General features: G+C 38.5%; 30 protein-coding genes, 1 long non-coding RNA gene and 1 pseudogene across 33 annotated transcripts in view; 20 read left to right on the top strand and 12 right to left on the bottom strand.

Annotated features, from left to right (window-relative positions):
• Positions 1-34,379: 34,379 nt before the first annotated feature.
• LOC131534390 (uncharacterized) lies at positions 34,380-35,465 on the bottom strand. The gene is made up of 3 exons (XR_009269345.1): positions 35,382-35,465; positions 35,066-35,128; positions 34,380-34,443 (listed from the first exon to the last, which is right to left on the bottom strand). It is a non-coding gene; the product is annotated as an uncharacterized LOC131534390 (long non-coding RNA).
• Positions 35,466-50,317: 14,852 nt separating this feature from the next.
• Positions 50,318-51,408, top strand: LOC131534327 (histone H1-like). Its single transcript, XM_058767160.1, has one exon. The coding sequence runs from the start codon at positions 50,651-50,653 to the stop codon at positions 51,296-51,298; it is 648 nt and encodes a 215-aa protein (XP_058623143.1). The 5' UTR covers positions 50,318-50,650; the 3' UTR covers positions 51,299-51,408.
• Positions 51,409-51,738: 330 nt separating this feature from the next.
• On the top strand, positions 51,739-52,344 carry LOC131534355 (histone H2A-like). The gene has a single exon (XM_058767187.1). The coding sequence runs from the start codon at positions 51,767-51,769 to the stop codon at positions 52,151-52,153; it is 387 nt and encodes a 128-aa protein (XP_058623170.1). The 5' UTR covers positions 51,739-51,766; the 3' UTR covers positions 52,154-52,344.
• Positions 52,345-52,679: 335 nt separating this feature from the next.
• LOC131534342 (histone H3) lies at positions 52,680-53,406 on the top strand. The gene has a single exon (XM_058767175.1). It carries the CDS (start codon positions 52,712-52,714, stop codon positions 53,120-53,122), a length of 411 nt encoding a protein of 136 aa, XP_058623158.1. The 5' UTR covers positions 52,680-52,711; the 3' UTR covers positions 53,123-53,406.
• Positions 53,407-65,011: 11,605 nt separating this feature from the next.
• On the top strand, positions 65,012-65,398 carry LOC131534383 (histone H4). Its single transcript, XM_058767215.1, has one exon. The coding sequence runs from the start codon at positions 65,034-65,036 to the stop codon at positions 65,343-65,345; it is 312 nt and encodes a 103-aa protein (XP_058623198.1). The 5' UTR covers positions 65,012-65,033; the 3' UTR covers positions 65,346-65,398.
• Positions 65,399-66,372: 974 nt separating this feature from the next.
• LOC131534372 (histone H2B-like) lies at positions 66,373-68,441 on the top strand. The gene has a single exon (XM_058767204.1). The coding sequence runs from the start codon at positions 66,385-66,387 to the stop codon at positions 66,757-66,759; it is 375 nt and encodes a 124-aa protein (XP_058623187.1). The 5' UTR covers positions 66,373-66,384; the 3' UTR covers positions 66,760-68,441.
• Positions 68,442-94,736: 26,295 nt separating this feature from the next.
• Positions 94,737-95,688, top strand: LOC131534329 (histone H1-like). Its single transcript, XM_058767162.1, has one exon. It carries the CDS (start codon positions 95,026-95,028, stop codon positions 95,656-95,658), a length of 633 nt encoding a protein of 210 aa, XP_058623145.1. The 5' UTR covers positions 94,737-95,025; the 3' UTR covers positions 95,659-95,688.
• A 411-nt stretch (positions 95,689-96,099) lies between these two features.
• On the top strand, positions 96,100-96,574 carry LOC131534353 (histone H2A-like). Its single transcript, XM_058767185.1, has one exon. The coding sequence runs from the start codon at positions 96,133-96,135 to the stop codon at positions 96,517-96,519; it is 387 nt and encodes a 128-aa protein (XP_058623168.1). The 5' UTR covers positions 96,100-96,132; the 3' UTR covers positions 96,520-96,574.
• A 540-nt stretch (positions 96,575-97,114) lies between these two features.
• LOC131534341 (histone H3) lies at positions 97,115-97,732 on the top strand. Its single transcript, XM_058767174.1, has one exon. The coding sequence runs from the start codon at positions 97,134-97,136 to the stop codon at positions 97,542-97,544; it is 411 nt and encodes a 136-aa protein (XP_058623157.1). The 5' UTR covers positions 97,115-97,133; the 3' UTR covers positions 97,545-97,732.
• A 1,055-nt stretch (positions 97,733-98,787) lies between these two features.
• LOC131534369 (histone H2B-like) lies at positions 98,788-99,219 on the top strand. Its single transcript, XM_058767200.1, has one exon. The coding sequence runs from the start codon at positions 98,798-98,800 to the stop codon at positions 99,170-99,172; it is 375 nt and encodes a 124-aa protein (XP_058623183.1). The 5' UTR covers positions 98,788-98,797; the 3' UTR covers positions 99,173-99,219.
• A 5,330-nt stretch (positions 99,220-104,549) lies between these two features.
• LOC131534384 (histone H1-like) lies at positions 104,550-104,822 on the top strand. Its single transcript, XM_058767216.1, has one exon. It carries the CDS (start codon positions 104,577-104,579, stop codon positions 104,820-104,822), a length of 246 nt encoding a protein of 81 aa, XP_058623199.1. The 5' UTR covers positions 104,550-104,576.
• Positions 104,823-109,285: 4,463 nt separating this feature from the next.
• kif15 (kinesin family member 15) lies at positions 109,286-158,559 on the top strand. Of its 3 annotated transcripts, none has more exons than XM_058767090.1 (35): positions 109,321-109,427; positions 109,685-109,709; positions 110,667-110,850; positions 110,932-111,008; positions 111,085-111,122; positions 113,454-113,551; positions 115,329-115,508; positions 115,627-115,836; positions 117,980-118,105; positions 118,182-118,304; positions 118,401-118,533; positions 118,611-118,687; positions 119,988-120,185; positions 132,578-132,764; positions 133,052-133,193; positions 133,278-133,419; positions 133,501-133,683; positions 134,602-134,730; positions 134,806-134,911; positions 141,628-141,793; positions 143,814-143,964; positions 144,126-144,211; positions 144,996-145,074; positions 145,222-145,308; positions 145,927-146,031; positions 146,843-146,965; positions 147,049-147,195; positions 149,691-149,783; positions 149,941-150,105; positions 150,860-150,963; positions 151,041-151,104; positions 151,340-151,377; positions 155,141-155,273; positions 155,783-155,914; positions 158,259-158,559. In XM_058767090.1, the coding sequence occupies exons 1-35, from the start codon at positions 109,409-109,411 to the stop codon at positions 158,319-158,321; spliced, it is 4,113 nt and encodes a 1,370-aa protein (XP_058623073.1). In that variant the 5' UTR covers positions 109,321-109,408; the 3' UTR covers positions 158,322-158,559. The 3 variants fall into 3 exon arrangements, with proteins under 3 accessions (XP_058623071.1, XP_058623073.1, XP_058623074.1); XM_058767091.1 differs by having other exon boundaries at positions 109,348-109,427; positions 109,688-109,709; XM_058767088.1 differs by lacking the exon at positions 109,685-109,709 and having other exon boundaries at positions 109,286-109,427; positions 158,259-158,558.
• A 651-nt stretch (positions 158,560-159,210) lies between these two features.
• On the bottom strand, positions 159,211-159,894 carry LOC131534364 (histone H2B-like). Its single transcript, XM_058767196.1, has one exon. The coding sequence runs from the start codon at positions 159,662-159,664 to the stop codon at positions 159,290-159,292; it is 375 nt and encodes a 124-aa protein (XP_058623179.1). The 5' UTR covers positions 159,665-159,894; the 3' UTR covers positions 159,211-159,289.
• A 1,292-nt stretch (positions 159,895-161,186) lies between these two features.
• Positions 161,187-161,780, bottom strand: zgc:165555 (uncharacterized protein LOC100004395 homolog). Its single transcript, XM_058767213.1, has one exon. The coding sequence runs from the start codon at positions 161,695-161,697 to the stop codon at positions 161,386-161,388; it is 312 nt and encodes a 103-aa protein (XP_058623196.1). The 5' UTR covers positions 161,698-161,780; the 3' UTR covers positions 161,187-161,385.
• A 6,778-nt stretch (positions 161,781-168,558) lies between these two features.
• LOC131534335 (histone H3) lies at positions 168,559-169,718 on the bottom strand. Its single transcript, XM_058767168.1, has one exon. It carries the CDS (start codon positions 169,624-169,626, stop codon positions 169,216-169,218), a length of 411 nt encoding a protein of 136 aa, XP_058623151.1. The 5' UTR covers positions 169,627-169,718; the 3' UTR covers positions 168,559-169,215.
• Positions 169,719-170,350: 632 nt separating this feature from the next.
• LOC131534350 (histone H2A-like) lies at positions 170,351-170,812 on the bottom strand. Its single transcript, XM_058767182.1, has one exon. It carries the CDS (start codon positions 170,784-170,786, stop codon positions 170,400-170,402), a length of 387 nt encoding a protein of 128 aa, XP_058623165.1. The 5' UTR covers positions 170,787-170,812; the 3' UTR covers positions 170,351-170,399.
• Positions 170,813-186,297: 15,485 nt separating this feature from the next.
• On the top strand, positions 186,298-186,959 carry LOC131534382 (histone H4). The gene has a single exon (XM_058767214.1). It carries the CDS (start codon positions 186,344-186,346, stop codon positions 186,653-186,655), a length of 312 nt encoding a protein of 103 aa, XP_058623197.1. The 5' UTR covers positions 186,298-186,343; the 3' UTR covers positions 186,656-186,959.
• A 469-nt stretch (positions 186,960-187,428) lies between these two features.
• Positions 187,429-187,886, top strand: LOC131534361 (histone H2B-like). Its single transcript, XM_058767193.1, has one exon. It carries the CDS (start codon positions 187,466-187,468, stop codon positions 187,838-187,840), a length of 375 nt encoding a protein of 124 aa, XP_058623176.1. The 5' UTR covers positions 187,429-187,465; the 3' UTR covers positions 187,841-187,886.
• Positions 187,887-191,430: 3,544 nt separating this feature from the next.
• LOC131534347 (histone H2A-like) lies at positions 191,431-191,864 on the top strand (annotated as a pseudogene).
• A 5,646-nt stretch (positions 191,865-197,510) lies between these two features.
• Positions 197,511-199,948, top strand: LOC131534145 (piggyBac transposable element-derived protein 4-like). The gene is made up of 3 exons (XM_058766818.1): positions 197,511-197,653; positions 198,381-199,338; positions 199,517-199,948. The coding sequence occupies exons 1-3, from the start codon at positions 197,511-197,513 to the stop codon at positions 199,946-199,948; spliced, it is 1,533 nt and encodes a 510-aa protein (XP_058622801.1).
• A 14,587-nt stretch (positions 199,949-214,535) lies between these two features.
• On the bottom strand, positions 214,536-216,269 carry LOC131534144 (uncharacterized). Its single transcript, XM_058766816.1, has 3 exons — positions 215,974-216,269; positions 215,216-215,299; positions 214,536-215,031 (listed from the first exon to the last, which is right to left on the bottom strand). Exons 1-3 carry the CDS (start codon positions 216,120-216,122, stop codon positions 214,536-214,538), a joined length of 729 nt encoding a protein of 242 aa, XP_058622799.1. The 5' UTR covers positions 216,123-216,269.
• A 520-nt stretch (positions 216,270-216,789) lies between these two features.
• On the bottom strand, positions 216,790-217,159 carry LOC131534380 (histone H4). Its single transcript, XM_058767212.1, has one exon. The coding sequence runs from the start codon at positions 217,140-217,142 to the stop codon at positions 216,831-216,833; it is 312 nt and encodes a 103-aa protein (XP_058623195.1). The 5' UTR covers positions 217,143-217,159; the 3' UTR covers positions 216,790-216,830.
• A 600-nt stretch (positions 217,160-217,759) lies between these two features.
• LOC131534340 (histone H3) lies at positions 217,760-218,374 on the bottom strand. The gene has a single exon (XM_058767173.1). It carries the CDS (start codon positions 218,327-218,329, stop codon positions 217,919-217,921), a length of 411 nt encoding a protein of 136 aa, XP_058623156.1. The 5' UTR covers positions 218,330-218,374; the 3' UTR covers positions 217,760-217,918.
• A 473-nt stretch (positions 218,375-218,847) lies between these two features.
• On the bottom strand, positions 218,848-219,324 carry LOC131534358 (histone H2A-like). Its single transcript, XM_058767189.1, has one exon. The coding sequence runs from the start codon at positions 219,291-219,293 to the stop codon at positions 218,907-218,909; it is 387 nt and encodes a 128-aa protein (XP_058623172.1). The 5' UTR covers positions 219,294-219,324; the 3' UTR covers positions 218,848-218,906.
• Positions 219,325-219,754: 430 nt separating this feature from the next.
• On the bottom strand, positions 219,755-220,740 carry LOC131534328 (histone H1-like). Its single transcript, XM_058767161.1, has one exon. It carries the CDS (start codon positions 220,415-220,417, stop codon positions 219,770-219,772), a length of 648 nt encoding a protein of 215 aa, XP_058623144.1. The 5' UTR covers positions 220,418-220,740; the 3' UTR covers positions 219,755-219,769.
• A 20,308-nt stretch (positions 220,741-241,048) lies between these two features.
• LOC131534363 (histone H2B-like) lies at positions 241,049-241,534 on the bottom strand. Its single transcript, XM_058767195.1, has one exon. The coding sequence runs from the start codon at positions 241,467-241,469 to the stop codon at positions 241,095-241,097; it is 375 nt and encodes a 124-aa protein (XP_058623178.1). The 5' UTR covers positions 241,470-241,534; the 3' UTR covers positions 241,049-241,094.
• A 920-nt stretch (positions 241,535-242,454) lies between these two features.
• On the top strand, positions 242,455-243,136 carry LOC131534345 (histone H2A-like). The gene has a single exon (XM_058767178.1). The coding sequence runs from the start codon at positions 242,480-242,482 to the stop codon at positions 242,864-242,866; it is 387 nt and encodes a 128-aa protein (XP_058623161.1). The 5' UTR covers positions 242,455-242,479; the 3' UTR covers positions 242,867-243,136.
• Positions 243,137-267,902: 24,766 nt separating this feature from the next.
• On the top strand, positions 267,903-268,672 carry LOC131534375 (histone H4). The gene has a single exon (XM_058767207.1). It carries the CDS (start codon positions 268,314-268,316, stop codon positions 268,623-268,625), a length of 312 nt encoding a protein of 103 aa, XP_058623190.1. The 5' UTR covers positions 267,903-268,313; the 3' UTR covers positions 268,626-268,672.
• Positions 268,673-268,814: 142 nt separating this feature from the next.
• On the top strand, positions 268,815-269,880 carry LOC131534362 (histone H2B-like). The gene has a single exon (XM_058767194.1). The coding sequence runs from the start codon at positions 269,257-269,259 to the stop codon at positions 269,629-269,631; it is 375 nt and encodes a 124-aa protein (XP_058623177.1). The 5' UTR covers positions 268,815-269,256; the 3' UTR covers positions 269,632-269,880.
• A 3,692-nt stretch (positions 269,881-273,572) lies between these two features.
• On the top strand, positions 273,573-274,039 carry LOC131534352 (histone H2A-like). Its single transcript, XM_058767184.1, has one exon. The coding sequence runs from the start codon at positions 273,604-273,606 to the stop codon at positions 273,988-273,990; it is 387 nt and encodes a 128-aa protein (XP_058623167.1). The 5' UTR covers positions 273,573-273,603; the 3' UTR covers positions 273,991-274,039.
• Positions 274,040-274,737: 698 nt separating this feature from the next.
• LOC131534344 (histone H3) lies at positions 274,738-275,179 on the top strand. The gene has a single exon (XM_058767177.1). The coding sequence runs from the start codon at positions 274,746-274,748 to the stop codon at positions 275,154-275,156; it is 411 nt and encodes a 136-aa protein (XP_058623160.1). The 5' UTR covers positions 274,738-274,745; the 3' UTR covers positions 275,157-275,179.
• Positions 275,180-275,851: 672 nt separating this feature from the next.
• The window catches only part of bmb (brambleberry), an 18,355-nt gene continuing 5,848 nt past the window's right edge, over positions 275,852-288,358 (bottom strand). Inside the window, exons 3-13 of the mRNA XM_058767119.1 lie at positions 285,738-285,866; positions 285,397-285,582; positions 282,265-282,487; positions 281,981-282,097; positions 280,758-280,937; positions 280,469-280,675; positions 278,775-278,934; positions 278,606-278,649; positions 277,457-277,575; positions 277,242-277,342; positions 275,852-276,312 (exon numbers count right to left, since the gene is read on the bottom strand). Of these exons, the coding sequence (XP_058623102.1) occupies positions 276,183-276,312; positions 277,242-277,342; positions 277,457-277,575; positions 278,606-278,649; positions 278,775-278,934; positions 280,469-280,675; positions 280,758-280,937; positions 281,981-282,097; positions 282,265-282,487; positions 285,397-285,582; positions 285,738-285,866 (1,596 nt within the window). The 3' untranslated portion in view covers positions 275,852-276,182. The remainder of the gene's footprint in view (positions 276,313-277,241; positions 277,343-277,456; positions 277,576-278,605; positions 278,650-278,774; positions 278,935-280,468; positions 280,676-280,757; positions 280,938-281,980; positions 282,098-282,264; positions 282,488-285,396; positions 285,583-285,737; positions 285,867-288,358) is intronic.

Genomic DNA, 288,358 nt, shown 5'->3' with positions numbered 1-288,358 from the left:
GAACCCCAGAGAGAATCTATGGGGTATTGTCAAGAGGAAAATGAGAAACAAGAGACCAAAAAATGCAGATGAGCTGAAGGCCACTGTCAAAGAAACCTGGGCTTCCATACCACCTCAGCAGTGCCACAAACTGATCACCTCCATGCCACGCCGAATTGAGGCAGTAATTAAAGCAAAAGGAGCCCCTACCAGGTATTGAGTACATATACAGTAAATGAACATACTTTCCAGAAGGCCAACAATTCACAAAATTTTTTTTTTTTTTTTTACTGGTCTTATGAAGTATTCTAATTTGTGGAGAGTGAATTGGTGGGTTTTTGTTAAATCTGAGCCAAAATCATCACAATTAAAAGAACCAAAGACTTAAACTACTTCAGTCTGTGTGCACTGAATTTATTTATTACACGAGTTTCACAATTTGAGTTGAATTACTGAAATAAATGAACTTTTCCACGACATTCTAATTTATTGAGATGCACCTGTATATTGTGGAGTCTGAAGGAGTGGATGCCGAGCTGCCATATCCTTCATATTGATATTAATTATATTATTTCTTGTTTGACTATTAATCAAGTTATGGCAAGAGTGAAATGTGTAACCTTATGTGCGCTTATGAGATATTAAAGAATCCTGCTTTATGCTGTACTTCTACTCTCTAAAATGATGACTTCATAGTGTGTGTGTAACGAAGGCAAGGCAGCCTTGAAGTTCTGATAAGTGCTCTGTGTGTATGTGTGTGTGCTGGTAGCTCTCTCTCTGTGTGTTAGAAGACTGTCTCTGTCAGCTGCCACCTTCCTGACCAAAAATAGGTTTCCGGAAGACACCTATCTTGTATGATCCTTGAGCGCTGACGTCTGCCCAATCTGATGGAGATATGTTTGAAGCGTTTACGTCCATATGTGGAGATTGTCTAAGTTTATCTAGGTTTTAGAACCTATCAGAATTTTGATAACTTATGCATTGACGCAATTAGCAACCTCTGTTAGGGTATAATTGCTGGTGTTTTTGAATTGTACGCAGAGCGGCCTACGAACTCGATTGTGAGTCTTAAAGCTGACTTCTGCTGATGAAACTGCAAACTATCTTCAGTAAATTTTCTTCATTTTTGATCGAATCTCTTGACTTCTGGTCTTCATTCAACATACCTGGTCAGAGGGTCTTTACTGTAAATTCCCCTACAGTAATGGTGGAGGATGCGGGCAATCGTTTTTCGGTGACATCCCTGATCAATCAATGAAAGAAGTAGGAAATAAATATTTTATCTTTAAAAATTATTCTTGGTTAGGGACTGTCTGTGGCTGAGGGAGTGTGGGAGAAGGGAGAGCGATACTCACTCAGACGTGAGTGAGGGACACCAGACTTTTGTATGAATTTGTTTTGGGTAAACTGGTGTCATAGAATGAGGTACACCTGTAACGCTAAGTTACCTTGTGTATGTAGATGTGTATGCACACTGATAGGTCTTAGAAGTAGACTTGGAGTTGAGAGGTGTGCACCACAATTTGAAGTACTTTCCGTGAGGGGAAAAGGTACAGTCCGGGGGGTGGACAAAACGCATTCTCTATTTGTGTGGCACTGAGAGCCGTAAAGGCCAGATAGGGCATTTGTGTGAAGGTATATGAAATACCGAGAGAATGTAAGACGCTAGAAGGGGGGTTCTAGTTGTAAATCGCTCAACCAATTCTCTATTCCTTCCGTCTCAGACAGGGGCGCCCCGAGTTTAGCGATCAGGTCAGGTCAGTTGGTTAGGGAAAAGAGTAACCAAAATTAGTGTTAAAAATAATAATAGTTGAAAAATAAATACTCATATCCATATATATAAGTTACGGCAAGGATTGATTGAACTGGGATGCATCAGGAACAACCCCGAAAGAGCTAAAATTTTGTTTTCATGACCCTAATTGGATTGGACCGGTATATGGAAATTCTGGAATATACTCTGCAGTTTCATCACGCAGAAGTCAAGTGCTGTTGGTAAGATCGCCGCCTCAATCTCTTGCTGTTATAATCTGTTTTGGTTTTCAACTGTGCTAGAATTATGGCTGAAAAATTAGGTAACTTGCTCAGCCCTGATAGAAATAATGAAACGGAAGAGAGCAAATGCTGTAAACAGCTCGGCTCTGAAGCTCTGACTTTAAAAATATTCTCTGAATTCATTGAAAGAATGAGTCTGGGCTTTGATTCTGATTGGAAAGTTAAAACAAAAACTTGATTGGCTTTAAACAAAGAAAGAACCAGAAAGATACAAATTTCTAAATGCATGTGCCTGTCTTCAAATGGCTATTTGTTAAAAATAATCCCAGCAGTAACTGATTGATAATTTAATCAGATTCTTTGTGCATAGAAGGTTTAAATGACAAAGAATGATATCATAAATCTGTTTCAGTTGCTGTTGCAAGATCTAATAATATACTGAACAAAATTCTGGGTTGATTAAACGACTGTGTATAGGCACAAAAATTGGCAGTAGCATTTAGGAAAAAGTTAGATTATGTTTTGCTTTAGAAGACAAGATTGCGTTTGACTGCAATGAAACAGTTTTATCTCATGCTGGCCCTCACCATGACTCTGGTTTAAGCTGTAAAAGTAACAGAGACATGTTCAGAGTGAAACATTTGTAATTTCTATATTTACTGATGTTTGGGCAAAAGAGTAATTTTACTGTCGGATTGTAAACATTTAGCCACTCAGCATCATAGCCAAATGCCCATTTCCAGTGAAAAATGATGAGCTGATAATGTTGTAAACAAGTAACATAAACGGGGGTTTCAAAGTTAACTTTAAAGAAAACATGCTAGCATAACCCAAAGTAACATATCTGGGTCAGATAACCCCTGATAGATTTAAAACCATTGTTGAAATTCCAAAGCCATGGCCAGAATTAAGTGAATGAATAAATACATGTTGATGTACAATGTACTGACAAGGACTGCAAAATAACTAACTTTGAAGAAACCTTTGAGTTGCAAAAATAAAGTAAAAAGAAAGATGTTTATTTGAAAATGCAAGTAATTTCTGACAAGTTTTAAGCTGGGCTAGAGTAAAATGATAGTACAATGAAATTATGTTGAAAGTTAATGAAAATGCATTGCTACCAGTCCTGAATCCCTCAGAGTCCTGTCTCTCATTCAAAGTCAGCTAAATGCTGTTATCTGAGCCTGTGTCATAAGTGATAACAAGCTATTTATAGTAAAGCACAGTGTTTCAGTTGAAAATCTTAGACACTGAGATGTTAAAGGACATGTTATATAATGCATTAAGAGGGCAATTGGTAGTTAAATGTTTCAACTGCCCAATGCATTTAAGAAATAAAAGATTATAAAAAATACTTAATAACAATCTAGGGGCTATTGTTGAAGAGACACGGAGCCTCTAAAATCATATTAGACCCTGAGCTATAGATGTAATGATTTTGAATAATTAAACAGTTGTATTGCTGCTTGTTCTATGACCAGTAACTTATCTGTCTTATTTTTAGTCTCCACCATCATACAAGGCCCGATGGCTGCAGCTGTAGAAGTAACAGAAAATTACACTGAATGGACGGGTGTGAAAAATAAATCCACTGAGTAATCTCAGCATGATGGCTTGAAGATATCCAATTGATTTTAGTGCTTAAATATTAGTACGATTAACCTGTCTCATTGTTTTAATACTAGTAGGTGCTGTCAATGGCTCTCATGGTTCTTGAGTGCACCTTTCCTAAGCTGCGGAAAATACCGGATTCTGGAAGGAAACTGTCGAGGATGTTGCAACGGGAAAGAGCGGTTACCAGTGTGCATGAGGTGATTTCTCAATGACGGGTAAGATCCTCTTCTGGCCAATAGGGGACAACCTAAGGCAGGGGGTCACCGCCACTGGGCACCTGCCCAGAAGGGAGGTGTTATATGTGAGATGGTAGTGGAGTTGAGCGGATGCTTGATAGTCCTAGAGCATCGTTAAGAGGGGAACTGTAAGAAGTTACAGCAATCTGCCTCAAAAATGTGAGCTCCTCCAGACCTGATCACCAACAACCACATTCCTTCATGGCTTGTTGTGACAAGCGTCCACAACTTGATGCAACTATGCCAGGGATCCCACCCTGAGGAAAAGGAGCTTATTTATAAAGAGTTAATGGCAATGGGCTTTCAAGAACCATCTGAGACCATGTGATGACAGCCATTATTTTGAGATAAAATTTCTTATGAGGCTGAGATGATATTGAACTAATATGTCTATATCATAGTTTTTACTCATGCATGGCATAAGATGATTACAAGACATGGTGGTGGCTAAAAATGAAGACTGCTGGTGCTGATTCAAGAGATGGTTTGGATAACAAAGGTTAAGGGAATTAAGCATTTAAGATAAAAATAATTTTAAGAAATGCTCCTAGCATTATGTATTTTAAACAGTCTAAATTGAGATTTGAGATATAGAAACCTTGACATTTTTAACCTATTTGAAGGATTAAGGGTTATATGTTGTAATGAATTTGATATTATAGTCTAAGTTAAAGACTGGTGAAACTGTCAAATGATAATTTGCACAGTAAGAGAGAGAGACTGCTTGAGTGGAGGCAGGGATGGTGCGCTGCTTCTCTTATCGGCCTGCTGAGCAAGAGTAACCAAAACAAAGCAATGATTTTAAGACCAAAACAACCCAGCTGATTTTTCTCAAAATAAAAATCATTAATGAACAGGCAAACTTTGAGACTAGGTAGAAACTAGGTAAAACTGACAGAAAAATGTTACGTTTAAATCTTTCCGATTTAACACCAAAAGCAAACCTTGAATATATAAGCTGCTTCGATATTCATGTGTCGAGTATGTGCAAGTGTGAGGACGACTCCTCTATATTTTGGGGGATAATTCTGTTTGTGTTTTGTGTATATTGTGTCACTAACCTCTGGAATGAGTGTTTTATCATTACAGATGGGTTCAGTGAAATGGCATACTTTACAGAAGTCAATAATTCTGATAGAATCTGATGGAAAGAGGACACAGAACGGGACGAGCTTTAACTGGATTGGTTATCCAGCTCTGTCTGCTACTGGTAATAACGACTTCTTTTGGCCTTCATAATGCTGATTTGAATCACTCTCTGGATTAATATGTTTAAGAGTGTTTATGATTCAGATTTGTGAAATTTAAGATTGCCGTCCATAATGGGTTAAAAATCCATGCCTAAATTCAACTGAGGGTCTAAATTTAAACAAGTTAACACTTTGTTATTCGAATGGTAAAGGTAAATATTTTAGACTTGACGGCAGAAAAACAGTGACACATTGGCTAAGTCACTAACCAAATTATCCAGAGAGCACCCTCACATAAAGAAAGGCTGGTGGGAAGACAAAGGAGTGAACACAGTTCATGTACTATGGGTTAAAGGCAAAGCAGCTATAAGGCTGTCTGTGCACTGTAAAAAAAAATCTGTTAAATTTACGGAAAAATACCGGCAGCTGTGGTTGCCAGAATTTTACCGTGAAAAAGACGGTAGCAACATTTTAGGATTTACAGAACTGTTTAAATTTACAGTGAAAAACCGTATCTCATTAACTGATACAATGTTAATACACAAACCTTTCATTTAAGACATTTTATTTGCAGAAACCGACTACGCTTAAATTATCCAACTGCCATTTGTTTATAAACTAATATTTATAATGTTTATGTAATGTGAGCATAAGAGTATTGAGAACTACTTTGTTTAAATCCATGAAGAAAATCTTACTGATTTATGCAAAGTCACCAATTCAGCTCAAAACTCTTGCAAATAACAGCAACACACATACATGCGTGATTAAAACTAACAAAGAGATTATCTTTATATCAGTAGCTACACAGTTATTGCCTTTAAATAAAGCAACATGCAGCATAACATCAGTGTCTCTCTGTCCGTCCTTGACTTAAACACAGGCTCTACTCTCCAGCACAATGGTGACCCACAAAACACAAGTCAAGTCAAGTCAAGTCACCTTTATTTATATAGCGCTTTTACAATGCAGATTGTGTCAAAGCACTTAACAGTATCAAATTGGAGGATAGAGTGTCAGTAATGTATAATGATAAGATTAAACACTCAATTTTCAGTTAAAGGCATTTCATTATTGAATTCAGAGATGTCATTGTCTAGCTCAGTTTAGTTTAAATAGTAGCTGTGCAATCAAATCGGCGATAATCGCTAGAAATTAAGTGTCCCCAACTGAGCAAGCCAGAGGCGACAGCGGCAAGGAACCAAAACTCCCTCTGTGACAGAATGGAGAAAAAAACCTTGGGAGAAACCAGGCTCAGTCGGGGCCAGTTCTCCTCTGACCAGACGAAACCCGCAGTTCAAAAGTTTATATTTCTATTTTAATTTTGTTGCAATTTCTAACAATAGTAGTATTATGTAGTTAGGTATTTTATTATATTTTAGTTATTTTGTTATTTTTGGTTGATATATCTAGGATATATCTCTGGGGTCATCTGGTGTCCTGGTCTCCGCTGACGATCAGGGCTGTAGACATCATCTCTTGGTGCTGATCCACCATCTGATCGGATACGGACTGAGAAACAGACTAGGAAAGAAACAAACAAATATTAGCGTAGATGCCATTCAACTGACGATGTAACGAGTACATCGTGTGTTATGGGGAGTGTTCCCGGTTCGGTTGATCTAATTAATGCAGCCTAACAATCCTTTAACGGATTTGAATAATAGAAGCGACACGCGTTATGTGTAAGCCAGGCTAAAAAGATGGGTCTTTAATCTAGATTTAAACTGACAGAGTGTGTCTGCCTCCCGAACAGTGTTAGGTAGACTGTTCCAGAGTTTGGGTGCTAAATAGGAATAGGATCTGCCGCCCGCAGTCGATTTTGATATTCTAGGTATTATCAAACGGCCAGAGTTTTGAGAACGCAGCGGACGTGGAGGACTATAATGCGATAAGAGCTCGCTCAAGTACTGAGGAGCTAAACCATTCAGGGCTTTATAAGTAATTAACAAGATTTTAAAATCTATCCGATGCTTGATAGGGAGCCAGTGCAGTGTTGACAGAACCGGGCTAATATGGTCATATTTCCTGGTTCTAGTAAGGACTCTAGCTGCTGCATTTTGGACTAACTGTAGTTTGTTGATCAAGCGTGCAGAACAACCACCTAATAAAGCATTACAATAGTCTAGCCTTGAGGTCATAAACGCATGAATTAACATTTCTGCATTTGACGTTGAGAGCATTGGTCGCAATTTAGATATGCTTTTGAGATGAAAAATGCAGTTTTACAGATGCTAGAAACATGGCTTTCAAATGACAGATTGCTATCGAACAGCACACCTAGGTTCCTGACTGATGAAGAAGAATTGACAGAGCAGCCGTCAAGTGTTAGATAATATTCTAGGTTATTACATGTGGGGTTTTAGGTCCGATAATTAACACCTCTGTTTTTCAGAATTTAGCAGTAAAAATTATTTGTCATCCAGTTTTTATATCGACTATGCATTCCGTTAGTTTCTCAATTTGGTGTGTTTCACCGGCCGCGAAGAAATATAGAGCTGAGTATCATCAGCATAACAGTGAAAGCTAACACCATGTCTCCTAATAATATCTCCCAAGGGTAACATATAAAGCGTGAAAAGTAACGGCCCTAGTACTGAGCCTTGAGGTACTCCATACTGCACTTGTGATCGATATGATACCTCTTCATTCACTGCTACGAACTGATGGCGGTCAGATAAGTACGATTTGAACCATGCTAAGGCACTTCCACTAATGCCAACAAAGTTTTCTAGTCTATTCAAAAGAATGTTGTGGTCGATAGTGTCGAACGCAGCGCTAAGATCCAGTAGAACTAATAAAGAGATACAACCACGATCAGATGATAGAAGCAGGTCATTTGTAACTCTAATGAGAGCAGTCTCAGTACTATGATACGATCTAAATCCTGACTGGAATTCCTCACAGATATCATTTTTCTCTAAGAAGGAATATAATTGTGAGGATACTACCTTTCTAGTATCTTTGACAGAAAAGGGAGATTTGAGATCGGTCTGTAATTAACTAGATCTTTGGGGTCAAGTTGTGGTTTTTAATGAGAGGCTTAATAACAGCCAATTTGAAGGTTTTGGGGACATATCCTAATGACAATGATGAATTAATAATAGCCAAAAGAGGATCTAAGACTTCTGGAAGCAGCTCTTTTAGAAGTTTAGATGGAATCGGGTCTAACATACATGTTGTTGGTTTAGATGATTTAACAAGTTTATACAATTCTTCCTCTCCCACAGTAGAGAATGAATGAAATTGTTCCTCAGGGGATCTATAGTGCGCTATCTGATGCGATACTGTAGCTGACGGCTGCAAGGATACAATTTTATCTCTGATAGTATCGATCTTGGAAGTGAAGTAGTTCATAAAGTCATTACTGCTATGCTCTTGGGAAATGCCAACACCTGTTGATGCTTGATTTTTCGTTAATTTAGTTACTGTATTGAATAAATACCGAGGGTTATGTTTGTTTTCTTCTAGAAGAGACGAAAAGTAATCAGATCTAGCAGTTTTAATGCTTTTCTGTAGGATAGGGTACTTTCCCGCCAAGCTAAACGAAATACCTCTAATTTAGTTTTCCTCCAGCTGCGCTCCATTTTCCGGGCTGCTCTCTTTAGGGCGCGGGTGTGCTCATTATACCACGGTGTTGGACTCTTATCCTTAATCTTCCTTAAGCGTAAAGGAGCAACCGCATCTAAAGTGCTAGAAAAGAGAGAGTCCATAGTTCCTGTTACATCATCAAGTTGTTCTGAGCTATTGGATATGCTGAGGAACTGAGATAAGTCAGGAAGATTATTTATAAAGCAGTCTTTTGTGGTAGAAGTGATGGTTCTACCATATTTGTAACAAGAAGTTGGCTTTACAGCTTTAGCTATATGGAATATACAGGAGACTAGATAATGATCTGAGATATCATCGCTCTGCTGTAAAATTTCAACGCCACTGACATCAATTCCATGTGACAGTATTAAATCTAGAGTATGATTTCGACAATGAGTAGGGCCTGACACGTGTTGTTTAACACCAATAGAGTTTAGAATGTCTATAAATGCTGATCCCAACAAATCTCTTTCATTATCAACATGGATATTAAAATCACCAACGATTAGGACTTTATCTGCAGTCAGTACTAACTCCGATAGAAGATCAGAAAATTCTTTAATAAAGTCTGTATGGTGCCCTGGTGGCCTGTATACAGTAGCCAGTACAAACATCACAGGATTTATCATTAACACTTATTTCTTTGGATAACGTTATATGAAGCACCATTACTTGAACGAATTATACTTGAAACCTGACCTCTGAGAGATACTGAAAATATTTCTATAAATTGTAGCAACACCTCCCCTTTACCTTTTGGACGCGGTTCATGTTTGTAACAGTAATCTTGGGGTGTAGACTCGTTTAAAGTAATGTAATCATCTTGTTTTAGCCAGGTTTCTGTCAAACAAAGCACATCTAGTTTATGGTCAGTGAACATATCATTTACAAAAAGTGCTTTTGAAGAAAGGGATCTAATATTCAATAAGCCAAGCTTTATCATGTGTTTATCTGTATTATATCGTTTTTATTTGTTGAACATCAATTAAATTGTTACTATTACTTTGGTTTGGATGTTTTCTGTATTTTCTAGTTCGGGAACAGACACAGTCTCTATAGCGTGATATCTAGATGAAAAGATTCTATGTGCTGAGAGTTAACTGCCTTTGGTGACATGAGGCGGCTAGCAGACGATCGGTTTAGCCAGTCTGTCTGCTTCCTGACCTGGGCTCCAGTTAGTCAAGTACAAACTCTAAGACTATGTGCCATATTTCTAGAGAGAAGAGCGGCACCACCCCAGGAGGGATGAACACCATCTCTTTTCAACAGGTCAGGTCTGCCCCAAAAATTCTTCCAATTGTCTATAAAGCCTATGTTATTTTGCGGGCACCACTTAGACATCCAGCCATTAAGTGACGACAGTCTGCTATGAATCTCATCACCACGGTAAGCAGGAGCGGACCAGAGCATATTACAGTGTCTGACATCGTACTTGCAAGTTCACACACCTCTTTAACATTATTTTTGGTGATCTCCGACTGGCGGTCGAACATCATTAGCGCCGACGTGGATAACAATCTTACTGATTTTACGTTTAGCATTAGTCAGCACTTTTAAATTTGCCAAGATGTCAGGCGCTCTGGCTCCTGGTAAACAATGGACTATGGTGGCTGGTGTCTCTATTTTCACGTTCCGTACAATAGAATCGCCAATAACTAGAGCACTTTCATCAGGTTTCTCAGTGGGTGCTTCATTGAGTGGGGAGAACCTGTTTGATGTTCTGATCGGAACGGAAGAGTGGTGTTTTGACCCGCGACTATGCCGCCTCACTGTCACCCAGTTGCCCTGCTGCACGGGCTCAACCGAAACCGAACAATGTACAGGACTCCCTGAGCTAGTCGCATCCAAAGCAGTATCTACAGCCCTCACATTCTTACTGTCCTCAACTAAAGTTTGGATGCGTGTCTCTAGTTCTAAAACCTTCTCTGTCAGCCTAACTATTTCCCTGCATTTATCACATGTGAATCCCTCGCTGCTGACAGAGACAGATAAACTATACATGTGGCAGACAGTGCAAACAACAATAGCAGGAGAAGAAGCCATTACTCACCTTGATTGATGAATGATACCAACTTAACTTACCACTTACCACTGTTGTTTGATGAGCTCGTGAAAAACGGAGCGAGGAAAAATAAAATAATAATAGGCGAATAGAATGCAAATGGAACCGCAAGTGACAAGCTAACGGCTAACAAGCTGCACTCATGGTTTTTAAAGGCTTAACGATCAAATTAGTTAGATTAGTTTGAAAGATAACACCAGAAATATGGTGAGAATTAAGTTATATTTTATCACTTTAGACAAAAGGGATTGAAAGTAAGGTAGAGATTCAATAAAAGCGAAGGTACACGGAGCTACAAACACAAACCTCACAGCAGCACAACAGACTGAAGCAATCGAACTATACATGGAAGTTGACTATATCAGGAAGTTGACTGTTAGGTTTTACAGTATTTTGCTGTTTATTTTCTTGATTTTACGGTGAAATACCGGCAGCTGTGGTTGCCAGTAATCTACTGTTTTTTACAGTTTGTTCCGTAAATTAAATTTACGGTATATTTCTGTTAAAATGACGTTCCACAGAATGTTTTGTCATCTCACAAATTTAACCCCTTTAATCCCACAGCAAAATCCTCAGTTATAAAGAGCACTTCTATGTGTCCACACTACAGAGTGTTGAAGTAACACTGAAGCAGTGATGAATTAATGAGAGAATTAAGTGACTAATTAAATTAGGATTGAGTTTATTGATGAACACCTGCTGTTAACAAGTAGAATCATTGAAGGAACGAGAAACAAGAGCAGAGAAACAAAACTTACAGCTAAAGCCAAGATGAAATCAACTGAAATAAAACACATGAAATCTCTCAAGATTTCAGAAGAGGGTGATTAAACAACTCCACAAACAGCATCTTATTACTAACCACTTTTACTTTATTTCTGTCATGTGTACAAAAGCTCTTATTGAGATTTTAGTTGTTGTACTTTCATTTGAAGTCACCATATTGGCGATCAGTGGGTGCTTTAGTTGGGCTCTTGACTCGTGACTCTTTAACATTGGTTTTTGTTTGGTTGCTTTTAATTCGCTGTGTTTATTAAGCACAGTTTTTAAAGCAAAAGCGCCAAATTAATCTATCATCATCGGAGACTGATGTTTGTGATGTCAAAACCGTCATGATCTAGTTTAATTCACTGGTTATCCCATGTTAAGTCTCTTATTAAACATGTGATATGTTAATTGCACCATTAATTGCTACAGTAATCAAATGTTGTGAAACAGCTCTAACCAGAATATGCACAAATAAATGTATTGAACTACGGCAGAAATTAAACACACACAGACATCAACAATCAGCGTATGAATCTCAAAATTGGTGACAATCAAAAACGATATTAAAAAATTTAAAAAAACGGTTCAACTCTGAACATCACAAAACAGTCTACTGAAAAGTAACAACAAAAACAACACCAAAATAAAAGCAAATAAAGAAAATATTAAGAACATTCAGCTGCATAATTTATTCATGCTGCAGTGCATTCTGGGAGTTTTGTACTGGCACCCAGCATGCTTTGCAGCATGAATTGTTTTTTTTTATTATTAATAGTCACCATTGTTGAGGTTCATGTGCTGATTCCTGATGTCTGTGTGTTTCTGAATGATGCTGTAACTCTGAAGGTTTTGTGCATAAAAGGTTTTTAAATTCTTTCATAATGGTTTGTCAGCTTAACTTGTGGAGTAATATTATTACCATAGCCAATATGAAATTAATTACAAATCACCCACATTGTTTGACACTAACTGAGATCAGCGATCCAGGTCATTAGAAGATGATCACCACTTTTAAGTTTTAACCAAAACTACAAACACTCTTGGCTTTTCTTGTCATAACTAATGTGTTTACAAACGCAGTCATAACAGCCAAAGAAAACTAACCTCAAAGAGTCAAGGGTCAAGAGCATAACAAAAGCAACCACTGATCGCCAAAATGGTGAGATAAAACAAAACATTTGAAATAAAATATAAACCTCTGTTAATTCGTAGATATATGACAGAAATGAAGTCAAACTGGTTAGTAATAAGTGGAGCTGCTGTTTGTGGAGTTGTTTAATCATCCTCTGCTGTTTTATTTCAGTTGATTTCATTTAAGGCTGTGGCTGTATGTCAGTTGTAGTTTTGTTTCTTGTTCTTGTTCAGAGTGTCGACTCTGAGGCTACTTTCTCGAAAACAAAGGTTAGATCTATTACAGTTATTCACTGTATATAGTAAGGAAACTTACTCTTAATCATTTAACAGGTTATTACTGTGGTATTTTACAGTTTTTTACTGTTAAAATCACAATCATTTTTTACAGTGTGTGTGTCCTCAAGGTTTGAGTGACGCAATAGTTTGGGTTATATAGAATAGAGATAATTTAACAAAAACTTTTGGATCTGCTGGCTAACCCGTTGATGGAGGAAGACAATAACAAAAGGTTTTAATTAAAGGAAATATAGCAGCTGAAGTTAATGTTTAATATAACGAAATTGGAATAGGATCTACGGAGCTGTTTATGAACACCTGTCAAGTCAAATTAAATTAATATTATTGTGAACACTGACAGGACTTTTTGATAATTTATACTGTTTCAAAACAGATTCATAGAAACTGAGGATGTCTCTTTAATGAATATTTGACAATTTAGATCTGAGCAATAATATTGTTTAAATAGTGATAGGATTGTGAAATCAGTCGGCTATTGTTCAGTTTATAACATTTTTTTTTTATTTGAGAAGTATCACTGCCAAAAGACATATCATTGAAGGGTTTTAAGACTTTGATCAGATATCTGACCTGTAAGCATTTCTAACTGACAAGACAGTGAGAACTAAATTGACTTTACACGAGGTCTTGAGGATTTGCTTCTGAATGTGCCATTAATTTAGTCTGAGTACAGTAATATGATAATTGAGAAGATTTGCATTAAAAAAAATATATAATAATAATAATAATAATAATAAGGCACTGAGTATGATTAACAGTAATGTCATGATATAAAAATACATGCATGACAATAAGTGAACAAGTAAGTTGTATTTTTTGAAGTTATACACTTCAATACTTAAAATGTAATTTCGACCAAATGTTCTTAACATTGACAAGTTTAGGTTTATGTAATTTATGTTTAAATAGTACGTGGACTGTGATGACTGCAAATGGATCCGTGGGGAAAGTAAAACTTAATAAAACGGCTATTAAGTAATAAACTAGGAACCGTTCTAGGTTTTCGAGGAAATAATGATTATGATTACTTTTATTTCTATTTTTAAAGATGGCTGAATCTTGGTCTTACTTATTTTTGGTTTGTTTATTGTTAGTAAGACTTCCATTTGATTTTGAACCACAACATGGTTTCAAATGGGGAAATTAATGAGTGTTACCAAGAGTTACCATCCCTCTTCTTGCACTATATAATGGATTTGAAATAATAGTTTTTGTAAAACCAATGTATTTATCCTAGTATTTAGGTTATAAGCAATGTCTGGATAAGACATGTAAAAACAAACAAGGCACATTACTTTAATGATTTGTTAAATCTAGTTAATGAATATGCAATTTTAGTTTTAAGGCTGTTGGCTAAATGTTTTGTTTTAGAAAGTCAGTGTGAAGTAGCTGTAGTAGGAAGAGAGGTATTTACAAAAGGTGTGTTGATGAAAGCATATATGGATGGAGGACACTTTTCCAGTTAGAGGGACAGAATGAATGATTCACTGGAAAAGGCATACCTTTTTAAGTGAAGAAAGACTAGTGCAAGTGCAGAAATAGCGGGATTAAGTAAGTTGATGAATGTATACGGGAAGTATTTTGTACGAAAGAATGTGTTTATTACTAGAAATGTCAGACAGTACCAGAGATCTTAAGTATATGCACCTGCTTAAGTTGACCAACAGCCTGCGTTATTAGCACGACTTCATTTAGTAGACCAGACGTGGGATGGGACCCCACATTGGTCTAAAACGGGGGACTGAAGGAGTGGATGCCAAGCTGCCATATCCTTCATATTGATATTAATTATATTATTATATTATTTCTTGTTTGACTATTAATCAAGTTATGTCAAGAGTGAAATGTGTAACCTTATGTGCGCTTATGAGATATTAAAGAATCCTGCTTTATGCTGTACTTCTACTCTCTAAAATGATGACTTCATAGTGTGTGTGTAACGAAGGCAAGGCAGCCTTGAAGTTCTGATAAGTGCTCTGTGTGTATGTGTGTGTGCTGGTAGCTCTCTCTCTGTGTGTTAGAAGACTGTCTCTGTCAGATGCCACCTTCCTGACCAAAAATAGGTTTCCGGAAGACACCCATCTTGTATGATCCTTGATCGCTGACGTCTGCACTGTAAAACCCAACAGTTAGGGTAACTCAAATCAATTGAGTAAACCGATTGCCTTAAAAACCTGACAAGTTAAGTTAACTCAAACCGTTTGATGAAACTTCTTGTCTTAAAACATTTAAGTTTTTAAAACTAACAATTATGAGTGCACTGAACTTATTTCAGTTGAGTTCACTAAAATAAGATATGCATTGCAATTAAGTAATTAAGTGATTAATTAAGTGCTGATTGAGCATTAGTGATGAACACCTGCTGTTAACAAACAGAATCACTGACAGAAAGAGAAACACAAGAACAACAACTGACTTTAGACACATGCTTAGATGAAATCAACTGAAATAAAAATAAAATACATTAAATCTCAAGATCTGATTAAACAACCCCACAAACAGCATCACCAGCTCCACTTATTAATAACCAGACTGACTTCATTTCTGTCAGACATCTACAGAAGATCTTATTGAGAATTAACTAAGGTTTAGATGTTGATTTATTGTTTCAATTGAAGTAACCATGTTAGAGATCAGTGTCTGCTTTAGTTGGGCTCTTGACCCTTGACTTCTGTGTTAGTAGTTTTTTTTTTTCTCTTTTCTCTGGCTGTTGTAACCATGTGTTTTTCAAACATATTTGTTGCAACTCAAAAGCCCAGAGAAAGTGATCAGTAATTGGTTGTTATATATTTATAATGACAATCATCTATTACTGAGCTGATCTCATTGAGAATAAACACAACTCATTGTGTGATGTATTGATTATAGTAAAAGCAATTCTAAAAACCACTGGTTCTGTAACAGTCAGTTAATATAAAGGACTTTCTAAACAGTTTGTCCACAAAAAGTTTTAAGTTACAGAAGCAATTAGACTCACACAGACATCAACAATCAGCTTATGAACCTCAACAATGGTGACCATTAAAAAAATATAATAATAATTGTGCAATGCATGCTGGGTACTAGCATAGTACAAAACTCATCCATGGCTCCCAGCATGCATTGCTGCATGATTTTTTTTAAATTTATTTTTTAATGGTCACCGTTGTTGAGGTTCACAAGCTGGTTCTTGATGTCTGTGTGAGTCCAATTGCTACCATAGATTAAAACTTTTTGTGGACAAACTGTTTGGAAAGTCCTTTCTATTAACTGACTATCACAGAAACAGTGGCTCTCAGAATCGCTTTTACTATAATCAATATGTTCATTCAATCAGAAATTAGACACGATGAGTCTATGTTCAGTCTCTATGAGATCAGCTCACTAATAGATGATTGTCATTATAAATAAATAACAACCAACTACTGATCATTTCCTCTGGGCTTTTGAGTTATAGCAAACATGTTCGAAGAACACATGGTTACAACAGCCAGAGAAAAAGAGGAAAAAAAACTACTAACACAGAAGTCAAGGGTCAAGAGCCCAACTAAAGCAGACACTGATCTCTAACATGGTTAACTGAAACAATAAATCAACATCTAAACCTTAGTTAATTCTCAATAAGATCTTCTGTAGATGTCTGACAGAAATAAAGTCAGTCTGGTTATTAATAAGTGGAGCTGGTGATGCTGTTTGTGGGGTTGTTTAATCAGATCTTGAGATTTAATGTATTTTATTTCAGTTGATTTCATCTAAGCATGTGTCTAAAGTCAGTTGTTGTTCTTGTGTTTCTCTTTCTGTCAGTGATTCTGTTTGTTAACAGCAGGTGTTCATCACTAATGCTCAATCAGCACTTAATTAATCACTTAATTACTTAACTGCAATGTATATCTTATTTTAGTGAACTCAACTGAAATAAGTTCAGTGCACTCATAATTGTTAGATTTAAAAACTTAAAAGTTTTAAGACAATAAGTTTCATCAAATGGTTTGAGTTATCCTAACTTGGGTTTTTAAGGCAATCGGTTTACTCAAATGGTTTGAGTTACCGTGACTTGTTGGGCATATATCTTATTTAGTGAACTCAACTGAAATAAGTTCAGAGTACTCATAACTATTAGTTTAAAAAAAACTTAAATATTTTAAGACAATAAGTTTCCTCAAACGGTTTGAGTTAACCTAACTTGTCAGGTTTTTAAGGCAATCGGTTTACTCAAACGGTTTGAGTTACCCTAACTGTTGGGTTTTACAGTGCACAAGGACAACGCAACATATAAATAACGTTGGTTGTTTTACAAGAAATCATTCCTCGAATCTTAAACATTTTACCAGAAGAGGATTATTAAAGGTTTTATACGTAAAATTACATTGTTGACAGCTACTGCACTTAAAATTACCAAAAGGTATATGACTCAAGAAATGTGTTGGTTGTGGAACCGACAGATCTGCCCTAACCAGCATGTTACGCAAATTGGGCAGTCTCTTATAGTCCACCCTAGGTGGTTTATCAAAAATTGATCGCAACTTGGGATCGCTCTCAACAGGGGTCAGACAGGGTGGAATATTATCACCCATGCTCTTTAACATTTATATGGACGATCTTACTCAAAGACTTAAAACTGTAAGACTGGCTGCATGGTGGGTGAAAGACTTTTGAACCATCTACTGTATGCGGATGACCTAGTTGTAATGTCACCTTACTCTGCTGGGCTGCAACAGTTGCTTAGAGTCTGCTCCGACTATGGTGAGCAATATGATTTAAAGTTTAATACCAAAAAGAGTGTGGTTATATTGGTGAGGGCAAAGGAGGACCGTAAGGCTGTGTTCCCCTCTTTTTATCTGGCTGGACAGGAGTTATCTGTGGTGAATAAGGTCAAATATCTCGGTCACATCATTAGAAGTGACCTCTGTCACGATGATGACATTCAGAGACAGTATTGTAAACTGTATGCACAAGCTAATATGCTTGCTCGTAAATTTAGCATGTGTACTGATGATGTTAAAATAGCTCTGTTTAAAGCCTATTGCACTCCACTTGTGGTGCAGTTACAGTAAAGCTAAATTGAACAAGTTTCAGGTTGCATACAATTATACATTGCGACTCTTATTAAAAGTCCCTCGGTGGACAAGTGCCAGTCAGGTTTTTGTTCAGAATCATGTGCCCATGTTAAATGCGGTTATTAGAAATTTTGTGTATAAATTTATAAAGCGGCTTGAGGTCTCTAAAAATGAAATTATTGTGATCTTAAAGAAGAGCACTGGTAGGTATACCTCTGCACTTTGGAGGCACTGGAGAAAGTGCTTATATGGACATTAGATGTAAATTATTTTCTTGTTGTTTGTTGTTGTTGTTATTCATGTTGTATGCTGTTCTTTTTTATATGGACCTTTTTGAGTCTGAAATAAAGTTCCCTGTCGATACTCCACTCGTACTGTGTCTTGTCTAAAGACGCTACGTTAAAAGCCTTTTTTCCTTCTGACTGAAGCCTTATTTAATCACACAGTGAAACTGCACGGCCATTGGTTTGTGCAGTGTGTAAAAAATGAACCAATGGCTCGGCAGCGGAGCTGCACGAGCCTATGGCGACGGTGCCCGCCAGAATCCGCCAGAATGGGCGGAGCCGTCTGACTATATAAGCGGCCGTTTTGCCATTGGAACTCAGATGTCTTCTCCTTCAGCGATGATAATGACTTCGTCTCTTCACTGATCCAGGAAGCCTGCTCGCCGTAGAAACGCCTCGCAGCTGGAACCAGCGACCTCTGCTAGGCTGAATCCACCGCCTCTCAGCGCCATCAGCATCGCAGCAGTCCGGTCCCGCTCCCCTGCAGCCATCCGGCGAAGCTCACGCATTCTTTATAAAAGAGCAGCGGCGTTGTTGCAAATGCCGCGCCGTTATTGCGGCTCATGCAGCTCTCCCCTGCACGCCGATGACGGCCACAGCGAGTGCGTTTCCTGCTTAGGTAAGTCCCATGCAGATGCCGTGCTCACTGGCACTGGTTGTTCTCACTGCGAGAACATCAGTCTCGCCTCTCTGTGCTCGCGGGTTGCTTTCTTTTTAGAGAGTCACTCCGCCCCTCGCGCCCTCCCGTTTTCTTCCTCGCAGGGACCTGTGAAGAAAAAACAGCGGGGCAGAGGATCTCAGCGCACGGCTGAGAGCGAGCTCACGTCGGCCCAGATCCCTCGTGCCTCGCCCTTGCCACACAAAGAGGTTTCTCCCATCCTCTTTTCTCAACCTGACCAGCGTCCCTCTGCTAGCGCGAGTGATCTGGTCTCGTTTGGGGGGAGTGACAAAGATGACAGCATGTCATTGGCAGCTTCGGACGCAGAGGAGCTGTCGGGCTCTGTAGCTGACCCCGCCCTCCTGCCTTCGTCTGTTCCCAGCGCCACCAAACCCGGGCTGGACGCCGAACTTTTCCGCGTCCTCTCTAAAGCGGTGGAAGAGCTGGGTCTGGAGTGGTCTCCACCGGAAGAGCCATCTCGTAGCCGTCTGGATGAGTGGTTCCTGCCGGGGTGCCATCAGGCCCCTTGTCAGCGATCCTCGCCGTTCTTCCCTGAAGTTCACGACGAGCTCACGAAATCATGGCGCTCCCCCTACTCTGCTCGCCTCCGTACTTCCGCTTCTTCCGCCCTCACCACGGTCAACGGTGCTGAAGAAAAAGGGTACGAGAAAATGCCTCCTCTAGATGAGTCAGTGGCCGCGCATCTCTGCCATCCCTCTGCTATCGGCTGGAGGGCAAAGGCAAACCACCCGACGAAGCCGTGCAGGACCACCGCAGCGCTCGCTGAACGCTCCTACGCTTCGGCTGGACAAGCGGCCTCAGCGCTCCATTCTATGGCGGTCCTCCAGGTCTTTCAGGCCAAACTCCTCTCTTCCATGGACGAGTCTGAGCCTGATCCTGCGACTCTCAGGGAGCTGATAAGTGCTACAGACCTGGCACTGCGCGCCACCAAGACCACCGCCCAGGTGATCGGGAGGTCCATGGCCAGCCTAATGGTGCTCGAGCACCACCTGTGGCTCACGGAGATCAAGGACGCAGACAAGGTCCCATTCCTTGATGCCCCGATTTCCCTCAGTGGCCTCTTTGGTCCGGCGGTCGAAGGCTTTGCTGAACGTTTTACTGAGGCACAGATGTCGTCCCAGGCCATGCGACACTTCCTGCCCAAACGCTCCAGCTCTGTAGCTGCTTCGCATGCCCCTATAGCAGGTCAATCGCTGGGCAAGGACACTTCGGTTGTCCGCTTCTTGAGGGGTGCCAAGAAGCTGAATCCGCCTCGGCCCCTCACAGTCCCTACATGGGATTTGCCCACGGTATTGAGAGCCCTGAAGGGCCCTCCCTTTGAGCCACTACAGTCCACGACCCTGCGCTCACTGTTGCTAAAGACTGCTCTGCTCTTAGCACTAGCATCGGTCAAGCGAGTAGGAGACCTGCAGGCGCTCTCCACTAGCCCTGCCTGCCTGGAATTCGGACCTAATGACTCCAAAGTCGTCCTGAAACCGAGGCAGGGTTATGTACTCAAGGTGCTTTCCACTCCATTCAGAGCTCCATCCATTCAAGACACAGTACGAGTGGAGTATCGACAGGGAACGTACTCGGTTACTTTCGTAACCTCGGTTCCCTGAGATACGGAATGAGTACTGCGTACTGAACCTGTCTGCCAAGATCTCAGCTTGCTGTTGACAGTCCTCATCTCTGCTACAGATTCTGCGAGTCCGACTAAATTTGGAAATAGGGAGAGAATGTTTCAAAGGAACAGGGTGATATGATGATCCATGTAAGAGCGTATTACGATCGGTAGGTTTACAATACAGGCTAGCTACAAGTCCAATTTCCGTCAGAGTCTCATTAACATCTAAGAAATTGATTTGATCTAGCTGAGCATCCATTGTGAATGTCAAAGCATCACTATTTGCATTAACTAATTCATGAAACTCTGCAAGCTGAGATTCTGTGCCACTCCAAATGAAAAATGAAAAAGATGTCATCTATATAACGTTTCCACAAAACAACATATTTAATAAATGGATTAGATGTTTGATTGACAACAAACTGTTCTTCAAACAGCCCACAAAAAAAGTGATGCAAAACTTGGAGCCATTTTAGAGCCCATGCTAACTCCAGAAATCTACAAAAAGAAATCAGATCCAAACAAAAAAAAAAATACGCACAAGTAAGCACAAGTTTCATGAGATCAGTTAAACAAGCAGTATTAGGGACCTGATGAGCACGTTGATTTAAATAATATTCTGCTGCTTGTAAACCCCCTTCAAAAGGGACATTAGTATATAAAGCTTCAACAGCCATGCTCTAACAGTTGTTTCAAAGAGTCATAAACTGGTGTTTTGAATGAGGGTACAGGATTGTAATTCAATTTCTCATAAAAATTAGTAACATAAAGTTGTCTTTGTATCTCCCTCATAGGCATGTCTATCCAATAAAACAACGGACCCTCCTTTATCCGCATTTTGAATAACCACAGATTTATCTTTACGAAGGGCTTCCAATTCATGTCTTTGCCCATCTGTAAGATTATGCAAAAGTTTGAACTGTCTTTTGTGTTTAAAGGGATAGTTCACCTAAAAATGAAAATTTGATGTTTATCTGCTTACCCCCAGGGCATCCAAGATGTAGGTGACTATGTTTCTTCAGTAGAACACAAACTAATATTTTTAACTAAAACCGTTGCAGTCTGTTAGTCCTATAATGCCCATTAATGGGCACACAATCTTTGGGAGAAAAAAAACAAAACATGCACCGACAAATTCAAATTAAACCTTGCAGCTCGTGACGATACATTGATGTCCTAAGACACGGCGTCAGCAGAATTGAACAGTATTTATATCATTTTCTACCTCTGATAAACCTCAATGTCCGACTGTCACAACATCCGGTGAATGACGCGTCAACCTGCTCTGGCACATACATATATATATACACACATAGATGCCTCATTAGCGACGGTTTCTATGGGCCGCGATATGTAAGGATCTACACATATATCTATGTATATACACATATATCTATGTATATACACATCTATGTTCCAGAGCTTTTGACGCGTCACACGCCGGATGTTGTGGATGAGCTCAGGATGGTTGGACACTGAGTGTATCAGAGGTAAAAAATTATATAAATACTGTTCAGTTTCTCGCACAAACCGATTGTTTCGTGTCTTAGAACATCAATGTATCATCAGTGTATGCAAGGTTTAATTTGGATTTGTGTGTGCATGTTTTTTTTTTTTCTCCCAAAGATTGTGTGCCCATTGACTGGCATTATAGGACTAACAGACTGCAACGGTTTGAGTTAAAAATCTTCTTTTGTGTTCTACTGAAGAAACAAAGTCACCTACTTCTTGGATGCCCTGGGGGTAAGCAGATAAACATCAAATTTTCATTTTTGGGTGAACTAACCCTTTAAATAACAATTCAACCTGAAAAAGTTGACAATATGTGTCAAGAGAAGCATTCCTATTGATAGGAGGAATAAATGTAGACTTACCCCTAAACGGGGTTTTAACTGTTTCTGTCTCACCAATATCACCCCCCAAAGCACTATTCAATGGCATCTGAGTACCAGCATCTCCATTGTAACAATAAAAAAAAAATAATAATAATAAATAAAAAAAATTAAGTCTTAAATTTCTAAAAAAAAAAAAAAAAAAATCATCAGAAATAGATACTGGACAAGTTGATGACATTTACTTCCTCTCTGTGTGCCTGCGTGTCAAAGGGGCTCCTTTTGCCCCTCCTGCATTTCTTCAGAGGAGTCTCTGTCTGAAAGTTAGGCTGTGACCAGGAGCTAGAATCTGAATCTAGTTCAAGTGAAGAAGAAGACTGTTTAGAAGAGTTCGGTCTCCCTTTCCAGCGTGATTGTCTGCGAATCCGACCTTCAGGGCGTGGAGGCAAAAAGTTCAGAGTATGTCCTAATCTCCATTGGTACACCCTTTCATTAGCATAGTCTCAAACTTGGTCTTTTTGGAGACAATGATCTCTTGTTTAAGCTCATTATTACGTTTGATCACATTCCTGGAAGAGACGATTCAGTTCTGCTTCATCTGGATATTCAGAAGACATGAACTGTCAGATGGAAAAATAAATATTTACTTGAACTTTGGCTTCAAGTTTACTAAAACGTAACATTTTAATTTCCAATCTATTCATCAGCATTTACTTTGCGCGTATCTATTTTGACATGACATATTTTTGTCCTGTGCTAGTATCACTGTCAGTCGCAGCTTCAGAGTGAATCACGCATTTAGATGTCACTTCCAAACTCTGCAGCGTGTAATTGGCCGTCGGTCCTCTCAGCAGTATAAAAAACAATACTTTTATTCAATTGATTATATCTATATAGCCTAGAAAGTGCGAAAGACCGGTCCTAAACAGGTATTGAATAAATTCCATCTTTTTGCTGCTCTAACTGAAAAAGCTGATTGTCCAAAAACAGTTTTGTTTAATTTAGTCGGACAGTCACCTCTAACTGATGACCTATAGTCTCCCTTATATTGTCCTTACAGACAAGGCTGGCTCAAGCCTTTATGGGGCACTAATGGCTCGTTTCCACTGAGCGGTATGGTACAGTAAAGTTCAGTACAGTACGATTCGGTACGGGTAACCCTAATCAGGCTTGCGTTTCCACTGCCAATAGTACCCTTACTTGGTAGGCGTGGTGTATGCCGGAAAGTAGCGATCAACGATAAAGCGCGACAATAAACAACTCTGCCTCTTTTTGTTAAATGTCAGTTTTAATGAACAATAATAGCCATTATAAAAGTATAAGTACAAAGTATAAGAGGCTTATATAAGAGGAAATAAAGACAAAAGCAAACAATTCAGTCAAACGTATGCTACAGGTCAGCGCTACGGTAAAGTTCAAAATAAATATATAAAGTTAAACATAACTTTGTGCAGAGCCAAAACGATATGACCAGGAACAAATAATAGATTCATGAGACCACGAATGCCTGTTAAATATAGCCTACTCAAAACTAGGGATGGGTATCGTTTATATTTTATCGATACCGATACTGCTTATAGATACCGGTACTTATCGATACTCTTATCGATACTATTTGGTGCAAAAAGATGTGATGTGAAAAGCTGTTTAAAATTTCAAGTTATTTTATACTGCTGAACTTTAGCAACTGTATTAAAGTTCTTCAGTCAAGAGCAGGGAGTTATTTTTCTCTTTGTGTTTTATTTTATTAACATTAAAGAATAGTTCACCCATAAATGAAAATTGTGTCATCATTTACTCACTCTCAAGTTGTTTAAAACCTGAATGAGTTTCTTTCTTCTGTTGAACATAAAAGTTATTTTGAAGAATGTGAGAAACCAAAAAGTTGCTGGTCCCCAGTGACTTCCATATTTTTTTCCCTACTATCAAAGTCAGTGGGGACCAGCAACTGTTTGGTTACCCACATTCTTCAAAATATCTTCTTTTGTGTTCAGCACAAGAATAAAAATGAATACAGCTTTGGTCAAGTCAAGTCAAGTCACCTTTATTTATATAGCGCTTTTAACAATACAGATTGTGTCAAAGCACTTAACAGTATCAAATTGGAGGATAGAGTGTCAGTAATGTATAATGATAAGATTAAACACTCAATTTTCAGTGAAAGGCATTTCATTATTGAATTCAGAGATGTCATTGTCTAGCTCAGTTTAGTTTAAATATTATCTGTGCAATCAAATCGGCGATAATCGCTAGAAATTAAGTGTCCCCAACTGAGCAAGCCAGAGGCGACAGCGGCAAGGAACCAAAACTCCCTCCGAGACAGAATGGAGAAAAAAACTTGAGAGAAACCAGGCTCAGTCGGGGGGCCAGTTCTCCTCTGACCAGACGAAACAGCAGTTCAATTCCAAAGTCAGAAAAGTGGTATGGTAAGTGGTATTCGCTATTTTGGTACCATTCGCAACTTCTGACAATGGAAACGTAAATAATTTCGTGCGTGCACTGCACTGCATCGAACCGAACTGCACTGCTCAGTGGAAACGAACCATAAGCAGAATTTTATTTGGGGCCTCTTCCCACATAGCAATTTTCTCTGGCCCAGCTCCGCCCACACAATCAGCTTTTGCTTGGCCCACATACCGCAATGACTTACGGTCCTAGTGTGTACCAAGTCTGGATTCCAGACAAGGGCCACACATGGGCCAGAACTGGCCCAAGTCTCAGCCAAGTTAATTACCCATAACTGGCCCTGAATTGGGACAGTTATGGTCCATGTGTGGCCCTTGTCTGGAATCCAGACTTGGTCCACACTAGGACCGTAATTCATTGCGGTATATGGGCCAAGCAAAAGCTGATTGTGTGGGCCAGAGCTGGGCCAGAGAAAAATTGCTATGTGGGACCATACCTGTATGACCATAGCTGGCCCTATTCTGGCCCAGACAGCAACATAGTGTTGGCCCAGATCCTATTGTGTACCAGGTCTGGATTCCAGATAAGGGTTACACATGGGCCATAACTGGCCCAAGTCTCAGCCAAGTTAATTACCCATAACTGGCCCTGAATTGGGCCAGTTCTGGCCCATGTGTGGCCCTTGTCTGGAATCCAGACCTGGTACACACTAGTGTAGCAGGTTTATTTGTATACTTATGAATTCCACCAAACAAAATATTTCTTTTTGTATTACTGGGAGTTTCGTTTTGGGTTCATTCTGCCTGCGCGTCGGGTTAGTGCAGTGCGTGCGCAGGACGCCATCAGACCGGGACTTACGTCGCGCAAGGTTAACCTCAGTCAGAGCAATGCTGGATTTGACTGAGGTGAGTTCACGTCAGGTTTCTCCGATTATAAAACGGTTATACAAGTTGTTATTATCACTTATATGTTGACATATCACCGTGTAAGAGTGTTTATGATGATGAGTGAATCTTGCAGTAGTCTTAATGAACTACGAGCCGCGATATTGTGTTTTTATATGTTAAATGCAGTTCGGTAGCTGCTGCAGCACGTGGTGAGCTAGCTGTTCGGCAGACCATTAACATTGTATTGACATGATGCTATTTTTTTTAGATGCTAACCTGATGTCACGCAGCACTCATTGCCTTATTGTTTATGACCACAGGTATGTTTTTTTTTGTGTTTGTGCATATTTGTTCGAGATGAATCAATCAATATATGTGTAGTTTATATAATGGAATTAATGTATGACTAAGGGGAATTTATAATGTGTTTTTCTATTGGGAATATCTGTGATATTTTCTTTGTATTTAATTTGATCATAAATGTATGTAGTTTTTCTGTATGAAAAGAGGTTAAATGTGATTAATGTGAATACAGGCAGAGCAATGCTGGATTTGACTGAGATGCTAACCTGATGTCACGCAGCACTCATTGCCTTATTGTTTATGACCGCAGATAATAAACTGCATTGTGACAGCCCGTGCCTCTGTGTCTACTTGAGAGCAACCCAGAACACAACGCAGAAAGACAAGACGGGTTACATTGGTGCCATGACCTTTTGGATTCTTTGAGTATCGACGCCACTTCGATCGCCGTGGGCACTGCATTGTTTCACAATGGACTCAGTAAATACACCAGTGGGTACGGGGGTTTTTGATCGAGATGTGTATGATACTGTGGGGTTTGGGAGGGGGAGGTTATTCAAGGACGAGGTTCAGTCGCCTGATGTGGGAGGGTTGAGAACGCCCAGGGCGTGTTCCAGTCGTGTCCAGTTTCCCCGCAGTCTTTCTCCAAGTGAGCAGCGTACCACATCAGCCTCTAGTGATGATGTAAGAGCCCTTATTACAGAGTTAGCCAGCCAAATTGGCCAGTCTATTGCAGACCAGCTGCAACGTAATAGCGATGTAACAGCACACGACACATCTGTAAAAAAGGGGGGTTCACAGCCTGAACAGCAACCGACGGAGTTTAATTTGTCCGGTGTGAAGCTAGTAATGCAATCTGATGCTAAGGAGCTGCCTATTTATAGGGGTGATAGCAGTGATAAGTGTTCTGTCCGGGAGTGGGTGGAAATGGTAGGGACATATTTTCGTAAGAATAATGTTCCAGTACACCAGCAGCTACAGGAGATATTAGCTAAGCTAAGGGGAAAGGCTAGAGATGTAGTGCGGGTTACTCTACGACATAACTCTACTGACGCGACTCCCGACTTTGTCTATGACATACTGAAACAAGACTTTAGTGAGTTGACCTACTCATCCATGCCAATGGCTGACTTTTACAACACCAGGCCACTGCGAGACGAAGGGGTGATGGACTACTGGATCAGGTTGAATAACGCCATTGATATCGCTGACGAGTGCCTAAAGAGACAGAAACGAAGTGTTGAAGATCCGGGACGGGAGGTATGCATGATGTTCATCAAGTTTTGCCCAGACCCCATACTCTCTAACAGACTTAGCTTCAAGGCGGCTGAGGAGTGGACCACGAGCGAGGTCCAGGAACGCATTGACGCCTACCAGAGGGAACTCAGGATGCGCACGCTGACCAGTTCTCATGCTCCACAGAGACACATAGTCACTCACACCCAGTCAGCCATGTCACGAGAGCCAGAGCTGTCTCAACCAGCGCCAGCAGAGCCCCAGTTTCAGCTGCCTTTTTCCCAGGGCTTCGTTCTGCCTCAAGCCACTATGTTTGCTAACGCATCAGTCCAGACGCCAACATCACAGCTTTCACCTTTAGCAGAACAGTTTGTGCCCAATTCCCCAGCTGTTCATTTGTCTCAACCATCCCATGCACAGTCTGTTCCACAACATGAACAGTCACCAGCATGCTTTCAGGCTCTCCAGTCCAGTCACGCCACTCCAGCCACTGCCGCAGCTGTTGGTGTGAATAGCATGAATGCACTGATCAGTCTTCTAGATCACTTGGTGGTGCGTCAGAACGTCCAAGCCCCTGCACAAGAACCATCATATGCTCCGATGCCCTTTCAGAGGAGGAGTTGTAGAGTCTGTGACGATGTCAGACATTCCACGCTCGCACATTGCAGGAGAGAAAACCTGTGTCTCGCATGTTTTGCTCCTGGTCACTGGAAGAAGGACTGTGACAAGTATGGACGGAAGCGGGTGGGCCAGGCCGATGCCAGACGAGGGCCGCCGGTGGGAAACTAGAGAGCCCACACTTGGAGAGGGGCAGTGTGGGGGATCAACACGAAACCCTCATTGGAGACGAGGACTTGGAGCTACTTTACGTTAATGCCTGTTCGGCCGTACCAGAAGGTCTTCAGGTCGTGGTACAAGGGTCTGGAGAGGTTCCAGCTTTCAGTGAATTATTCTACGTCCAGGTTGTGGTTAATGACAAGGTGGAGCTGAAGGGTATGATTGATTCAGGATCCATGGCTTGTATGATGAGTGAGGGGGCTGAAGCATTACTCAAAGTGGCGGGAGTCCTTATTAAAGAGCCTGAATCAGCTGAAAGAATTGTGCTTGTGGGTTGTGGGGGAAAGCAGACACGTCCCAGAGGGGTTTATGACTTGACGCTGTCTGTGTATGGAGTGAAGTGCACTGTTCCTGTTTTGCTTGTGCCGGGCCAGCGTGATGAGCTTATCATCGGTTCAAACGTCCTCAAGCACCTCGCACGTACCATGAAGAGCGATGAAAACTACTGGAGACTCATATCAGCTGGAGGCAAGAAAGTACCGTCAGACTGTGACCACTTGATATGCTGTCCTGCACCACAAGATGGAAGAGCAAGGATGTCCCAGACAAGATCGGCCCTTTGAAGCTGCCTCATGCTGTCACACTGGAACCGCAGCACGAACACCTAGTGTGGGGTAGGCTGTCCAGCAAGGTGCCGATGTCTCCAGGCAGCACAGTCATCGTGGAGCCATGTGGTTCCAGGTCAGGTCCTCGGGATGTCCTTGTGGGTCGTGTCATCACTGCGATGTGGGCTGACAGGTGGGTGCCCTTGAAGATGACGAATCTTTCGCCGAATCCAATCACATTGAGACGTAATGCCATCATCGCTGATGTGTTCCCGTGTCTTGCTGTGGAGGACTTCAACGTTCAGCAAGGTCTGTGTGAGATGGAGGGCTTGAAGCCAGAGAGTGTTATAGTTTCAGCTGTCACAGATGCTGACCTCAAAGAACAACTGTCCAACCTGGGGTTGAGCGATTTGGACATTGACTCATGCCAAGCCAGCTTTTGGGCGAAGAAACGTCTTGTCGAACTGGTTCAAGAGTATGAAGACATCTTCTCCAGACACTCACTTGATTGTGGCGAGGTGAGAGAGTTTGTGCACAGCATTCGCCTGACAGACGACCGCCCATTTCGCATGCCATATAGGAGAGTCCCTCCTGCACATTACCAACAGCTACGACGCGTGCTTTCAGACATGGAGGAGAGGGGGATCATCCGCAAGTCCATCAGTGAGTATGCATCCCCTCTCGTCATGGTGTGGAAGAAAGATGGTGGGCTCAGAATCTGCACAGACTTCAGGTGGCTGAATGCACGGACTTTAAAAGATGCTCACCCACTGCCTCATCAGGCCGACTGTCTAGCAGCACTGGGAGGTAATGCTGTTTTCAGTACAATGGATCTGACCTCGGGCTTCTATAATGTTCCGATGTGTGAAGACCACAAGAAGTATACAGCCTTCACGACACCTGTTGGTTTGTATGAGTACAACAGGATGCCGCAAGGGCTTTGTAACAGCCCTGCATCATTCATGCGTATGATGCTGAGCATCTTCGGCAGCCTTAACTTCACCAGCCTGCTCTGCTACTTAGACGACCTACTTGTCTTTGCGCCCACTGAAGAGGAAGCGCTAAACAGGCTCCAAGTGGTCTTCGGTAAGCTCCGAGACAACAACCTCAAGCTGAGCCCCAAGAAATGCCACCTTCTGATGAGGTCAGTGAGGTTCCTTGGTCACGTCATTGACCAAAGTGGGGTTGCGGTGGATCCCAACAAAGTTGATGTCATCTGCAGGATGCCAAAGGAGGCTCTGATGGAGGAGGATGGTTGTACCCCGTCTGTAAAGAGGCTGAAGTCATTTCTGGGCATGGTGTTCTTCTACCAGTCTTTCATTCCTGGCTGCTCAGCCATTGCCAAGCCCCTGTTTGCTTTGACGGCAGGCCAGAAGAGGAGAGGCCAGACTGGTCGGAGTGGTGGAGGTGCGGGTATGTACAGGAAACTGACTGCAGCGGATTGGACTCCTGAATGCGAGAGGGCTTTCCGGAAGCTCAAGACAGATCTGCTCAACTGTGCTGTATTGGCCCATCCTGATTTCTCAAGACCATTCATCCTGTCCGTTGATGCATCCCTGGACGGGCTTGGGGCTGTGTTGTCACAATTGCCAGTAGGGGAGGACAAGGCTCGCCCCATTGCTTTTGCCAGTAAGACCCTCAGCAAGTCACAGCAAAGATATCCTGCTCATCGTCTTGAGTTTATGGCACTGAAGTGGAGCGTCTCTGAGAAGTTCAGTCACTGGCTGAAAGGGCATGACTTTACTGTGTGGACGGACAACAACCCGCTGACCCACATCATGACCAAGCCCAAACTCGATGCATACGAACAGAGGTGGGTAGCCAAACTGTCTTCATACAACTTCGACCTGAAATACATCCCAGGCCCAAAAAATGTTGTAGCGGACGCACTCAGTCGAGATCCCTTTACCACTTCAGTTAGCAGGCGTCTGATCCAAGAGCCATATGGTAGCCTAGTGCAGGAGGCTGAGGGTGCGGAGGCTGAGGAGGTGCAACAGACATTCAGACTGGGCGTCCAACACCTTCAAGCGGTTCAACAGCACGAGCCACCACATTACACTGCAGGCTCCTACAGTGCAGCTGAAGTCAAAGCTGCTCTAGCCTCTCACAGCTCCTGGAGGAGTGGTGTGGAGAACAGGGCTCTTTGTCTTGGCCAACATGTACAACAGCTGCAACCTGCAGGCCAGTGTACCCTGCCCTCACTCACTCTGCGCGAATTGGAAGATAAGCAGCTTCAGGATCCCACGATATCTTCGGTACTCCCGTTTGTGGTCCGCAGACGTCGCCCATCCAGACGAGAAAGGCACAATATGGGCCCCAGTTCGTTGGCATTACTGAAACACTGGGAGAGGCTAGTCATTCGGAATGGTGTCTTGTACCGAGAAACGAAGGACCCTGTGAGTAGGATGAGAAGATTCCAGTTGCTACTGCCAGCCAGTTTGAAGGGTGAGGCCTTGAAGGGAGTTCATGACTTGGCAGGACATCAAGGACAGGCGAGGACGCTCCATCTGGCGAGACAGCGCTTCTTCTGGCCCAGTATGGAGAGAGACACGAGAGAGCATGTGCGATGCTGTGAGAGGTGTGTACTTGCAAAATCTCCAGAGCCTTCAGCACGAGCCCCCTTGAAAAGTATTAAAACTTCCGCTGCCATGGAATTGGTCTGCATTGATTTTTGGTCAGCAGAGGATAAGAACAAGAACTCTGTTGATGTGCTGGTGGCGACTGACCACTTTACGAAAATGGCTTTTGCCTTTCCTTGCAGGAACCAGACTGCCAAGCAAGTGGCCAGAAAGTTATGGGATTGTGTCTTTTGTGTCTACGGGTTCCCTGAGCGCATCCACTCTGACCAGGGCGCTAATTTTGAGAGTGAGCTGGTGTCTGAGTTGCTGCAGCTGTCGGGGGTGGCAAAGTCTCATACAACGGCTTATCACCCAATGGGCGACGGGGGCACAGAGCGCTTTAACCGCACACTGGGCAACATGATACGGAGTCTTCCTCTGAGAGCCAAGCGAGAATGGCCACAGCAGATCCAGACGCTGACATTTGCATACAACGCGACTGCTCACGAAACAACCGGCTATGCGCCCTTCCACTTGATGTTTGGCCGCGTTCCAAGGCTCCCAGTTGATGTTGTCTTTCAGTCTGTTCTGCACGACCTCACTGTGACAGACTTCAGCAGCTACTCAAGGACCCTGCTATCTTACCTGTCTGAGGCAGCCAACATCGCCCAGCAGCATGCCACTAAAGAGCAGGAACAGCAGGCTCATCAGTACAATAAAAAGGTCAGAGGGGTTTCCTTACATGTTGGAGCCCGAGTGCTACTCGCGAACAAGGGAGAGAAAGGTAAAAAGAAGTTAGCCGACAAGTGGGAACCTGCAGTGTATACGGTAGTGGAGCGGAACCCCAAGACTCACATCTACAAGATCAGCGATGCCTCTGGCCAGAGCAAGGTAGTGCACAGGAACCTTTTGCTTGACGTGAGCTTCCTTCCTATCCAAGACACCCTGGAGAATTGGTCTCTGGTCAGCTCGTTGGAAGTTGAAGGCTCAAGTGTCTGTGGAGATGCGGATAACCTGAGCAATCTGGAGCAAGAGTCTTCCTTGGCACGGACGTCCACATGGGTTCTGTCAGACCCAGATCGAGCTGCTGAGGCTTCAGCAGCCGAAGAAGCTTCTATTACAGAACTTGAGCATGAGTCTCACGCTCATGAAGACATGGCCAGTCCACCTGGAGTGACTCTGTCTGACCCAGACCCTGTTCAGTCAAATGAACCTACTGACGTTGATACGAGTCCGACTGACTCTACCCCCACTCAAGCCTGCTCACCTGCTGACTCTACTGTGACTCAGACTGCTGTAGTTAATAACAGAGTTCAAGGCAGGGTTGTAACTAGAGCTGGGAGGGTGGTTAGGTCTGTCAATAGGCTTATTGAGAGTATGGTTCAGAGACCTGTTATATGGGGCCTCTCTTTGCCTCAGAAAGTTTGATTTAGAGTGCACATCGTTAAGTTTTTCTCTTTTCAACTGGTTTTTTTTGTTTGTTTTGTTTTGTTTCTTTTCCATCCTTGAATGTGAAACCATACTGTGGGGTTTTCCAAGCCAGGGGACCAGATGTTTAGGGGTGTAGGCTGCACCTTTATGTTCCTGAGAGGATGAGGGCCTGATCAACCTTCTTTTTTCTCTTGATCTGTTTTACGGATAGTTTTTACTGAACTTTGGGATTAGATCTCATTGTTATTTGGTCCAGGTACAAGTGTGTTTACATTAATGCATCTTTGGTGCTATTATAGAATTCAGGGGTGTTGTTATTTTGGTGGAATTCAGGGGGTGAATGTAGCAGGTTTATTTGTATACTTATGAATTCCACCAAACAAAATATTTCTTTTTGTATTACTGGGAGTTTCGTTTTGGGTTCATTCTGCCTGCGCGTCGGGTTAGTGCAGTGCGTGCGTGTGGCGTCATCAGACCGGGACTTACGTCACAAGAAGGTTAACCTCAGTCAGAGCAATGCTGGATTTGACTGAGGTGAGTTCACGCCAGGTTTCTCCGATTATAAAACGGTTATATAAGTTGTTATTATCACTTATATGTTGACATATCACCGTGTAAGAGTGTTTATGATGATGAGTGAATCTTGCAGTAGTCTTAATGAACTACGACCCGCGATATTGTGTTTTTATATGTTAAATGCAGTTCGGTAGCTGCTGCAGCACGTGGTGAGCTAGCTGTTCGGCAGACCATTAACATTGTATTGACATGATGCTATTTTTTTTAGATGCTAACCTGATGTCACGCAGCACTCATTGCCTTATTGTTTATGACCGCAGGTATGGTTTTTTTTGTGTTTGTGCATATTTGTTCGAGATGAATCAATCAATATATGTGTAGTTTATATAATGGAATTAATGTATGACTAAAGGGAATTTATAATGTGTTTTTCTATTGGGAATATCTGTGATATTTTCTTTGTATTTAATTTGATCATAAATGTATGTAGTTTTTCTGTATGAAAAGAGGTTAAATGTGATTAATGTGAATACAGGCAGAGCAATGCTGGATTTGACCGAGATGCTAACCTGATGTCACGCAGCACTCATTGCCTTATTGTTTATGACCGCAGATAATAAACTGCATTGTGACAGCCCGTGCCTCTGTGTCTACATGAGAGCAACCCAGAACACAACGCAGAAAGACAAGACGGGTTACACTAGGACCGTAAGTCATTGCGGTATGTGGGCCAAGCAAAAGCTGATTGTGTGGGCCAGAGCTGGGCCAGAGAAAAATTGCTATGTGGGCCGGAGCTGGGCCAGAGAAAAATTGCTATGTGGGATCTGAGGTCCTGTATGACCATACCCGTATGACCATAGCTGGCCCTGTTCTGGTCCTATTCGCTGGACCAGATGGGTTCCACATGTCAGCCTCAACAAAACCATAACCAAGCCACTTGATAAACACCCCTCCCAGATGAATAGTCACAACAACGACAATATTCTGAACAAATATTTAATCATGTTTAATCAGCAAACCAAGTTGAATGAATCTCACACCTAACTTACAGTATTGTCAGTTCACACTTTCACAAAAACTACAAAAACATGCTTATTTGTTTTGCTTGGTCAGTGTGTTCACCCTGTTGGTGTATGGCAGTGTGAATTGGCTTTTAGGTGCTTTGGAATACAAAACAAAAAACAGTAAAATAAATATATATTTGTTTAATGTTCACGCAATTAACACAAAATTCTTAAATAAGGTAGTTTCTCTATTTTTGCAGTATTCAAGTGTTCATGTCCCTGAATAATATCTGCATGAACCTAAGTCTGAAGAGTACACATATCTAGTAGACAGCAATCCTTGTGAGTGAGAAGTCTGGTGTGGAAGCTGGATCTGGAACCAACTTCTGTCCAGGTTATTCGTCTTCACGAACTGCCCTGAAATACAATTCAAACAAACAATGTAGTGTGAGGCTCTTACATTCACAATGCTCATTTTGGCTTTGGTGGTGAAGTGTGCAGAAAATTCTGCTGGACTGAAATTTAGTATTTGGTGAACAGTCTTCAAGAGTGCAAATAATATTTTAAGTTTTAAGTATCTTTCAGGCTCGCGTGAGGTTTCCACGAGCAACAAAGTCTGCTTGAACAAAATTTCACTACATTTAAAGTTTAGAAAATAATATACAGACCGTTACAGTTTGAAGTGAGGTGCGTTCACAGTACTGGTTCTGTCTTACCGTTATTAATTTTAATTTCAAATAACTTTTTTATTATCATCTGTGTCTTTTTTTAAATTATGATTGACCCTCTGTAGGTTGTTGTGTATGAAGTGTCCTCAGAGCAGAGTTAAACAAGATAGCCTTGTAGGACATACAGGAACCCAGACAGCAACATAGTGTCGGCCCAGATCCGCCCACATCTGGCCCACGTGAAATCCATGCGGCCAGATGTGGGCCGGATCTGGGCCGACACTGCTTGCTGTCTGGGAAATATTTTATATTTATTTGATATATTTTTTTAAATATTCAACAAACTTTTGAATATTTGAGGTTTTACTTACTAGTCAGATGGTTCATGGCGCTTTGGAGATGTTCTTCGACAGGAGATCTGTTCCGCTCCAGCTCTGCAGCACAGCCATCAGCATGGAAGAATAGGAACAATATGTCACATAGCCAACAAAATGTAGTATATAATGTCAGGATTATTAGAAATAAACAAACTACAGCAGAGGTGAAATGCAATAATAATAATATACAAAACATACAAAAAAGCTTAAGATACCAGAATTCATATTTTTAGGTTTTACAGATGCATGATGATATAGTTGAAATATATTGTGAAAAATTCATATAAAGTTATTTAATAAGATTTCTCACCTGTTTCCTGTATCTCTGTCAGCAGCTCCCATTACACATTTTCTTGTAACTTCCCCTGTTTTAGGTATTTTTTTCTGACGCTCCTGAAATCACAGTACAATTTATCAATATTTGTTTGCAATGAAAGTTCAAAACGTGTGTGAAATAGTTTCAGCCCATTAGTTCATGTAAGTGACGTCACCGATTGACCCACACAGTGCAGACTTTTAGGTTAAATTAATTAGCTTATAGTGACTTCCATTTATCTATTGACAAAGTATCAGCAAAATATTTACAAAACTATCAAAGCCGCTCATCTACACATAAAAGGTGCTTAAAAGCTCAAACGTTAATTAATAAGAGCTTAAATGTATAAGTTAGCTTACCTCTAATTGTTAGCCTCTATAGTTAACGGTTGTGATGCTAACGGTCTTTTTGAAGACACTATACCACTCATGTAAAGTAAAGATTCAACAGAAACGTGTCAGTAACATGTAAGAAAGTGTCAGGAACAGTTGTATGTATTATTTGTGTAACTTTAGGGACTAAACTTACCTGAAAGCAGTGAAAACAGCAGAGACAGCCTCTTGCTTCTTGTCAGCAGAGTGAGTTGAAGCCCTGTTACCATGGTAACCTCCTCCGCTTCAGTTTAAATGCGATTTGAATGCTCAACGCGCGCGCTCATTGGCCGTCCACACGAACGCGGTTATTTTCAAAACAGCAGCTTTTTCTATGCGGTTTGGCTGTTCGTCCTCACGCAAACGCTGCACCAGGTCACTGAAACCGAACATTTTGAAAACTCCTGCCAGGGAGAAGATTTTAAAAAACTCCGGTTGCAGTGTTATCATGTAACGTTAGACAGCAAAACCAGAGTTTTTGGCTTGTGACGTCGGAGCCTGCGCTGTTATCTCCGCCTACTTGAAACTTTGTCAGGCTTCTGATTGGCCAACATGGCCTAAAACACATCAAAGTTAAGCATTTACATAAATAGTACAAAAGTCAAATAAAATGTCCTGAAATTTCATCATGCATTGTTTAGTAGGCCTACATCAAACTGTAAATTGAATGAGAATATGAAAGCAGTGAATGCAAAACTTTGTTTGAAGTCAGTTGTATATAAATAAAACAACAGGATATACTATTCTATAATATAACATATAATATAATATCATATCATATGAGGCATGAATATAATTTCACATGTAAACACAATTAAACACAATATGAGCTTTATGTTATGCATTTTAAAAATATATTTTCAAAATGTATTTCAATATATTTAACAGTGTTTCACATATATGTGAATATATTACCTTTCTGTATGGGAAAACATTGGGATTTTAGTCAAAAATATTTGAAATTGATTTTAAATGGATTTTAAATGTGGGTCAAGATCGGCAATACTTATGTGGCCCACATATCTACATTTGACATCTGGCCCATGTCTTGTGTGCCGTCTTAAACCCGGTACCACCTCTGCCAAACCCGGGCCATGTTTGGCCCACATGCTGTATGCCAGTGCCAGATGAATGGCAGATGAATATATGAATATATATATAAAATAACAGAATATATTATTCTATAATATACTATATAATATCATATATTATATAATATCATGAGGCATGAATATAATTTTGCATACAAACACATAATAACACACAGTATGAGCTTTATGTTATGCATTTTAAAAATATATTTTCAAAATATATTTAACAGTTTCACATTTATGTGAATATATTACCTTTCTGTATGGGAAAACATTGGCATTTTACTCAAAAATATTTGAAATGGATTTTAAATGTGGGTCAAGATTGGCAATACTTATGTGGCCCACATATCTATATTTGACATCTGGGCCAAATACTACATCTGGCATCTGGCCCATTTCTTGTGTGCCGTCTTAAACCCAGTACCACCTCTGCCAAACTCGGGCCATGTTTGGCCCACATGCTGTATGCCAGTGCCGGATGAATGGCAGATGAATATATGAATATATATATATATATATATATATATATATATATATATATATATATATATATATATATATATATATAAAACAACAGAATCTATTATTCTATAATATACTATATAACATCATATATTATATAATATCATATGAGGCATGAATATAATTTTGCATACAAGTAAACACATAATAACACACAACATGAGCTTCATGTTATGCATTTTAAAAATATATTTTCAAAATATATTTAACAGTTTCACATTTATGTGAATATATTACCTTTCTGTATGGGAAAACATTGGCATTTTACTCAAAAATATTTGAAATGGATTTTAAATATGGGTCAAGATCGGCAATACTTATGTGGCCCACATATCTGTATTTGACATCTGGGCCAAATACTGCATCTGGCATCTGGCCCATTTCTTGTGTGCCGTCTTAAACCCTGTACCATCTCTGCCAAACCCGGGCCATGTTTGGCCCACATGCTGTATGCCAGTGCCGGATGAATGCCAGCTGTGCCAGATGCATGCCAAATCTGGGCCAAATTTGTTTGCTGACTGGGTTGGTGCTGCCAATGCGACTGATTATTGTCAATGCTTAATTATTTGCACAATATAAATCTAACACACATTATCAATTTTATTTGTTGTAGCTGTGTTTCTTACCAGTGTCTGCCTGGCATGTTTTTAACCTTCTGTGATTTTTAATTGTATTATTTTTAATTATAACAACAGCATATTGACGCCAAGGGTTTTTTTAATTGTTTTTTAAAGCAATGGAGGACCCTGCAAGTCGAAAAATAAGGCTAAAGGGGTACCCTGTGCGTCAAAAAGCGACGCCAAGTAGTCCTGACCAAGCTTCAGTATGTGACTAGAGTGAGAACTTGTTGGTAATTCACATGCTCTCTCGCTCTCTCTCTCTAATAACTTAGTAATTAACTGCATTAATCTGCTATCAACGGCTTAAGCCTCGTTACTAGGTCTAAAATGACGTTTTGGCATTAGCAACGGAGGCGATGGATGAGATGCGGAAGAAATTCCTTCTCACAATAGCATTTTAATTAAGTACAAAAACTGGATAAATACCTTGAAATATATCATCTGATCGATGTCTTGAGGCAGGTCTGTTTGATGAATAAATGTACCACTGTAGCACACGTGCAATACAGTTTTGCATGTTCATGACACAGTTAAAGGTACAGTAGGAGATCTCGGAAAATGCTAACTTTAGCCTGATAGCACTGAAAGCGAATGTCCCACCCTCCCTGCAATCACCGTCCAAAGCCACGCCCCCTGAACGCACATATGCTCAAAGAGCAGCCAGAGACAACATAAATTACTACAATAGGCTACATCAATGGTTTCCAATTACAGTCCCCTGCCTTCTCCGCTCTGCACATTTCATATGTATAAGTTATCACGTCCTATGGTTGTTCTATTCGACCGTAAGTCGTAAGTGCCCTGCGAAGTGGACATCACCAGATATTCCGCCATGATTCCAGTTCGAAGTGAGCGTTTATGGTCCAAACAAAGGGCATTAAAGTGTGCTAGACCTGAATTTAAATTGTATTTATTTACAGAGGTATATTATGTCACACTTCACACTTCTCTTTCGTCTGTGTGTGAGGAGCAGCGCAAATCCGTGAGTGAATGTTCTGAAGTGAAATAAACGGATTTCCCTGCTCAGGGAGTAGAGAGCAATGAACACTGTGAAGGGAGCATGTCAATGAGAACACAGTTCATGCACGGAGCTCTCTTCTAACGAGCTGGTTATCTGAACCGAGTGTGTTAACTAAGCGAGACATGCAGAATATGCAGAGCGGGGGGCGCGAGGACTGGAACTGGGAACAGCACTGGGCTACATAATGTGTCATTCACTGGTGAGAAAACTTTACAGCACAGTTAGTAAAAGTACTACAATACCAGGAAGGAAGATCGGGTTGTTGATGTTTGCCTGCCATTCTGTCTCTGTCTGCACAGTGTGCGTGAACGTGCTGATGACGTATCTGTCTGCGCGAACAGGGTGCGCAGAGGTATGCAAATACATACGTTGACAAGCAGGTAGGAAAGACAATTAAAATGCTTGGAAGGAGCGTTTTAATTGGACAAACATTTCTTGGTCCTACACCTTCCACAGAATATATTAATACAGATAAATACATTTAGACCACTTAACTTAATGATTGCTATCAGGATGTGAAGAGACTTTCAACCAGAATAACAAAAAATGTTTCTGAAGACAATCACCTATGGCACCTTTAATAGTGTGAAGTGATTCCGTTGTGCTTGTTTTTGTGTGTGAGATTGATTATACTTAGTAGTTTTTGATCGTGGATGATTAAAATGTCTCCACAATCTGCTTTTGAAGAAATATCGTAGTATCGTGCTACAGCGCACATTATCAGCTGCAGTTCAGAGTTCAGAAGAGTTACACTTACGGGACACAACTGCTATTTGCACCAGCTACTCCGTGATCATGCACAGACTGTGGCATGTTCCCTCTTTTCACACATGTGCACACACAACATAAATTTATATGGACTTTTATGAAGCTTTTATGTTATATATTCTAACTTTTAGCATTTCACCAATTTGCCATTTATGAGTTTACAAATAACCACAGGACACAGTAATACAGTTTAAGTAATTTATTGGTACAAGTACAATAGATATTCTTACCTGTCAGGAACATCATTTGTTCAAACCGATGCTGTTCAAATCTTAGTTTATTTATACATATCATTCACTTGAATATATAATATATAATAATAATTTAATTAACATAATACTATTATTGTTAGAAATTGCAACAATATAAACATAGAAATATAATACATTTATACATTAAAAATTTTAATTAAAACAATAATATACAAATATGAAAAATGAATAAATACATTTTCAAATAATAAATAGTATGATATATATATATATATATATATATATATATATATACCAATGAATTCAACTATAAATTAAAATTATAATAAACAAACAAATACATATTATAAAAATAGACCGAGAAACAATAAATGCATTAAACTATACATTACAATTATAGCAAATTAATAAATCATATAAATGAAAAACTTCAACTTCAACAATGGAGAACTGACCCCCGACTGAGCCTGGTTTCTCCCAAGGTTTTTTTCTCCATTCTGTCTCGGAGGGAGTTTTGGTTCCTTGCCGCTGTCGCCTCTGGCTTGCTCAGTTGGGGACACTTAATTTCTAGCGATTGCTGTTAATTTGATTTCAGAGATACTATTTAAACTAAACTGAGCTAAACAATGACATCTCTGAATTCAATAATGAAATGCCATTAACTGAAAATTTAGAAAATTGAGTGTTTAATCTTATCATTATACATTAATGACACTCTATCCTCCAATTTGATACTGTTAAGTGCTTTGACACAATCTGTATTGTTAAAAGTGCTATATAAATAAAGGTGACTTGACTTGACTTGACTTGAACAAACACTGGTATGGTTTCTGTGGACGTCACTGGGTGAATCCATGTTATATCTGTGAACAAATGTATATCTGGTTGTTTCTTGTATTATTGTTTTGCTTATAAGAAATCTGTGTTTATGTTGAGGTTATGACCTGTGTAGAAATGTTTGACTAAATGTAATGTTAGACTTACCGATAGCGTGGTATGTTCCGCAGGCAGGGCCAAGACATTGAGATGGTGGCCGTACAATCAGTAGACAGAGGAAGGGTGAGATGGCGGAAGCTTCAGTGAGAAGTCGGAAAAGGAATGGCGGTGAGGCACAACTGCTGAATGGATCAGAGAGGTTTGAGTGGGGGGATAGTGAAGGGAGTATGGATGTAGGAAACGAAGACGAAAGTGAAAAATCTTTAGGAAATTGCTGGAAAGAAGTAAGGAGTAATTGGGGAGAAAAACAGAAGAAGAGGAGCGATGTAGTAGAGTCTGATGAAAAGAGTAGAGAGAGTATAAAATGCATCGTTAGGTTTGGAGATCAGATTGGGGTAAGCAAAATTAATCCATTAAAACTGACCAAGATCATAAATAGAGATATAGGAAATATTGAGTTCACTAAAGTTCTCTCTGATGGAAATTTTCTAGTTGAATGTAATGAAGAAGAACAAGCAAGTAAAGCTCTCAAACTGAAGGAGACAATTTACAACTCAGCACAAACAGAGTTGGAGATAAAAGTAAAAGTATAGGGGCCGAAAAGGGATCATTTTTGGTGTTCCTCTCAATATAGGTATGGAAGAGTTTAAAGGTAACTTAAAGGGAGGGAAGATAGTAAATGTGCAAAGGATAAAATCAGGTGAAGATGGAAACAGAAGAGACACTGAAAGAGTAGTAATTGAATTTAAGGGAATGAAATTTCAAAAAGAGTAATGTTGGGAGTGATGAGCTACATTGTAAGAGAGTATATACCGGGACCAATGAGATGTTTTAATTGCCAAAGGTTTGGGCATGTTGCTACAAGATGTATGGAACAGTGCTAGTTGTGGAGGAAACCATGGATATGGCAAGTGTGAGGAAGGAGAACAACCAAAGTGTTGCAAATGTGGAGAGGCACATAGTGTAGCATTCAGAGAATGTGAAGTATTGAAAATTGAAATGGAGATTCGGAAAAGGAGGGTGGAGAAGAAGATAACATATGCGGAGGCAGCAAAACAAGTTAAAGGACCAACTAGAGATCAAAGAGGTCAGTCTGGTGTTTCAGTTAAAGGAGACAAATCATTCTCACTCCCAAGGCGTCAAAAACCGAGGCACGGTCAAGCGCCTTTAGCGTCACTGTAAAGACGCCAAAGGTGCTTCTCGGCGTCGCTATATCGACGAACTAGGACCTACAGTACATTGCTTTTAATGGGAAACTTTTAGCGTCAATACACAGAAGCGAAGGGCATGAGAGGGATATCGCTATGAAATCACGTTCAAGAAGTCTCATTCAGCACACATCGCGATATTTGGCGAAATGTGTACAACACGTTGGGTGAGTAGTCCTAAATGTTTGTTATAAAATCTATTCTGGATTAATCAGATTAGCGCCTTATATTTATTCGCTGTATTATTTCTGTCATCCTTGACTGATTGTGCGTTTCATTGCGTTTAACTAAATGAACACCTGCTAACTAGCTATCTGTCACGTGACGTGATATTTGTAGAAAATATCAAGTAGAGCTAAACCCCCTCCCTTTGCCAACACTGTCCTCGTTTGAATGTTTTGCATTTAAATGTAAACCTCCTTTTCCTATGACAATACTTCTCATTTACCGGCCCCCTAAACTAAACTCAGTGTTCATCTCAGAGATTCATGACCTTCTTACAACACTTTGCTCTACCACTGGTAATATTTTAATACTTGGAGATTTTAATATTCATATAGATACTCCCTCCTGCAACTTTGCTGTTGAGTTTTTGCAATTATTGGACTGCCTTGATCTCCAACAACATGTTGATGTCCCCACACATTCTAGGGGCCACACATTGGATTTGGTTATCTCAAACTTTGCCCCCATTAGTAACCTTCTGGTGTATGACCTAGGTGTGTCTGACCATAAGGTAATTTCAATGGAGTTGCCACTCCCTTGTTCCCTAACCAAAGAGAAACGTCAAATGTGTTCCAGGAATTTGAAGAAGATAAATCTAGACACTTTAGCTATAGATCTTCAGCATCTCTCCTCTGCTGATTTTTCTTCTGTTACTGAGTCAGTTGACTTTTACAATAGATCTTTGAGCGGTCTCTTAGATCTCCATGCTCCGGTCAAAACTAGAACTGTCACCTTCTCCTGTTCAGGAACTTTGCTGCCGTACCATGGCGCAGTGATATTATGTAGCGCCTGAAAGTAGTCCCCAGCTATATTATAACTAGGTACCTAGCTGGGGACTACTTTCAGGCACTGCGTAATATCACTGCACCTGCTGCGGCCATGGTACGGCAGCAAAGTTCCTTGATTATTACACCGGAATGAGAGTATAGTTCTTAATCATATCAGTCTAGAAAATCGCAACTTTTCATTTTCCGCCGGTCTTAGTACATGATATAACTACAGAAGAGTCAAGTTTTAAATAGGACAAATATCGAAACTCTTTGGTCATTTTTGAACGCGATGCTAGTGGTCTAATCGGATTCAATGATCTATGCTAAAAGTGCTATCGCCAGATCCAGAGATCAGCTGAATGGATTCAAAAACGGTAAAACTCAACTTATTAACTCTGGGGGAGTTGGAGAATGAGCCTATTTCCAAAAAAAGCGGAGTGTTCCTTTAAACCGCAAGCTCACCCTCTCTTAGAGGCTACAAAGGAGAGATGCGACAGTTTTATTACTTTTTTCAGAAAAAAGGTAGATACAATCCGCTCTCCTCTGTCTAGTTCCTCTGCTCTTCCTGCTTTGACTGCGGAATTTCAGCCTGAGACTCCCCAGCCTCTCTGCTGTTTTTTTGACATCTCACAGCGAGAGGTTGAGGACAGAATCAGAAAGATGAAACCATCAACTTGCGCCTTGGACCCTTTTCCTACAGCCTTGGTGAAATCTAACCTTTGTGCCATAAGTCCCCTGATTACCAATCATTCCCTTCAGACTGGTCATGTACCACTTGAACTGAAAACTGCTGTCATCAGACCACACCTCAAAATATCAACTTTAGATCCAGAAGTCTTCTGCACAACTTCAGACCCACTTAAAACAAAACAATTTGTTTGAAAAATTCCAGTCTGGTTTCCGCTCTGGCCACAGCACTGAAACAGCTCTGGTGAGGGTCACAAATGACCTGCTGATGGCAGCAGACGCTGGTTTTCCATCTCTTCTCATCCTCCTGGATTTGACTGCAGCATTCGACACCGTGGACCATAATATTCTTCTGTATCGTTTACGTCACACCATCAGTCTCTCTGACTCCGTCTATAACTGGTTTTCATCCTACCTTACTGGGAGAATGGAATATGTTGCTTTGGGAGAGGCTAAATCCGTAACATAATGTCACCTGTGGTGTCCCTCAAGGCTCAGTGCTTGGCCCTCTTTTGTTTATACTATATATGCTCCCTCTCGGTCATGTCATCAGCCGGCATTGGGATATCTTTTCACTGTTATGCTGATGACACTCAACTTTACCTTAAGATCAACTCATCCATTTCTGCTGCCCTGTCATCTTCCACCATGACTACCTGTTTGGAGGAGGTAGAAACCTGGATGAGCCAAAATTTCCTGAAGTTAAACAGCTCAAAGACTGAAGCCATTCTAGTAGGCACCCCACACCAGATCCGGACTTCTGTAATTTCCAGTATTACCTTTTCTGGCCAAAATATTCCACTCTCAACATCAGCTATTAATTTGGGTGTTAAAATGGACTCTCATATCACCTTTGAGACTCATGTTAATCAACTGTGCAAGACTTCCTTTTTCCATCTTAGAAATATTGCTAGACTTCGTCCAATGCTCACTCTAGCAGATGCGGAAAAGCTTGTCCATGCCTTTGTTTCCTCCAGGCTGGACTACTGTAATGCGCTCCTCATTAGGATCCCTGGCAAAAGCCTACAGAAATTGCAGTACATCCAGAATAGTGCTGCTAGGATCCTGATGAGGGTACACAAATACGATCATATCACACACATTTTAAAATCACTACATTGGCTTCCTGTTTCATTCAGGATTGTTTACAAGGTCTCTCTCCTTACCCATCAGTGCATCCATGGGAACGCCCCATCATATCTTAAGGAACTTAACTTACTCCACAAACTTCCAAACGTACACTCCGTTCTGCCTCAACATATCTATTAAAAATCCCTAGGACTAAGCTTCGCACTATGGAAGATCGGGCTTTCTGCACTGCTGCTCCAAGTCTGTGGAATGCTCTCCCTGATCATTTACGGACTCCACAACCTGTCGATGTTTTTAAACGTGGTCTAAAAACCTACCTTTTTAGCAAAGCCTTTGATTGAATTTTTGTATCTATTTTGTAATATTTGTTCTTGTTTTAATCTGTAGCACTTTGGGATTCTGTGTGAATATAAAGTGCGTTATAAATAAAATTGATTTATTATTTTACTGTGATATTTGAAGTTAAAACACAAAATGACACTTTACCATGCTATTACCACAGTGACTGTGGTTTTACTGTGATATTTGAAGTTAAAACACAAAACGACACTTTACCATGCTATTACTAAAGTAACTGTGGTTTTATTGTGATATTTGAAGTTAAAACACAAAACGACACTTTACCATGCTATTACCGCACTGCTTTCTTTTTTTCTTTTCTTTCTTTTTTATTTTTTCTTAGCTTGTCTTTCTCTGGCACAGTGCCAGCCAAAGCACAGTGCGTCAAAGGATTACAATCGATGGCGTTTTGGGGGTGGAGGCGTGACAAATTCAACATGGGGGTTTTGTGGCATAAATCAGGGGTGCGTTTTTCAAAACCATCGTTAGCTAAATATGGTTGTTATTTCCATTGAACTCTTGGTAACGACAGAACTTGCAACCATAGTTGCTTTTGGGAAACACACCCCTGATCAGATCAGACCACCCCAACCCCCCCAGTTAATTGGCATAGCCTAGGCCCTAGGGTATATTTTTGTTTTGGGGAAGTTCATGTTTGAACATCAACACATCAGCAAATAGACATTTTAATATATTATAATATAACATTTTACTTAGTTTTAGATTAAAGGTTTTGTCTTCTGCGTAAAAATAACGTTCCTGGTTATATATTTTTTGTAATAAAAATAAGTAACATTAAATTAAACTTGTAGTTTATTTTACAGCAGTATTTTGTAATCTCACTAAAGTACAGTATTTACCTGGCAACAAAAGCTGCCAATAAAATCCTGTAAATATATTTTACAGCAATTGTTTTGTAATTTCACTAAAGTACAGTATTTACCTGGCAACAAAAGTTGCCAATAAAATCCTGTAAATACCCCTAAATCCAAGATAATGTTTTAATAATTTAACAATTAAAATGCTGCAGTAAACTGTAAAATACTTATATTAAATATTTACAAATGAATAAAAACCAAGTCAAAGATGTTGCAAATAAATATTTATTAAAACTGGTAGAAAGACATTGCAAGGCTTTTACTGGTAAAAATAAAAATGTCAGTCTTTCAACAGTTAACATCTTATCATAAAAATAACACAGCATCACAAAATAAATACAAATACCTGTTAAATCACAAAAAAATAAGCCATATTCGGAGTAGAACATTAGCTTTCTATAAAAAAAATAAATAAAATAAGGTCAATCAACAGAATTTGTATAATTTTGGTTAAAAAAGGATTCTGTTGATTCTGAAACCACACATTCTGTTGTTTGAGCTTATGTTGTATTCAATTAAGAATATTCCTGCAAAAGACAATTTAATAAATACATACTGAAACTTTGTGACTTATCTCAGTTCCTCAGCATATCCAATAGCTCAGAACAACTTGATGATGTAACAGGAATTATGGACTCTCTTTTCTAGCACTTTAGATGCGGTTGCTCCTTTACACTTAAGGAAGATTAAGGATAAGAGTCCAACAACCATGGTGTAATGAGCACATTTGCACCCTAAAGAGAGCAGCCCGGAAAATGGAGCGCAGCTGGAGGAAAACTAAACTAGAGGCATTTCGTTTAGCTTGGCGGGAAAGTACCCTATCCTACAGAAAAGCATTAAAAACTGCTAGATCTGATTACATTTCGTCTCTTCTAGAATAAAACAAGCATAACCCTCGGTATTTATTCAATACAGTGACTAAATTAACGAAAAATAAAGCATCAACAGGTGTTGGCATTTCCCAAGAGCACAGCAGTAATGACTTTATGAACTACTTTACTTCCAAGATCGATACTATCAGAGATAAAATTGTATCCTTGCAGCCGTCAGCTACAGTATCGCATCAGATAGCGCACTATAGATCCACTGAGGAACAATTCCATTCATTCTCTACTGTGGGAGAGGAAGAATTGTATAAACTTGTTAAATCATCTAAACCAACAACATGTATGTTAGACCCTATTCCATCTAAACTACTAAAAGAGCTGCTTCCAGAAGTCATAGATCCTCTTTTGGCTGTTATTAATTCATCATTGTCATTAGGATATGTCCCCAAAACCTTAAAATTGGCTGTTATTAAGCCTCTCATTAAAAAACCACAACTTGACCCCAAAGATCTAGTTAATTACAGACCGATCTCAAATCTCCCTTTTCTGTCAAAGATACTAGAAAAGGTAGTATCCTCACAATTATATTCCTTCTTAGAGAAAAATGATATCTGTGAGGAATTCCAGTCAGGATTTAGATCGTATCATAGTACTGAGACTGCTCTCATTAGAGTTACAAATGATCTGCTTCTATCATCTGATTGTGGTTGTATCTCTTTATTAGTTCTACTGGATCTTAGCGCTGCGTTCGACACTATCGACCACGACATTCTTTTGAATAGACTACAAAACTTTGTTGGCATTAGTGGAAGTGCCTTAGCATGGTTTAAATCGTACTTATCTGACCACTATCAGTTCGTAGCAGTGAATGAAGAGGTATCATATCGATCACAAGTGCAGTATGGAGTACCTCGCGGCTCAGTACTAGGGCCGTTACTTTTCACGCTTTACATGTTACCCTTGGGAGATATTATCAGGAGACATGGTGTTAGCTTTCACTGTTATGCTGATGATACTCAGCTCTATATTTCTTCGCGGCCCGGTGAAACACACCAAATTGGGAAACTAACGGAATGCATAGTCGATATAAAAAACTGGATGACGAGTAATTTTTTACTGCTAAATTCTGAAAAAACAGAGGTGTTAATTATCGGACCTAAAACCCCCACGTGTAATAACCTAGAACTACTCTGTCAATTCTTCTTCATCAGTTAGGAACCTAGGTGTGCTGTTTGATAGCAATCTTTCATTTGAAAGCCATGTTTCTAGCATCTGTAAAACTGCGTTTTTTCATCTCAAAAACATATCTAAATTGCGACCTATACTCTCAAAGTCAAATGCAGAAATGTTAGTTCATGCGTTTATGACCTCAAGGTTAGACTATTGTAATGCTTTATTGGGTGGTTGTTCTGCACGCTTGATCAAAAAAACTACAGTTGGTCCAAAATGCAGCAGCTAGAGTTCTTACTAGAACCAGGAAACATGACCACATTAGCTCTGTTCTGTCAACACTGCACTGGCACCCTATTAAACATCGTATACATTTTAAGATCTTGCTAATTACCTATAAGGCCCTGAATGGTTTGGCACCTCAATACTTGAGTGAGCTCTTATCACACTATAGTGTTTCACGTCTGCTGCAATCTCAAAACTCTGGCCATTTGATAATACCTAGAATCAAAATCAACTGCGGACGGGATATTGTTTTCCTGTTTAGCGCCCAAACTCTGGAACAATCTACCTAACACTATTCGGGAAGCAGACACACTCTGTCAGTTTAAATCTAAAAAGACCCATCTCTTTAACCTGGCTTACACATAATACACTATCGCAATTCTATAATCTAAATCCGTTAAAGGATTGTTAGGCTGCATTAATTAGGTCAACCTGACCTAACACCTGCTTGAACACTTCCCAAAACACCCAATGTACTTGTTACATCGTTAGAAGAATGGCATCTATGCTAATATTAGTCTGTTTCTTTCTTATTCCGAGATCACCGTAGCCACCCGATCCAGTCCGTATCCAGATCAGATGGTGGATCAGCACCTAGAGATGACCTCTACAGCCCTGAACAACTAGATGAGCCTCAGAGACTGATCCCCAGTGAAGACCCTGTCTCCTAGACGGCCATCGGGACAAGACCACGGGAACCAGATGAGTCCTTTGAACAATCTGGCACTGCTTTAGCCTAGATTTAAACTGCTGATTGTGTCTGGCCAGAGGAGAATGACACTATTTCCACACACTATTTCCCCGTCTAAATACTGTAAAGCTGATATAAAGCCACCCAGCTTTATATCAAGCTGATGTAAAGCTGCTTTGACACAATTTGCATTTTTAAAAGCGCTATACAAATAATAGTGACTTGACTTAAATAAATATAAAAGGATATATTTTTTTTTAAGTAAAATTAAGTGAACACTAATAATTATGAATAAAGCCTCTAATCTTCAATCGTTCTCACCCTGCTCCAGTTGGCTGGATTTCAGATTTGAATGATGCGCGCGCAATCCCATAATGCCACACTACAGTAAGTTAGTGTAAAAACCAGGAGCTACAGTGACAACACCTGCTTCTTGTGAATGATTTACAGTTGACATGCAAATATACTGTTAACAATTGTAAAACCTTATTTGACTGATAATGCATTGTGAATTACAGCTACATCTTGTAAAATGTTTAAACAGTAACATTCTGTAAAATGTTGCTGTAGAAACTAACACAATTTTTTACAGTGTAATCGTATATGGGTAACAGAGAAATTACTATTAGCTTCAAGCTACACATGACAGTTAATAAGATTAATACAACACTTCTACTTCAATGTCACTATCAATCACAACTGAGTGTTTGTAATAACTTCTGACTGCAATCCAATGTGGATTTTGGTCAAATGAAGAGGTAGAAATATGTTGTTAGTAACATTCTAGAATAATTTTATGTGGAAGATACACAGTTACTACAACTGTGGGGTGTGAACAAAAAGTAACGTTACTAGTAGTGTTATTACTGTTGCCAGAAAGTAATAAGTAAAGTAACAATATTACTTTTGAAAGGAGTAACTAATGCGTAATATATTCCATTCTTTGAGTAACTAGCCCAACACTGTTCATTGTTGTGCACCTCTGATTATTATTATAGATCGTCTGCTGACCAGACATGAGTCACAGACTCGAAGCTTCCGGATGTTTGTGCTTCAAGCTGCCCAAAACAACAGCTGTATGAAACACTGCACACGCCCTTCACTGATGTTCATTACATTATATTGACTTTCAAACTGTTTCTGAAACACACAGATTACGATTTTAATCTTTTATCAACTTTCCCACTTAAACAAGGCATTAGATTTACACGCGGCTTTGTTCCGTGGCTGATGCTCACCTTGAGTTTGATCTGACCGGGGCAAAACAAACATTTCCTCGCCGCGTATTTTAGTCTCCAAAGAAAGTCAAGAGCCTCTGCTTGGTGTTCGCTTGGTTTTTACTGCGTCAAACTGTTTTACTACTCGAGTTTTGCCCTTCAATGTAGGAGAAGAAAGCACAAACGCGAGGATCTCGCAGAGGCGCGCAGACACCGAGCGGCGGGTTGAGTCTATAAGGTTCTCATGTGTTGTTTAAGAGCGCAGCGCTGCTCGAGCGACACTCATCTTTGAACTCAGTGTCTGATAGACTGTCTGTAAATCCGCTCGTATCAATGGCAGAAACCGCTCCAGCCCCGGCTCCTGCCGCTCCGCCGGCCAAAGCGCCCAAGAAGAAGTCCGCTGCTAAAGCCAAGAAAGCAGGTCCAGGCGTCGGTGAACTGATCGTCAAAGCCGTGTCCGCGTCCAAGGAGAGGAGCGGCGTGTCCCTCGCCGCGCTGAAGAAAGCTCTCGCCGCCGGCGGCTACGACGTAGAGAAGAAGAACTCCCGCGTCAAGCTCGCCATCAAGAGCCTGGTGACTAAAGGCACCCTGGTGCAGGTCAAAGGGACCGGCGCCTCCGGCTCCTTCAAGCTCAACAAGACCGAGACCAAGAAGAAGCCGGCCAAGAAAGCGGCTCCTAAAGCCAAGAAGCCCGCGGCCAAGAAACCCGCTGCTGCCAAGAAGCCAAAGAGCGCAGCGGCAAAGAAGCCCGCCGCTAAGAAATCGCCCAAGAAGGCCAATAAACCCGCCGCTGCAGCTACTAAGAAGGCGACGAAGAGCCCCAAGAAGGCAAAGAAGCCGGCAGCGCCCAAGAAAGCAGCCAAGAGCCCCAAAAAAGCCAAGACTGCCAAACCCAAGGCGGCCAAGCCTAAAGCTGCAAAGCCTAAAGCTGCAAAGCCTAAATCAGCAAAGCCTAAAAAGGCAGCTCCCAAGAAGAAGTAAACATTTACTGTTTTATTCCCCAACGGCTCTTTTCAGAGCCACCCACAAACTCTACAGAAAGAGCAAACATGCAGTTCAGTTCTTAAAGTAAATTATTGTAAGATTATGTGTTTACCTCCACATGTTGACTGAATTTAGAAAAGCCACAAAGTTATTCACTTTTATTAATACGAACAGCTTTAATGGATCACCAATCTAAACTTAATTAGGTAAAAAATAATATTGCCTTTTTTTTTTTATATAAACTTATTCAACCCCCCAATCACAATTTCTTTAATGTTTTCTGTAATGTGTTTCAATCCGAATGCAGGCTGTGGAGGTGTGGCTTTGGCGGTGGGTGTTGGAGGGAAGTTCAGTGATTGGTTTAAATTCTTAAAGGCTCTAAACCAATGGGCCACTGGCAGGTTCGTTTAAAACCAGTAGAGCGGGCTCGTGGACTTATCATTCTTGCTATACGAACATTGAACAATGAGTGGAAGAGGTAAAACCGGTGGTAAAGCCAGAGCGAAGGCTAAGACTCGCTCCTCCAGAGCAGGGCTGCAGTTCCCCGTCGGTCGTGTTCACAGGCTTCTCCGTAAAGGAAACTACGCCGAGCGCGTCGGTGCCGGTGCTCCGGTTTATCTGGCCGCTGTGCTCGAGTATCTGACGGCTGAGATCCTGGAGTTGGCTGGAAACGCCGCTCGGGACAACAAGAAGACCCGTATCATCCCCCGTCACCTGCAGCTGGCGGTGCGCAACGACGAGGAGCTGAACAAACTCCTGGGCCGAGTGACCATCGCTCAGGGCGGCGTGCTGCCCAACATCCAGGCCGTGCTGCTGCCCAAGAAGACCGAGAAACCTGCCAAAACCAAATAAGCAGATTTAAGTCTTTCTGAAACCCAAAGGCTCTTTTAAGAGCCACCCCATTTTATCTATCAGAGAGCGCTTTTCTGTTAAGTTTGTTTCATCTGTAACAACACCTCATACGTATTTTTTTTGTAAAGAATAGTTATCAACCAAGTACACATCAACTGTTGAGTTTGGGTAACTACAAATGCCACCAATATCTTAAGATTAAGCAAAAATGTAAATTAATATTTCACAATGAATAAATAAAACGTTACTATGAAACCTGTAAAGAGTGTCAGTGTAGTGTGTGTTTGATGCGTAAACAGACTAAATTCTTGAAAGGGACTTTGCCATAAAAAGTAATATACAAAGCATTTTGAGCGGGAAACACAAACAGGCTCGTTTTCAAATAGAAGCTGCGCAGTCATTGGCTAGCAGTCATGAGCAGACGTCACATATCAGCCAATCACAAGCCTCCGCACCTTTATGACACCATAAGCTCGTGTCCGTATGATGCTATAAAAGCAGGCGAGTATAAGACAGAGCAGTATTTTCTACGTACGCAGAAAGAAGTACATCGCAGCGATGGCAAGAACCAAGCAGACGGCTCGTAAATCCACCGGCGGCAAAGCCCCGAGGAAGCAGCTCGCGACCAAAGCCGCCCGTAAGAGCGCTCCGGCCACCGGCGGCGTCAAGAAGCCTCACCGCTACAGGCCCGGCACCGTGGCTCTGCGAGAGATCCGTCGCTATCAGAAGTCCACCGAGCTGCTGATCCGCAAGCTGCCCTTCCAGCGTCTGGTGCGAGAAATCGCTCAGGACTTCAAGACGGACCTGCGCTTCCAGAGCTCCGCTGTCATGGCCCTGCAGGAGGCCAGCGAGGCTTATTTGGTCGGTCTGTTTGAGGACACCAACCTGTGCGCCATCCACGCCAAGAGAGTCACCATCATGCCCAAAGACATCCAGCTGGCCCGCCGCATCCGTGGAGAGCGCGCTTAAACCCGCCGCTGCATCACCCGCATTAAACCCCAAAGGCTCTTTTAAGAGCCACCAAAAATCACAGCGAACGAGAGAATTTTCGCTATAACGTTCAGTAGGAAGTAACACCGCTTTAATCTAGTGTTGTCATCTAAATTTCAGGGGAAGTTGCTGAAGGAAGGTCGATTTTACCTGCATTTTAAATTATGCATTGTATTTTGTGTTTTCAGATTACGTATTACAACAAATAATGGATAAGACACAATGTCCTGAAAAATTACTAGTACCTTTTCCATTTTTCTAGATTATTATTATTCATTATTTGTTTTTTATTTTTTAAGTGTGCTAACTGTTAAACAATCGCAGGTTAAAGCTAAAGTGTATCATAAGTGAACAATTATTAAATTATTATTAAATTGAACAATTGAAAATGGCAGCTAACTTAATTCATATGATGGGTGTACTGCTAGGCATCTTTGGTTTACTCATTTTGCGTAATTTAGATGGAAATTGTTTGCCTTTTTATTGTTTAAATGACTTATCAAAAGTTGCCAAATAAATTTTAAAAATAGCTAAATTTGTTGCTAGGTGCTTTTGGAAGAAAAAGTTGCTAGGGTAGTGTGAAAAATTGCTAAATTTAGCAACAAAATTGCTAAGTTGGCAACACTGCTTTAATCATTTATGGGATTTTGTTTGGGTCTTCTTTTTATTAGTTTATTCAATTTTAGTTGCCCGATACTACAGAGAATACACAGAGGCAAAACGTAACTATGTTACACACTAGCTCTGTTTCGCAATAACACTTCTGAGTTAAAAAAAAATACAAATACAATACTTCTAATATACATGTGTACATGATTCAGCCAGGTGCAATGTCATAACTGTTAAGTTAATTCATAAATTGTCAAAACTACTAATACTTTTGTATGTATAACTCCATCATAAATGTATCTTGCTATGTTTACTATGTAAGTAGAGGTAGTTTCGTTAAAATGTGTTTATTTACGGGGGTATTGAGAACCGCTCGTTTAATGTTTGATGTGACCTCTGTAGCTCTCCGTTTACTTCGGCTCTAGACAACCATACTGATGATGATATGAAAGCCAAAGCGTACGCCAAATGCATACATATATCTACATAGTATTTACGATCTTATAAATCTTCTTTGTCAAATTAACCTTTTGAAACATGAATTTTCATAGGAGAAACATTGTTCTTCTTCTTTTAGTTTAATGGCGGATCGCAAACCAGCTTTTATGGGTGCACCTACTGTACAGGAGTGTGTAACATCAGGGTTTTGCATACCTTAATAAATAAATAAACCTTATATATTTCCTTATTTCTTTAGCCTTTTCCTTCTTTTCTTTTCCCTTTCTTCCCTTCCTCTCTATTACTTTCATTTTAAATTATAATCTACCTATATTTTCTTATCTAATCCTGTATTTCTTGGAAAAATAAATAGAGCCTTACAGCAATCCCTCATTTTCTCATCCCTTCCAAATTCCATCCACGTTTTAATCCATACATCTTGTCACGTAAAATTATCCTCTCTACACTATATTTATTACACCACAAAATGACATGCTGAACATTTTCTGGTACATTACAACCGTCACATTTATCAGAAACGCATTTTGTCATTAAATACAAAGTTGACTTTAATCCCGTGTGTCCAAGTCTTAACCTTGCAAGAACCACTTCCTCTTTTCTACACTTCCCTTTATGTTTTCACCGTGATTGATTTCTGTATGTTATAATAGTGTATCCCTTTGTTATCTGTGTCCCACTTGTTCTGCCACAAATCCCTCACCCTCACAACAAAACTTTACATCAATTCCAACTTTTTGTATTCTAAACATTATTGTAAATATTTCCATCTCTAGATGTTTCTTTGGAGTTTAAGTTTATTTTGCACAAGGGTTAATTGGTACAATAAAAACACAAACAAACAAACAAAAAAATAATACAATCCATATACTGTGCAGGAAGAGGCAGAAAACCCAAAGGGCTTATTTAGATCCTCTAGTCTGCTTAAACAATGAAAAACAAAAACTCATAAAACTAAAAGAAAAACTAGGTTACAAAAACAAATATATAAATACAAACCATCTACAATACATAAAATACAAGATACATTTTTACAAAACAGCATTTAAATGATCCTTTATTTATAAGATTTAGGGGTATTAAATTATGGAATTATTTATCTCATCTAGCAAAAAAAAAAAAAAAATTTTTTTTTGCTAGATGAGATAAATCATTCCATAATTAATACCCCTAAATCTTATCAAGTATTGACCTCTACAAATGAAAACTTTAGGAAAATGAAAATTTGAAGATTGACGAGTTGAATAACTATGAACCTGTGAATTTACTTTAAAATACATTCTAAATTGCTCTGGAATGTTACCCTCACTTGAATATATCTTATACATAAAAACACATATTTGAAAAGTATTAATATCATAAATGGTAAGAACCTGAAGTTTATGAAATAAAGAAACAGATGAAGTATATTTGTTTGATCGGGTCCTAACAAAATGCTTCTGTAGAACAAAATTGTTTCGAAGAGTTGTAGGAAAAGTACTCGCCCAAACAATATTACAATATGAAAGATACGGATACATTAAACTATAATAAAGCATAAGAAGACACTCTGTAGTAACAAGATGACTAACCCTCCTTATTATACCAGTAGATTTATGTATTTTTCTGCTCACGTAATCAGCCTGTTCTCTCCAACTTAGAGTTTCATCAACAAACACTCCCAAGAATTTAGTACTTGACACTTGAGGCACCTCAATAGACTCCATAATAATTTTTTATAAATCCTTTGGGTATATTTTTTTACCACTAAAAATAATAAAACTTGATTTCATTATATTTAAAGATAATTTGTTTAAATTAAACCAATTTGCATAAGCAAGTAAACCAACATTTGCATTCTTAATCAATGAATTGAAGAGAGAACTAAGGTTGCATCGTCAGCAAACATTACTGGAGTAAGAATATTTGAAACATTCGATAGATCATTTATATAAATAAGAAATAGTAATGGTCCAAGTATGGACCCCTGAGGAACCCCATATAATAGGCTTGCTTTGCTTGAATAGCAGCCCTTATAACAAACAAACTGTCTTCTATTAAAAATATAATTCATCAACCATTTATATGTAAAATCACGAAAACCATATTTATACAACTTATCTAATAAAATGTAATGATTAACTACATCAAAAGCTTTTGACAAATCTGAAAAAATACTACAAGCAAATTCTTGATTTTCCAGTGCAAGGGTAACCTTGTCAATCAGGTAACGCAAAGCCATATACGTAGAATGTTTTTTTCAAAATCCATATGGGTGCTTATAAAGAATAGAATTTGAGTCTAAGTGAGAAAGAATCCGTTTATATAATTTTTTTTCTAAAACTTTTGAAAAACAGGGCAAAACAGATATAGGCCTATAGTTGTTGAAACATTGCGGATCATCTGCTTTAACCCTTGTGCGTTCTTCGGGGTCTTTTTGACCCGCAAATGAAGTTTGCTAAATTTAAAAAGAATGTTCTCTTTTTCCAAATGGCATGAGACTTTGTACGGTCGTCAACACTTTCTAGATCTACAAATAAAAAATAAAATTGGAATGATTTCTTCATTTTATGTTAGTGTGAAAAAAAAAGTTACACTTATGGTCTTTGGCAACAAAATGTAATTTTTTAACAAAATATTAATAAACAGAGTAAAATTACATTTGTTTTTAAAAATATATATGTTTTACTCCACATTTGTGTGGTTTTGGAAGACTTATATTTTAAATTTATATAAATAAATTAAAGACATTTTATATAGGTTTTATACAAAAACAGCTTTTATGTAAAATTCACTTCATAAAGACCCACATTTCTATGTTTCATTCATGGGGATAACATGGATCATTTCACATGGTTTAGTGTAAAATTTCTGCCCATATTTTGGAAATTACAGTTTCAAAAGTAAAAAATTATCATTTTTACCACTAGATGGCTGCAGAGCTCCACTATTTACTATTTGCTATTTGACCAACTGAAAGATATCTTTTCACAAGTTTTTTCAGTTGGATTCATATCTACATATTGTGAAATCACAATTATAACAATAAAAATGATTTTTTGCATTTTAGAACTGAAAAAATCTAATTTTCAATAATGTTACATTATGATTCGAATCAAACCTCAACGAGATGTTACAAAGAGAAAGGTTGGAGTCTTTAGAGTTTATCATTTATTTCAATCATCTGTTTTTCATATAATTTTAAGTGTGTGTGTGTGTGTGTGTGTGTGTGTGCGTTCGTGTGCATTCTTGATGTGTCAGTGTCACCAATTTATTTTTGTGGTGGTTTTGCATTTTGGATTATTTTATTTGAAGAGACCCCGCATAGAAAATGGACAAAATTCATCCTCAAAATCAGAAACAACACAGAACACACATGGACAGAAATTAAGTGTCACACTTCCAATATTGCAAAATGATCATGCTGTGAACACACCTACAGTCACACACACAAACACAGAGGAATAAATTTGTGAGACTAAAAAAAACTGCTCTTTTATAATTTGTCAAATAAAATAATCCGAAATGCAGAGCCACCACAAAAAATAAATTGGTGATACTGACACATCGACAATGCACACACACAATCACCCCCCCCCCCGCCTCACACACACACACACACTTTGAAAATTATATGAAACACAGATGATTGAAATAAATGATGAACTCTAAAGACCCCAAAGAGAAAGGTTGTAACATCTTGTTCAGGTTTGATTCGAATCATAATGTAACATTATTGAAAATTTGATTTTTTTTTCAGTTCTAAAAATGCAAAACTTTGACAAAAATCATTTTTATTGTTATAATTGTGATTTCACAATATGTAGATATGAATCCAACTGAAAAAAAACTTGTGAAAAGATATCTTTCAGTTGGTCAAATAGCAAATAGTAAATAGTGGAGCTCTGCAGCCATCTAGTGGTAAAAATGATAATTTTTACTTTTGAAACTGCAATTTCCAAAATATGGACAAAAATTTTACACTAAACCATGTCAAATGATCCATGTTATCCCCATGAATGAAAGTTAGAAATGTGGGTCTTTTATTAAGTGAAATTTACATAAAAAGCTGTTTTTTGTATAAAAACCTATATAAAAAATATTTTTTAATTTATATAAATTTTAAAAAATATCATAAATCCTCCAAAAACCACACAAATGTGGAGTAAAAACATTAATAAACAGAGTAAAATTACATTGGTTTAAAAAAAAAAAAAAAAACTATTTTGCTACAAAATTACATTTTGTTGCCTGGGGTCTCCAGAGACCCCAAAGACCATAAGTGCACAACCCAAAATGAAGACTGCACAAGTGTTAAACAGAGGAACAATTTTAGCTATTTTTAAATCCTCTGGTACAATGCCTGTTTTCAAAGAAAGAGAAAAATGCGAACAAGTGGCTGCAGTATTGAACATTTCACCTGTTTAACAATACATAAAGAAATATTATCATGACCAGCTGAAGATAATTTTAGTTTGTCAATAATTTCACTTATTTCCTGAATTTCAGGTGGCTTAAAAAAAAACGAAGAGATAATAGGAAAGTTTCCTGATATATAATCCAGGGGTACACCATTACCAGTAGGGATATTATTAGCTAATTTATGACCAACATTAACAAAAAATTCATTAAATTTTTGAGCTATATCGAATGGATCATTAAAAGAATTTTCGCCATCCATAAAGTCTGAAGGTAATTCCGAGTTAGTCTTTTCTCTTTGCAGCAACTGATTCATTACTTTCCATATAGATTTAATATCATTTGAACATTTCTTAAATTTTTCACCAAAATATTGCTTTTTTTGCTGATCTAATAGAATGGTTATATTTATTTCTGTAAGATTTATAAATACCATAGGTGAGGGGAGTGGGATTTAAAAGATAGTTTCTATAAAGTTTGTTCTTTGTCTTCAACATTTTCCGTAAACTAACTGTAAACCAAGACTTATTAAAGTCCTGACTGAATTTCTTCACAGAACTACTGATTGGAAAACATTTATTAAAACTGGAACTAATAACAGTCATCAATTGTTGATATACTCTGCCAGCATCATATTCCTTATACAGATCATCCCAAGAGGAACTAGAAATCAAATCTTTAAATTTAGAAATATTTGACTTACTCATAATTCTCTTTTGCTGAATTTATTTTGATAGTTTAACCCTGTTAACCCTAATTTCAGAATAGTGAAATATAGGAAAATGATCAGACACGTCTGAACATAAAACACCAGATTTAATTCCTTCACCTAGAGAACATTTAAATTAGAAGTTGCTGAATTTTCTTTAACTCTTGTAGGTTTATGGATGAGAGGAAAATAATAACTAGAATACAGAATATTTAGGAAATCTGCAGTAGGGGTATCAAATTTCGTTTTTAAGAGATTTATGTTAAAATCACCCAAAATATAACAATATTTATGCTCATTTTTTAATTAAATCAAGTAATTTAGCAAAAGTATCATTAAAATCATGAATACTGGAATCAGGTGCTCGGTAAATAACACCAACAATAATATTTATTCCTCCATGACCAGTTGAAAGCTCAACAAATAAATGTTCCACATTAATTCTATCTGTTTTTAAGGCAAGTCCCTAATTTTAAATTTATAATCTTCATGAATAAATAAAGATACTCCACCTCCCAACCTGTTCTTTCTAACATAATGCACAGAGTTGTATTTAGATCATTTAAATATTTCTTTAGAGTTTTCATTTAACCATGTTTCGGATAAAGCAATAATAGAAAACTGATGTTTAAGTAAATATAAATAATGAATAAAATTATCATAATTCAAATGAAACGTAGAAAAAACATTAGAAGGCAAAGATCTTCATAAATCATTAAACTGATTTTCAGTAGTTTGAAGCATTCAGTGATGAAAAAATATATAAATCTGGGTCAACATCAACATTATAAGAATCAACAGCAGAAAGATCAAAAGGCATAAACGTCTCAACTTCAAAAACAAATTTGTTGGAATCAATAATGTATATAAAGAAATATACAATAAATGTGATTAATCAAAATACAATAAATAGCTGAATATAAATCTATTGAACCAAACTCTGAACACTTGCCTTCCTTTGTTTTAGTGGATTTTGGATTGGTGGATGAACAATAAGTTTGTCGTATTTCAGATAAGCAATGTCACCTCTTTCTCGGGCTGCCTTCATTGCTGGAAGTAGTTCTCTCCTTCTTCGCCGGATAGTTTCATGGAAGTCCTCATTAATAAAAATGCCAGAGCCCTTTAAGTTCTTTGCTTTATCCAAAACTGCAAGTTTATCCTTCAGCCGCAAAAATCTGACAACGATAGGTTGGGGCTTCTCTGATGATACCACTGACTTCCCAACTCTATGAGCCCAATCCAACTCTATTTTCCAAAGATCCAGCTGCAATTTTTCACTGAAGAGTTTTCTCACTTTTTCTTCAGATTCAGACACCTTTTCTCTTACAGACTCCTTAATGCCATCCACAACAATATTATGGCATCTTGACTGGCCTTCCAGATATTCTGTCTTGTCAGAAATTGAGATCAAATTTTTGCAGATTGTGTTCAGATCTGTCCTGGTTTCATTGCAATTTGAAGACCATGACTTGCATGAGATTTTAAGTTCATCAAGTTCTTTTTGAGTCATTTCTAGACCTTAAAATCATAAACTTGCTTTGACAAGTCATCAATCCTTCTGTTTGAAGAGTCAACTATGATTTGTACACAAATTTTGAAACTTCTTTCTTGTTGTTCCAGCAAGGTTCTGTCGAAGTCTTTTTGCTGTTCCAACAGTTCACGCACTTGCACCATGGTGACATATTCCTCGGTGCTGTAGTTTGTAGCCTTGGGTGGCATGGTTTGATCAACAAGGCCTATTAGGCCCAAATATATCCTAAAGCCAAAAACCTCCACAAAGTACCAATAAAGTCCACAATTTAGATTAGACTCTTCTTAACACAATTTTTAAAAGAAAAAATTACTTTAGGCAGGATTCTGCAGATTCCAGTTTGATTGAAAACCTTACACAAGTTTCAGAAAAAAACACAACAGCAGCCATATTGGATTTTTTTCTCAAGCTACTAAGAGCTGCAGCAGAGTCTGAACAAATTACAACTCTCTCAGGCCTTACCTCTTCTATCCATTGTAATCCTAGGATTATGGCAACAATTTCAGCTGTGACTACAGATACTCCATCAGTAATTATTTTGTTTATTTCAACATTAAACTATATCTACTCCTGCTCCTATGCTCACTCCCTGAGTTTTTTGATCCGTCATTAAAAATTGTCATGTAATTATAGTAATTCATTTTCACATAATTATGAACCAAATATCCAATATTATCCTCATTCCTTTCAGCCCATACTCTCTTCTGTTCTATAAGATGAATATTTACCTTAGGCACTGGGAATATCCATGGATGAACATTACCCCATACAGTGTTTGGGCCATATTCCTCAGCTACTGTTTGAATATTCCAACCAAATCCTTTACATTTTCTTTGTTGTGCATACTCCCAACAATCATTTTGCACCTTTATAACAGGCTGCTCCTCTCCAGATCCTTTTAACTTTACCCAATATACCAATGATAACTTTGACCGTCTTAGATATAATGGTAACTCGTTAACTTCCACCAGCAACGCATCGGTAGTCGCTGTTTTAACTGCACCAATACTTATTCTTAATGCTCCGAACTGAATTTTGTGAAGTTTTTCCAAAATATTGTTGGCTGCTGCTCCATACACCCATAATCTAGACACAACCTTATTAAGGCCCTATAAATATCTGTTAGTGATAATTTGTCTGCTCCCCATTTATACCCAATAACTTACCTCATTAAGTTTATTACCTTTTTGCATTTTGTTTCAATCTGATTAATATGATTCCTCCATATACATTTCTCATCAAACCATATCCTTAAGTATTTGAACTTTGTTACTCTTTCCATACTTTCACCATTTAATTTAAGCTGTTCTTTGTCTTTTTCTTTCTAGTAAAAAGCATGTAGCATGGCTTTTCTATCGACATTTTAACTCTCCATTCATATGACCATCTTTCAATATTCAACATAGCACTCTGTAACAGACATTGTTCTTCTTCTTCTTCTTTGGTGTTTATTGGCGGTTGGCAACCTAGCTTATTGGTGCATTACCGCCACCACCTGGAATGGAGTATGGATCATGATATTTGCTTATACTAAATATAAATGAACATAAAAACCAAGCAAAACAAATAAACAAACTGGAAAATGAACCATAATAAATAAACAAAAAAACAATCAAAACGCTATATTGTTTTATATAATTTACTTTCTTTCACAAATTTAATAATATCATCATATATCTTACTAGCTGTTTCCCTTAATAAGCCTGATAAAGTAAAGTCATGATGTTTTACTTTCTTCAATGATAGAATAAGATGACGTCTCTCATTGCTATATTTCCTACAATGGAGTAGTACATGCTCAACTGTTTCTTGTTGGCTACAGTGTATGCATTCCCCAGTTGGGTGTTTTCCGATATTATATAGTGTACTATTAAGTCCAGTATGACCTATTCTCATCCGAGTTATGATACTTCCTTCTCTTGATTCCTGCTCTCCTCCTCCCAGCACCAACTTGTTTTTGTATATTGTATAAATGTCTACCTGTTTCATTATCATCCCAATATACCTGCCATACTGATTGTGCATATGTTCTTATGAGTACTTTAGCTTCTGCTTTACTTAATGGGACCTGAAAATCTACTTGTTTTAATCTTAGAGTTTGTTTAGCCAGAATATCCACCTTCTCATTTCCTTCCACACCAACATGAGCAGGAACCCAAATGAAACGTGTAGAAATACCCATAACTTTCATATTGTACATCTTACAGAATATCTCATTGATAATATCCATCCTAACTAGTGACCTGCCTGATCGTATACTTTCAAGTGATGAGTAGCTATCTGATGCAATGACGGTGTTTTTAATTTTCTTCTCCTCTATCCACTGCAGGGCCAGTAATATTGCCAATAATTCTGTTGCATACACTGACAAATGATTGGTTACTCTTTTCTTAATAAAACAATCTCTCATTGGAATATATACTGCTGCACCTGCAAATCCTGTTTCAGGATCTTTGGATCCATCTGTAAATAAAAACACTGATTCTGGATAATGTTCCTTGAAATAATTCTGGACTATAAACCATGATGGAAGTTGTGCCAATTATCTTTCAATTCCTGCTGTATACTGAGGTCAACATTTGGCAAAGGGAATAACCAAGGAGGAATGGAAGATATTGAAACTGAATTACTGTACTGTAATTGGTGTAATCCTATATTTCTTGCCTTTGCATTACCTATCCATCCAAAACTAGTATAATTTGTTTCATTATGTTCCCAACATTCTGTTAATACACTTTTGACAGGATGCAACTCATTTTGTCCCTGGAGATTAACCCAGTACGCCATCATTAATTTCACTCTTCTGATTCTTAAAGGCATTTCTCCCATTTCTACCTGCATCGACGATACCGGAGATGTTTTAAAAGATCCACTGCAGATTCTCAGAGCCTGAGCTTGCAAAACATCTAATCTCTTGAGGTTTGATTCTGCTGCTGACATGTAAGCTATACTTCCATAATCAAAAACAGATCTCATGAGTGCCCAGTATATATTTTGCAGGGATGATCTACTTGCTCCCCATTCCCGTCCTGATAAACAACGAAGTATGTTGATGACCTTTTTACTTTTATCGTTAATTTTATCCAGATGAACTTTCCATGTCAGTTTCCCATCAAACCAAACCCCAAGAAACCTAACAGCTTTTACCTGCTCCAGAGGTTGCCCATAGAGTTTTAAAGAAAGGGGTATGATTTTATGCCGCCTTGAGAAGCAAATGACTTGTGTTTTTGTTACAGATAATTTGAATCCCCATTTATTTGTCCATTTTTCCACCTCTACTATTGCAGCTTGTATTTTTTATTCACATATGATATATTGCCTCTAATCCACAAAGCCCGTCATCTGCATACAAAGATTTTCCTACATTATGTTCAACCTGAGTGAAAATGTCATTAATCATAATGTTGAATAATAGCGGACTACACACACTACCTTGTGGAGTTCCATTCTCTGCTGCATATACTTTGGAATATTCTTTACCTACCCTTACTTGTATTTTCCTGTCAAATAAAAAGTCCAGAATCCAATTATATGTTCTACCGCCAATTCCTAATGATTTTAGTTTTATCAATAAACCTTCTTTCCAGAGCATATCATACGCCTTTTCCACATCAAAGAAGACAGCTATAACTACTTCTTTATTGGTCTGTGCTTTCCTGATGTCTGACTCCAGACATAATACAGAGTCCATTGTGTTACGACCCCTACGAAACCCACTCTGGTATGGAGATAAAAGAGCTTTACTTTCTAGGAAATACGTTATTCTCTCTGTGATCATTCGTTCCATGATTTTACATAAATGGGAGGTCAAGGCAATGGGTCTGTAACTAGAAGGATCTGATGGGTCTTTGCCTGGTTTAAGAACTGGAACTATTATTGCTTCTTTCCATACTAAAGGGAGTTGTCCAGTATCCCAAATTTGGTTAAACAGTATTAATACTATTTCTAGTGTTTTATCTGTCATTTGTGCTAACATCTTATAACACACTCCATCTTTAACAGACATTGTTAGATCAAGGTTAGGGGTTATAAACCATGTTCTTTCCTGCTCTAACTAGCGGGGGAAGGGTGCGCGCCATGTGACGCGGGGTGGGTTTCAGTTAGGTCCTGTGAGCAAATGTAAAAGGCTTCCCTGGAGAACGTAGCTTCACACGTTCACCTTCATTGTTTATAAGAAGAATTTAGACATGTCTGGAAGAGGTAAAGGCGGTAAAGGACTCGGGAAAGGAGGCGCTAAGCGGCACCGTAAAGTCCTGCGGGATAACATCCAGGGCATCACCAAACCCGCCATCCGTCGTCTCGCTCGCCGCGGCGGAGTCAAGCGTATCTCCGGTCTGATCTACGAGGAGACTCGCGGTGTGCTGAAGGTGTTCCTGGAGAACGTGATCCGCGATGCCGTTACCTACACCGAGCATGCCAAGAGAAAGACCGTCACCGCCATGGACGTCGTGTACGCGCTGAAACGACAGGGACGCACTCTGTACGGCTTCGGAGGATAAACACGTCCGTGTTACCATAGAAACCCAACGGCTCTTTTAAGAGCCACCCACACTGTCACATAAAGGGTCAATGATGTAACTTTGTTGTTTTATGCTTTTGATTAAAGCTAAATAAGACTTTGTGAATTGGAATTATTTTATTTTTTTTACAAAAGCGAAACTAGTGTATATTAGCATGTCTATTGTTACCAGAATATACATTTGTCTCAGTTTTACAGCCGAAAACTGATTCTCAAAATTGGAGCTCGAAGGCGTTTTTCAAAAGCGCATAGAATAAGACAAAAATAAAAACACTTGTTTAGTATTTTCTTTTTCAACGGCGGTTGGCATCCGTCTTATTGGTGCGTTACCACTCCCTTTTGTCCCGGAGTGTGGCGAAGTAGGTTCGATCTATTTCTACTATCAGAGATAGAGGAGGAATGGGGTGTATTAAACAACAAAAAAACATTTTAGTTATATTAAACTCTTCTTATTACAAATGACCCTTCCTTCCTTGCCATCACATCCTATAAAAATAGCACAGTTTCCCTCAATTTTTAAAAGTCGTTTCTTAATTCGTTTTCTTCGCGCTAAAGCGATTTACAAAATAACGGGAAAATATAATCAGACGGCAATGATATTTAAGTTTGAGCAGAAAAAAAACTGGCAGGACAGCAAAGAAAAAAAGTGTAATCGTCATTGCTCTTCTTTCTCCAAATTCTCTATTAAGGGGTTTAAAAATACATCATGATGTTTTAGACCCATTTGTTTTCTTGTATAAAACAAAAAGAGCGGGAATTAAAAAAGGAAACTTCTTCATATAAACGGATGTCGTTCAAACACGGAGCGGTGGGTGGGGCTATCAATTCTCCGCCTGTGATTGGCCCTCGTTCCGCTCGTGATACTTCGAGTTGTCCAATCACATACAACTTTATGGGTTTGGTCTATGAAAACACGCAATCAGAGGACTCCATACCTCCTTGAAAATTAGCATAGACGAGTCAATAAATATCTCTGTCTGACTCGTTCAAGTTGTTGATTCGTCAGCATCATCTTCATCATGCCTGAACCAGCGAAGTCTGCTCCTAAGAAGGGCTCCAAGAAGGCCGTCACTAAGACCGCCGCTAAAGGAGGAAAGAAGCGCAGAAAGACCAGGAAGGAGAGCTACGCTATCTACGTGTACAAAGTGCTGAAGCAGGTTCATCCTGACACCGGGATCTCTTCTAAGGCGATGGGGATCATGAACTCTTTCGTCAACGACATCTTCGAGCGCATCGCCGGTGAATCGTCTCGTCTCGCTCACTACAACAAGCGCTCCACCATCACATCGAGAGAGATCCAGACCGCCGTGCGTCTGCTGCTGCCCGGAGAGCTGGCAAAACACGCCGTGTCTGAGGGCACCAAGGCCGTCACCAAGTACACCAGCTCCAAGTAGAGCTCCGCTCCAGTCCCGAGACTCAAAGGCTCTTTTAAGAGCCACCCATCTTATCACTTAAAGAGTTTTTGTAGTTTTTAACCGTCTCAGTTGATGCAATATTTCTACTCAAATTCAATGTTCTTTTGAAATTTGCCCCTGACCAGAGATTTTTATCCCCCGCTTTTTTTTGTCAGTGAAAGATAGTGTTTGTTTGCTCTGAAGTACAGTCATGTTTGTTTTCTAAGGATTATGATTTCCAGCCTAACTGACAACTGTGAATTAGGTCAGCATGCAAGACTGATACAAAGTCTTAATCAGCACTATGATCTGTAAAGAAATGGTTCATGTGGCTTCAGTGTAAAATGTTTTCTAAGCATAATCCTTTACAGCATGGAGTTGCCATGTGACAATTTTTAATTGTCTTGTCATTCTGGGGAAAAAGAGGGCAAAAAAAAAAACATTCTGCCAAGGGTCACTGACCATGTTATGAACAAAATCTTTGCTCTTATTATTGTTGCTGCTGTTGTTTTTGTTTTACTGTTAGAAGTCACAAGATATTTATTTTACCAGGTTAAATGTTGATTAGCAGTGTTGGGAAGTAACTGGTTACATGTAACTAAATGATATAATTATAAAATGCAGTTGTAATCAGTTAAAGTTACTGAGAAAAAAATGTGTAACTAAATTAGTTACTTTTAAATTAGTTAGCATATGAAAATGTTAATGATTACAAAGAGGGTTAGATCTGATTTATCTTTTCAACCACATACCGATTTAATTACTTTGTGTCATAAATTGCAGTGACTGCTTTAATATAAGGGACACCAATGTTTCAGGAGTTTAGGACACATGTTTATTTGATAACTATTATTTCCTATTTGGGTTTATGTAGTCTGTTTTTTTTTTTTAAGATTTTGTTTTCCAAGTCATCGTTAGATGCCAGTGTTTCCGGTCATATCTATGCAAATATTTGATTTAGAAGAAAAAAGTGTCATTGCTATTCAAATATTTCTCATGTTTTAAATATGTATTTAACCTCAGAATGATCTCAAAGAGGTGCTAAAGTCTGATTTTGTGGTGACTATCCCTTAATTAAGATTATAATAATTTAAATTTAAACACAAACGATTTTGAAAGTGACAGTAATCAGTGTTGAGTTCTGCTGTAAGGTTAACTCTGCCTGCTTTAAATGTTTCAAAATGATTAACAGTTGAAAACATTAGAAATTTAGAAAAGTAATTGATAGTTACACTACTTATTACATTTTAGGGTAACTTGTAATCTGTAACCTATTACATTTCTAAAGTAACCTTCCCAACACTGATTATCACTCAAACCTCTTTACCTGAACCTCTGTCAGTTGCCATGTTTGTAGTTTTTTTTTTTTTTAATGCATTTATTTTGTGTTTGTAGTTTTGAACCAGATCCTTTGCCAAAGAGCAATGGATTGAGGACAATATTAACCATTTGAGTGTGCACGGATCCACACTTCAAAAATCGACCTGTAATAGACTTTTGGCATACTCTTCTCAACATACTATGCTTTGGGACACACTTATTCTAATCTCACATACTATTTAGGATGGATAGTATGAACATGCAGGGTGTGACAGTGATAATCTCAGGTAATGATTATATACTTTATTCAAAGTTACAAGTGTCTAATGTGAGTCTGAATATTATTTTGCATGAGATATTAATAAGCAACAATATATATTACCTCAGATTTTGAAAATAAATTAAAGCAAACATGTGGTACGTTAGAATTGTAAACTCAATGTGAACCAACACGTGTATTCCATAAAGAAATAGTACAGTATCACTCACTCACTCAAAATCATTGTCCATTCACATTTGAATCGTCTGTTTTCCGTGTCCACTTTTCTTTTCTTCACACTCACCAGTTTCATATCGCGCCAGGAGCCGGTAGCATAAAAGGTTTAGAATAGTCCTGCAAGTTAGTCATCTAAGTTTTTCTTTAAGACAGGCTATCATTTTCATTTATTTATTTATTTATTTTTTTAAATTTAAAGATCGGCTGCTACCTGACAAAACCAATGCATTCTGGTTAGAAAATTTGTCCGACTTTGATTGGCACTGTCGCCGCCTTTTGATCACATGTGCCATCAAAGTACCGCGAGAGCATTTACATTTACATTTACATTTACATTTAGTCATTTAGCAGACGCTTTTATCCAAAGCGACTTACAATTGGGGAATACATCGGCGATTAATCTTGAAGAGGCAATCAGACATACGAAGTGCTTGCAACACCAAGTCTCAGACATTGTTCAAATAAATACAAACTACCAAAGGAAGGAATAAGTAAAGATAATTTTTTTTTTTTTTTTTTAAGTTTAGGATGAAGTCAAGTGCTGTCGAAAGAGATGAGTTTTCAGTTGTTGCTTGAAGATTGACAGGGATCCAGCATTCCGGATAGAGGTGGGAAGATCGTTCCACCAGCCAGGAATGGTGAATGAGAATGATCTAGAGAGTGATTTTGCGCCTCTCTGTGATGGTATCACGAGGCGTCGCTCACTAGCAGATCTCAGATTTCTGGAGGGGATGTAGTTTGTTAATAGAGAGTGCAAGTAAACGGGTGCTGAGCCAGTGGTTGTTCTATATGCAAGCATCAGTGTCTTGAACTTGATGCGAGCCGTGATTGGTAGCCAGTGCAGGGAGATAAAGAGAGGTGTAACATGGGCTCTTTTGGGCTCGTTGAAGACCAGTCGTGCCGCTGCATTCTGAATCATTTGTAGAGGTTTGACTGTATTAGACGGAAGTCCAGCCAGAAGAGCATTGCAATAGTCCAGCCTAGAAATGACAAGGGCCTGGACAAGAAGTTGTGCAGCATGCTCTGTCAGAAAGGGCCTGATCTTTCTGATGTTATATAGTGCAAACCTGCAAGATCGAGCAGTTTTGTAATGTGGTCTTTGAAGGTCAGCTGATCATCAAAGATTACACCAAGATTTCTGACCGAAGTTGATGGGGTTATTGTTGATGAACCTAACTGGATCGTGAAGTCATGCTGTAGAGTCGGAGTGGCAGGTAGGACAAGAAGCTCAGTCTTTGCCAGGTTGAGCTGCAGGTGATGTTCTTTCATCCATGCCGAGATGTCCGCCAGGCAACCTGAGATCCTTGCAGTTACCGTTGGATCATCTGGTTGAAAAGAGAGGTAGAGCTGTGTGTCATCAGCGTAGCAATGGTATGAGAATCCATGTGCCTGTATGATGGGACCCAGTGATGTAGTGTATGTGGAGAAGAGGAGGGTCCAAGAACTGATCCCTGAGGAACCCCAGTGACCAGTGTATGTGCTTTGGATACCTCACCTCCCAGGCCACCCTGAAAGACCTACCAGTGAGATAGGATTCAAACCAGCGAAGTGGAATGCCAGAGATGCCCAGTGATGAGAGGGTGGACAGGAGTATCTGATGATTGACAGTGTCAAAAGCGGCAGATAGGTCCAGCAGAATGAGGACTGATGATTTGGAATGGGCTTTTGCAATTCGCAGGGCTTCAGTGACCGAGAGAAGCGCAGTCTCAGTTGAATGGCCCCTCCTGAAACCTGACTGTTTAGCATCCAGTTTGTCGTTCTGTGAAAGAAACAGTGAGACTTGGTTGAAGACAACTCGTTCAAGTGTTTTCGCTATGAGCGGAAGGAGAGAGACAGGTCTGTAGTTTTCTATAAGAGAAGTGTTTAATGTAGGTTTTTTGAGCAGTGGGGTTACCCGAGCCTGCTTGAACGCAATGGGGAAGTTACCTGTGAGTAGGGATGTGTTGATGATGTGTGTGAGTGCAGGTAAGAGTGTGGGTGAGATTGCTTGGAGAAGGTGTGAGGGATTGGGTCAAGAGGACATGTTGTAGGATGGTTGGAGGAGAAGCTTGGATACTTCAGCTTCAGTGAGTGGACAGAAAGAAAAGATGGGAGTTTTAGCAGTGGATGTGGTAGGGTGAGGGTCCTGTGTGCGTGGAGGTGAAAACTGACCACTGATTGATCTAGTTTTGTCTGTAAAGAAAGTGGCAAAGTCATCAGCTGTAATAGAGGTGGAGGGAGGAGGTGGAGGGGACAGAGGAGGAATTAAATGTTCTGAAGAGATTACGCATGTCTGGAGCGCTGTCGATCTTGTTGCGGAAATGTGAGGATTTGGCAGTGTGGACTTTAGCAGAGAAGGATGTGAGCATAGACTGGTACCTACTGAGGTCCGACAGATCGTTTGATTTGCGCCATTTTCTCTCTGCCGCTCTGAGTGTAGTCCGATGTTCACGAAGAACCTCGGATAACCAGGGGTTGGAAGGAGCAGCCCGTGCGGGCCTAGAGGAGAGAGGACAAATGTCGTCTAGACAAGAGGTTAAGGTAGAGCATAAAGTCTCAGTAGCTGCGTTTACATCCAGAGATGAGAAATGGGTGGGTGAAGGAAGAGAGGAGGATACCACAGAGGAAAGATGGGAAGGAGAAAGGAGCGCAGGTTTCGTCTAAAAGTAACTGGTAGGGGGTTGGTGGCACAGGAGAAGCAAAGTGTAATGTAAATGTAATGAAGAAATGGTCCAGTATGTAGCGGTTGTACCAGAATGTTATCTGCAGTACAATTGCGTGTGTAAATTAAGTCAAGTTGGTTGCCTGATTTGTGCGTGCTAGTAGTGGTAAGGCGTTTGAGATCAAACGGAGCTAGGAGTGCATGGAAGTCTGTAGCATAAGGCTTGTCTAGGTGAATGTTGAAATCACCAAAGACTAGGAGTGGAGTGCCATCCTCCACGAAGAGGACAGCAGCCCGTCCAGCTCCTCTAGGAAGGTGGCTAGAATTTGGCTAGGGGGACGGTAAATGACCACGATCTGGAGTTTTATCGGAGCTGATACAGTAATGGCATGAGATTCAAATGAGTTGTAATTGCATAGGGAAGAGCGGGTTGAGTATTTCCAATTGTTAGAAATGAGCAGACCAGTGCCTCCACCCCGCCAACTTGCCGGGGGTGTGAGAGAAAGAGAGATTAGTAGAGAGCAGCTGGGGTTGCTGAGTCTTCTGGACGAATCCAGGTCTCAGTCAAGCCCAAGATGCTGAGCGTGGATTTTAAAGAAAAAGCAGAAATGAAGTCAGCTTTGTTGACAGCTGACTGACAATTCCAGAGACCCACAGAGAAGGAAAGAGGTGTAGTGAAGGAGGTAGAGATAAGGCGCAGGTTAGCAGGATTACGTTGCCGTCTGCGTGGGACGTTAGAGCGTGGTTGAGAGAGAACCGAATAGTTTGGAAACACATGATAGAGGTGGCAGGAAAGAGGATGGAAACGGAGAGTGTGTAAGGAAGGGGAAAAGAAAAGATACTTAAGTGTGTCGCCGGTGTCGTTGCTTTCGGTTAAAGTCGCGCAGGAAAAGTCGATGGTCTTTACCCTCGTCTGTCTTTACCCTCGTCTGTCTTTACCCTCGTCTGTCTTTACCCTCGCCTGTCTTTACCGCCTGTCTTTACCCTCGTCTGTCTTTACCCTCGTCTGTCTTTACCCTCGTCTGTCTTTACCCTCGTCTGTCTTTACCCTCGTCTGTCTTTACCCTCGTCTGTCTTTACCCTCGTCTGTCTTTACCCTCGTCTGTCTTTACCCTCGCCTGTCTTTACCGCCTGTCTTTACCCTCGTCTGTCTTTACCCTCGCCTGTCTTCACACGAGGAGGCTGAACGCTTCGCTGATGCTTCCGCCAGCGCTCGGACCTCTGATAAATACAGCCTAACACACTACCGTGAAAACAGCTGTGGCCGGCTTCTGATTGGCCCAGCCAATAGCCTTGTGCAAATAACTCAAGACGAAACTAACACTTCGCTAGCAAGGAGCACTGAAAATGATCCAGGTTCTTTCTTAGCCGAGGTGCAAATTATTATAATTAACAGAAAGTGCAATCAAACAACGAAACCTCAACGAAAATGCAGAATAGAAATAGAAGGAAACGAAAGTATTCCTTCCCAACAGCAAGTAAATAATTTAAACAACAGATCTATGACTAAGTATCGCAACACTTACGAGCTGCTGTCCGTCTCTTCTGGTGAATATTCGCTTCTCCCGACTTGTAATAGCGAACAGGCAGTTTAAATACTTTTACAGTCGCTGTGGCGGCTTCTGATTGGCCCAGCCAATAGCCTTGTGCAAATAACTCAAGGCGAAACTAACACTTCGCTAGCAAGGAGCACTGAAAATGATCCAGGTTCTTTCTTAGCCGAGGTGCAAATTATTATAATTAACAGAAAGTGCAATCAAACAACGAAACCTCAACGAAAATGCAGAATAGAAATAGAAGGAAACGAAAGTATTCCTTCCCAACAGCAAGTAAATAATTTAAACAACAGATCTATGACTAAGTATCGCAACACTTACGAGCTGCTGTCCGTCTCTTCTGGTGAATATTCGGCTTCTCCCGACTTGTAATAGCGAACAGGCAGTTTAAATACTTTTACAGTCGCTGTGGTCGGCTTCTGATTGGCCCAGCCAATAGCCTTGTGCAAATAACTCAAGACGAAACTAACACTTCGCTAGCAAGGAGCACTGAAAATGATCCAGGTTCTTTCTTAGCCGAGGTGCAAATTATTATAATTAACAGAAAGTGCAATCAAACAACGAAACCTCAACGAAAATGCAGAATAGAAATAGAAGGAAACGAAAGTATTCCTTCCCAACAGCAAGTAAATAATTTAAACAACAGATCTATGACTAAGTATCGCAACACTTACGAGCTGCTGTCCGTCTCTTCTGGTGAATATTCGGCTTCTCCCGAGAGCAAAACGAGATCAGCTGCCGAGGTCAGGTGCCGCAGTTGCTCAAAATTGGCTGTGAAAGCCTTGATGATGACACATTTTATTTTCATTTGTCAGATTCTGTGATGACATGGACGACGTGTGTTGCGTTTTTTTCTTTGACAAGTTCCTGTATTTAACCAATATTGATACTGAATATCCGATATTGAAACAAAACACACAAAACATTAACAAAAAATAAGATCAGGCTATCTAGTAATATATGTATATGGTATACATATACATATATTACTAGAGATAATTCATGGAAAATTTGCCATGCTAAGTGGAAGATTTCTGCCAAGATTTCACCTGGTAGAAAAAACAAATACTATTACAGTTTTTACAATCATTTTTGCACTAATAACAGAACCTTCATGTCACTTCAAAACACTTAACACTTTTTTCAAATGCTTGGATGCAATACACATGAGCCAAATATCTTTTGTTCATTGAACTAAAATCACAGGTTCAAAATGACACAACTTAACATCAAAGTATTACTATTTCAAAATTCAACTCACACATTACATCTGAATTGAGTGTCTATTCATTTCATTACAATGATCTATCAATTGATACAACTACTCGAATCCTATGTAACTGTCTTGAAGCATAGTTTTTATGTAAAATGATGAACAATATTAAACGTTTAGATTATGAAAGTGAAGTGACTGAGGACTGAGTATGTTCAGGTATGATCGTTTTCAAGATGCCTGTTGTTGGAAGAAGAAAAAAAAAATCCCCAAAAGTCTATATCATTGTTATCAGTATTTGTTTTTCCTACAGTAAATGTCTTTTTAGAGGGTGATAGAGCTGGAAGCTGATGAAAACCATTCATATTTTTCGACGAGGTTGTTTTGTGGTTGAGAGCGGCCCAGAACGATGTTCGCTGGGGGCCTGACCACCCCCCACTGAATGTGATTTTGAGGGGCCCCACAGCAAAATCAGTGCAAAGGGCCTAGAATTCCTAGCAACGGCACTGAGAGCAATCATGGTTTCAGGCCCATCCACAGTTTATTACCTTGTATTTACCCCCATGCTCCCCTTTCCTTACTGTAACCCGACTGAGGAGTTTTTCTCCACATGGTGAGAAGGTTCATAATAGGCTCCTCAAAAAACAAGTCTCTCTTCTCCAGGCCATAGATGATGCCTGCAGTGACATCACAGGAGGAGACTAATGTCAGGCCTATATTTGCCATGCCAGAAGATTTTTTTCCCAAGATGTTTAACTAATGAAAACATCCATTATGATACAATACTTATCTAATATCTAATTTTTTTATTATTCAAATTTTTTTTTTTTTTTAATTTATTTATTTTTTATTTAAAAACCTGTTGTGTTGATTATTTCATCAATAATTTTCAAATTTTGTTTAATGATTCCAGTCTCTGTACTTTTCTCTTTTCTGTAGTCTATTACAGTGACGTATGGATGTGTAGAACCATAATGAAAGCTGCATCATGTGTTTTGAAAAACTATATTTGAACAACCTTGTGTGTGGGTGATCTAAAGTAATGTTCCTATGATATTTCTTAATAAATTAGTATTTTGAACCAATGCGTCTGCAAATGCAAGGCTTCTTTAAAGATATGAATGCAATATGCAAAGTTTTGAACGTTGGATAGCCTGTGTTACAAATAATGACAGCTCTGAGTGTTGTATCTAGAGTTTTGAAAAATTACACAAAGGTTCTGTTATTAGTGCAAAAATGATATCTCACCTGGGAGGATCTCAGAGAGGATCTCACCTGGTCCACCAACACCATGTCACTCTCCAAGAAGGCACAACAGCGCCTACACTTCCTCCGCCGGCTGAAAAGAGCAAGTCTCCTCCACCCATCCTCACCACTTTCTACAGGGGCACCATTGAGAGTGTGCTGACCACCTGCATCACTGTCTGGTACGGGAACTGTACTGCAGCAGACCGCAAGACCCTCCAGCGGACAGTGAACACCGCTGCAAGGATCATCGGTGCCCCCCTCCCCTCCATCCTGGATATTTTCCTCACACGATGCTCCAGCAAAGCCAATAGTATCGTGAAGGACTCCACACACCCTCCCACAGTCTCTTCCAGCTCCTACCATCAGGAAGACAGTACCGAGCATCAGAGCCCGCTCTGCCAGACTGCTCAACAGCTTTTTCCCCCAGGCTGTGAGAGCCCTGAACTCAAATCACCCCGCCCCTCTCTGAACCCCCATACAAACCCCCTACCTCCTGTAACATGTAACGTGCAATTCGAAGTGTGCTACACACAGGTGAGTGGGCCTGTACAAACCACCTGTAGTAGCACACTCTCCTCCTCTATGCACACTAGTCACTTTTCACACACACTGCTGTGTGTACACAAATCCCACAAAAAGAACTCAGTAATATATGTATGTTTACATGCTCATGCACTACAAATCATCCTGCACTGTTCCCCAGCCAGCTGCTTGAACTCAATGCTTCTCCTTGCACATGTACAGTACTTATCTGAAGCATTCGTATAGTTTGTATAGTTTGTATTTTTTAGTTTGTATAGGTACTTTTTTATAGATAGTATATTTATATTTATAGTCAAAATCTATCAGTAGGATAGTTGTGTATAGGTTTATATTGTCTTACTCCATTGTTGTATGCCTGTATTTATGTAGCACCGTGGTCCTGTGAGGCACGACATTTCGTTCCACTGTATGCCCCCGCATGTAGCGGAATGACAATAAAGCTCAACTTGACTTGACTTGACTTGATAGTAAAAAACTGTAAGTGAAGCTGTCTTCAGTGTATGATGAATGAATCTCTTATTTACATCGCATGCACATCTGCACTTTGTTTTTTCTGATGAGAGAATTTGCCAAAGTGCATAATTCAGTCAGTGAGCACACGCGCTGACCAAAACTTTAAGCAAAATCCCCTTAAATAATAAAAATATTAAAGAAAAAATATTGACCTAAAATCACAAAAGCACAAATATATATTTGTTCTGATAACTCTGTCTTCATTCATTTGTATCTTCATCTATAAGAGTATTTAATATTGATAAAATATGTTCCTACGGCTATGTTGTTTTGTATTGAAGTATGAAGTATTAATAATTTTCAACTCATTGGATCTACTTGAATCACACAGATGGCCTATTTTGAATTAAAAACGGCAATTTTCAGCGAAGGGTGGCTAATTCGTATCCTTGTTTACAACCTTCTCAGTTTCTCTCAAATGTAAATTAAACACCATTCAAAAATGTTTTTTTTTTTTTTTGAGCTTGATACTCAGAAATGAACTGATATTAATCACTTTGCCCTCTTAGGCAGGCAGTGGCGGTGCCAGGATGTTTTCACAGGGGACAGCAACCAGTCAGGGGTGGCACAGAAATCTTCATTATTTCAATATAAAAATGTATTTGACTATGAAGTACTGGACTGTTTTAGTGCCAAAACACAACTGAATACAATTAATTTGTACTTAATTGTAATTGGGATATTTGTGAATTAGATAAAGTAATACTGAGTGAATAGGACAATTTTTGTCTAACATTCTATTAGTTGTCAAAATGAATTCATTGCAACAGTTTTACCATACTTAAATTGAGCTCTGTACGGGGGTCCAGCTCCGACAGGAAACGAAGAATGAAATTAATTTTCTGCCTATTAGATTGTTAAATTAGATTAACGCCTACACCTACACCTACACCTACCCCAACCTTAAACCTACCCTTTACAAGAATGAAAAAACAGTAATTATTGTAACGTCTGTGTAGGATCAGTGATGGCTGATTACACTTTGTTTTAAGAAACCCTTTTAGCCTTTTGATATTTGCATATAAATTACCGACCTGGCTTCACCGTTTACATTTATATGGGTGCTAAATTGCAGATGTTTTTTCCCCACTATCAAAAAGATGATAAGCAGGTCGCCTCTATGGTGTCCCTATCAAACTTCAAACACATTCCAAAGAGGAGGGAATGACCCCCGTGCCAGGCACCAGACCAGTTGTCGGTCTTCACAATTTCCAGTACACATCACACACACACCTAAATACATTTCCTTTATTTAGGCCAAAATTAAGCAGTTATAAATGTATCTGCTATATGCATGTGTTGTATGTATATTCCCCTATTATATTAACTTAGTTAAAACCCTTTACTTGTATTAGTTAGACTTTAAATGCCTATATTCAGGTGTATGAGTGTATCTCTGCTTTAATATCGTCTGGAGGTTACTTTCTTGGTATCAAAATGATCTTCTCTTTATTTCTTACACAATGATGTACACTATGTGATCATGAAATGCATCAAACAATTCTTACTATGTTTTGAATTAAAAGCTGCACCAACGTTCCAGATCAGCAATAAAATGCAAATGGCCCATAAACGGAGACAAAGGAAGTATCTCCCGCTCAAAATGCATGCCTCTGATTGGCCACTCCACCCACAAAATGGGTGCAGCAATGAACTATTAAAAGTTCCAAACTCAGACTAATCGACACTCAAAAAACTCTTCTTCTTGAGGCGAACACACTCCAAAACTCTCCTCTTGAGATTAACCTTCTGGCAGTGTTACATTCAAGCAACTTTGTGGACTTGCTGTGGACTTCTTCAACTCACTCCTAAAGAAATCACCGAGAACCTCGCCTACCGCATCAAGACTCTTATTCAGCAACAAACCAATGCAAGTAACCATTTACAAATAATTAGATGTGCGTTTAAGTTTGAACACCTTTTAAGGTGAATTGTGACTCTCTGATGATTCTCATTTAGGTTGTGGTTAACTGATGTGAAATACTGCCATTCTTTGCTCTTCTCTCTGTTTTCCTTACTTTCCTTCATTCTGTATATATGATGTTTTGCTTAGTTTAGTTGTATGTTAGTTATAGTTTCATTTATTAAATCCCTTATATTCACAATTGATTGTCTTTGTGTTCCACTCACAATTCAAAGTCACTGAATGTTGCTCCTTGCTACAAGCTAAACTACTGCTAGCACTGTATAAGTAGGAAGGCTATTGTTCCTTGGCCAGGAAAATAATCTTCCGAGAATTGATAAATTATTATATTGTCTGCTTGGTGGACAGACAGATCAAATAATTGTAATATTGATTCTGCTACAGTTAATTCTAAGATCTAATCTAAATATTTATTATTAATTATAACCAGTTATAATTAATTATAGATAATTCCTTTCTTAAGCTAATTTGCTACATTATTGTTGTACAGTGTGACAAAAATTACACTGTATTGATGTGCACATGCCCAGTAGCGTCATACGTATCCCTTTCTTTACCCACATAATCGCCAGAATGTAAAATTAGTTATTTTATGCATTTAAATATGGTTTCATTTTTGTGCTTTTCAAATTAACGAAAACAATTACACATATTTTCTAGTACAACTACACTGTGCTAACATTTAGCCTACTTGTGCATTAAATTACAAATAAAAAAATACATATCATCTTGCGCCCTATTGTGATCTCGAAAAGCAGAATATTTCAGTACATGCATTTGAGAGACGTTCTTAAATATGATGCATATACATGCATGCACAGTTTTGCAGCTTTAATTAATTAAAGCCATTCCGCATCTTAATAAGTTTATAATAAATACATTTTTGAACTCATTAAAAATGCTTAAAAACCCGTTAAATAAGAATATTTCATTACATTATTTTTACAACTAAGCTTTTGATTATTTATAACATTTTATTAAAGAAGATTTTGACAGAATGATTTCGGCAAAATGGCGCCCCCTACATGCTGCACCCTACACTGTAAAAAAAAAAAAAGAAAAGTTGAGCAAAATTAAAATTTTAAGGCAATCAGCTTCAGCAGATTTTTGAGTTTGCTCAACTTATTTTTGTGGGAGATTCTCAAATTTTGTTGTATAAACTTAAAACGACAAGTTGAGAAAACTCAAAAATCTGCTGAAGCTGGTTGCCTTAAAATTTTAAGTTGGCTCAACTTTTTTATTTATTTATTTATTTTTTACAGTGTATGCATTTCATATATTGCATACCCCGTTTTTTGCTCCACTGTCTACTTTATATACTGTTGTGTTTAATCTACAACAATGCAATCATGTTGTAAAATACCATATTTTTGTAGTGTTGCTGTCCTGTGAGGAAAAAAAAAATACTTCACATTTGTATGAGAATACTTAACGAATGTACTTCCTTACAGTCCAAAACTGATTATTTTGAAAATGAATCTAACAACATTTATTGTCAGAATATTAACAAATTGTTGCTAACTAACTCAGAGGCTGCATCCGAAGGACTCGGACCGGCCAAACAGAGCACTGTTCAGCTATGACAGCTGCCACTGAACATTGAGCCGTACAATGCTTTATTTTATTTTACTTTTTTATTCACAGTTTTATTTTTATGCTTAACTGGCTAAAAAAATACGGGTTGCAAACTTGTCTACGTATGATGATCACCATGGTCAAGACGATAAACTATATAAAATCGCACCTTTTAAGATGTCAGCATTTGAACTGCTTTGTGTGTATTTTGTAGTTTTTCATATGTATCATTACATTAAGTAAGTTCAAGCCAATACCTGCATTTAAAGTTGTAATCCGGCAATTAAGGACACAGCAAACCAGTGTAACTTACCTGCCACGGTCTTGGCTAAGCTTGAGATATGGTGAAACATTTCCATTGTCTCCTCTATTATGACGTAAAATATAAAAAATTAAAATAAGCAATTCTGGCTCCACCTATCCTGTCAGGATGGCAGAGCTCCTCTTGCACCGTATATGCGACAGAGCGGTAATCAGGAACCCCAGGTGGAGCAATTAGGAAATCCTACGAAGGCGGAGCATCTCATGCACTTTGAAGGGTCCTTCATGCACTTCGGAGGCGTGACCTTTCAAGTCTGTCTATTTCAAAGTTCGCACACTTCAGTTTGGGACACAGCTCTTGTGAGTGTAAATCTAGTTTAAAGACCCATCTCTTTAGCCTGGTGTACACATAACACACTAACACATTTATAATATTCAAATCCGTAATATCTTGTAATGATCATCCTAACAGGCTGGGTTACAAAATTTAAAATGGGTCAGATTTTACTGTGTGAGAGGTTTGTAGGTGTTAAAAGAATGACAAAAAACAGAGATAAGTATAGTAAGAATGGTGTATTTACAAAGTTCACAGGACTTTAAAACAACACATTAAAACCAGGAAAACTCAGTCTGTTAAAAACATACAGTTCATTGTGCCAGTGTATATACAGTCCAAGATAAGTGATAATCCAATTTGTTGCAGAGTAGTGACTGGAAAGGTAAGTGCACAGATTGGAAACTCCACAATCAAGTTCTATCTAGTGACTGAGCGTTTGTTTGACATGCTGCTCTCTTTATACAGTTCCTGCTTCCTGTCATGTCATGTTTTGTCATGTTTCAAGAAAACATGTAAACCAGTTAAAACTCTGTTATACCTAAAACCGTTGCAATAAATAGAGTGGTAAAACATGTCTCTTGTGTGATCGGCCATCTTGGGCAGTTAAAAACACTGGTGAAAATCTTAGAGGTGGCGTGGTGGCCGACCAACAGGAAGGACGTTTTGGAGAACGTCAAAGGCTGTGAGGTATGTCAGAAATACAAACCCAGTAATACAAAACCTGTGTGATGCAAGTTCACAGATCACAGAGCCTGGACTCAATCTAGGGATCGATCTAATGGGTCCATTCCCCACCAGTAAGAAACAGAACACTTTTCTCCTTGTCATTGTTGATTGTTAAGTTAAAAAGAACAAGATTAATGAACAATATTTAATATTAAACAATATTTAAAAGTATTACAGATTTATCACGTGTCTTATATAACACACAGAAAAAGTACTATTTATAATCTGGCATAAAAAAACAAAAAGAAACAAACAAAAACAAACATCTAGTAAAAATTTCACCTCACAGTTGCTGAATGTCGCGCAACCAAGTTACTACAGCCCTTTCACGTCTAACGTTTCTACTTTGTTACAACATTGCAAGCGACGGCGACGTTGCCTTTGTAAAAATGGAATGTTGCATTGCCACAATGTAAATGTGATTGCTGGGGAGTAGTTTTGTTTTGTGTGAAAACATGGTGAAAAGCTGGGAGGTTTTAAGAAAAGGATCGTATTTGGTACTGCACAGACCCCCTGGATCAGGATGTTGCTCCAAACTGGATGAAAACTGAGGCCATATGGAAAAAGGTGTTATGGTCAGATTATTTATTATTTAATTATTTGGCCTCAACACCAAACGATAAGCCTGGTGGAAATCCAATACAGCTCACCATCCAAATAACAGCATTCCTATAGTGAAGCATGGAGGTGGTAATGTCCTGTTATGGTGGTGTTTCTCCGCAGTAGGGACTGGAGCACTTGTCAGGATAGAAGGACAAATGGATGGGCCAAAATATCGTCAAATTCTTGAGGAAAATATTTTAATATTTAACATAGTTTAATAATTTCCTTGAGTAAAATAATGTAATAATTTTCTACTAATACGTTAACATGGAGGAATCATACTTAAATTTAAGAAAACAATGAACAACAATTAATGGTGCATGCTCACCATTTCTTGACTGTAATATTGGAATCCCACAGGGTTCGATTCTTGGACCAATTTTGCTTATTAATGTAAGGGAAACAGGTCAATTTAGCTCAAAGGGAATCATTTATGATTTTATAGGGAATTTGAACAGAATCACTGTTTTACAGTGGATCACTGAGTCGGCCAGCGATTCACTGAACAAGCCTGTGGTGACGGGGGCGTGGTTCAGCGAGGTCTGCAGCGGGAGATAGCGTTGGGAGCTCTCAGTGTGGCTAAAATTTATATTAAATGCACCAGTTCAGTTAGAATCTGGAGGTTACTTGCTCTGCTTTTGTGTTAAGGGATTCCCTTCTGTTGTCCTTGTTGCAGAAAGGGGGTTTCCCAAGGTTGCTGATTGGTTGGAAGTTCAGTAGTCGTTGAAGTGATGTCTTGGGAAGCCAGTGGTTGGGCGTTGGCTGACGACTGGTTTCGGAGTCAGTTGCTGGTTGAAGTTTGAAGCGGGTGCAGTTGAAGCTGGACTTCGCAGCAAACTTAACTTAACGAAACTCTCAACGGAAAGAAATTAAAGTAAAAGAATAAAAGGATGTAACGAGGTGGTTTTTCTTCTCATTGTGGTGTTAACAGCTGGCATGTAAGCCAGAGCATGCTCAAAGAGCGCTAAAAAGCAGAGTCAAAATGCAGTGGCAAAAGCAAAAGAGAAGAGAAAGCTAGAATTGATGGTGTCCTGAGTTTTTAAACTCGGCTTTTGGACACATCCCAAATGTTCTCTTGTCCAATTAGATATTGTCTTTGTTCGGGGCTATGTTTCTCCTCCCCATCATAAACCAGCATGTTATAATATCTGGTCAGTCACATGTCCGAACTTTACACGCTCTTGCAAAGTATACTTTTGGATGTGATTTCTATAACCAGAATATGATACATTGGACAAAGAATTAATTGAAAGAAACACTTAAAGCATGAATTGTCACCTGACAATTCCTGAGCCTTCAAAATGGTCTCTCAGTTTGGTTCACTAGGCTACACAATCATGGAGAAGACTGCTGATCTGACAGTTTTCCAGAAGACAATCATTGACACCCTTCACAAGGAGGGTAAGCCACAAACATTAATTGCCAAAGAAGCTGGCTGTTCACAGAGTGATGTATCCAAGCATGTTAACAGAAAGTTGAGTGGAAGGAAAAATGTGGAAGAAAAAGATGCACAACCAACCGAGAGAACCACAGCCTTATGAGGATTGTCAAGCAAAATCGATTCAAGAATTTGGGTGAACTTCACAAGGAATGGACTGAGGCTGGGGTAAAGGCATCAAGAGAATGAACTTTTCCACGACATTCTAATTCATTGAGATGCACCTGTACATACCAAACATGGATATAAACCCTTAAGCTATTAAATAGTTATTAAAAAGACATACACAATAAGTGATTAGAACATGATAGTCACATGTGTGGGTTATATACATAATATGGAGTTATGCATAGAAATGTTTAGTTGCTCCCAAGTCTTGCCCCAAATTTGACAATCTCCTTACGGAGTTGGAATTATCAATAAGTGTTCTTTGTGTCAATGTTGTAAGCTGTTCTGTGAAAGAGGCTTGCTTCAGACTCATGGCGCGTTGTCTTGTTATCCGTGGCCTCTCTGTGGAATTTGGCTCTTTGGGTTGTTCAACACCAATCTGATCTAATCTCAATTTGTCTGATTCACTCTCTGATATCCTACATATATTAATCATCTGCCTACAGTTTGTCCAGAGGTCCAGGTTCAGATGTATGCAGATGTTTATACTTATGTTAAGACAAAAGAACAATCTACTATCAAACTTACTGCTGCATTGAACAAAGTCTCAGATTGGCTATGTCACTCTTGCCTTACTCTTAATGTGAGTAAAACTGTGGGAATGTATTTTTCAATTAAGAGAGTGGATTAGTGTTGACCAGATATTTTAGTCAAAGGAGAGGCATTAAATATTGTTGAGCATTTTAAATATTTGGGTATGATTATGGATTCTAACTTTAATTTTAAAACATTTAAAAAAGGTCTCTAGAAGTGCAAGCTTGATGATCTTCAGGTTTATTAGATGCCAATTACCTAAGGCTGCTGCTGAACTCTTTATGCGTGCAATGATTCTCCCTCATTTATCTTATTGTGCTGCAAGTTGGTCCCAAACAAGTATAATCATGTTAAAACCATTATACTATTCAAAAATAAGCTTTGAAATTTTTAGTTAAAAAGCCTAATTCATGATCTGAGGTCATCAGTTAGAGGTGACTGTTCGACTATATTTAAGAAAACTGTTTTTTGACAATTAGCTTTTTCAGTTAGAGCAGCAAAAAGATAAATTCAAAAACCTGTTTAGGAGCGGTCATTCACACTTTCGAGGCTATATAGGTATAAATTGTTGAATAAAAGTATACAGTATATGGCTATATGGTTAGTTTCTATTAATATCAAAGGCTGTGTGCTTAATATTTAGCTCTACTTGACACACTGTGCATTGGGGGTCTCTGCTCCATGTCTCTGTCGCGTTAAGTGTTCCTTACCCTGAAAAACACTGAAGGTCCCTTATCTAAATTGTGATGACTTCTGCATACCTATCATCTGATAGACTTCTTCTTTTTGTTTTTTCCCCAGTTCGACAAAAAATAATAAATAAACCAATACATTCTACACATCTGCAACACAAAGAGCAATTTGTACAAACAAATCAGAAAATAAATTTTTTTTCAAGCTTTAAAAACACAGAATATCCTATAAATAAATAAAAACAAAGAAACCAAATCAGAAAATGGGCACATGTAACCAATCTTGTTCATGACTATTTTTGTTTTGGCAAAATGGTGGCTAATTTCTATGAATTCAAATTAAAAATTGAAAGTGAAAATTAAACTTATATAAACTCATAACTTTCCAAAATGAGTTATTATTATTATTATTATCATCAGAGGCGGACAAAGTACAGAACTTGAACGAAAGTACAGATACTGCTGATCAAATATTACTCCATTACAAGTAAAAGTTGTGAAGATAGATTTTTACTTAAGTAAAAGTACAGAAGTACTTGCATTTAAAAGTTCTTAAAGGGTTAGTTCACCCAAAAATTAAAATTAGTCCATGTTTTACTCACCCTCAAGGCATCCTAGGTGTATATGACTTTCTTCTTTCAGATGAATCCAATCGGAGTAATATTCAAAATTGTCCTGGCTCTTCTAAGCTCTATCATTGCAGTCAGCGGGTGTTTGTGTTACACAGTCCAAAACACATCAAATAAAGTGCGCGAATCCATAAAAAAGACTTTATTTCACGTCTTCTGATTTGTTGACAAAAAGCACCTGCTTACCCCATTGTAAGGCTTGGAGGGACCAGGACCATTTTTAATATAACTCCGATTGGATTTGTGTAGCAAATTAGCTCAAAGGGGGAATATTAATAATTAATCATAACTTGTTATAATTAATTATAATATTTGGATAAATTAATAGAATTAGCTTGATAAAGCAGAATTTACAGTACAATCAATTGACCAGGTAGTCTAACGAACGCTCAGTATTGATTATTTATGAATTCAAAGAAATCTTAAATTCCAGGGTAAAGGAAATACCCTTTTTTAGGTATACAGTACTACTCAGAGCATGTAACAAGATCAAAATCGTTAAATTGACTTTGTTGCAAGCAGGAAATCAGAAACAGATACTCATATGTTCAATTGTTTGTCTGGGAAGCATACCCTGAAGAAGGCTATTTGTGCCGCTACGCGTGGGTTGCTTTTTTTTCCCCCATGTCTTTTATATTTTCTAATATGAAATAGCCAGTAAAATAAACGCTTTTTAAATAATTTTGAAGAAGAGTGCCTTGGATTTTTCTTTTTTAGATACTCATATGTATTGCGCACAAAGTTTCATTAACTAAATCACAAACAAATAACAAACACATACACACAAATCACACATACGTGGTACATGGGAAGGGTAAGTGAGACTGGATGAATGAAATCGGACAGAAACAGGGGGAATGAGGCCGAGTTGACCATCTGAAAGAACCATCAGTCTCTACTTCAAAGCACAGCATCACTGTAAAAACCGTAAATTCACAGTAAATTACTGTAAACTAGTTACATTGCTTCCACAGTAAGTTACTGTGTATTTACAGTAAATAATTGTGAAATAACAGCTGTATACTGTGACTTCACAGTACTTATTCCATAGTGTGATTTAGCAGTATGCTCCTGTAGCGGGGCTGACGAGACGTGAGAATCCATGTGCAAGTTTTTATTAGGCAGAGACGCGGTCATACAGGCAGGGTCGAAGCAATGGCAAACAGGTATGGCAGAGACAAGACAAAGAGTAATCCTAGGGCAAGCAAAGGTCGACGATCGGCAACAGTATCCAGTGGGCAAGGCAGAGAGATAATTCAGGGAACACGGGCTAGAATCCAATGGGGTGCAATCAGAGTCCAAACAGCAAGGCAAGGGTTAATCCAGGGAAACACGGGCTAGAACAAACACGGGAAAACACAAACCAAACAGGCAGGGGAAACCAACAGGGGCTCTGTAGAGTAGCTACGGCTATGGGAGCGGTAAACACATACAATACTCAGCAGAGAGGCAGAGAAAGTCCAAGGCTTATAAAGCGTGTGTGATCAGTATGTGCGTGGGATCAGGTGTGCGTGTGATTAGTGCAATGAGTGATTGGTGACAGCTGTGATCAGTGTTGGATGATGGGAAATGGAGTCCATGTGGTGTGTGGTGTGAAAGACCATGTGGTGAGCGAGTGACCTCTGGTGGTGAATAGACGGAAGTGCAGACCAGATTCGTGACAGCGCCTGCAGAATTACTGTATTTAGCTGTGAAGTCACAGTTAATGCCATCAGATTACTGCAATTTGGCAGTATTCTGCTGTAGAATTACAGTGCAAACTGTAATAGTAATGGTACTCTGTAGTAGAGGTCTGCAAGCCCGTCGGGTCCCGTTCGGGCCGGGCTCGGGCCATTTTTTTTTTTTACAGATCGGGCTCGGGTCGGGCTCGGGCTCATTTAGCTTCTCTCCTTTTATTGTGCCCATATACGCGCAGAGCACACATGGCTAATTAAATACTGATTATTTTATAAATATTATACATCGCCTAAGCAATACGCAACGCATACGCACACATTAGCATACAGGTGACCATGCAGAGCATCAGGAAGAAGTTGGAGCGTGGAATTACAAAAATTTCCCAATGCTTCGAGAAAAGCTGCATTTTTGATCAGCCATACATTTGATCATGATCCTGACACGCCATCTCCTCACTGGATGCGCCTTTAGAGAGAAATGCATCTTTAGGGATTTTATAATGAAAGAGTTTTTGTTTTCGATTCGAATTATTTCGTTTTAAAGTAGTAATTCAAAGCTTTCTATAGATACTATATTTATGAAGTCAGTGAGGCAAGTAGGCCATATGCTGTGTTTCGGTTTTTCAGAAACGCTCCGCTTGCTCAAAACCGTGCTTTTTTTTTTTTTATGAAAGCACGTTTTGTTGATATTGTGAGTGCACACAAATAAAAGTAGACCCTTTACGGTTCCAAACAACGTAGCCTTTTACTCTTACCTTTATGAGCAAAAATGACAGCGTATTTTGAAATGTTTCCAATGCAAGTGATCGTTCTGGCGCGTCCTGTAAAGCGCGCTTCAGCTTCCACTCTCCGCACAAACTACTGGATATGCATCAGTGCACATTTATCTAGCTCAAGCGTTTAAACTAACATTGTGGAGCTGTTTTATAATTATAGATTTAATTTTAGAGAAGTCGTGATGATTTGAGAAAGCTAAATTTATGATCAACTCGCTGTCTGCCGCTGGCCGCTTGGTCGTAACTTTAAAAAACAAAAACTTACATTTAACGAATAAAAAAAAAAAATGCTCCAAACGTTTTTCTAAATTAATTTAATAAAATAACGAAATGAATTACAATCACTTTGCCATTTCATACAAAACTGAACTATTTTAATAGCTGAAACAGTAGTAGATAAGCTGTTTTGGGAGAAGTTGGAAAAAAGACGGGCTCGGGTCGGACTCGGACCGAGAATTCTGATAAGCTGTCGGACACGGGCCGGGCTAGGGCCTGAGCGTCTTGGGCCAGGGCCGGGCTAGGGCCTAAATTTTAGGCCCGTGCAGGGCTCTACTCTGTAGCCGGTATTGTGTTTTTAATTTACTATAAAAATTGTTAATTCAAAACTTTTAATTTAAAATTTACTTTTCATTTATTATAAAATACTGTAATTTTTTACATTTTATCCATTAACCCATTCAATGACCTATAACACTGGAAATACATGTTTAATTCAAATAAACACAAAAACAATCGATTGTACACATTTATTTTGCAGTTCCAGCCTCCATTGAACCAGGACACACTATAGAACATATTCAGTGATCATCTTACTGCATGACTACATTTAACTTAACGCAAAGTTGAGTTTGTCCATTTTGGCGTTGGAACATTGCTTACACACTAGATTGACATCCATTCGAACTCAATGAGTTTCCCGATCAGTGTACAGACTTGCTGGTTGATATGTCCTCTCTGCCTCTCTGCCATCTCTGGGTTGATGCCCAAGAAGTACCTATAAACAAAAAGGCAGAGAGGAAAGCTGTTGGTTTCTTTCAGTTTGGATGAAAAAGGTGCCAGTTCCAAGTCACCACAATCAATGGGTCGCTGCTGTTGCAGTACAGACCAAAAAGTTACAGAACAAGGTGATATTAACCTTAACCATTTAAATAACAGCAGCTTAAAAAACATTTCTATCACAAACACACAGTCAAGAACAGTCCTGCAACAAAGTAGAGGTGTGTGATTTATCCAGGCAGAGCATTTGCACACAACTGTGTACATAACTTTATATGTACTGCTTGCAGAGGATGGAGCATCCTTTTAAAAACAGCTTCCTTCTCTGGTCCCCAGCACAGCTTGTTTGGTCTCCACACCACTTGTTTGAGGGGGAGAAGGGAGTCGTCACCACTTGGCTGCTGTGGTCCTGCACGGCTCGCAAAATCCCAACACATCCAAACATTCCTTGTTTAACCCACCAAATAAAAAACAAGCCCTCAAATACAATGTTATGTAGAAATTACCTTTGGTAAATTCCAGAGTGCAAGAAGCATCTTCAGCATACTTCAAATTGACCGTCCAATGTCAACATCCATGCAATTGTCTTCATTGTGCCACCTGGAACAGAAACAGATATACTGTTACCTACTGTTTAGGGGTGACCCCGAATAGTCAACGATTCGATGCTTTGATAGGAGGAGCCTGATTCGAATCCCAATCTCACAGTCGAATATTCGCAGAGGTGTTATGATCATGCCATTTTGGCTATATGTTTTATATTGGTTATATTAATAGTACTTCACTCATAAAGCATGCATAAAACAAAATAAAATGCAAGAGACACTATACAAGATAGTTAAAATCGTACACTGTAAAAAAAAATCTGTTAAATTTACGGAAAAATACCGCAGCTGTGGTTGCCAGAATTTTACCGTGAAAAGACGGTAGCAACATTTTAGGATTTACAGAACTGTTTAAATTTACAGTGAAAACCGTATCTCATTAACTGATACAATGTTAATACACAAACCTTTCAGTTAAGACATTTTATTTGCAGAAACCGACTACGCTTAAATTATCCAACTGCCATTTGTTTATAAACTAATATTTATAATGTTTATGTAATGTGAGCATAAGAGTATTGAGAACTACTTTGTTTAAATCCATGAAGAAAATCTTACTGATTTATGCAAAGTCACCAATTCAGCTCAAAACTCTTGCAAATAACAGCAACACACATACATGCGTGACTAAAACTAACAAAGAGATTCTCTTTATATCAGTAGCTACACAGTTATTGCCTTTAAACAAAGCAACATGCAGCATAACATCAGTGTCTCTCTGTCCGTCCTTGACTTAAACACAGGCTCTACTCTCCAGCACAATGGTGACCCACAAAACACAACAGGAAGTTGACTGTTAGGTTTTACAGTATTTTGCTGTTTATTTTCTTGATTTTACGGTGAAATACCGGCAGCTGTGGTTGCCAGTAATCTACTGTTTTTTACAGTTTGTTCCGTAAATTAAATTCATGGTATATTTCTGTTAAAATGACGTTCCACAGAATGTTTTGTCATCTCACAAATTTAACCCCTTTAATCCCACAGCAAAATCCTCAGTTATAAAGAGCACTTCTATGTGTCCACACTACAGAGTGTTGAAGTAACACTGAAGCAGTGATGAATTAATGAGAGAATTAAGTGACTAATTAAATTAGGATTGAGTTTATTGATGAACACCTGCTGTTAACAAGTAGAATCATTGAAGGAACGAGAAACAAGAGCAGAGAAACAAAACTTACAGCTAAAGCCAAGATGAAATCAACTGAAATAAAACACATGAAATCTCTCAATATTTCAGAAGAGGGTGATTAAACAACTCCACAAACAGCATCTTATTACTAACCACTTTTACTTTATTTCTGTCATGTGTACAAAAGCTCTTATTGAGATTTTAGTTGTTGTACTTTCATTTGAAGTCACCATATTGGCGATCAGTGGGTGCTTTAGTTGGGCTCTTGACTCGTGACTCTTTAACATTGGTTTTGTTTGGTTGCTTTTAATTCGCTGTGTTTATTAAGCAAAAGCGCCAAATTAATCTATCATCATCAGAGACTGATGTTTGTGATGTCAAAACCGTCATGATCTAGTTTAATTCACTGGTTATCCCATGTTAAGTCTCTTATTAAACATGTGATATGTTAATTGCACCATTAATTGCTACAGTAATCAAATGTTGTGAAACAGCTCTAACCAGAATATGCACAAATAAATGTATTGAACTACGGCAGAAATTAAACACACACAGACATCAGCAATCAGCGTATGAATCTCAAAATTGGTGACAATCAAAACGATATTAAAAATTTAAAAACGGTTCAACTCTGAACATCACAAATCAGTTTACTGAAAAGTAACAACAAAAACAACACCAAAATAAAAGCAAATAAAGAAAATATTAAGAACATTCAGCTGCATAATTTATTCATGCTGCAGTGCATTCTGGGAGTTTTGTACTGGCACCCAGCATGCTTTGCAGCATGAATTGTTTTTTTATTATTAATAGTCACCATTGTTGAGGTTCATGTGCTGATTCCTGATGTCTGTGTGTTTCTAAATGATGCTGTAACTCTGAAGGTTTTGTGCATAAAAGGTTTTAAATTCTTTCATAATGGTTTGTCAGCTTAACTTGTGGAGTAATATTATTACCATAGCCAATATGAAATTAATTACAAATCACCCACATTGTTTGACACTAACTGAGATCAGCGATCCAGGTCATTAGAAGATGATCACCACTTTTAAGTTTTAACCAAAACTACAAACACTCTTGGCTTTTCTTGTCATAACTAATGTGTTTACAAACGCAGTCATAACAGCCAAAGAAAAACTAACCTCAAAGAGTCAAGGGTCAAGAGCATAACAAAAGCAACCACTGATCGCCAAAATGGTGAGATAAAACAAAACATTTGAAATAAAATATAAACCTCTGTTAATTCGTAGATATATGACAGAAATGAAGTCAAACTGGTTAGTAATAAGTGGAGCTGCTGTTTGTGGAGTTGTTTAATCATCCTCTGCTGTTTTATTTCAGTTGATTTCATTTAAGGCTGTGGCTGTATGTCAGTTGTAGTTTTGTTTCTTGTTCTTTCCTTCAGTGATTGTGTTTGTTAACAGCAGGTGTTCATCAGTGTCTGAATTCACTCATATGTTCTCAATCACTCTGTCTAGTGGACTATATAGTGAAGTAATGTAGGACTAGTGAATGAGGGTGTAGAGAGTGGTTTCAGACACAGTCTATGAGTGTCGACTCTGAGGCTACTTTCTCGAAAACAAAGGTTAGATCTATTACAGTTATTCACTGTATATAGTAAGGAAACTTACTCTTAATCATTTAACAGGTTATTACTGTGGTATTTTACAGTTTTTTACTGTTAAAATCACAATCATTTTTTACAGTGTACACACAATGTCCTGGGATGCATGTTTATCCGTAGAAAGGTTTGTCAAGGAGTGACAAGGAGGGAAGTTCTGTTTTTATGGGCATTGCGTTGGTTTCAGAAGGGTCCGTTCTTACTGCACTTCACATCTCACATACTTTTGTGCAATAAAACAGTCTTATCAGATGGTTTCCCTGCTAACTGAGCCCTGTAGGGTGCTCTTTCGGGAGAAGGGTCCATAGACCCTCACAGCTGAGTGAGTGGAATTGCTGAATTATTCATTAAATGTAATGAATAAATGTGTGTCTGATTAGTCCAAATGCTACATTCGTCTGAAAGAAGAAAGTCATATACACATGGCTTGAGGGTGAGTAAATAACAGGGTAATTTTCATTTTTGGGTGAACTAACCCTTTAAGTATAAAGTAAATTACTTTTTTTATGTCAACACACTGTTTTATTATTGCTGTATAATGCCTTATGCCTCTCAAGCAACTTACTATACACCTTCTGAATACACTGACTGGCTTGTAGTATCTTTGGAGTGAAAAGCTTTTAGTGTTAAAAACTTATTGAAATGAAACAAGTGAGTTGACAAAACAAAACAAAACTGGTGAATCTACTTTTGAGAATTTGCATATTCAGATATATCTTGTGTATTATGAAATGCTTTATGAATTATTTATCATGAGTTGTCTTAATATTAACAATATATTAACAATGATTAACCAAATTACTTTTTATAATTATGTAATCCACCTTTGTGATTCTATGTCTTTGAATAAGGATATTTAACATACAGTGAGCTTAAAGACTATTGCTCTCTGACTGGTTTTACATTTACAAGCTGCCAGACTTGCAGAGCGGGCTAGTGGTAGATAGAGAGACTGTTTTGGTCCCTGAAAGTGGGGTGAGAAACCACAAGCTAATCTTATTGTAAGGTCACGATGTATGAGGTAGTCATTGAACTTTAGAACATGTTACATGTGTTTTCTGCCCCTCTGATGCATAGAAACAGCTTTGTTTTGCACATTGACCCTTTGTACATTTAGTACGCATATCTGATCTTACAGAGAGGAGAGTGCACCACACCCTTACTTACTTCTTCTTCTTCGTTTTGTTCTCTTCTGGCTTCACTCTAATTGTTCGGGTGCACCTAAAATGTAAGATCTTTTGTGAAGGTTTTTATTCTCTTTAGATTTTTGACATTAATTTCAGGTGGTCGTTACACATTGCAGGTTATTTTTATTAATTACAGATTGATTTTAATCTTTTCAGATGGTTCTAAATATGTTTGGGTTGAGTTATAATGGATCTTAACTAAATTTGAATTAACAGTTAATTTGTAAGACACTGTCATTGCATATGATTATTAAAGTTCAAGGTTTCATTTTCAAGTTAGGATTTACAGTTCTCCTTTTAGAAACTTTTAAATAAATTTGCATATTCCTTCCACCCAACCTTCTGACGTGGATTCGATTTTGCATCAAAAACAAAATAAAACAAAGACAAAACAAACTATTTTATTTAACACCCCAAAAATAATCCATATTTAAACTGAGTGGACAGTGAAATTGCTGTAAATACAGACTGAAAATAAAAAAATCAAACCTGCTTTAAAACCCATCAGCACAACTAAAGCTATAAAATTTTACAAGAGCAACACTGCTTTAACAACAACAACAACAAAAAGCAAAACAGCAAGTTTTATTTGACATAATTGCTCTGAGTGCAGTCTGTGCAGTGCTGCTGTTTTGTTAGGAGACACACAGCAGTTATTCTGAGGCTTTATAGGTTTATACAATTTATACATTCATATTAATATTAATTTATACAACTTTACAAAATCAATACAATATTGTGTTTAATATATACCACAGTATTAACTTATTATTGAATTGTTGTAAATAAATGTCACATTTGCTACTGGTGAGTGTTACAAAGAATGCTGGGAAATCACTTCAAGTAACCTAGAAGAGTGATTACTGATAGGCTGTCAAAAAAACAAAACAAAAAACACCACATTTTAGAGAAGAATAAAAATAAAAATATTAAAAATCACTTCCAAAGCTGCTACATAGACTTTCTAGGTTGATGACTTTAAATGTAGAGGAGTGAAAGTACGATATTTGTCTTTGAAATATAGTGAAGTTATAAAGTCTTAAAAGTTTCCAGAAAAAAAGCGTCTGCTAAATGACTAAATGTAAATGCAAGTAAAGTACATATACTCCAAAAGTGTGATCTATAAACGCAATCAGAGGTGCACAGCAATGAAATACATTTACTTGAGTATTGTACATTTAAAACTTTATAACTTCACTACATTTAAAAGACAAATATCGCACTTTCACTCCACTACATTGTTTAATTCATCAACAATGCTCAAGTAAATGTACTTCATTGTTGTGCACCCCTGATTATTATTATAGATCGTCTGCTGACCAGACATGAGTCACAGACTCGAAGCTTCCGGATGTTTGTGCTTCAAGCTGCCCAAAACAACAGCTGTATGAAACACTGCACACGCCCTTCACTGATGTTCATTACATTATATTGACTTTCAAACTGTTTCTGAAACACACAGATGACGATTTTAATCTTTTATCAACTTTCCCACTTAAACAAGGCATTAGATTTACACGCGGCTTTGTTCCGTGGCTGATGCTCACCTTGAGTTTGATCTGACCGGGGCAAAACAAACATTTCCTCGCCGCGTATTTTAGTCTCCAACGAAAGCCAAGAGCCTCTGCTTGGTGTTCGCTTGGTTTTTACTGCGTCAAACTGTTTTACTACTCGAGTTTTGCCCTTCAATGTAGGAGAAGAAAGCACAAACGCGAGGATCTCGCAGAGGCGCGCAGACACAGAGCGGCGGGTTGAGTCTATAAGGTTCTCATGTGTTGTTTAAGAGCGCAGCGCTGCTCGAGCGACACTCATCTTTGAACTCAGTGTCTGATAGACTGTCTGTAAATCCGCTCGTATCAATGGCAGAAACCGCTCCAGCCCCGGCTCCTGCCGCTCCGCCGGCCAAAGCGCCCAAGAAGAAGACTGCTGCTAAAGCCAAGAAAGCAGGTCCAGGCGTCGGTGAACTGATCGTCAAAGCCGTGTCCGCGTCCAAGGAGAGGAGCGGCGTGTCCCTCGCCGCGCTGAAGAAAGCTCTCGCCGCCGGCGGCTACGACGTGGAGAAGAAGAACTCCCGCGTCAAGCTCGCCATCAAGAGCCTGGTGACTAAAGGCACCCTGGTGCAGGTCAAAGGGACCGGCGCCTCCGGCTCCTTCAAGCTCAACAAGACCGAGACCAAGAAGAAGCCGGCCAAGAAAGCAGCTCCTAAAGCCAAGAAGCCCGCGGCCAAGAAACCCGCTGCTGCCAAGAAGCCAAAGAGCGCAGCGGCAAAGAAGCCCGCCGCTAAGAAATCGCCCAAGAAGGCCAAGAAACCCGCCGCTGCAGCCGCTAAGAAGGCGACGAAGAGCCCCAAGAAGGCAAAGAAGCCGGCAGCGCCCAAGAAAGCAGCCAAGAGCCCCAAAAAAGCCAAGACTGCCAAACCCAAGGCGGCCAAGCCTAAAGCTGCAAAGCCTAAAGCTGCAAAGCCTAAAAAGGCAGCTCCCAAGAAGAAGTAAACATTTACTGTTTTATTCCCCAACGGCTCTTTTCAGAGCCACCCACAAACTACAGAAAGAGCAAACGTGCAGTTCAGTTCTTAACTTAAATTATTGTAATATTATGTGTTTACCTCCACTGTGTTTTACATGTTGGCTGAATTTAGAAAAAAACAGTTATTCACGTTTATTAATACGAACAGCTTTAATGGATCACCAATCTAAATTTAATTAGGTAAAGAATAATATTGCCTTTTTTTTTTTATATAAACTTATTCAACCCCCCAATCACAATTTCTTCAATGTTTTCTGTAATGAGTTTCAATCCGAATGCAGGCTGTGGAGGTGTGGCTTTGGCGGTGGGTGTTGGAGGGAAGTTCAGTGATTGGTTTAAAATCTTACAAGGCTCTAAACCAATGGGCGACTGGCAGGTTCGTTTAAAACCAGTAGAGCGGGTTCGTGGACTTATCATTTTTGCTATACGAACATTGAACAATGAGTGGAAGAGGCAAAACCGGTGGTAAGACCAGAGCGAAGGCTAAGACTCGCTCCTCCAGAGCAGGGCTGCAGTTCCCCGTCGGTCGTGTTCACAGGCTTCTCCGTAAAGGAAACTATGCCGAGCGCGTCGGTGCCGGTGCTCCGGTTTATCTGGCCGCTGTGCTCGAGTATCTGACGGCTGAGATCCTGGAGTTGGCTGGAAACGCCGCTCGGGACAACAAGAAGACCCGTATCATCCCCCGTCACCTGCAGCTGGCGGTGCGCAACGACGAGGAGCTGAACAAACTCCTGGGCCGAGTGACCATCGCTCAGGGCGGCGTGCTGCCCAACATCCAGGCCGTGCTGCTGCCCAAGAAGACCGAGAAACCCGCCAAAACCAAATAAACCGATTTAAGATCGTTACTGAAACCCAAAGGCTCTTTTCAGAGCCACCCACTTTTATCTATCAGAGAGCGCTTTTCTGTTAAGTTTGTTTCATCAGTAACGACATGCCATACGTGTGTATGTGTGTGTGTGTGTGTGTATATATATATATATATATATATATATTTTTTTTAAATGGAGGTTCTCAACCAAATAACTATTGTGTGTGGGTAATTGCGAATATTAACAGCCGAACACTAATTTTACACAACCATTTAAACCAAAGAAAAAAATGAATGTTTCTTAATGAATAAAGCGTTACTATGAAACCTGTAAAGAGTGTCAGTGGAGTGTGTGTTTGATGCGTAAACAAAGACTATAATAAATTCTTGAAAGGGACTTTGCCATAAAAAGTAATAAAGCATTTTGAGCGGGAAACACAAACAGCCCCGTTTGAAAACAGAAGCTGCGCAGTCATTGGCTAGCAGTCGCGCGCTGACGTCACACATCAGCCAATCACAAGCCTCCGCACCTTTATGACACCATAAGCTCGTGTCCGTATGATGCTATAAAAGCAGGCGAGTATAAGACAGAGCATCATTTTCTACGTACGCAGAAAGAAGTACATCGCAGCGATGGCAAGAACCAAGCAGACGGCTCGTAAATCCACCGGCGGCAAAGCCCCGAGGAAGCAGCTCGCGACCAAAGCCGCCCGTAAGAGCGCTCCGGCCACCGGCGGCGTCAAGAAGCCTCACCGCTACAGGCCCGGCACCGTGGCTCTGCGAGAGATCCGTCGCTATCAGAAGTCCACCGAGCTGCTGATCCGCAAGCTGCCCTTCCAGCGTCTGGTGCGAGAAATCGCTCAGGACTTCAAGACGGACCTGCGCTTCCAGAGCTCCGCTGTCATGGCCCTGCAGGAGGCCAGCGAGGCTTATTTGGTCGGTCTGTTTGAGGACACCAACCTGTGCGCCATCCACGCCAAGAGAGTCACCATCATGCCCAAAGACATCCAGCTGGCCCGCCGCATCCGTGGAGAGCGCGCTTAAACCCGCCGCTGCATAACCCGCATTAAACCCCAAAGGCTCTTTTAAGAGCCACCAAAATTACACTGAACGAGAGAATTTCCGCTGTAACGTTTAGTAGGAAGTAACACTTTAATCACTTCAGGGACTTTGTTTGGATCATGTTTTTATTCGTTGATTCAACTTTATTTTTTTGTAACTCGCGCACACACACGCGTCTGGTTTGCTATCCTTGTGGGGAGTCTCCATAGGCGGCAATGCTGTTTCTACTGTACATACCGTATCTATTGCCCTACACCTGAACCTAACTCTTACAGGAAACGTTCAGCATTCTTAGATTTTCAAAATAACTTGATTGTGTGTGTGATTTTATTGGTTTGTTTGCCCGTGGGGACCTCAATTTAGGTCTCCACTGTGACACGTCCCATGAGTCTGTATTCAGGCTTAAGTCCCCACCCGAATAGAAAAACGGGTACACACAAACAAACACACACGCAGAGGCAAAAGTTTAAACACTGTTTCGCAATGACACAATTCTCTAAGTAAATAAAACAAAGTATACCATACTTCTAATATACATGTGTGTATATATTAGCTAAGTGCAATTTCATAAATTTTAATTCACAAATCGTCAAAACCATTATGCGAAACTCATAAATATGTCTTGCCATGTTTAAGTAAACAAATTAAGTAGAGGTAATTTCGTTATAATTGTTTATTTACGAGGAATGGAGAACTACTGATTTAATGCTTGATGTGACATTTAATTTGTTTGTTTAGCGTTTTCTTTGAATTTAAGTGGTTTACCAAATAAAGGGAAAATACAATCAGAGAAGAATGATATTTAAGTTCGAGCAGAAGTGAAACTGGCAGGACAGCAGAGAAAAATAAAGTATCTAATCGTCATTGCTCTTCTTTCTCCAAATTCTCTTAAGGATTATATTAAGGGGTTTAAAAATACATCATGATGTTTTAGACCCATTTGTTTTCTTGTATAAAACAAAAAGAGCGGGAATTGAAAAAGGAAATTTCTTCATATAAACGGATGTCGTTCAAACACGGAGCGGTGGGTGGAGCTAACAATTCACCGCCTGTGATTGGCCCTCGTTCCGCTCGTGATATTTCGAGTTGTCCAATCACATACGACTTTATGGGTTTGGTCTATGAAAATACGCAATCAGAAAACTGCATACCTCCTTGAAAATTAGCATAGACGAGTCAATAAATATCTCTGTCTGACTCGTTCAAGTTGTTGATTCGTAAGCATCATCTTCATCATGCCTGAACCAGCGAAGTCTGCGCCTAAGAAGGGCTCCAAGAAGGCCGTCACTAAGACCGCCGCTAAAGGAGGAAAGAAGCGCAGAAAGACCAGGAAGGAGAGCTACGCTATCTACGTGTACAAAGTGCTGAAGCAGGTTCATCCTGACACCGGGATCTCTTCTAAGGCGATGGGGATCATGAACTCTTTCGTCAACGACATCTTCGAGCGCATCGCCGGTGAATCGTCTCGTCTCGCTCACTACAACAAGCGCTCCACCATCACATCGAGAGAGATCCAGACCGCCGTGCGTCTGCTGCTGCCCGGAGAGCTGGCCAAACACGCCGTGTCTGAGGGCACCAAGGCCGTCACCAAGTACACCAGCTCCAAGTAGAGCTCCGCTCCAGTCCCCGAGACTCAAAGGCTCTTTTAAGAGCCACCCATCACATCGCTGAAAGAGTTTACAAAGTTTTTATACAGTAATGCTAGTCGCTTCTATAACTCTATCCAAATAATGCCGTTTCATGGATGTACTCTCACTCTAAAAGAAAATTAGCCCCACTTAACAAACCTTAATTTAAAATCCCAAATTTTTACTGGCTGTGCACTCTATGGAAAGATGTTTACTCTGTAGTGTAAAAAAAAAAAAAAAAAAAATTGTATTTCAACAACAGACCTAATGAAGCATGAAAAGCAGTAGCCAGAAAATTATTCACTTTTTCTGTAACCCGTTCAACCACAGAGGCGATATTTTGAAAAATAAAATAATGGATAAGGTATGCAATATCTTTGTTTCAAGTTAAGTATATATACAGGTGCTGGTCATATATTTAGAATATCAACAAAAAGTTGATTTATTTCACTAATTCCATTCAAAAAGTGAAACTTGTGTATTATATTCATTCACTACACGCAGACTGATATATTTGAAATGTTTATTTCTTTTAATGATATCTGTGAGGAATTCCAGTCAGGATTTAGATCGTATCATAGTACTGAGACTGCTCTCATTAGAGTTACAAATGACCTGCTTCTATCATCTGATCGTGGTTGTATCTCTTTATTAGTTCTACTGGATCTTAGCGCTGTGTTCGACACTATCGACCACAACATTCTTTTGAATAGACTACAAAACTTTGTTGGCATTCGTGGAAGCGCCTTAGCATGGTTCAAATCGTACTTATCTGACCGCCATCAGTTCGTAGCAGTGAATGAAGAGGTATCATATCGATCACAAGTGCAGTATGGAGAACCTCAAGGCTCAGTACTAGGGCCGTTACTTTTCACGCTTTACATGTTACCCTTGGGAGATATTATCAGGAGACATGGTGTTAGCTTTCACTGTTATGCTGATGATACTCAGCTCTATATTTCTTCGCGGCCCGGTGAAACACACCAAATTGAGAAACTAACGGAATGCATAGTCGATATAAAAAACTGGATGACGAGTAATTTTTTACTGCTAACTTCTGAAAAAACAGAGGTGTTAATTATCGGACCTAAAAACCCCACATGTAATAACTTACTTGACGGCTGCTTCTGTCAATTCTTCTTCATCAGTCAGGAACCTAGGTGTGCTGTTTGATAGCAATCTTTCATTTGAAAGCCATGTTTCTAGCATCTGTAAAACTGCATTTTTTCATCTCAAAAGCATATCTAAATTGAGACCTATGCTCTCAAAGTCAAATGCAGAAATGTTAGTTCATGCGTTTATGACCTCAAGGTTAGACTATTGTAATGCTTTATTGGGTGGTTGTTCTGCACGCTTGATCAACAAACTACAGTTGGTCCAAAATGCAGCAACTAGAGTCCTTACTAGAATCAGTAAATATGACCATATTAGCCCGGTTCTGTCAACACTGCACTGGCTCCCTATCAAACATCGGATAGATTTAAAAATCTTGTTAATTACTTATAAAGCCCTGAATGGTTTAGCTCCTCAGTACTTGAGCAAGCTCTTATCACATTATAGTCCTCCACGTCCGCTGCGTTCTCAAAACTCTGGCCGTTTGATAATACCTAGAATATCAAAATCGACTGCGGGCGGCAGATCCTATTCCTATTTAGCACCCAAACTCTGGAACAGTCTACCTAACACTGTTCGGGAGGCAGACACACTCTGTCAGTTTAAATCTAGATTAAAGACCCATCTCTTTAGCCTGGCTTACACATAACACATTAATACGCTTCTATTATTCAAATCCGTTAAAGGATTGTTAGGCTGCATTAATTAGATCAACCAGAACCGGGAACACTCCCCATAACACACGATGTACTCGTTATACATCGTAAGTAGAATGGCATCTACGCTAATATTTGTCTGTTTCTTTCCTATTTTGTTTCTCAGTCCGTATCCGATCAGATGGTGGATCAGCACCAAGAGATGATGTCTGCAGCCCTGACCGTCAGCGGAGACCAGGACACCCAGATGACCCCCAGAGACATATCCCCAGTGAAGACCTCGATTAAAATACAATAAAATTAAAAAAATATAACAAAATAATTAAAATATAATAAAATACCTAACTACATAATACTACTATTGTTAGAAATTGCAACAAAATTAAAATAGAAATATAAACTTTTGAACTGCGGGTTTCGTCTGGCCAGAGGAGAACTGGCCCCCCAACTGAGCCTGGTTTCTCCCAAGGTTTTTTTCTCCATTCTGTCTCGGAGGGAGTTTTGGTTCCTTGCCGCTGTCGCCTCTGGCTTGCTCAGTTGGGGACACTTAATTTCTAGTGATTATCGCCGATTTGATTGCACAGATACTATTTAAACTAAACTGAGCTAGACAATGACATCTCTGAATTCAATAATGAAATGCCTTTAACTGAAAATTGAGTGTTTAATCTTATCATTATACATTACTGACACTCTATCCTCTAATTTGATACTGTTAAGTGCTTTGACACAATCTGTATTGTTAAAAGCACTATATAAATAAAGGTGACTTGACTTTAATTTTGATGATTATAACTGACAACTAAGGAAAATCCCAAATTCAGTATCTTAGAAAATTAGAATATTGTGAAAAGGTTCAATATTGAAGACACCTGGTGCCACACTCTAATCAGCTAATTAACTCAAAACACCTGCAAAGGCCTTTAAATGGTCTCTCGGTCTAGTTCTGTAGGCTACACAATCATGGGGAAGACTGCTGACTTGACAGTTGTCCAAAAGACGACCATTGACATGTTGCACAAGGAGGGCAAGACACAAAAGGTCGTTGCAAAAGAGGCTGGCTGTTCACAGAGCTCTGTGTCCAAGCACATTAATAGAGAGGCGAAGGGAAGGAAAAGATGTGGTAGAAAAAAATTGTACAAGCAATAGGGATAACCGCACCCTGGAGAGGATTGTGAAACAAAACCCATTCAAAAATGTGGGGGAGATTCACAAAGAGTGGACTGCAGCTGGAGTCAGTGCTTCAAGAACCACTACGCACAGACGTATGCAAGACATGGGTTTCAGCTGTCGCATTCCTTGTGTCAAGCCACTCTTGAACAGCAGACAGCGTCAGAAGCATCTCGCCTGGGCTAAAGACAAAAAGGACTGGACTGCTGCTGAGTGGTCCAAAGTGATGTTCTCTGATGAAAGTAAATTTTTGCATTACCTTTTGAAATCAGGGTCCCAGAGTCTGGAGGAAGAGAGGAGAGGCACACAATCCACGTTGCTTGAAGTCCAGTGTGAAGTTTCCACAGTCAGTGATGGTTTGGGCTGCCATGTCATCTGCTGGTGTTGGTCCACTGTGTTTTCTGAGGTCCAAGGTCAACACAGCCGTCTACCAGGAAATTTTAGAGCACTTCATGCTTCCTGCTGCTGACCAACTTCATGGAGATGCAGATTTCATTTTCCAACAGGACTTGGCACCTGCACACAGTGCCAAAGCAACCAGTATCTGGTTTAAGGACCATGGTATCCCCCTGTTCTTAATTGGCCAGCAAACTCGCCTGACCTTAACCCCATAGAAAATCTATGGGGTGTTGTGAAGAGGAAGATGCGATATGCCAGACCCAACAATGCAGAAGAGCTGAAGGCCACTATCAGAGCAACCTGGGCTCTCATAACACCTGAGCAGTGCCACAGACTGATCGACTCCATGCCACGCCGCATTGCTGCAGTAATTCAGGCAAAAGGAGCCCCAACTAAGTATTGAGTGCTGTACATACTTTTCAGTTGGCCAAGATTTCTAAAAATCCTTTCTTTGTATTGGTCTTAAGTAATATTCTAATTTTGAGATACTGAATTTGGGATTTTCCTTAGTTGTCAGTTATAATCATCAAAATTAAAATAAATAAACATTTGACATATAACAGTCTGTGTATAATGAATGAATATAATATACAAGTTTCACTTTTTGAATGGAATTAGTGAAATAAATCAACTTTCTGATGATATTCTAATTATATGACCAGCACCTGTATATACCTCTCTCAAGTATTACTTAAATACATTTTTATTTATACAGCTGTCTATAAAGTTAATAATGCACAACTTTGTACATAAATCTGTTCTTCCAGATGTATACCACATTATTATTATTATTATTGTTGCTATTATTATTATATTTTCTCCTTAGTCTTATTTGATTGTTCTTTTTGTTCTCATGTCATATATGTATGTATATAAAAGCTCCTAAAAAACACAAATTCCTTGTGGGTTTGCACACACTTGGTGAATAAAATTCATTCTGATTCTGAAAAATAGATATGCCAGAGGTAAAAATGTAAAAGATTTAATTCACCAAATGATAGTGACATAGTGCTTCATAAGTCTTTTATAGCTTTGTTTCCAAGTAGTACCATATTGTTTAATTTGGCTTATAGCCTTAGCCAATTTCTTTACATGCATATGATATTTCCCAAGTAAAATAATCAATCGCGTAAGAAAATAAATTGTACTTTTAGAATCAATAGTATCTTACACAAAAACACATATGACATAATTAATTTCAGTTTTTATTGTTTGCTGTTCCAAACATCATTGAAATGAAGATAGAGATGTATGTCCAAAATATAATAAAAGAATAATCACAGATTATTTAACACCACCACAAAGGTCAGAGTTTTCTCTATCCAGTTCTTTAAAATAACTCTTTAACAAAGTTCTGTATTATTTTAAATGATACCTATTACTTTATTACTCAAAAAAAAAAAAAAAAAAAACGTATTTATTGACCACACTTCCTTTCATTCAATGTTTTCATATTTAGATGACCAAAAGACTGTTGAGCATGGCACATAATTCTTCTGAGTATGACAAGCAAACCATGGCCATTAGTCAGCCGACTAACAGCAATTATTCCAAGACTGATTAAATATTTTTGCAAATCAATTAATTTGTTTTTATACATGATATATGTTATTCCACAGAAAATACCTTAGTAATGTAAAATTGTGCTTATAGATTAACTGCCAAGTCAGCAGTGCCTGCTTATTGAAGCTTTTACTGGGATTTTATCAATAGAACAAATTACATTTTAGAAGAAAATTAATGCCACCCAAAAAAAAAAAAAAAGAAACATGAAATTGGGGAGGATATGCCACGCAGTATCTTTACTTGTGATGTGCACTACAAAGATATTTAGGTACATTTGTTTCGCTGTGTTTTTTTACAGTCTATGGTTTAAACGGAGAAAATGTTGCTCAGTAGCCCTGGGGGGGGGGGGGGGGGTGTAGAGTCTACACGGTTCTCATGTGGCAGTTAAGTTTCGCGGCGCTGCCGTGCCACTTTCTCTTGTACTGGAAGCGTTTTGTGCAGTTGATTGTATTCCGTTTATCGACGTGTAAACATCTGAAGCCATGGCCGAGACCGCTCCAGCTGCCGCCGCTCCGCCGGCTATGGCTCCCAAAAAGAAATCGGCGTCTAAGCCCAAGAAAACGGGCCCGAACGTCAGGGACCTCATCGTCAAGACTGTGTCCGCCTCCAAGGAGAGAAGCGGCGTGTCCCTCGCCGCCCTGAAGAAGGCTCTGTCTGCGGGCGGCTACGATGTGGAGAAGAACAACTCCCGCATCAGGATTTCCATCAAGAGTTTGGTGACCAAATAAACTGAAGCAGTCTGATTAATGAAAACTCCAAAGGCTCTTTTTAGAGCCACCCACTTTCTCTTTAAAAGACAAATTCACATGATGGTGAAATGAGTCGGTCTTAAAATGTCATGTAACTGAGTCTTATTTGGTGATATGATATTGTAATAAAATACCTAACTGCATAATACTATTATTGACAGAAATTGCAACAATATAAAAATAGAAATATAATACATTTAAACATTCAAAATTAATTAAAACAATATACAAATATGAAAAATGAATAAATGCATTTTAAAATAAATAGTATGATATATGCATACAACAAAAATATATTAAATTAAACCATAAATAAAAATTATAAGCAAACAAATATATATATATTATAAAAATAGACCGAGAAACAAATGCATTAAACTATACATTATAATTATAGCAAATGAATAAATCATATAAATGAAAAACTTCAAATAATGAATAAAACACAAATATAACACATACATTAAATTATAAATTAAAATGCTCCATCGGGACGTGACCACGGGAATCAGAAAAGCCCTTTACACAGTCTGACATGGCTGCGGTTGGAACTGAACTGCGGGTTTCGTCTGGTCAGAGGAGAACTGACCCCCGACTGAGCCTGGTTTCTCCCAAGGGTTTTTTCTCCATTCTGTCTCGGAGGGAGTTTTGGTTCCTTGCTGCTGTCGCCTCTGGCTTGCTCAGTTGGGGGTGTTTTAATAACATTTTTCAAACAGTTATAATTGTTAAAGCCCATCTGTGATGTTATTACCTCATTTTCAAGCTCCACACTAAAACATTGTAACACAATGAACCAATCTGATGCATTTATGATGTTAAGGGTCGCTCTTATTTTCGATTTAATAAACCGTTGGCAAAGGCAAAATATTTAAGGTATACCTCCATTTTAAATTGAATTATCATATTTTTTTGTTTTCTTAGAATTTGATTAAAGTAAAACTAAAGAACTTAAAAGAAGAATTAGATAACATCTATACATACAAGGCTACGGGTGCCTTTATTAGATCAAGGGTGTAATGGCTAGAATTCTGGGAGACAAAGTAAGTGTGTATATATATATATATATATATATATATATATATATATATATATATATATTTAACTTAGAAAATAAATAGTTAAAAGAGTTTCTAATTTTGTTTCCAGTTTTATATTCACAACTCTACGATGGACATTTAAGCCTCAATTTTCTGATAGCTTTTTTGAGAGGGTTCAGGCATCCACACCTGTTGTTAGTGATGATAATATGTCTTCTTGTGAAATGGATTTGTCAGTGGAAGAGTTGGATGTTATTATTCATAAACCCCCCTTAATAAAAGTCCAGGTCCAGATGGACTGCCCTTGGAGCTCTTGGCAAGACATAAAAGAGTTTGTTTTAGAAGTGTTCAAAGACTGTACAGAAAGGGGAATTGACTGAGTCCATGAAGCAGAAGCTAATTACTTTAATTCCAAAACCTAACAAAGATTCCCTGTATTTAGATAATTGGTGCCCGATGACTTAACTTAATTCAGATTATACATTGTTAGCTTCCCTGTAGCACGGTTAAAATGGTTTATTCCTAAACTGATTCAATTTAGTGTTGTTATATTTTGCTACCAGGTGGGTTGTAACAGTAAAGGAAAATATGGATTATGTGCATACATTTATTTTGTTTATCAGGTTTATCATTTGTAAAACAGAAGAGGTGTAAATGTATGGCTTGACATAAGCAATTAAACATTTGTTTTAATTGTACTTTTTAGCTTGATAATTTAAAACATGAATGTACTGCCAGCACTTTTGTACCTTCATCTATCTGGTCAAGAGCTCTATAGCAACTTTATAGGACTCTTAAGCTGTAGAGGCCACTACAACACTCGCATGCCCGACAACGACAACTCCCATGATCAGCCAACCAGTCAATAGTTTTCATTTCAAAACTGGTTTAAAAACCAATTATATTCAACAGCAGACCCTTCTCTCCACCAATTGTTTTGCTTGTGCATCTGGTAGTGATTTTTGTGACTGTGATGGACTTCACATTCACTAATTTCACATATTTTCTGTTTTCAAAGTGTAATTGACAAAAAATATAAAACGGATGTTTTTTGTTTTTAATAATATAAAATGATAAATTATGAAAGCATATATGTTATTTTCACAAATTCATGTCATGTGAGCATACATATAATGACAGCTGAGGGACATTCAGAGACGGCTAGTAATTGATTATATGTAATCTGGATTACGTAATCAGATTGCAAAAATTAAGTACATGTAATTACAGTAAATTGCATTTGAAAATACTCATAATCAAACTACAGTTACTTTTTATGGATTACATGATTACATATTAACACAACATTTTCAAAAAAAGTCCCTTTCAAGGAAAGTCTCTTCACTCGGCGACCCTTTGCAATGCCTCCGGGCAGCTCATACAAGACCAAGTCCTATGAATGGGGGAATCCTGAAATCTCAAAAACTGCTTGCTGAACTCACAATTAAATTACATACATCAAATCAGCAACAAAAATCAAAATTAATTGCCCCGTGAATGTTGTTTCTTAAAAAGCTAATTTTTCAGGCTAGACCAATGCACATGCACAGTCATAATGCGTCTAGCCTCAGGTTTCTATGGGAACCGGAGATTCTAACAGGCGCTGAAGTGACGCAATGACTTTTCCAATCAGCGATTGGCTCTTTCATTTAGAAGGTGGGACTATTCCTCCATATTGTGTGTTGCAGTTTCTCCCATTCATAAGTATAGGAGTGAACAGTCTTTGTATTGCTATAGACATTCCCTGCACCCCAATGTGCATACTATCCACCCTATCTGCCCTAAATAGTATTGAAAATTACTACTATCACATAGAATTTAGGATGGATAGTATGCACATTGGGACGCAGGCACTGTTTTAAAATAGTAATTAAAATAAAACACTTACAAAAAAAAAAAGATGAAATATTTTTATTTACCTCCTCCATGCCATGTGACCATTAATCAACATCAAAGAAACCGTGAACATGCAAATATGATACTTAATTATTGAAATATTTATTTTTAAATATCAGGCGTACTTAAAGTACTGTATATACTTAAACTATATTTGGCGAATAAGGTTTATATGGCAAAACGTTTAGGAATGCCCGCATTACATGTAAATAAGAAATAATGTGAATTTATGCATTTTAAAATAAATAGTATGATATATGCACACAACAAAAATATATTAAATTAAACCATAAATAAAAATTATAAGCAAACAAATATATATATATTATAAAAATAGACCGAGAAACAAATGCATTAAACTATACATTATAATTATAGCAAATGAATAAATCATATAAATGAAAACTTCAAATAATGAATAAAACACAAATATAACACATACATTAAATTATAAATTAAAATGCTCCATCGACGTGACCACGGAATCAGAAAAGCCCTTTACACAGTCTGACATGGCTGCGGTTGGAACTGAACTGCGGGTTTCGTCTGGTCAGAGGAGAACTGACCCCGACTGAGCCTGGTTTCTCCCAAGGGTTTTTCTCCATTCTGTCTCGGAGGGAGTTTTGGTTCCTTGCCGCTGTCGCCTCTGGCTTGCTCAGTTGGGGTGTTTTAATAACATTTTTCAAACAGTTATAATTGTTAAAGCCCATCTGTGATGTTATTACCTCATTTTCAAGCTCCACACTAAAACATTGTAACACAATGAACCAATCTGATGCATTTATGATGTTAAGGGTCGCTCTTATTTTCGATTTAATAAACCGTTGGCAAAGGCAAAATATTTAAGGTATACCTCCATTTTAAATTGAATTATCATATTTTTTTTGTTTTCTTAGAATTTGATTAAAGTAAAACTATACAACTTAAAAGAAGAATTAGATAACATCTATACATACAAGGCTACGGGTGCCTTTATTAGATCAAGGGTGTAATGGCTAGAATTCTGGGAGACAAAGTAAGTGTGTATATATATATATATATATATATATATATATATATATATATATATATATATATATATTTAAATTCATGTTTGCATTTTTTTTTTCCCAACATATTAGCAAGTTAAAATCTTACATCTCTGTTAATATTAAGTAGTTATCTAATTTGAATAGATGGCGGCGGAAACTACTGGGGAAAGTTTAGAAAAAGTGCAATTACTTCCACACTAGGGGTAATTGGGTAAAATAATAATAATAATAATAATAATACATTTAAAATATATACTGCCATCAAAATATTTATTCAGTTTTTTTTTTTTTCTTAAATATTGTCAGATATCAGGACTTGATGGGATAAATATAAATATTAGGAATGAGAAAAAGGTTAAAGGAGAATACTGGAGTGACAAGGTACAAGACGCTTGACCAATTTATCAAGGATAACAGGTAATAATGGGGAAACTATGACACTGTGAACAATGTAGGTGTAAACTCTCTCCAGAAGATGGCAGTAGTGCAGCTTCCGGGATGCAGGCTGCCGTTAAAACCCGAAGAAGACGAAGAAGAACGAGGCGCCAAATTTTGTACCTGTCCTTCATGAGCGGAGGGAGAGGAAATATAGTAATGAATCATGAATCTAAAAGGCAAAGGTGAGGATTTTGTTTTACTCATGATTTGAGTTAATGCACTGTTTACAATCTTCGCATGATGCTAAACTAAATATCCGAAATGTTATCTCATTTGTTACATCTGATAAACAAAAGATAGTTGTTGTTATTACTGGAGGGTAACGTTAACGTTAGCACACGTTAATGTTTACTAATGAGCTTTTGTTGTCGTTTATTTAAGCATGTTATTTACTATAGTTTTGCTTTTTAAATTGTATTGTTTATGTTTTTTTGTGCAGCAGCCGTTGAATCAAACGCCAACAGGTAACTTAACATTAAACAAATATAAACCGCTAAATGATACTACGGTCCAAAACAGGGAAGGATTGACAATAAACGAGATTACAGCTTATGTTTTGTACCATTAGCGTTATATACATCGAGTTTGTTCGTTTTTACATGATTCAACTTTTTTAAATGTTTATAACAGATCAGTTAATTAGCATATAACGTTAGGTGATAGTTTATCATGCTGCTCTGTTGACATTTATCCTGCAGAAACAAATTAATAGCACGCTGTTCATCATATCTTCGCTAGTTATTAAGCACATTAAATTTGCTAAACGAATGTGGAGGTCATTATATAAACAATTTATGCTCTACTTACACCCAAGAAGTTCATCATTAAGTTATTCCAACCCTATATGAGTTTATTTCTTCTGTTCAACTCAAAATAAGATATTTTGAAGAGTATTGACGGTAGCCATTGAGTTTTAAAGTATTGAGCCACAACAAAAAAAGCCTTGGAATCGGTGTCTACTGGCAACTACAGTAGTTGACATCTGAAGTAGATCAAAACCTTGGTAACACTTAATTTTAAGGTGTCCTTGTTACCCATGTTACATGTATTTACAATAATAATAATAAATTATGCACAATTACATGCAAGTAACCCTAAGCCAAACCTTAATCCTAACCATATAGTAAATACATGTAGTTAATTAATTTTACTCAGTACTTAAATGTATAGCTACACTGTAAGAACACCTTAAAATAAAGCCTCTTATCAAAGTTGTCCTAAAACCAAAATGTGTTCTTGTCTTAGGACAACTTTGAACTTTTTTTGATCCACTTCAAATATTGACTACTGTATTTGGTTGCCAGCATGTTGTGTTCAACAGAAGAAAGAAACTCATACAGGTTAGGAAGTACATAAGGGTGAGTAAATGATGACAGAATGTGCATGTTTTTGTGAACTGTCTCTCTAAAATCCTCCTGCAGTGATGGAGATGCCATCAAGGTGTTTGTGCGGGTTCGGCCGCTGACTCAAGGCACTGGGTTAATGACAGACGGCGATCACAGTCTGTGTTTGACAGTGAGCTCACCGCACACAGTCAGACTGCACTGCAAACCAGAGCCTCGCACCTTCACCTACGACCATGTGGCTGACATGGACACAAGCCAGGTGAGGCAGGGGTTAGATTCATCTTCTCTGAGTGAAGACGAGTCGAGTAACCATCTCATCACTGTTCTTTATGTCTCTCAGGAGGAGGTTTTCTCCAGCGTGGCTAAAAACATTGTGGAGTCGTGCATGAATGGATACAACGGGACCATTTTTGCCTAGTGAGTTCCTGTGTGGCTTGTATTGAAATGTTTTGGAGCCGTGGCATATTCATGATGTGGTGTGGTTGTTTTTCAGTGGACAGACGGGCTCAGGAAAGACCTTCACCATGTTGGGTAAGTGATGAAGTCTCTGGTCAATAGACAAAATATTTACCTAGCAGGCCTGTGTATGCACACAATTTACAGTAGCTCTCAAAATGTAATTGGACACTTGTGATAAAATAAAAAAGCAGCAATCCAACGCTCTCCATTGACTTTGTATTGTGGGAAGCTGCCTCCTTGTCATTTCTGACTTAAACAACAAAACAGAACAATGTCTAAAAGCGGCATTGTGACGAGGTGTACAGCAAACAAGCTAAAAAAAAAAACAGAACTAGGTTTTTATAAGCTGTCGACCCCAAAAACGAGCTTTTAAGTACTCAAATAGTTGATGTCGGGGTATTTCACATTGGGCCATTTAGTTGGTTCATTTCTCAAACAAAAGGAAGGTAAGGAAAAGGGGAACTGACGTAGACCAATAACAATTAGTTTCTCAGTATATCTCCTCCTCTCAGGTTCACATAGCGTGGTGAAATAATCCTTTGACATGGTTAACAATAATGGTTCCTGTCGCCGATTACGTTTCCCTCCAGTGGGCGCAGTTCTCAGAGTAATATAACACGTTTTGTGTCCTTAAACGCTTATAAAAACATAGTTCTGGGTTCTTGTCACACAGCAGCTTTTAGACATTGTTCTGTTTTTTTTTTTTTTTTTTAAGTCAGAAATGACAAGGAGGCAGCTTCCCGTAATACAAAATCAATGGAGAGCGTTGGATCCTCCCCGGTGGGTGTGGTTTTCAGATTATGACGCGTATCGCTCTGTCTCTGATAATTTAGTTATTTTTTTTTTAATGGGAACAGATTTGGAGATATTTAGCGTTCCGTCACTTGCTCCGACCACTGTGTTCATATCTGGGAAGAGCCGTGTGAAAGTTAGTCTGAAATAGGGCTGCACAATTAATCAAATTTCTAATTGTGATAACAATTATGGATGCCACTATTACATAATCGTTCAAAACCGCGATTACAAAAATAAATAAACAATTAAAAATGCCCACTTGCATTATTCTGTGTGCTTAAGAGGTGTTTGCAGTGCGGGGTTTAACAAACTCAAACACACTGGATAAAAGACATTTTGTCTAACTGACAGTCGTTGTCACTCTATTGCGCATGAAAGATATGTTAAACGCCAAACGTGTCAAAAGCGGTACTCGTTTGAACTGCGCGCCACACTGACCTTTTATCAGCTCGCCTCAAAAGAAAACAGCGCATGCGTTTATTACAGTAACCAGTCGCGATCACCCACTAAACAACGCTGTGAAATCCAGTAAGCAGCAGAGTTCTCCAGTACAAATCACCTCTCATTAATTTAAACTAGTTTAAAGCCAAATATATCGGAGCTGTTATTCTCATCAACGCTGATGCAGAAACAGTGCAACAATGATCCAGTTAGAAGACGTTTCAATCCACAAATCACCCACATTTACCATCGTTTTACTGTAGTAATGGTAACAATGGTATGGTGGCAGAAAAGTAGTATATTCATATTGAGTATTATTATATTATTAATATATTAAAGGAGTAATGGAATATAATCAGTTTATGTGGATTTGTAATTGACTGAATGTCTTTAGGCTACTGTTTTTCAATGCAAACACAATGGAAACTATATAGTTAGGCTACTTTTTTACCATGGTAATGAGGTGCTGTACTTTTGGTTATGAACTACAAATGTATAAAAGATTAGGCTGTTACAGTTTTCACAATGGTACTGTTTTTGTTAATAAAAATAAATGTACATCTGCATCCCAACTCAAGCTCCCGCTACTCTGAACTCAAGCCCCTGTTCTAATGTGCATTTCTAAAATGGACAAAACTTGTAATATTATTATTACATGTTCAGTGCTACCAAATCAGGAGCTGGTGCCACTGCTCTCGAATGTTAGTCTGGAGCCCTGATAATATAAATTGTACGGTAAAATGTTACTGTAATTTGAAATTTCATCTGTTTAACTGTAAATTAAATGTATAGCTTTAGTAAACCATTTATTTTTTTTTTTTTTTTTATTTTAGTTTTAATATAACATTATTATACCATGCATAATTTTACCTTTTTTTGTTTAAAGAAGAAACCAAACCAATGTGTAGTTAACATTTGAGGCTAAGTGCTATATAAAAGCAATACAAGTTCAGGAAGAGTGTTTTCAGCCTTTTTTATATATATATTTTCTATAAAAATATGGCATGCAGCTTCAAACAATGGCATAAATATGTTCAAAATAATCGTTATTAATAATCGCAATTACAATTTCAAGGGAATAATCGACAATTATGATTTTTGTCATAATCGTGCAGCCCTAGTCTGAATACACACAAGTAAAGGTGATTGTATTTTGTGCTTGTGCAGGTCCCTCAGAGCTGGATAACTTTTCTGATGAGCTGCGTGGTGTGATTCCTCGAAGTTTTGAATACCTCTTCTTCCTCATCAACAGAGAGGTGGAACGGGTAAGACGGGTTTCATTAAATATAACATTTCAGATAAATGTAACATTTAATTAATTGCAGTATCATGCTCTTTTTTATTTTTTTGTGTGTGTGCTTATATGATTGGGAATCAGGAAGCACTTTTTTAAAAATTTTTTATTTATTTAGAAGCAGCTGGAAGCTGAATAAACTTGATATGTGGCTAATTTAATGATTCTGGGATGTCTGTGTTTTTCACTGAAGTGGCTGCTACACTGTAGTAAAATGGTGTTCTGTGTGAAGGAAATGCTGAATTAGTTCAGTTTAAAGAGAGACTTCACCCAAAATTTGAATTACTGTCATTTACTCACCCTCAAGTTGTTCCAAATCTGTGTGAGATCCTTATTTCTGTTGAACGCAAAAGAAGATATTTTGAAGAATGCTGTTAAACAAAACAGTTGACTGTAGCTATTGACTTCCATGGTATGAAAACAAATACTGTGGAAGTCGATTACTATAATCAGTTGTTCTTTTAAATATTTTTAGCGCTCATCTGAAGAAAGAAACTCACACAGGTTTGGAAACGACTTGAGAGTGAATACATGACGACGGGTTATTGTTATTATTATTATTATTTTTTTTTTTTTATTTAGAAGCAGCTGGAAGCTGAATAAACTTGATATGTGGCTAATTTAATGATTCTGGGATGTCTGTGTTTTTCACTGAAGTGGCTGCTACACTGTAGTAAAATCACCATTTCTGTGTGAAGGAAATGCTGAATTAGTTCAGTTTAAAGAGAGACTTCACCCAAAATTTGAATTACTGTCATTTACTCACCCTCAAGTTGTTCCAAATCTGTGTGAGATCCTTATTTCTGTTGAACGCAAAATAAGATATTTTGAAGAATGCTGTTAAACAAAACAGTTGACTGTAGCTATTGACTTCCATGGTATGAAAACAAATACTGTGGAAGTCGATTACTATAATCAGTTGTTCTTTTAAATATTTTTAGCGCTCATCTGAAGAAAGAAACTCACACAGGTTTGGAACGACTTGAGAGTGAATACATGACGACGGGTTATTGTTATTATTATTTTTATTTTTTTTGTGAACTGTCCTTTTGATTTTGTCATGACAAGTGTTTTGTATTGGTTCTCATACAAAAGCTGAGAAAAAGCTAAATTCAACATTCAATACATTGTTACGATCAGTGTTGGGGAAAGTTACTTTTAAAAGTAATGCATAGCAATATTGCGTTACTCCATAAAAAAAATAAAATACTAATTGCGTTACTTGTTTATTTTGTATGGAAAGTAATGCATTGTTACTTTTGATTTATATTTTTGTTTGTCAATTAGGCTGGGCTTGCTTAATAATTTTTTTATTATTATTTATTTATTTATTTTTACCCAAAAGTTATATTTTTGACAACTGTAAAGGCCCTTTCACACCAAAAGTGAAATGAGTAAGCCTCTGTGAAAACAAATTAACTTGCGTCACTTGTTTGAAAAAGTAACTCCGATATTTCATTGTAAATTTAAAAGTAATGCACTGCTTTACTAGTTACTTGAAAAAAGAAACCTGAATGTGTAACTCGCGTTACTTGTAATCAGTGTTGGGGTAACACATCACAATACATTGATACATGCATAAATCAAAAGACCTTTTTGCGGTATAGATCTCACTTCAGTTCAGTGTTGAAGTGCTTTAAAAAAATATTTAATCATTAAGTGCATATAACATTGCTTAAAAGTTTTTTATCCTCCTCAACGTTTATAGTGTTCACAATTTTTTTTTTTTTTTGTCTTTCTCTCTGAAGTCTGGTGGGATGAAGAGCTTCCTCTGCAAGTGTTCATTCATAGAGATCTACAATGAGCAGATTTATGACCTATTGGACAGTGTGTCCACCAGCCTGTTCCTGCGAGAGGACATCAAGAGGGGCGTCTTTGTAGAAGGAGCCGTGGAGAAATACGCAGCTTCTGCTGCAGAGGCCTATCAGGTCTTACACATGTTTTTAAACACTAACAATAATATTACCTCCTCATAGCTACTGAAATAGTTATTCATACAATGTTACTATTTGTTTGTGATTCATTTCTGCGTGTTTGTGTGTGCAGGTGTTGTCGATGGGATGGAGGAACAGACGAGTGGCTTCCACCTCAATGAACCGCGAGTCATCTCGTTCACATGCAGTGTTCACCATGACACTGGAGTCAAAGGAGACTGGACAGGAAGTGGTCAACATCAGAACCTCTCAGCTCAACCTGGTGGATCTCGCCGGCTCAGAGAGACAGAGGGACACGCATGCCGAGGGCTCACGGCTCAAGGTGCTTACGCTGAAAATATACCTGTCAAAATGTGCAGTTTTCAAACAAAGTAGGTTTAGGTTTAAAACTAAAAAAACACACACACACACACACACACAGTGGGGCAAAAAAGTATTTAGTCAGCCACCAATTGTGCAAGTTCTCCCACTTAAAAAGATGAGAGAGACCTGTAATTTTCATCATAGGTATACCTCAACGGTGTGTTTGGGATCATTGTCATGCTGAAAGACCCAGCCACGTTTCATCTTCAATGCCCTTGCTGATGGAAGGTTTTCACTCAAAATCTCACGATACATGGCCCCATTCATTCTTTCGTTTACACGGATCAGTCGTCCTGGTCCCTTTGCAGAAAAACAGCCCCAAAGCATGATGTTTCCACCCCCATGCTTCACAGTAGGTATCCTGTTCTTTGGATGCAACTCAGCATTCTTTCTCAACAAGTGGAGTTTTTACCAAAAAGTTCTATTTTGGTTTCATCTGACCATATGACATTCTCCCAATCCTCTTCTGGATCGTCCAAATGCTCTCTAGCAAACTTCAGACGGGCCGGACATGTACTGGCTTAAGCAGGGGGACACGTCTGGCACTGCAGGATTTGAGTCCCTGGCGGCGCAGTGTGTTACTGATGGTAGCCTTTGTTACTTTGGTCCCAGCTCTCTGCAGGTCATTCACTAGGTCCCCCCGTGTGGTTCTAGGATTTTTGCTCACAGTTCTTGTGATCATTTTGACCCCACGGGTGAGATCTTGCGTGGAGCCCCAGATCGAGGAGATTATCAGTGGTCTTGTATGTCTTCCATTTTCTAATAATTGCTCCCACAGTTGATTTCTTCACACCAAGCTGCTTACCTATTGCAGATTCAGTCTTCCCAGCCTGGTGCAGCTCTACAATTGTGTTTCTGGTGTCCTTTGACAGCTCTTTGGTCTTGGCCATGGTGGAGTTTGGAGTTGGACTGTTTGAGGTTGTGGACAGGTGTCTTTTATACTGATAACGAGTTCAAACAGATGCCATTAATACAGGTAACGAGTGGAGGACAGAGGAGCCTCTTAAAGAAGAAGTTACAGGTCTGTGAGAGCCAGAAATCTTGCTTGTTTGTAGGTGACCAAATACTTATTTTACCGAGGAATTTACCAATTAATTCTTTAAAAATCCTACAATGTGATTTTCTGGATTTTTTTTTTTTTTTTCTCATTTTGTCTCTCATAGTTGAGGTATACCTATGATGAAAATTACAGGCCTCTCTCATCTTTTTAGGTTGGAGAACTTGCACAATTGGTGGCTAACTAAATACTTTTTTGACCCACTATGTGTATATGTGTGTATATATATATATATATATATATATATATATATATATATATATATATATATATATATATATATATATATATATATATATATATATATATATATATATATATAATTATAATAATTATTATTACCAGTTTTATCATTATTACAGTGCATATTTTATTACAATATTATTCAACTTGATTCTATTTCAAACTTTATTATAGCTAATGTGGACCTGTAATTGTTTTTTCCACCCTAATGTAATTGACACAAAATTACCAACACTATATTAATTAAATGATTCATTAAATCATAACAGTCAATGTCAGTGAATGTCATTTGTATAGTGTTTCTGTTGCTTTACTAACAAGGCTGGCCATTATGCATCATACAATAACTGTTTGTAGTTATTCTTAGGCCTGGTTTCACAGACAGGGTTTAGAGTAAGCCAGGATTAGGCCATAGTTCAATTAGGACATTTAAGTAATTTTTATAAAAGTACTTTAGAAAACAAATCATTACTGGTGCACATCTTCAGGCAAAACAAAAGATTATTCAGTGCAAGTGTCTTTCAGTTGAAATGGCTCAGACTTGCATGTTAGTCTTGTCTTTAAAACCGGGGGATAGTTTGGTAAAATAATGATCTTAAAAGTGGGGCTATTTCAAGTAAAAGTTAATAAACAATGCTAATTTATACCATAATTCAACGTTTAGTTGGTTAGATGCAGTTCTTGTTTTAAAGGTGATGTGGCCAACAACTGAAAAGTTTAAGAATGCCTGCTTTAAAGACATGTCTGTTACGCTACTGTTATTACTTTATATTAAACCGTAACCTTTTGACTTGTGCTTTAGGAGGCGAGCAGCATAAACCGGTCACTGATGTGTCTTGGTCAGGTGATCATGGCCCTGATGGATGTGTCGAATGGGAAGAACCGTCACATTTGTTATAGAGACTCGAAACTGACCTTCCTTCTCAGGGTGAGGGCTCTTTACCAATGTGTCTGTAAAAATGCATATTTATTAAATCATGTCTAACTGCTGTTCATGTGGTCAGGACTCTCTGGGCGGAAACGCTAAGACGTACATCATCGCTAACGTTCATCCTGGTTCCAAGTGCTTCGGAGAGACGCTCTCCACTCTGCAGTTCGCTCAGAGAGCCAAACTCATCAAAAATAAGGTTGAACAACAGAATCATTCAGCCATACATTCATTATGTTCTCGATATTCTTGAAGAATTGATGCAATTAGGAGGTTAACCTGTGTCTGTCTGTAGGCTATGGTAAATGAGGACACTCAGGGTAATGTCAGACAACTGCAAGCAGAAGTGAGAAAACTAAAGGAGCAGCTCGCAAATGCTCTTTCACAAGCAGGCATCATAGAGGTCACACCATCAGACCAGCAAACAGGTACACACACATTACAGAGCTGACACAGACAATACATCATTCATTTCTTATTGTTTAAACTGGTGTTTGTGTTGCAGCACACTCTGAAGTCTCCTACAAGACTCAGTTCATTCAGGCCATGAGCTTCTGGAAGAAGGCACAGGAGGAGAAGAAGGTGCCTTTTATGTGCAGTTGCTTTTTGTTGAAGAATTAAATCAATAAAATCAAAACTTACCCTATAACATTATGAGGCTTCGATCCAAACACCTCTGGACCATCACACAAGTAAATTATACCTAAGAGATTGTCTTAATGGGGAGATGAGAGGGTCTATTACTTGCTATTGGAGAAAGCGTAACAGTAAACTTGGATCACGTGTGCCTTAATAACCACATTACATTAACTTACTTAAATCACATTACAGCCCAGACAGCACTGAATTTCAGTCAGAATTGTGCGACACTCAATCGCTGTTTACAGATCCCGTAGGAATGAATGAGAAGCTGTATCCCACCTGTCACAAGAAGTCAGGGACTTCTCTTATAAAACAGCTGGAGCTGTCAAACGATTAATCGCACACAAAATACAAGTTTTATTTACATAATGTGTGTGTCTGTGTATATTTATCATGTGTATATATAAAGACACACACATGCATGTATATGTTTTGAAAATATTAAAATATATATTTTTTTCAGTGTAAACTCTAAAAATAGTTAAATCCAAAAGTATTGTTTAGTGTACAACATGTTGAAGATTAGCAGATAGGCTGTCGATTAATTAAATAAGCTGTTTCCTCTAAAAAGCTGTTTATTCAGTGTAGTGAAGCCTTTCCATTGACATCCATTCAAAAAAAAACAAAAACAAACAAAAAAATCGGCCTCTCCTACCTTCCCTACATACTGACAGGCTTTAAGATCTCAATGATTTTTTTTGGGAGAGTATCATCATAGTGTGTGCCCACCATTTAGTCATTTAACCCCAAAATCTTAAGCCCTTTATGAAGCAAAAAAGTGATTTAAATACTATTATAATTAAGTTTTTATTATTTAATTATATTGCATATTTGCGTATTCTCCCTGTTCTGCTCAGTCTTAAAGGGATACTCCACCCCAAAATGAAAATTGTCATTAATCACTTGCCCCCATGTCGTTCCAAACCCGTAAAAGCTTCGTTTGTCCTCGGAACACAATTTAAGATATTATTCAGATTGAACCACTGATGGCAGAAGGACTACTCTGATGATGCTTTTCATACTTTTCTGGGCCTTGATAGTGTTAATTGTTTTGCAGTCAATGGGACCGTCACAAACCTCCCAGTTTTCATCCAAAATATCTTGAATTGTGTTCCAAGGACAAACGAAGCTTTTACGGGTTTGGAACGACATGGGGGCAAGTGATTAATGACAACATTTTCATTTTGGGGTGGAGTATCCCTTAAAGCACAGTTGACGCCTGCTGCTGTCTGTCTTCCAGGCTCTTCAGGGCAAAGTGTCTCAGCTGGAAGCTGCCTGGGCTCAGAAGGAGAAATTCATCCAGTCCAGCCGCATGATCCTGAAGTTCAGAGATGATCATATCGCTCAGCTGAAGAAAGAACTTCAGACAGGCCAGAGATCAGACCCTGATCAGCAGAACCAGCAGCTGCTGGAAGAGATACGTCTGCTTCGAGAGCAGGTAGACACACTTAAACTTATTCAGGTAGACAGTGGCTTATTTGAGACATGTTTGTGTGTACTGGCTGAAAGCGCTTTGTAAACTTTACATATCAAAGAATCAGTACCTCTAAACAAAACATGTCAACCAATTCATGTAAAAAAAAAAAAAAAAAAAATGCAATATGCATACTATAGCCCCTTCAGACCTGATTTTTTTCTGCTGAGCAAAAAAAAAAATTTCCCAGTTCATTTTTACTCCCTTCCAGCATAGAAATAAAGGGGAAAAAAACAATTTTGATAACTCATGTTTTTATTGGTATTTTTTCATGTCCATTACAATAGACGCCACGACTAAATGAACATAAAATGCCATGAAATCTTAGATTAAAAAGGCCATGTTTTTAACATAGGGGGTTGGTGGATTGAATGGGTTGGATGATTGTGGGCAATATAACCCCAAGAAATCAGTTTTGCATTCAGTTATCACGGAACTTCCAAACGCATTGCTAACTTTTAACATTGTAAGCTAATAAGAGATCACCCAATTACTAACAAATGGCCACAGCCATATCACCCTGCAGCCCAAGACCGGTTGCCCACGAAGCTAAGCAGGGCTGAGCCTGGTCAGTACCTGGATGGGAGACCTCCTGGGAAACTAGGTAGCTGTTGGTAGAGGTGTTAGTGAGGCCAGCAGGGGGTGCTCACCCTGCAGTCTGTGTGGGTCCTAACGCCCCAGTATAGTGATGGGGACACTATATTTTAAAAAAGCACTGTCTTTCGGATGAGACGTTAAACCGAGGTCCTGACTCTCTGTGGTCACTAAAAATCCCAGGACACTCATCGTAAAGAGTAGGGTGTATCCCCGGTGTCCTGGCCCAATTCCCTCCACTGGCCCCTGTCTATCATGGCCTCCTAATAATCCCTATCCACCGAATTGGCTCTCTCTCTCTCTCTCTCTCTCCTCTCCACCTGTAGCTGGTGTGTGGTGAGCGCACTGGCTGCCGTCACATCATCCAAGTGGATGCTGCACACTGGTGGTGGTTGAGAAGAGACCCCCCCACATGATTGTAAAGCGCTTTGGGTGTATAGCAATACACAAAGCGCTATATAAATGCTTCATTCATAACAAATGGAAAATAACAAAAATACATCTGCTGGATATTCCCATATATTCTCTCATTTGCGATGAGCAGCCTTGAAGCAGTTTCTGTGTGGCACAAAGCAAAGGTGGATGTTGCATTTGTCACAGAATACATGTGTTTTCCCTGTTCAGCGTGGCCTCTGTCTTCTCATCATAATTGGGCACGTGGTCAACCGTTTCATACTGCACTTCAGGTAGAGGCCTTGCGTCCTGAACTCGTGGTCTGTGGGCATGCGGTTGTGGTTCTGGAGACATACTGGGTCTTCCACGTTTTGCTGCCACTGGTTTATGGACACTCACCAGACACTGGGCCACATTCATCTTGAAATGGAGGAGATCCAGGGTGTCTTTTGTCTGGAGATTGGCCCTCTTGGCACCCAGCCTGTACTCTAACCAACTGTTGACCACAGCTAGATCAAAAGGATGTGTAATCATTCGCAGGGTCCACTTTCTTGACTATAAAATAAATCAATTGTGAAGTCATAGCTTAGCTATGAAATGCTTATAGGTATTTAGTTTCTTTGCATGAACTGAGTGCTGGCTAATATCTCTTGACTCCTGATGTCCATTGGGATGGACATTAAACTTTGAAAAAATCCTATAACTTAAAGGGGTCATATAATGCCATTTTTGTACAAGCTAATATGATTCTTTAGGGTCTAAATTGAAAGTTTGTAATATACTTTAATTAAAAATTCTCATTAGTATTGTAAGAAAACACTCATTTTACCTGCTCAAAAACAGCTCTGTTTTCAGCACACAGTTTTAGTGCGTGTGTTTTAAATGCTAATGAGCTTTGCTCGCCCGCCCTCTGTTCTGTGGGGCGTTTTGACACAACACACGTGAGTGTTGCCTTGACAACAGTTGAGGGTATATTTTGAAGAATGGCAGCGGGAGTCTCTGAGGATACTGTGCAACCTTATCAATTCGAACCGGAGTCGGACCCGGAACAGGATGACGGCCCCGAAGAAGTTCGACAATTAAGGCTTGAACGGGACGTTTCTGAATGGTTGGTTAACGTAATGTCACTTTTATCTATTTTGTGTGTACTGTCAGGTAGAGTAGTGAGATCTGAACGCTATGTGTTTACTGATACGTTAGTTCATTGACAGATTGATGTTACAGCTAATGGTCATGAAAAATAAATTCGGTAAATGTAGGCTTGTCAGTGATGCGTAACGTTATCTATGCAGTGTTAGGTACAACTCTCAGGGCGGAAACCATTAATTTTCATGCAGTTATAACTGTTTTTTATTTATTTAAATTTTTTACATTACTTCTTAACAGACACCGTTATAAACCATCTACAAAAGTAAGCTTAGTGTAGTGTTATCATGTTAACTTTAATACCTGCGTACACAGTTTGTAATAACACAATAACCATAACGTTTTGTTCATTATAAACGTGGGATCATTAATTATATTGAGAACGTCGTAAATAGAAAACATGTACCCTGAATGTAAACATTAGCCACATACATCGTGAAGCCTGCTAGCGATTTGCAAAGATTAATATAAAGGTTAATTAAACGTTACACTCACTTCTTCCGGAGGTTCAGCAGGAACACGAATAGTTGGTACCGATTCTTTTTTCAGGAGCAGCTTCTTAGCAAAACCAGCTTTATACTGACCTTCATTTATAAAGCAGTCTGGTGAAAAATGATTCGCGCAAACATGAAAACATTGACGTTGCTCGTGGGGAATATTCCCTTCAAAAGCGAAACTCAGCCACTGTGTCTTCAGCGGTTCGGACTTAGGAACATCAAAATGACTGCTGTGTTCATTATTGCACCCGAGAACAGAACACCACAATCGCTTAGACGCCATTCTGCTCATAGACAGCTCCAGCGTATATCAACAATGACGCGCGGACTATGATTGACAGCTCGCTCACGAGCAAGGGCGGGTCTGTGTTGAAACACTGCTGTCAATCAACCATCGTGGGAGGGGCGTCCGACCGTGTGGCGTCACACGGTCTAACGGCTTGATTTGAGACCGGGTAAAACAAATAAGGAGATTAAAAAAAAAACACTGGATGGATTTTTATCATTTTATGATGGTTGTGTACAGGCACTGCTAACACACATTTCAGTACAATCAACTTGTAAAAGTGCATGTACCATTATATGACCCCTTTAATGAAATGAAATATTTTCAAAATAACTTGAAATATTAACACTTGCGATTGTTAAAATTATGCTGAGAGAAAATGTATTAGGCTAGCATGAACATAAATTAATTTTTTTTATGAAAAATAGGCACTTACTCCTCCCTCTCTTGAGCTTCAGAGCCATGCTTGTCTTGTCTTATGTCTGAAGCTCTCTCGGATCAAGTCAAAAGTAATTTCTCCATTGTGATTGGATAATCAGGAACCAATCAGTAATGAGCATTATCCAAACAATGAAATCAGAGATTTTTTTTATTGGTTTAGACCCAGAAATATGTAATGTCCATTCCAATGGACGCCAGGTCTGAAGGGGATATACTGTTTGAGAGTGAAGTTGGGGAAAAGATTAAATAAGGGGTCTCTGCTGAAGTAGCAGCTCCCATTTTTCAAAAGTTACATTTTGTAGAGAATCTTTGGTAACACTTTATTTCAATAGTCCACTTTAGACATTCTACTAACAGTAAGTAACTTTGTAACTACATGTCAACTAGCAGTCATTAGAGTATTAGTAGACTGTGGGATCAGAGTTTCTTTTTTTTTTTCTTCTTTTTTTTGTATAGTTGTCAGTGTTGGGTGTAATTAGTTACTGTACTTTTTCAAGGGAAAAGTAATTAAATTAAAGTAAGGGATTACTCATTTTTTTCTGTAATGTAATTACAGTTACTACTTATGTAATTGAACTTAATACTGTATATAAACTGTGGAACATTTATATACAATACAGTAGTGGATTTAACAAACATTTAAAGTCTAACCTTAAAATGCATGCTTTTTATGTACCCTTCTCACTTTAAAGTGTTACCAATATTCTTATTAACTCAAAGTATTTAGTGTCCAATTCTCACTATTAACTCTTTGGTTATTAGCATGAATATTACTGTGATATTGGCTGTTTATTATTGCTTTAAAAAACACGCATTAAATGTGCTGTATGTAGGATTGACACCTAGCGGTTGAACTAGGTATTGCAGTCCAAATTCAAAATATTGGAGACAGTTTTTTCACCCGGCCCCTCCTCCTCAGACTTGACTCACACGCAGGTTATTAACGACACCAACAGAAACGAGCACACATGACGATGAATACAATTAAATACGCTGTGTTTTCCGCCAACTGGCAGCCCGCGGTGCTGAAATACAATTGGGTAAACTGGCAGTGGGCGGGTTTCACAAACCATAACAAACACAGACATTCCGGGCCTGAATGCACATTATCAAAGGAGAATAACTGACTGTAGAATTGTTTTTCAGGTAAACAAGTATGTTAACTTAGCATGTTTCTTAAATATCTGCAAACATATTGTGGTGTTTTTATGCTTTAGTAGAGTCAAAATCCTACATACAGCACCTTTAAAAGTGATTTCTGGTAGCCAATGTTGATATTTGAAATCACCAAAACAAACACGCCCCTACCCCAAAAGGGTCTCGCCCCTATTTTGATAGATCCGCCCCACACATACGTACGCCACCCAGGCAGCGATTAGTTCTGTGAAACAAAGCAAAACCAATGTTGCATCCTACTTCTTGCCTTATCGTTCTGCAGACGTTTTCCTCTTGTTTTCTATCCGCCATCTCTATCTTTCTGTCGCTCGGCTCGGCTGTTTACTGAATGCTCTCTCCTCCATATCATGAGTAGACACGCCCCTTTACTGCTGATTGGCTACAAATTTGTTTTGGTACTCGGGGCCCGACTCAGTTTTCTAAAGTGTTTTTGAAAAATGACATACCCCACCTTTAATGTCTTGTTCTGCAAGACCTTATTCTAAATCCTTAATCCTACCCAATTCTTAAACTTAACAACTACTTTACTAAGTATTAATAAGCAGTAATTAGGAGTATATTGAGGCAAAAGTCATAGTTAATAGTGAGAATTGGAATCCTAATCTAAAGTGTGACCAGAATAATTTATGTAGTTATCTATTATTTATTTGAAATGATTAAAAGAACCATTTCATGTCTAGCCTTATATCATTAACTTGTCGAGGGTGATATAGGATTTGGAAAGTAATTAAATACTTCTTGGAGAGAGTAACTTGTACAGTAATCTAATTACACTGTTGAAGATGTAATTAGTAACTAGTAATGAATTACTTTATTTTTTTTTTTTTTAGTCTATATCGCCCAGCCCTAATATATACATATATGTCTGGTGTAAAAATGAAAATTAATGTCAAAATTAAGAATAACAAGGGCTCTGACAATCTACAATAAGGGTAATATAAAGAGAGAGTTAAAAGTGTGGCAACTGTATGCTTCATGATTAAGCCTATTGATACTGTACTACAGCTAAACAGCTTGGGGAAATGTAAGTATTTGGCTTCAATAATTTACATGTTAGAAGTGTATGTGTAATAGCATAACCTCTCATAATTCTTCATTAATTCTTTTCTGATGACTAAATCATAACCTACAGAAGGTGACTATTCAATTCATCTAATGCACATCAATTGATTAACTTAAAAAAGCACAATGTATATAATAAGTGTAAATAATTTAATTGTCTTCATAGCTCCATTGTAGAAGTTAAGAAGACCGCGGCTATTTTACGGAAACTATAACACTAATAGCTTATTATAGGCACACTTGGTTCAATAGCCTATTAAAATGTCAAAATTTTTGTCATCCTAATCTTGGCCTATGTGATAGTAATTTCCATTAGTTGTAATTTACAGTGCAGTGCAAATGAAGCCATAAAAATTTAATTTATATTTTAATCAAATGAGAGTTAAACTCTATTTCTTGGCAAACAAAAGGGTTTACTATTAAAATTAAAACATTGAAGAAATAGCGTATTGTGTGATTTTATTCTTTTAAACAAAAGTTGTTGTTGTTAAACCAAACTTTTATTTTGATGGGTTGCTATGAGCACCTTTTAAGTTTCTGTAGCCTATGATATGGCGATAGTTTTGCTGAAATTAAACGGTCAAATACTCAGTTCTGGGGATGTTGTTCATGTATTTATGTCCTCATTTAGTGAGACTGCAGATGCTGAAATCACCACGAGTGTCACATTTCAGTGTGTGTAGTAAACAACCGCATGTCTGTGCCATTCACATATACAGAGACACGCAGAACATGCAGGATTCATATTTAAATAGTCTTTTTGCGGCTTAATATTTACAGATAATAGTCCATAGCACGAGTCAATTTAAGTGTACTGACCTACTTTTGATTAATTAATCCAAACTTTGACAAATTCCGTGACATTCCGCATTATACAGTAAATTCCATTTATATGACTGGATTCCGCGATTCCGTCCCATCGCGGAAACCATAAATAGATAATATTGAGATTATTTGCAACTTCAGTGTAGTGGATTGTGATTTATTGCGACTTCAGCAACATCTGCTGCTGCCTTTGAGAGACAACTGATGCGTGATCATTGAAGCAGTTCCAGTTAGCAAGCTTTCGGAGTGAGAGTGAAAAACTTTCAGTGCCTTTAGTCTTCCACATTGGTTGGTCGGACTCGTGACTCCCAGCAAATCAGATGCACGGTGGGCGGAGACTGCTCGAGGCCACAGAGTGGTGAGTTCTGACAGGCTGCATCAGAGCCAAATACCGCGTTTCAAAATTAAATGATTTTATTGGCAAATCGGTTTTGAAAATGACCAATACCGATAATCATAAAAATGCTTAATATCGGCCAGGCCGATTATCGGTCGACCCCTAATGTAGAGTAAGTGATTATGCTTTTATTTATAGTGTGAGCTGCTGCAGAAGCCAGCAAAATTATGCAGACAATATGCAAAATAAAGATAAGGATGTGACAGAAGACAGCAGTGTTTTGAAACTTTTATGATACGAGCCCTCATGTTTTGCTTGTATATAGAGTTATCACTGTAATACTTGTGATATCTGACACATCACACTTCCACTGATTACCTTAAAAAGCACAATGTATATAATAAGTGTAAATAATTTAATTGTCTTCATAGCTCCATTGTAGAAGTTAAGAAGACCGCGGCTATTTTACGGAAACTATAACACTAATAGCTTATTATAGGCACACTTGGTTCAATAGCCTATTAAAATGTCTAAATTTTTGGCCTATGTGATAGTAATTTCCATTAGTTGTAATTTACAGTGCAGTGCAAATGAAGCCATAAAAATTTAATTTATATTTTAATCAAATAAGAGTTAAACTCTATTTCTTGGCAAACAAAAGGGTTTACTATTAAAATTAAAACATTGAAGAAATAGCGTATTGTGTGATTTTATTCTTTTAAACAAAAGTTGTTGTTGTTAAACCAAACTTTTATTTTGATGGGTTGCTATGAGCACCTTTTAAGTTTCTGTAGCCTATGATATGGCGATAGTTTTGCTGAAATTAAACGGTCAAATACTCAGTTCTGGGGATGTTGTTCATGTATTTATGTCCTCATTTAGTGAGACTGCAGATGCTGAAATCACCACGAGTGTCACATTTCAGTGTGTGTAGTAAACAACCGCATGTCTGTGCCATTCACATATACAGAGACACGCAGAACATGCAGGATTCATATTTAAATAGTCTTTTTGCGGCTTAATATTTACAGATAATAGTCCATAGCACGAGTCAATTTAAGTGTACTGACCTACTTTTGATTAATTAATCCAAACTTTGACAAATTCCGTGACATTCCGCATTATACAGTAAATTCCATTTATATGACTGGATTCCGCGATTCCGTCCCATCGCGGAAACCATAAATAGATAATATTGAGATTATTTGCAACTTCAGTGTAGTGGATTGTGATTTATTGCGACTTCAGCAACATCTGCTGCTGCCTTTGAGAGACAACTGATGCGTGATCATTGAAGCAGTTCCAGTTAGCAAGCTGGAGTGAGAGTGAAAAACTTTCAGTGCCTTTAGTCTTCCACATTGGTTGGTCGGACTCGTGACTCCCAGCAAATCAGATGCACGGTGGGCGGAGACTGCTCGAGGCCACAGAGTGGTGAGTTCCGACAGGCTGCATCAGAGCCAAATACCGCGTTTCAAAATTAAATGATTTTATTGGCAAATCGGTTTTGAAAATGACCAATACCGATAATCATAAAATGCTTAATATCGGCCAGGCCGATTATCGGTCGACCCCTAATGTAGAGTAAGTGATTATGCTTTTATTTATAGTGTGAGCTGCTGCAGAAGCCAGCAAAATTATGCGCAGACAATATGCAAAATAAAGATAAGGATGTGACAGAAGACAGCAGTGTTTTGAAACTTTTATGATACGAGCCCTCATGTTTTGCTTGTATATAGAGTTATCACTGTAATACTTGTGATATCTGACACATCACACTTCCACTGATTACCATTCGCAACTGTCTTGATAACTTTGGGTATGTAAAATCTTTGACGTGTGTCCCATCAGTGCGGTATTATTACGAATGAGTGATGGAAAAATCGCATGAATTCTGATATGACTGTTCACACTTCGGTCGCATTGCAAAACATCTGATCTGTATCAGATTTAGTACCATATATGGAAGTGGGACATATCAGAATTGAAAAGATCAGACTCCCTGCGGTTTGTGCTGTTCACACCGTCATGACAAAAACATCTCCGAGTCACACATGAGCAAACAAATCGGGATTTGAGAGACATTTGCCTGCAGTGTGAACAAGCTTCTGAGACTCTCTACTAGAACTGGCCTATTTCTTATTTCTTATTCAAATTTTAAATGAGATTTAATCTGGAGACTGAAAGGGAGCATCTGTCTGTAGTGTTCACTGAAATGATTTTCTTCCTTTCAAGTCATTTTACAAGTCTTTGGCATTATATTGAGGGATTTCTCAGTTGCACAGATCAAACATTTTATTCCTCCTGATGATATTGTGTTTTCTTCAACACATTTTTAAATGCATCAGGCTGTTAGCTGTGTCTCTAGGAACTTTAAGTGTTTTCTTATAGCCGTAGACTTTCTAATGCTTTGTTAGAGCACTTCTTTTGACATTTGCTACTCCGCTTTAACACATGCATGGGTTAAATTTGTCTAATGTATGCGTAACCACTGACACTAATTACATTTTCTTTTAGAGTTTTCAAAGGCGTAACACTGTTTTAATGCGTTTTAATTGTGAGCCTTAACATGCAAACAAATGACTTAAAACATTTTGAATAAGGGTTGAATAATTATGACAGCTGCATTACAAAATAATTAAATAAACAAATAAAATCATAACTAAAAGCTACATTATCCCCTTTAAAATTACACTAAAATGTTATATGATTTTATTCTTTTAAACAAAAGTTGTTGTTGTTAAACCAAACTTTTATTTTGATGGGTTGCTATGAGCACCTTTTAAGTTTCTGTAGCCTATGATATGGCGATAGTTTTGCTGAAATTAAACGGTCAAATACTCAGTTCTGGGGATGTTGTTCATGTATTTATGTCCTCATTTAGTGAGACTGCAGATGCTGAAATCACCACGAGTGTCACATTTCAGTGTGTGTAGTAAACAACCGCATGTCTGTGCCATTCACATATACAGAGACACGCAGAACATGCAGGATTCATATTTAAATAGTCTTTTTTGCTTAATATTTACAGATAATAGTCCATAGCACGAGTCAATTTAAGTGTACTGACCTACTTTTGATTAATTAATCCAAACTTTGACAAATTCCGTGACATTCCGCATTATACAGTAAATTCCATTTATATGACTGGATTCCGCGATTCCGTCCCATCGCGGAAACCATAAATAGATAATATTGAGATTATTTGCAACTTCAGTGTAGTGGATTGTGATTTATTGCGACTTCAGCAACATCTGCTGCTGCCTTTGAGAGACAACTGATGCGTGATCATTGAAGCAGTTCCAGTTAGCAAGCTGGAGTGAGAGTGAAAAACTTTCAGTGCCTTTAGTCTTCCACATTGGTTGGTCGGACTCGTGACTCCCAGCAAATCAGATGCACGGTGGGCGGAGACTGCTCGAGGCCACAGAGTGGTGAGTTCCGACAGGCTGCATCAGAGCCAAATACCGCGTTTCAAAATTAAATGATTTTATTGGCAAATCGGTTTTGAAAATGACCAATACCGATAATCATAAAAATGCTTAATATCGGCCAGGCCGATTATCGGTCGACCCCTAATGTAGAGTAAGTGATTATGCTTTTATTTATAGTGTGAGCTGCTGCAGAAGCCAGCAAAATTATGCGCAGACAATATGCAAAATAAAGATAAGGATGTGACAGAAGACAGCAGTGTTTTGAAACTTTTATGATACGAGCCCTCATGTTTTGCTTGTATATAGAGTTATCACTGTAATACTTGTGATATCTGACACATCACACTTCCACTGATTACCATTCGCAACTGTCTTGATAACTTTGGGTATGTAAAATCTTTGACGTGTGTCCCATCAGTGCGGTATTATTACGAATGAGTGATGGAAAAATCGCATGAATTCTGATATGACTGTTCACACTTCGGTCGCATTGCAAAACATCTGATCTGTATCAGATTTAGTACCATATATGGAAGTGGGACATATCAGAATTGAAAAGATCAGACTCCCTGCGGTTTGTGCTGTTCACACCGTCATGACAAAAACATCTCCGAGTCACACATGAGCAAACAAATCGGGATTTGAGAGACATTTGCCTGCAGTGTGAACAAGCTTCTGAGACTCTCTACTAGAACTGGCCTATTTCTTATTTCTTATTCAAATTTTAAATGAGATTTAATCTGGAGACTGAAAGGGAGCATCTGTCTGTAGTGTTCACTGAAATGATTTTCTTCCTTTCAAGTCATTTTACAAGTCTTTGGCATTATATTGAGGATTTCTCAGTTGCACAGATCAAACATTTTATTCCTCCTGATGATATTGTGTTTTCTTCAACACATTTTTAAATGCATCAGGCTGTTAGCTGTGTCTCTAGGAACTTTAAGTGTTTTCTTATAGCCGTAGACTTTCTAATGCTTTGTTAGAGCACTTCTTTTGACATTTGCTACTCCGCTTTAACACATGCATGGGTTAAATTTGTCTAATGTATGCGTAACCACTGACACTAATTACATTTTCTTTTAGAGTTTTCAAAGGCGTAACACTGTTTTAATGCGTTTTAATTGTGAGCCTTAACATGCAAACAAATGACTTAAAACATTTTGAATAAGGGTTGAATAATTATGACAGCTGCATTACAAAATAATTAAATAAACAAATAAAATCATAACTAAAAGCTACATTATCCCCTTTAAAATTACACTAAAATGTTATATGATTTTTTGTTATTTTGTTTAATATTATGGATCTTCAGAAAAGCTAACATTTTATAAATTATTACAGTCTCTGGGGCTCGAATAAGTTTAAATGCAACTTTGTGTGTAATTTGGCACACAAAAAAGCAAACAAACAAACGAAAACATCCCTATTCAGGATACTGTATTTTAAAGATTTTGTACAATCCAAATAAGCTTTACAGATCTTTATTTATTAGAAAATGTTTAAACAATATTTTTCTTGCTTTTTTTTGATGAACCGTAAACTATTATTGCACATGCACCTGTGGAACAGTCCTTAAGACACTTATGTTTACAGGCAAAATAAAATGTGTCACAGTTCCAATAACTTGGGACTTTAAAGAGCTCTTTCTAACTCGCTCTGAAAAACACCAGAAGCATGCTCAGGGTCTCTGTTCAACTGCAGTGTCCGTAATGAACTGATTTTAATGGGAAAATGACTCTTGCATTATTGACAAACTATTTTCCTGTTGACACTGAAAAGCTGCTTTGACACTATCAGTATTGTTTAACGCTTTATAGTGCTGTCAAATGATTAATTGCATACAAAAGTTTTTGTTTGCATAATAAAAATACACAGAATACACGTGTGTGTGTATATAAATACACACACATTATATATTTTGAAAATAAATATTTACATGTCTGTATTTATATTGATATCATTTTATTATAAATAAATAAATAAATATATTTAATATATAAACAACACATTTTTCTGAAATATATACATGCGTGTGTTTATTTATATATACATAAATATACACAGTACACACACACATTATGTAAACAAACTTATTTTGGATGTGATTAATCGTTTGACAGCACTAGATTTATTTGTATAAATAAAAAAATAAAAACTTTTTTTTTTTTTAGGTGGAGCACCACCCACGAATGATGCGGTATGCGGCAGAGAACTGCGCCCTGCGGGAGGAGGTTCGAGCCCTGCGTGCTCTGGACTCTGTCCGCTCTGCTCTTGAGACCAAGGTTCAGTCGTTAACTGCGCTGGAGAAGACCTTCCTGCAGCTTCTGGAGGCTCAGAGAACAGAGGAGAGCACAGGAGGTGATGAATTTAACAGTTAAAAGTTCATTTGAATTGGACATTTATAACTATTTGTTTCTATTTGCAAACTAGGGAAGACCACTGTTGCATGCATTGATGCTATGAGCGTCATCTGCATGTGAATGTGTTGACTGCAAAAAAGCACAATAATTACAATTGCATATCTGAATCAATTAAATACCTCTACAAATAAAGTCAACGCAAAAATTGCAATGCTGTGTTTGTCTTCATCATTAAATATGAAGCACAAGCAGATCACCTAAGTTACTGTTACTCTTTATTAATAGCTCCGCCCATCTACTCCACCCCTGTCACCATGGAGACGCTGTCCTCAGTTTCTGTGGAGCGGATGAAGGTTCAGCTGCTGCAGAAACAGTCAGAGCTCACAGCCACAATTCAAGCCTTCGAGGAATTCAAGGAGGTCAACAAGTACGTTCATGTCACATCCACGTAACAAATGCTTGTCAAATTGAGTCTTTGGCGGCAGCGTTGTGAACATTATACTTCCTTTAGAAAACAGCTGGCTGAGCTGGAATCTGAGAAGCGCTACCTCGAGAAGTCCAACAAACATCTGGAGAAGATCCTAGAGGCCACTAAAGCCCACAGCAAACATGAAGTGTCTCAACTCAACAAGATTCATGCCGAGACCATAAAGGTAGAGAGCTCAGACTTTACGTTGATCTGTTTTAAATGATTCGAAAGGAAACCTCTTACTCTGGCTGCTGCTGCTCCTCAGATTTTGACTACGCCCACAAAAGCGTATAACCTGCGCAATCGACTGGTGCCGCTGTCTAGCCCAGACCATCTGAATGGGCAGGAGGAGAATTTCGACGTCGATGACATCCAGAACGAACAGCCGCCTCCTGAGATGAACGAGCTCGCCTGTGAAGCGCTCACTGAAGAACTCAAACAAATGCAGGTGCTCAGAAAGAACCGTATATTTTCTTATGTTTTAAGGGCTGATTTTTAAAGTTTCAAAACAGCATATCAAAGTAGTTTATGAATTTTTTATTTTTTAATGCAAATAATATAATAAATCCCTCATCTTACTGTCCAGAATTTATGCATGTTATTCTCTAGAAAATAATAATAATAATAATAATAATAATAATAATAGCAGCACTTTATTTTAATAATAACACTTTATTTTAAGGACCGATATTCAATATTAATTAGCTTGCATGTTAATAGCAAACTAGGAGTCTATTGAGTCAAAAGTCATAGATGGTTAGTTAGTGAGAACTGGTCACCAAACTGAAGTGTAACCAAAAAATGTTTTCATAATATTGCATAACATTTTGATCATTTGAATGTATTACTGAAATTAGTATTTTCTGATGCAATTCTTCTGATGTGTAATTTCTTGTTGCATTTTACTGTAGATGTTGTTGTGGGGAATCTGTTTGAACTTTCTTTTTGGTTTGGTGTAAGGAACAGGATCTTGACGTTTAACCATTTTAAAGTTTAAAAAAAAAAAAAAAAGTCAAATTAACTCTTTAAAATAAACCTAACTCACTTTGATATTTGGTTTTAATATTCAACTTTAATTAAATAACATTAAGTGACTAAATACTTTTGGGGCCACTGTATACAAACAACATCAACAAACTATTTAGTTAAAAAAAAAAAAAAAAAACTATATATTATGTAATATAAGAAATCCCTGTCTTACTGTCCAGAATTTGTGCCTGTTATTCTCATACAATTTTGATCATTTGAATTGATTCCTGAAATTAATATTTTCTGATGTAGTTCTTCTGAAATGTAATTTCCTGTAGATGTTGTGAGGAATGCGTTTTAACTTTTTTTTTTTTGTTTTTTTTTGTTTGGGTTTTAGGAGCAGGCTCTTCATGTTCAGGGCCAGTTGGACGAGGAGGAAGCCAAGAACAGGAAGCTGCTTCAGCAGATCAGCAAGCTGGAAGAACAGCTTACCATAGCCACGGAGAAGTCCAGTCGCACAGAGGAGGTGTGTTTGCGTTAGCGTTTGGTGTTTCTGGTGCTCTGCTCCATGCATTGGTTTGACATTGCTCTCTGACTGTAGACGTTTGGTGCCGAGCGACACTCGCTGCTGGAAGAACAGCAGCGTCTGCAGGAGAGACTCGGGACGCTGGAACAGCAGCTGGAAGATGAACACAGAGAGATGCACAGTGAGTCTTGAGCACTTCAGATTAGGGCTGGGCAATATGGCCAAAAAATTATCACGATAATTTTCATATCAGTCAATATTGATAATTATCGCGATGCATGTCAAATTTTTATTTCTTCCAAGTTTAAAGGCAGATTTGTGAAAGTGAAAGTTGTAGAAACCTGGGTCCGGATTCACAAAACATTTAATCTTACCACTGAAGGTCCTTGCACACGGAGTCCGAAATTTTTGTATGCCTTTTTTTTCCATATTCGTCATCCTAAAAATTTGTCATGCACAGAAACCTTGCACACTGAGTCCTGTAGGGGAATTTACAGTTAAGATCCAAGGACCAGGTGTGTTGAAATCAGACCAGGAGTCAGAGATGCAATCAATTGAAGAAATTTACTGAAGAAAATAGTTTGCAGTTTCATCAGCAGAAGTCAGCTTCAACACTCTTGGAGTTCGTAGGCCGCTCTCTGCGTACATCTTCCAGACACCAATAGTTATACTCTAACAGAGGTCACTAATTACGTCAATACATAGGTAAGCAAAATTCTGGTTGGTAGATAAACTTAGAAAATCTCCACACATGGACGTAAAACTCGAAGCATATCTTCTAGTGATTATTTAGGTGACAATTGATCATAGGTCAGACACAATAGGTCTCTCCAGAGACATATATCTGGTAGCCTGGACATCAGGGTGACTGCAAATGACGATTTCCTCGTAGAGCTATCTCTGCATCTAGCTGCAAAGATAGACATTCACACATACGCAGAGAACACTTATCTGTACTTCAAGGTTGAGATACAGAGAGGACGGAGAGGTCCCCCTCCTTATTAAGGAGCAACGGGATTATCACGAGCGACTCAAAGTTCACTTCAGGATATCAGTGGCTCAGTTTGATGCTTTGCTAGTGATACGAGAGCCACATATTAAAAAGAAGACCGGCAATTTCTGTGAACTCCGTGTACAAGGATCTATATACAGTGCTTTGTGCTGCGAGACGAAGTGGATGAACTTGCCATTCTGCATTTTGGCGTTCGCTTGTACGGTGGCTCTGAACTGTCAAAACGCCTCTCAAAATGCTTTCTACAGATGCGGCAAACGCAGGAAATCGAACCCGATCTGATTTTTTTAATGACGGACGAAAGTTTCTGACGCAATGTGTGTAAACGTGATTGACGCAACGTGAGGTCGTAGTTATTTTTCAACGTGCGAAAATTTCGGACTCTGTTTGCAATGGCCTTAAGAGTTCTCCTAAATAGCAATGAAAGGTTTTTTTTTTTTTATTTATTTATTTTTTTTTTAATTCAAATAAAGACTTTAAAATGCAGGCTAAGTGTCACTAATAAAACAAATATATGTTCAGCTAATTGTCAGCCTCGTACATGTGTGCTTCTGGTAAAAAAAACATAGCGGACATGCATATAAACAGCCTTTTAATTAACAGAGTAGAATAATCATGGCTGATAGTAAGACATGCAAACGTAAAAGAAAACTAAACTGGATGCAAGAACAGCTGTTACTTCTTACCCAACTGATTAATGAAAACATGGATATAATCAAAGGGAAATCTGGAGTTGGGATAACCTCCAAAACCAAAAAAAAAGATGAGTGGGAAAACATGTACAAATAAATGCAGCGTGTTTCTAAAATGTTTACTTTCTGAGGCAGATTCCCGGCAACAACCATTTTAGCCCTGCTGAAAAAAAAAAAAACAATAGTTTAAAATACAGAATTTGTAATGGTTTTACTGGTCATAACGGGAATTGTATTGGTTTTAATGGTAACTGTTGGTCTCTACTAGTAATTGGTCGCCTTCTTTTGGTGGCTTGTTAAAACCACTAAATCCTGATGGAATTTGTCCTGAAGCACACTACAGAAAACCATTTTTTTAATGGTTAAAAGTTGATGGTTTGTTATGGTATTTACATTTACATTACATTTACATTTAGTCATTTTGCAGACACTTTTATCCAAAGCGACTTACAATTTGGGGAACACATGAAGCGATTCATCTTGAAGAGGCAATTCTACAAAGGAAGTGCTTGTAACACCAAGTCTCAGGCATTGTTTAAATAAGTACAAGCTAGCAAGGGAAGGAATAAGTAAGGAGAAAGATTTTTTTTTTTTTTTTATGTGTAGGTTGAAGTCAAGTAGTGTCGAAAGAGATGAGTTTTCAGCTGTTGCTTGAAGATTGACAGGGATCCAGTACTCGAATATGGGTGGGAAGATCATTCCACCAGCCAGGAATGGTGAACGAGAATGTTCTGGAGAGTGATTTTGAGCCTCTTTGTGATGGTACCACGAGGCGTCGCTCACTAGCAGATCTCAGACTTCTGGAGGGATGTAGATTCTTAATAGTGAGTGCATGTAGGCGGGTGCTGAGCCTGTGGTTGTTCTATGAGCAAGCATCAGTGTCTTGAACTTGATGCGAGCTGCGATTGGCAGCCAATGCAATGAGATAAAGAGAGGTGTAACATGGGCTCTTTTGGGTTCCTTGAAGACCAGTCGTGCCACCGCATTCTGAATCATTTGTAGAGGTTTGACTGTGTTTGATGGAAGTCCAGCCAGAAGAGCATTGCAGTAGTCCAGCCTAGAAATGACAAGGGCCTGGACAAGAAGTTGTGCAGCATGCTCCGTCAGAAAGGGCCTGATCTTTCTGATGTTGTGTAGTGCAAACCTGCAAGATCGAGCAGTCTTTGCAATGTGGTCTTTGAAGGTCAGCTGGTCATCAAAGATTACACCAAGATTTCTGACCGAAGTTGATGGGGTAATTGTTGATGAACCTAACTGGATCGTGATGTCATGCTGTAGAGTTGGAGCGGCAGGAAAGACAAGAAGCTCAGTCTTTGCCAGGTTGAGCTGGAGGTGATGTTCTTTCATCCATGCCGAGATGTCTGACAGGCAACCTGAGATCCTTGCAGCTACCGTTGGATCATCTGGTTGAAAAGAGAGATAGAGCTGTGTGTCATCAGCATAGCAGTGGTAGGAGAATCCATGTGCCTGTATGATGGGACCCAGTGATGTAGTGTATGTGGAGAAGAGGAGGGTCCAAGAACCGATCCCTGAGGAACCCCAGTGACCAGTGTATGTGCTTTGGATACCTCCCTCCCAGGCCACCCTGAAAGACCTACCAGTGAGATAGGATTCAAACCAGCGGTGGAATTCCAGCGATGCCCAGTGATGAGAGAGTGGAGAGGAGTATCTGATGATTGACAGTGTCAAAGCGGCAGATAGATCCAGCAGAATGAGGACTGATGATTTGGAATGGGCTTTTGCAATTCGCAGGGCTTCAGTGACCGAGAGAAGTGCAGTCTCAGTTGAATGGCCACTCCTGAAACCTGACTGTTTAGCGTCCAGTTTGTTGTTCTGTGAAAGAAACAATGAGACCTGGTTGAAGACAACACGTTCAAGTGTTTTCGCTATGAATGGAAGGAGAGACAGGTCTATAGTTTTCTATAAGAGAAGTGTTTAATGTAGGTTTTTTGAGCAGTGGGGTTACCCGAGCCTGCTTGAACGCAGTGGGGAAGATGCCTGTGAGGAGGGATGTGTTGATGATGTGTGTGAGTGTCGGTAAGAGTGTGGGTGAGATTGCTTGCAGAAGGTGCGAGGGATTGGGTCAAGAGGACATGTTGTAGGATGGTTGGAGAGGAGAAGTTTGGATACTTCAGCCTCCGTCAGGGGACAGAAGGAGAAAATGGGAGGTTTAGCAGTGGATGTGGTTGGTTGGGGGTCCTGTGTGCGTGGAGGTGAGAACTGATCACTGATCGATCTAGTTTTGTCTGTAAAAAAAGTAGCAAAGTCATCAGCTGTAATAGAAGTGGTGGGAGGTGGTGGAGGGGGACAGAGGAGAGAATTAAATGTTCTGAAGAGATTACGCATGTCTGGAGCGCTGTTGATCTTGTTGTGGAAATGTGAGGATTTGGCAGTGTGGACATCAGCAGAGAAAGATGAGAGCAGAGACTGATACCTACTCAGGTCCGACGGGTTGTTTGATTTGTGCCATTTTCTCTCTGCCGCTCTGAGTTTAGTCCGATGTTCACGAAGAACATCAGATAACCAGGGGTTAGAAGGGGCAGTCCGTGCTGACCTAGAGGAGAGAGGACAAATGTCGTCTAGACAAGAAGTTAAGGTAGAGCATAAAGTTTCAGTAGCTGCGTTTACATCCAGAGATGAGAAATGGGTAGGTGAGGGAAGAGGAGGATACTACAGAGGAAAGATGGGAAGGAGAAAGGGAGCGCTGGTTTCGTCTAAAAGTAACCGGTAGGGGGTTGGTGGCACACGGGTAGCAAAATGTAGTGTAAATGTAATGAAGAAATGGTCCGAGATATGTAGCGGTTGTACCAGAATGTTATCTGCAGTACAATTGCGTGTGTAAATTAAATCAAGTTGGTTGCCTGATTTGTGCGTGCTAGTAGTGGTAAGGCGATTGAGATCAAATGAAGCTAGTAGAGTGGAAGTCTGTAGCATAAGGCTTGTCTAGGTGAATGTTGAAATCACCAAAGACTAAGAGTGGAATGCCATCCTCCACAAAGAGGACAACAACCCGTCCAGCTCCTCTAGGAAGGTGGCTAGAATTTGTCCAGGGGGACGGTAGATTACCACAATCTGGAGTTTTATCGGAGCTGATACAGTAATGGCATGACATTCAAATGAGTTGTAATTGCAAAGGGTAGAGCGGGTTGAGTATTTCCAATTGTGTGAAACGAGCAGGCCAGTACCCCACCCCGACCAACTTGACGCCAAGTATGAGAGAAAGAGAAATTAGTAGAGAGCAGCTGGGGTTGCTGAGTCTTCTGGACGAATCCAGGTCTCAGTCAAGCCCAAGATGCTGAGAGTGGATTTTAAAGAAAAGGCAGAAATGAAGTCAGCTTTGTTGACGGCTGACTGACAATTCCAGAGACCCACAGAGAAAGCCAGAGGTGTAGTGGAAGATGTAGAGATAGGGCGTAGGTTAGCAGTATTACGTTGCCGTCTGCGAGTGATGTTAGAGCGTGGCTGAGAGAGAACCGGAATGTTTTGGAGACACATGATAGAGGTGGAAGGAAAGAGGATAGGAAAGGAGAGTGTGAGGGAAGAGAAAAAGGATACTTAAGTGTGTAGCTCGGTGTCGTTGCTCGGTTCAAGTCGCACAGGAAAAAGTCGCAGGTCTTTACACTTCACACGAGGAGGCTGAACACGACGGCTGAACGCTTCCGCAGACGCTTCCGCGTCAGCGCACACAGATAAATCGACTAATCGTATTTATATTGGAAACCATTAGAATTTCTGTGATTTTAGTTTCTATTGTTCAACATTTTAGGAGTCCTACATTTAGGATTGACACGCCCATTATTTAAGATTTTGTCCTAAATCGGCAAGTTATAAGCTACTTTTAGCCTCAAGATGTTTTGTGAATACGGGCCCAGACTTTTAATTTTGGTTTTAAACTGCTCTTTATGGTCAGAACATGACAAACACTGCTTTTGAAATCTTTACACTTTTTCCAGTCATTTTTCCTTAACAAAATAAATACCTTAATAGAAACATTAATTTCTTAGTTTCTGCTCTGAGTTATATTGTTTCAAATCAAGAAATGTTGCAGTAGTAGTAGTAGTAGTAGTATGAGTTAGGATGCAGATGTAAATATACATTCATTATCAAAACCAGAAACATCTGTAAAAACTGCAGCAACCTCATTTTTATATGGTGAAATTTTAATTATTCAGTTCTTCCATAGTAGCATACATTTAGATCATGATATCCACAGTTAAAACCACACACATCTGACACAATACCATGGTGCATTTAGTGTTACTACAGTAAATCCATGGTAAACGATGGCAATTAGTCAGAGTGGGAATCACCAGAGACCCCACGGTACGATATTATCACGATACTTGTCACGATATAATTTTATTGCAATTTTAAATGTATTCGATATTCTGCTATATATTGCAATGTATTACTTTTTTCCAACTTCAAATTATGTCCCCAAAGGAAAACTTTGGCAACATCTGTTTTAACTAAAAATTAAACATTTCTCAGTTCAATTTTATTGCTGCAGTGCAAAATGGGATCGTCAAGCAGACAAACTGACCAGCACTTTCATGAAAACCTGTCATAAATGTTGTATGCACCTGGCAAACTCAACTATTTGTATTAGTCTAATCTAGTCCACCTTAATTAAATGTAAAGAGGTATGCACTGCTGTATTTTGAACAACTTGAACTTATACAAAAACGTTGTGCAGACCCCTCAGAAATTGGGGAATTTGAAAGTAAATTACTGTTACATTTAAAATAAATAAAACATAGTCTTACATCCGATTTAAATGCGGTCAGGGCTTTCCTGATTAATTTCTGCAATGCCGCCATCTTTATTTTACTAACTTACTGCATGCTGAAGGTGACCCAGCTGACCTCACCTGAAAAAAACTGAAAAAACCCACCATCTAGTGGCTTGTAAATAAATAGATTTTATTATTCTACCAAATAATATAATAAAAGATCGATATTTGGCGTCAGTGTATCGATACAGTATTTTATCGAAAATCTATTGAGCTCATGTTATCGTTTTATCGAGGAAAATTATGTCACGATTATGGTTATCGATTTATCGCCCAGGCTTAGTTCAGATGTTAAACGTTCATTTCAACTTTTAAATAATTATGCGTTGACGTGGAACGTGCAGTTCAGTGATGTTGATTCAGCAGCCGATCTGAGGGGTTCTGTCTGATCCTCTCTACAGTGCTGCGGGTGGAGGTGCGAGATCTGCGTGTCGTCTTGCAGTCCTCTGATAAGGAGCTGGAGGCCACGCGGACAGAACTGCAGCAGCAGAAAGCAGAGCATGAGAGAGAGACCACGGATCTGTCCAAGAGTCTGATCAGCACACAGCTGCAGCTGGACACTGTCAAGTACGAACACACACTGGTGCTCTCATAACAGCACATATAATCGAAATAGAAGAATTATGGAGTAAATTAACCACAAAGGTAAACAAATCGCTTGTGACACTGATACGTGGGTATGAGGATTGCGGACGCCTCAAACGTTTTTAAAACTACAAAACGACCCACATCAAAACTGAATTGAGTGATCTATTCACAATTGAGTGCGTGTTAAAATAGAGACTCGTTGTTCTTCTACAGTTGCTGTTTGAGCCAGGGTGAAAAGGGCATCGTTGTTCGTCAGCATTTTGAGCACATTAACAAAACATTTTAATTACACTTATAACAAATAATAATAAGAATCTGACTCAAATTATAGGTTATAATAACAAGGTTTTTATCCCTCTGGTATTGTTCATTTGGGAGTCACACTTGTGTTGTTTTCCGGTCAAAACAGACCTGAGGCCATAATTGTACTAATTTTATTTATGTGAAATTAATATACTATATTTCATTTCAATAATAGTTTTCTTTTAGTATTTTGAGTGTATTTCATGTTACTAATTAATACTGTATAGCGATTATATGTATAGCAACTGCCATAAGTCACTGAGTTTCATACTACTCCGATGAAGTAGTGATTTTTAAAATTTCCAAAATTTTTATTTATTTTATCGGTCTAAAATGACCGAACAACACCAGAGGGTTTATGGGTCCAAACACTGCATTATAATCAGTCATCGATGAAAATCAAAAAGTTTTGTTTAAAAAAACAAAAAAACAAACAAAAAAAAAAAACCGAAAACGTTGTTTACTAAGAAATATTGATTTTTCTCTTTTTTAAATTATTTTTTCACTGTCATTAATGTATGGGCCTAGGGCTGCCACTAACGACTATTTTTTTTTTTTTCAATTAATCTATGGACTGTTTTTTAAAGGAGCATTTACCAGAAATATTATTTACCAGAATTAGAGCTAATGTACATTACACATAACAACAAAGGCCTGCAGGGGGCGCCGACGGCCTGACAATTGTTTTTACACATTACTGCGCGATCTAATCCTTGTTTAATATTGACCAAGAACCATTTAATTTAAATGTCCACTTAATCTTTAATATTTGGTAATTTCTTTAGGACAGCAATGCTATAACTGCTGTAATTAAATGAATGTGGACCTCAAAACCTGTAAACTCGGAGTGAGGGTTTGAGCTTTTATTTTGAAATTGCGATGTGTTTTCCTAGATTTATAAATTATTTACCTTACGAAACTGATGAAATGGCGCACATTGCGTTCCCAGATGAACGTTATAATAAACCCAAACTCACAACAACATGCAGAGATGAGTTTGAGACGCTCCACACATGTAAATAAGTTTCTGTGGATCTACTGTGGACAGAGCCGCTGTGAGACGCACGACTTAACCTACACGCAAATAATTAAAGCACATATACTGTATTAGAACTGCATCGCATATAATTATTTTATTAAATCGTAGCATTTGTGAATTAACAATTGTGCTGCTTAATTATGATTTTTAAATGGGTTTAATATATCATGCAGCCTTGGAAAACAGTCTAATAATGCTTTTTATGGATTCTCGTCCGAGAAATGCGCCACTTCCGGTATTTTGCCGGTTGGTCGACGCGAGCAAAAGGAAGTCGAGGATTTTTAAAAATAGAATAGTCTAATAAAATCGACGAACCGCGACAGCCCTAAACGACAAGAGCAAAATTGAGCCGTTAATTTAAGGTATTTGATAAAGCCTACCGTTATCAGCATGTGTTGAGGTGTATTCATCTCTCATCTGCGCTGTTAATGCAGCGAGAGATGCCAAAAACTTGGTCAGTTTTTCTTGTTTTGTTTAGTTTTTTACATTCTGTAATAAATTGACTGTGGTTTGAGACTCCTTCACCAACATATCTCTCATGCAAAGTTTGCAAATCGCCTGTGTCTTATCCACGGGATCGCCTTGACAGACGACGATTCACATTACAATTTTGTAACCAATACATGTACGACTGGCTGTCTTTGAATGTCGTCTCAGGCTGGAGTGGGAGCAGGTGCTGGAGAAGCAGCGTGTACTTCAGGACACGTATGACACACTGCAGGCCGAGTTTCAGTTCGAGCTGGATCAGCACACACAGCTGATGGAGTTCAAGAGCCGAGAGTGCTCAGAAATGCAAACCAAGATCAATGTCAGTTCCTTCACACTCTTACGTAATGTGCCTGTTTATTATACCAGTGTTTCAAACATGCTTGGGTTGAATGGTTTTAAATTAGATGCCCCATTTCATTTTGTTGTGTGGTTGAAGATCTAAGATTATCAACGTGTTGACTGTATGGTGTGGTTTTGTAGGAGTTGCTGCATACTCTTCAGGAAGAGAAAGAGCAGAACAACAGTGTGAGATCCCAGCTGACCGCGCACAAAGAGAGTGTGTCCAAGTGAGTGAGAGAGACATGCAAACATCTATCAAACCCGCTTTATAATATCTAATACCAACATCAAATACAGAGAAGATGTGTGGAAAAGGGACTTGTTGGTTTAACTGTGAATAGTTTTATTGTTGTTGTATACAGTGGCGCCAAAAGTATTTAGACACTTGCGTCACACATAAGTGAAATGTTATTTAGTTTAAGTTTAATATTAAAACCTAATATCAAAGTGAGTTGGGTTTATTTTAAAGAGTTATTTATTTATTTGTTTTTGGACTTTAAATGGTTAAAAATAGATATGCTGTGAGATATAATGTGAAAGTGTCGTCAGTTGACTGACCTTTTAAAAACTGCTTGTAAATCTCTAATTTTATATGTAAGGAATAATGCACGGCTAGCTGTGCATTAAATGATTTTAATGCACGATGTGGAGGCTAATCAGAATTTAATATTCAGACATGCCATGGTATACTGCATCTAATCTTTTTGTCATCTTGTTTTCTTTAAATTAATGCAGGTTTTGTCTTTTTGGAACTAATTGATCGCAGGCCTCATGCTCCTGATCTGTCCTTACGCACCTCACTTTTTGAGTAAAAAAATAATAATAATCCAATATTTGGTAATATAGCATGAAAAAGGTATAATCAGTTTTTGTAGCTTGGTCATTTTTGAACGTTACACATAATAGTGGATCAAATACTTTCTGAAGCAGCTGTATCTGTATGCACTTGTCATTTGCATTAGTAAAAGCGTATGCACGCATAGGCGTTTTGATGTTGAGTGTGTATTTCAGGGAGCTTGTGCAGTCTGTAGAAGAGAATGCCTCACTGAAGAAACACATTACTGAGCTGACAAACAAAAATCAACAACAGGTGTGTCTGTACACCGTTTTAGTCTTGTGATTTTGTAATTTGCAATGTTCTGATACTGTTTTGCATGACTTTCTATTAGTTTTCTTGGTTCTGATGTATCTGCTGTGTGTGTGTGTGTGTGTGTGTGTGTGTGCGTGCGGCGTGCAGAGCGATGAGATCAGTGCTCTACAGCAGAGTGTCTGTTCATCCAACATGACAATCAACAGCCTCAAGCAGAAGATCGAACAGGACAAGGTGAGAACGCAATGATCGCGCAGCAGGAATCTTTCGCTCACTGTAAACAGCTGTTAGAGGTTGAGAAATAAAGATCATATCCTAACTAACCTAACTATGTTAAGATTTGTTAATTCATGAATTAATATTTGTTAATGTTAACAACATTAGTATCAGTAAATGTTGAAATTAACATCAATGTAATATATTATTTATTGCTACAATAGTTCACGCTAACCGTAGTTAAGTTTCCAAATAATAAATTTTAGTGAGGTTTATGCTTACAATACAGTATGCTGTAGTATTACTAATGCTTCAAATTTACATACAAATTTACACTGAAACCAGTTGGAAAAGTTTGCCATTCATTCAAATAATTCATTGTTTTAATGTCAACAAATTGCTTGAAATAAGACAACTACTGCAGACATTTTCAGAGTGTGTTATTGGTAAACCATATGCACAAGCAGCTTAATCATTAGGTTGAATTAATAAATTCCTAAATGCATTTCTTGAAAGTATGTATGTAATTTTATTTTATTTTATTTTTAAATCTATAATTTAAAGGCAAACAAGACTAAGACTGATTTAGGGTAGGATTGTGTTTCTCCTGCTGTTTCACTGTGCGTGTTTGTGTAGGATGTGGTGCTGGAGTTGATGCAGGAGACCAGAGATCTCCGAAGCGAGGTTGCTGAAAGAGATCAGACTGTGTGTTTGCTGCGAGGAGAGATCACTGACATCAGTGTGAGTATCTCTATATGTGACCCTGGAGCACTAAACCGGTCATAAGATATATTTGTAGCAATAGCAAAAATACATTGTATGGGTCAAAATTATTTATTTTTTTTTTTTATTCCAAAAAACATTAGGACATTAAGTAAAGATCATGTTCCATGAAGTTATTTTGTAAATTCCCTACTGTAAATATATCACAACTTAATTTTTGATTAGTAATATGCATTGCTAAGAACTTAATTTGGACAACTTTAAAGGCGATTTTCTCAATATTTAGTTTTTTTTTTTTTTTGCACCCTCAGATTCCACATTTTCAAATAGTTGTATCTCAGCCAAATATTGTCTGATCCTAACAAACCATACATCGATGGAAATCTTATTTATCCAGCTTTCAAATTTATACATCTCAATTTAATTTCTAAAGGGATTGCAAAACTTGCCAAATATTTCAGCTCAGCTTTTCCGTAATGTAGAGAGAGTTTGTGCACATTGTTGGCAGGTTAAATGAAACGTTTTCAGGATGAATAACCAGCAGGTAAATATCACACACATTTATGCTTAATTGAGAGAAGTAGAAATTGTGATCACGGTTAATAAAACTTATCATGCAGCCTTATCTGAACTGAACCAACACTGAACTGACTTGAGCTAAATAATGACTCTATTGTTTTTCTAGCTGTGCTTTAGATCAGCAGAATCCGAGCTGTCTTCATAGTTGAGTGTATTTTATAAAGTGCTAGAGAAATTAGGTGACTTGGCCGGTCTACTCACTTAGTGCTTTAGGAAGATTGTATTGATATTGTGAGTTTTGGACCCACAGGGGAAGTACAACACTGTTTGCACTGAGAAAGATCAGATGAAGGAGAGCATGACACACATGCAGAATGAACTGCAGGAGCTGCGAGAAGCTTCAGAGAGACGCCTTGCTTCTGACCGTGTAGAGGTATGTATGCTACTGGGTTTGTGTTTTGAGTTTTTGTTAAATGCCTAAACTAAAGTGTGTGTGTGTGTGTGTGTGTGTCACAGTTGGAGCTGCTTCAGGAAGATCTGTCCTATGCTACAGATGAGGTGGAAAGACTCAGTAAAGTGGTGGAGGAGCAGGCTGCTTTCCTGGAGAGTTCCCGGACCCTGAACACAGAGAAAGAGAACAACATAAACTCCCTGAAAGAACAGGTACTGTTCCTCCTGCCTCATGCTACAGCTTTTAAATCACACAAGAGATAATGTAGAGTAGGGATGCACAATATTAGATTTTTGCCGATATCCGATATGCCGATATAGTTGATGTGGATACCGATGTATATTTCCCTTTGTTTTGAAACAACATGCAGTCTCTCCTGTGCGTAAATTATAAACATTTTTTTATTTTTTATTTTGGTTTGTTTTGAGCAAAAACGTATTTGTTAGAAGTAATGAACTTCATTTAAAGGTCTTTTTTTAATGAGAGTACATTTAAAGCCTTGAAAATAAGTGTAAAACATCTCTTCTGTTTATTTTTATTTTTTTGTCCCCTTCAGACAGATGCAGTTGAAACCTTAACATTTTATTTGTGGGTTTAACATTAATAGACTATCTAAAGCAAAATAGCTGTACAAATTATATTTTTTCAAATAGATTATAAAAACTTAAATATTAAATATTACTGAATAAATCTCTATATATTAAATTATTTAATTTACGGGTGTCGTGTTTGTGATTTTTATTCATTTAAGCTATAGCTTCTGACCTTTAAAGGGGACCTATTATGCCCCTTTTTACAAGATGTAAAATAAGTCTCTGTCCACAGAGTGTGTATGTGAAGTTTTAGCTCAAAATACCCCACAGATAATTTTTTTATAGCTTAAGTTGCCACTTTTAGGGTATGAGACAAAAGTTTTTGTCTTTGTCCCTTTAAATACAAATTAGCTGATGCTCCCAGCCCCCTTTTCAGAAGTGGGCGGAGCTTCAGAGTCCAGCACACCGGCAACAACAGACAATCTCATGCACTGAAACTGTCAGAAACTCTCAAGCGATCGACTCGCATTGCTTTCATATGCATTTTTTAACGACCACATTCCTATTTACGATCATTCTGGTAGCACGTGAAGGCAGCATCAGTGAAAACAGGCAGAGACGATGGTAGCTTTAGCAAAAATAGCCTTACAGAGTGCCAAGAAGCTCTTTCAGAAAGGCAATTTGAAAACAAAATATGAAGCGCTTGCTTTGTCTGGAGCTGACGTTCACGCACGAAATGTTGGTATTGATCGCTCTTTCAGAATCAGACTGTTGAAATTATCCTGGTTTTTTAGGCAGTCTGATGTAAAATGATTGGCATGACTTAATTGATTTATTTATTTATTTTCCCGGTACATTTCCTTCAAAAATGAAACTTAACCACAGTGTCCTCAGCGGCTCAGATGGAGGGAGTCTATGGAGCTCCTATGTTCATTGGTGCATCCCAAAACACAAATGGCTTTTCCCTATGGTGACGCGTACCTAGGGATAAATTTGGAATCACTTGTTCTGAGAGACTGTTTATGATTTAAATGGGATTATTAAAAAACCGAGTGGGTGGATTTTTACCATTACAGGCTGGTTGTTTTCACACACTGCAGCCACACAACTGTGTTCAGACACCTTATAAAAGTGATTTTTGCATAAAAAAACTGACTTGTGTTTCTGAATAAATAAAGCAGTATCGATGTCATAAAATCACAAGTATTTTAATGATATTTGTGTATTTTACTTTCATTTTATTACAAGTATGCCAACAGCACCCCCTAAGTAAATAAAACACCTTGGGGTGGCTATGCTAGAAACTGTCGACTCTCTCACGCACCGGACCCGCCGTTCTGTACTTGCATTCTCAAATTAAATGCGGTGATCCAAAACAGTGAATCGAGTCATTCAGGCAAAACTTTGCTTAAAGAATGACCACACTGCTGCCATGATCTTATCACTATACCCTGCACACATGTGAGCTATCAATCTTATTGGCCAGGCACATTGGCATAGTTTTGTTTTTTTTCAAATCAGGCAATGGTATTTACATTTCAAGGCTTTATCGGCCAATTCCGATAACCCTCTACTAATATCGTGCATCCCTAATGTAGAGTCTGTCAGTCAGTCATTGTCAATAGTTCTCAGGATTGCTTGATTCTGATTGATCAGTCATGAAATTCTGCAGCCGACATTTTTATTATTTTTTATTATTTTTTATTTTTTTGTATAATGAGCTCTAAACTCGTGGTTCTACACAGGTTAGTTGTGAATCAAAAATGGGTCTCTGTGTTGTACTGATGTGTCATAGACTGCAGGCAAACGACAATGTGAAACGCAAAATATAATCATTTTATAGTTATAACAGTATTTGTCAAATTTTAAAAGGGAGGAGAAAATTATTCCCATATCTTTTGGACATCAAATGTCATGCACCTAATCAGACTACAGCATTTGGCTGCAAATTTGTCACTTAAGGCTGTAAAATCGGCTGAAAATATCAAATGTGTCTGATCTCCGACGAATAGATGGACTCTTAGTCTGAAGCTAAAAAAATCTATGAAATGTCAACTCAAATCTACAGACTTTCAGAACATTGCGTCGACTTCTCCAGACTGTAAATCTGGGCAAAAGTAATGTAGTGTATTATTAGTGTAACATATAGGATTTTTGTGTGTACATATTAACAGGTGGAACAGCTGAATGAGCAGATTAACCTTCTGAGAGTGAGAGACAACGTCAGTCAACCTCCGGAAGCTGCCACTCCCAAAGGAAAATTACAGGTGTGTGTGTCGTCTGAACAGTGTTTGTGGGACAAAGTTTTACCCAGATGTGAGCTGAACCTGATAAAATCTCTCAAAACCTCCTCTTTGGGATGTCCTCATTTGTAAAAAAATGATCTTTAAGTTAACTGTTTCATCTGGATGTGTGTGCTTTCAGACGCCGCAGACCCCCTGTGGCTTTGGCTCGAGTCTGTCTCAGGTGCTGGAGTGTCAGGAGAGAGAGCTGGAGAGCCGACGCTCCTCCATGATCACCATGGAAGTTCTGCTGAAAGAACTCAATGCAGAACGCACAGCTAAGAACCAAGAGATCGATAGATTAAAGGTCACGCTCATGCACACGGTTCCCACTGTACAGCAAATACAGTGGAGGCCAAAATTGTTAGAACACTTGCATATTTAAGGTTTCAGTTGTGTTTGTTGAATTGGCTATTACAATACCCATAAAACAAACTATTGTCGGATCTACCTGCGACGGAAGGAATCTGCTGGAACATTGAAAATGATGGACTGGCCCCTCAAGCATCGAGCAAATGTGGGGCGAGTTTGAAATGTACAATAGATTTGTCCAGTTTATTTTCCAAGAAAATTTTTGGCTTGAGTTGCAGAAGGCATGGGATAAACATTAGTGTTGAAGTTCTCTATGCCAGAGACACTATGCTGCTGTAATTGCTGCAAAAGGTGGACATGCCAAATATTAAAGTTAAAAGTGGATAAAACGGCATGACTCGCTTCATCTGATATTTGTTGTGCTCAGAGCGACCATCTGCATGTTTCATGAACATGAGATGAAATCTGATGAAATATGTTTTTATGAGATGAAATCATGTTTTGAAGGCAAAAAGGGTCAATATTTTCATATCTGTCAGGTGTTCTAACAATTTTGGCCACCACTGTATGTGTGTTAAATAATCGTCAATAAATGTAATAAATACATGCTTTAGTTCTAATTCTTATTTACTCATTGTATATATTGTCAATTTTCATTGCAGTGCATCCAAAATATTATACTTTGTTTTTTATTTTTTATAAAAGTTACTGTGATGTTCACGCGTACACGTTTGCCTGTGCATCTATAGGCCCAGCTGAATGAAAAAGAGATTGTGCGAATGGAGATTCAGACGCTGTTGGACAAGTTTTACACCGTCCAGAATCAACACAAACAGAGTGGCTGTGCGCAAGAGTAAGACTAATTCACTCGTACACTTGTTCATACATGTGTTCTGTCCATGGAATTAAACCATGTATTTGTCTTTATAGAGATGTGAGGGAGGCCATACACACTTCTGTTTTGAGAGAACTACAAGAAGAGAAGAACATAAAAGTAGGTCAACTTTTAAAAGAACTTTTTTTTTACAAACTAATTGTTAATTTGCTTTTCAGTTTTATTTGTTGTCTATACTCAATTTTGTGTCAAATTACCTTGATTCATGACTTCACTTTTTATTCATAATTTGAGGAAAGGCATATTAGTAATATTATGCCCTTTTGAACACAAACATTTATATATGAGGCCCTGTTGAGTTTAATCTTTTTTTTTTTTTTTTTTCTCTCCTCAGAACTCCCTGATGATGCAGTTGACTGACGCTCAGACAGAGTAAGTGAGCTGATTTTTGCTGAAATTATTTTGTTTAGATTATCGGAAGCTGAATGAAAACAGTTTTATTTGTGGTTGTAACCCAATGCCACTTTTGGGCCTATTTGGACTTGGCCACTCCATGCATTTTCTTTGATCAGATGTCTATCCGATTACAAAAAGATCAGGCATAAATGGCCTCTGAAAGGTGGTTTGCAATGCATTCTAGACGAGGTAAAAGCAACGGGTTCCTGAAGCCATATATGTAAACTTTACTCCTACCAAAGCAACACAAAATAAAAAGGTGCAAGAGCATGTTATAACTACCGGCTCCTGATAGCAGCTACCACAGCGCTTCTGCAACCAGAGCCCGGCCTATATATCGTTTTGCCGATATTATTGGCCGATATGAGCCTGTCGCAGGTATATCGGTATTGGCGAATATGCCACTAATATGAACTTTTTTTTTTTTTACAGAACATAGGCCTGTACACAGATGAAATGCTTATAAATTGTCTAATTACTTAGTTTGTCCAGCAGAGCGCGCTCCATTGTTTGCTTCTGGCGACCCAGGTCAGTGTAGAGATGCTCGGATGAGCTCAAACTTCACCCGAGTCCACTGATTCAAATAAATGATCCGCCCTCCACCCACCCGCACCTATATTTGTTTGTCACATTACAATGATTGTAATTCTTAGTTTTGCGTGATATGATGAATGGATGGTTCATTTTTAACAGAGATTCAGTGACGTTAGAGCTGATCGGCACATTACAGCTCCACGGCCACTCAGTCAACGCTGGTGTTTATACCAGAACTCATGCTTATCACATCAGTCACATTACATTTCCTCACTGGGTGTCTACACCGGACGCAAGCGGCATGACAAAATACAATAGAACACATTATAATCAGTGATGCTGTCTACACTGGATGCGGTGCGACACGACAAATCCCGACGGTAAACTGATGATGTGAGTTCTATTTATGATGTGCTGACACAAAGTGCAAATGATTTCCAACCGTCGCGTTGTCGCATCCAGTGTAGACACGGTGTGTCAGCATAGTTTGTCAGTACAGTCAGTAATGTAGCAGATTGAAAAGTTAGTATCTTTCTGCAGTCCAATAGACGGCAGTGCGGTGCTGGCTTGAGTCTGTTGAATGGTGATTTAACGCTACTTTAGCATTGAGTCTGTCCAACTAGGTGAGTAAATAAAGTAAATAAATAGAGTAAATAAACAACAATGTCCCCGTTTTTTACTCTCACAATGAGCTTATCGTACTCGATTGCTATATTAGTAGGGCCCTATGATTTCCACGATGCAGAAAACATGGACGAAATCGCGGAATCCAGTCATAAAAACGGAATTTACTGTATAACGTGGAATTTCATGGAATGTCTTTTTTTTTTTTTATGAATAAATAAAAAAAAACAGGTCAGTACACTGAATCAAATTGCGATATAGACTAGTGTCTGTGAATATTAAACTGCAAAATGACTATTTAAATGTGAATCCTCATGTTTTGCGTGTTCATTTGATTACCAAAAAAAACACAACACAGATTTCGTGAAAAAAATGATTTATTATTATTATTATTTATTAATTTTAGATGTTTACATTTGGAAAAGCTGTGCTTCGTGCATAAACCTGTCCCTGTTGGATTGGCAGTAGCTTGCTTGCCCTACACAGTTACCTTGTTTATTTTCTTAATTCAAGTTTATATATATTTTGTTCGTGTGTACCATTCGTGTGTCCAAACTTTTGACTGACACTGTATTTATAATATAGCCTACACATAAAGAATATCGGCCGATATATCGATATTGGTCTTTCTTACTCCCTAATATCGGTATCGGCCCCCAAAAAACCCATATCAGTGGGGCTCTAACTGCAACACACATGTGCACAGATATAACCTGTCGTAGATGAGCATCTCTCTTCAGCAAAACTCCCACAAATGAACCTCACGTCTCTTATTATAATTTTATAATAATAAAAATAATAATAATAATAAAAACAGATTCATATCTTAACCTATATTCCCAGTAGGCTTTTTGTTACAGTTTGATACAAAGGTGTTACGTTTTGATGTTGGAGAAAAAAATATATATAACTGAAGCAATGCAATTAATGCAACAAATGTTGCTTTATTGTAAAGTGTTATTCTAACAGTCAAAGTAATATTCAAAATCACGTTATTATTTCTCTCTCTCTCTCTCTCAGATTGTTTTCAGATTTCAGACTCAGATAGCCAAAGAAAAAGCACTAAATATAAATCTCTCTCGCTCTCTTGGCTGCTCCATATTAGCGGTCGGCAGCACGGCAGTAACATTCCCTTCATATTATTGATGCTAAAATTAAAGCTGCAGTCCGTAACTTTTTTTTTCGGTTAAAAATTATCCGAAATCAAAGTATAACACACAACCAGCCAGTGTTCAAAACTACCGCCTTACTTTAGCCCGACTCACAAAGGTTAGGTTATAATAATGTTTTCAAATTTGAGTGGTCTGTAAACATAAAGAAGTTGTCCCAGCTAGTAGGCTATCGCATGTGAGGATCCTGCAGGTGGATGATCGTTTATAGCCTTTTCTCACAGCAGCTAGAATAATTAAATGTATAATTTTGATGGCGGATTGTAATCCAGAAAGGAACATGTGTTTATGAAACACATGTGAATGAAATTAAATTATATTCCTGTTTTAAATGTGCTTCTGATTACAGATTACCCTGGGATTACACACTATTTGTATTTTAAAGAAAACCAGTTTGAAGGAAGCATAATTAGCTTTTTGGGTTAAAATAATTTCTTAATATGAAATTCAAATGGTATGACAATTAGAGATTAGACTGCAGAAATTGTGCAAAACTCACGGACTGCAGCTTTAATATAGCAAAACTCTTGCTTAATTCAATTAATATTCGATTGTATGAAATGCAAGTGCATATGTTAGGTGACCAAAACTTCACTGGTTCTAGCATGTCACACATGCACATTTGAGCTTACTGTATCACATCTGTATGTGCGTTGATCAGTTATAAATAAAAGTTAAAATTAAATCTGAATTTATGAATGATGCACTCACCTGTCGATCTCTTAATTCTCTGAAAAGATCAGGATGAGCAAGCGACAGATGTTTAAAAAGGTTTGATGTGTTGCCTCCTGTGGCAGTTCGTTCACCTTTGTCATCTGTTTTGTTGCAAAGTAATGATTAATATTGTAAAGCCATATTTCACTTCTACTGTTCTCTTTATTTATTAAGTTCGGGTGCGTTGATCGTTTAATCAGTTTGATCGATCGTGTTCTGTTCTTACGTTTACTGGTTGCACAGCAATTTTGGAAGCACTGCTGCCTACAGGTGCACTTCGCAACAGCAACGTATGAAATACCAAATTGAGCAAAATTATGATGTTGTACCGTTTGAAACATAATATTTACTGGTATTTTTCAAGTGACAAGTGTCCTCTCTTACTGTCAGCTGCAGTTCAGTCTGTTTTCTCCTGCTTGTTTCCTGGAAAACTGTTTTTACCTCAGTCCTTAACCCTGCAGGTCTGCACAGTTTGCACTGGAAGTGCTTGAAGTGGCACGTCACTTTCAGTTGCCTGTTTTGAAAAAAATGCGAAGCTTCTCCACAGCCGCTACCCCCCCCCCATCCCAAAACAGTTTTTATTCTATTATTCCAAGTTTTTTCCATTCCATATCGTGCATTAAATGTATGAATTGCCATGAAATTCATGTTACACACTAATTAAACATTAATCCTTTTAAACCGTGTGTGTGTTACAGGCTGCAACGTAATGAAGCCACCCTTGTCCAGTCTCAGACGTGTGTGCAGGAGCTGACCACTGAGCTTAGGAACCGCTGCCTGGAGCTCCGGGATCTGCGGCAGAAAGACCATCAGCAGGAGAAACTGCAGCAGGTCAGAGAGAAAGCAATGAGAAAAACTATGTTCGGTATTGGGCCGAAGGCCCGAAAAAGAAAATTGGCCAAACATGTCGGCCAAAAAAAACCCGGAATCATAATTGGCCTTCGGCTGCCCTGGTTTCTAAATATCAGCATCGGCCAGAGAAAAACCCATACATATATGACATTTTAAATTAATTGTTTTGCCACTTTTGCACTTAATGTATTTTGAATGCACTACTTTTTTTTTCTTAGTGTTGATTTGTAATGCATGTTTATTAAAAAACAAGTTTTGTAATAACCAATTGTTCCGGACATTTGATGATAAATTCAGATTTGGACATTTGAATGTAGATTTTGAGAACCCCTCGTTTTTTTTTATAGTTAAACTTATTTTAAATCCGGCCCTGAATATATGGTATTTTATGTTATAAGATGCTGTCAATTCTGAATAGTGAGGGAACACTGCCTTTAAGTGCATGCAAATGTAAACTCCTTCATTTTAACCCTAGTGGTGTCTTGCAGGAAATCGAGGTTCTGAGAAAGCAGGTGGACCATCTGACCGAGGAGAATGGAAAACTGTTGGGTCATCAGAACCCCAAGCAGAAGATCGAGTACCTGGTCAAACTGAAAAAGGAGATCACCAGACTACAGGAGGTCAGTATGAACATACAGTCTCTGGTTTGAGAAGGTTGTACATGTTTAAATAGGAAAAATCATAACACTAACTATGCACACAGTGATTGGCTGATAGACTGTCAGAGATTTATTCATAGATATATTGTAGAGTGTGATTTATTATGTTGCCATATTCAAATAAAGGTTTAAAAATAAAAAACGCATGTGTGGAGCGTCAGTTTACGCGTCAAATGAAGTATACTTTGCAAGGCTGTGCACTAACGTACGCGTAAAAAAAGAAAATATACTTTGGCCTTTAGTGTCACTAATTAAACAAGTACATGTTCTGCTAACTGTTTGCCTCATACACTAACTGTTTATGAGAAGCACACATGTAAATGCATATAAACAGCCTTTTGATTAAACAGAGTAGAATAATCATGACTGATAGTAAGACATGCAAATGTGTAAAAAAAAAAACAAAACACTGGACACAAGAACAGCTGTTACATCTTGCCCAGCTGGTTAATGAAAACAGAGATATCATCAAAGGAAAATTTGTAATTGGGATAACTTCCAAAAACAAAGGTGATACCTTTTTAAAAGGTCATTATCATCAAATGTTTCTAAAATGTTTACTTTCAGAGGCAGATTGCTGGCAACAGCCATTTTAGGATAGTTTGTGGTTTGATTTTAGTGACTTAGGAGTCCTCTCTACTACAACTAACCTTTCACAGATTTAGGAGCGCGTTTTAGTGCTAAAACGCTTTGTGAAATACTCTTACAGCAAAAATTTAGGAGTCCTAAATTTAGGATTGACACGTCCATTATTTTGAAGATTTTCTCCTAAATCTGTGAGTTATGAGCTTCTTTGAGCCTTAAGATGTTTTGTGAATATGGCCCCAGGACAAATTGGGACCTTGTGAAATCATCGTTTTAAATATGTAAAGCCCGATACACTGCATGTCCCAGATGCAAGCTTGTCATCGTGAAACAATCGTGGAGATTTCTGTGATCGTGGCTCCTAAGCTCTTATATCGTACAGTGAGAGAGGTTCAAAGACGGCCGTTTTATGGTCTTGCTGTATCGTAGGCTATCTTTGGTCGCATGATCATCGTGATCATGACCATCTGCTAAAGTGTGATTTATCATGCTCTATTTGTTTACCATTAGTGCATGCTGATGACGTTTTATTCTTCTATAGTAATGTGCGTCGCATGGCACGAGTCAATAGGTGTCATGATCAGAGTCTACACACACGTCGTTGCCATGTTTATTACATCCATGTCGCACAGAGTGACATGCAGTGATCTTATAGGATTGCTAAAATTGTGCAGTGTGTAGAAGGCCCTAGTCTTGAGTTTATCTGTAAGCTAGTTTACCCCAAAACATTTCACAAAAAAAATAAATAACTTAAAACCACATTAATTCTCATCATATGAACATAAAACAAGAGACATTTTAAAATACCTCGTTCTACAGAAAAAAAGCTTACAGGTTGGAAGCAACAATTGGTGACATTTGGGGTGAACCGTGTTTATTTAGTCACAGACTACAGAAAGTGCTTGTTTGCAGTTTTGGCTGATAAGGGTGTTAAGGCTGGGACACACCAAACAGACTACAGCCGACTGCAGCCATAAAGGTCGTTTCACATGAGCATGAGGACGAATCGCCAACGAATGTTGCGAAACTCGTATGGTTTTTACATCGTCCACTGCTCAATATACAGCATTAAATTAAGATAAATAGCTTTTGGTTCTTCATCAGAAACACAAATCAGAGTGAACACACTCGCGCTCGTGGAATGAAAAGGACGGTGCTCTTCAGATCACATACTAATTACACTGTTTACGTTTCGTATATCTTCGTCATTTAAAATGAGAAACCGAAACAAGATATAAATCAAAGCAGTGCTAGCTTACCATTTTGAATATCAGTTGTGTTGATAACTTTATTTTAAGCGGCTCGTGTTATGAAAGTATTCACACATTGAATGCTTGGGAAAGATCACGCAACATTAGAACAGCCTTCTGTGCCGCCTGCATTTTTTTATACTAGTTCTCATCACTTTCACTTTAATTCTCGAGCACTGGCTCGGTCGCTAAACTTAACCGGCGCGAGTGAGAGATCTGATTGGATGTTCAGAGCCGACCGTCTGCTTGGTGTGTCCCGGGCTGAACAAGGTATTGACTCGCATTATAAATGTTACATTTGTTTCCGTTAATTCAGCTGTAGACTTTAAGAGTTACTTCTACTTGAATCAGCTAAAAAAATAAAATAAAGCATCTCTCTTAACTCGTCCATGCTCCCAATATGGGGACGATTTGGCAAACTAATGACTTGCTGTTCTGGGATGTTATCAAACCTGTCTTTGTGTTTTCAGGAGAATGGCAAACTCAGGCAGTGTCTTCATATGGAAGAAAGTCCTAACAACACAGGCCTTTAACATGCTCCCCCTGAACACGCTTGACCTTAAAGCTAAATGATTAGATTCCATTTTAAATGTTTTAATGAAAGTTTTGGATTTGTCTGTTGATTTTGTGTCATTGTGTCTTCAATTTTGATTTTTTTTTTGTTGTTTATTCCCTTTTCTGTTCTAAATGGTAGCTCTTTGTATACAATTTATTAATTGTAATTATTTTTTTATGAAATTAAAGCAACTTAAAAAAAAAAAAAAAGTGTACATACTATTTTTGAGGAGAAAATTAATGTGTGTGGCTCTCTAATTAACAGAGCCATCCAGCCTCAATTATCATCTGCTTTTAATCTGTTTCTGGTCACTTTGATATTGAGGATGTGTAAAGTTGCCTTGTTGCTCACTGGAACCATTACAACTTACCCCTCCGCCACGGCTTTGAAAGGTCTGTAGTGTAATAAACGTTACATACAAGTTCAGAAAATAGTTAGCAATTACACACATTTACCGATAAAGACGGTTAGAAAGAGTATAGCTTTGTTCCATGCAAATAAATACATTCCTATGTAGTTTACATGCAAGTCTATGGCTCGAGAGAAATTTGTGAACTACACACTCTGACAAAAGCGGCCACTAATATAAAGTTAATCTTTGCGAACAGTACATCTTTCAGGAAATGAGTACAAAAGTACTCTCTTACGGAGAGTGTAAAGAAGCTAAAGTTAGTTAAGTGTTAAAAGTATGAGACTAGGCTTTAACAAGCAGATAAATTATTCGAGCTAATGCTTACTGTAACTACTCGGAGTCAAATATTTACAGATTTGTATATTGCTTTTTAGCTTGACTAACTGAAACTCAAATGCAAAACCTACAAATTGGTTTAGAAAAGTAATTATAATAAATTAACATTAAAAATATAACAGTTATAAAAGCTCTTTAGATGATATGATGGGTGGCTCTTAAAAGAGCCTTTGAGTCTCGGGGACTGGAGCGGAGCTCTACTTGGAGCTGGTGTACTTGGTGACGGCCTTGGTGCCCTCAGACACGGCGTGTTTGGCCAGCTCTCCGGGCAGCAGCAGACGCACGGCGGTCTGGATCTCTCTCGATGTGATGGTGGAGCGCTTGTTGTAGTGAGCGAGACGAGACGATTCACCGGCGATGCGCTCGAAGATGTCGTTGACGAAAGAGTTCATGATCCCCATCGCCTTAGAAGAGATCCCGGTGTCAGGATGAACCTGCTTCAGCACTTTGTACACGTAGATAGCGTAGCTCTCCTTCCTGGTCTTTCTGCGCTTCTTTCCTCCTTTACCGGCGGTCTTAGTGACGGCCTTCTTGGAGCCCTTCTTAGGAGCAGACTTCGCTGGTTCAGGCATGTTAGCTCTCACAGACTATAACACAACACAACAGTTTTTTTTTCTCGCGCTTACTGGCTATTTATTGAAAGCTCATGCTAATCTTGAAGGTCTGATCGTGTTCCTCTGATTGCTCGGTTCGTGCAACGACTGAAGGAAACTTATTTCATTGGTCAAAATAGGGCCGCTGGACACACACAGCAGCCAATCGTAGGCTTGGAAATTTAAATATTATCCCCCTCCCCCACGCGCTTCTTTGTCTGACTTTCCCGCTCATGCGGCCTCTGCCTGTGACACAATCATGGCAATAGGCCTGTATCACAGTCCGCGTGTCGTCACATCCGGCTCTGATTAGTAGCGTAAAGGAATTTCCGCCTGCTTTGTCAATGGACAGACGCCAGTTTTGTGAAGAAAATTAAAGTAATTTAGTTCAGTTGAACACTGACGAAATAAACAACAATGTTAAAACTGCATATTTATACCGATTCCATACCATGTAATCCTTCATTTTAATGTGTAACATGAGCCTATCTGAGGGACGTGACTGTCAGATGAATGAAGAGCACGCAGCTCAAGTTACTGCCAGAGGAATACTCAGATTTATATAATTTTAATTTAATTTTTAATATAATATTGTTTATTTTTGCATTATATTTATTGTGATTAACCTCCCGTTCTTGTTCACAGTATAATGATATTCAATCGTTGCATGCAATCACGGAGACTAACTCGAATGAGATGATCAAACTTATTTTTAATTATCGTCTATGGGCTGAAAATGTTTCTTTATTTGAACAACTTAAATTTGATGCGATTATAAAGGATTGCATCAAAGTCAGCGCGTGAAAAAAAAGTGAGCATTGTTTACAAGTTTGCTCTAAAAAGTTTGCTTTAATTTAATCCTTCTATACAGTCTTTAGTCAATGTTTTAAGCTTTGGCTAATTCTAATGCTTATTAATGTGATATTGTTTGTATAGTTTTCTCGCTGTTCTGTAATGAAATAAGGTGATCAGACTGTGAAGAATTGCCTGTACACATAGGCCTACAGTATGCCTCGCGCGCTCCTGTTTAAGTCACGAAATACGCATCGGGATATCGTGACAACATATGCCATCGTTTCATAATACTCAATTAATTGTTGTAAACTGAGATTGGTGTCTTTAGAAGACGTATATGTGCTGAATTCTACATAAATAATCCACAACAATCCCGTGCTATGGGCGCAGCCATTGATAGAGGCTGCAGCGGAAGTTCTTTTACGCTACTATTTGAATCTTCCGCTTTTCGAACGCGGAAGTGTGATAAAGGCCTGAAATTCCGTTATTTTACACAAAATGAAGATAATGTGGATAAATATCTTAAGATCTGACTTCAGTATCAAAATAAAGCCCTCCGGAAATCTGTGAAACAAAGAAATACGACCTTTATGTCTCGGATTGATTTTAACAGAAGAGATTCTCTGAAGGAAGTTAACCCCATAGACTGTATAAAAACAACCCGAGAAAACGTCCCTAGCAACCAAAAGTCCTGTAACCAGTTTTATCGTTTTTTTTTTTGGAAAGCGTAACGGTTTGTGAAAACTAATACACACAGCTCCATACATCCAGAGCTCTCATAAACCCAAAACAACTTGGTGGGTCGAGTTTCTACAACGGTTTTTACTTGTCAAAAACGTACTCTTTTTGAAAATGTGGGTGGCTCTTAAAAGAGCCGTTGAGTTTTTATGGTAACACGGACGTGTTTATCCTCCGAAGCCGTACAGAGTGCGTCCCTGTCGTTTCAGCGCGTACACGACGTCCATGGCGGTGACGGTCTTTCTCTTGGCGTGCTCGGTGTAGGTAACGGCATCGCGGATCACGTTCTCCAGGAACACCTTCAGCACACCGCGGGTCTCCTCGTAGATCAGACCGGAGATACGCTTGACTCCGCCGCGGCGAGCGAGACGACGGATGGCGGGTTTGGTGATACCCTGGATGTTATCCCGCAGCACTTTACGGTGCCGCTTAGCGCCTCCTTTCCCGAGTCCTTTACCGCCTTTGCCTCTTCCAGACATTACTGCAATCGATCGAGTGTTAGTCTTATGACTGAATTTCACAAACAGCAATAGGAGCTTTACAGTCACTTACAGGACCTAATTGAAACATATCAAGGCGGAGCTATGCAACGTCACACTGGACTGGAGCGCATCACGTGAGACCCAGAGACCAGAATACAGCAGAGTTTATTGGCGTAAACGAATGAGTCTGCGCATTCTTTTATATAGCCTACGTTTTTACCATCTACGCTGTTTGGCTGAAATATTAATACTACAGAAATATTAAGCGCTATCCACAGCGAATTTTGTTGGAATGTTTACTTATGAGGAATTAGTTAGATTACGTTACAAACAAACGCTTTGTGGTGGTATCACCGAGTACTTCGGGCTTAACAGAGCTGTGTAATATCTGCTGCTCGCGTATTAAGTCTGGGGAACGAATTCTTAATTCGTGGACACGATATAGTCCTTTTCATATGCTATAGCACGTTAAATGAAGTCAGATTTCATTGCGCTTTTCGCAATACACAAAGCAAACATGCTTTAACATTGAGCAGTTTTAGCGATCGGCGATAGGGGAAATACTAACGATAGGGGAACGTTCTTTTTAGGTTATTATTAAATAACCTAAAATTAACTTACAGAGAATGTTCCCTAACCTAAAACTAACCATTGGGGAACGTTCTCTGTTCTCTAACGGTTGTTTTGAAATAACCTAAAAATAATGTTCCCAGAACGTTGCAGGGTGGTTATTTTTAAAATAACCTACAAATAACTTGTACAGAATGTTCCCTATTGGTCAGGTTATTTTTTTTATAACCCTGTAACTATATCTTTCCAATGAAAACGTTGCAGATGTTTTTTTTTTTTTTTTTGTGTAATGACCTATACAAAGCCCTGAAATTTGTTTAATGCAACATTTAATCAAATACAGAAATGAGATGAATCAAAACATGTTTTAAATTAATATATTAATTCAGGGTTAGGCAGATATAACAGAAATCATAACTTGTTTTGGTTTGTTTCATCTTTATTTATTGCTCGCCTCTGATCTGCAGGCGCTGCACCAACACACGCTTTCTCTTGTCTTCTACAAAAAGCTGCACCTGGCGTCGGCGGGATTTAAAAATTAACGTAATTTCATTTTACTGGCTGACTGACTCGCTCGTTTAGCAATCTCTTTATTGATTGATTATTTAAAATTGATATAGTTATGAGAGTACATATGATTTTGGAGGGATTTAACATGCCTAACTGAAGAGAATATGATGTTAAGCGAGAATTTTCCTTTCGATTTGGTCACTTCTACATTGCCATGGGAATTGTCCCTTACTCCAAATACTGCTGAAGCCTTATTGAATCACGCCAGTGAAACTGGCCAATGGCGTTCAAGCGCGCAAAATATGAGGGTGACTCCCACTCTATATAAGGCAGTGCTTGTACGTCATCCATTCAGAATCTTTTCCTTCAGTCAACCTTCTACTAGAAGCAAGAAGCCTATCAACAAGACAACTCACCGTGATCTACACGCTGCAGCGGACACGCCTTCTCTTCCCCAGCTGTGTTCCAGTGAGCTTTGGAAGCAAAGATGACTCGCGATTGCCTCTCCTGTGCGGAGCCAATCGAATCTTCTGATGGCCATCGTGTGGCCATCGTCCAAGGCGATGAACTCGCCCAACTAACTGTGCTGCACACTTCCTCTGCAGCCTCTTTCGAGCCAAGGAGAAAAGTGCCGCGAGTTTCTGATGTGGATCTGTCAGGATCAGGGGACGAGTCCGCGCCGGCTCAGTACCCACGCGCTCCTCACCCCCTGCTGCAGGTCCCCTTGAAGAGGAGGATGGTGCCATTTCGGTGACAGTGTCTGCGAGAGAGGAGTGGTCCAACAGCTCACTGGATTACACTGCGCCCCACGGCAGCGATGCGGGGGACCTCCATCACAGTGGTGTTGAGCTCCTAAGCATCCTGTCCAAGGCAGTGGATGAGCTCGGTTTGGAGTGGGTGCCTCCTGCCGAGCTGGACAGAAGCCGTCTGGACGAGTGGTACCTCCAGTCGGATCGTGGCTGAAAAGACACCCCGCGGAGACCTGGCCCCTTTTTCCCCGAGGTGCACGACGAGATAAAGTCATGGAACACGCCACTCACCAGTCGGGTGCATAATCTGGGATCCTCCCTCCTGTCTTTTGTGGACGGCGCTGACCAAGTGGGTTATGTTAAACTCCGGCGGTGAGGCTAAGACAGCCATGGCCGAAGTGCTGTAAGGGCTTGAAGCTCGAAGAACTGACAGAGGTATCAGAATGGGTTATAAAATCAATAAAGAACAGCTACACGCTTTAGTTCTTCCGCAGGCCACCCTGTTTCAACGGTGTGTTAATGACCACTGTACGGGAGCAGAAAGCCTCAGTTCTGCTAGTGGAAATACACAACCACCAAATGCGACAGTGCCCCTTGCAGATTGCGAGAGCGGGTTATACAGTCGTTATTTTCTGGTACCAAAGAAAGATGGCGGGCTCTGCCCAATCTTGGACCCGAGACCACTGAATCATGTTCTTCAAAATTATCACGCCGAGGCAAATCCTCTCACACGTCAGAACGAGAGATTGGTTTATCTCTGTGGATTTAAAGGATGCTTATTTTCACATTCAGGTAGCCCCTCACCACAGGCGTTTCCTGAGGTTTGCATTCGAGGGGATAGTGTATCAATTTACGGTCCTACCCTTTGGCTTAAGTCTGGCTCCATGTACATTCACGATATGCATGGATGCGGCTCTCTCCCCTCTGAAGTAGAGCGGAATGCACATCCGTAATTTTCTCGACGATTGGCTAGTCTTCAATCAGAGAGCGCGTTGCTCAGCGACAAGCTCAGATTTCTCGCTCATCTCCAGAGCTTAGGGCTGACTGTGAATATGCAAAAGAGCATGCTGGTACCAACCCAGAACATCTCCTTTCTAGGAGTGAAGCTGAATTCAATTAATATGAGTGTGTGCCTGTCCGAGGATCGCTCACAGAAACTGATCGGCTCTCTCGCAGTCTTCAAGTTAGGGCACTCTCCTCTGCTGAAATGCTTTCAGAGGGCGCTCGGCCAGATTGCTGCCGCCTCGACAGTGTGCAAATCAGGGCTCCTGCATATGCGACCGCTTCAGCTCTAGCTAAAGAGCCATGTGCCACGGAGTGACACGCGACTGCTTGCATATCTATTCAGGACATTTGTATGGCGGCAGGCTGGTCGTCACCCAGGACTTTCGTGAGGTTTTATAACTTAGATGTGTCATCACTTGCCTCACATGTGCTGTCAGTGCAAGTGGCGCACCCGCCTACTCAGCCTCAGTTATGATCTGAGTGGCATGCCTAAGTGGTTTCGACCAGGTCGTATACACCCCTGTATTGACATACCACTCAATGCTGTCCCCTATCAGCTTATCACATTGTTATGATCTTTTAGGACATGATCACCATCATACTCTACTTATTTGAACAATATATAATTTCATTGAAATTAAACAAACTTGCACTAATCTATATGTGAATGCGCCGAAGCCACCGCCATTTCACATTCTCTGTTTCACCGGAGTTGTAAAAGTCAAGGCAACTAGATGATGCCGCGTCACACCAGGGGCAACGTTTACATGGTTTCGAGCTGTGTTTACCAAAAGTGTCAATATCATTGTCGCTGTCATTACGGTTCTGTATGTGAAACTTAACATACTGATCCATCACTGTGACACGGCGGGATTCTATATGTTCTCATAGCAATGTGACCATATCGAAGGGAACGCTTCCGGTTACTCACATAACCTCGGTTCCCTGAGATGAGGGAACATGACATTGCTCTTATTGCCATGTCACCTAGCTCAGGATCTTAAAATGCCAAGTTGCTTCAGTCAAGATTCTGAATGGATGGCATACAAGCGTTGCCTTATATACAGTGGGAATCCCCCTCATATTTTGTGCGCTTGAACGCCATTGGCTAGTTTCGCTGGCGTGATTCAAGAAGGATTCAGTAGTATTTAGAGGAAGTGATAATTCCCATGGCAATGTCTCGTTCCCTCATCTCCCTCATTACGGATCAAAAGAAGATTGTCCCACTGTACAAACTGTACACTTTAGCAGTAAGAAAACAATGTACTGATTTCCTACTTTAAGCTTTCCTGGCTAACCAAAAACAAACCATAAAAAAAATAACATTCTGGGAACCAAAAGTTGTTATTTGAATATACCAAATAGCACTGAGCATCAGCTTAAACTGGAGTTTATGTGTGAATTTTAAAAAGTCAATCCATCCCGTACACAGATTAGAACACGCACACACAATAAGGGTGTGGATACATTAATTATTGGATTTTTAATACCTGATATCACATGAACACTTACTATAAGATAGGAACCTTTAAAAACTGTAAGAGAATCAATATATAGGCTCAAATATTTTATTAAGATGTAAACAAGGAAACATTGAGTTTGCCATGAAAACATTTTATTAGCACTTTATACAAAGTAATGTTTGTGACGCATTAAGAAACGTTGGCTAGAACTCATCTCGTTAAACAGCAACAAAAAAATGGTTGTGCTTTAAAATGTAAAATCAGCCACTCATGTTCGTGTTTGTCCATTACTGAAATACAGTTAATTATCATAATTTGTTTATAAAATCCCTACTTTGTTCTAATCCACCTTTCCTCAAGTAAATATGAATGAAGCGCTATTCAGGCTGAAGTTTGTAAACAATAACTTCATCTGACTAAAATTACTATAGTTACTAAAGAGATATGATTCTAGAGTTAGCACTAATATTTCTGGAATATGGCCAAATCAATTACAAAATCTTACACAAAGGAATGTGCTTTCTCGGGTCTAAACCAATAAGAGTTGTCATGTTAGAAACCAATGGAATTGGGGGTGGGTGGAGTGACATGTGTCGCCCTGCCTCATCACCCAGACTGCACGTTGGGGTACTTGGTGACACTGGCTGTGTTCGAGATGGCACACTTGCTTACTGCTTATTGCCCAGTACACAGCACACACTGTTTCCTATTTTTAGTGAATAGTGAGAATTGTAAGAATAGCGTGTGAAACAGTATGCAATAATCAGTAGGGCTGCCCCATAATAGTCGACTAACTGTTAGTCGACCAGAAGAGGCTTGGTTGACCAAAATGTTATTAGTCGATTAGTCGCATAAATAAATAAAAATCCACAGGCAAAGTCACGCAGTTCATGACGGACAAATTGTTAACAGCTGGTCGATGTGGTGTCCACACAGTACATTGGACAGGACATCCAAACGCTCGCCTATCATTAATCGACCTCAGATATGGCTTATCATCTGAAATATGTAAGTATTAGCAATTTAAGTTAGTTAATCTAAAGTTAACCTAGAGAAATGTGCACTATTGAAGTGTCTGTGTGGAGTGTGGAAGCTGAACAGCCGTGCCCTCACTCCAGGACAGATGGAGGCGCTGGTGTGCTCACTTGCTCTTAAAATACTCCCTCAATTTTGGTCATACAGAAAAGACTAAAAGTTTTTGGACGTTCTCCAAAACTAATCTCTTAAACCGAAAACGCAGGCTGCGTCCGAAAGCTCTAAAATGCTTCCTTTGGAGGCAGCATTCCAAGACATGTCTTCCTGTCTCCGGAGATACCTTCTTCTGATTGAATTTTGAAGGCAGCATAGATGTACAGTATCCTTCACTGCCTTTGATTTCCCACAATCCTCTGCGATCCATTCCGTGACGGTTGAGCTAAAAAATAAAGATGGCATCTGAAAGTTGCATTAAGTGGTCAGTTTGTGTGTAAATATATTAACTTTTTGCACTTTTGATGGTATTTCTAGTGATAAATCAGTATTATAGTAAATAAATATTCATTTAGTCATCACCAAAACTCGTTCTATTTTATTGTAGATCATTAAACCGTTACGCTGCCTCAGACCCCTGTCCAAACTCTGTGCAAAAACGCTGCCTGCAAAGTCATTACCTGAAAAGGCAGCGAGGCAACAAGTTAGCTGGACATTAATACAGCACAGCTGTGGAGGCTGGTACCTTACAAATGAATGTGCTAACTTTTTAACGATGTGCTAACGTTCTTTTTACAAAGGCTTGTTAATAAGGCTTCATACTAGTAAACAATTATATTGCCCAATTGAACTAATTTCATAATATATGATGAACTTTACATATTGAACAGAACTGAATCAACACTGAGCTGTATTTAACTGAACAATGATATTATTTTCTTTTTTTGGCAATTGCATTAAGTGGATAAAGCACTAAATGCAAACAATCATAAATTCTGTTTACACTTAAATAGCAGTATTTTCTGTTTAAATAGTAGTTAGGTGGCACTTATTTAAAGTATGCAATAACATTGAGTGTATATTATTATTATTATTAAATGAATGCCACCTTACTGAGGTAAAGCCATCCACCTGCACCAACCAATAGCAATGTTAAATTGTGTAATATGTTATAGGGACTACTGAACAAACATTTAGAAGTTCATTTTAAAATGCAAAAAACTTAAAATAAAAAATCTCTGTAAACACTAGTCATTTTAAGACACTTATAAGTGTGTCCCATCAGGTAATAAAAAGTTGTACACACTTGTGGTCTGATTGATCATATTACAATAAATGCTTATATAATTGTTTCTATCCATCAAATTACTTCTTCTGGTTTTAATTTGTGATGTTTATTTGTGATACACTTCTGCTCTCAAAAGAATAATTGACTGAAGAAAATGTGCTGCTCTTTGGTTGTTTTGCAAACCAAAATTTGATTTTTAAATGTGCAAATTACAACACGGTTTCACAAGCACTGAAGCAGCATATGCAACAAAGCAACTTTTTTTTCTTTGGGCAAAGATACTATAAAAGTAATTATAATACGCACAGGTAGGGAAGCCAGTTCAGACAGCCATGTTTTGAAAAAGTCATGTGTTGAATGCACCATGTCACACTGGTGGACAGATGCATAGGCTGTAAATGTTGTAAATAATCAACATTATTGTTATTATTTTTTTTTCTCAGACATGAAAATACCCAAATGGTGTCATTGTTAACCCTTTAAAATAACCCTTTTGTTTTATTTATTGCAGGGAATGCACTATAAAACACCTTTTTTTTTTTTAAGAGAGCTTTATAATGAAAACATACTTTACAGTCACTATTATAAACAGTGGGATTCGATGAGTTAATTTTAACCTTTACTTTAATTTTAACCATGTCTAAATCAAGCTCAATTCCAGAAAGCATTAGAACAACAAAATTTTAAAAAGCCAAGGATTTCTTTCAGAGAAAGTGAACATGAGCCTCATTCAACGTATTGTGACTAATGACCAAAGCGGATTTAGTATATTTGTTAATAAATTGCTATAGCTAATAACTCCAATTGACTTACACGCTCTATGATTTTCATCAGACATACGTTTAGCATTATGCTATAATAAGCTTTAGCATTCTCATTTCTAACACCAACAACTCTTTTTAGACATTTAGGTGGCTCTTAAAAGAGCCTTTGGGGTTTAAAGACTTATGAAATCAGGCGTTTAAGCGCGCTCTCCGCGGATGCGGCGCGCCAGCTGGATGTCTTTGGGCATGATGGTGACTCTCTTGGCGTGGATGGCGCACAGGTTGGTGTCCTCAAACAGACCGACCAAATAAGCCTCGCTGGCCTCCTGCAGGGCCATGACAGCGGAGCTCTGGAAGCGCAGGTCCGTCTTGAAGTCCTGAGCGATTTCTCGCACCAGACGCTGGAAGGGCAGCTTGCGGATCAGCAGCTCGGTGGACTTCTGATAGCGACGGATCTCTCGCAGAGCCACGGTGCCGGGCCTGTAGCGGTGAGGCTTCTTGACGCCGCCGGTGGCCGGAGCGCTCTTACGGGCGGCTTTGGTCGCGAGCTGCTTCCTCGGGGCTTTGCCGCCGGTGGATTTACGAGCCGTCTGCTTGGTTCTTGCCATTTTCTCGCGTTTTCTGTCTCGTTCTTTGAAACACAATGATTATGTTCTTGTGCAGGAGCTTTTTAAGCTCTACTGTCGCATTGGGCGGTGCGTCACCAGCGGCATCTGATTGGCTATTGTTTTTACGTCGCGGTGTGACGTAGTCTCTCTGGCCAATGGCTATGAGTTTCCTGTTTTTAAACGAGTGACAGCGGCCTGATTTTCCCGCTCAAAGATGCTATATTCCGGAAAAAGAAGTTTCCTGTTCTACGCATAAAATAAGAGCGACATTTAACATCATACATGTATCAAGTTGGTTTATCGTGTTTCATTTTTTTTAGTGTAGAGTTTGAAAATAAGGTAATAATCGCAGAATAAAATAAAGCAGACAGGCTTTATCTACCGTTTGAAAAACTTTACTAAAGATCTCCTTTATTCGAAAACGCGGCAGATTAATTTTATGGTTGTTTTTTTTTTTTAATTGGGGACGTACACAGTATAAAGAAGCGAGAACAGAACAAGATCTGAGAAAATGCTGTAGTGATTTTACTAGCTTTATTTACGTAAACTAATGTGCACTCAGGGAAGTTTAATCAACTTTTAGTTTTCACCAAAATAGTATATACAGCTAAACATTTCAACGTTAACCAGCATAAATTAATTTACATAGTCTTAAATAAAACTGACATCACAAGTCTTATAGTGAAGATTGTTACTTCTCTATTCGTCTTTTAAAGAGAAAGTGGGTGGCTCTGAAAAGAGCCTTTGGGTTTCAGTAACGATCTTAAATCGGTTTATTTGGTTTTGGCGGGTTTCTCGGTCTTCTTGGGCAGCAGCACGGCCTGGATGTTGGGCAGCACGCCGCCCTGAGCGATGGTCACTCGGCCCAGGAGTTTGTTCAGCTCCTCGTCGTTGCGCACCGCCAGCTGCAGGTGACGGGGGATGATACGGGTCTTCTTGTTGTCCCGAGCGGCGTTTCCAGCCAACTCCAGGATCTCAGCCGTCAGATACTCGAGCACAGCGGCCAGATAAACCGGAGCACCGGCACCGACGCGCTCGGCGTAGTTTCCTTTACGGAGAAGCCTGTGAACACGACCGACGGGGAACTGCAGCCCTGCTCTGGAGGAGCGAGTCTTAGCCTTCGCTCTGGTCTTACCGCCGGTTTTGCCTCTTCCACTCATGTTGAAGACTACAAAGTGGATGTTTCTACAAGTCGATATCGAAATAATACTGTTGTAGCGTTACACTAAGCGTTTAATAGAGTGTGCTCCACTTCTATTGGTTGGAGTCTATCAAAGTCAGTAAACCAATCACTGCTCGTCCCTCCAAATCCCAAACCCCTCCTCCTTTTGCCACTTTCTTCACTCACGCACAGTGATAACTTTTTTTTTTTTTACATTACATGCAAAGCATCATTTATACATGTATTTAACAATAAATAAATAAAACAAAACGAAAACTTTAACCAAATAAATAAAAAATATGAAATTAACTGTTTTAACAGTTTTCATATTCTTGGAAGATGAATTTGTTTGGATAGAGCCTGTTGAACCTCTTTTTTAAAAACAATAAATAAATTATTTTGATGAGTGAATTTACTGCTGTGAATATGAAATTTTACAAGAAGTACTAATAGGTTTATAATAAAATATTCATTAATTTTATTTTTTTGTACATTAAAGAAGCCAAACAGTACATCCTTAAAAAGCAAAGAGAAATCCTGGAGCACATTGCGATTGATAACATTACATAATTCAATCCAAAATAACTGTGAATGAGGACAATCCCAGAAGATATGCATATCAGTTTCATTAGGTTCACCACAAAAAGAACAGATTGTATCTGTGTCTGATTTAAACCTTGTCAAAAACACTTTAGCTGCATACAATCTGTGTAGCAATTTGAATGAGATTTCTCTAACCTTGTTAGTTATTACATATATCAAATAACTGGGAAACAATCAAAATGTGTTTTTTTCCCCCTCTTTTTCTTTCAAACCAATTACTAAAAAACAAAAACAAAGATGTTCTCTTATATACAATGTCTTGATTGTTCCAGATTAAGTACTGTTGAGTGTTTTGTGAGAGATTGTGTTTAAAGATTAATGACCATGCAAGTAATGCCTGTTTATGAAATTTGGATAAAAAAGGGATTCTAGCAATATTATAATTACAGATCAATAGGAAAGGGAGACCACCTAATTTGGAAAAGAAGTTACTGGGGATAAAATTCCAGACTGACTTTGGATTACACAAAATGTTGAAAGTGTTGTTCAAAGAAGAGAAATCAAGGAAATTCAAACCAGTATAATCATATTTTAAATTGTATTGTAAATTGTTTTACAAATTTTGAGAGTGCCGTGCACGTAAGCCTGCAGATGCCCTCCTTAGCAAGCAGTACGCTGCCTCTCAAGGGCAAGTCTCTCTGCAAACATGCATTGAATCTTCTTTGGGTTTTTATTATAACCGGGTCAAAGTTCAAGGTACATCTACAGTATATCTTGATTTTTAGTTATCACAATACCTAAATAAGTAATTTCAGATTTAACTGGAATGTTATAAATAGTGGATGTACAATCTTTAATAGGCATTAATTCACATTTACTTATGTTTAGATTAAGACTTGAAGCTTCAGAGAAAGGTTTTATATAATTAATTGCCATAGGGATGTGGGAAGCATCTCTTAAAAATAAGGTGGTGTCATCTGCTAATTGACTATTAAATATTTATCTATCCGCTAAATGGATACCCCGAGTATAGCTTCACATACGAATGTTGAATGGAGCTGCACACAAAGAAGAAATAAATAGGGAGAAATGGGACACCCTTGTCTCACTCCTAAACCTTGGTGAAGTGCCCTTCTTTAATATAATCGAAGCACTTCCATTATTGTTAAGGGTTTTGATTATTCTCCAAAACATATCCCCATAACCAAATTTCTATAATGAATTAATAATAAATCGGTGGTCTAAAGAATCGAAAGCCTTCTCTCCTAGAAATCTAAGAAAAGAATGAAGCTGAATCAAGTCTGAATAATCTAATAAATCAAGAATCAACCTTATATTGTTAACAATGCATCTTTTGTTTAGATTGCGTATCATCTATTACAGAACCCAATACAGATTTTAGTCTTTTAGCAAATATAATAGGCTAGCTAAGATTTTATGATCACTGTTACGCAGAAAAACGGGATGCCAATTGTCAATTAAAAGTAGATCTTTTTTTTTTTCTTCAAAAACCTTACATAAAAAGGGAGACAATTCTTTAGAGAACTATTTATATAACTCTGTGGACTCTCCCGTCCGTTCCAGGAGATGTATTGTTTTTTTTTTTAGTTTGAGAATTGAGTTATTAACATCAGAAACAATAATTTCACTAGAGATTTGTCATCTCTTCGGATTGTATAAAAATAAACATTTTTTAACAGACTCCAGAAAAGTATGGGCTGCCTTCAGAATATATATGTATGTATGTATGTATGTATGTATATATATATATATATATATATATATATATATATATATATATATATACAGGGCTTGACATTAAGCATTCTCATGTGGTTGACCTTCGGACAAGTAAATTTGTCATTTACTTGTCCGAGTATAAAAGTTACTTGCCCGGAGAGAAAAAAAATTAAGTTAAATTGAGTTATAAATATAATTATTTATTGTAGTTATACAAAACACATTTAGTCTATTTAGATTTTCCTTTTTAAATGAAATAATGAACAAAATAATAAAGTGTGATAATACTATTATATTTTAAAATAAAAGTTAGAATTAAATACAAATACAATTATTTTATAGTAAACTTAAAAATAAAATGCTAATATTTATATTATATATATATATAATTTTCATTATTTTCAAACTTAAATTTAAAAATTTTTAATTAGTTAAATTTAATCAGTCAATTAGTATAATAATACATTTGGGCTGTTACCAAACAAATGAAATCAGTATCAACAAAATGCATCTTTGCAATGCAGAAGAAACAGAAGCTGCATCTGAAGTGGGATATATTTACCCACTGTTTAATGCAGCTCTGAGGGACATGGAATGCTTTAACCTGCAGTTACAAATGAATAAATAATGTGTTGATACATATAAGGTTGAATACTGATATTTGAAATTAAATAATAAAAAAAAAATAAATACTGTAAATGTTAAATTAAAACCACCAGTAGGTGGCATCAAGTCACTGTTAATAAGTGAGTCATTGCGACTGAATTGAATCATTTAAACGGTTGATTCATTCAGGCACGAAACACCGTCATGTTGCTCAGAGACGCAAAACAGCGCTGTGGCTGTGTTTGGAGTTTTTTTTTTTTGTTGGTGAATAGAGCAAAAACAGGCAATATGGTGTCTAAAACGTAAGTCTCTTAAATGTTAACTTCTTGTTTATTGAACTGTTATCACATTTGTAATCATGATGATTTTTGAAGCAAAAAAAAAAAAAACGGAGTTCGATCTTCGTGTGATATTAACTATATGAAATTATATAAATGTATACATTTTCCTCCCCCATATCTTGAATTTTCTGATCATTCTTCATGCATTGTAATTGTAATACTGAATCGTGCAGTGAAAGAATGCACGTGAGCTAGTCTAACCTAGACGACTTTATGTAATTATGCGTGCACTCTTTGTTTGATTCTTACAATATACTCCTTAAAACAACAATTACGAAATTATCGCAAACGATATATAATCGCACACCCCTATAACAAAGGCTGTATCACAAATAAAGGAAGTTTATTTTTTTTTTTTTTGGTATTGACTTTTTCAAGTTAATTTCTCTTTCACTTGCCCGTCCAAAACATTCACTTGTCCCAGACAAGCGGACAAGCGTTAATGTCGAGCTCACTGTATATATATATATATATATATATATATATATATATATATATATATATATATACACAGTGGGTACGGAAAGTATTCAGACCCCTTAAATTTTTCACTCTTTGTTATATTGCAGCCATTTGCTAAAATCATTTAAGTTCATTTTTTCCCTCATTAATGCACACACAGCACCCCATATTGACAGAAAAACACAGAATTGTTGACATTTTGCAGATTTATTAAAAAGAAAAACTGAAATATCACATGGTCCTAAGTATTCAGACCCTTTGCTGTAACACTCATATATTTAACTCGGGTGCTGTCCATTTCTTCTGATCATCCTTGAGATGGTTCTACACCTTCATTTGAGTCCAGCTGTGTTTGATTATACTGATTGGACTTGATTAGGAAAGCCACACACCTGTCTATATAAGACCTTACAGCTCACAGTGCATGTCAGAGCAAATGAGAATCATGAGGTCAAAGGAACTGCCTGAAGAGCTCAGAGACAGAATTGTGGCAAGGCACAGATCTGGCCAAGGTTACAAAAACATTTCTGCTGCACTTAAGGTTCCTAAGAGCACAGTGGCCTCCATAATCCTTAAATGGAAGACGTTTGGGACGACCAGAACCCTTCCTAGAGCTGGCCGTCCGGCCAAACTGAGCTATCGGGGGAGAAGAGCCTTGGTGAGAGAGGTAAAGAAGAACCCAAAGATCACTGTGGCTGAGCTCCAGAGATGCAGTCGGGAGAAAGTTGTAGAAAGTCAACCATCACTGCAGCCCTCCACCAGTCGGGGCTTTATGGCAGAGTGGCCCGACGGAAGCCTCTCCTCAGTGCAAGACACATGAAAGCCCGCATGGAGGACTCCAAGATGGTGAGAAATAAGATTCTCTGGTCTGATGAGACCAAGATAGAACTTTTTGGCCTTAATTCTAAGCGGTATGTGTGGAGAAAACCAGGCACTGCTCATCACCTGTCCAATACAGTCCCAACAGTGAAGCATGGTGGTGGCAGCATCATGCTGTGGGGGTGTTTTTCAGCTGCAGGGACAGGACGACTGGTTGCAATCGAGGGAAAGATGAATGCGGCCAAGTACAGGGATATCCTGGTCGAAAACCTTCTCCAGAGTGCTCAGGACCTCAGACTGGGCGAAGGTTTACCTTCCAACAAGACAATGACCCTAAGCACACAGCTAAAATAACGAAGGAGTGGCTTCACAACAACTCCGTGACTGTTCTTGAATGGCCCAGCCAGAGCCCTGACTTAAACCCAATTGAGCATCTCTGGAGAGACCTAAAAATGGCTGTCCACCAACGTTTACCATCCAACCTGACAGAACTGGAGAGGATCTGCAAGGAGGAATGGCAGAGGATCCCCAAATCCAGGTGTGAAAAACTTGTTGCATCTTTCCCAAAAAGACTCATGGCTGTATTAGATCAAAAGGGTGCTTCTACTAAATACTGAGCAAAGGGTCTGAATACTTAGGACCATGTGATATTACAGTTTTTCTTTTTTAATAAATCTGCAAAAATTCTGTGTTTTTATGTCAATATGGGGTGCTGTGTGTACATTAATGAGGAAACAAAATGAACTTAAATGATTTTAGCAAATGGCTGCAATATAACAAAGAGTGAAAAATTTAAGGGGGTCTGAATACTTTCCGTACCCACGATATATATATATATATATATATACATACAGTCAGAGGTGTACAAAGTACACAACTATTACTTGAGTGAAAAGTACAGATACTGCCGGTCAAATATTACTCCATTACAAGTAAAAGTTGTAAAGACAGAAGTACTTTTTACTGAAGTACCAAAAGTGTTTTTTTTTTTTTTTTTTTTGTCAATGCACTGTTTTATCATTTGTATGTAATATTTGCAATACCTCTGAAGCAACTTACAATATATCACGCTTATTAAATACACTGACTAGCTTGTAGTATCTTTGGAATAAATAGCTTTCAGAATTTTAAAAACCTATGGGGAAAAAAAATTAAACACACAAACAAAAAAAAATATTATTATTTAACACACCCACCCCAAAGTGGGAAGTCATGGCCTAATGGTTAGAGATTCGGACTCGTAATCTAAAGGTTGCGAGTTTGAGTCTCATGTCCGACAGGAATTGTAGGTGAGGGGAGTGAATGTACAGCGCTCTCTCCACCCTCAATACCACGACTGAGGTGCCCTTGAGCAAGGCACCGAACCCTAACTGCAGCATACATGGCTGCCCACTGCTCCGGGTGTGTGTTCACTGTGTGTGTGTGTGTTCATGGTGTGTGTGTGTTTGCTGCTGTGTGTGTGCACTTTGGATGGCAGAGCACAAATTCTGAGTATGGGTTACCATACTTGGCTGTATGTCACATCACTTTCACTTTCAACAAAATCAGCATGGTAGTGATCTCACACAGCTCTGGCAGCGTGCACACATCTATGTGCAGCCATTCATCCACATTTAAACTGAGCGGACAGTGAAAATGCTGTAAATACAGAGTGATAAGGAAGAAAAAAAAATCAAACCTGCTTTAAAACCCAGCAACACAACTGTATAAGTTTACAACAGCAACACTGATTTAATGCAGTAAAAAGCAAAAACAGCAAGACTTATTTGACACAAAAAAAACAAATGCTTTCTAATTGCTCTCGTGGTACTTTGATGTCACACACAGAACAGTTTGTGCAGTGCTGCTTCAAGTCCAACACCTATTGTGTTTTATTAGATGCACAACAGTTCTTCGGTGGCTTTATAGGTAATATTTTCACGTACACAATTTAGCAAAATCAGACAATATTGTGTCTAATATATACCACAATATTAACTTATTGAATTATTGTAAATAAATATCACAATTGCACTTGGTCAGTGTTCAAAAAATGCTGGGAAATCACTTCATACAAGAGTGATTACTGATAAACTGTTTAAAAAAAAAGAAAGTCACCTTTTAGAGAAGAAAAAAAAAAAAAAAAAAAAAAAAAAATCACCCACTGACTTTCAAAGCTACTACTTAATAACGACTTTATACTTCGAGCATCTTGATAGAAATGTAGTGGAGTGAAAAGTACGATATTTGTCTTTCAAATGTAGTGAGGTTAAAGTCATAAGTTTCCATAAAAAATAATACTTAAGTACAGATACTCAAAAAGTGTTCTTAGGAACAATACTCAAGTAAATGTACTTAGTTACTGTCCGCCTCTGTATACAGTATATATATATATATATATATATATATATATATATAGGCTCAATACTGCTTTTCTGGAGCTCAGCCATTCAGCTACACAGATTGTCAACACATTCAACACGTAAATCATTTCTTTCTTAAAATGTCTATAATTTAACTTTCAAATTGTACCTGGTTTCCTACCAATGTATTTTTGTCTCTTTTTAGTTTAACAGAATATGTAAGTGTGACCAGCCCTGTTCAGTTAAAGATACGCATGTCAGGATGGTAAAGGAAGAGGAATCAGTTGCGGGGATAACAGAAATTTGAGTTTCAAACACAAAACAGGAACTTAGGAACTAGTCACTGTCTGAGAGGGTAACCAGGAGAGATTCCAGCCAGGTCCGTGGGAGAGAAAGACAGCTCAGCAGGAGGCATCTAGGAAAGGGTTTTCTGAGTGATAGGCAGAGAGCAACAGTCCAAGAGCTACGAGACCGATCAGCTCTCCAATGAACAACAGGGCACAGGGAATGGTGAGGGTGGGTGAGTGGTTCCAGGAGGGAGAAGGCAGAAGCCTAGCTGACTTAATAGGGATCTCCTGGGGCAGGTGGGCGAGACTGAAGTAGCTTAGCAGTTGGAGGGATGAACTAGAAAGGCCAGGAAGCAGGCAGAGCTGGGCCGCAAGGGATAGGAAGGAGGCAGGCAGTAGGGAGTCCAGCAGCCAGAGCCAAAGAGGGAGCTGGGGAGCAAATGGGGAAAAACAAAAACAAAAGAAAAACTAAACTAACAGGCAGGAGCTCAAAAAACAAGGAACTAGATAGCTCAGACCTCTAATCAAAAGAAAAACCCTAAGTCAAAAGTATAAAATAAAAGCAAAGGAAACTAAGCAAGACTGGGCTTGACAACAATTAACAGAGACAAGAGCCAGGTTAACTCAACGGAGCATAGATTCGATCTGGCACAGGACAGAAAACAAGAGGGGGATATAAAGGGTGACTAACGATTAAAAACAGGTGTAAACCCTAACAAGATAATAAGGTAACAAGAGGGGCGGGGCAACAATAGACAATAGAGCACATGGCAAACACAAATACCATCTGACAGCCATGTGCTCCAGACATTTGGGTTCATGCATAAACATACCCAGTCACAGCTATCCCATGACGTTATATCACTTCTTCCTTTTAACATACTACTTTTGACCTTCATAAACAATTGTTTTAAACAAATGGAAGGAGACACATTATAACTGTGCATTTCAGATGCTGTCACATCCTACAACCTCGTCACCTGCAGAGAGAAACTGCCACTCAATCACACCAAAATATGCATAATGATGGACTTTCAGGCATCATGGAGGATTATGAAAATACAGTATTTCACTGGAACTTGGTCTTCATCACACTATTTTCTGTTTCTATTTTGTTTTACTTTAATAAATGACAATTTACGTTGAACATAAATAAATACTTAATTTATTCTGCTAATAAAAAGCACTGTCATTTTTGTTACAATTTCGCTTGTCATTAAAAATAAATAGATTAATAAAAGTACCTAATTGACATGCTATTGTTGTTGTTTTATTATGTAAAAACCCTAATAGAGGGTACAAGATAATATAAGACCAGGCAGATAGAGGGGTAAAAAAATATATATATATGAATAAATATACAAATAATATTAATAATACTATTAGATATATAGATATACTAATGAACTAATATTAATGAAAATAAACTATCATTAAAAAGACCATAAAGGTCCTATATAGCATTTTCTTTATGGAACCCTATAAAAAGGGTTCTATTTAGCACCAAAAAGGGTTCTGCTAATGTTACAAGCTGAACAACCCTTTTCTGGTACTGTTTAGAACCATTTTCTTATATAAATATATATTATTATTATATATATATTTTATTTTATTATTATTAGTTTTTACACAGATTACTGTAAAATTTAGCACAGAAATGTGCAATTGCTTGAGGATTATTAGTGAATGTCCACTCAATATTAAGAGTTGCAATAAGTGAAGTACTTAAAAATAAATAACTCTTTTATAATCTGGAAAAAAAAAAAAAAAAAAAAAAACATTCTTACATTCTCCCTCCTCCATCCATTTTTGTCTAGATCTAGCACCCTGTGCCTTAAAAGTGTATCTCATCTAATTTGCAGGTGCATCTCAATAAATTAGAATGTCGTGAAAAAGTTCTTTTTTTTTTCTTGTAAGTTATTTCAAAAAGTGAAACTTTTATATATTTTAGATTCATTACATGTAAAGTAAAACATTTCAAAAGTTTTTTTTTTATTTTTTAATTTTTTTTTTTTTTTAATTTTGATGATTAGAGCTTACAGCTCATGAAAGTCAAAAATCAGTATCTCAAAATATTAGAATATTTATTACATTTGAGTTTGAATAAATGACCATCCCTACAGTATAAATTCTGGGTATCTCTTGTTCTTTGAAACCACAATAATGGAGAAGACTGCTGACTTGGCAATGATCCAGAAGATGAACATTGACACCCTCCACAAAGAGGGTAAGTCACAGAAGGTCATTACTGAAAGGTGTGGCTGTTTACAGAGTGCTGTATCAAAGCATATTAAATGCAAAGTTGACTGGAAGGAAGAATTTGGGTAGGAAAAGGTGCACAAGCAACAGGGATAACCGCAAGCTTGAGAATACAGTCAAGCAAAGCTGATTCAAACACTTTTGAAAGCTTCACAAGGAGTGGACTGAAGCTGGAGTCAGTGCATCAAGAGTCACCACGCTTAGACGTCTTCAGGAAAAGGGCTACCAAGCCACTTCTGAACCAGAGACAACGTCAGAAGCGTCTTACCTGGGCTGTGGAGAAAAAGAACTGGACTGTTGCTCAGTGGTCCAAAGTCCTCTTTTCAGATGAAAGTAAATTTCATTTGGAAATCAAGGTCCCAGAGTCTGAAGGAAGAGTGGAGAGGCACAGAGTCCATGTTGCTTGAAGTCCAGTGTGAAGTTTCCACAGTCAGTGATGATTTGGGCTGCCATGTCATCTGCTGGTGTTGGTCCACTGTGTTTTCTGATGTCCAGTCAACGCAGCCATCTACCAGGAAATTTTAGAGCACTTCATGCTTCCTTCTGTTGACAAGCTTTATGGAGATGCTGATTTCATTTTCCAGCAGGACTTGGCACCTGCCCACACTGCCAAAGGTACCAAAAGCTGGTTAAATAACCATGGTGGTGCTGTGCTTGATTGGCCAGCAAACTCGCCTGACCTGAACCCCATAGAGAATCTATGAGGTATTGTCTAGAGGAAGATGAGAGACACCAGACCCAACAATGCAGATGAGCTGAAGGCCACTATCAGAGCAACCTGGGCTCTCATAACACCTGAGCAGTGCCACAAACTGATCACCTCCATGCCACACCGCATTGAGGCAGTGATTAAAGCAAAAGCAGCCCATACCAAGTATTGAGTACATATACAGTAAATGAACATACTTTCCATAAGGCCAACAATTCACTAAAAATGTTTTTTATTGGTCTTATGAAGTATTCTAATTCGTTGAGACTTGATGGGTTGTGAATTGATGGGTTTTTGTTAAATGTGAGCCAAAATCATCACAATTAAAAGAACCAAAGACTTAAACTACTTCAGTCTGTGTGCATTGAATTTATTTAATACACGAGTTTCACAATTTGAGTTGAATTACTGAAATAAATGAACTTTTCCACAACATTCTAATGTATTGAGATGCACCTGTATATAGCAGGTCACTAAAGTTTATCAGACTCAGAAAACCACTCTGGAGGTTTAGAAGAAAGTATTACAATTTTAGACTCTACCTTATTTTCTACTGCTCTCTTAAGTTTAGCTAAATTACTAATGAATTTTCTAAAATATTTTCTACTTCAACAGCTCCCAATGTCAACAATATGAATCTAACGCTAAAGCCCTTCTCCATTGCTGCTCAATCAGTAAAGTAATATTCTTCTTAACATCTTCAAAAAGGAGAAGAGAACTGTTCAATTTCTAATAAGGAGATGAGCTGAAATGAAGGGATGCAGAAAGACAAATCTTGAGATAGCACTGTGATCTGTAAGAGGTGTAACATGAATACTGACTGATTTAACTATTTGCTAGGCTTTGGGAAGTGAGCCAGTAATCTATTCGAGACTGCTTAGAACGGTCCTTGCTGTGCATGTGTAGAGTCTCTGGATATATTTATCTCTATATATTGACAACATAACATGAAATGATTCATAATTAGACTTATAGAAGCAGCTCTAGGTGTAAACCTATCCAAATCACTATTTAAAACCATATTGAAATCCCCACCTAAAATAAGAACAGCATCGGGGTGTTTATTTACGTACTGTGTATTTTCACTGATCATGTTACGACTTCCTATTTGGCTGTTGTTGGTGATATTATTAGTGTCTAGGGAATAAGTAAACACAAATAATAAATTAATAAAGAAAAATCAAAGATGTTTTTAGAAGGAATTATGTCCTTCAAAAAACACTCGATCGCTTTTCCTACACATACTAACTCCAACCAATTCAACACTAATCTAAAGAAAGCAAAAACAAATCTTCAGTATAAACGCTAATTAACTACACTCATTAACAAAACAAATACAAACATTGGTTCCCACTCCTACCCTAGTGTTTTTATACATGCAATATTCTATGTTGCTTTGTGTAGGTCACGTGACATAACCTTGTCTCAACACTAGAGTCAAGAGATAAATCCAGCCATCAACTCTTGAAGAGAGAATGGGAATCAAATCACAGCAAAACCAGGCAAATATAGAGTCAAATCAGAGTTGAACAAATACAACATGTAGAGAAAAGGGAGTGATCAGAAATAACTCAAGGTAAACTAACAAATCATAATTACGACAGAAACTCGAAAAGGATGGACAGTGTGACAAACAAGCGAGAGCTATCAGCAAAGGAAAAACGCGCTCTCACGTCTTGTGTCATTTCTGAGTCCTTATAGTAGACCGAGGTTTCTGATCGGCCCCGAGACGGGGATCGTCATCATGTTGACAGGGAAGATCGACCGGGCTGACGTCCAATCACAGGATCTAAAAGTGGTAACAGTCAAAACCAGGCAGACAGAAAAAGAAAAACCTCCCACAACATTACATGACGTAACAGATCACAGCCATCAAAGTGGTATTTTCTTTAGAAGAATTGTACCCATACACATTTAATAAAACTGTGACTTTTTACTTCACAATTCTGAATTTTTTTCTCGCAATTATCACTTTTTTCTCAAAATTGTGAGATATAAAGTCAGAATTGTGAAGTAAAAAGTCACAATAAACTTTTTTTATTTTTTATTCAGTGGCGGAAACGGCTTCCAGCCCACTCCACCACTTATAGCCTTACACCTCTTTTATTACCCCCATTTTTATTTTTATTTTTATTTATTTTATTTATATTTTATTATTATTATTATGCAAATTTGTTCTTTCTCTTTCTATAATGTCCCTTTTATTATTACTCTAAAGCAATTGTGATAAATGCATAAACGATTAGGAAAACTGATTTCATGTGTTGAGTGTATGATTAACTGAATAGTTATCAGTTTAGGGCCAGTTGAAAATATACCACGTTCATTTGATAGAATGACAAATTACAGAGTTTTGTGTGTTGTGTTTCGACAAATAGTACTTAAATGTTTGTGATTTGTGTAAAATATTTTTTTCAGATATGTTAAAGTACTGGTTGGTTGTATTAACTATTGTGAAAACATTTGAGAGTTTTGTGCACGTTGTTCTGAGAAAATTATTTGCATGGTTTGTATGAAATTAATGAAAACGTGCAATCTGTTTAGGACGATTACAAAGAATTCAGATCATTGGGTTTTTGTTGTTTTGAGAACACTGACCTGAGTTTGGAGAAATATATCAAATCGATTGAGAAAAAACTGTAAATATGTGCAGTGTTACATGGGCTCTATCCAAAATCGCCCCCCTATACATCCATTCACTATTTCCTACATTAGGCACTTATTCAGTTCTCTTGAAGGACAAGTGAGTGAATTCAGACACTGAGTGCACCAGAAGGACTGCCGCTTAGCATAGTTTGTGCTGCTGTTTAATATTAAATACTGGTATAAGATGAAAGGATTTATCTTGAATTCTGTCATGGAAATTATGTATAGACTCTGTAAATTGTTTAAATTGCATTTTTTAACCAATGTATTTGTACCTGTGTTGTATTATGCTGTATGCCACGGATGAACGCTTTCTTCTGGCGAAACACGGGGATTCATTTGGCGCACGACTCTCACAGTGCATTATGGGTATTCTCTAGCTGTTGAGTGTGCATCGGTTGTACACTCGTTTTTTGCGGTGCATTGTGGGATTGAATGAGTGCACTCAAGAACGTCCACTATAGTTTTGAACACCACAAAAAAATTTAAAATAGTGCCCTATTTGAGGGTATAGGGGACAATTTTGGATACATCCATGGACAGTGCAAATGGTCACATGACCAGAGCAGTTTACTTCCTGTTTGCAACAGTTTTGAAATACATTGATGGTTGTATTTTATTTATTTATTTATTTATTTTTGTCTTTTAGTATTCCTATTAGTGTTGTATAAGGGTTTTTATGCATAATAGTAACCCTATAATGTGATGAAACAGATTTTAAAGTAGCTACAATAAACAAACATTGTTATGACTGCAGAAATACATTAATTTAGCATACACATTGTCCCACCGGTCACAGTTGTCGACCATAAAACACAATTTTTCACACACTTTTCCAAAAATAAACAAACAAACAATTAAATAAATAAATACATACATACATAGTTTTTGGCTATTTCAAAGGGTTACTATTGCAACACCATTTGGAAATTTAAAAAACAAAAGAATCGGGATTAACAGGTTAAGGTATGTTTATGTACCGTTAGCGTTGCTTTATAAAATGTTAATCATTTACAACATTTACAGCCTATGCGTCTGTCCACCAGTGTGACATGCCAGTGGTGCAGTAGAAAACACATGACTTTTTCAAAACACTGCTGTTTGACCTGGCTTCCCTACCTGTGCGTATTATTACAATTACTTTTATAGTATCTTTGCCCAAAGAAAAAAAGTTGCTTTGTTGCATATGCTGCTTTGGTGCTTGTGAAACCGTGTTGTAATTTGCACATTTACAAATCAAATTTTGGTTTGAAAAACAACCAAAGAGCAACACATTTTCTTCAGTCGATTATTCTTTTGAGAGCAGAAGTGTATCACAAATAAACATCACAAATGAAAACCTGGAGAAGTGGCACAAGGACTGAATGGCCGATGTTTCTGAAGATTATTTGATGGATAGAAATGAATATAAAAGCATTTATTGTAATATATGATCAATTCAGTGCTTCCATGGACAAAAATTTTCATTTCTTAAAAACAATATGGATTATAAAAAAACAAACAAAAAAAAACAATATGTATGTGACAGTTGCTGTGTTCGAAATGCCATATCATTCTACTCTCACTATTTATGTAGTGTCCAGTATGTATACTGTGCATAGTATGCAAACTTTCTATATATGTGTGCCTTGTCCAAACAGTCTTGCATACTCACTTCTTGTCGCGTGCATGCACTCTCAAGTGGCCAAGACCGCAAGTGTGAGTATTTGGAAAGGGAAAGGAATACCCAGATGACCTACTATTCGCCATGATCTGCTAAATATAACTCAAGTACACTGAAATCAGTACAGAAGCTGTGCTTGGAATGGGACACTATACAACTCCTACTATATTGCAGTATGCAATGTGTATATACTGTGTAGAGTATGTGCATTTTCTGTATGCATGAAGTTCTCAGATTACCTGCTACATTTGCTGAAATCTGATAGGCATCTGAGGCACTGCATGGGATACTGATGTAACTATAAATGCAGCACTTTTATATGTACATATACACGTTACTGTAAACTACAAACTATTGCTGTGTATCTAAAAACAATATCCTACAAATAAATATTTCAATTATGGAAACATAATTTAATTCCATGGTAAAGCAGCTCTAAAAAGAAACGTGTCTTCCCTTTTCCCATTGAATATCAGATCGGAAATTAATTTATTTTCAACAAAAATAAAATAAACATTTGAAAAGTGGAAAAAAAAACAACAACAACAATTTAATGTTAATTTGAAGGAATTTTCTGCACTGTTCAGTTTATTTATTTATTATTTATTTTTTATTTTTTTTTACCTGAATTTAAAATTACGCATTGTATTTTGTGTTTTCAGATTAAAACTTAATAGATGATGTCCTAGCAGAAAATGACCAGTACCAGTGTCCATTTTTCTACATATTTTTGAACTGATCAACAGACTAATAATAAGGTGTTATCATGAAAAATTATATTGAACGATTGCAACCAGCAACTCAATTCACCTGATATGTGTTTACTGTAATTTAGAGAGAAATGTGTGCCTTTTTATCGTTTAAGTCACAGTTGCTAAAAGTTGCCAAATACATTTTAAAAATAGCTAAAATTTTTACTAAGTGCATTTTGAAGAAAAGGTTGCTAGAGTAGTGTGAAAAGTTGCTATATCTAGCAACAAAATTGCTAAATTGGCAACACTTTGTGCGCTCCAGTCCAGTGTGACGTTTGCATAGCTCCGCCTTCATATGTTTCAATTAGGTCCTGTAAGTGACTGTAAAGCTCCTGTTGCGATTTTGTAAGTTCAGTCATAAGACTAACACTCGATCGATTGCAGTAATGTCTGGAAGAGGTAAAGGCGGTAAAGGACTCGGAAAAGGAGGCGCTAAGCGGCACCGTAAAGTTCTGCGGGATAACATCCAGGGCATCACCAAACCCGCCATCCGTCGTCTCGCTCGCCGCGGCGGAGTCAAGCGTATCTCCGGTCTGATCTACGAGGAGACCCGCGGTGTGCTGAAGGTGTTTCTGGAGAACGTGATCCGCGATGCCGTTACCTACACCGAGCACGCCAAGAGAAAGACCGTCACCGCCATGGACGTCGTGTACGCGCTGAAACGACAGGGACGCACTCTGTACGGCTTCGGAGGATAAACACGTCCGTGTTACCATAGAAACCCAACGGCTCTTTTAAGAGCCACCCACACTGTCTCATAAAGAGTTGTAGTAGTACTGTTTTTGTTGGTAGAAACTAACAATAGAGTCTTGTGAATGGACTCCACTTAAAAAAATAAAACCAGTATATTGCTGGTGTGTTTATTGCACCCAAAATATAATTATATTACTTTACTGACTTTATTTATTTTTTGAGCCGGAAGTCGATTTTCTAAATTGAATCTCGTATGTTTTCCTTTTTTCTTTTTCTCAAAGGCCAACCGACTGACAACATTTTTTTACATGGCGTAAATGTTATTCATTTTTCATTTGCTTATTTAGTTTTTTTCTTTGAATTTAAGCTGTTTACAAAATAAACAAAACACAATCGGACGGCAATGATATTTAAATTAGAGCAGAAGCGAAAATGGCAGGACAGCAGAGGAAATTAAAGTGTCTAATCGTCATTGCTCTTCTTTCTCTAAAGTATCTTAATGCGTCTGTAAGAGGTTTAGAATTTTGTTTTCTTGTTCAAAATACCGGGAATTGAAACGAAGGAAATTTCTTCATATAAACGGATGTCGTTCAAACACGGAGCGGTGGGTGGAGCTATCAATTCACGGCCTGTGATTGGCCCTCGTTCCGCTCGTGATGCTTCGAGTTGTCCAATCACATACGACTTTATGGGTTTGGTCTATGAAAACACGCAATCAGAGGACTCCATACCTCCTTGAAAATTAGCATAGACGAGTCAATAAATATCTCTGTCTGACTCGTTCAAGTTGTTGATTCGTCAGCATCATCTTCATCATGCCTGAACCAGCGAAGTCTGCGCCTAAGAAGGGCTCCAAGAAGGCCGTCACTAAGACCGCCGGTAAAGGAGGAAAGAAGCGCAGAAAGACCAGGAAGGAGAGCTACGCTATCTACGTGTACAAAGTGCTGAAGCAGGTTCATCCTGACACCGGGATCTCTTCTAAGGCGATGGGGATCATGAACTCTTTCGTCAACGACATCTTCGAGCGCATCGCCGGTGAATCGTCTCGTCTCGCTCACTACAACAAGCGCTCCACCATCACATCGAGAGAGATCCAGACCGCCGTGCGTCTGCTGCTGCCCGGAGAGCTGGCCAAACACGCCGTGTCTGAGGGCACCAAGGCCGTCACCAAGTACACCAGCTCCAAGTAGAGCTCCGCTCCAGTCCCCGAGACTCAAAGGCTCTTTTAAGAGCCACCCATCTTATCACTTAAAGAGCTTTCGATGACTTCATATATGCCTAAATCACACCAGTCGTCTCTAATCTTCTCTGAATGATGCAGTGGTGTTGCACTTTTATAGTACTTTTATGTACTCTCTTTAAACCAAAAAAAAAAAATCCGCTGGTTGTTAACCTTTGTGAAACATCTTTCTCCCGCGCTCGTGCCTTTATTCGCTGTACTTTCTATGCAAAGATATTTGTAATTCAGTGTAAAAGACGAACTTTTAACAACAGACCCAATAAAGCATAAACACCTTAGTATATTAATCTTACTGTACCACTATAATAATTAAGAAGCAATGGCCAGAAGGTTATTAACTTATTCTGTAACACGTGTTCAACTTTATCTAACATGTTCTTAAGCAAGAATGTAGACAAGATTGCCATGTAGAAAGATCTAATGGATTAGGCATGCAGTATCTTGTTTAAAGGTTTTAAAGTTTTTCTCATTTGCTAAGAGACACTGAAACTGGGATCCGCTTGGATCTTCACATTCTGAGCACAGCAGAAGTCTTCTTTCAAATGCCTTAACACTTTTTCATTGGTTTCACACGTTTTCACACCCTTTGTCAAAACAGTCCCAACAGATCTCATTGAAAGACCCCAAACTCTATTGGATTCACTGTGTTGAATAAAAGGAAAATGTATTCACTGTTGATAGAAAGTACTTGCTTAATTATGAATCTCCAATGCACCTGCATGTGAAACTTGTTTGCACAATTCTTCGATCAGTAATCAATCTTCATCCCTCTACAAACGATTCCACCTCTGTCCTGCTATTTGCAAGTATGGATCAAGGAGGCCAAAGGCATGGAAGAAGAGTAAAAGACCATGGCAGGGGGCCAAGTTTCAAATGTATTTATTTAGTAGCAGGTCAGAGGGGCGCCAGTTTCACCATGTGTGCTGCCATCTCCATTGATGGTGTCCTTTGCCACATACAAACTAACAGTTCAATACAGAATGCCTCATTACATTTTTTTTTTTTTTTGATGCACTAAATGAAAGACTGGTTTCACCTAAAGAGAGAGGGCTGTTGTATTTGCCATGCAAGGAGGTATTTCCATTGGTGCATTGCAACACTGCAAGGGGAAACATCCAGTGTTTATTTCAGCTGTTTATATTGTTTTTTTTGTTGTTGTTTTTAAACTATATTCAACACGAGTTTGAACAGTGTAATTTCATATTGATAGCTGTTTTGTATTTTGTTGTACATTGTGTAATGATTGATTGAAAGAATAAATAAATTTTACCACAAGTTGTGGTGTTTGAAGGAAGTATTTGCTTATGTTGCATAATATTTTTATGTTTTGTGAGTGTTGGAGCATTTTGCAAACAAAATGATTAATTTTGGCCATTGAGCTTCAGTTTCACCCTGTGTTTTGTTTTGGAAAATGTGATATCTGAGTGGACAAATGTGTTTAAGCAATTGAGAAAAACTGTAAGCCAAGTGTAAAAAAACAAACACTTTAACTTTAATACATGTGCATGTTTTTATTTATATAGCTGTATATACAGTAAATGATGCACAACTCCGTACATAAATATGCTCTTCCAGTTGTATACCTTATTACTATTAATATCATCATCATCATTATTATTATTACTACTACTACTATTACAAATTAATTAATTTATTGTATTTGTCCTTAGTCTTACTTATTTCATTGTTCTTTCTGTTCTCACGTCATATATGTACCAAGAGCTAAAAACCACAATAAATTCATTAGATGAGACTAAAGCTCATCCTGATTTTGAATTTATGTATATATATGCCAGGGGTAAAAATGTTAAATCTAATCAGTTTAAATCAGTAATCTTCACTGATTACCCATGGCATCACGTATTCACTTTAAGTTACTGCTTCTAACCTTTAAGGCACTAAATGGTTTTGTACCACCATATCTGGCTGATCTACTCGACCCGTTCTGCCCTGCCTGGTCTCTCGGATCTTCTGAACTTGGCCTTTTATCCATCCCTCGTTTTCGGTTGTCTACTGTAGGTGGAAGGTCGTTTAGTGTTAATACTCTTAAATTATGGAACTCATTACCCATTAATCTCCGTACCATCCCATCTTTGTCTGCATTTAAGAGTCTTTTAAAACCATGTCTGTTTAATATGTACTTTGGATAATGGCTATGTTTATATTGTATTTGTGTCTATATTGCTTGTGTGGATGTACAAAACTACTTGTTATATGTAAAGTGACGTTGAGCTACGGAGAGGCGCTATATAAATAAATCCTCCTCCTCCTCATCCTACTACTACTATAACATTTAATTCACCAGTGGCATAGTGCTTCATAAGACTTTATATATATATATATATATATATATATATTGTGCAAAGTAGTACCATATTGTTTAATTTCTTCTAAAAATATTCACAATTTGGCTTAGTATTGGTCAATTTATTTACATGAATATGATATTTCCCAAGAAAAATAATCAGTTGTGTAAGAAAATAATTGTACTTTTAGAATCAAGAGTATCTTCTACAAAAACACGTATGACATAATCAGAGCTGGGTAGATTATTTACAAATTGTAATTCATTACTAACTACAATTTTTGTCATGTAATTTGGAATCAGTAAAGTAATCCCTTACATTACACATCTCATTTATTGCATTGATGTAAAAAGGTTAATCATGTACCATGTTGATATAAAAATGCAAAGATTAAGAAAACATATTTCATTCATTGTTATTAACAACACGAAGTGCATTAAACATCATATTATGTCAAGGTTTCCCAAACTGGGTTTGTGAAGGAACCGCAGGGGGTTTATGAGTGTAATGAAAAGCTAATTAATTAAATCATTAAAAAAAGTTATATTAAAATAAGTAATTATAAAATCAATCAAAAACAAATGAAGGCCCCAAGAAGGCCAAGGCAGCCAAACCCAAAATGGCGAAGCCAAGCAGCCAAGCCTAAAAAGGCAGCTCACAAAAAGAAATAAGCATAACTCTTTGTGTTTGTTTCTTTCGAAAAAACAAAACAGCTCTTTTGAGAGCCACCCACTTCCTATATTAAAGAGCGACTGTTTTTGTGATAATCCTTGAATATGGTTTGTAGGCACTTCAGAACGCAAACTCAAACAGGGTGTTTTTAGGTAAATGGTTGGCAATCTGCGATGCACTCACTACATATTAGGAGGAAAAATAATCATTGTGGCTTATGCTTACATATGTTGACATTCTAAATAAAAGCATATAAACAGTGAATACTAATGTGAAAATAATTAAAAGGTGAGAGTTTTCTTTTGAAAATAATTTTTTACATTTTCCATGCACTTTCCAAGGACAGATGAGAGGCTGAATGAAGACAGAATGAATAGGCTGGCAGAAAGGGGAGGGGTTTGGAGTTTTGGAGGGACGCGCTGTGATTGGTTTGCAGCTGTGGCAGATTCTGGCCAATAGACGACGAGCACGATCTCTTAAAAACAGGTTGTGTCACGCTGTAACGGCAGTAGCTGCTTTCTCTGTGTTGTTTTTCAGTGGTGGAAGTTATAATAACACAATAATGAGTGGAAGAGGTAAAACCGGTGGTAAGCCAGAGCGAAGGCTAAGACTCGCTCCTCCAGAGCAGGGCTGCAGTTCCCCGTCGGTCGTGTTCACAGGCTTCTCCGTAAAGGAAACTACGCCGAGCGCGTCGGTGCCGGTGCTCCGGTTTATCTGGCCGCTGTGCTCGAGTATCTGACGGCTGAGATCCTGGAGTTGGCTGGAAACGCCGCTCGGGACAACAAGAAGACCCGTATCATCCCCCGTCACCTGCAGCTGGCGGTGCGCAACGACGAGGAGCTGAACAAACTCCTGGGCCGAGTGACCATCGCTCAGGGCGGCGTGCTGCCCAACATCCAGGCCGTGCTGCTGCCCAAGAAGACCGAGAAACCCGCCAAAACCAAATAAGCAGATTTAAGATCGTTACTGAAACCCAAAGGCTCTTTTTAGAGCCACCCACTTTCTCTTTAAAAGACAAATTTACAGGCCAGTAATATCACTGTCTTTATCATAGTGTTTAATGTCATTGTGAATCTTATATGGTGTTATGCCTATATATTTACTTGCAACTATAAACGTTAAGTTATGTAGTTCATATCGTGTTCGTTGTTTTTCACGTTTGAAAACTAAAAAGAACCGATAGTTTTCTGATTGCAAGGCAGTTTTTCTAAAGCAATATTGAGATGTTTATTTGTAGCTTATTCACGAAATTTTCACTGAAGTATTTTCATCAGATTTGATTGTGCTCGCTTTTCTCACTCCACGAGTGATCTAATTCAAACTCGACAATAAAATAAAAATATAACTATGAAGTACGATGAACCAACTGACAATCTTATAGGCTACAATTGTATGGAAGAATTAAAAAAAAAAAAGTTAGATATCGCTTTTATTTTATGCGTAGAACATGAAACTTTTTTTTTTTTTTTTGCTGAATGTTGCATCTTGGGTTGCCACCTGACCTTCAGCGAGGCAAAATAATTGAAACCCATTCGACAAAAAAAATAAAAAATAAATAATCATGGAGGAACTCATAGCTCAACAATAAACAATGAGAAATCATGCTCAAGTATGCAAATGTTATTTTAAACTTTATTATAATTAATTATTATTAGTCTTTTTGACAGTTCTGCAGCTGTTACCTGGATGGGATGATATTTTTTTTATTTTATTTTTTTTTATTTATTTTTTTATCTAAATTAGTTTTTCAACTTTTTAAAATGCCAAACTATATATGGAAATAAGAATATATATATATGATATTAATATAAATGGATTAATTCATAGATTAGACAAATTATTAAATAGGGTCTAACATTAATTTTAATGTCAAAAAATGTCAACCAAGCTCCAATAATGTATGGAATATTGTATTAACAGACTATCCAAATTTTAATCAAACAATAGGCCTATACCTTTAGAAGCACATATTTGTATATCACTTTAAAGTTGTGGTTCACCCAAAAATGAAAATTAGGCCATATTTTGCCCAGGTTGTTCTATACCTGCATTAAGTTCTTTATTCTGTTAAACACAAAAGAAGATACTTTGAAGAATGTGGGTAACTAAACAGCAGCTGGTCCTCAGCAACTTCCAGAGAAAAATACTATCATTGGGGACCAGAAACTGTTTGGTTACCCACATTCTTCAAAGCATTTTCTTTTATGTTCAACAGAAGAAAGACATTATTACAGGTTTGGAACAACTTGTGGGTGTGCAAACAATGACAAAATGTTCATGTCTGTCAGACAGTTCACCGTCAGAAACTGAAATGCTTCAGAAATGTGGTCATTGAATGCATTTTGTCTGAAAGCAATGAAAACATATTCACAGTTTGTTTAGCATAGACTTCTGTATGGCTGATTTGAAACTGTTTTGAAAATGTGGCTTCAGTATTGAACAATGCTTGTTAGCTATTGGGAAAAACAAACAAAAAAAAACAGACTTTTGTTAACGCAAACTATGACGAAAAATGTTGGTTGACAAGCTCCCCCAAATCAGTTCAAATCCCCGAATCAGAGCTTCGCTGTTACAAGGATACATTTTCTGCCTGGTGTTTTGCTTATTTTGAGCTATCTGGCAACCTAAAACTAAAATGCTGAGAAGTTTAGGCCCGGTTTCACAGATGAGGTTTAGCCTAAGCCAGGACTAGGCCTTATTTAAATTAAGATATTTAAGCAGCTTTTATGAAAATGCCTTTGAAGAAAACATTACAGGTGTGCATCTTGAGACACAACAATGGTACTAACGTATTTTAAGATATGTCGAGATATTTTCAGTTGAGACAGCTCAAACATGCATTTTAGTCTGGGACTAGCTTAAGCATTGTCTGTGAAACCAGGGGTTAGTCTACTAAAACTTGACTAAAACTTAATAGGATATGGTTGACTAAATATGATAAAAAACAAGTACATTTAGCATGGGACTATAAGATTAAAATTGAAAATAGCTGACAAAATTAACAATGCTGCTGAGGATACAGTTTAATGAGTAAGTCATTTATTGTAACTTTGATTAGTTGTATTAGTCACATATAACTTATTAGTTAGGGCATGATCATAAGCTGTTTTAGACCTATTGCCAGACTGAAATAATTTAGTTTGCCTATATTGTGACTGAAATGCATTGTCCTCTTTTTCTTCATTATATCGAGCTGTCTTTTACAACGTTCTATATTGTAACATACGATAAAATTAATGTTTAGACTTTTCCAAAGTTGTAGTTTTGGTTAACTTTTGATTTGTGTTGACTGCCTTTTCAGCGGAATCTAAATGTGTTTGTAAATATCTGCTTAGGTGCAAATGTTTTGAAAGTGCTTTATGGATGTTGATGCCCCATCATCAGCCATAAAGCGCGTCTCTATAGGCCTATATATCCATTAATTGCCCATCAGTTCGATCGGATCGCAATAGACAAGGGAGACACATTCCCGTTCACACCTGGTGCTTTAATCCGTCTCTTCTAGTCAAGTCAAGTCACCTTTATTTATATAGCACTTTTACCAATACAGATTGTGTCAAAGCACTTAACAGTATCAAATTGGAGGATAGAGTGTCAATAATGTATAACGATAAGATTAAACACTCAATTTTCAGTGAAAGGCATTTAATTATTGAATTCAGAGATGTCATTGTCTAGCTCAGTTTAGTTTAAATAGTATCTGTGCAATCAAATCGGCGATAATCGCTAGAAATTAAGTGTCTTCTGTCCACTTTCGACCATTTATGTCCTGATTTCTTCTGAGGAAAGGGTCTAGCCTATGTGGGTTTATTGTGATCGTTCAATGTAATATTGTAAACTCACGCAATTCACCTGTGAGCTGTTTTTTTTTTTTATGGCTATTTTTTTACGACGGCGTTTTAGTGCCTCGTTAAAAAAACGAAAATAAATCTAAGATTACGAGATTAAAGTCGTAATATTTCGAGAATAAAGTCGAAACTACGAGAATAAAGTCGAAACACTACGAGAATAAAGTCGAAACACTACGAGAATAAAGTCGAAATGTTTCGAGATTAAAGTCGAAATGTTTTGAGAATAAAGATTATATAGTCATAATATTTTGGGATATGCTATTCTAGCCTTTTGCGCATGCAAATGACCCGGATTGGAAGCACCTGGAGATATTCCAAATCTCAGTTTTCAAAATATGTCGGTTTTATAATAGCGAAATACAAACAATATGTAGGCTATATTGCAATAATGTGTTTGTTAAGCGGCATGTGAGTCAAGCATCTTTCTGATTACAATAACGAACGACGAGACGATTTCATTAGAAATTAGGCTAATATTTTTTTTTTTTATACCTTATGATGTTCCTTCAATTTATATCTTGCTATAAACTTGAAATAAAGAGCAAAAACACATTTATAATTTGTATTTCGTTATAAAACTGGCAGAATTTGAAAGCTGAGCTGTGTGTAAAAGCAACAAAGCCCAAAATTGTTGGCTGGCGCACTACAAATAATGAATGGAAGACGTTAAATAGTATGTCCTCATTTACAGTATACCATGAATAAAACAGTTTGTGAATAGTCACTTAAAGTTTACAGCAGAAAATACAACAATATAACATATGTTAACAAATTTGAGTCCAATTCAACCTTTAGAACGTTTTATTGCTGTTTAATTAATCAGGCTACGTGTGAGGAATGAAAGTTTGGGACGTTTTTGCGGAGCAGGTGGAATTTTCACAATAATTTAATGAATTTATTCACATAAATACAGCGATCTGTCACGCCACATTAAAGATCTTGAAAATCACATTATTGCAAGACACATAATTTGTGTTTCGTTATAAAACTGATTTTGAAAGCTGAGACTTTGTTTTATATTAAAAGCACTAAAAGCACAGAGCTTAAGCTATTGCTTTTTTGTGGCTGGCACACTACAAATAATGAATGCAATGGAATACATGAAATATTATTTCCAAGCATACTGTCCCCGCGAGTATGACACATGGTATGATTTCTGCTAATAATCCCACATAGCTATATTTGTAGTGTATTAAAAAAGGGTTAAATAAGAGAGCTACAGCGCCCCCAAAGGAATATCGATTGAGTGTGTGAGCTGATGTTAAGATAAACAGTTGTTCCTGTTCAGTCTGTTAATAAATATCATATTCTTGATATTAAGCTGTTCCCGCGAGTCCTTAAAATTGACATCCCAGTAAGATGATGCGGTCGCTCGGACGCAACAATATTCAAATCTATTCCGGTGGCCCGGCAACTTCTCCCGGTGCTCTCAACGCGGGCCATTTGCATGCGCGATATAGGCTACATACTCTCAAAATATTATAACTTTAATTTCTACGATTTAAATGATCGAAACATTTCGACTTTATTCTCGAAACATTTCGACTTTATTCTCGTAATATATCGACTTTATTTTCGTAGTATTTCGACTTTATTCTCGAAACATTTCGACTTTATTCTAGTAATATTTCGACTTTATTCTCGTAGTTTCGACTTTATTCTCGAAATATTACGACTTTAATCTCGTAATCTTAGATTGTTTTATTTTTTAACGAGGCACTAAAACGCCGTCGTACAAAACTCCTTGGGAAAAGTTTGTATAAATTTTATTTCATTTATAAAGTCTTTACTGTGCTGTAAATCAATCTATATTATATGCAATGGAATATACAAGGACGAGATGTCGGTCAGCTGCATCAGCAGAGGTCATTTCGCGTGATGGAAACGCCTTTTGCCTGGCATAGCATTAACTGATTTTATTCGTTATAAAATACTAAATTTAGTTTAATTAGATTTTTAATTATGTTCTCTAATCTCAGTAGGCCTATTGTTTGTTTATGGGCAGGTTATGGAGGTATCTTTCAGCTAGGAGTGAAACGCGAGGCGGCGGTCTGAGGTTCGCAGTTCCCCCGCCAACAGCAGCCCTTCACCGGCTCAGGTTTCAGCGACACACCGGCACAAGAATTAGCATTATTTCGAAAAGTGATTACAGAGAACGGTGGAATACAAATAAAATGTTACTTTTTAAATGTTACATTTTAATTTCTAAAATGCATGTTAAACGAGTTAAAATGCATGCATTATTGTAAACTATTTATTTTAAAACTATTTTATTTATTCACCCAAATATATTCGATTTGCCTTATATTTTTGTCCATGGGTTTTCTTGCTTAATAATAAATGTTTATCTTTTGATTATTGCTGCTGCCTAGTAACCATGTGTATGGGTTAAATAATAAATAATAAATAAATATTTATTTAATAATTAATGAAATAAATACAAATAAATAAAAAATCATGGATTTGTATTAGGCTATGCCTCTTAATAGGAGTTAAGTGAGGCTTAAAGAAAACACTCCATGACGGCTTGCAAAGGGTAGAACAAACATACAAAATCTAGGAATAATTATGAAATTATGTTTACAAAAGGTCGAGTTTAAGGACAGGTCTCCTTAAAACCTTATTATTATTATTATTATTCTTTCTGTTGTAATGTAACGCTGATCTGCCTGCACCCTCCAGAAGAGCTCTCTATTCATATGGTAATGATCTGATGCAGCCATGGTTAACGCCCCTTTTCAGCACTATAAAACTGGCAGCAAATTTCAGCTTTATTGACTTTTTAATCACGATGGCACACGAGGAAGCTCTCCAGGTGACCACAGACAGCGAAGAAGAATGTACCTTTTCTTCAGAAGAAGAGGAAGACTTTGACGATGAACTCCTGCATTTCGAGGAGCGCTTTGATGCTGCGGAGGACACAGTTTCTAATGAGTAAGTCATTTATTCTAACTTCGATTAGTTAGAGTCGCATATATCCTTATTATTAGTTAGGGCATGATCCTAAAGCTGTTTCAGACCTATTGCCAGACTATATGACTGAAACGCATTGTCCTTTTTTCTTCATTATATCGAACTGTTTTATAAAACGTTGTAACCATGGGAACGTTCTGTAATGTAACATACGATAAAATGAATATTTAGACTAAAATGAATGTCTAGTAACTATTTGGTTAACTTTTTTTGTGTTGACTGCGTCAGCGGAGCCGTTTGTAAATATATGCTTGGGTGCAAATGTTTTGAAAGTGCTTTACATATGGATAATGATGCCCCATCAACAGACATAAAGCGCGTTTCTATAGGCCTATATATCCATTAATTGCTCATCACTTATGCATGCACAGTACTGGTATGTTAACTCGGACAATCAATGTTTACAAACTATTTGCACTTTTCTTTAGGAAAATGCCTTCACGTAGACCTCATACAAGGGCGGCACACAAGCGTCTTTCAGTTTTCAACTCGGTTGAGAAACTTAACGAGTAAGTGTGCATTTACCCGCCATTTTACGTCTTACAGTTTAATGTTGCTTGTATACTGTCAGATATATTTATATAAATGCTTGCATAATGTAAAGTATACACGTTTGTAAATTGCTTCTTTTAAAGATCCATGTTGTCACCATGCTCACTTTTTTTGTCTTTTTTTTTTTTTTCCTCAGATGTGATAATGACCGTGAGCAGATGCCTGCTGCAAAGAGAGCCAGGACTCTTTCATGGAAAGCAGAGACTGATGTTGACGGGGCTCCACAGACTCTGAGATTCCTGCCTGCTCGGGAACCTGGACCGCAGTTGTCTACTGCTGACGCGAACTCTCCCATGAGTCTTTTCAAACTGTTTTTCACAGACAGTGCCGTGGATAACCTGTGCCAGAACACAAATGCTCAGGCCGCCAGGGCAGCTGCAAAGGGCCGCAAGTACAAGTGGACCGATGTCAGTGTTGATGAGCTTTACCGCTACATCGGACTCGTTTTCTACATGGCCGCGGTGAAGATGAGCTCCATCGCTGACTACTGGCGGGAGGACAGCCTTTTCTCTCTGCCTTTTCCCGCCACAGTTATGTCAAGGGACAGATATCGCACCATTTCATGGAATGTACACATGAGTCACCCAGACGCAGACGAGGAAAACGACAGAAAGAGGGGCACAGCCCAACATGACCGTCTGTTCAGGATCAAACCCCTCATGAACACGATCCGTCTTGCGTGCAAAGCCTTCTATCATCCTAGAAGAAATTTAGCTGTGAATGAAAGATTGGTGGCATGCAGAGCAAAGAGAGAAGTGACACCGTGCATGAAAGCCAAGCTGACAAAGTTCAAGTTTTTCATCCTTTCAGACTCATCAAATGGATATACTGTGGACTTCTCTGTCTACACGGGCAAGAATAGCTTTCCCACAGACCGTGGGCTTTCGTATGATGCTGTGATGTCTCTCCTGGACCGTAAAGTTTTGGGCTCTGGGTACCATGTGTACATGGATGATTTCTACACAAGTCCAAAGCTCTTCACAGACTTGTTTGCTCTGAAGTTTGGTGCTTGCGGGACGTACAGAGACCAGAGGAAGGACTTCCCGAAGACTGCAGCTAATTCACTGAGCAGAAACTGCAGGAGGATCCATCAGGTGGATTCGGGACGGGCCTCTTGTGTGTGTGAAGTGGATGGACGCGCAAGTGGTGTCTGTTTGTTCCACCATCCATGCTGCCTATACAGGAGAGCGCGTGCAAAGGAAAATCAAAGCACAGCATACATGGAAGGCAAAGTCTTTTCCATGTCCTGCACCTGTGACTGCATACAACCAGCACATGGGGGGTGTTGACCTGTCCGATCAGCTGTTGCAATACTACGCCGCACAGCACAAAACCATGAAGTGGTACAGAAAAATCTTCCTACACTTCTTGGACATTGCCGCCAACAACGCTTTCATATTGCACAAAGAGCTGCTTGGCAGCATGACTCACGATCAGTTCATGGAAGAGCTTATTGCAGAGCTCTGTGGCTTGTCACAGAAAGCAGCACCAAAACAGTTTAGCACAGATCACGTGCCTGTTCCAGGAGCTCAGCTGACTTCAAACGTCAGAAGAATTGCTACGGTCGGCCGCCGGATCTGTGTGCATTGCAAAGCCGTGCATGGAAAGAAGCAACAAACACCTTGGAAATGCCAGGCTTGTGACGTTCACTTGTGTCTTCAGTTGAACAGAAACTGTTTCCAGGAATGGCACAAAAGTCTGTGACTGTTAAAATTGGGTCTACAAAAAATGTCATGACAGATGTAAAGCATTTGAAAAATAATTTTGGCAAAACTCAGGCAAATACATTTAAGTGTTCATGAACCGATTCTATGAAATGGAAGGCCAAAAATTTTCAGAAAAAGACAATTTAACATCCATTTAAAAAGACTTCTAAAATGTCCATGCATAAAAACATGATTGTCCTTTTGTCTATTTGAAAGCTCTTTTCTTTTTCCTTTTCCTCATACAAATGTACAAAATATTTTTTGTTTATTTTTTTTAAAAAGCAGTACATTAATACTCCAATAAAGTTTCATTGACACTGAATTATTAGTATTTTGTTTTCTGACATTATGGAATGTTACTTAATAACTTAAAGCTTAAAAGGCTGGACAAAATGATAAGAGGTTGGACAAATTACTTTGGTTTGAAGTGGGTTTTTATCGGATATATTGTGTATACATAAAAGTTTAAGGAGTTTAAATACACTAACAATTTACTTCCTCTACTACTACTGTATGTATGCTCTCACTGTCCTTTCTGTGAAGTCTTCTGATTATACACATTAACATTTATCCAAAGTCACTTACAAAAGACGGACAAAAACAATTTCAGCCTAAGATCAGGGGAATATTTTAGGTATATTTTGGTTTCAGATGGCCAAATTGTGGCCAAACTTGTAAAGTGTGCTCCTGGGTTAAATTACAATTTCAGGAGTGTTGCACTCATTATTACTATACTATATATTGCTCATGTGGAGCCTACAGTAGTTCTGCTTTAACTACACACAGTTTGTGCACTGAAACTCCAATGGCCTTAAAATAGCACCTGTTACTGCTGGAAGATGGCACAAACAGATTTAAGTGGAAACACTGTTCACATTACAGTTACCTACTACAAATTTAGGATATGTATATATAAATTAATTTATTCATTCATATGTTTCAGTTATGCATAATGGTCAAATAAATTGCATAAATGAAATTATAGTGAGTCAATGGCCCACTGAACCTCAATGCCCCCTTTGTCTCTTCCCTTTACAGTGTGGGGAAACACAGTTTAGGCCAGTATAACACAGAAGAACAGTAGCCTGGTGCATTTAATTTTAAAGTAGCTGAGTCTCTAGAAACAGAGTTGACAAGCTGAAAATCCAGAAATTTAGATTAAGATCTGTGTGCTCATATCATTCTCTGTGAGAGTTTGATCCAGAGTTTGATTAACTGAACCTGAAAGTGTTAACTGTACAGCCAGTCGCACAAAACATTAAGGGCATCACTTTGATTTACTTCTTGCGAGAGAGTTGAAGCAATGGCTGTAGATTAAAGGTGAGCCCCTTTTAAAGTATTTGGATACATTCAACCATAAGTGTCCTGCGAAGTACACTTCACAGGGTATTTCACGTGAGATTTCATTCCTAGTGCAAAATACATGTTCAGTGTGACAGGCCACAAACGGCATTGTGAAGAGGTGATTCTGGAATTGACTGCCGCTTCAATATGGTATATCCTTTTGAGTGGTTTATTAAGTTAAATTATTATTATTATTTGAAATAATAAATTATTTGAAGGACTTCCGCATGTGAAACTTGAATAGTATAGAATTACATGTGTTCACACTGGAGTGTCCTCTCTCCTTGGTTTGAGAAAAGCACCCAACACATTCAAATTTAGATTTACTCTTAAGATTTATGACAGCTTAGGTCACTTTTTTCTAGCGATTATCGCCGATTTGATTGCACAGATAATATTTAAACTAAACTGAGCTAGACAATGACATCTCTGAATTCAATAATGAAATGCCTTTAACTGAAAATTGAGTGTTTAATCTTATTATACATTACTGACACTCTATCCTCCAATTTGATACTGTTAAGTGCTTTGACACAATCTGTATTGTTAAAAGTGCTATATAAATAAAGGTGACTTGACTTGACAAAGGTAATTAGGGCCTTTTATCTACATGACCAATTTACAATTAAAGCATTTACTTTATTATTTATCTTTAAACATTAGACAATAGAAAAGAATATAATCTGAAACCTCTACCTGAAGGAAAAGGTATTTCATATCTGGATGTTTATGGAAAGTTTCTGATTAGAGCTTGGGTTTGAACAACCCAGCCTTGAAGAAGTTGTGTATTCTCCCTGTGTATCTGTGTCTGTGTGTGTGTCTCTGACTCCTGGTCTTTGTTCATCATATCTGCTCCTTGGGTTTAACTGTAAATTCCCCTACAATAGTGAATATGAAATCTGTCACTTCATATGGACTAGGCTCATTTGACTACCTTGCAGATGATAGCAGGTGGCTGCAGTCAGGGAAGGAGTAAAATAAAGACTTTTAGATTTAGAAAAATATCATAATATATCATGATATCAGATAAAAATTAATTAAATTAAATTAATAAATAAATACTGCAGTCAATGGAGAGCAACTGCACGATTGTGGTACAGCCCTGCTGTTTTCTGGCCTACGAAAGTTTCTTTCTTTCTTTACAAACAACTAAAGTATGCTGATAGTGTCAAATGTGGGAATACATTTACAATATTAGCCACTTTTATTTTGTTAATATGTCTCACTAGTCTTCCTCACTCAAAGTCTGTCAGGAAAAATTAAGAAAAAAAAAAAAAACAATAATAATTTTTAGTATAACAGTTAGAATCATAAATCAGATATTTACCTGAATATTAAAAGAAGATCAAATTATAAATCATCGCAGATCAAAACTATGCACCATCCATGACATAGCATGAATGCTGTTGTGTAAAGAAAACATTAACCACATTGCTTTCATCATCATTTAGAATGAACACTACTCTGACAACAGGCTATTTTATACATATAATACACTTCACACACACGTTTGTTTTTGTGAAAAGTGGGGACATCCCATAGGCATAATGGTTTTTATATTGTACAAACTGTGTGTGCTATTGCCCTACTCCAACCCTACACCTAACCCTACCCCTTACAGCAGGGGTGGGCAATTCATTTTCCCAGAAACTTGGGCGGTTGCAGAGGGCCGGACCACTGCTCTTAACTGCACTTGACTTAGTTCTACCCAATGTATTTTATATCTCTTTATAAAAAAAAAAACAGTATATGAAACAATACAATCATACAATGAAAATGGTGAGTCAAGTCAAGTCACCTTTATTTATATAGTGCTTTTAACAATACAGATTGTATCAAAGCACTTAACAGTAACAGATTGGAGAATAGAGTGTCAGTAATGTATAATGATAAGTTTAAACACTCAATTTTCAGTTAAAGGCATTTCAATATTGAATTCAGAGATGTCATTGTCTAGCTCAGTAATCGCTAGAAAATTAAGTGTCCCCAACTGAGCAAGCCAGAGGCGACAGCGGCAAGAAACCAAAACTCCCTCTGTGACAGAATGAAGAAAAAAAAACCTTGGGAGAAACCAGGCTAAGTCGGGGGTCAGTTCTCCTCTGACCAGACGAAACCCGCAGTTCAAAAGTTTATATTTCTATGTTTTTAATTTGTTGCAATTTCTAACAAGAATAGTATTATGTAGTTAGGTATTTTATTATATTTTTAGTTATTTTGTTATATTTTCAGTTTTATTGTATTTTAATCGAGGTCTTCACTGGGGATATGTCTCTGGGACTCTGGGTGTCCTGGTCTCCGCTGACGAGCAAGGGCTGTAGACATCATCTCTTGGTGCTGATCCACCATCTGATCGGATACGGACTGAGAAACAGAATAGGAAAGAAACAGACAAATATTAGCGTAGATACCATTCTACTTACGATGTAACGAGTACATCGTGTGTTTTGGGGAGTGTCCTCGGTTCCGGTTGATCTAATTAATGCACCCTAACAATCCTTTAACGGATTTGAATAATAGAAGTGTATTAGTGTGTTATGTGTAAGCCAGGCTAAAGAGATGGGTCTTTAATCTAGATTTAAACTGACAGAGTGTGTCTGCCTCCCGAACAGTGTTAGGTAGATTGTTTCAGAGTTTGGGTGCTAAATAGGAATAGGATCTGCCGCCCGCAGTCGATTTTGATATTCTAGGTATTATCAAACGGCCAGAGTTTTGAGAACGCAGTGGACGTGGAGGACTATAGTGTGATAAGAGCTCGCTCAAGTACTGAGGAGCTAAACCATTCAGGGCTTTATAAGTAATTAACAAGATTTTAAAATCTATCCGATGTTTGATAGGGAGCCAGTGCAGTGTTGACAGAACCGGGCTAATATGGTCATATTTCCTGGTTCTAGTAAGGACTCTAGCTGCTGCATTTTGGACCAACTGTAGTTTGTTGATCAAGCGTGCAGAACAACCACCCAATAAAGCATTACAATAGTCTAACCTTGAGGTCATAAACACATGAATTAACATTTCTGCATTTGACGTTGAGAGCATAGGTTGCAATTTAGATATGTTTTTGAGATGAAAAAACACAGTTTTACAGATGCTAGAAACATGGCTTTCAAATGAAAGATTGCTGTCAAACAGCACACCTAGGTTCCTGACTGATGAAGAAGAATTGACAGAGCAGCCATCAAGTGTTAGATAATGTTTTAGGTTATTACATGTGGGGTTTTTAGGTCCGATAATTAACACCTCTGTTTTTTCAGAATTTAGCAGTAAAAAATTACTCGTCATCCAGTTTTTTATATTGACTATGCATTCCGTTAGTTTCTCAATTTGGTATGTTTCACCGGGCAGCGAAGAAATATAGAGCTGAGAATCATCAGCATAACAGTGAAAGCTAACACCATGTCTCCTGATAATATCTCCCAAGGGTAACATGTAAAGCGTGAAAAGTAACGGCCCTAGTACTGAGCCTTGAGGTACTCCATACTGCACTTGTGATCGATATGATACCTCTTCATTCACTGCTACGAACTGATGGCGGTCAGATAAGTACGATTTGAACCATGCTAAGGCACTTCCACTAATGCCAACAAAGTTTTCTAGTCTATTCAAAAGAATGTTGTGGTCGATAGTGTCGAACGCAGCGCTAAGATCCAGTAGAACTAATAAAGAGATACAACCACGATCAGATGATAGAAGAAGCAGGTCATTTGTATTTCTAATGAGAGCAGTCTCAGTACTATGATACGATCTAAATCCTGACTGGAATTCCTCACAGATATCATTTTTCTCTAAGAAGGAAATTGTGAGGATACTACCTTTTTTCTAGTATCTTTGACAGAAAAGGGAGATTTGAGATCGGTCTGTAATTAACTATATCTTTGGGGTCAAGTTGTGTTTTTTTAATGAGAGGCTTAATAACAGCCAATTTGAAGGTTTTGGGGACATATCCTAATGACAATGATGAATTAATAATAGCCAAAAGATGATGTATGACTTCTGGAATCAGCTCTTTTAGTAGTTTAGATGGAATCGGGTCTAACATACATGTTGTTGGTTTAGATGATTTAACAAGTTTATACAATTCTTCCTCTCCCACAGTAGAGAATGAGTGGAATTGTTCCTCAGGGGATCTATAGTGCGCTATCTGATGCGATACTGTAGCTGACGGCTGCAAGGATACAATTTTATCTCTGATAGTATCGATCTTGGAAGTAAAGTAGTTCATAAAGTCATTACTGCTATGCTCTTGTGAAATTCCAACACCTGTTGATGCTTTATTTTTCGTTAATTTAGTTACTGTATTGAATAAATACCGAGGGTTATGTTTGTTTTCTTCTAGAAGAGACGAAATGTAATCAGATCTAGCAGTTTTTAATGCTTTTCTGTAGGATAGGGTACTTTCCCGCCAAGCTAAACAAAATACCTCTAGTTTAGTTTTCCTCCAGCTGCGCTCCATTTGCCGGGCTGCTCTCTTTTGGGGCGCGAGTGTGCTCATTATACCACGGTGTTGGACTCTTATCCTTAATCTTCCTTAAGTGTAAAGGAGCAACCGTATCTAAAGTGCTAGAAAAGAGAGAGTCCATAGTTCCTGTTACATCATCAAGTTGTTCTGAGCTATTGGATATGCTGAGGAACTGAGATAAGTCAGGAAGATTATTTATAAAGCAGTCTTTTGTGGTAGAGGTAATGGTTCTACCATATTTGTAACAAGGAGCTGGCTTTACAGCTTTAGCTATATGGAATATACAGGAGACTAGATAATGATCTGAGATATCATCACTCTGCTGCCAAATTTCAATGCCACTGACATCAATTCCATGTGACAGCATTAAATCTAGAGTATGATTTCGACAATGAGTAGGTCCTGACACGTATTGTTTAACACAAATAGAGTTTAGAATGTCTATAAATGCTGATCTGATCTGCATTATAGACAAAAACTTTCTCTGTCAGCTTAACTATTTCCCTGCATTCATCACATGTGAATCCCTCGCTGCTGTGAGTACACAGTTATATCACTATTTAATGAACATTCACAAAAACAGTTTTGAAAATGTGCAATTTTTTTTTTTTGCAGTGTTTCAAAAACTACCATCACAACTTTGTACAAAAAAATCAAGTAGGCTATTTCAAAGATTATGGACGTGACATTCGCAGTCGGAACCAGAAACATAAATTATCATAGAATGTATTCATTACAAATCAGGGTATCTTCCATTCATTCGTTTTTTAATTTAATTTAATCAAATCTGCCATTTATGTCTAAAATTTTAGAAAAAGTTGTGTCTGCTCAATTTTGCTGCTTCTTGCAAAAAAATTATCTCTATGAAGAATTTCAGTCAGGTTTCAGGCCTCACCATAGCACAGAAACTGCACTTGTTAAAATTACAAATGACTTGCTTCTTGCGTCAGACCAAGGCTGCACCTCATTGATAGTTTTACTTGATCTTAGTGCTGCGTTCGACACTATAGACCATGACATACTCATAGATCGATTACAAAACTATACGGGTATTCAAGGGCAGGCTTTAAGATGGTTTAGATACTACCTATCCGATCGCTACCACTTCATTTTTTTAAACGGGGAGTCATCTCAACTATCACCAGTAAAGTATGGAGTACCACAAGGATCTGTCCTAGGTCCTCTGCTATTTTCAATATACATGTTGCCCCTTGGTGATATTATTAGAAAATACGGGATTAGTTTTCATTGTTATGCTGATGATACTCAACTATATACCTCAACAAGACTAGATGAAACTTCTGAACTATCTAAGCTAATAGATTGTGTTAAAAATGTAAAAGATTGTATGACCAATAATTTCCTCCTATTAAATTAGGATAAGACCGATATATTACTTATTGGTCCAAAAAACAGTACTCAGAATTACTGTTTTATATTAAATTATATTAGATAGCAACTTGCCCTTTGAAAATCATATTTCCCATGTTACAAAAACAGCATTATTCCATCTTAGAAACATTGCCAAGCTTCGAAACATGCTACCTGTTTCAGATGCAGAAAAGCTAGTTCATGCATTCATGACCTCTTGACTGGACTATTGTAATGCACTGCTAGCTGGTTGTCCTGCATCTTCAATAAACAAGCTACAGATAGTCCAAAATGCAGCGGCTAGAGTCCTTACCAGGTCAAGAAAATATGATCATATTACCCCAATTTTAAAGTCTCTGCACTGGCTACCTATTAAGTTCCGGATCAATTACAAAATATTATTACTTGCCTATAAGGCACTAAATGGTTTATCTCCTGCGTACCTAACTAGTCTTCTACCACGCTACAATCCAACCCGCTCCCTAAGGTCGCAAAATTCTGGACTTTTGGTAGTACCTAGGATAGCAAAGTCCACTAAAGGAGGTAGAGCTTTTTCACATTTGGCACCCAATCTCTGGAATAGTCTTCCTGATAACGTTCGGGGTTCAGACACACTCTCTCTGTCTAAATCTAGATTAAAGACACATCTCTTTAGCCAAGCATTCACATAATGCATCTTATAATCTTGTTCTGCATTTATATCTGATCAAATGTACATTATAATTCTTTAGATTGGGTTGAACAAATCATTTTTGCTTGAATAGAACAGCAGCTATGCTAATTATGTCTCTATCTGTTTCTCTGATTTTGCCACGGGATTAACATCCTGTGGTAACTAGGAATTACTGAAGTGTCAGTCTGGATCCAACTCTTAAAAAGATCCAAGATGACCAAACACCTGAGAAGAGATGATGGCAACACCTCAGAGGACCACGGAGGATGCCAACCCTCAGACAACACATAATTACTAAGTTAAGTCTGTCATAACTTAAATATATTGGGTTTCTTCTGTGTGTATGTGTATATGTATGTATATATATATGTGCATGTGTGCGTATGTGTATGCATATATATAGTAGAAACTTAATTTCCTGTAAAGCTGCTTTGCAACGATTGTATAGTAAAAAGCGCTATACAAATAAAGTTGAATTGAATTAAATTGAATTAATATTAAAAACAGAAAATAAGAAACGGTTCCTTTTTTAGTTTTTTAATTTTTCAAAAAAGTGAAATAACAAGAATTATGCTTGATATTCCCTTTTTATGTTCAGGGCTAGAAAATGAATAAATGCCTTGAATTTTCGATCTCTGCATGTGGGCGGGAATAAAACGCCCCTTTCTGCTGATTGGTCGAGCAAACATTAAACCGTGCAGTCATTACTTTTCTTCTTCCACAGTTGCGCGCAGCAGAAAACAGTCCTGCTGCTACAGTTATATGCATTCTTAACGCGTTTATTGCAACTATATTTCATCACTTTCTCATCAAACAACCAGACTAGCAAATGGCATCATTTCGTCAACCTGCGCGAGAAATACAAGTTATTATTTTCTCATAGCTTAAATATTATTTTATTCACATCTGCACCCACAGCTACCACTAGCCTACATCTTTGGCACATCATCTGTTTTATTGAGCTGACATATCAAAGTCTGAGTGGCAAAGCCACACAACCATAGATAATTACATAGATCAGTGCGTACGACACACTAGACAGCACGGAGCCAAATCATTGTGCACTGTAGTGAAGTGCAGACCACTATCGATTTAGGTGTAAATAAGCAACAGTCATAGCTTTCGTTTTAAACAATATGCTGAGTTTATTTAATTAATATTCAGTATTAATTAATGTCTCACAAAATGGTGTTTTATTTTTTCTGCCAAATAAATATCTTAGACACAGAAGCGCTTTGCAACTGACTCCCAGCATAATGCACAGAATGGTGTTTCCTTCCTGAATGAATATGACTCTTTGAACGCATCGGCTGAGTGAGTGATTTATAATGGCCCAATAGTATAGAAAGCCACTTGATCCTTATTCAAGAATGAATCAGCGTTTTGAACGAATCGGTTGAATGGATGGCTCGTTCATAAATAGGATGACTTACCGCCACCTACTGGCGATAATCCTTTTATATTCCAAGTATCATTTCATTTCGTCAGTCGTTTTACATTTCTGTATTCAAAATGTTATGTTTAAACATTAATCACATTAAGTTATGCAATTGTGGTGTGTAAATGCATTTACTGCATTCTGGGCAACATTAACCCATAAATACACCTGTGCAAAGATGGCTTTGGTTGATACTGATTTATTTGGTAACAGCCTATAGTGTTATATTAATCTAAAATAACTGAATAAAAAAAAAAAAAAAAACATTTAAGATGACATACTGAGATTAGAAAAAGAATTATATATATATATATATATATATATATATATATATATATATATATATATATATAATTAAAAACTGACTGCCTCTCATAGCAATACATACTTAAAACTACTACTAATAATTGTCTAGTAATTACTAATAAAACTAATAATTATCATATTGCAAAAAATAAAATAAAAATAATAATTAAATAAATACTCTGGCTTTATTGTTCAAAAGGTTATTTCAAGGGTTCGATTCTTGTAACTGATATGTGCTATTTTATAGTGGCTATTTAACATTACTCCTAAAATGTAATAATTAAAAATAAAAATAGAATAATATACCATATACTACACTGATATGAAATAATATCATATCTTTATCTACATCATTTCAACTTCATCTCTTGTCCAAAACCCAGCTCAATAAAACAGGTGATGTGCCAAAAAGATGTAGGCTAGCGTTAGCTGTGTGTGCAGATGTGAATAAATTAATATTTAGGCTATGAGAAAATAATAACTTGTATTTCTCGCGCAGGTTGCCGAATTGATGCCTACACAGAAGTAAGCCCTGTCTATAGGCTCTGCCCCGATAAGGGCTATTCGTTAGCCATTTGTTAGTCTCATTGTTTGATGAGAAAGTTATGAAATATTGTTGCAATAAACCCGATAAGAATGCATGTAACTGTATGCGCGGAACTGTGGAAGAAGAGAAGTAATGACGTCACGGTTTAATGTTTGGTCCACCAATCAGCGGAAAGGGGCGTTTTATTCCCGCCCACATGCAGAGAGATCGAAAATTCAAGTCGTTTATTCATTTTCTAGAACTGAATGTAAAAAGGGAAAATCAAGCATAATTCTTGTTTTTTCGTTTGTTTGAAAAATTAAAAAACGAAAAAAGGAACCGTTTTCTTATTTTTCTGTTTTTAATATTAAATTAAAAAACGAATCAACGGAAGATACCCTGATTTAAAATGCTTTAAAAACTTTTAACAGAGAGGCCTAGTGGGTATTTAATCTTCGATATATTCTGCGCTCAAGCACAAGCATAACGTTTGCCACTAAGCACAGGCAAAAGTCGCCTAATGATTATGAATGTGTCGGGAAAAAAGGAGATATTTTAATTATTTATTAATAAACTAGTGTTTATGAGTTCTTGGCGACTGCAAAGATGAAATACACAATGACTCTCATCTTCATACTGGACTAGCTTTTAGAGAGAAATGCAACCTACGTACAGATTGCAATAATCAGATTGCATTTTTGAATTGGTTCTTTAAGCGTTTTTAAAACGTTCTATATAGATATTTCACATGTCTGTGAGGCAGCCTTAAGCTTCGGGGAGTTTCGGGGTATTTTTTTTGTAAGGCGCTCCAGATTCAGAGATGGCAGAAAGCGCGTCCTGTTTGATTTCATTATTTTTTTTCAAAAGCAATGTTTTGTTGTTATTATGAGTTTACTGAAATAAAATCAGTTTCAAACTGATATAAAACAATAAAAAATGAAACTCATTGCGCAGGCGCCTCCCTGCATGCAGGTGCATTCCATACTCTGCACAAACAGGTTTATTAAAATAAATATTCACTAGTCTACATCCGGGACAGATGCAGTTATAACCTATGAATTGAAGACTATTTGACGTTTTAAAATGATCTAATGGACCTGCTCCAATTCGTTGATCATTATTGTTGAACAATTGTTGATCAAAATTAAACGAATGTAGCTCTTATATATATATATATATATATATATATATATATAAAATGTTTTAATGACTAATTTATGGATTAAATAATTAAGATACAAAACAGGTTAAGTAAAATATGCTGAATATATACGATCTTACAAATATTTATAAAAATGCTATCTTAGACTGCAGTTTCACATTTTGCGTCTGCATAGCAAAGTAAATTAGATTATTGTCCACATACAATAGTACGAAATAAGACCAAACAAGATGCGTAATGAAGAAAAATATTTAGACAAAAATAAGAAATTATTTTTTATGTTAGCTAACATTTAAGGGCTAACGGTAAACTCACATTTCTTGAAAGCTGTCCTATGGACGCCAACACATTTGAGATACGGTCAAACGAGCGGAGCTATAGGCTATGCAAATTAAATAATAACAATAAAAACAACAATAATAATATTAATACTAATAATAGGGCTTAATAATAATAGCTGTTGCCTTGAAAATAAAAGCAGGGCGGTTGTATTGCGTGCACTTAATTACACCTATTTGAGATTCCTATTTGAGACCTCATGCGGGCCGGTCAAGGATAGCCAGAGGGCCGGATGTGGCCCGGGGGGCTTACAATGCCCAGGTCTGCCTTACAGGAAACTTTGTGGTATTTCAGATTTTCAATACACTCCATTCTGTGTGATTTATAAGTGTTTTGAAAAGTGGGGACATGGGGTAATGTCCTGAAAAGTCAACTCCTTGTAATATCTGTCATACCCTTATTATACAAATCTGTATAATGTATACAGTGTGTGTGTGTGTGTGTGTGTATGTTTATCTACAATAATTTATTTGCAAAAACATTTAAAAAAAAAAAAAAAAAAAAATGTGTTAGTCAGCTGTTTTTATTTTTTAAGTTACTTTTTAACCTAGTCAAAATAACCCAACTGCAGTTTGATTGAGAACAATTGGAATGCACAATGAAAAAATATTATTTCTGAGAATTGTGAAAAACGGAGTTATCTGTTTTTGCAAATGAACCCTACATATATATATATGTGTGTGTGTGTGTATCATGGACAAAAATATCGGCACCCTTGGTAAATATGATCAAAGAAGGCTGTGAAAATTAATCTGCATTGTTAATCCTTTTGATCTTTCATTTAATACAAATATTATACCTTAGACATTAGACCATTCCTTCATCCAGAATCACTCCAGACCCTTTAGATTCCTAACTGTTACCTGACCATTAGTGTATCTCTACGCACACGCATTTTCTAGACGCCGCTGATGTGGATCAATGCAAAACCAAGGCTGAGTATAACTGTCTGTGTTGAATGACCTATTACACCTGTTTTACCTACTGTCCCCAAAATGCATAAAGCTCACTGATACACCACAACACAAGCCTGTTGTTGCTGCCATTGGACCTCTTAAAATACACCTTCTACATACTAAAGATTCTATGGATTTTGTCACTACTACAAGAATACTATTTTATTTTCATTGTTCAACAATGTGGTCTTTATTTAATTTTATTAAAATAATTATTAAACTTTCGCAAACTGTGGCTGGAAGCAACGTTTTCTCTATACTTTCCTCTCTTGAATCCTTTTTCTGCTTGATTTAGAAACCCCTTTAGCTTCACGCTTATATGAGTTGTCTAAATTGTGTTGTAAATTAACAAATTCTGTTCATCTGTCTATCAGTAATATATCTATCTATCTATTTTTTATTTATTTATGTATGTGTATATGTACGATTGATTGATTTATAATTGAATGGTGGTGCAACACTGCCACATACTGCAACAATTTAATTTTGCTAGTCTTAGGGAACCTCCTAGGAGAGAACGCATGGACAACCTCATATATTTTGATTGACTCAATGTACAATTATTGTAGCAAAAATTGTGTTGCATTGAGTTTCTTCATTTTAGTTTGTTTACATAGTCCATGACAATACAAAAATCTAAATAATTTGGGAATCATTAAAATATTTTTGAAAGAAGGGTCTTCCAACCAAAGCTGAATTTATTTGATCAAAAATACAGTAAGATGTAAATACAGTAATGTAGTGAAGTACAATAAATGCCATAAATTTTCAGAAGCCATGACTCCAGTCTTCATTGTGATGATCCTTCAGAAATCAACTCAATAGCTATTATCAGTAGCTTCTATTTTTAACAATGTTGAAAATGGTTTCCACAAAAAAAAATATTAGGCAAGAAAAAAAAAAAAAAAAAACACTATGAAACATTTTAACACAACATTTTAATCACAGACTTTTGTGCCATTCCTGGAAACAGTTTCTGTTCAACTGAAGACACAAGTGAACGTCGCAAGCCTGGCATTTCCAAGGTGTTTGTTGCTTCTTTCCATGCACGGCTTTGCAATGCACACAGATCCGGCGGCCGACCGTAGCAATTCTTCTGACGTTTGAAGTCAGCTGAGCTCCTGGAACAGGCACGTGATCTGTGCTAAACTGTTTTGGTGCTGCTTTCTGTGACAAGCCACAGAGCTCTGCAATAAGCTCTTCCATGAACTGATCACGAGTCATGCTGCCAAGCAGCTCTTTGTGCAATATGAAAGCGTTGTTGGCGGCAATGTCCAAGAAGTGTAGGAAGATTTTTCTGTACCACTTCATGGTTTTGTGCTGTGCGGCGTAGTATTGCAACAGCTGATCGGACAGGTCAACACCCCCCATGTGCTGGTTGTATGCAGTCACAGGTGCAGGACATGGAAAAGACTTTGCCTTCCATGTATGCTGTGCTTTGAATTTCCTTTGCACGCGCTCTCCTGTATAGGCAGCATGGATGGTGGAACAAACAGACACCACTTGCGCGTCCATCCACTTCACACACACAAGAGGCCCGTCCCGAATCCACCTGATGGATCCCCTCCTGCAGTTTCTGCTCAGTGAATTAGCTGCAGTCTTCGGGAAGTCCTTCCTCTGGTCTCTGTACGTCCCGCAAGCACCAAACTTCAGAGCAAACAAGTCTGTGAAGAGCTTTGGACTTGTGTAGAAATCATCCATGTACACATGGTACCCAGAGCCCAAAACTTTACGGTCCAGGAGAGACATCACAGCATCATACGAAAGCCCACGGTCTGTGGGAAAGCTATTCTTGCCCGTGTAGACAGAGAAGTCCACAGTATATCCATTTGATGAGTCTGAAAGGATGAAAAACTTGAACTTTGTCAGCTTGGCTTTCATGCACGGTGTCACTTCTCTCTTTGCTCTGCATGCCACCAATCTTTCATTCACAGCTAAATTTCTTCTAGGATGATAGAAGGCTTTGCACGCAAGACGGATCGTGTTCATGAGGGGTTTGATCCTGAACAGACGGTCATGTTGGGCTGTGCCCCTCTTTCTGTCGTTTTCCTCGTCTGCGTCTGGGTGACTCATGTGTACATTCCATGAAATGGTGCGATATCTGTCCCTTGACATAACTGTGGCGGAAAAGGCAGAGAGAAAAGGCTGTCCTCCGCCAGTAGTCAGCGATGGAGCTCATCTTCACCGCGGCCATGTAGAAAACGAGTCCGATGTAGCGGTAAAGCTCATCAACACTGACATCGGTCCACTTGTACTTGCGGCCCTTTGCAGCTGCCCTGGCGGCCTGAGCATTTGTGTTGTGGCACAGGTTATCCACGGCGCTGTCTGTGAAAAACAGTTTGAAAAGACTCATGGGAGAGTTCGCGTCAGCAGTAGACAACTGCGGTCCAGGTTCCCGAGCAGGCAGGAATCTCAGAGTCTGTGGAGCCCCGTCAACATCAGTCTCTGCTTTCCATGAAAGAGTCCTGGCTCTCTTTGCAGCAGGCATCTGCTCACGGTCATTATCACATCTGAGGAAAGAGCATGCACATGTGAACATGCTGACAACAGGATCACAACAGCATTATCAATCCAGTGTATCAACCACTCATTAAAAGAAGTGATTTACAAATATGTATAGTTTGTATATTATCAAAAGTAAGTAAACAAAAGTAAAATAATAGATGTAAAAATAAATAAATACAGCACACTTACTGGTTAAGATTGTCTGCAGCACTGAAAACTGAACAAAGCTTGCGTGCTGCTCTTGTGTGATATGCACCAGAAGGTGCCACGTTCCTAAAACAAACAAACACAAAAATAAATAAATAAATCAAAACATTTGTTATCTTAGATTGTCAAAGGTATAGCATACCAGTGCATGCATAAGTGATGAGCAATTATAGGCCTATGGACTGATGGGACACCAACATACATATACCAACATGTTTGCAAATATCTGATTAGGTGTAAATGTTTTAAGTTTAACTTCGTTAATGATGCAGTATATGACATTAGGCAAGGCAAGTTTATTTATGTAGCACATTTTATACACAGTGGTAATTCAAAGTGCTTTACATAAAAGAAAGTGAAATAGTTATAAAAAGTCACAAAAATAAAAACAAGGAATTAAAATAATAATAATAAAAACAAGATATACAAATTGATTTAAAAATAATTTAAAACAGACAATAAAAAACAGACATTTATCAACGGCCATAAGTTAACCAAACTATAGGCCATTGATATAACTGTCAGTCAAACTTTTTTTTTTTTTTTTTTTGTCACATTACATAACATTTACTCAGTTACATGTTTTGTAAGACAGTTAAATGGTATGGAAACTTAAAAGAACATCACATTTTATTCATAACATTACAAACTTATTTCAGTTTGACAATAAACCTGAAATAGCTGTATGAGCATGCGCGGCTATTTATAAAAACTACTGTAAGAAAGAATAAACGACTTACTCGTTACAAATTGTATCCTTTGTTGTATCAAAACTCTCCTGAAAAGGAAAGCTTTCATCCTCCAAATCTTCGTCGTCTTCTGAAGAAAAGGCGGACTCTTCCTCGCTGTCTGTGATCGTCTGGAGAGCGTCCTCGCGCGTCTGTGCCATCGCGATGAACAGGTTTATCGTGGGGCGTTTAACGCGTTTCTGCGGCTCATATCAGATCATTACCATATTAATAAGGGCTTTTCGGATGTGTACAGTTAGACCAGTGTTAGAAATCAGAACAGAAACACTTGATCCCTCTCCTTGCACTTCCTCTTTCTACAAATAAAATGGCCAAACTCTCTTTGGCGCCCATTCTAATGTGAAATGGCTGAAGTATCTTTCTCTCTGATTGGGTGCATTTACACAACGATTGTCTTAGCGGGTATTTCATTGGGGGGAAAGGGCGGACTGTGCAGACACCCGCTCCATAGTCTCCACCCCTGAATTACCGATCCATACAAGCTCTTGGTTCATTGTGTTTACTTTCCCGCTTACATTCTGGATAAACCGGTCACTGTTTCCAAAACGTTTCACTATTTTGAGTCAATGAAACTCATATAGAATGGACATATGTGAAGCATTTTTTAATATACACGCCAAATAAATCCCTTGGGAAAAAAAAAAAAACATTAGTTTGAAATAAAATGGTTTTGCAAGGAACCATAACATTGTGTGTGTGTGTGTGTGTGTGTGTGATAAATATTTCACATAAGTGCTTTCAAAACCATAACATAAAAACTATAAGAATATATAATAATAAAAACTCCTTTTGAAGATATGTGTGGCTCTTAAAAGAGCCGTTGGGTTTCTATGGGAACACGGACGTGTTTATCCTCCGAAGCCGTACAGAGTGCGTCCCTGTCGTTTCAGCGCGTACACGACGTCCATGGCGGTGACGGTCTTTCTCTTGGCGTGCTCGGTGTAGGTAACGGCATCGCGGATCACGTTCTCCAGGAACACCTTCAGCACACCGCGGGTCTCCTCGTAGATCAGACCGGAGATACGCTTGACTCCGCCGCGGCGAGCGAGACGACGGATGGCGGGTTTGGTGATGCCCTGGATGTTATCCCGCAGAACTTTACGGTGCCGCTTAGCGCCTCCTTTCCCGAGTCCTTTACCGCCTTTACCTCTTCCAGACATGTCTAAGATTCTTCTTGTAAACAACAAAAGTGAATGTATACCGCTACATGCTTCAGGGAGGCTTTTTACATTTGCTTACAGGACCTAACTGAAACCCACCCCGAGTCACATGGCATTCACCCCCACCCCCGCTAGTTAGAGCAGGAAAGAATATGGTTTATAACCCCTAACCTTGATTTAACATTGTGTACTGTTTCGTATTAAAATGTTAATTCGGCAAAGATTTATAAGATCATATCTACATAATATTTGCATGTATACATTTGGCGTACGCTTTGAGCTTCATCATCATCATCATCATGCTTAGAGCCGCGCGCCATCATTTGAGCTGCAGGAACGCGCACCGAGATAAACGGAGATCAAACATCAGTCATTCTCAATCCCCCCGTAAATAAATTCCATTTATAATGAAATTACCTCTAACGTACTCACACATCAAACATAGCATGATATATCTATAATGTTGTTTTAACAACTTATAATTATTAGTTTAACATTTAGGAAACTGCACTTAATATTATACACATTAGAAGTAGTTTTTTTTTTTTAGTGAAGTGTGCCATTGCGTAAAACAGTTGATTTAATGTTAAAAGTAACATCTGTTACCTCTTGCCTTTGAGTGTATTCTAATGGGAAACTAAGTTGAATAAACGAAGACCCAAACAAATAATTAGTGTTACTTTCTATTGAACGTTAGATGAAATTCTCTCGTTTAATATGATTTAGGTGGCTCTTAAAAGAGCCTTTGGGGTTTAAAGACTTATGAAATCAGGCGTTTAAGCGCGCTCTCCGCGGATGCGGCGCGCCAGCTGGATGTCTTTGGGCATGATGGTGACTCTCTTGGCGTGGATGGCGCACAGGTTGGTGTCCTCAAACAGACCGACCAAATAAGCCTCGCTGGCCTCCTGCAGGGCCATGACAGCGGAGCTCTGGAAGCGCAGGTCCGTCTTGAAGTCCTGAGCGATTTCTCGCACCAGACGCTGGAAGGGCAGCTTGCGGATCAGCAGCTCGGTGGACTTCTGATAGCGACGGATCTCTCGCAGAGCCACGGTGCCGGGCCTGTAGCGGTGAGGCTTCTTGACGCCGCCGGTGGCCGGAGCGCTCTTACGGGCGGCTTTGGTAGCGAGCTGCTTCCTCGGGGCTTTGCCGCCGGTGGATTTACGAGCCGTCTGCTTGGTTCTTGCCATCGCTGCGATGTACTTTTTTTCTGCGTACTTAAAAAATGCTGCTCTGTCTTATACTCGCCTGCTTTTAAAGCATCATACGGCCACGAGCTTATGGTGTCATAAAGGTGCAGAGGCTTGTGATTGGCTGATGTGTGACGTCTGCGCATGACTGCTAGCCAATGACTGCGCAGCTTCTGTTTTCAAACGGGGCTGTTTGTTTCCCGCTCAAAATGCTTTGTCCTGTTTATTTTAGGCGGTCAAAGTCCCTTTCAAGGATTTTTAGTCTTGGTTTAAGCATAAAGCACACACTACACTAACAAACTCTCTACAGATTTCACAGTAACGTTTTATTTATTCATTGTGAAATATTAATTTACTTTTTGGCTTTATCTTAGGCTATTGAAGGTATTTGTAATTTTCCAAACTCAACAGTTTGTTTATTTGATTGATTACCTTTTCTTGTTAAAAAAAAAAAATATATATATATATATAGTGTGTTACTACTGATTAAACAAACTTGACAGGAAAACGCTCTCTGATAGATAAAATGGGGTGGCTCTTAAAAGAGCCTTTGGGTTTCAAAAAGACTTGAATCTGCTTATTTGGTTTTGGCGGCTTTCTCGGTCTTCTTGGGCAGCAGCACGGCCTGGATGTTGGGCAGCACGCCGCCCTGAGCGATGGTCACTCGGCCCAGGAGTTTGTTCAGCTCCTCGTCGTTGCGCACCGCCAGCTGCAGGTGACGGGGGATGATACGGGTCTTCTTGTTGTCCCGAGCGGCGTTTCCAGCCAACTCCAGGATCTCAGCCGTCAGATACTCGAGCACAGCGGCCAGATAAACCGGAGCACCGGCACCGACGCGCTCGGCGTAGTTTCCTTTGCGGAGAAGCCTGTGAACACGACCGACGGGGAACTGCAGCCCTGCTCTGGAGGACCGAGTCTTAGCCTTCGCTCTGGCTTTACCACCGGTTTTGCCTCTTCCACTCATTGTTCAATGTTCGTATAGCAAGAATGATAAGTCCACGAGCCCGCTCTACTGGTTTTAAACGAACCTGCCAGTCGCCCATTGGTTTAGAGCCTTGTAAGATTTTAAACCAATCACTGAACTTCCCTCCAACACCCACCGCCAAAGCCACACCTCCACAGCCTGCATTCGGATTGAAATACATTACAGAAAACATTGAAGAAATTGTGATTGGGGGGTTAAATAAGTTTATTATAAAAAAAAGGGCAATATTATTTTTTACCTAATTAAATTTAGATTGGTGATCCATTAAAGCTGTTCGTATTAATAAAAGTGAATAACTTTGTGGCTTTTCTAAATTCAGTCAACATGTAAAACACAGTGGAGGTAAACACATAATATTACAATAATTTAAGTTAAGAACTGAACTGCACGTTTGCTCTTTCTGTAGTTTGTGGGTGGCTCTGAAAAGAGCCGTTGGGGAATAAAACAGTACATGTTTACTTCTTCTTGGGAGCTGCCTTTTTAGGCTTTGCTGCTTTAGGCTTTGCAGCTTTAGGCTTAGCAGCTTTAGGCTTGGCCGCCTTGGGTTTGGCAGTCTTGGCTTTTTTGGGGCTCTTGGCTGCTTTCTTGGGCGCTGCCGGCTTCTTTGCCTTCTTGGGGCTCTTCGTCGCCTTCTTAGCGGCTGCAGCGGCGGGTTTCTTGGCCTTCTTGGGTGATTTCTTAGCGGCGGGCTTCTTTGCCGCTGCGCTCTTTGGCTTCTTGGCAGCAGCGGGTTTCTTGGCCGCGGGCTTCTTGGCTTTAGGAGCCGCTTTCTTGGCTGGCTTCTTCTTGGTCTCGGTCTTGCTGAGCTTGAAGGAGCCGGAGGCGCCGGTCCCTTTGACCTGCACCAGGGTACCTTTAGTCACCAGGCTCTTGATGGCGAGCTTGACGCGGGAGTTCTTCTTCTCCACGTCGTAGCCGCCGGCGGCGAGAGCTTTCTTCAGCGCGGCGAGGGACACGCCGCTCCTCTCCTTGGACGCGGACACGGCTTTGACGATCAGCTCACCGACGCCTGGACCTGCATTCTTGGCTTTAGCAGCGGACTTCTTCTTGGGCGCTTTGGCCGGCGGAGCGGCAGGAGCCGGGGCTGGAGCGGTTTCTGCCATTGATACGAGCGGATTTACAGACAGTCTATCAGACACTGAGTTCAAAGATGAGTGTCGCTCGAGCAGCGCTGCGCTCTTAAACAACACATGAGAACCTTATAGACTCAACCCGCCGCTCGGTGTCTGCGCGCGTCTGCGAGATCCTCGCGTTTGTGTTTTCTTCTTCTACATTGAAGGGCAAAACTCGAGTAGTAAAACAGTTTGACGCAGTAAAAACCAAGCGAACACCAAGCAGAGGCTCTTGACTTTCTTTGGAGACTAAAATACGCGGCGAGGAAATGTTTGTTTTGCCCCGGTCAGATCAAACTCAAGGTGAGCATCAGCCACGGAACAAAGCCGCGTGTAAATCTAATGCCTTGTTTAAGTGGGAAAGTTGATAAAGGATTAAAATCGTCATCTGTGTGTTTCAGAAACAGTTTGAAAGTGAATATAATGAAATGAGCATGAGTGAAGGGCGTGTGCAGTGTTTCATACAGCTGTTGTTTTGGGCAGCTTGAAGCACAAACATCTGGAGGCTTCGAGTCTGTTTGTGACTCATGTCAGAGGCCCGTTTCAGAAAGGAGGTTAAGTGAAAACTCTGAGTATCTTAACCCTGAAATGAAGGAAACTCTAGGTTTTCCGTTTCAGAATGGGAGGTTTGTCAAATCCCAGAAAGCACAGTAAGTCAAGCCCATTTCTGAAAGAGAGGTAATTACTTGGAGTCAGTTACCGTGGTAACCTACTCTGTGAACCTAACCTGGCCAGGAGCAGGTGCCTGTACCATGATGGCAGATGAACAAAATCAGAGTTATATGATTAGTTTTGAGTTGACAAAACCAAACCACCCCAGTCTGGCTTTATTGGTACCATGATGCTGATCATCAGCTTTCTTTGTCAACTCAGGCATATCACAAACACATCCCAAAAGCAAACATTTGCAAACACCTTTGCCATAATATTAATTCCTGTTAGGTTTTTGTGTGTTGTGTTTTGCAAAAATTGTTTTATGAAATTGAAAACTGAGTCAAAGGCCGAGAATTAGTGTAAGGTTTTGCAGATTTGCACCTGCCCCACATTTCACAACTCAATGTATGCTTTTGTATATTTGATGCATTTAAGCCCTATTTTATAATTGTTTACAACAGAAAATATTCAATATATTGTGAAAGATAAATGGATGTAATATTTAAATGTTGGGCTAAGGTTACCTATAACTGAAAATTCATTATTAAGGTCATTGTATACTGAATCCGAAATTTGCATCCATAACAAGCATTTTAATAGGAATGGATGACCAATACAAAATGTGTATATATATATATATGTGTGTGTGTGTGTGTGTGTGTGTGTGTGTGTGTGTGTGTGTGTGTGTGTGTATATCTAAATTATTCATATTAAAAAAATAATAATAACCTGTTTTGGCCATATTGTCAATGGGAGGGTAGTCGTGGCCCAATGGTTAGGGAGTCGGGCTTGTAACCTGAAGGTTGCTGGTTTGATTCTCGCGCCGGTGGGGATTGTGAATGAACAGCACTCTCTCCACCTTGAGCAAGGCACCGAACCCCTAATTGCTCCCCGGGCACCATACTTGACAATACGTCACGACTTAACTTAATGATCTAGCACCCCTGGCTCCAGCCCTATAATCAAACACAAGCTAATTAAGGTCTAAAGTTTACTCGAAAGTCAGGCAGGTGAGTTTTTATGAAGGTTGAAGCGAAACTCTGCTGGACTGTGGCTCTCCACGACCGATGTTGGCCACCCCTGGCCTACACCAACTTCACTGAGCAACACCCTGATTACTTGGGTGGTGTGACCAATGCATGACAGCTATTCATCATGGAGCTGGTCAAAGAGCTTGTCAATCCCCAGCTTCAAAACCAGATTACAGAGGAAACGGGAAGATGTGGGATAAAAAAATAATTAATAAAAAAACCCATTGCTCTTAAGTCCCTACAATGTCAAAAGCAATCCTACGCCCTTGATTTGTAGTGCACCAGGCCTGTTTGTGTAGTTGTAGTTGTCATTTGTAGGGATATTCTTCAAAATGGTGCTATGGTGATGCAGAAGATTGTTGAATAAAGTCGTTATTTTTATTTTCTTTGCATACAAAAAGTATTCTCGCTGCTTCATGAAGTTCAGACTGAACCACTGATGGCAGATGGATTATTTTGGTGATTTCTTTCATACTTTTCTGGGCCTCAACAGTGCTATTCACTTGGCAGTCAATGAGACAGTCAAAAGCTTCCCCGTTTTCATCCAAAATATCTTAAATTGTGTTCCGAAGACAAACAAAGCTTTTACTGGTTTGGAACAACATGGGGGTAAGTGATTAATGACAAAATATTCATTTTGGGGTGGATTAACCCTTTGATGTTGCAGAGATGGTAGTCCCGAGAAACTTGAAACATTGAACATTTTCAATGTCCTGACCATTAATAGTCAATGGCAAGATAGCATTTTTCTTCCGTTGGAAATCAAACACCATTTCTTTTGTTTTTAGGACATTCAACTTCAGATTATGAGTACAACTCCATTCAAACAGTGTAGAAACCTCCCTTCTATAGTCTGATTCATTATTATCTGTTATTAAAGGGGACCTATTATGTTTTTTTCACTTTTTGAATTTTAGTCAGTGTGTATCATTCATGTTTGGGCATAAAAAAAGATCTACAAAGTTACAAATCTCAAAGTCCACTCCAAAGGGAGATATTTCCTTTTTTAAAAATCCCTTTTCAAGAACTACAACGAACGTCTCGTTTGTACTACAAAGTTGTTTTCCTGTATTTGTGACATCACAAAGCGGTTCATTAGAATATCATTCAAATAAATCCCGCCTACTGAAATTCGAATGGTTGGCGGGAGAACGCTTGGTTGAGCGCTGCATGTTTCAAAATCGAAACCCTTTATATCACTGTATTTCTGAAGGAAACCGACTGTCTTCAGAAAATTGTGGATGTCATTTTCATTTCATCTTGCATGTAATCCCAGATAAAGCAGCGTTTGTGAGCAGAGCTCTGCTTTATGTACAGCGTTACCGGGGAAACCTCGATCTCTACTCCAACAGCGCCTCCCGCTGGCAGAGAATGAATTTGCATATATATATGCCACCACTGCGGACTGCAAGAAGGGGAGTAACTTGTAGCAGGGGGCGTAACTTGAAGTTGTCCAAATCACACAGAACCAGGCCAGATGTCAAAATGAGATGTTGTCGGGCTGCCTCCGAAACCGCATACTCTCTGAGTAGACACTTAATTAGGTACTTACTTAATGAGTGCTAAAAGAGTACATACCCCAGAATGAATTGCATCGCTAGCCAACCCCAACACTTACACACAATAATAATGATGACATTTTAGTAAAATAAGCAAAATGTAATTTTTGTCATGTGACATAGCTATACATGAATATACTAGTTGCAGTCGATGTGAATACATAAATTTTCAGTCAAGCAATTGATGCATGAATAAAATATTTATTTTATTTACTGACAACAATAAGATACATGAATAAAAGAATGAATAAAAGCAAGCATCACAATAAATACATACATATACAAGTCAACAACAGATAAAACAAAGCTTCATTCAAACTTACTGTTCTATCAATCATGTATTTACAGACAGTGAACCCATATCCTACTGCCATCTCAACACAGCCGTGCCAGTTCTGCTGCTGCGCTGTGCTTCACAATCTTGCTCTTCTCAATAGGGACATTGTTGAACCAGAGGATGAGGAAGACCATGATGACACCCCTGAAACACACAACTGTGAGGCAAGAGCAGGAGAAAACGTGTAAGGCATTCTGGCTGCCACTGTGTCTGCTCCAAACATTCATGTGCCTGTTCTCCATTAGCACGACTACCTGCAAAACATTTAAACAGAGTTAAACATTTTACAATTCATGTTGTCAGCTTTTCATTTCTTGCCAAATTTAATTTCATGTTTACAATTACATGTACATTTTTGTTGTAGCTTTATTACTTTTGTAGTGGGCTAAACCACTGAACTGGTGAGCAGAAGGTTACTGGTTCACAACCACCAGTGTGTCCTGAGCAAGGGGATTGTGGGTCCCTGTAATAAGAGCACTATAAATCACTTTGGATAAAAGCTTCATGACATTTTTTTAATGATGCTTTTAAAGGTTCTGAAAGTCAGGCTTCATTGTATGAACAGAAACCAGCTGAACAAACTTAACCAAAATCACATCCTCAGTGTCTTTTGGTCTTTCTCTAGATGTTCTCGCTGGCTCTGAGCTCACTGATGATGAAGAGACCACAGCAGCATCCGGTCCAGATGAGGCAGTAAGGGCAGGTGGAGTGATGGAGCGTCTCATCCATGGCACTGGACCATTTCCAGGATGCTGCTGTGGACTCTCCATCCTCAGTGCTCACAGCAGTCTGCAGACATGTCAGATCCTACAAAAATGCACAAACATAATACAAAAGCTGTCATTTTAACAGCACAATGTCATTTGATTTCTGTATTAGAAGTCTTACTTCGTATTTTTGTTTCAGGTTCCCCTGCAGATCTGCAGCAAAGGCACAAGAATCAAGAATAAGAAAAGTGCTGTAATAACTCTGTTTTAAGTTCCAATAATTAAAATAACCTCCAACTTAAGATTTAAAAAGATGTTTAATTAATTTCATTAGTATACTCACTGAGAGCCTTTGATGGCAGCATTCCTTCATCAGTCACTCTTCACTGGATAAACACACATGTGTCTCATCTGTCCCTGTAACATCCAGACAAGATTCAGTCACCTCTGTGATTTATCTGCTCAATGCTACATTTACATGTTGAGGTAGATGCTGATGCAACTCACTTTTTATCCAAAACAAAAGCTCCTCAGTTTATCAAAAATACTAATAGACAAATAAAATAGATAACTTATGTTTAGTTACTTTATGTAGATTTATTTGCATTACTTACATTCATCTAAAGCAGTGTTGACAACAGTGAATTCTACATAATAGCACAAATACATCACTCATTCAGATGTCTGTTTCATGTCTATTAGATGTGCTCATATGCAATATTTATCAAAGATTTTCCTAGCAATCTTCTTTAAGATCAGTATATGGTTTATGTAAATCCACTTTGGAGACACTTACTGGAACTCCCCTGTTAGCTATACATAATAAAACGTGTTTTTATAGCAAAACCACAAATATACTATGTTATTTGGGCCTGGTTTCACAGACAGGGTTTAAATGAAGTCAGGATTAGGCCATAGTTCAATTAGGACATTTAAGTAGCTTTTATAAACGTGCCTTGGATAAAAAACACTACTGATGTACATCTTGAGACAAAACAATTGGTCAGTCCAAGTTTCTTTCAGTTAAAACAACCCAGACATGCATTTTAGCCTTGTCTGTCAAACCGGGGGATGGTGTCTTTGCACCTTTTGCTTATATATTGCTTATGTTACACCTTAGTTTTAATATATTATTATTAACTACACACTCAAAAAAATGATTCGGTCTAAATTGACATTTTATGTAATTCAATTGCATTACAATTTTCCATCCATTTAGATTACATAGTTTTAACATAAACAAATCAATAAACTGAATGCGATTCATATGCATCAGTCATACATGAATGAAACAGGTAAGATTTATGTAATAATTCACAGTAAAGTCCCTACACTGCTCGTTGTTCATGCGTTCCACACTACAGAGTGTTCAAGTAATTGAAGCAGTGCTGGAGTTAAGAAGATAATTATGTGATGATTGATCATTAATGATGAACAGCTGCTGTTATCAAGAAGAATCACCGAAGGAAAGACAAACACAAGAACTACAACTGACTTCAGCCACAGCTGAAGATGAAATCAACTGAAAAAAAATACATTAAACCTCTCAAGATCTGATTAAACAGCATCAGATTGACCAGATTGACTTTATTTCTGTCAGACTTCTAGAGAAGCTCTTATTGAGAATTAACAGAGGTTTAGATGCTTTATTGTTTTGTTTGAAATCACCATCAAAGAGATCAGTGTCTCCTTTTGTTGGGCTCTGGGCTCTTGACCCCTTGACACTTTGGTGTTGCTATTACACTGGTTGCTTTAATTGTGTGTTTATATAAAACACAGTTTAGCCAGTGAAACTAAGAAAAAAGAAAAAAAATAGAGTTGGGGGCAGATGGTCTACCGATCTAGTTTCAAGTCCAATGTCTTACGAATATGTGTGGATTTGTTTCATAGCTTCAGATCTAGTAGCATTGTAAAAGCAGATAATTTAAATAATTTACAAATCACTTTGTGCACAAAAAGTTTTCATCTGTAACAACGCAAAGACCACAGACATCAAGAATCAGCGTATGAATCTCAACAATGGTGACAGTCAAGAAAATGCTTCATGTTGCAATGCATGCTTGGTACAAGACTCTCCCATGTAGCCCAGCATGCATTGCAGCATGAATAAACAATGCAGCTGAATTGTCTGATTATTTTCTTTTATTCTGTTACGACCCTTCCAGGCTGTTGATCATCTAGGGAGTGAGAAGGGGAACATTTTAACAGTTCCTTTTCCTGTCGTTAGTGACCACTGTGTAGCAATTGAGAATAAGACAACACACGAAACGTCAAGTGAAAACAATAATTTAATTAATATAAAGTAAGATGTACACTAATAATTCAAAATCAAATATTAACCCACAAATGAACAACCCCACACTAAATATACCAAAGGAAAAATTAACACCAGTCACTGTGTAGAGAAAACCTCCATTGCTTTTCCCACTAAACGACACTGCAATAACAGAGCCCAAAATTCTTTTGGCCAACGAAGAGACATAGCGATTCGCTCAAATGCACTTAAATATGAATCTACCTCATTTTCACGAAAAAGCGGTACTAGTGTAATGTGTTTACTCACATCGAATGACTCGGATGCTTCGGATGACACAGCCGTCGGGGCAACAGTGGGAGTAGACACTACAGAAAGAGCCCGAACAGAGGCAGCGGGACCAACCCGAGGGAGAACCGGTGGCACAGCTGATCCTCCCACAATTCGCATTGCGTCAAGCTCCAGCTGTCGCATTTTCACCTGCTTCTCAGCCTCGATCTCAAGTTTGCGAATTTGTAACCGCAACTCCATCTCCGCCTGCCGAGTCTGAATCTTTTCCTGCGATTCAAGTTGCAAACGGGTCAAACGGACCTTAAGTCTCGTTTCCCCCTTTGAACAAACAGACATAGGGGAGAATGGTTCAAAAGGAGGCAACCCTGCCCTAGCATCAGCCTCAACCTCCGCCGTAGGCGTTAGTTCCTCAACACGCTCATTCTCACTCCTATCATACGTAGTTCTATCTACCTCCACACTGTTCCCAACTGTAACTGCGTTTTCCGGCAAACCAAGCACATTCATCTCAACTAGATGATTACACACAACCGACTTAATTTCTCTCTTAAGAGACTGCTTATTTACAGGAATCTGAAAATGACTTGCTATAGCCACCAAGTCATCTTTCCTACAAGTTTCCAATTCTTCAACCGAGGGATTTTCAAGGAATCGCTCTAAACTAAACACAACCATGATGACGACGATGTGCAACAACGCAACTAATTCTCAAAAACACACAGTGAATCAAGAGACAGGATCACGAACTGATTCTTTGTATATGGGATCATTAACTCAAATTTCAAAATGACTCACTTTGAGATCACGGACGAGCCCCCATATGTTACGACCCTTCCAGGCTGTTGATCATCTAGGGAGTGAGAAGGGGAACATTTTAACAGTTCCTTTTCCTGTCGTTAGTGACCACTGTGTAGCAATTGAGAATAAGACAAAACACAAACGTCAAGTGAAAACAATAATTTAATTAATATAAAGTAAGATGTACACTAATAATTCAAAATCAAATATTAACCCACAAATGAACAACCCCACACTAAATATACCAAAGGAAAAATTAACACAAGTCACAAATAGGTTCTGAGGGGGAGAACGAAGGGAAAACTGGATCGTGCCAAACAAAAGAAAGTAATATAATCAAAACGAGTCTTACTAAATCATTTCAAACTAATCCTAGACTAAAAGAAAAGATTAAAGGAAAAGTCTTCAACGTCCATGACGTCGTAACTTCCCTACTCTCACTATCAAAACCAAAAATACAAAATGTGGCACAAACCCCTAACCTAGTGTATCTAGACAAAACAAAATTAACCTAAGTGTGCATTATGTATGTCACGTGACATCCTACCTAATCCCTTCGCCTCCAACCAGGTGAGCTCAACTTTGAAAGTTACTCAAAAGAGTTCCAACCTCCCAACTGAGAAGTTTACAAGGGTAGACCCAAAAAGGCAGGATACACATGACAATACAAAATGCTAGAAAACACAAACTCAGAAACAAAAAGAAACAAGCATACAAAAACAGGTCAGATTCAGAACAGGCAGTCAGTCTCCCGCTTTGCAGCCCCATGTCCCTTAAGTAGCGTGTTCACCAGGTGTAGAGCATCAGGCTGTTTGGAAGAACGCGCCCACACAGCAGATCAGCCAATCACGTCCTCAGGAAGGATTGACAGGTCAGGCAGCCAACCAGCACACGGCCTGTTAAAGGGACAGTGCAAGAGAAAAGAAAAACCCCACACAGAAAACAAGCAATAACCAAAAATACTCAAAACGTCCCAAGGGACGTAACACCCCCACATTTAAGAACAAACTCCTCGTTTGTTACAAAAAGAAAAATAAAGTGATACTAAAAACAACATAAGCAAACAACTACCGTACCCCACCAAAATTCAAACTCTAGAAAGAGCATCAGCAAGGACATTCTCTGAACCTTTCTTATGATGAATTTCTAGGTGAAAATTTTGCACAAATAGAGCCCAACGCATCAGGCGTTGATTTGCATTATACATACGGGACAAGAAAACAAGAGGGTGATGATCGGTAAACACAACAGTCGGCAAATTAGAAGAACCCAAGTAAACCTCAAAAAACTGTAGAGCTAACAACAAAGCTAGGGTTTCCTTCTCGATGGTAGAATAATTTGCTTGGTGTTTATTGAACTTACGAGAGAAAAAGCAAACAGGATGGTCCACACCATCCTTTCCCTCCTGAATCAGGACTGCTCCAGCGCCCACTGTGCTCGCGTCAACCTCCAGCTTGAACGCACGCTCAAATTGTGGAGCCGCTAGAACTGGACTGGAACACATCAAAGCTTTAGCATTCTCAAATGCGACTTGACACTCTTCCGTCCATGCGAAATTCTGTTTAGGGCTGAGAAGATTAGTAAGAGGAGTCACCACTGTAGCAAAATTCTTACAAAAACTTCGGTAGTAACCGATCATACCCAAAACCGTCTTAACTCTCGCGTAGTAGGTACTGGGAACTTAGTAATAGCTGCAACCTTCTCTTCTACAGGCTTAACTTGTCCATACCCTACATGCTTTCCTAAATAGGTCACTGTAGCTTGACCGAACACACACTTAGCGAGGTTAAGTGTTAAAGAAGCACAGTCTAAACGGTCGAACACAGTACGCAACAAAGCCAAGTGCTCTTTCCACTCATTTGAAAAGATCACCAGGTCATCCAAATAAGCCTTACAGTTTGGTACTCCAGCAAGAACTGTCTGAATTAACCTCTGGAATGTAGCAGGAGCGTTTCGTAACCCGAACGCCATAACGGTGTATTGTAGGAAGCAGTCCGGAGTTACTGACGCAGATATATCAGGCATGCGTGGGGTCAATGGCACTTGCCAGTATCCCTTTAGCAAGTCCAGTTTGCTCACAAACCTAGCAGAACCTATACTGTCCACACAGTCTTCCATTCTAGGAAGGGATAACAATCAGGCACAGTGACAGCATTTACCTTCCGATAGTCTGTACAAAAACGGAAGGAGCCATCAGGTTTCTTTACCAGAAGACACGGGGAACTCCACGGACTATAACTATGACGGGCTAACTCATTCTTTAACAAATAGTCAGTCTCTGTCTTCATGGCAGACCTCTTTATTTCGTTAACTCTATAAGCATGTTGCTTTATCGGTTTTGCGTTCTGCACATCAATGTCGTGCGCTAGCACGCTAGTCTGTGACGGAACATCAGAAAATAGAGCAGGAATGATGCGATAAGCTCTACCACATCATGTCTTTGCTCATCAGATAACGAAGATAGATGAGAACTTAAATTGGACAAAATAACAGAGTTATCTAACTTACCACATTGTTGAGGAGTATTTCTCAGTAATAACCCATCCTCATCCATGTTCGTGTCACCCACTTCAACAGACAAAACCTCAGATGTTATCGATTCAGCTACATTGTCAGTTACGTGCTTAACAGGTTCACACTCATCTCGATCGTGATATGCTTTAAGCATGTTAATGTGGCAGATACGAGTCTTACGCCTTCTTTCAGGAGTGCCTATCACATAATCTGTATCACTAAGCTTTCGAACTATGTGATATGGACCAGAAAATCGAGCAGACAATGCGCATCCTGGTATCGGCAATAATACCACCACCTTGTCATTAGGCTGAAAAGATCGTACAACTGCGTGTCGGTCATATCGATCCTTCATCTCTGACTGCGCATCTTTCAGAAATTTACGTGCAAGATCACATGCACCCTGCAGTTTCGCTCGAAACTGACTAACATAATTGAGAACATTCATTCGTTTTTCTGTTTTACTCTCCAACATCTGATCTTTCAGGACTTTTAATGGTCCTCGAACAGTATGCCCAAAACCATTTCGGCCGGACTAAATCCGGCGATTCTTGAATACTCTCACGTACAGCAAACAACAATAAAGGAATTCCCTCATCCCAATCCTTACTTGTTTCCATACAGAATTTTCAAGCATGGTCTTTAAGGTCTGATGAAACCTTCGATCGCACCTTGGCTCTCCGGATGATATGCACTGGAAACTCTATGTTCTATGGACAAAGACTTAAGAGTTTGGGTAAACACTCGCGACAAAAATTCGTACCTTGATCTGTTTGGAGAACTTTTGGAAGTCCAAAAGTAGAAAAGAACTTTGTCAAAGTTTTCAAAATAACAGGAGCCGTAATTTTCCGTAACGGAACAGCTTCAGGAATCTAGTTGCTCTACACATTATGGTACACAGATATTGGTTACCTGCTTTCGTTTTCGGTAACGGTCCGACACAGTCAACAAGTACTTCTTCAAATGCTTCACCTATAACTGGAATAGGATAAAGTGGAGCAGGTGAGATAACCTGATTTGGCTTACCTGCAATTTGGCAAGTATGACACGTACGACAGAATTTTGCAACATCTCGTTTCAATCCAGGCCAGAAAAAGTGTTGAAGAACACGATAACAAGTTTTCGTTACCCCAAGTGTCCAGAAAACAAGTGTTCATGAGCCAGGCGCAACACATTCAAGCGATATTTGCTTGGAACTACCACTTGATATACCACGTTCCAATCCAAATCCTCGTCAACCTTAGAACACCACTTCCGCATAAGTAACCCATCATCTAGGAAGTATGCAGTGTTTCTTTTCTTAGCAGCATCAGAACTGACCACAGCTGCGAAACACTTACTCAACGAAGGATCATCATTCTGTGCCATGACAATCTGAGAACGAGTAACGGGCAACATCAATGAATCAAAACTCCCTAGCAAATTCGGAGAATCTTTCACATTAGACACAGGTTCTAACTTTCTAGTAGTTTGAGACAGTTTCCCATCCTCAGCTGATTCACTGGTAGGATCCATGTTAGCAAAGTCAACTTCCCTTTTATTCTTATCTGACTGAGCACGAGTAACTGCGCAAGCAGCAAACACCTCAGGATGCAACCTACTGACATCTACAAGGGGAAAACGCACTGGGACATCAGTCACTTCTGGAGCTGGCAAGACTTTGCCTCCAGCTAAATCGTTTCCTAAGATAAGCGTAATTCCTTTCACAGGGAGTAACGAACGAATTCCAACTCGCACGAAACCTGAAACCAGTGTACATTGTAAATGCACATTATGCAACGGAACAAGTCAAGTCAAGTCAAGTCACCTTTATTTATATAGCGCTTTTAACAATACAGATTGTGTCAAAGCACTTAACAGTATCAAATTGGAGGATAGAGTGTCAGTAATGTATAATGATAAGATTAAACACTCAATTTTCAGTTAAAGGCATTTCATTATTGAATTCAGAGATGTCATTGTCTAGCTCAGTTTAGTTTAAATAGTATCTGTGCAATCAAATCGGCGATAATCGCTAGAAATTAAGTGTCCCCAACTGAGCAAGCCAGAGGCGACAGCGGCAAGGAACCAAAACTCCTCTGAGACATAATGGAGAAAAAACCTTGGGAGAAACCAGGCTCAGTCGGGGCCAGTTCTCCTCTGACCAGACGAAACCCGCAGTTCAAAAGTTTCTATTTCTATTTTAATTTTGTTGCAATTTCTAACAATAGTAGTATTATGTAGTTAGGTATTTTATTATATTTTAGTTATTTTGTTATTTTTGGTTGATATATCTGGGGATATATCTCTGGGGTCATCCGGGCGTCCTGGTCTCCGCCCGGACGATCAGGGCCGCAGGCGTCACCTCCGGCGCCGACCCACCATCTGATCGGACACGGACCGAGAAACAGACTAGGAAAAAACAGACAAACATTAGCGCAGATGCCATTCAACTTACGATGTAACGAGTACATCGTGTGTTATGGGGAGTGTTCGGTTCGGTTGATCTAATTAATGCAGCCTAACAATCCTTTAACGGATTTGAATAATAGAAGCGTATTAATGTGTTATGTAAGCCAGGCTAAAGAGATGGGTCTTTAATCTAGATTTAAACTGACAGAGTGTGTCTGCCTCCCGAACAGTGTTAGGTAGACTGTTCCAGAGTTTGGGTGCTAAATAGGAAAAGGATCTGCCGCCCGCAGTCGATTTTGATATTCTAGGTATTATCAAGCGGCCAGAGTTTTGAGAACGCAGCGGACGTGGAGGACTATAATGCGATAAGAGCTCGCTCAAGTACTGAGGAGCTAAACCATTCAGGGCTTTATAAGTAATTAACAAGATTTTAAAATCTATCCGATGCTTGATAGGGAGCCAGTGCAGTGTTGACAGAACCGGGCTAATATGGTCATATTTCCTGGTTCTAGTAAGGACTCTAGCTGCTGCATTTTGGACCAACTGTAGTTTGTTGATCAAGCGTGCAGAACAACCACCCAATAAAGCATTACAATAGTCTAACCTTGAGGTCATAAGCATGAATTAACATTTCTGCATTTGGCGTTGAGAGCATTGGTCGCAATTTAGATATGCTTTTGAGATGAAAAATGCAGTTTTACAGATGCTAGAAACATGGCTTTCAAATGACAGATTGCTATCGAACAGCACACCTAGGTTCCTGACTGATGAAGAAGAATTGACAGAGCAGCCGTCAAGTGTTAGATAATGTTCTAGGTTACATGTGGGGTTTTAGGTCCGATAATTAACACCTCTGTTTTTCAGAATTTAGCAGTAAAAATTACTCGTCATCCAGTTTTTATATCGACTATGCATTCCGTTAGTTTCTCAATTTGGTGTGTTTCACCGGGCCGCGAAGAAATATAGAGCTGAGTATCATCAGCATAACAGTGAAAGCTAACACCATGTCTCCTGATAATATCTCCCAAGGGTAACATATAGGCGTGAAAAGTAACGGCCCTAGTACTGAGCCTTGAGGTACTCCATACTGCACTTGTGATCGATATGATACCTCTTCATTCACTGCTACGAACTGATGGCGGTCAGATAAGTACGATTTGAACCATGCTAAGGCACTTCCACTAATGCCAACAAAGTTTTGTAGTCTATTCAAAAGAATGTCGTGGTCGATAGTGTCGAACGCAGCGCTAAGATCCAGTAGAACTAATAAAGAGATACAACCACAATCAGATGATAGAAGCAGGTCATTTGTAACTCTAATGAGAGCAGTCTCAGTACTATGATACGATCTAAATCCTGACTGGAATTCCTCACAGATATCATTTTTCTCTAGGAAGGAATATAATTGTGAGGATACTACCTTTCTAGTATCTTTGACAGAAAAGGAGATTTGAGATCGGTCTGTAATTAACTAGATCTTTGGGGTCAAGTTGTGGTTTTTAATGAGAGGCTTAATAACAGCCAATTTGAAGGTTTTGGGGACATATCCTAATGACAATGATGAATTAATAATAGCCAAAAGAGGATCTTTTAAAGAGGCACTACTTGCATTTCTATTCCACGAATCAACACGTTTGAGCCGCAATATGATTCATCAGAAAACGGTAAAACATCAGAAATCATAATAGTTTGCATAGCTCCTGTGTCACGGAGAATGCAAACTTCTTTCCGATCCTCTTCCTTTCCGACAACGAAACAAACCCTGACATAACAAATGGTTTGTATTTTGGGTCAACAACATCAACACAACTCAATATTTCAGAAGGTGATACAGTCTTTACGAATGCAACGCTTTTCGAATTTCTAACCTGCTGTTTACGCACAAGCACCGGACAATCAGCAATCAAATGTCCGAGTTTGTGACAATAAAAACAGTCCTTTTGTTCTCTCGTTTGCGAAACTTCAGACTTTATCGAGCACCCTGAACTTGAAAATGACTAAAAGTCCCACTCTTGTCAGTGCGTCACTGAAAATACACCCTTATGAGTGAGCATAAACTCATCTGCTAGAACAGCAGCTTGTGACAACGAATTAACCTTCTGCTCATTCAAATAGACCACTACGCGTTCGGGTAAGCAACCTTTAAATTCCTCAAGCAGAATCAATTCTCTTAAGGATTTAAAGTCATGAGACTTAGTCGCACTGCACCATTTGTCAAAAGAAGAGCTTTCTCCGAAAATTCTACATAAGTCTGAGGCGAATTCTTCTTATGGCCCCTAAATTTCTGTCGGTAAGCTTCTGGAACTAACTCGTAAGCACGTAAAATTGCCAGTTTTACTGCTTCATAATTCAAACTATCCTCTAACGAAAGTGTAGAGAAAACCTCCATTGCTTTTCCCACTAAACGACACTGCAATAACAGAGCCCAAAATTCTTTTGGCCAACGAAGAGACATAGCGATTCGCTCAAATGCACTTAAATATGAATCTACCTCATTTTCACGAAAAGCGGTACTAGTGTAATGTGTTTACTCACATCGAATGACTCGGATGCTTCGGATGACACAGCCGTCGGGGCAACAGTGGGAGTAGACACTACAGAAAGAGCCCGAACAGAGGCAGCGGGACCAACCCGAGGGAGAACCGGTGGCACAGCTGATCCTCCCACAATTCGCATTGCGTCAAGCTCCAGCTGTCGCATTTTCACCTGCTTCTCAGCCTCGATCTCAAGTTTGCGAATTTGTAACCGCAACTCCATCTCCGCCTGCCGAGTCTGAATCTTTTCCTGCGATTCAAGTTGCAAACGGGTCAAACGGACCTTAAGTCTCGCTTTCCCCTTTGAACAAACAGACATAGGGAGAATGGTTCAAAGGAGGCAACCCTGCCCTAGCATCAGCCTCAACCTCCGCCGTGGCGTTGGTTCCTCAACACGCTCATTCTCACTCCTATCATACGTGGTTCTATCTACCTCCACACTGTTCCCAACTGTAACTGCGTTTTCCGGCAAACCAAGCACATTCATCTCAACTAGATGATTACACACAACCGACTTAATTTCTCTCTTAAGAGACTGCTTATTTACAGGAATCTGAAAATGACTTGCTATAGCCACCAAGTCATCTTTCCTACAAGTTTCCAATTCTTCAACCGAGGGATTTTCAAGGAATCGCTCTAAACTAAACACAACCATGATGACGACGATGTGCAACAACGCAACTAATTCTCAAAAACACACAGTGAATCAAGAGACAGGATCACGAACTGATTCTTTGTATATGGGATCATTAACTCAAATTTCAAAATGACTCACTTTGAGATCACGGACGAGCCCCATATGTTACGACCCTTCCAGGCTGTTGATCATCTAGGGAGTGAGAAGGGGAACATTTAACAGTTCCTTTTCCTGTCGTTAGTGACCACTGTGTAGCAATTGAGAATAAGACAAAACACGAAACGTCAAGTGAAAACAATAATTTAATTAATATAAAGTAAGATGTACACTAATAATTCAGAATCAAATATTAACCCACAAATGAACAACCCCACACTAAATATACCAAAGGAAAAATTAACACAAGTCACAAATAGGTTCTGAGGGGAGAACGAAGGAAAACTGGATCGTGCCAAACAAAAGAAAGTAATATAATCAAAACGAGTCTTACTAAATCATTTCAAACTAATCCTAGACTAAAAGAAAGATTAAAGGAAAAGTCTTCAACGTCCATGACGTAACTTCCCTACTCTCACTATCAAAACCAAAAATACAAAATGTGGCACAAACCCCTAACCTAGTGTATCTAGACAAAACAAAATTAACCTAAGTGTGCATTATGTATGTCACGTGACATCCTACCTAATCCCTTCGCCTCCAACCAGGTGAGCTCAACTTTGAAAGTTACTCAAAAGAGTTCCAACCTCCCAACTGAGAAGTTTACAAGGGTAGACCCAAAAAGGCAGGATACACATGACAATACAAAATGCTAGAAAACACAAACTCAGAAACAAAAAGAAACAAGCATACAAAAACAGGTCAGATTCAGAACAGGCAGTCAGTCTCCCGCTTTGCAGCCCCATGTCCCTTAAGTAGCGTGTTCACCAGGTGTAGAGCATCAGGCTGTTTGGAAGAACGCGCCCACACAGCAGATCAGCCAATCACGTCCTCAGGAAGGATTGACAGGTCAGGCAGCCAACCAGCACACGGCCTGTTAAAGGGACAGTGCAAGAGAAAAGAAAAACCCCACACAGAAAACAAGCAATAACCAAAAATACTCAAAACGTCCCAAGGGACGTAACAATTCTTACTATTTTATTTTACGTTTGCTGTTTTAGTTGTGACTTTTAGTAGCTTGTTTTGTGATGTTCAGAGTTTTATCTGAATATTTTGTTGACTGTCACCATTGTTGAGATTCATACACTGATTCTTGATGTCTGTGGTCTTGGAATTGCTACGGATGAAAACATTGTGTGCACAAAGTGATTTTTAAATTATTCAAATGATCTGATATTTACAATACTGCAAGATCTAAAGCTACAAAAAAAAAAAAAACTAAAGCGGTATGACATCTATATAATCAGATATTGGACTTGAAATGAGATCAGTGGATCATCTACCCACAACTCTTTTTTTCCTTGGCTTTGCTGGCTAAGCTAAGTGTGTCTTATAGAAACACAGTTAAAGCAACCAATACAATAGTAACACCAAAGTATCAAGGGTCAAGAGTCCAACAAAAGGAAACACTGGTCTCTTTGATGGTGATTTCAAACAAAAGTCAAGTCAAGTCACCTTTATTTATATAGCGCTTTTACAATACAGATTGTGTCAAAGCACTTAACAGTATCAAATTGGAGGATAGAGTGTCAGATCATTAATGATGAACAATAAAGCATCTAAACCTCTGTTAATTCTCAATAAGAGCTTCTCTAGAAGTCTGACAGAAATAAAGTCAATCTGGTCAATCTGATGCTGTTTAATCAGATTTTGAGAGGTTTAATGTCTTTTTTTTCAGTTGATTTCATCTTCAGCTGTGGCTGAAGTCAGTTGTAGTTCTTGTGTTTCTCTTTCCTTCGGTGATTCTTCTTGATAACAGCAGCTGTTCATCATTAATGATCAATCATCACATAATTATCTTCTTAACTCCAGCACTGCTTCAATTACTTGAACACTCTGTAGTGTGGAAACACATGAACACTGAGCAGTGTGGGGACTTTACTGTGAATTATTACATAAATCTTACCTGTTTCATTCATGTATGACTGATGCATATGAATCGCATTAAGATTATTGATTTGTTTATGTTAAAACTATGTAATCTAAATGGATGGAAAATTGTAATGCAATTGAATTACATAAAATGTCAATTTAGACCGAATCATTTTTTTGAGTGTGCTGGCAGTGGGAGGCAAAGAGTATTCCAGTCCCAAAAAGTCTTTAGTTTGGTGTTTGTGCTAAAACTGTGTTGTTGGAGAACTGTGCTGATCTGCTGAAGTTAAAGTCCTAGAAAAGAAAAGTACATAAACAGGGAGCAAAGCGCAGAGCAGTTAGCAAGAGTGTCCGAACGGTAGTGAAGCCAGAAGAGAAATTAGCCAAATAGTTAATTTTATGGCGAAGACCACATTTTGTTAAATAAACACAAACTCTGCCTTTCAAAATGCTGAATAAATTTTTCACTTTAGTTTACCTTCAACTGAAACCCATTTTGCATTAGTAAGTGTTGAATGTGTTCATTCTTGGCAACATAGAACTGAATGAGTCATTACTTTATAGAATGTGCAATAGAAAAAAACTAGGGTCCCCTATGCAGAAATTCAATTGAAGCCTTGATTGAAATTGCGTTCCAGTGGGTGGGGGTTGGATGTGGATGGTGCCCCCATGCTAGCTGATGCCATGCAGTGATCAACACAAATTTCAACATACATGGCCTTTGGTTACTATCCAAGTTTGTTTCCATCACAGAATAAAAAAGTACAAACAGTTATTGTGACATTTTTAATTCAGACTTCTATTATTGGAATTGCAATTCAGACTTTATCAGAATTGTCACCCGCTGATTGCAAGAAAAAGTCAGAATTCTGAGATAAAGTCACAATTACCATTTTCCCGTTATATTCCATGGCAGAAATAAGCTTTCATAGGTTCCACATGTGGGGGAAAAAACAAACAAACAAACATAAAAATGCACAGTCTATCTCTCTAATTCTGTGTTGTTCTGCATCCACAAAACCAATTCAAATATGTATTTTTTTTTTACTCTATGTTGATGTAATGGAACAAGCTTCAACACCAGACTATTTCTCCAAATGACCGGAATCAGCTATTTCTAAATATTTCAGTGATCTGTTACTTAAAAATGCTTATCAGTTGTTACAATATTTTATAGAGAGAGATGTTTTTCAATACTTTTGAGCTGCTGTTGTTGCAGAACTAGAGGCTTTATACTATATTTAAGGTTTGGAACATTAGGTCTTCAATTCTGACATGCTGTGTTTAAGCATTTGTAAATAAGACTAAAAAGATCGATGATTTCTGTTTTGGGTAAGCTTGTATGAAAAGAAAATGTAAGCATTTTAGAAACATAACTGACTGTATATTGTGTGAAAACAACATCCTCATAATAAAATTATGTTCCACGTTAAACTGAAAATATACTACTGTACTGTATTTCTGAGAAAAAAAAAATATATATATTCCATAAGACCAATTTCTGGATGATTCATGCTTCTGATTTTTTATAAAGCACCCCATTTAAGCTCATATTATATGCATCTAAAAAAATAAAAGTTGTAAGGACTGATGTTGCTTTTTTTTTTTTTTAATTAGTTTTTATTATAGCTTCAATCATACAAATCAAAAGAGATTAAAAAATGGAGGTGGTTATTTAGGGAAATGTTACTATATGACAATGCTGTACCACAATGGAAAATGGTCAAAAGTGTAGTCTTTCCATAAAATTATATTATTTTCTATTTAAATGCACATTTCTTTTAGAAATCTATAGATTATTACTCTTCCTATTGGCTTTTCCATAAAATATTGCTGTATTCATTTTCTGAAAGGAAGAAATATTTTTTTTATACATAAATACAACTATACTACAATAAACACTTCAAATAAATAAATGCAATAATATTATTGATGCCACCATCTATAAAAAATAAATAAATAAATACATTACTGCAATTCCACTGTGGTACAGTGTTGCCATTGGAAACATTGGTAATTTACAGTAAAACTGTTAGACAAAGTTAAGTTGTGAATAAAAATGCTTAAAATATTTACTTAAGCAAAAATAACAAGCAAAGTTAAACACTTAACAGAATTTACTTAAATGCTGCAAAAAAAAAAGAGAAATAAAAAATAAAAAAAATACCTTAAGAGATGTTTGGAAATGAGGTTAATAAAGCAATTTCTGGAGCACATCAAGTGTCTTCCATGTGAGGGTGACATTGGGAAAAGAGATTCGAGGACGGACAATTGTCTATCTTAAAGCCTGCACTTTTAATTCCCATGGTGCTCTCTCTCTATATATACACACACACACACATACATACATATATATATATGGGTAGTTGGCATATCAATGTGTCCTATGCTATTTGTAACTAAGAGTGAAGATACATTTTTTCCTCATGTTATTTGTAGATTACATTTTTGTTTTGTTTTTTTCTACATTTTTGCTATATCACACCATAGAACACAGTCCAATTTGTATGTCAACTTATATTAATAACAAGAGAATGAATATAAATTGCCATAACAACTCCATACCATAAAGGATTGAACTGAGAAAACGTTTTACAATGAAGCTATATTATTACTAACACAAGTACCTAATGATTATTTTTTGCAGACTGACTTAACTCAATTGTCAGTCAGACTGTAACTCAAAAGTTAGAAAATAAACATCATTAAACCTGACAACGAACACCAACACAATCATTCACTAACAGAATGAAGAAAAAAAAAAAAAAAAACACTGAACCGCGAACTTGAAACAAATATTAATCAATTTAAGAACCAATTTTGCATTAAATTTACACCTCAATTATGACGAGTGAAAATTACAAGAGCTCTTTCAGCGATGTGATGGGTGGCTCTTAAAAGAGCCTTTGAGTCTCGGGGACTGGAGCGGAGCTCTACTTGGAGCTGGTGTACTTGGTGACGGCCTTGGTGCCCTCAGACACGGCGTGTTTGGCCAGCTCTCCGGGCAGCAGCAGACGCACGGCGGTCTGGATCTCTCTCGATGTGATGGTGGAGCGCTTGTTGTAGTGAGCGAGACGAGACGATTCACCGGCGATGCGCTCGAAGATGTCGTTGACGAAAGAGTTCATGATCCCCATCGCCTTAGAAGAGATCCCGGTGTCAGGATGAACCTGCTTCAGCACTTTGTACACGTAGATAGCGTAGCTCTCCTTCCTGGTCTTTCTGCGCTTCTTTCCTCCTTTACCGGCGGTCTTAGTGACGGCCTTCTTGGAGCCCTTCTTAGGCGCAGACTTCGCTGGTTCAGGCATGATGAAGATGATGCTGACGAATCAATAATTTAAACGAGTCAGACAGAGATATTTATTGACTCGTCTATACTAATTTTCAAGGAGGTATGGAGTCCTCTGATTGCGTGTTTTCATAGACCAAACCCATAAACTCGTACGTGATTGGACAACTCGAAGCATCACGAGCGGAACGAGGGCCAATCACAGGCGGTGACTTGATAGCTCCACCCACCGCTCTGTGTTTAAACAACATCCGCTGATATGAAGTTTCTTTTGATTAAATTCCCGCTCTTTTTGTTTTATGTTTTAACAAGATAACAAATGGGTCTCAAGCATCATGCAGTGTATTTTTAAACCCCTTAATATACTCATTAAGATATTTTAGAGAAAGAAGAGCAATGACGATTAGACACTTTGTTTTCCTCTGCTGTCCTGCCAGTTTCACTTCTGCTCTAACTTAAATATTATTGCCATCTGATTGTATTTTCCCGTTATTTGGTAAATCACTTCAATTCGAAGAAAACGCTAAACAAGCAAATTAAAATGCCATATAAGACAAAAATAAACATACTCTCATTCTGTGCGGCTTTGAAGGAAACATACACCAGCTCCAATTCTCGATTTTGATTGTGCTCTGTCATGTGACTTGAGTCAGACGGGTTTGATCTACTATTTTCAAATGTTAAGAAAACTGAACAAGATCTAATATATCTGTTTCATTGGTGTATAAAGCGTTACGACGTACAACTGAACATATTTATCTTATACACATTCAGTTTCTTCAGAAGTTTAAATTATATATATATATATATAAGCATATTACTGCACATGAACAATGAATGCCAGTGCAAGAAAGAGAAGCAGAAAGAGGAGGGGTTTGTGATTTGGAGGGACGAGCAGTGATTGGTTTTCAACTGTGTTCAATTTTAACCAATAGAAGCGGAGCACACTCTCTTAAATACTGAGTGTCAAGCTACAACACTATTATTTCAGTATTGGCTTGTAGAAACATACACTTTGTAGTCTTCAACATGAGTGGAAGAGGTAAAACCGGCGGTAAGACCAGAGCGAAGGCTAAGACTCGCTCCTCCAGAGCAGGGCTGCAGTTCCCCGTCGGTCGTGTTCACAGGCTTCTCCGTAAAGGAAACTACGCCGAGCGCGTCGGTGCCGGTGCTCCGGTTTATCTGGCCGCTGTGCTCGAGTATCTGACGGCTGAGATCCTGGAGTTGGCTGGAAACGCCGCTCGGGACAACAAGAAGACCCGTATCATCCCCCGTCACCTGCAGCTGGCGGTGCGCAACGACGAGGAGCTGAACAAACTCCTGGGCCGAGTGACCATCGCTCAGGGCGGCGTGCTGCCCAACATCCAGGCCGTGCTGCTGCCCAAGAAGACCGAGAAACCCGCCAAAACCAAATAAACACGAGTACACAAAAGTCCAGAAGGCTCTTTTAAGAGCCACCACTTTCTCTTTTAAAAGGGCGACTATAATTAGACATGCAAGGGAACAACAAAATTATTAGTACTTTTGTTTTTGTTTTTTTTTCCTCAAACAGTTTACCTTCAGTAATTCTGAGTTGGGATTAAAAAAAAATTTCATTGTGACAAGGTACTAATAAAAAAACGAAACCGTCTGAAAATGGAACAAATATGACACTTATTTTACTTTCTGCATGTAAAGGGAAACCGAAGGATGCTTGAGCAGGAAAGGCGCTTGTTTGAAAACGCACAGCCATTGGCCAATCAAAGGCAACTGCCGCTGTAGCATTTAACCCTTGTATGGTGTTCGGGTCTGTGGGACCCGTTTTCACTTTTTGTCAAAAGAAAAATTATACCATTCATTATTTTTTCAAACTCATACTCATTGGCCCTTGGCTCATTTTCTGTGAATAACATGTATCAGAACATTTTCAATGTCCACATACATTTAGTCATTTTGCAGACGCTTTTATCCAAAGCGACTTACAATTGGGGAATACATAAAGCGAATCATCTTGAAGAGGCAATCAGACAGAGGAAGTGCTTGAAACACCAAGTCTCAGGCATTGTTCAAATAAGTACAAGCTAGCAAGGGAAGGAATAAATAAAAGAGAAAGAGAGGGGTTTTCTTTTTTTTAATATATATATATAATGTATAATAGTGTGTAATATAACACACTTACATTACATACAGGGTGTTCGGGGCCCCTGGGCTAATGAAAGAGTGGAAATTTTAGGTCCTGCACTCTTAAAAAAAGAAAAGGTTCTTTGGGGTTCTATATAGAACCCTAGGGTTCTTTACTCAACTCCAAAGAACCCTTTATGAAAGGTTCTATATAAGGAGAAATAACCCTTTTTGGCACAAAAGGGTTCTTTGGGCTGAACCGTGCTTTATGTATGTTTACACATTAGGCTATTTAAAGTGATTATATATATATTCTTGTAACTCATCCATCCAAACAGATGCATAAAATGATCTTTGACATAAACGGTAAACAACTTGAATGTGTATCTATGCGCTGATCAGTTTTGTCCCGTCTGCACAGCGCCGCATTTCAGTCGCGCGCCTCTCCAGAGAGCGATCACATAAAAGCGCGCGAGCGCCGCTGTTTAAACTTAAACGGTTCACGGTGCGCTGAATGCGCTCAGCGCTCGGGAGAACGACGATTACATTGGTAAGTGAGAATATTAATTAATTTTACATAAACCCTTGTCATTTTTAGTTAGCAACCCGTTTCTTTCAAGAAGCTAAAAGAAGAAAGATGGTTTATCGCCCGCGCAATTCTCCGCCGGGAGGTTTGCCATTTTTAACATTAATCCCTAAAGTATCTTGATAAAACTGTTGTGAATTGATCAATAATGTTGGCAAGAGTTAATGTGATAGCCTACCGTAATATTTTTTGCCCTTTAGATTGTACCTATACATATACAGGAAAAGATGAAACAAAGTTTCAGTCAAATCGCCGTCAGACTGCGGTTATAAACACGAATTCAAACCAAGAAGAACAAAGAGAAGCAGCTGATGGAGATGTTTCCATGTTTTTCTGTGGATAACTGAGTATTTGGTGTTTGCAGTTATAGTATAGTGTACTGTAAAACCCGACAAGTTAGGGTAACTCAAACCGTTTGAGTAAACCGATTGCCTTAAAATATTTAAGGTTTTAAAACTAACAATAATGAGTGCTCTGAACATATTTCAGTTGAGTTCAGTTAAGTGATTAATTAAGTGCTGATTGAGCATTAGTGATGAACACCTGCTGTTAACAAACAGAATCACTGACAGAAAGAGAAACACAAGAACTACAACTGACTTCAGCCATAGCTTTAGATGAAATCAACTGAAATAAAATACATTAAATCTCTCAACCTGATTAAACAGCCCCACAAACAGCTCCACTTATTAATAACCAGACTGACTTTATTTCTGTCAGACATCTACAGAAGATCTTATTGAGAATTAACTAAGGTTTAGATGTTGATTTGTTTCAATTGAAGTAACCATGTTAGAGATCAGTGTCTGCTTTAGTTGGGCTTTTGACCCTTGACTACTCTGGTTGTTGTAATCATGTGTTCCTTGAACATATTTGTTACAACTCAAAAGCCCAGAGGAAATGACCGGTAGTTGGTTGTCGTATATTTGTAATGACGATCATCTGTAATGTCGAGTTCACACTGCACGATTTTCAAACTCGTCGGATCGCTGTTGTTTTCATACTGCGTGACTATCTGGGCTAGCATTCAGTCGCTGCTGTGTTCACATTGCACGATGGATCGGCGACAGGGGCTTTCACATTGCACGATTTCACAATAGGAAGAGTCGCCGACAACTCTGTCTGATCCGCAAACTACGTTTCACAACAAAACACACGCGAGAAGTGATAAGGAAATAACGTGAGAACCTGCGTGCATCAGCCCGTTGTTCTTGAGCGAGACTGGAAGTATTAAAAAATATAGCCTGCAAATGGTCTGTGCGCTGATTTCCAGCTACAAAAACAAAAACAGATTATGCAGGAGGGAGATGCAGGGATTGTGTTCTGGTAAATAATAATTTGCAGTAACTGTTATGCTGATGTTGCGGCTGGTCAAGCGTTTGTGCTTGTTTCTGTATGAAATAATTGTACATATTAAAATACTGATATGGTCTATAACTCCTCACCGAACTTCCCTCTGCCCTGTATCTTTGTCTCTCATTGGCTGAAGGTCATCGTGATGTAGGTTTCAGTCAGAAATCATTGCACACAGCCTGATTGTGAATCGCCGACAGCTCCAGATATTTAGCATGCCAAATATTTCACGGGCGTCGGCGACGTGTCGGCGATTCTCTCAGATCGCGTCTTTGGTAATTCACACTGCACGATTGTCACTCGCGTGAACGAGCTCCGATTTGCCTCCGATGTCGGGCATTTGTCGGCGATTTATCAAAACCTGTCGGCGAGTGAAAAATCGGGCTAAAATCGTGCAGTGTGAACTCTGCATAAGTGAGCTAGTCTCATTGAGAGTGAAGATAGACTCATTGTGTGTCTAGTCTCTGGTTAAATGGATGTTGTATTGATTACAGTAAAAGTGATTCTAAGAGCATGTGGTTCTGTGACAGTCAGTTAACATAAAGGACTTTCTAAACAGTTTGTCCACAAAAAGTTTGAATCTATGGCAGAGATTAGACTCACACAGACATCAAGAATCAGCTTATGAACCTCAACAATGGTGACCATTAAAAAAAAATTCATGCTGCAATGCATGCTGGAAGCCATGGATGAGTTTTGTACTATGATAGTACCCAGCATGCATTGCAGCATGATTTTTGTTTTGTTTTTTTTTAATGGTCACCATTGTTGAGATTCATAAGCTGATTCTTGATGTCTGTGTGAATCTAATTTGTAACATAGATTAAAACTTTTTCTGGACAAACTGTTTAGAAAGTCCTTTATATTAACTGACTGTCACAGAGCTGGTGGCTCTTAGAATCACTTTTACTGTAATCAATACAACATCCATTTAACCAGAGACTAGACACACAATGAGCCTATCTTCACTCTCAATTAGATCAGCTCACTTACAAATGATCGTCATTATAAATATATAACAGCCAACTACCAATAATTTTCTCTGGACTTCTGAGTTGCAACAAATATGTTTGAGGAACACATGATTACAACAGCCAGAGAAAAAGAAAAAAAAACTACTAACATAAAAGTCAAGGGTCAAGAGCCCAACTAAAGCAGACACTGATCTCTAACATGGTTACTTCAAATGAAACAAATCAACATCTAAACCTTAGTTAATTCTCAATAAGATCTTCTGTAGATGTCTGACAGAAATAAAGTCAGTCTGGTTATTAATAAGTGGAGCTGGTGATGCTGTTTGTGGGGTTGTTTAATCAGATCTTGAGATTTAATGTATTTTATTTCAGTTGATTTCATCTAAGCATGTGTCTAAAGTCAGTAGTAGTTCTTGTGTTTCTCTTTCTGTCAGTGATTCTGTTTGTTAACAGCAGGTGTTCATCACTAATGCTCAATCAGCACTTAATTAATCACTTAACTGAACTCAACTGAAATAAGTTCAGTGCACTCATAATTGTTAGATTTAAAAACTTAAAAACCCAAGTTAGGGTAACTCAAACGGTTTAAGGCAATAAGTTTCATCAAATTGTTTGAGTAAACCGATTGCCTTAAATGTTTTGAGTTACCGTGACTTGTTGGGCATATATCTTATTTAGTGAACTCAGCTGAAATAAGTTCAGAGTACTCATAACTATTAGTTTTAAAAAAACTTAAATATTTTAAGACAATAAGTTTCCTCAAATGGTTTGAGTTACCCTAACTGTTGGGTTTTACAGTGTGAAATAAATATTTGTTTTGCTGAAGTAATTGTATATTATTCAAAACACACTGTATTTGGTTGTTGTAGATGTTCATCTATCTCAGAGAGCGCTGTTAAAGTTTTAGCTCCACCTTATCAGAGTTGAAAAGTGGGAGTCAGAGGAAACATGACTGTGACGACCCCTGCTGTTGCTTTTGGAGAGTTGCTTTTTGGTACCTGAGCCCACTAATTGCCTCAATTAGCAGTCAACTGGAAACACCTGTGACCATGCCTTAGACGCTGCTTAAGAGAACACCAACTGAGCCAGGAGGGAGAGACTTGGAGAGAGACTTGTTTGGACTTTGTGTTGGACGTTGCTTGCGACGTATTTTGTTACTTTCTGCACTTACATTTTATCTTCAACATTGTATTACACTTTCAACCATGCATCTTGCTTTACACACTGACTTAACTGATGACTACAGGGATACTGTTATTCTCTTTAATTACTTTCATTATATTTAATGTTGTTTGATTTTCAGTTAAATAAACATTACTTTTGAGCTTATACTTTGGTTTACGTGTGTCCCTTGTTTTTGTTGCTTCCCTTGAGCCAAGGGTCGTAACAAATTGGGGGCTCGTCCTTGCCTAGGTTATTTGGTTGCGTAAAATTTTTGGATGCTTATAGTTTGATTGGACACGAAAATTTATCAATCGAAGTCAATTTGTTCACCATGTGAAATCACCAGTTGGTAAGTACACGTGCAATATTGTTTTTTGAACTTGAGTTTTCTCTGATAGGTATAGCGGCATGTTTCTTTTGAGACGTGTCGGATTTGTTATTTTGTGTAGTGTTGTGGTGAAAGTGGGTAGTAGTAATTATCTCGGGGCACATCCGTGGTGTTGAAGGCGTCGCTGGTTTGACCAGTTGCGTTTTTCACCCAGCGGGCTGTAGTGCATAAATACCCCCCACCGGTAACCGCATGAAGACTAGGGTTGAGTTAGGTAGAGGTATTGGGATGGTAGGTAGAGGAAAACTCTCGTTATTTTGATTGCACAGTGTTAAATTGTTCTGGTGATTTTAGCATGGCTGATATTGAGGAGTTTGTTAGTTCACCTTCTCATGAATTTTTGAATGAGTGTACTAAAGAGCAATTATTAAGTATTGCTGAGCGTTATAAAATTGTGATCAAAGATAAGAAGCTCAAAGAAAATGTTAAAGTGGCTTTGAAAATTCAGTTGATTGAAAAAGGTTTCTTAGACACTGAAATGGAGGAAAATGTACCGGTTGCATCTGATTTTAAAAGTCCTTTGTCTTTTGAACAGCAAAAGAGCTGCTACTTCTACAAATGGACCATGAGAAGTTAAAACTGCGTTCTGAACAAGGTAAAATGGAATTAGAAAAGGCAAAATTGGATTTGGAGTGTCTCAAGTTTGAGCTGATGAAGGAAGGTAAGCTTTCTAGTTTTGGTCAGGAACCGAATGTGTCTTTTTCGATCACTTCAAATCTAAAACTTGTTCCAAAATTCAATGAGGAAGATCCTGATATTTTTTACTCTGTTTGAACGCATGGCAGAATTAAGAAATTGGTCAGATGATAATCGTGTTGCACTGCTACAGTGTGTGTTAACTGGGAAAGCACAAGTAGCGTTTTCTTCATTGTCGGTTGATAGTTGTAAAGATTATGATACAGTTAAATCTGTCATTCTAAAAGCATATGAATGCGTGCCGAAGCATACAGACAGCGCTTTCGATTGCAGGAAAAAGGCGAGTTGCAAACAAATTTGGAATTTGTGCGTGATCTGAGAAAGCACTTTAATCATTGGTGTACAGCATTAGACATTAAAACATTGGAGGATTTAACTAATTTGATGGTGTTGGAACAATTTAAAAATTCAGTCCTGAGCCGTATAGCTATGTATATCAGTGAGCATAATGTCAAAACGCCAGAGGAAGCAGCTATGTTAGCCGATGATTTTGTACTGACGCACAAAACCACTTTTGTCGATTGGCATGCTCGTGATGTTCAGTATGTAAAGTCTCCACCGAAGTATAACCGTGTGTTCTCAGGAAAATTTGACCCGAGCAAGATTTGCAATTATTGTCATGAGAAAGGACATTGGAAAGCAGAGTGTCCTGTCCTTAAAAATAAATCCAATCGTCATGGACAAAGTTCACATGCTAAGCCTTCTGCTCTTGCTGCACCAGTCCTTTCTGCAGGAGGTGAAATTGATAAAAGTCCAAAACTTGATGTTGATTTCTCTTCTTACTTACCTTTTATTACAGAAGGGCGTGTATCTATGGTTGGAGAGAAAGAGGAAATCCCTGTTAAAATCTTGCGGGATACTGGCGCAATGGATTCCTTTATTTTGGAATCAGTTTTGCCTTTTTCCTTGCAGTCTCATACTGGTGAAAGTGTTTTAATTCGTGGAATAGGACTGAATACTCTGTCTGTGCCTCTGCATAAGGTAAGGCTTCAGTCCGATTTGATTCAAGGTGAGGTTGTAGTGGGAGTACGACCAGCTTTGCCAGTTGAGGGAGTCCATATCATTTTAGGAAATGGACTGGTAGGTGAACGTGTGTGGGCTGATACTTCAGTGTTTCCCATAGTGACCACTGATAAAAAAATTGAAACTGAACGGAATTATTTGTGTCAGGATTCAGCATGTGTCGTGACTCGTGCAATGAAACGTGCGAATAAGGTTGAAGTGTGTGTGATCAAAAAGATATTCAATCTGATAAAGTCTGCACTAAGTTGTTTATGCCTGATTTGTCTGCCTTGTCTTTTCCTGTTTCTGCAGAGGAATTAGGAAAGGAACAGCGAACTGACTTCTCTCTGGATGAACTCTTTCAGAGTGCTGTTCCTGAAGTGGAAGAGGGTAACGTTGCCCATGGATATTTTGTTCACAATGGGGTGTTGTTGAGAAAATGGAGTCCTCACAAAGATTTCGTTGGAGATCCTGTTTTCCAAGTAGTTGTTCCTACTAAGTTTCGACAAATGATGATCGAAATTGCTCATGATCAATTAGGTCACCAGGGGGTGCGTAAGACTTATGATCGCCTGTTGAGATTTTTTGGCCACGTTTAAAACGAGACATCTCTGCTTATATAAAGAGATGCAAAACCTGCCAATTAACGAGTAAACCGAACCAGGTGTTGAAACCTACTCCTTTAAAACCAATTCCAGCTACTGGTGAACCTTTCGAGCATCTTATTGTCGATTGTGTAGGGCCACTTCCGCGTTCGAAGTCTGGTAGCAGTTATTTATTCACGGTGATGTGTTTGAACACACGCTTTCCTGCGGCATATCCATTGCGTACCATTACGTCTCGTTCAATTGTCAAAGCTTTAACGCAGTTTATATCTGTCTTTGGAATTCCAAAAATCATCCAAAGTGATCAAGGTTCAAACCTTACTTCGCATCTCTTCCAGCAAGTATTAAAACAGCTGCACATTAAGCATAATCAATCTACTGCGTATCACGCACAAAGTCAGGGCGCGTTGGAGAGATTCCATCAGTCTTTAAAGTCACTTCTCCGTGCGTACTGCGTGCAGCTGGATAGAGATTGGGAGGAGGGTTTACCTTGGATGATGTTAGCTGCGCGGGAAGTAGTGCAGGAGAGTACGGGGTTCAGCCCTAACGATTTGGTCTTTGGCCATAATGTTCGTGGACTGCTGTCTGTTTTTCAGCAGGTTGGTAAAGCTGTAGAGCCTCCTAAAAACTTGGCGTCATATGTTTTGGGGTTTAAAAACCGACTCATTCAGGCTAGAGAACTAGTTAAGTTAAATTTGGGGAAACATCAGAAAAGCATGAAGCAATTGTATGATCGTACAGTTGAACGTCGAATGTTTGTGCCAGGCGATCAAGTTCTTGTCTTGCGGCCTATGATATCTTCTCCGTTTGAAGCCAAATTTGATGGCCCATTTGTTGTGCAGCGAAAGTTGACTGATGAAAATTATGACATTTCAATGCCATCGTGGAAAAAGTCAGTTAAACGGTGCCATGTAAATCTATTAAAACCCTATTATGAAAAGAAAACCAAACCTGTAGAAGATTTAACCTCTTTGCATCCAGCACTTTCGGCCGTTTCCATCGGTGGGGGTAATGTGAGTTTGGTAGGTGAGGAAGAGGAGACCATTTCGCCCGATGATTGTGTTTTCCGCGGCCGTTTGAATAATTCAGAGTCATTGTACAACTTGGAGTTCACTCTCCGTCATCTTTCTCCTGTAAGATGTCAGGAGTTATGTGAAGTACTACGTAGTTTTCCTGAATTATTTGGTGATGCTCCGTCGCGTACTGATTGGGTTGAACATGATATTGATGTGGGGGACGCAAAGCCTATTAAGCAGCGTTTTTATCGTGTTGCACCTGAGAAACGGGAATTAATGGAGAGGGAAATTGAGTATATGCAGGATCACAATATTGCAGTACCTTCATTTTCTGATTGGGCTTCCCCATGTATTTTAGTTGGAAAATCAGACGGTACTGTGAGATTTTGTACGGATTTTCGTAAAGTTAACGCTTTAACGAAACCAGACTGTTTTCCTTTGCCTCGCGTTGAAGATTGCGTGGACCAGGTTGGTTCAGCCAAGTTCGTCAGCAAGTTTGACTTGTTGAAGGGCTATTGGCAGGTGCCTTTGACCAAAAGAGCGCAAGAGATTTCGTCTTTTGTTACTCCGTCAGGGTTACATTCTTACCAGGTCATGAGTTTTGGCCTGCGAAATGCTCCAGCGACTTTCCAACGCCTCATGAACCGTGTAATTTCTGGTCTTGAGGGTTGTGCCGTCTATTTGGACGATTTAGTCGTTTTTAGTGACAGTTGGGAGTCTCATTTAACCCGCTTGCGTTTGGTTTTGAGACGTTTGTCTGATGCTCGACTTACAGTAAACTTAGCCAAATGTGAGTTTGCGGGCGACAGTGGCGTATCTCGGGAAGGTGGTGGGGAACGCGGCGCGTCCAATACAGGCTAAAGTGCAAGCCATCCAGAACTTTCCTTCCCCAACAACAAAGAAAGAGCTCATGAGGTTTTTAGGATTGGTCGGATATTATCGATCATTTTGTTGCAATTTTTCTACTGTAGTTGCACCACTTACAGACTTGTTAAAGGGTAAGTCAAAGTTTATCTGGTCCTACAGTTGCGAATTGGCTTTTGAGAACGTGAAGTCCTTGCTGTGTTCAGCACCCGTGCTTATGGCTCCGTGCTTTGATAAACCTTTACGCTGCACGTTGATGCCAGTAACGTGGGAGCTGGAGCTGTCCTTCAGCAATCTGATGTGGACGGAGTAAACCATCCAGTTAGTTTCTTTTCGAAAAAGTTTAACTTGTACCAGCGTAATTATTCTGTTGTCGAAAAGGAAGCGTTAGCCCTGATTTGGGCTTTGCAGCATTTTGCGGTTTATATTAACTCCAGTGCACCCATTGTGATCTATACAGATCACAATCCATTAACCTTTCTGAATTCTTTGCAGTGTCCGAATCAGAGGTTGGTTCGGTGGTCCTTGTTTTTGCAATCCTTCTGTCTGGATATTCGACACATTCGAGGATCAGAAAATGTGGTAGCTGATGCGCTGTCACGCATTCCAGATACAGTTTAATCTATTGGATCTGACATGTCATTCTCTTTTGGCATTTCTTTTTGGAGCTGACTTTGGTCCTGAACTTGCGTGGTACCCTACGACTGTGTATTGAGTTTTGTTTTGTATTGTTACAGGGATCTTTGTGGGAGTCCCTGTCTTATGGGGAGGGGTGTGACGACCCCTGCTGTTGCTTTTGGAGAGTTGCTTTTTGGTACCTGAGCCCACTAATTGCCTCAATTAGCAGTCAACTGGAAACACCTGTGACCATGCCTTAGACGCTGCTTAAGAGAACACCAACTGAGCCAGGAGGAGAGACTTGGAGAGAGACTTGTTTGGACTTTGTGTTGGACGTTGCTTGCGACGTATTTTGTTACTTTCTGCACTTACATTTTATCTTCAACATTGTATTACACTTTCAACCATGCATCTTGCTTTACACACTGACTTAACTGATGACTACAGGGATACTGTTATTCTCTTTAATTACTTTCATTATATTTAATGTTGTTTGATTTTCAGTTAAATAAACATTACTTTTGAGCTTATACTTTGGTTTACGTGTGTCCCTTGTTTTTGTTGCTTCCCTTGAGCCAAGGGTCGTAACAATGACCAACCTGCTGCAAAACGATAACACAAAAGGTACATTTATTTTTTCCTAACAGTACCAACTGAAACTCATCAATCAGCTAATCTTAAGTTACTGATATATATATATATTCTTTCTATTGTCCACCTTTTGTCATGCAAGTTCTTATGATTGATTGATAAATAAATATTTTGCACTGTCACTGCAGGTCTGGACTCAACATTATTGCAACATTACTTGTTTGGTCATCTACATTCAGATGAAAACACCACACTTCTCTCTAATTCAAGTAAGTTTTAATGTAATTGTGAGAGATTTATTTTCTTTTTCCTGTTGTACTGTACTCTCCATAGATCTAATAAATGTTTATCTGACTTGTATCCCCATTTTAGGATGTCAAGCCTACTCAACGCAAAGAGAGTTGGCATCAAAATGGATGTGTCCCTAACCAATAACACAGAGATGCCAGAAGCATCTGTTTGCAGTCTACTTTTTGTTCAGTATGGAGCATCCAAAATCCATCACTCAGTTAATTTCAATCATTACTATTTAGCCCTTCCCAATGCTGACATTGTCCTGGGTCCTTTGTTTTTATTGTTTAAATGCTTATCTGAATGTAAAATTAATATTTAATGCTCATAAATAAAAAAAATAAATTTCAACCCCCTCCACCTTACTCACCCATCCAACATGTCAGTCACAAATGTATGTTGATTGCTAGAAACCACCACCAAAAAAAAAAAAATTGTTATCTCTTGAATATTTTAATTATTTTATCATCCACAAGCAAACGTGGCTTAAATCTCCTGTTTTCTTTTTTCTTGTTGAATTTAACTTTCTTGTTTCATCCCTCGCTTCTAAAAAAAAATCGTCATGATGAATTATTCAAAGATATTTAACCTCGCCACTGTGCTTTTTTTTCTGTGTATATTATCTCATACTATGATGAACGCATGAAATTTTTGTTTACTGTTTTATGCCATTTATGATTGTTCATTGTTAGATACAACCATCTTTCCCTGATCTTTTATGTAATAAGTTCGGCAATAATAAAAAAAAGAGAGACAGGTGCACTAACACCTCATATCATCACTAACTCAACAATCTAGTGCGGTTTTCCTCAGCGTTTGAGATGTCAGCACAAAGGGCATGTCGGGCAGCTGCTCGAAGATCTCGCCTTTGGAGAAGACTGTTGATTTTATACTCTAAAAATGTAAGTATTTGTACTTAAAAATTAAGATTACCCCAGAATGAATTGCATCATTTTCCCACCCCAACACTTACACGCAATAATAATGATAAGTGCTAACCAATAATTATAATTTTTTTTAAACTTAAAATGACAAACAAGCAAAATTAAATTTTTGTCGTGACATGGCTATACATGAATATACACTAGTTGAACAAATGCAGTCGAAGTGAATACATCAATTTTCAGTCAAGCAATTAATACATTAAAATATATTTTATTTAATGACAACAATAAGAAACATGAATAAATAAGTATAAGAATGAATAAAAGGAAGCATCACAATAAATACATACAATATACAAGTCAACAACAGATGAAACAAAGCTTCATTCAAACTTATTGTTCTAACAATCATGTTTTTACAGACGGTGAACCCACATCCTACAGTCATCTCAACACAGCTGAGCCAGTTCTGCAGCTGCGCTGTGCTTCACAATCTTGCTCTTCTCAATGAGGACATCGTTGACCCAGAGGATGAGGAAGACCATGATGACACCCCTGAACCACACAACCTTGAGGCAAGAGCAGGAGAACATGTGCGGATAATCTGTGTCTGCTTCAAACATTCGTGGTGTTGCTCTCCATGAGCACCACTACCTGTAAAACATTTAAACAGAGTTAAACATTTACAATTCATGTTGTCAGCTTTCCATTTCTTGCCAAATTTTATTTCATGTTTACAATTACATGCATTTTTTTTAGTTGTAGCTTTATTACTTCTGTAGTGGGCTAAACCACTGAACTGGTCAGCAGAAGGTTGCTGGTTTGTCACTGGCGTGTCCTTCAGCAAGGCTCTTTTCTCCAGGTTGATCCAGGGGATTGTAGGTCCCTGTAATAACAGCACTGGAAATCACTTTCGATAAAAGCTTCATGACTATTTTTTGATGATGCTTGTGAAGCTTCTGAAAGTCAGCCTTCACTGTATGAACAGAGACCAGCAGAATAAACTTGACCAATGTCACATCCTCGATGTCTTTTGGTCTTTCTCTAGATGTTCTCGCTGGCTCTGAGCTCACTGATGATGAAGAGACCACAGCAGCATCCGCTCCAGATGAGGCAGTAAGGGCAGGTGCAGTGTTGGAGCGTCTAATTCATGGCACTGGATCATTTCCAGGATGCTGCTGTGGACTCTCCATCCTCAGCGCTCACAGCAGCCTGCAGACATTTCAGATCATACAAAAACAGCCAAACACAATACACAAGCAGTCATTTTAACAGCACAATGTCATCTGATCTCTGTATTAAAAGTAATAAAATGATCTTACTTTATCCTTTTGTTTCAGGTTTTCCTTTTTCCACAAATGTCGCTGTCACCTTGTCTTGCAGGTCCTGCTCCACCACAAAAGATCTGCAGCAAATGCACAGGAATCAAGAATCAGAAAAGTGCTGTAATAGTTGTTTGAAATTACAATAATTAAAATAAACTACAATTTAAGATTTAAAAGATGTTTTATTGATGTCTGTAGTGTACTCACTGAGAGTCTTTGATGGCAGCATTCCTTCATCAGTCACTCTGCACCGGATATACACTCGTGTGTCTCATCTGTCCCTGTAACATCCAGACAAGAGTCAGTCAGCTGTGATTTATCTGCTCAATACTGCATTTACATGTTGAGGTAGTTGCTGATGTAACTCCCTTTTTATCCAACACAAGTTAGGCCATAGTTCAATTAGGACATTTGAGTAGCTTTTATAAACGTGCCTTGGATAAAAACACTACTGATGGGCATCTTGAGACAAAACAATTATTTTAAGATCAGTCAGTTCAAGTTGCTTTCAGTTAAAACAGCCCAGACATGCATTTTAGTCTGGGACTACTCTTGACTAGCCTTGTCGCCTTTACACCTTTTGAATTATATATTGCTTACACCTACTGAAAATAAAAATAAAAAATATTCTCACCTTGTCAATATACAAGCGCCATCTTGCCAATAACATCTCGTTTTGACATCTCGCGTGGTTCTGTGTGATTTGGACAACTTCAAGTTACGCCTTTCTTCAAGTTACGCCTCCTTCCAGTTACGCCCCTCTCTTGCAGTCCGCAGACAGACGCTATTGGTACGTCTGCTGTTGTCAAAGGCCAATGTGAAAATCAATCCATGTTCAATCCAATCCAAAGATGATGTGTAATAAAATGTAAACAAATAAGGCAGTAAAATATATTTATATGTTATTTAATTAATATAATACTTGCTTGTTTTTGTGAAAACCTGTATCTGAACTGTAAATCATGCTTTTTACAGTCATTTAATTTTTAATTTATTTAAATTTTTTTGTGCAGGTTTTAAAAAAAAAAAGGTCTTTAAAAGTCTTGAATTTAAGCTTAAATATCCTGCAGATACCCTGGCCTGGCAAAAACCATCAATTGTTTTTTATATATAATTGTTCGGACCTCGGCTGGTGGGGAGGGTTCATTACTGGACCTCGAGCCGTTTTAGTTGAAGACCCCTGCCCTAAAGGGTTCTATATAGAACCTTTTAGGGGTTCCAAATACGTAGCGCCTGATAGAACCTTTTAAGGTTCTATATAGAACCTTTTCTTCTAAGAGTGTGTGTACCTTCACTCTGTCCTATTGTCTGGGCCTGCTATTAGTACACTGTAAAAATTGCTGTAAATGTACAGCGTATTTACAGCGTAAATTTACAGTACTGAACTGTTTTCTAAAATTACGGCGTCTTACCGTAAATGCACACGTGATCGGTGGGGGAGGGGGAACCAAAGGCTAGCTTGGTATAAGTGATTGACGCTGACACATCAAGGAACGTTAGTTTCAGTGAAAGTTTATGCATGGATTTAATCTCAAGTTGAGCTCCTTCCCAGATAGCAAGCACACTCGGGCCGATTCTGGCTGAAATGCGGCACTGTCGGCTCAGTCTCGGCATCGGTGAGAAGATAATGAGCCAGAGCCGCGCCGACTCTACAAAACACTTCTGGCTGACAGACGGCTTTTTCTCGGATGAAAACTGTTGTACGTGCGGCAGGTCCACACTCGGTGTAGTTGTGTGTATCTACCTTCGGCCCGAGTTGGTTTTGTCTCCGGCGGCCGCTGCTAGAATGAAGGAGCTCAGCCGCTGAGAGAGAGATTTGGCGGTTAATCCTGAGGAGATTTCAGCGGGCACAGTTCTCAAGAGGAATACTTCAGCTGCAAAAAGTAAGTTATTTAATGTTCAATCCCGTGTTGTTTAATGTTTTAAATGCCACGAAGAGTATTTAGATGGTTTCCGTTAGGAGGTTTGCGATGATAACATAACGTCAGAAGAATCATTCGGTCCAGGAGGTATTGAGTGTTGATGAGTAACGTTAGGCCTAACTGTCAGGCGGTCTCTTTAGAAAAACTATGTAATTTTTTTAATATAAAAAACCGATGAGCTGTATCCAGTGCACGATAATGTCAGCTAATTAAATTTTAATGAGTTAAATTATATTTTGTTTGCTAGAATTCATTTGATTCGTCTTTTTCAACGAGTGATATATTGAATCATAGGAGTCGGACTGCGCTGGAGGTGCCATAAAGATCTATACGAGTGACTCTGTCTGATTCGATTCACTTAACCATTCAAATGAGTCATTTGTTTGTGAATCAAACTGATCACGCTGTTGTAGCATTACACCTGCTAAGACAATTCAAAATGTGCAATCTGAATTTAATAATAATATTTATTTTGTGGTAACACTGCCGTGTGGGAAGTTCTGACAGAGAAAAACATTATAGATACGTAAGAGAAAGCCATAAAATGTAAGTGCATTCATTATCTTTTGTTCTTGAATGGAGGCCTAATCTGTCTGCTGCAGGTTCAGTTTTTAGAGTGAATTAAAACTTTTGAAGCGTATATATGCCGTATGATGTGATTTAAAATCATACTTATTTTACTGTGGCGGGGATTATTATGAGCATACAAACTTAAAAGTTTAATCTGAACACTATATAAATGTAATTATTATTATTTATTTATTTTTTTTACAGAAATTCTGAGCTGCTGCATGAACCTATGCATGAACATTCATCAAACATATGAGGTGCAAAATCTCGGTCTGGTCTTAATGATTGTAAAAAACTGTAATGCTTAAGATTTAATAATTACCTTACAATATATATTTATACATATATTTCAAGGCTGCAATTTGGAAAAACTTTCAGGCTAATGCTGCTGAAATGGAGTTCAAGGGGACTATGAAGAGGTGGTTCCAGCTGATCAAAAGGGTGGACTTCACTTCCCATAATATCTAATGTACTTGTTAATTTGAAAGAAGAATGACATCATTGCTTATTTTAGTCGCTTACATACTTCTCACCCTTATCCCTAGGTTACAGTAATCAGCTGATCCAGTCGGTATCCAGACCAGACGGCGGACCTGCACCCAGGAACAACCACAACACATCCCTGACTGTCAGCGGAGACCATGTCAGCTAGATGACAGATCCCTGTGAAGACCTCATTGATGGCCCCAGCACAGATCCTCAGCAAAGACTACGAGAACCAGACAAGCCCTCTACACAGACACTTTTTACCAGCTTCACCTGCTGGCGTGATGTTTCTTCAAGCAGAAGAAGTTGGATAAAATATTCTGAATGATATCAATGGTTCATTCGTTTGGCCAGAGGAGAACTGGTTTCCTGACTGAGCCTGGTCTTGTTTGGCTTCCTTGTCACTGTTGCCTTTTGTCTTGTAAATTTATTAATTGTTTTGAATGAAAAGGTAAAACGTGTCCTGTCCCAGGCTGAGAACATAGAGATGGCACACCTGCTTGTCAAGATTCTAATGTCTCACTTACAGGAACATGAAGATGGACTGGTTTTGCATGCAGACATAAGTATTTAATTTTCTTTTTTCCACTTCACTAAATTATATTATGTATTCTTATTTGTGTATTGCGTGTTCTCTACAGGTTGCTGCATCTGATGCTGAGAAGACACTCAATCTACATGCCAGTCCTTGTTTGATGGCTTAGTGTGTCATTACATGTGATGAAGTAGAAACATTTAGGCCTACTAAAGGTTGAGATATAAAATTGTTAACATTGCTCTGGTATACAATTGTTAAAATGGAACTTTCTTGAAGGTAGTTCTTTGAAATGAGTTGTGAAAAAATGTCATTGTTATTGTTTTTATTTTTATTTATTTATTTATTTTAGGTATGGCAGAGCCGCCAAATGCTGTACGGTGTGTCCAGTCAACATTTTTGATTGCAGTTGCAACAGTGTTTTCTGTTTACTACATCTTCAACCTGCAGTATCAAGAGGAGGCTTGTTGCACGTTAGAATTTCTTCAACGGTAAGTGTTTTCCTTTTTGCTTATGTTTTTTTCACTCTCTTAGAATCTATGGTAACCCTTTATACTACGTATACAGTAAAAAAAATAATAATAATTTGCAAACTAGTTAACTCCTAGCCTTTCTCCTGTGTTCTCCTTGAGTTCATCGTCTGAAACACTGTGGTATTATTCACATACCAGACACTGGGAGAAAATAGGAGAAAGGCGTGTAGATCCACAAGGAGACAGCATCTATATAGATAGTTTGCAAATGATTTATAAGTGCTTTGTTATTGTATACTTATTATAAAGTGTTACCAAAATTAATCTAAATTCTAAACCAAATTATTTAATCAGAATTTTGAAAAATGTTTATTGTATACTTTGGTAATTTTTAATGCAACTGTCCTTAGACGCTTCATTTGAATAAACCCAGAAAAAGGCTCAAAGACCTGCAGAAGCAAGGTAGTCTCCAAGAAGATGGGCAAGGTGGTGAATAAGAAATCTGCTACAGTCAAACCAAAGGTTGCCTCTCTACTAAAAAATCTCATGGATTTCGAATGGGATTTCATCTAGGCAAGTGAAGTTGCACATACATTTTCATTAAATACAGTTCTTAATACAACATATTTTAAACACGTATACAATATTTCTTACATTTAAACTTGTTTAATAAGCATTTTAGAAGTAAAAAAATGTAACATTTAAAAGTAATCAGTCAGAAAAGACTGATGCAACTCGTTTAGGTGACTGACATCGTGTCCCTGTAGTTTGCTTTGCATAAAATAAAATGATTTACAGCAAAGAAACGATTTTATAGATAAAATATACACAAACCTACAGTATATTTGTCCAAATAAATGCAAGTCGTCACTGAGAACTACTCTGAAGAGGATGCAGTCCGCGCTCATTACAACCCCTCTGTTGTTGGGACTGTCTGGTCCCAGGAGCTGCGTTACACAAAAACTACTCAAACGCACACAAAAAAGATTTTATAATGATTTTATTAACTATGATTTTTATTTTTTATTTTGTTTTACATGCACACTATAAAAGCAACTGATGCAAGCTGTTAATCAGTTAAGTTGGTCCACTAATGTTGCTCGAATGCTCCGTTACCTCTCCCTTTTCTAATCACTTGCCGGAACCAGTCATCGCTCTTTGTTTCCGGGACCTCGCAATTTACAAATTATGCACTGCTCATACTAGTGGTGTGGAAGAAATGGTTATTTTAGTCGAAGCGTAAAAGCTAAATTTAAAAGGTAAAATAATACAAAATCATCAGTCGATTAAAAATATTGATATCGACTAACTATCATCGTAGATGCAGTCAATTATATATCAACCAATTGTGACAGGCCTATTTACAATAAATCTTGAACTGATAAGAAATTATACAATTAGCAATTAAAAAGAGAAAAGAAGCATTTTCTACTTCTATGAATAATTAAACATTTTATGTGAGTGCTCTGTACTGAAAAAAAAAAAAAGTAAAATTTACTTTATAAAATCCTCGTAACAATTTGCACAAGTAGATTACGTACATTTTTTTACTGCTCTAGTATAAAGTACAACTCACCTGTCATGTTCTTTTGATGTTATTTTAACTAACAAAGGAATCTTTTCAATGTTTGTTTCAGACTACACCCGTACCTGGCTACACTTGCATCAGAGTTGGTAACAGTTTTATGTTTCTGAAACGTTCTTGGACTGTTCTGCAAATCCTTGCCAGGTTTTGACTTTTATTACACCAAAATAAGATTGTTGTTCAGAAGTTGTTTGCCATTTCTGAAAGGCTGTTTTTAGGGGAACGTACACCCCAAGCCCATGCCCATGCTATGTCATACTCATAGCACACAGATACACCTTAAAAGGCAGCTTGTTTTGTGGTTATATAGTCAACTTAAATCAGTTTAAATATGTCTACAGACTTCTGCAGGGTTCTTTTTGCACATTGTCTGTTTTGTAATGCTATTGTTCATTTCTCATCTTTCTCTAACATACACAAAGACTGATTCTTCCATTGGACTGCAAATTGATTCTTCCATTTTGATTGCGTTTTTGGGAAAGCATTTGAATTATTGCTTGGGCACGTAAATAAATACTGTGCTATAAGGAATATCCTCTTGGTCTTCTCTTTTCTGTGTATTTGCTGCCACTTTTTGTATAAATGAAATTACAATGCCAGTTTGTAAATTTACAGATATTTATAATAAAGTTAATGATTGACAAAATTGCCAGTTCTACTGTTTTATTAAAGAAAAAAAACTATCTAGAATACAGTAATGAAACTGTAAAATTACAGAACACTGCTGGAAACCCTGCTGCCAGCATTTTACCGTGAAATTACAAAAAAGCTGTAATTCAGAATACGGTAATGAAACTGTAAAATTACGGTACACTGCTGGAAACCCTGCTGCCAGTATTTTACCGTTAATTTACAAGGACATTTTTTACAGTGTATGTGTAGGTGTGTGTATGTGTGAGAGAGAGAGAGAGAGAGAGAGAGTCTCTGAGAGTATCAGTGTACAGGTGCATCTCAATAAATTAGAATGTCGTGGAAAAGTTCATTTATTTCAGTAATTCAACTCAAATTGTGAAACTCGTGTATTAAATAAATTCAATGCACACAGACTGAAGTAGTTTAAGTCTTTGGTTCTTTTAATTATGATGATTTTGGCTCACATTTAACAAAAACCCACCAATTCACTCTCAACAAATTAGAATATGGTGACATGCCAATCAGCTAATCAACTCAAAACACCTGCAAAGGTTTCCTGAGCCTTCAAAATGGTCTCTCAGTTTGGTTCACTAGGCTACACAATCATGGAGAAGACTGCTGATCTGACAGTTGTCCATAAGACAATCATTGACACCCTTCACAAGGAGGGTAAGCCACAAACATTCATTGCCAAAGAAGCCGGCTGTTCACAGAGTGCTGTATCCAAGCATGTTAACAGAAAGTTGAGTGGAAGGAAAAAGTGTGGAAGAAAAAGATGCACAACCAACCGAGAGAACCGCAGCCTTATGAGGATTGTCAAGCAAAATCGATTCAATAATTTGGGTGAACTTCACAAGGAATGGACTGAGGCTGGGGTCAAGGCATCAAGAGCCACCACACACAGACGTGTCGAGGAATTTGGCTTCAGTTGTCGTATTCCTCTTGTTAAGCCACTCCTGAACCACAAACAATGTCAGAGGAGTCTTACCTGGGCTAAGGAGGAGAAGAACTGGACTGTTGCCCAGTGGTCCAAAGTCCTCTTTTCAGATGAGAGCAAGTTTTGTGCTTCATTTGGAAACCAAGGTCCTAGAGTCTGGAGGAAGGGTGGAGAAGCTCATAGCCCAAGTTGCTTGAAGTCCAGTGTTAAGTTTCCACAGTCTGTGATGATTTGGGGTGCAATGTCATTTGCTGGTGTTGGTCCATTGTGTTTTTTGAAAACCAAAGTCACTGCACCCGTTTACCAAGAAATTTTGGAGCACTTCATGCTTCCTTCTGCTGACCAGCTTTTTGAAGATGCTGATTTCATTTTCCAGCAGGATTTGGCACTTGCCCACACTGCCAAAAGCACCAAAAGTTGGTTAAATGACCATGGTGTTGGTGTGCTTGACTGGCCAGCAAACTCACCAGACCTGAACCCCAGAGAGAATCTATGTCAAGAGGAAAATGAGAAACAAGACCAAAAAATGCAGATGAGCTGAAGGCCACTGTCAAAGATATCTGGGCTTCCATACCACCTCAGCAGTGCCACAAACTGATCAGCTCCATGCCACGCCGCATTGAGGCAGTAATTAAAGCAAAAGGAGCCCCTACCAAGTATTGAGTACATATACAGTAAATGAACATACTTTCCAGAAGGCCAACAATTCACTAAAAATGTTTTTTTTCATTGGTCTTATGAAGTATTCTAATTTGTTGAGAGTGAATTGATGGGTTTCTGTTAAATCTGAGCCAAAATCATCACAATTAGTGATGGAACCAAAAGAACCAAAGACTTAAACTACTTCAGTCTGTGTGCATTGCATTTATTTAATACACGAGTTTCACAATTTGAGTTGAATTACTGAAATAAATGAACTTTTCCACGACATTCTAATGTATTGAGATGCACCTGTAAGTGTGAGTTTTGTGCCTCTGCCCCTGCCGTTCCCTCATAAGGTTGTAGTACTTTAATTTATAAATATGATCTAACAAAGGAAAAGGGCAAATATCAACCATATATGCTGTTTATATTGTTTGTAATTGGGATGAAGTAAACATCTGTTGAGTATTTTAACATAATGTTTTTAATTGTGTTGAATTAAAAACCCAAAAATGCAGCGGGTCCACCAGACCCACAACACCACACAAGGGTTAAAGAGCTGCTGTGATATATTTGATACTTCTAGAATGAGGCTTCTAGTCACTTCTGTCTGTCTTTGTAAGAAGTCATTTGCTTTTTTATTTTATTATATGTTTTTTGGAATTGAGCTTTATTCAGGCATAGCTAAAATGAACCCATTTAATCCCACCATTCACAATAGGAAAGGTAAAGAAGATTTTTATTTATAAAGCTCTAAAAAATTGCTGACTAGTGTTTTAATGCATTTCCTGTAAATATGGAAAAAATAAATAAATAAAGTGTCTCAATTCAATATCTGCAGTGTCACATGACCAGGGCAGTTTACTTCCTGTTTGCACCATGAGAAGATGATGGTCATGCATCAAAGCTCCAAAACAAAAGGCTATTAAAGTATGTCAACGTAAAGATAAGACAAAGATTTAAAGAAGATATTAATATATGACCTCACAATTATAGAGTTTTTTTGTTTGTTTTTTTAGTGTGGTCATAGAATGAGTAAACATGTTGATGGCAGCAATAGTGAGCGATGGGATAATACAACGCATTTTAGGTATACATATTAATCTAATTGCAGCCATTAGTGAAGGTTGCTCTAAAATGTTGCAATGACAAAATTACAGTAAATTTTGTAATATATTGATGGTTGTATTTTTATTAATTTATTTGTCTTTTAGTATTCCTATTAGTGTTGTATAAGGGTTGTTATGCATAATAGTAACCCTAGAATGTGATGAAACAGTTTAAAATAGCTAAGATAAACATTTTTTTTTTTTTATGACTGCAGAAATACGTTAATTTAGTATGCACACTATCCCACGTCACAGTTGTGACTGACCATAAAACACAATTTTTTCACACACTTTTCTAAAATAAATAAATAAATAGTTATTGGTTATTTCAAAGGGTTATTGATGACACACTATTTCGATATTTTCATGTCTGGGAAAATTTGGGATTGAACTGGTTAAGGTAGACTTATCTGCTGTTAGCATCACTTGATTAAATTGTTGATCATTTACAACATTTTCAGCCTATGCGTCTGGGCAATGGAATACCCGGATGACCTACTATATTTGCCAGAATCTGCTAAATATAACTCAAGTACAGGGTCATTCTACAGAAACGTCCACTTTTCTGTCCCTAGACTTTAAAGAAATATTACAATTGAAATACACATTAGGGTTACAATTTTTTATATTTTAAAATGAAACAATATGTTATTTGAACAATTACACCTTCCTGAGCCATCAATGTGGCATTATCGTTTTTAAAATTAATTATATAGAATTCCAAGTATCACAAAACTGCTCGTCCCCACAGCAGGAAAGTGCTTTATTTTGAGGTCAAAAACAGGATTTTCTACTATTTAAAATACAAAAGTCTATTCATAACTATCAAATATATGATATAAATGGCATAATAAAACAAAATGCCAAAAAAATTTTCTAAAATATATAATGAAAACAGTGGTCCCCTGGAGTCGTGTCACTGGTGCATGGCCTAGCACCTGAGTATAATAAAGTTGAGTTGAGTTGAGTTGGTGTTACCGCTGAACAAAAGTCTTTTATTTTGGAATAAAAAAATCACACTGATGACATCACTCGACTTCCTCCTTCCTATTTTCTAAACATCTATGAAAAAAAGGCCCATGTTTAGTCCACTGTTTCTTTTCAGTTATGATAAATTTTCTAATTTATCTCATGATTTCATATGAAGCTTTTAGTTGAAGTCACTGGTGTGACCTATTTATTGTTAGGGAAATGTAAAAAAACTATAATACAAATGGATTAAACTACTTAATTTAGTGAGTATACCATGATTGACAACATGTGGTTTGATACCTTGCAGCAGACATTTTTGTAAAATGCATTTTTCATGAAAATTGTCACTGGTGTTACCTTCCTTATGGATAACACCAGTGACGATCAGTATATCAGGTCTAATGCATGTCACTGGTGTTACTGTGTTACTGTCCTGTTTTTTGTCTGTCACATTAAATAAATAAAACATAATCTCCTTATTTCTTGCATTTTCTTTATTTTTCTGTAACTCTGACTACATGTGCTGATTAAATCTTTTAATATTGCTAAAGAAGGTAACACCAGTGACAAAAAAAATGATACATGTGGTCTTGAAATAATTGCACAAAAAAGCTAAAAAATATATAATTAAGCTGTCATTTATATGTATTCATAAAGTCAAAAGGTAATCTAATAATGTGGTCTAAGTTTAAATGTAAAAAAGAAATACAAATTTTAAGACATTTTGCCATACCAAAAGTGGACGTTTCTGTAGAATGACCCTACACTGAAATCAGTACAGAAGCTGTGTTCGGAATGGCACACTATACAACTCCTGTTTAAGTGTAAACCACATTTATCATCATCTGCACTTACCGTTTTCTCCACTTACTGCAGTTGTCAAAAAGAAAATAATATCATTGTTCAGTTAAAGAAGAAATTTCTCAGTGTTGATTTAGTTCTGTTCTATATGTAAAGTTCATCATAGATTATGAAATGAGTTCAATTGGGCAATATAATAGTTTACTAGTAGAAACCCTAACAAGCCTTTGTAAAAAGAACGGTCAGTACATTAATTTGTAAGGTAACAGCCTCGACAGCTGTGCAATTAATGTTCAGTGTTTGTCATGTGACGAAACTGTAGCATACTACTCTGGAACATTATTTGCTGATTATTGTGTACTGTTTCACACACTATTCTTATTATTCTCACTATTCTTACTGTTCGCTAAATATAGTAAGCAGTGTGTGCCGTGTACTAGGCAGTAAGCAAGTGTGCCATCTTGGACACAGCCAGTGACACAGGGGCTGTGTTCGAAATGCCATACTATCATACTATTCTTACTATTTCTGCAGTATCCAGTATGTATGCTCTGCATAGTATGCACATTTTCTGTTATACCCGGATGGCCTACTATATTTGCCAGAATCTGCTAAATATAACTCAAGTACACTGAAATCAGTACAGAAGCTGTGTTCGGAATGGCATACTATCATACAACTCCTACTATATTGCAGTATGCTGTGTGTATACTGTGAATAGTATGTGCATTTTCTGTATGCACGGAATGTCCGGATTACCTGCTACATTTGCTGAAATTTGATGTATGCATCTGTAGACACTGCATGGTATTTCCCAGAATGCAACGCGTTCCATGTGACGTTTGATCTTCAAATATATGAGTGAACTAGAGGCAGGGATATACATGTAAAGTACAAACTCTAAAAACAATAACAAATCTAAAAACAATATCGTTAGTAGGACATAAATATGGCACGTTTCTGATCAAGTCAAATGAAGTCACCTTTATCTCTATAGCACTTTATACAGTATAGATTGTTTCAAAGATATTAAATAATAATAATTTTGCAGCAATGTAATATATAAATAAAATATATAAATAAAAATAATAATTCAATTATGCAAACAAAATTCAATTCCGCTGTCAAGCAGTTGTAAAAGAATCGGAGTGTATTTATTCTAAGGACAACAGACCAATTCGTTGGCAGAGGCTATTTACATGAACTCCGCCCACAAATGCCTGGCTGTGATAAACAGCACTGCAAAAGTCATGAGGGTTTCTGTATCAGTGGTGCAGAGGGTAAAACGTGAGCAGTTTGCTTTTGATGCGATCGACCCGAGTTCAAATCTGCCTTTTGTCAAACTCCTGCTTCTCCTTTTTCCATCACATACCAGATCAGAAAGGCATTTTCAATAAAAATTAAGTAAATATTTGAAGTAGAAATAAAACGCCTCATTAATAATACAGTGTTATGTATGCTTAGCTGTAGCTTATTGTATACTGTTTCACACACTATTCTTAAAAAAAAAAAAAAAAATAGTAGGCAGTATGCACTGTGTACTGTGCAGTAAGCAAGTGTGCCATTTCGAACACAGCCTGGGTCTCGAATGGGTCTCACGTGATGCGGTCCAGTCCAGTGTCACGTTGCATAGCTCCGCCTTGATATGTTTCAAACAGGTCCTCTTACTGACTGTAAAGCTCGTGTTGCGGTTTATGAAGATCATTCATAAGACTAACACTCGACTCGATCGATTGCAGTAATGTCTGGAAGAGGTAAAGGCGGTAAAGGACTCGGGAAAGGAGGCGCTAAGCGGCACCGTAAAGTTCTGCGGGATAACATCCAGGGCATCACCAAACCCGCCATCCGTCGTCTCGCTCGCCGCGGCGGAGTCAAGCGTATCTCCGGTCTGATCTACGAGGAGACCCGCGGTGTGCTGAAGGTGTTCCTGGAGAACGTGATCCGCGATGCCGTTACCTACACCGAGCACGCCAAGAGAAAGACCGTCACCGCCATGGACGTCGTGTACGCGCTGAAACGACAGGGACGCACTCTGTACGGCTTCGGAGGTTAAACACGTCCGTGTTACCATAAAAACCCAACGGCTCTTTTAAGAGCCACCCATATCTTCAAAAAGAGCACTTTTTTTGTTTCTCCACCGTAAAAAGATAAACCCGTTACGGAGACACGAAGCCACACCTAGTGTTTCTGGGTTTGATTCGGGTATAGAGCCCTGTGCGCTCTTTCTTGGGTTTGACTCAATTTTTTCGGATCCGAATAATAGATCAGTAGGCAGAGAGAGCCTTCTATATTAAAATCAGTTCTGAAACATCGTGAGACATGAAGGTCGTCTTTCCTTTGTTCCACATCGATCCCCGGATGGCTTTATTTTGATACTGTTGTTTGATTTGAAGATATTTAACCAGGTTATTTTCAGATTGTGTAAACTGTGTCACAGGTAGAGGCTGCATGAAGCGCGTGGGGGAGGGGGATAATATGTAAATTTACAAGCCTACGATTGGCTGCTGTGTGTGTCCAGCGGCCCTATTTTGACCAATGAAATAGGTTTCCTTCAGTCATTGCAAGAACCGAGCAATCAGAGGAACACGATCAGACCTTCAAGATTAGCATGAGCTTTCAATAAATAGCCAGTAAGCGCGAGAAACAAAAACTGTTGTGTTGTGTTATAGTCTGTGAGAGCTAACATGCCTGAACCAGCGAAGTCTGCGCCTAAGAAGGGCTCCAAGAAGGCCGTCACTAAGACCGCCGGTAAAGGAGGAAAGAAGCGCAGAAAGACCAGGAAGGAGAGCTACGCTATCTACGTGTACAAAGTGCTGAAGCAGGTTCATCCTGACACCGGGATCTCTTCTAAGGCGATGGGGATCATGAACTCTTTCGTCAACGACATCTTCGAGCGCATCGCCGGTGAATCGTCTCGTCTCGCTCACTACAACAAGCGCTCCACCATCACATCGAGAGAGATCCAGACCGCCGTGCGTCTGCTGCTGCCCGGAGAGCTGGCCAAACACGCCGTGTCTGAGGGCACCAAGGCCGTCACCAAGTACACCAGCTCCAAGTAGAGCTCCGCTCCAGTCCCCGAGACTCAAAGGCTCTTTTAAGAGCCACCCATCTTATCACTTAAAGAGCTTTCTTATGTAGTTAAACTGAACCGTAACCGCAGACGCCATATTAGACAGTTAATTCGCACTTTGGCGTTTACCTATAACCATTCGTTTCTTTTTCTTTTTTTTCTTGAAAGCAAAAAATAAAAAATACTCAAAGGCAATTTAAATATTTAATTGAAATGCCAGTCTCCGTTAAATCTCATCAACTCCAAATAAATGTTATGTTTATTTAACTTCTCCTGATCTGAGTTTTCATGTTTACAAATCTCATTTGCAAGTGTTTTGTTCACCAAAAAACAAAGCGTGTGCTTTAAATTGATCAGACAAGCCTTGGGTATATTTTTCACTGGGTTACACATTTTCCATTTAAAAATTCCATACTTTTCCAGACTCAAATTTCTAAACCTCTCGGTAGATTTTCAGAACATATTTAACATAAATGGTTCATAGACTATTATTGTAAGCTTTATATTTGGTATATAGTACAGACATCTGTATATATATATATATATATATATATATATATATATATATATATATATATATATATATAATTTTTTTTATAAAATATATTTTCTATACATTCAAAAAATTATACAAATACAGACTTTTACATGCACACAAGAAACATTTTTGTTCGAGAGACTATTCTCACGTGCATGAATGTTTTGCATGCTTACACATTACAATTTATAGTTTTATATAACCTATTTTTGCATCACTGCCGTCTTACTATGAATAAAACAATAGCATGGATGCACGTGAATTAACATAGATCTACAGTATAATATCCAATTTAACATCCTCTGTGGTGGAGAAACCATGACACGAAATGGGCTGATGGCATAAAATTTGCCGAGTTCAAAGGTCTAAAACAATTTCTTACAGTACCAGCATTTTTTAAAGATTTGGCTCTTATTGGGGCAGTATGCCATATTTCAAGGCCTTAGGTCTATTTAATCCATATTCTGTGACAGCCAAGAAACCACACCGCAAAATGGGCTGATGGCACAATATGTGGCTCAGTTTGCATTGTCCTATATGCTAAATTTAATGGTTTCTTATGCGCACATAAAAGTCTGCTTTTTTTTGGCAAAGGTCCTTGAGGTTATGTAATACGGTGCTAAGAATATAGTGTGAAGAAACCCAAAATGCTTATAACCTGCATTTTGCATTATGAAAATGTGCACCTTGAATTAATTCAGTCACATTTGGCGATCACTAAAGAATCTTTAAAAGGCTGCCATGCCTTCAACCTCACGTCTTGTACATTACAATTATTTTCATTAAATTCTTTATTTTCCATTGTAAAAAAAAAAAAAAAATGGGCCAAAAGTCTGGAAACACAAATATTTTCCAGGTCTGGAAAAGTATGGAAAAAATAAAATAAAATTCTATACTTTTCCAAACCCTATATGAACCCTGTGTTCATACACTGTGATAGGTTGCCTTATTTTTTGAGTTAGGTCAACTTTTTTTTTTTTTTTACAATTAACTTTTTAAGTTAGCTCAACTAGCAACCGACAACTTAAAATTTTTAGTTTATCTAATGAAGGAAAGTCAGCCTACTCAGTGTTAAAAGATCTGTCAGAGCAGCCAATATGTTTTAGCAATACTACTCTTTACTTATTTATTTTTTAACAATCCTCTTTCTTTAAGATTTATGTTTATTTTCAAAGTTTTCGACATAGCATGAGTAGTATTTTCCTCTTTTTTTTTTTTTCCTCTTAAAAGTAAAGGCAAACATTTATGCTATAATGAACAAATATATTAAACAAGTTGCAATGAGAGGCAAATATACAGTAAATCAGCACACGATTCTCAAACATGGTGAGGATAAACAAATTTTAAATCAGTAAAAATATGAACTCTGATCCACATCACAGCTAACTGACAGTAACAACAGCAGCAGCAACATAAATTAAGCCAGCAAAATATAAAACAATGATAATATTTTAATAATAATTAACATAAAATGTTTTCACACTGTAAAACCCAACAAGTTAGGGTAACAAAGCGTTTGAGTAAACCGATTCCCCTTGGCTTAAACCATGTAAGTTTTAAAACTTGCAGTTAAGTAATTAAGTGATTAATTAAGTGCTGATTGAGCATTAGTGATGAACACCTGCTGTTAACAAACAGAATCACTGACAGAAAGAGAAACACAAGAACTACTACTGACTTTAGACACATGCTTAGATGAAATCAACTGAAATAAAATACATTAAATCTCAAGATCTGATTAAACAACCCCACAAACAGCATCACCAGCTCCACTTATTAATAACCAGACTGACTTTATTTCTGTCAGACATCTACAGAAGATCTTATTGAGAATTAACTAAGGTTTAGATGTTGATTTATTGTTTCATTTGAAGTAAGTTTTTCTCTTTTTCTTTGGTTGTTGTAATCGTGTGTTTCTCGAACAGATTTGTTACAATTCAAAAGCCCAGAGAAAATGATCAGTAGTTGGGTATTATACATTTATAATGACAATCATCTGTTAGTGAACTGATCTTACTGAGAGTGAACATAGACTCATTGTGTGTCTAATCTCTGATTAAATGAATGTTATATTGATTATAGTAAAAGTAGTTCTGTGACAGTCAGTTAGAAAGGACTTTCCAAACAGTTTGTCCACAAAAAGTTATAATCTATAGCAGTAATTAGACTCACAGAGACATCACAAATCAGCTTGTGAACCTCAACAATGGTGACCATTAAAAAAAAAAAAAAAAAAAAATCATGCTGCAATGCATGCTGGGTACTAGCATAGTACAAAACTCATCCATTGCTGCATGATTTTATTTTAATTTTTTTGTCTTTATCACTGATCGCAAAATGATGGACAATGATTCACATTTCCCGTGATAATAACATTATTTTATCTAAAGATCTTTTCGTTTTCTTTCTTGGTGCAATAAAGTTTAAATAGTTAGTATTGTTTCTGCGCAGGTGCAGTGAGGGAAAAAGCACTGAGTTTAGGGCAGTCGGTTCGTAGCTTTGCTTCAATTGTTCGATTCCCTCACGAGGAGCGACCAACATTTCTGACATGTCAGAAATTCATCGACCGTCCGATTGCCTGTGCAGAGAGGCTAATCGCTTCTCCTTTCCCCTGTACACTGCACGACAAAGCTTAAATTCAGCCCGACTCAAAACAGAGTCGCACGAGTCAGAATTCGACTCAAAATCGGATGAAAATCGCACAATGTATGCCCGGCTTGCTCAACGACTCCCAAACGATTCGTTCAGCGATTAATTTTTCCAAACCCCTCTGCGTGACGCTAATCTGTGGTGATTGCTTTATCAGGCATTACAGGCGAGATGAGATGAAAATGCAACCAGTGTTTCTGAGCTCAGTGCTGCTTTGTGTACAGCGTTGACGGGAAACCGCTATTTTTACAAAAGCAGCACCTAGTGGCGAAGAATGAATTTGCATTTTCATTCAGACCAACGCGAAAAGACCAACAAATAGACGGAAAATATGCTAATGTTTCATGTTGACATTAACATGAGTCGTTTTTAAAAGGAATCCCAAGCTGTTTCATTTCAATGATTCAGAGTCGACTCTTTCTTTTGAGAGACAGTAACTTTATACACAGTGCACTTTCAGATTTAAAACTTTGCAGGATGTTTTCATTCAGTTAGAGCTGTGTTACACACTGCATGAAAGCTCATTTTCAAAAATCCATAATAGGGACACTTTAAAGTTATCGCTCTGCTCAACAGTAAATGAATGAACTAAGAAACTAGCAAAAGGAGGAGGGGTTTGTGATTTAGAGGGACGAGCAGTGATTGGTTTACAACTGTGATCGACTCCAACCAATAGAAGAGGAGCACGCTCTCTTAAAAGCTGATTGTCAAGCTGCAGCATTATTAGTTCTGGTTGTTTTAGGTTATAGAAACAACTACTTCACGAACTTCAACATGAGTGGAAGAGGCAAAACCGGTGGTAAGACCAGAGCGAAGGCTAAGACTCGCTCCTCCAGAGCAGGGCTGCAGTTCCCCGTCGGTCGTGTTCACAGGCTTCTCCGTAAAGGAAACTACGCCGAGCGCGTCGGTGCCGGTGCTCCGGTTTATCTGGCCGCTGTGCTCGAGTATCTGACGGCTGAGATCCTGGAGTTGGCTGGAAACGCCGCTCGGGACAACAAGAAGACCCGTATCATCCCCCGTCACCTGCAGCTGGCGGTGCGCAACGACGAGGAGCTGAACAAACTCCTGGGCCGAGTGACCATCGCTCAGGGCGGCGTGCTGCCCAACATCCAGGCCGTGCTGCTGCCCAAGAAGACCGAGAAACCCGCCAAAACCAAATAAACCGATTTAAGATCGTTACTGAAACCCAAAGGCTCTTTTCAGAGCCACCCACTTTCTCTTTAAAAGACAAATTCACATGATGGTGAAATCACAATCTTTGCTTATAAAATATGTAATGTAGTCTTACGCCTGTGTAGATTTAATTATACCGGTTAATGTTAAAATAGTATATACAAATAACTGATGAATTATATGCTTTAAATCTTCACTCAAAATATGTATGTATTTTTAATTTTTTTATTAAAGAGTGCAGGTTTTGTAAATAAAGATCAAGTACTTATTCTTCAACAAGAAATTCCCACTATAGCGTTTTCTCAGATCTGGTGTTCTCGCTTATTTTTACCTCCTTGAGTACATCCCTGATTAAATTATAACAATAACAACGGTTTGGAAAACGTGGCCGAATAAAGCCCGTCTGCGATTGCATTTCCTCATTTTCAAACTACACTCAAACAAGGAGTAACGATGGAACTCAATGAACTATTTAATACGCATATAGGATAAGGATCGCTCTTATTTTATGCATTGTGCTTGCAGCTACTTTCTTTCCTGAATGTAGCATCTTTGCGCGGGAAAAGCAGGCCGCTGTCACTCATTTAAAAACAGGAAACTCATAGCCATTGGCCAGAAAGAACACACTAGCCAATCAAATGCCTCTAAAACCACAAGAGCGCAAGGCAGGAGTAGTTTAAATAGCTGCGCTGCTGCTGCATGCGAGAATACGTTACTTTTCTTCAGAAAACGACTTCGAGAAAATGGCAAGAACCAAGCAGACGGCTCGTAAATCCACCGGCGGCAAAGCCCCGAGGAAGCAGCTCGCTACCAAAGCCGCCCGTAAGAGCGCTCCGGCCACCGGCGGCGTCAAGAAGCCTCACCGCTACAGGCCCGGCACCGTGGCTCTGCGAGAGATCCGTCGCTATCAGAAGTCCACCGAGCTGCTGATCCGCAAGCTGCCCTTCCAGCGTCTGGTGCGAGAAATCGCTCAGGACTTCAAGACGGACCTGCGCTTCCAGAGCTCCGCTGTCATGGCCCTGCAGGAGGCCAGCGAGGCTTATTTGGTCGGTCTGTTTGAGGACACCAACCTGTGCGCCATCCACGCCAAGAGAGTCACCATCATGCCCAAAGACATCCAGCTGGCGCGCCGCATCCGCGGAGAGCGCGCTTAAACCCGCCGCTCCTCCTAAACCCAAAGGCTCTTTTAAGAGCCGCCTCAATGAGTCTTAAAAAGTAGAATTTCCTTCATTCCTATAAAACATGCTGTGCTCCGAACCCACTCAAAGTGAGCGGTGCAGAGGAAAAGCAACCTGTTTGTAACAAATTAATGAAAGAACAAATCGACATACAGGTTCTCAATGACACGTGTGAAAGAGAGCTATTTATTTTAATTTCGACTAAAAATGATTCAATCTGAGGCGGCAAAAAATAAAATCATTGACAAATGTAAAGGAAGTGTGACCAAGTATGATGACCCATACTCGGAATTTGTGTTCTGCATTTAACCCATCCAAGTGGCACGCGCGCACACACACTAATTGAACTGGTTGGTCATGATTTGGGAAAGTACAAAATAGTCTAATAGGGGTTTAACAGATGCAAATGCATAAACAGAAACCAAAAGGCATTAGCTAAAAAATAACTACCTGCAGAACTCAGAGACATGATTTCTGCTGCATTGAAGGATCCCAAGAGCATAGTGGCCTCCGTAATTCTTAAATGGAAGAGGTTTAGAACAACCAGGACACGTTCACGTTAATGCCAGGTGTAAACTGTGCGATTGCAGGCCATGCATACTTGGTGAGAGCTATCTGTTAGCAAGACTCACATCTCGATCATTAACTTGACAGACAAATGCACTAAACACACACTTCATTTACTAGATAATTTTCTCCCAAAAATGCTTTAATAAATGTTTATAAGACATAACGCATTTGCAGATAGCATGGTGAAATCCATATAAGTACTTGTAAGATTTAAGATGCATGATTTTAAAATTTGCTTTTCATAATTTATTATAAATAATGCACAATACATCTATAAGTGGCACAACAAACATGAAATAAAACCCATTATGACCAAAAAAGACAAAACTACCGTGATTAAATGGTTAAAAAGAGAAAAGTTCTCTAGCATTCAATGTGTATTCTGCAAACAGAAATGAAGTCTAAGGAAAGACGAGAGATGCTGAATCCATTTCAGAGTCGACTGTAGGAGGTGTGACCGCCCTCATGCAGTCTACAGTAGTCCTGACCCACCACAGCCCGCTTTTTGCATGGCTGACCCAGCCGAGTGATACCGCTGCACAGCGAGCGACCTGAAAAAGAACTTCACCAAAAATAAAAGGTTTGAAAATTTGAGCGAGAGAACAGTAAGCAATGATATCGTTACATCCCTGAAAATGCAAAGTCTCACGGTACGATAATACCTCGATATAAAGTGCACGGTACAATATTTACTGCGATATTAAAAATAAAATCACCTTTAGGAGTCGTCCAAAGAAAGTCCTTAGCAATGCATATTACTAAATCACAAATTAAGCTGAGATTTATTTACGGTAGGAAACGTACAAAATCTCTTCATGGAACATGATCTTTACTTAATATCCTAATGGTTTTTGGCATTAAAGAAAAATGGATAATTTTGACCCGTATATATTGTTGGCTAATTGCTACAAATATACCCGTGATACTCATGACTGGTTTTGTATTCCAGGGTCACATAATATTTTTTATATGTGCCAGATTTATTGTAGACGACAAAAATAAAAAGTAATATTTTGAACAAATTTAGCATCAATACAGACATTGCACATCTATAGTCTTTGGCTGCATCCATTGCATCCGGCATGTTTAAGAAAAATTTGAGTTTTCCCACACATAAGACGACTGTGTGGTGGCTTTCATGTGCGTTCAACTTGTAAATACAATCTATCCAACATGAATTGAATGCACCAGTAGATGCAGCAAAGAGCAAAGGATGATGGGCATGCACTTCCCTCCGCTCTGCTCACCGGGCTGAAAAAAAACGACACACTGCACAAAGACCTATGGTTTCATACAGTCACGTGACCACGATGATATTGAGAATTTTACTATCGCGACACCATGAAATTGATAATACAGTTACATCCATTTGTACATGTCTATCCATATCAAGACCTAAGATCAAAGTCAAATAAATCGATTCCTAGAAACCATTTATTAATCTGCATAAAGGATCAACTTTGATACTGAATAAAAGTCAATAAAGGATACCTGTTGCTGGCAAGTGAATGGTTGGGGCTTGAGCTTCGAGAGTGGTTCACGGTCTCCAACACACCTCCTAGGTTCCTCTGAGGAACATTCTCCAGCACTGCCTGCCAATCAGATGACGACTTCAAAAACATGCTCAAAGAAATGCGCAGTTTGCAATCTAATTACTATTAATGCTGCATAAAACAAGATTACTGTTAGTAGTAACAACTACTCACTGCTCCAATGCTGTGGCGACTCTTGAGTCTGGGGGTCGAGTGGTTGGGTGTGGCTGACATTAGATGACTGAACTTTGGTGGACCGTGAGACTGAGATGGGGACAGTATGTATGGATCACCTACACCAAGAAAGGAAGTGGTGAAAAGAGGATGGAAATATATAATATATAAAATCTAGATATTTTACAGTTTTTGAAGAGGATGAGAGCCATAGTTGTCTGTGTGAAAGTGAAAACCCACTATCATCATGCTAATGGCTGTCAGCTGGTTACAAATGTGCTCCGAGAGGCTTTTAGGCTGCATTTACACTGCAGGTCTTGATGACCAATTCCGATTTTGTGACTATATCCGATTTTTTACAGAACGTGCTTACATCAGATACGGGTGACTTTTAAAAGAAATGTGTGCATTTTACACATCTATTTTTGGCTTGTTTCACCAAAAAGTGCAAAGATATCACAAATCAATTTGAATAGTAGGATACACTGAGTTTAATTTATTGACATGGAATTCATATAGAAACGTTTTTAATGCAATAGTTACATCTATATCAAAATAATTATATAGCCTAGTACAACTCTTCAGAACTGATGTCCGCAGCTCTGCTGAAAGTTTGCGAGTGGAATAATACTCAGATGATGTGACATGTTTAAAAATATCTACCACCTGTGTTTAGTAATTCAAATCAAATACGTTCATCAGTGAGTCTGTGCACGAGCCGCAGTCACTGACAACAGCAGCAACGAGCACTCAGCGTGACTTCAAAAGCAACACATTTCAGCATCAGAACACCTTTTATTTAACAAACGAACAAAATTAATACTGTGAATTGTGATTCGGCTGTGATTGTTCTCTGCAGTGCCTCAGAGTGCATGCTAGAAGGGAGAGAATATTTTCCCTCATATTAATTTGGAATTCCAGAGGAAGACATTATACAAACATTTGCCTAGTCTCGTTATTTTTTTGCTCTGCTTGTTTGTGACCTAGTGCTAATTTGCACTGCTCTTGGTAGATTGCGTCAGTCATTATGGAAATGATCCGGCTGCGTCTGTGTTCTTTAGTTTACACACGGTCAGTAGATCAGCCGCAGAACTGTACTGGACAGTGACTTCATGAATACATGGAATGAAAGACACAAGAGGAAATTACCCATCATGAAGCTCTCCACCTCCAAATCGCAGTCTGGATCATTCCTACAACAAGAGGAGAATTAAACCTTAAACCTGTAAGCACACAACAGCATGTTTAAGCCTGAAATGGCTTAAAAACATAAGAGATGTTGCGAGTTAACGATTAATATCCAAAATAGTAAACTCACAGGACAGGAGTGGAGGAGGTCGCATGGCAGCGCTCAGTTGATTGGGTCTGTTTTTCTGGAGTCTTCTCTTCAGGAGGACCTATAGAGAGAGGAACGGCGCTGCAGGTCTGGCCCTTCATTTTCGATAACGCCCAGAGCATCTGCAGGACAAACCAGCGGCCTGGACCACAAGTACAAGAATTTTAAAGGGTTACTCGACACAATTTTCATTTTGGGGTGATTAATTACTGACGGGTTTGGAACAACATGAGGGTAAGACCTCCGTTCATCTTGGGAACACAAATTAAGATTTTTGATGCATTCTGAGAGCTCTCTGACCCTCCCATAAACAGCAATGGAATTAACACAATCAAGGTCCAGAAATGTAGCAATGAGATCGGTAAAATACTCCATGTGACATCAGAGGTTCAATCGTAAATTTTACGAAGCTACGAGAATACTTTTTGTACGCAAAGAAAACAAAAACTTTATTCAACAATTTGTCACTGTAGCGCCAGTTTGGAGAATATCAGCAGCACCACAGAGATACGTTTTCTACATTTATTTACGCTTTGATTTGAACGAAAACAGCGTCTCCATGTGGTGCGGCTAAATATCTTAATTTGTGTTCTGAAGATGAACGAAGGTCTTACAGGTTTGTAACAACATGAGGGCGAGAAATTAAATGGCAAAATTGTCCTCTTAAAGGGTTACTCCACCCCAAAATGACAGTCATCAACAAATGGTAATGTACCAGTAATTTTCTGCAAAAGACTATGTATGAAAGCACCTTATGACTGTCCAACTAACTTCATATGGTGTCAGCAGCGGTACAGAAAAAAAACAAAAAAAACACTTCACCTCAAAAATAGGGCTGTCAAAAAAAAAAAAAAAAAATCTAAATTTACAATAAAAATCCACATTCGAATGCAAAAAATTTGCATTTGAATTTTAGGTGTGTCAGGCAGCCTTAAGTGGCGCACAAGGTGCGATGACAAGCGTCATTACATTAACGTTTTTTTCATAGCTTATCCAGTTGAACCCACTAAATGTGGCGCTGCTGCATTGTTCTCTTTTTCTGCAATATTTATAATTAATGCAGAGATGATGTTAACGTTAAAACTGAAACCAAGCCGTTCACACAGATGTCCCTCTAAAATGCGATAAATATGCGTTTGATCACCGTTGCACTTGGGTCTCGAACAGTAGAGCCACATGTTTAAAAAGCCATGTAAAATTAATGCAAGTTCAACTTTGAAAAAAAAAGCTAATCGAGACTTTATGCCGTTTTTCCCCATCCCACTGCATCTCATGTTTTTAAATGAAAAAGTACTTTGTGATTGGTTTTCAGTCCTTTGTATTAAACTATACATGCGTACATGATGCTGTTTTATTTGTAATTGTTTAAGCAACTTAATTATATATGGTTTATAAACATTATGCACTTTTTTTTTTTAAATAGTCGTATTTTAACGCTTTGAAGAAACCTGCCTTAGTAATATTTTGCTCGATGCGCCCTCTTGTGGCCTCAAGAGAGAAGCCAAAAGCTTTTTTTCCCCCTAACTGAAATCATGCTTTTAAATTGTAATATAATTTGAATATTGATATTGAAGTACAAAAATCGAATTTAGTTTAACCATTTTGACAGCCCTACTCCATCATAAATGTTTAAAAGCGCATAGATTAATCATTTGTTCTCAGTACAGATACAGTACCAAGTGAAAGTGTGAACAGCAGCAAAGTAAGCGAGATCAAGTCGAGCGCAGACTGCTGGTTGATCTCTGCGATGGCATTGATTGGCACCATGAGGAGCAGAGAGACGCGGGAGAAGGTGGCACACTGCAGGAACGACAGCAGCACTGCAGACAGTAGGAAGTAACCAGCGTGCATCACACACGTCCACAGAGCTCGGAGGCTCAGGCCTAGGAGGAGAATTACACATTTATCCAAAGCCTATTCAAATAGGTTTCTTCTTGTTTATTCATTTGTACACAATGTAAGCACCTGCCCAGCCCAGATAGCCTTGTATCAAACGCAGTCTGTCCTCCAAGCGATTCTGCATATTGTCCAGATACGTCAGCATGTATCCCAGAGTCCCGTTCATGCGCTCCAGCTTACTCATGAGCTCAGAGTAGAACTGAGCTGTGGTGTTCTGCTGCTGGAGGAAGCCGTTCAGATTGAGCTCTGCGTCACAGGATTGACAGACAGGACCATGTGAGTTTATTAGCTGAAATAGTGCTAATGCGTTTTGGATATTTGCAAAGACATTGCTAGGTGGTTTGTGGGTTGTTCTGTAATGTCTCTAGAGAATGACTAGGATGTTCTTAAAGAACATTTTTGGATACACAGTTAGGTCCATATATTTGGACGCTGACACAATTGTAAATTTTGGCTCTGTATGCCACCAGAACAGAATAAGAAATGAAACAAAATCAAGATAATTTAAGTGCAGACTTCAAGTTTAATTCAAGGGGTTGAACAAGAATAAAACATAAAATGTAACTTATTCCTGTGATTTCAAAGCTGAATCTTTTGCATTATTACTCCAGTCACATGATCCTTCAGAAAACACTATGCAGATTTACGCTCAGGAATCATTTCTGATCATCAATGCTGAAAACAGTTGTGCGCCTTCATAGGTTTGCACCAAACGTGTTTGGATTTTTTTTTTTTTTTTTTTATAAAGTAGTTAACTTTTAGAAACGTGTAAAAAAATTTAATAAAAATAATCATTTTTAGTAACTTACAGAAATTACTTTTAGGCAGTATTAATTTTATCTATCAAGTGTGTTACAGAAGATATTTTAATTCGCTTACAACTTTCTATACCGTATTAGTCTATAAACCCTGAAAAAAATACTAGGCAGCAAAAACAATGTTTCCAATAATTGTTTCCCATGTTCCTAACATAAGAACCATTATTAATAAATCAAGCACCAATAATAATAATAATTGATAATTAAGGTAAATCAGCACATCAGAATGATTTCTGAAGGATCATGTGACACTGAAGACTGATCGATCCCAGAAACAAACTACATTTTAAAACAGTCATCTAGTGAAATGTTACAATTTATAACTGCTGTAGTTGAATGTGTTTACTATATTTTTGATCAAATAACTGCAACCTTGGGGAGCAGAATGGACCATTCAAAAACCAAACAAAAACAAACATTGTAATCCTTCCAAACGTCTGACTGGTAGTGTACGATTTCAGAAGTAATTACCCATTTTTTCGTAGATGTCCTGCGCACTTCCTCGGACCACAGCCAGGTCATCAAGAATCGCCTGATGTCCCTCCTGCACTTCTGCGCTCTGACCCTTCAGCTGCCCGCTTACATTCTCTGTTAATGTGTTACAGAAATATATAAACCGTTCCATAACCACTGCCGAACAAATATGAATGATATGACAACAGATAATGTTAACCTAGTTACTATGAAGATATTAAAGCCACTGATAAAGTGAGAATTCACAGGTCAGCCTTGAAGCAAATGGATGTGTGACTGACCCATTCTCTGTGTGATGCCCTGAATTAGCTGAGCCACCAGCTGCTGGCCGGTGCTGATGAGAGCTTTCTCCTGCGTCAGTCTCTGCAGGTTTTCACTGATGGAGGTATCCAGCTGCTGCTGTCCTTCCTTCAGAGCCCCCTGCTGGAGCTGTAGTGTGCTGTGACCCTCCAGCAGCTTGTCCAGCGACGCAGCGGTCATCTCCCTCAGCTCCTGCTGACCCTCCTGCAGTCAAAAAAACGTCAAGTCAACAAGAAACTGCATTCACAATCATCTTTATCAATCTAATGTAGAAACAAGCGCAGATCCGTGCGCACAGATCACAACAGGGTTCACGTGTGACTCATGAAACATTCATATGCCGCCAATCTCATCGTACGAATGATCATGCATTGATACATGTGGCGGCTGAAAACAATCGTCATTTGAATATCACGCCCCTGAAAACCCCCCGGTTTAGAAGCCTCGCCCCTAGAGTTTGACACATAACCCAGCCAAGAAGAGGAAGATTTACTAAGTTCAGGTAACTCAAACATGCTGGTGATTCGGATAAGGAAAATTGACGTATACAAATATGGTTCATGCTTGTGTATGATTTTTGTATGCTTATGTGCATAACTTGTTTTTGAAATAACTGAAGTAGTCAGGCTTTATGCATATTCTATATTTTCCTTTACTTATAATCAAAATGTAATCAAATATAATTGATTATCCAGAAAGTCTGGAGGTTTTGGCTGCGAGATGACTTTTGCAGAGAACATATGCTCTTTTTAGTCTCTGTCTGCAGCTAAAGTCAAGTTGATATTTCTGTCTGACCTTGAACGGCCAGTGTATAGCAGAAAAGGGAAGACCGTTTTGGTCCCCAGAGAGAGTACTTGTATTGGTATGTGAAATTGGTATGTGAAGGTACCAATATACTCGGGTTGAGCCAGCAGACGGACTTTAGACTTGATAGATTTATGTTCTTTAATGCGTGGCAGACTGTAGCTTTATGTTAATTGTTGAGCTCTTTTTATATTTAGATCTTGTAAGAGTATAAAAGATGAACTGCACCCCTCCTAACAAGCACGCTCTCCTTCTCTCTTTTCTCTGATACTTCAGGTTTCACTTTTCAGTACTTGGGGTGCACATTTATAACTTCTATGACGGGCTTTATTCATTGCAGATTGATTTATCTTTTAAGGAAGATTTTCTCTTTTTAGAATATTTGTAGTCTTTTCAAGAGGAAATTATTCCTTATTAATACCTACTGTTAACTCAAGATTAATTATCTTTTGAATGGTTTTAAATATGTACGGTTTGAAATATATATATGTCAAACATTTATTCTGTCTTTTTTTTGCAAAGTATTTTGTTGCAGCTTAATAACATGAGCAAAAATCAGCAGCTTAGAGAACACTGCAAGAGGAAATTTGCCTATGCTTTTAACAAAAATACCACAGCAAAAACTAGATTAATAGATTTCTAGTGTTAATGACAAGTAAACAGTCAGTAATAAAATGGGAACCGACAAATCAAATAGCAATAGACAGGCAGAGCGTTTATAGGCTGCTGTCTCATTAACACCGAACACATGCAGATCTAAAAATACTGTACATGTGCATTTTCTTTCTCATCTGTTTATGTTCACTTAAGACAAAAACGGCTGTGTTTATGATATACTGACAGTTTTCTGCATTCTGGTCGATAAATATGAAAGAAGTCAGTTCCAGCCCGGAACAACCTTTTTTACAGTGGAAATGCACGTAAACAAGGTGCAAGTTCTTACCGTTCCTGCAATTAAACCGTTTTAAGTCACATTAAAATGCGAACGCAGGAATCGTTATGGAGAATCGAAACCAGTGTTAATTTCGTCAATGAAGACGACGGCGAAAAAAAAAGGCGCGATAGGCGGAATCGCGCTGATAGAAGCGCTCTCGCGCACGCTCCACTTCTTCAGTTCTCATACAGCGCGCGATCAAATACACACAGCAGTCCAAATATCTAACGTGTAGAGTATTTCATGTAAAAACAGTCGGTTATGGCTAAGTGAATGTAAACAGGTGGGTGAAAACAATGCGTGTCAGTATTACATGCATCCATCTTAAATGGACAGCATTCCTAATTAAATACCTGTGTCAATGTTAACCAACAAAAGAAATAAAATGTATACTTGTTAAAGTCCGTGTAAAGTCAATTCTGAGAATTGTTTGTAAACATTATAAATGCATTGCTGAAACATGTTATAAAGACTGTAAACTATGTAGTACTTCACTGTGGAGTTAGACCATTAAACAGTTTTTCAGCATTTTCGTGATCAGGGTTTTTTGGGCGGGGCTAAATCATGACTTGATGCAATCGAGCCACCGAGCACAGCCCCTCCCCCCCAACACTATAAGACACATGTTCGGCTTGAAGCAGCGCTGCAGACCGATCGGTGTGTGATCAAAGTACAGTGAGAGCTACAGAGAGTAGACGCTCCTGATGCTTTCGAATTGCTCTCGCGGTACTTTGTTATACACTGATCGCTCTGCAGCGCTGCTTCAAGTCGAACACACCTAATAACTAGAGCGCATTAGCATCAGTGGTTCACGGCTCAATCGAGAGTTACTGTCATTACCGTTAGTTACTACAGCCTACAGTTTGAGCTAGCTATGCCTTCGTCAATTAAACGCATAATACCTGGTTGCGATCATTTACAAAACAGCTCGGTCTCTTTATTAAATAAGCTGCTAGAGGAAGACAGTTGAGAGATACAGCAGCTTTCCCGCGAGTGGGTGTGGTTCAGCACCGCCAGTGGACACGCCCCCAGCGTTTGAGAGCAGAGAATATTGCTTAAATTTAACACTGATCGAAATGCACGTCTTATCAAATACCCGGTTCTTGGAATGGTTCTAAAATGGAACCAGTTTTCGATACCCAACCCTAGCCACCGCTCACATCCATATTAACAAATTGTTTACTATTAAGTTTTGCGTAGAAACGCCCAATTTTTTGTCGTACGTTCGTTTTGTAAACGAGGCCCACTGTGACCCACAATGTGAGATTTCAGAATGAGATTAAGAACCCAAGTGACCTTTCTTTATAATAAACATGACATGATTGTGCACAGTAAGAAGAGGAAGAACATAATGAAACAGGTCTTTATAACACACCTTTAGGTCTTTCATGGCGTCCAGTTGGCTGGTTGCGGTGGAGATCAGGGCGTTGACGGTTAGCTCGGCTCGCTTGCGGAAGTGCTGCTGGCGCGTGGCGTAACACACGGATCGTGCTCGATTGCTGACGATGTGATATGCATTCCACGTGTCTGAGTCCATGTCCGCTGTGCACTCTTTTATAGACTGCAGGGAGAAATAACATTGGTTTAAATCACACTCAATGAATTCTAGAAAACTAGAACTGCTCGTGTTGACCTGCACAGTGACGAGATTCACTAACAAACAGTTTAACTGATATTGCACCTATAAAATAGCAAGGATGTGGCCATTGACCCTACCATGTCTTCAGTGCAAGGGTAAGTCCTGCGGCCCTCAACCTCTGATTGGCAGTTGAACAAAGCCACGCCCAGTTTGGCCAGCTGCTCCTCTGATAGGCCACTGCAAGTCGCTTTGAGCTGAGCAACAACCTATAATAATAAAAAAAACAACAGGCAATGTGTATTTAAGGGCAAAATAACAGCTTTAAGTCAGCATGAACTATCTTTTTTTTATATAAAAATGGCCAATGGCTTTTTGCAAAGGAAAACATTTAAATCGTTCACTATCCTCTACACAGTGACTGTATCATGAAAAGCAGAGCTGGGTAGTAACTGATTACATGTAATCTGGATTACACAATCAGATTCCAAAAATTAAGTACTTGTAATCAGAATAAATTGAAATTATAAAATACTCAGACTACAGTTATATTTTTAGGTAAGTGTAAAACAAGTTTGATTTAAAAAAAAAAAAAAAAGAAGTCAGAATACATGACCTAAAATGAGTTACAGATTACATTACTGACCACAGTTTATCATCATAAAAATTGTAGTCTGTCACTGATTACAAATTACAAGTAGGGTAAACGTACCCATTAAGCACCTCCATTTTTGAGATCAGATTATAAAAAGAAAAAATAATTTATTATCTACTTGATGTCTTAACCAATTGATATGTTTGTTACTACATACCTCCTTTAATTTCAAGTCAATCAGATCACTGCACGCTGAGATACGAGTCTCCATGTGTTCACACTGTCTGGCGGCCATTTTGAAAGCTGTCTAAAAACTTTCACCAAAAGAGGAGCCCCTTAAATGTGCTTTTTTTTAAAGATGTTTAAGCCTTTATTTTGGGTAAATTTCACTACTTATCGTAAAATTAAGAGATTAATGTTCAGACTTGAGCATATTATAACCTGGAACTTGGACGGGGGAAATACTTGCATTAGATCCTAAAGATAGTTTTAGCAACACAGCGCAGATGCTACAGAACACAGTTAGCTGACTAGCTGTATAAGATTGTGTGCTACGCTAACATAATACTTCACAGGCATTACTGGCTTGTACTTTTACATCCATAATATTATAAATTGACAGTTTATTGCTGGTCTGTCATTTTACAGTGCTGTAATTTTTAAAGATTTCATATTTTAAGGTGAGCTTAAAGGGTGCACTACTATGAAAATCATAGCTTCAACATTGTTAATAGTAGTTGTTCATATTAAAATATGCATGAACTTACATGACAGACTATTTGTTTAGCACAAATCATGTCATTTTAATAAATATTAAATTAAACTTGTTGCTGCTCCCATTAAGCTCAGTGTGCTCTCTTTAATCTCTTCCACATTGAACGTCTTTGTAAATACTTCATAAACAGACTTTAAATATTAACTGATGGTTGTCACTTTAAGTTCAGGTTAATGGATTCTGTCGACTCAAATCTGCAGACTGGCTCTGATCTTTGGTGACTAGCATCAGCTCCTCCAGACTGTAAATCTGTGAAAAATCGGGGTAAAAATAATGTAGTGTATTCCAGCCATAAGAGACTATAGATAAGATGGCATCCAATTAACAAGAGGCTTCATAATGAGGCTAGCTTCTGTGTTCATCCCCATGAATTAAATGTTTTTATTTTATTTGATTTTTGAATGCGTTACTTAGCTGAAATTGGACTAATCTAGATGTTGCAATATGCTTAGATGACACTTCATTATGAATATATAACTGATCGACATGAATGCCTTGCTGCTTGATTTTAGTGTTCTGTTTTTTTGTGATTGACTTTGTACCTTCAAAAACATTCTCAAGGGACAATACTACACAAATGAAACTTGGATATATTTTAGAGTAGTCAATGTGCAGCTTGTATAGAAGTACAAATTTACTGTTCTCTAAATATAACTCAACATATAGCCATTATTGTCTAAATAACTGGCAGCAAAAATGAGTACAACCTAAGTGAACATGTCAAAACTGTGTCCAAAGTGTCAATATTTTGTAGGGGCATCACTGTTATCTGCCTTAATCCTCCTGGGCTTGGAGTTCACCAGAGCTGCGCAGGTTGTTGCTGGCATCCTCTTCCTCTCCTCTATAATGGCATCACGGAGCTGTTGGATGTTAGACACATGGTGAATGCCCCACATGTGCTTCATAGGGTTCAGGTCTGGAGACATAAGCCCTATTCGGACTGGATTCGTTTTACAAGGGTAGATGGAGTAATGTTAAATTTACCACAGGACGTTTGTAATATTAATGACCAATTCGAACGGGATAAGAAATCTCAGTAAAACTACCAGAAGTGGGAGGAGTAACTCGATTTACGCACCACCGTCACCTCCCTGTCGTCATGTGCGTGCTACATCCATCGATTTATTAATTAAATTAATGAAATTTTGATTGGATTCTGTTTGCAATAGACACTTACCTAAAGCTAACAGAAGTTTCATGCCTCTAACAAGTGCTTTCGAGTCGTTAGTTTCGACCTTTTTGATCTGAATGGTATGCATTGTCATATTCAGAAAACATTCGAGGTTTGCCGCAGACTTGCCCCACCGCCTAGAACGCAACTGAATGTTTCTTCAAGCGTGGAAAAAACGCGGAAAACTACTTTTAAATCGAAAATTACGGAATATTTACAG

Source organism: Onychostoma macrolepis, chromosome 25, assembly GCF_012432095.1.
Source record: "Onychostoma macrolepis isolate SWU-2019 chromosome 25, ASM1243209v1, whole genome shotgun sequence".
NCBI lineage: Eukaryota > Metazoa > Chordata > Actinopteri > Cypriniformes > Cyprinidae > Onychostoma > Onychostoma macrolepis.
The sequence above is the reverse complement of the archived record's forward strand: the minus strand, read 5'-3'. Positions and strand labels throughout refer to the sequence as shown.

Excerpts from the sequence above, each read along its gene's own strand:
- LOC131534327 (XM_058767160.1), top strand. The coding sequence starts at position 50,651 with ATGGCAGAAACCGCTCCAGCCCCGGCTCCTGCCGCTCCGCCGGCCAAA.
- LOC131534355 (XM_058767187.1), top strand. The coding sequence starts at position 51,767 with ATGAGTGGAAGAGGTAAAACCGGTGGTAAAGCCAGAGCGAAGGCTAAG.
- LOC131534342 (XM_058767175.1), top strand. The coding sequence starts at position 52,712 with ATGGCAAGAACCAAGCAGACGGCTCGTAAATCCACCGGCGGCAAAGCC.
- LOC131534383 (XM_058767215.1), top strand. The coding sequence starts at position 65,034 with ATGTCTGGAAGAGGTAAAGGCGGTAAAGGACTCGGGAAAGGAGGCGCT.
- LOC131534372 (XM_058767204.1), top strand. The coding sequence starts at position 66,385 with ATGCCTGAACCAGCGAAGTCTGCTCCTAAGAAGGGCTCCAAGAAGGCC.
- LOC131534329 (XM_058767162.1), top strand. The coding sequence starts at position 95,026 with ATGGCAGAAACCGCTCCAGCCCCGGCTCCTGCCGCTCCGCCGGCCAAA.
- LOC131534353 (XM_058767185.1), top strand. The coding sequence starts at position 96,133 with ATGAGTGGAAGAGGCAAAACCGGTGGTAAGACCAGAGCGAAGGCTAAG.
- LOC131534341 (XM_058767174.1), top strand. The coding sequence starts at position 97,134 with ATGGCAAGAACCAAGCAGACGGCTCGTAAATCCACCGGCGGCAAAGCC.
- LOC131534369 (XM_058767200.1), top strand. The coding sequence starts at position 98,798 with ATGCCTGAACCAGCGAAGTCTGCGCCTAAGAAGGGCTCCAAGAAGGCC.
- LOC131534384 (XM_058767216.1), top strand. The coding sequence starts at position 104,577 with ATGGCCGAGACCGCTCCAGCTGCCGCCGCTCCGCCGGCTATGGCTCCC.
- kif15 (XM_058767088.1), top strand. The coding sequence starts at position 109,306 with ATGCAGGCTGCCGTTAAAACCCGAAGAAGACGAAGAAGAACGAGGCGC. Across the intron at positions 134,731-134,805 it reads AGTCCAGTCGCACAGAGGAG|ACGTTTGGTGCCGAGCGACA; the intron begins GTGTGTTTGCGT and ends CTCTGACTGTAG. Across the intron at positions 150,106-150,859 it reads AAGAGATCGATAGATTAAAG|GCCCAGCTGAATGAAAAAGA; the intron begins GTCACGCTCATG and ends GTGCATCTATAG.
- LOC131534364 (XM_058767196.1), bottom strand. The coding sequence starts at position 159,664 with ATGCCTGAACCAGCGAAGTCTGCTCCTAAGAAGGGCTCCAAGAAGGCC.
- zgc:165555 (XM_058767213.1), bottom strand. The coding sequence starts at position 161,697 with ATGTCTGGAAGAGGCAAAGGCGGTAAAGGACTCGGGAAAGGAGGCGCT.
- LOC131534335 (XM_058767168.1), bottom strand. The coding sequence starts at position 169,626 with ATGGCAAGAACCAAGCAGACGGCTCGTAAATCCACCGGCGGCAAAGCC.
- LOC131534350 (XM_058767182.1), bottom strand. The coding sequence starts at position 170,786 with ATGAGTGGAAGAGGCAAAACCGGCGGTAAGACCAGAGCGAAGGCTAAG.
- LOC131534382 (XM_058767214.1), top strand. The coding sequence starts at position 186,344 with ATGTCTGGAAGAGGTAAAGGCGGTAAAGGACTCGGAAAAGGAGGCGCT.
- LOC131534361 (XM_058767193.1), top strand. The coding sequence starts at position 187,466 with ATGCCTGAACCAGCGAAGTCTGCGCCTAAGAAGGGCTCCAAGAAGGCC.
- LOC131534145 (XM_058766818.1), top strand. The coding sequence starts at position 197,511 with ATGGCACACGAGGAAGCTCTCCAGGTGACCACAGACAGCGAAGAAGAA. Across the intron at positions 197,654-198,380 it reads GAGGACACAGTTTCTAATGA|ATGTGATAATGACCGTGAGC; the intron begins GTAAGTCATTTA and ends TTTTTTCCTCAG. Across the intron at positions 199,339-199,516 it reads ACTGCAGGAGGATCCATCAG|CACATGGGGGGTGTTGACCT; the intron begins GTGGATTCGGGA and ends GCATACAACCAG.
- LOC131534144 (XM_058766816.1), bottom strand. The coding sequence starts at position 216,122 with ATGGCACAGACGCGCGAGGACGCTCTCCAGACGATCACAGACAGCGAG. Across the intron at positions 215,300-215,973 it reads AAGGATACAATTTGTAACGA|GAACGTGGCACCTTCTGGTG; the intron begins GTAAGTCGTTTA and ends TGTTTGTTTTAG. Across the intron at positions 215,032-215,215 it reads GCTGCAGACAATCTTAACCA|ATGTGATAATGACCGTGAGC; the intron begins GTAAGTGTGCTG and ends CTCTTTCCTCAG.
- LOC131534380 (XM_058767212.1), bottom strand. The coding sequence starts at position 217,142 with ATGTCTGGAAGAGGTAAAGGCGGTAAAGGACTCGGGAAAGGAGGCGCT.
- LOC131534340 (XM_058767173.1), bottom strand. The coding sequence starts at position 218,329 with ATGGCAAGAACCAAGCAGACGGCTCGTAAATCCACCGGCGGCAAAGCC.
- LOC131534358 (XM_058767189.1), bottom strand. The coding sequence starts at position 219,293 with ATGAGTGGAAGAGGCAAAACCGGTGGTAAAGCCAGAGCGAAGGCTAAG.
- LOC131534328 (XM_058767161.1), bottom strand. The coding sequence starts at position 220,417 with ATGGCAGAAACCGCTCCAGCCCCGGCTCCTGCCGCTCCGCCGGCCAAA.
- LOC131534363 (XM_058767195.1), bottom strand. The coding sequence starts at position 241,469 with ATGCCTGAACCAGCGAAGTCTGCGCCTAAGAAGGGCTCCAAGAAGGCC.
- LOC131534345 (XM_058767178.1), top strand. The coding sequence starts at position 242,480 with ATGAGTGGAAGAGGTAAAACCGGCGGTAAGACCAGAGCGAAGGCTAAG.
- LOC131534375 (XM_058767207.1), top strand. The coding sequence starts at position 268,314 with ATGTCTGGAAGAGGTAAAGGCGGTAAAGGACTCGGGAAAGGAGGCGCT.
- LOC131534362 (XM_058767194.1), top strand. The coding sequence starts at position 269,257 with ATGCCTGAACCAGCGAAGTCTGCGCCTAAGAAGGGCTCCAAGAAGGCC.
- LOC131534352 (XM_058767184.1), top strand. The coding sequence starts at position 273,604 with ATGAGTGGAAGAGGCAAAACCGGTGGTAAGACCAGAGCGAAGGCTAAG.
- LOC131534344 (XM_058767177.1), top strand. The coding sequence starts at position 274,746 with ATGGCAAGAACCAAGCAGACGGCTCGTAAATCCACCGGCGGCAAAGCC.